The sequence below is a fragment of the Echeneis naucrates genome, chromosome 12 (assembly GCF_900963305.1).
Source record: "Echeneis naucrates chromosome 12, fEcheNa1.1, whole genome shotgun sequence".
NCBI classification, from domain to species: Eukaryota; Metazoa; Chordata; class Actinopteri; order Carangiformes; family Echeneidae; genus Echeneis; species Echeneis naucrates.
In genome coordinates, this window is record NC_042522.1 from 11,025,641 (window position 1) to 11,301,253 (window position 275,613).

At 39.6% G+C, this 275,613-nt stretch overlaps 21 protein-coding genes and 2 long non-coding RNA genes across 38 annotated transcripts; 11 read left to right on the forward strand and 12 right to left on the reverse strand.

Annotated features, from left to right (window-relative positions):
- Positions 1-937: 937 nt before the first annotated feature.
- On the reverse strand, positions 938-29,358 carry nnt (nicotinamide nucleotide transhydrogenase). 3 transcript variants are annotated; one of them, XM_029516315.1, is made up of 22 exons: positions 29,282-29,358; positions 27,685-27,898; positions 24,962-25,191; positions 24,222-24,439; positions 23,714-23,801; positions 23,507-23,595; positions 23,009-23,196; positions 22,379-22,512; positions 22,064-22,255; positions 20,420-20,573; positions 19,270-19,431; positions 16,012-16,122; positions 13,441-13,586; positions 12,990-13,185; positions 12,186-12,419; positions 11,526-11,686; positions 10,193-10,372; positions 9,697-9,856; positions 6,639-6,720; positions 5,334-5,452; positions 4,519-4,634; positions 3,352-3,501 (listed from the first exon to the last, which is right to left on the reverse strand). In XM_029516315.1, exons 2-22 carry the CDS (start codon positions 27,836-27,838, stop codon positions 3,352-3,354), a joined length of 3,264 nt encoding a protein of 1,087 aa, XP_029372175.1. In that variant the 5' UTR covers positions 27,839-27,898; positions 29,282-29,358. The 3 variants fall into 3 exon arrangements, with proteins under 3 accessions (XP_029372176.1, XP_029372175.1, XP_029372177.1); XM_029516317.1 differs by lacking the exon at positions 29,282-29,358 and adding an exon at positions 26,621-26,629 and having other exon boundaries at positions 27,685-27,838; XM_029516316.1 differs by lacking the exon at positions 29,282-29,358 and having other exon boundaries at positions 938-3,501; positions 27,685-27,838.
- Positions 29,359-32,367: 3,009 nt separating this feature from the next.
- ccdc80l2 (coiled-coil domain containing 80 like 2) lies at positions 32,368-38,100 on the forward strand. The gene is made up of 12 exons (XM_029516357.1): positions 32,368-32,933; positions 33,009-33,097; positions 33,193-33,366; positions 33,511-33,662; positions 33,945-34,226; positions 34,409-34,649; positions 34,801-34,954; positions 35,935-36,059; positions 36,317-36,465; positions 36,621-36,724; positions 36,944-37,024; positions 37,533-38,100. The coding sequence occupies exons 1-12, from the start codon at positions 32,639-32,641 to the stop codon at positions 37,847-37,849; spliced, it is 2,163 nt and encodes a 720-aa protein (XP_029372217.1). The 5' UTR covers positions 32,368-32,638; the 3' UTR covers positions 37,850-38,100.
- A 3,889-nt stretch (positions 38,101-41,989) lies between these two features.
- On the forward strand, positions 41,990-53,948 carry fyb1b (FYN binding protein 1 b). Of its 2 annotated transcripts, XM_029516354.1 has the most exons (19): positions 41,990-42,135; positions 44,814-45,798; positions 47,137-47,272; positions 47,462-47,535; positions 47,919-47,941; positions 48,763-48,821; positions 49,492-49,624; positions 50,165-50,324; positions 50,473-50,587; positions 50,763-50,782; positions 50,870-50,942; positions 51,102-51,188; positions 51,625-51,665; positions 52,003-52,084; positions 52,185-52,284; positions 52,468-52,630; positions 52,759-52,792; positions 52,893-52,924; positions 53,022-53,948. In XM_029516354.1, exons 1-19 carry the CDS (start codon positions 42,133-42,135, stop codon positions 53,042-53,044), a joined length of 2,343 nt encoding a protein of 780 aa, XP_029372214.1. In that variant the 5' UTR covers positions 41,990-42,132; the 3' UTR covers positions 53,045-53,948. The 2 variants fall into 2 exon arrangements, with proteins under 2 accessions (XP_029372214.1, XP_029372216.1); XM_029516356.1 differs by lacking the exon at positions 51,102-51,188.
- Positions 53,949-54,931: 983 nt separating this feature from the next.
- LOC115052320 (uncharacterized) lies at positions 54,932-56,620 on the forward strand. The gene is made up of 4 exons (XR_003841354.1): positions 54,932-55,023; positions 55,594-55,648; positions 56,300-56,398; positions 56,542-56,620. It is a non-coding gene; the product is annotated as an uncharacterized LOC115052320 (long non-coding RNA).
- Positions 56,621-58,710: 2,090 nt separating this feature from the next.
- Positions 58,711-66,232, reverse strand: LOC115052362 (rod cGMP-specific 3',5'-cyclic phosphodiesterase subunit beta-like). The gene is made up of 23 exons (XM_029516432.1): positions 66,128-66,232; positions 65,649-65,960; positions 64,323-64,475; positions 63,785-63,874; positions 63,453-63,593; positions 63,290-63,364; positions 63,119-63,183; positions 62,857-62,923; positions 62,709-62,756; positions 62,462-62,611; positions 62,176-62,319; positions 61,838-61,903; positions 61,544-61,693; positions 61,326-61,433; positions 61,084-61,193; positions 60,445-60,532; positions 60,254-60,354; positions 60,046-60,153; positions 59,882-59,945; positions 59,705-59,779; positions 59,372-59,455; positions 58,954-59,107; positions 58,711-58,769 (listed from the first exon to the last, which is right to left on the reverse strand). The coding sequence occupies exons 1-23, from the start codon at positions 66,230-66,232 to the stop codon at positions 58,711-58,713; spliced, it is 2,517 nt and encodes an 838-aa protein (XP_029372292.1).
- A 3,838-nt stretch (positions 66,233-70,070) lies between these two features.
- Positions 70,071-72,187, forward strand: rbp4l (retinol binding protein 4, like). The gene is made up of 5 exons (XM_029515846.1): positions 70,071-70,223; positions 70,684-70,801; positions 70,898-71,034; positions 71,412-71,524; positions 71,614-72,187. Exons 2-5 carry the CDS (start codon positions 70,685-70,687, stop codon positions 71,835-71,837), a joined length of 591 nt encoding a protein of 196 aa, XP_029371706.1. The 5' UTR covers positions 70,071-70,223; position 70,684; the 3' UTR covers positions 71,838-72,187.
- Positions 72,188-74,269: 2,082 nt separating this feature from the next.
- Positions 74,270-82,036, reverse strand: LOC115052214 (keratin, type I cytoskeletal 18). 3 transcript variants are annotated; one of them, XM_029516213.1, is made up of 10 exons: positions 81,886-82,036; positions 80,214-80,496; positions 79,936-80,061; positions 79,473-79,555; positions 78,946-79,102; positions 77,699-77,863; positions 77,428-77,553; positions 76,319-76,536; positions 75,796-75,824; positions 74,721-74,836 (listed from the first exon to the last, which is right to left on the reverse strand). In XM_029516213.1, exons 2-10 carry the CDS (start codon positions 80,475-80,477, stop codon positions 74,721-74,723), a joined length of 1,284 nt encoding a protein of 427 aa, XP_029372073.1. In that variant the 5' UTR covers positions 80,478-80,496; positions 81,886-82,036. The 3 variants fall into 3 exon arrangements, with proteins under 3 accessions (XP_029372072.1, XP_029372073.1, XP_029372074.1); XM_029516214.1 differs by having other exon boundaries at positions 80,214-80,487; positions 81,886-81,978; XM_029516212.1 differs by lacking the exon at positions 81,886-82,036 and having other exon boundaries at positions 74,270-74,836; positions 80,214-80,477.
- Positions 82,037-89,212: 7,176 nt separating this feature from the next.
- On the reverse strand, positions 89,213-100,024 carry LOC115052298 (uncharacterized). Its single transcript, XR_003841350.1, has 3 exons — positions 99,966-100,024; positions 98,733-98,889; positions 89,213-89,321 (listed from the first exon to the last, which is right to left on the reverse strand). It is a non-coding gene; the product is annotated as an uncharacterized LOC115052298 (long non-coding RNA).
- Positions 100,025-104,206: 4,182 nt separating this feature from the next.
- On the reverse strand, positions 104,207-109,504 carry ndufa8 (NADH:ubiquinone oxidoreductase subunit A8). The gene is made up of 4 exons (XM_029516200.1): positions 109,338-109,504; positions 107,380-107,543; positions 105,569-105,734; positions 104,207-104,723 (listed from the first exon to the last, which is right to left on the reverse strand). The coding sequence occupies exons 1-4, from the start codon at positions 109,386-109,388 to the stop codon at positions 104,586-104,588; spliced, it is 519 nt and encodes a 172-aa protein (XP_029372060.1). The 5' UTR covers positions 109,389-109,504; the 3' UTR covers positions 104,207-104,585.
- Positions 109,505-109,778: 274 nt separating this feature from the next.
- morn5 (MORN repeat containing 5) lies at positions 109,779-119,031 on the forward strand. The gene is made up of 5 exons (XM_029516387.1): positions 109,779-109,825; positions 109,973-110,120; positions 111,647-111,758; positions 111,928-112,059; positions 118,913-119,031. The coding sequence occupies exons 1-5, from the start codon at positions 109,779-109,781 to the stop codon at positions 119,029-119,031; spliced, it is 558 nt and encodes a 185-aa protein (XP_029372247.1).
- Positions 119,032-120,373: 1,342 nt separating this feature from the next.
- Positions 120,374-134,233, reverse strand: lhx6a (LIM homeobox 6a). 4 transcript variants are annotated; one of them, XR_003841342.1, is made up of 9 exons: positions 133,857-134,233; positions 132,905-132,976; positions 132,492-132,674; positions 130,490-130,611; positions 123,228-123,448; positions 122,763-122,863; positions 122,524-122,619; positions 122,107-122,261; positions 120,374-121,987 (listed from the first exon to the last, which is right to left on the reverse strand). XR_003841342.1 is itself a non-coding variant. In XM_029515994.1 (9 exons), the coding sequence occupies exons 1-9, from the start codon at positions 133,932-133,934 to the stop codon at positions 121,908-121,910; spliced, it is 1,125 nt and encodes a 374-aa protein (XP_029371854.1). In that variant the 5' UTR covers positions 133,935-134,233; the 3' UTR covers positions 120,374-121,907. The 4 variants fall into 4 exon arrangements, 3 of the variants coding, with proteins under 3 accessions (XP_029371854.1, XP_029371852.1, XP_029371855.1); XM_029515994.1 differs by having other exon boundaries at positions 122,107-122,281; positions 123,228-123,445; XM_029515992.1 differs by having other exon boundaries at positions 122,107-122,281.
- A 558-nt stretch (positions 134,234-134,791) lies between these two features.
- On the reverse strand, positions 134,792-148,070 carry rbm18 (RNA binding motif protein 18). Of its 3 annotated transcripts, none has more exons than XM_029515869.1 (6): positions 147,956-148,070; positions 146,779-146,892; positions 142,378-142,504; positions 141,509-141,589; positions 138,049-138,149; positions 134,792-136,923 (listed from the first exon to the last, which is right to left on the reverse strand). In XM_029515869.1, the coding sequence occupies exons 2-6, from the start codon at positions 146,883-146,885 to the stop codon at positions 136,740-136,742; spliced, it is 600 nt and encodes a 199-aa protein (XP_029371729.1). In that variant the 5' UTR covers positions 146,886-146,892; positions 147,956-148,070; the 3' UTR covers positions 134,792-136,739. The 3 variants fall into 3 exon arrangements, with proteins under 3 accessions (XP_029371729.1, XP_029371728.1, XP_029371730.1); XM_029515868.1 differs by lacking the exon at positions 147,956-148,070 and adding an exon at positions 147,689-147,878; XM_029515870.1 differs by lacking the exon at positions 147,956-148,070 and adding an exon at positions 147,689-147,878 and having other exon boundaries at positions 141,503-141,589.
- Positions 148,029-161,353, forward strand: mrrf (mitochondrial ribosome recycling factor). The gene is made up of 7 exons (XM_029515867.1): positions 148,029-148,175; positions 151,281-151,451; positions 151,647-151,799; positions 155,226-155,344; positions 158,556-158,647; positions 159,974-160,133; positions 160,582-161,353. Exons 2-7 carry the CDS (start codon positions 151,283-151,285, stop codon positions 160,657-160,659), a joined length of 771 nt encoding a protein of 256 aa, XP_029371727.1. The 5' UTR covers positions 148,029-148,175; positions 151,281-151,282; the 3' UTR covers positions 160,660-161,353.
- A 6,461-nt stretch (positions 161,354-167,814) lies between these two features.
- LOC115052469 (programmed cell death 1 ligand 1-like) lies at positions 167,815-176,806 on the reverse strand. The gene is made up of 11 exons (XM_029516592.1): positions 176,746-176,806; positions 176,422-176,564; positions 175,392-175,452; positions 174,911-175,167; positions 174,500-174,596; positions 173,946-174,212; positions 172,310-172,420; positions 170,945-171,013; positions 170,704-170,751; positions 170,428-170,551; positions 167,815-169,907 (listed from the first exon to the last, which is right to left on the reverse strand). The coding sequence occupies exons 3-11, from the start codon at positions 175,444-175,446 to the stop codon at positions 169,397-169,399; spliced, it is 1,539 nt and encodes a 512-aa protein (XP_029372452.1). The 5' UTR covers positions 175,447-175,452; positions 176,422-176,564; positions 176,746-176,806; the 3' UTR covers positions 167,815-169,396.
- Positions 176,807-179,723: 2,917 nt separating this feature from the next.
- On the forward strand, positions 179,724-187,770 carry plgrkt (plasminogen receptor, C-terminal lysine transmembrane protein). Of its 2 annotated transcripts, XM_029515151.1 has the most exons (6): positions 179,724-179,825; positions 180,239-180,332; positions 185,613-185,743; positions 186,320-186,429; positions 186,600-186,730; positions 187,503-187,770. In XM_029515151.1, the coding sequence occupies exons 2-5, from the start codon at positions 180,252-180,254 to the stop codon at positions 186,725-186,727; spliced, it is 450 nt and encodes a 149-aa protein (XP_029371011.1). In that variant the 5' UTR covers positions 179,724-179,825; positions 180,239-180,251; the 3' UTR covers positions 186,728-186,730; positions 187,503-187,770. The 2 variants fall into 2 exon arrangements, with proteins under 2 accessions (XP_029371011.1, XP_029371010.1); XM_029515150.1 differs by lacking the exon at positions 187,503-187,770 and having other exon boundaries at positions 186,600-187,489.
- Positions 187,771-187,792: 22 nt separating this feature from the next.
- On the forward strand, positions 187,793-189,521 carry rln1 (relaxin 1). Its single transcript, XM_029515149.1, has 2 exons — positions 187,793-188,302; positions 188,648-189,521. Exons 1-2 carry the CDS (start codon positions 188,107-188,109, stop codon positions 189,007-189,009), a joined length of 558 nt encoding a protein of 185 aa, XP_029371009.1. The 5' UTR covers positions 187,793-188,106; the 3' UTR covers positions 189,010-189,521.
- Positions 189,522-191,408: 1,887 nt separating this feature from the next.
- On the reverse strand, positions 191,409-211,815 carry jak2a (Janus kinase 2a). Of its 2 annotated transcripts, XM_029515146.1 has the most exons (24): positions 211,488-211,815; positions 204,400-204,691; positions 201,132-201,255; positions 200,893-201,013; positions 200,040-200,185; positions 199,153-199,447; positions 198,869-198,988; positions 198,481-198,638; positions 198,265-198,376; positions 197,584-197,770; positions 196,989-197,110; positions 196,164-196,298; positions 195,979-196,066; positions 195,155-195,282; positions 194,909-195,047; positions 194,477-194,628; positions 194,060-194,210; positions 193,803-193,936; positions 193,189-193,378; positions 192,821-192,945; positions 192,493-192,665; positions 192,130-192,247; positions 191,761-191,874; positions 191,409-191,546 (listed from the first exon to the last, which is right to left on the reverse strand). In XM_029515146.1, the coding sequence occupies exons 2-24, from the start codon at positions 204,665-204,667 to the stop codon at positions 191,439-191,441; spliced, it is 3,408 nt and encodes a 1,135-aa protein (XP_029371006.1). In that variant the 5' UTR covers positions 204,668-204,691; positions 211,488-211,815; the 3' UTR covers positions 191,409-191,438. The 2 variants fall into 2 exon arrangements, with proteins under 2 accessions (XP_029371006.1, XP_029371008.1); XM_029515148.1 differs by lacking the exons at positions 191,409-191,546; positions 191,761-191,874 and having other exon boundaries at positions 192,467-192,665.
- Positions 211,816-216,028: 4,213 nt separating this feature from the next.
- LOC115051942 (protein phosphatase PTC7 homolog) lies at positions 216,029-223,842 on the reverse strand. The gene is made up of 6 exons (XM_029515747.1): positions 223,321-223,842; positions 221,283-221,462; positions 219,876-220,074; positions 218,676-218,799; positions 218,424-218,553; positions 216,029-218,006 (listed from the first exon to the last, which is right to left on the reverse strand). The coding sequence occupies exons 1-6, from the start codon at positions 223,520-223,522 to the stop codon at positions 217,948-217,950; spliced, it is 894 nt and encodes a 297-aa protein (XP_029371607.1). The 5' UTR covers positions 223,523-223,842; the 3' UTR covers positions 216,029-217,947.
- A 587-nt stretch (positions 223,843-224,429) lies between these two features.
- On the forward strand, positions 224,430-226,603 carry prnpb (prion protein b). Its single transcript, XM_029515136.1, has 2 exons — positions 224,430-224,551; positions 224,952-226,603. Exon 2 carries the CDS (start codon positions 224,959-224,961, stop codon positions 226,468-226,470), a length of 1,512 nt encoding a protein of 503 aa, XP_029370996.1. The 5' UTR covers positions 224,430-224,551; positions 224,952-224,958; the 3' UTR covers positions 226,471-226,603.
- Positions 226,604-231,565: 4,962 nt separating this feature from the next.
- Positions 231,566-241,440, reverse strand: LOC115051633 (calsenilin-like). Of its 2 annotated transcripts, XM_029515138.1 has the most exons (10): positions 241,380-241,440; positions 238,994-239,168; positions 238,530-238,532; positions 234,668-234,792; positions 233,164-233,233; positions 232,921-232,991; positions 232,691-232,798; positions 232,468-232,572; positions 231,775-231,837; positions 231,566-231,654 (listed from the first exon to the last, which is right to left on the reverse strand). In XM_029515138.1, exons 1-10 carry the CDS (start codon positions 241,383-241,385, stop codon positions 231,607-231,609), a joined length of 774 nt encoding a protein of 257 aa, XP_029370998.1. In that variant the 5' UTR covers positions 241,386-241,440; the 3' UTR covers positions 231,566-231,606. The 2 variants fall into 2 exon arrangements, with proteins under 2 accessions (XP_029370998.1, XP_029370999.1); XM_029515139.1 differs by lacking the exons at positions 238,530-238,532; positions 238,994-239,168; positions 241,380-241,440 and adding an exon at positions 235,817-235,919.
- A 4,058-nt stretch (positions 241,441-245,498) lies between these two features.
- trim69 (tripartite motif containing 69) lies at positions 245,499-249,195 on the forward strand. Its single transcript, XM_029515135.1, has 6 exons — positions 245,499-246,237; positions 247,073-247,168; positions 247,364-247,597; positions 248,254-248,276; positions 248,366-248,481; positions 248,579-249,195. The coding sequence occupies exons 1-6, from the start codon at positions 245,602-245,604 to the stop codon at positions 249,121-249,123; spliced, it is 1,650 nt and encodes a 549-aa protein (XP_029370995.1). The 5' UTR covers positions 245,499-245,601; the 3' UTR covers positions 249,124-249,195.
- A 1,158-nt stretch (positions 249,196-250,353) lies between these two features.
- LOC115051627 (bone morphogenetic protein 1-like) lies at positions 250,354-261,530 on the reverse strand. Of its 3 annotated transcripts, none has more exons than XM_029515133.1 (20): positions 261,365-261,530; positions 259,101-259,211; positions 258,811-258,951; positions 258,551-258,668; positions 257,757-257,935; positions 257,537-257,642; positions 256,317-256,441; positions 255,980-256,095; positions 255,359-255,461; positions 255,108-255,224; positions 254,864-255,009; positions 254,578-254,773; positions 254,348-254,473; positions 253,446-253,606; positions 253,108-253,288; positions 252,305-252,430; positions 251,876-252,003; positions 251,577-251,790; positions 251,117-251,367; positions 250,354-251,028 (listed from the first exon to the last, which is right to left on the reverse strand). In XM_029515133.1, exons 1-20 carry the CDS (start codon positions 261,492-261,494, stop codon positions 250,894-250,896), a joined length of 2,910 nt encoding a protein of 969 aa, XP_029370993.1. In that variant the 5' UTR covers positions 261,495-261,530; the 3' UTR covers positions 250,354-250,893. The 3 variants fall into 3 exon arrangements, with proteins under 3 accessions (XP_029370993.1, XP_029370991.1, XP_029370992.1); XM_029515131.1 differs by having other exon boundaries at positions 258,811-258,960; XM_029515132.1 differs by having other exon boundaries at positions 259,083-259,211.
- Positions 261,531-262,915: 1,385 nt separating this feature from the next.
- Positions 262,916-274,816, forward strand: antxr1b (ANTXR cell adhesion molecule 1b). The gene is made up of 18 exons (XM_029515134.1): positions 262,916-263,260; positions 265,786-265,857; positions 265,946-266,017; positions 266,135-266,216; positions 266,339-266,372; positions 266,645-266,724; positions 267,240-267,308; positions 267,422-267,502; positions 267,623-267,683; positions 267,811-267,909; positions 268,977-269,046; positions 269,312-269,390; positions 269,530-269,625; positions 269,730-269,771; positions 270,118-270,210; positions 271,881-272,045; positions 272,805-272,885; positions 273,612-274,816. The coding sequence occupies exons 1-18, from the start codon at positions 263,082-263,084 to the stop codon at positions 273,987-273,989; spliced, it is 1,833 nt and encodes a 610-aa protein (XP_029370994.1). The 5' UTR covers positions 262,916-263,081; the 3' UTR covers positions 273,990-274,816.
- The last annotated feature ends 797 nt before the right edge of the window (positions 274,817-275,613 follow it).

Consider the following 275,613-nt stretch of genomic DNA (forward strand, 5'->3'; position numbering starts at 1 on the left):
CTACTTGTTACAGGATGAAGCCACCCTCATCACACACACATGCAATCCCCCTTTTCATAAACCTATCTATGGTCTAATCTACTCTATTTCTGGAGGCACCACTCCCCTCCTAAGTACCTCTAGTTCACTCTCTGCTGATGAATAGCAATCAAGTGCCGCTTGTAGGTGAAAATGTCACACAAACTTCTATTTACGTTTTGGTCATTATGCCAGCCCTCATGACAGACTCATGCGATCCTCCTCTGTTGCACAGGGGGGTTATAGAGGTGGCTGTCCAAACCAGAGTACGCCGCCATTCCACACTATCCCTCATCAAAGGGAACTATTGCATTAATTGAACATTTTTTTCAATGTAATGTTTTGCAGGATTGCATTCTCACGGATTTAATGCCTATATCATCGTCTAAGTAAAAGTTAATTATAGTGTTAGCAACATTCAACTGGTACAGGAAAATAATTCCAGATTTGTTTTTTCCCTTTAATGATCTTTTAAAGTAGTAAAGAGTTTTAAATTATTTTGCGCCTTTCCAACAGATGCACCTGCAGTTTTGGGCTCTTTGAGGCCCTGTCAGTTTCCTTATCTTGGTCCATTCATCTATCAACTTGAATTTTTTTTTTTTTTTTTTTTTTTTAAATGCTTAAATTCTTCTCCAATGTGTTCACGTTATTTGGTCTGCCCTCTTTAAAGCAGCACTGCCCAGGTGAAGCATGTGTGCCAGTGTGGATACAACTCCTTCCCCTCATGATCCTTCATCCAGGTAATTGCAGCAAATATTTGAGTTTTAAACCCCTGCTGTAGAAAACTGGGAAGGTAACATTACCTTCAAAGCAGAGGTAGACCTTTGGGAAAACCGTGTAGATCAACTTGTTTACCATTAGGGAATTCAGCTGCACCTTTACGAGTGTGTCAGGGAAGAAATTACACCTTCAGGCAACATCTAGTGTAAATACAGGTTTATTAGGGATGAAAATGTTCCATGATAAACAAAAAGGGGAAAAAACACATTCACAGTACATTTCATCATTTTATCTCAACATGGTGCATTGAAATGTTGTACAACTTAAACCTATTGTTGCTTTGCACAAATATGAAGCTTCTTTACAAAAATACTCTCCTTAGGAAGAAGAAATCAATGGTATATGGGGCATATTGGTAAATTCATGAACATTTTCCATCTCTTTTCATTTGATCAATATCTCGAAAGTGGCAACAGGCTACCTATACTAGTCCAACTTATTGTTCTAATAGTCCCTAAAGAATGCAGTTGCTCGTATTAGCTGACACGTAAAAACAATAACCCCTCCCACAAGCACTAATGACATCTGCACTAGCATACAGTAAATTCACCAGCAGCGAAGTGAGGTCTGATGGTTGAACAAATGTGATGTGAACACAAAACTGAAGGCAATTGGTCAGGTTCAGGATACGAGGCATTTGGATGGAAAATGACTGGTCCGTTAGACATCCTGTGGTAGATTCAGTAAAAGGTGATTGGTCTGAGTAAGGTCCTATGAAAAGCTATTGGTCATTTTATGGAGAGGTAGGATAGTTGTCATGGTCAACATATCAGGTCCCAGGATAACAAACTTCTTACAGTACTTGTACAAATGTTACAAGTGGCAAAGGCTGCTGACATGTCACCTCAGGGGCTTTTATTCATCAAACTATGTACCAATATAAATTCTGACGCATTTATGCACTGTCTCATGACCATATTCAAAGCAAGAGAAGATTTAAAAGAACAGCAGCTGTCCAACTCTAGCCAAAATTTGAACTAAATATACTATATTTGCAGTTTGTTTTTAGGTTGCTTGGCTCAGCTGGGAAAGTACAAGTGTAGAGTGTGAGTTAGTCAGTGTATTGGTGATCGTTCATGAATTGTTTAAGTGGTTATACAGCAGCCTTTTTAGAATTCTGATGTAGGATCTCTGCAGGTCAAGAGTTAAGGGGATGGTTTGGCACAAGTTTATGTTTTATGGCAAATGTAATGTTGGGTTTTACTAATAAAGGGTTAGGGTAGAAGAAAAAAAAAGACTTTCAATTTAGAAATGTTGGCATGTGACAATAAAATATTAAATAACTGCATTGTTTTAGACTCTGCACACAGCTGTCAGGTTAACATCTGGCCCTACTTTACAAACAATGATTCTTCATTTTCCCCAAGAACAATAATGACAACATACATACTGGAGTGGATGAGCCACATTACCTTATTTAAAAAAAAAAAAAAAAAAAAAAACCTTCTTTACCACAAAATGCCAATGGCTACCATCACATGTGCTATAATATCAGAACCACACAGGGTGATGGGACACACTTAGGTCAAGAACAGTATCAGCGTTTGATCAGCATTTACTATAATAACTGGGTAGCTGTAGTCAAAAATTTTAAGTTTATCGCATTAAATTCTTATCAGACAAAAACTGAATGGATATTTTTAAGTCTGTTTTCAACCAAGTGTGTCACTTCTCCATTAAAGGCACTCGTGGCGGTCACATAACACACAAGTGAAAAGAAAAAAAGCAAATACGATGACGAGGTGTGTGTGACTATGACTATGCCTCTATGCCTGTCAAAGACATTTTCTTCGTTAATGACAATTATTAGGCCAAATACAAAAGTTTTACAGTAGAAAACTTGGAAAAATGCTGCATTATTCTGCTTGTTTTCTTTAACTTGTACAAAACAAAGTATATAGAGGAGAACACACTGCGTCAGACATAAGCATTTCATCAAATAGATCTATATAAAAGGGGACATTAATTACTTTACAATAACAGAAACACTCTGGGAAAAGGATAGAGGACACTCAACATGGTGGATAATGTCAGTGGCTTTTTCGCCGATGGCTCACCTGTATGTTTGCTTTTGTTCCTTGTTCATTCCAATTCATCTAGACTTTTCCTAAAAATATCTAAAAACTATGAATATTTCTTAATGCATCTACATTTCTGATTGTTCCCTTACTTAATAAAGGTCTCTAATGATAGAATGACACAATCAGGTGTTCCAAAAGGAAATGTCTAGGGGGGAAAAAAAATCTGCAAGTATATTAACACACCGGTTGCACCATACAAATTACAGTATCTGCATTGTGTAACTCTTACTTTGCATCCTTGTTTGTTTATGTTTTTTCAACCAATTTTTTCTTGTATTTACAGATCATAGGAAGGGATTGCCAATATTTCTTTTACTTAATGATGATCTTTGCTCACTTGATTGAGTCACAATCAGACCAAACTTGTCTTAATGCTGAAAAACGTTTTGGAAAAACTTTGCCTAATTTTTTTTCTATCTTGCTCACTTTGAGTGTGCTCTCTCTGGGGATGTCTGTTTGGAGTAGAGCCACATTACTGGATCATGGACTCGCGGGCCTTGGCTTGCAGGGCATCACAAGTCTTCTTGGCGTCGCCAAGCAACATTGCAGTGTTGGGTTTGTAGAAGATGGGGTTGTCAACGGCTGCGTATCCCACACCCAGCGATCGTTTCATCACAATCACCTAGAAGAAAGCCCAGAGATACTCATTAGCTCCTAACTGGATGATTACAGATAACAGTAAAGGAAGCAGGACCTTTCAGAAAGAGTTTTTGTCAGATGCGAATTCCATCCAAACTGCCCAGTTTTTTTTAAAGTACAGCCATAATTTCCCCCTCATCGCTGCAATGTTCTCCCAGTCAACGGCCTCCATGTCTGTTGACCTTGGATGTAGAAATGAAGTGAATAGATTTTTTCCACCTTCAGCTCTGATGTAAAAAAAATAATAAATAAAAAATGAAGAAGAAAAAAGGAAGACACCTCGCCCCATAACTCATGCTTGGCTAATGCTGCATTAAGATGTTTAACAAACCTGTTTTAATTTAAACATCTGAGCATCAATCAGTTTAATATTTGATTTTATAAGATGCCTTTGTAGTTTGTTTTTGGCATTTAATATAGATGTCTGTTACTCCAGTTGATTTGAGTCTAAAGCTAAACAAGTAAATGTGGAATTTGCCTGTGTTCTTACCTGCATGTATCACTGTACGCTTATTAATGGCTTTAAAAGAATCTGTGTGATTTCTTGTAAATCCAAATTGAGCGTCTCATTGTGTTTCTACCTCTGCACCTGCTGTGTGTGTCTGTATGTGTCTGTACTCCTGTGTTGAGGTAGAATATCCTCTTTGATTTCCCCGGGGGAGAGCGTATGGAAACTAATGGGAGTGCTGTATAAATCCCAGATCTGGGATCAGTGCCAGTGTGATGCTCTGAATGTCGTCATTCCGCAGCGACACAGGCACCTCTAATGGGATCAGGATGGGACCGCACCTGGAACTGTAAGAATCTATGGCTGTGTGTGAATGTGAGCATGCATTTCTCTTTGTGTACGTCTTCAAAAGGAGGCCCCCTTTTTGAGGGTGGACTGCAACATTCACTTGTGGTGATAAAGCAGTCCAGTTGTGGTAAAATCTTCCAGCCCTCTTATTGTTTTGGCCCTGGGGGAAAACTCCAACACACATTTATTTTCTCAATGTCTCACCTGCTTAGACTTCCAGACCTCCAGCACAGGCATTCCAGCAATGATAGAGTTGGGGTCTTCCTGGGCAGCTGAGTTCACTGTGTCATTTGCTCCAATCACCAACACCAGGTCCGTTTCTGATCAAGAGAGACACGCACACAAAAGCCGTTCTTTCTGTCATTTCCCATTATGGTCATTGGAATTAATTAAATGTAATATCCTTTCTACAGCAATTTCAATTACTTTGCGGAATTCCAATGTTTGAGAGTCAAAAACACTTTTTTTCTTGTTTAGTTCATCTCCAAACCTAATTATGTCAAGGGTTTGTAAAAATGTCACAGCTCATTTCATCAAATATGTGCCGTGCCCTAAATTAACTGTTCCAACAATGATTTCAGTACTTCCAGTCATGGAGCAATGTATATCCTGTTTCTTCAAAATTGTGGATATGACTTGTGAGTTATGGTCCATTTAGTCAGAGATGGTGCATGATGGGATCCATATTGGTGAGGAAGTTTATTAAAATTGTTTTTTGCTTGGGGAAGAAAAAAGAATGAGGAAAATACAACATGATGGAAATTAACAACCATACACACCAGATTTGGCTTTGAAAATGAAATCTCTGGAAAAATGAATTACTATTTCTCCAACAAGTTGTTTGCACAATTCTTGCAAAAACAGTAAAGGGGTAATTCCTGAGATTGTTAACATAATGACTCAGAACAGGGGAAAACTTAAAAAATGCACTGTTTAAGCCCCCCCACCCAAAAAATGCCTATTGTGAAACAATAATTCTCAATAGAGTACATGGGCAGGTGAGTAGAGAATAATCTTACCTGGGAAGTCCTCATTAATCTCCTCCATTTCCAGAACAATGTCATATGGGACACCAGCCTCAGCCAACAGCACGTTGAGCTGGCCAGGCATACGGCCAGCCACCGGGTGAATACCAAACCTGAAGGACGAAAAGACTCATTTTAAATGAATGAAACCGTTGTTCTTCTATATGACCTGGATAAAATAAGAAATTTGAGCTGAAGACATAAAAAAAATCCATCCTTCTTAAAATAAATTGAGATGGATGTAGATGAGAACAGAGTGGAGATTTAACACAAGTGGTACTCAGAGAAGTTTGTGATTATAGTCTGCTTACATACAGAGGCTTCTTTCTGCACCATTCTACCTTGTATTCAACCAGTGGGCACACATAGCTCTCATACTCAATAAGCAATATCATGAAATTGGGGTTGAAAAGAAACACCAGCCTCTTTATCCTTCTAGCCACTTTGCCATATGACCAACCACTGTTTAGGGAAATGTTTTCTTTTTGTTTGGTCACTTCAGACGGACACAAAGCGATTGCCATGGCCTGTAAGTTCTGGGATCCATTAGCGACTATGGCTGCTGAATGAAAAAGACAGTTTCTGCACTTGCAAGCATATGAGGACAGCAGGAAGTTGCAGGAAGTGTGTTGTGTTGTGTGTCCAAACTTCATTCTGTTTGATATATAGCAGTGTCCCAAGAAGACGAATGACATGGCAACAAGCAAATGAAAACCAAGGAGAGGAGGTGTAGAGGGATCACACATGCAGGTATGAAGAGTTGGAAAACTCACGACAAACAGAGGAAATGCATTGAAATTAGAAAACAGAGCAGAGAAAGAGCACGAAATCAGGGTGAAGGAGGGTTTTTTTTTTTCCACTGACCACCCACTTTCCTCTAATCAAGTACAAATGCTCTAAGTAGCAGCAGCTGCAACAGCCGGGATCAAACGACTGAGGCAGGACAATTACACAAGCTTCCGCTGTACCTTTCCTCTCCTCTCTTTCACATTTCCTTTTTTCCCATGCTTTCTTTGCACACAGGTCTCTTCCTATCTGCCCTAAATCATCGTCGGGACATCCAGGTCAAATCTTCAACACTTCTTTTTTGACCTTCATGGTACAGTTCACATGTTCATTGGGTAAAATAGTTTTTACTTCTTCCCCTCTTTGAACAGCACGCTGATTAGAGATCGTGCTGATTACATGGATAACCCTAGTTACTTTAGTTTTGGGAAAAAAAGGGTTAGGGTTAGGGTTAAACCATTTAATTAATATACATCAAGTGAATGTAAACAAGTAGCTCTATCGTCCCGTTACCTGACTTTCTTGCCAGCATCTTTAAGCATCTTCACCAACTCAGCGATGGGGTACTGGGCCTTTGCAGCACAGAGTCCATAACCTTAGAAGAAGAAAAATAGAGTAGGAAAGGAGGGATTTTAAAAAGAACATGAGTAAGAATGAACTGCTATCGTGCAGATACCACAACATTTGCCATGATTCGTACCCCCTGTAACAGTACAGATGTTTCCACAGCTTGTGCAGTACAAAATACGTCCTGACCTGATCATGAACTGTCCAGGACGCTATGACAGTTTTCAAACATGTTTGATTTTACTGTATCCAAAAACAAGATGTGTTTGAAGTTGGACCACCACAGAGTTGAATCTAATGACCGGGATGATTATCCAATGAGTGTGACAGGAAGCCAGGGACAAGGAAGGCAATGGTCACATAGATTTCTCACACATTACAACCAAATATTGCTTTTTTCTTGTGGCAGATCCCCATCTCAAACAACTCCAGTAGTACATCTCGACAACATGACAACTGTCATCCAGTGTCATAACTTTAGGACCAACGATAGTTTGTTGTGACATTAAATTAACTTTTGTTAAAAAAAAAAAAAAAAAAAAAACAACTTTTTTTGTTGTTGTTGTTTGTTTACATCATTGTGTGATTATTCACTATGCAGTCATTCCAAAACCTGACAACATATCTGACTGCAACACTGATTGCTTTTGACACATGTATCTCGTACAATTAGGACAACGTTGTACATGTTTACATGTTCGTACACACATATTATTTATTCTTATTTGTAGACATGTTTATTTACTAAGCATCATGTAAAGAGGGGAAATTGTACCTCTGACTGGATATTAACATGCCAAAAAAGAACTGTTCCATCTATTGTAGACAGCGCTGTGACTGACAGGTGAATTGATGGTGTGGGTGGAAATCAACTTTCAACTGCATTTTCACAACAAAGTTTCAAGTGGTCGTGAGCAACTTTATTGTTTAATAAAAATGCTCTTAACATTTTCAGAGTGGAGTAGGATAATGTTAAACACATGACCCTGCTTTTAAAGAATTCTGTTAGATGAAAGAGAAAAAAACATCAATAAATGTCTGTTTCCTTGATGCTGGGCCTGTCCTGTTCTCTGAGTGTTCCTGTGGAGATTTGCTAATCGGGATTCAACACAACTGGAGTAAAAGGTCATATGCAAAGATGAGTAATCCTGGAGTGAGGCTGAAAACTGACTCTAAAGGCTTAGAAAAAGAAACGAATGATTGATTCAAACCTTTATCCTTCTCTGTCTCTTTATTTTGTGGCCTTTTACGGAGCTGCCTTTGTGTCCTATATAAACAAAGGTCACAGAATTCATTTTTAATTTTAACATTTACAATTCATGAAAAGAAGTTGCCTTAGCTGCCTTTTATTAGAGGTCCAGTGGCAATAAATTCTGTTTTATTTTGTCTTGTGTTGGATTTCTTTCGCCTTCAATAAAGCTGGTGTGTGGCACTTGATTTTTATCACATCATCATACACACAAACACACGTCAAATGGTCCAGTGGTGTTTACTAGCCTTGTCACAACAACCTGTCAGAAACTGTCTTGTTACAACACATTAAATCAAAGTGACAAGGTTTTAAACTCTATAGTGAAAAAAGGAAGAAAAAAAAAAGTCTACAAGAAACATGGTTTGACTGTCTGCAGAGCAGCTTGATGATTGAATGGTTTTCACTTTTTTTTCCTCCCCATCCCAATTCTTTCAATCACTATGCTTCCAGTATTCTCTCTAGAGTTTCTCCCATAAGAAAAACAAGTGCACCCAGACCATGGAGAGACGGGCGACACGAAGCCAGGAAAACACTTATGTTTATCAGGCAGAGCCTTAACCGTTTCCACAGATGCCAATCAGGCAAAGTGACTGTGACGGCTCCAATTAGGGTGAATGGTCAAAATGGAAACAAGGGAACTTACTGAGCGCCTGCGCTGTGTAACAATACCAGCCTGACTACTGATGACTACAGCCAAAAGAGGGATGAGGCATTTGGATGGTATGTGTAGTGAAACTGATGTCATTGGCAAAACGTTAGTTGCACGCATCGACTCGTGATGTATTAACTTAACAACCCTTTATTACTGTTCTCAGAAAAACAACTTTGCACTGAAATACCCTACTGGAATACCTGACTGATCAAACACTGACTGACAAGTCTTTCAAAAGAAAATTGCTCAATGAAAAATTATTTTAGCTGTCATCCATATTCCTCTTGGTCTAAAAAGAGTGAAAAACAAAAGATAGTTTCATCTACATCGAATGTTGTACCATGGATTACTCTGACTTCTTGTACTCATCTCAACCACGTGAGCACTTAAAATTTTGCAATTCTTGTAAATTGCAGTGTATACAGGCACTCAGCACTGTGAGTCAAATCACCAATTTGCAGGCTGGATGCCTTTTGTCTGTGTTTACATGTACCCACGCGAGTAAAGCAACACTTTGAAACCATGACTGGCTCACAACAGTCTAGTGAGACGACTAAACTGTCACTGGGCCACACAATGATGGTTTTAGAACAGCAGATCGTAAAAGTCCAGGTGGGAGGTTTAGACACGTATTTACAGTCAAATATTGAAAACATGTGAAAGGGAAAAAACCCATGTCGGTGGAGCTAAGGTCGGACCCCATGCTCTAACCCCAAAAAAGGAACTAGGAGCCAATTCTGAACGTAGCATTTGAATTGTCAACAAAGTCCCAACATACCCTCACATCCCATCGAATTTTCCCTTGACCTTGCATATATACACTGCACTGTAGAATGTCTATTTACCATGAACTGACGACCACACACAAACCTGTGTGCGTGTGTGTAGCCACTCTGCCATGACTTGTCAATTAGCCTAGCAAAATGATGATGTAACATAGGTCAAGAAAAGGTTAGATAAACAGAACACACATTTTGTAAATGCTGGAAAAAAAGTGGCTGGCAAAGTCAATGTACCATGTTTTTCCACTCACATACAAGACCTCTGAGGTGTGTGCAGGGACACGTGCGTGTTCTTGAATTTGTGTGTGTCTGTCGTACCTGGAGTGATGATTATGCTCTGGGCCTCTTTAATCATGTCGATGGTCTGATCCACATTAACCTCGGTGTGTGTGCCTGTGATCTCCATGGGCTTTCCTGTACCGGTGGAAGACGTGCCATAGCCTCCCAAGATGACATTAGCCAGTGAGCGATTCATAGCCTGAGAGGGAAGAAATTTTGTATTTCCTGTTTTACAACTACCTTGGCATTTATTTGATTGTTTACAGCAAATAGTGGCAAACTGAGGCAATCTGAAAATATCCCATTGAAAATAAATTTGACACCTGAGATTTTACTGACTGATTATTTGATATTCTATAATGCTAAACTTAGAGTCCCTCCTGGTGGAGAAGGGAGGAACAACGATATGAACCTGCGAATGCTCATGTACAGTGACTCATTAAATGCTGTATTTCACTTTACTTCAGAATTCAAAACTGTGAGTTTGCTATTTCAGTGGATTCTCTTCCTTAAACAGAGACTGAGATCTACTCACCACACACATAATATATGACAAAATGGCTCCAGATGACCCGATGAGAGCTCCAACGATGGTCAGTAGGTTGTTGTTCAGCAAAAAGCCCTCAGCACAGAGAGCCCAGCCCGAGTAACTGTTCAGCACGGTGATTACCACTGGCATGTCAGCACCTCCAATGGCTGCTGTAAGGGTTACACCCTAAGAGGGAGAAGAAAAAAAACAGTGAAGTTTAATCTGCTGCTATAACCAAATTAGCCTTTTAATGCAGTGATTACAGCAGAAAAAAAGAGTACTCCATTAAGGAGATGTAATGGAAAGCATTATGTATGATGTAATTCCCCCTTTATTAAGTCTGAATTAGTCAGCTCGGTGATGTACACATATCTTCCTAGGATGCCCAAACAACGAAAAAAAAAATATATATATCATTATTCTTTATTCCAGTTTAAAATATATTTTGCACAATCTAGTCCACAGCATTCTGGTTATTTTGATTCTCAGATGCACACCAGATTGTTTTGTTAATAGAGAGTGGATACATCTATGGAATCTATGGGATCAACAGATGATCCCATAGATTCCACTTTAAACTCCAACATGGGACCACACTGTGATTTTAAACTAATTTACTCTTTTATATAACTAACTGAAATGATATCCATCCGACCTCCAGAGAAGCACTGATCACTTTTATTCTGGGCCTGAGTCCAGCAACACATATGTAGAGCAACAGAAATGCTGAAACAGCAACACAGCATTGTGTGCAAATTTCTTTTCTTTTTATGGCTAATACAAGAATCTGTCCTCTCTACCTTTGGTGGAGACCATAATCTGTAAAATTTAAAACTAAACATTTGGACAAAAAACCTCTAAATCTATATGGTTCTATTGGCCACGGACATCTTTGTCAAAAGTTCAAAGTTCAGAATGATTTAATAAAGGCAGTGCCATATATAATGAATCAAGTACAAGAAAGAAAGTGGCAGATTTACAAAGTCAAGACTACTCTATTCTATGGTAGCCAGACTATTTCCAGCTCTCTGTTGGACTCAAAATAAATTTCTGGGCAGCTACTGTTTGTCTGGCCACAAGGAGCCTCTTTCTTGAAATTTTTTTCATTGAATTTGTTTTGTTGTCTCTTTTCTCACATATTACCTCCTAGTCTGTCTCCAGCATAATTTTTTTTATGTATGACTCTTATGTATTGTCCTCTTTGTGGTATTTATTAATGTCTTTATTCCTTTATTACTGCATCTACAATCGTTCTAATGAAATTCAATCTGATTTTCTTTTTTTTTTTTCTTTTCTTCAAATGAGTGCAAATACAGACCAATGAAAACACACAACATACCATGATGGCCGAGAGAGCAGAGACAGATCCTAGACAGGTCAGGCCTGTGGTGTAGCTGGGATCCAGCATGTAGGGAACAATCCCACCAACGCTAGCTGCCATAAGGCCGGCATTCAGTGCATGACGAGCAGGGAGCATTAAGGGAGCACTGTTCAGCACACCTGCATGGAGACATAGAGAATGACAATATAAATCCACAAAAAAACTAAATATAAAAAAAATTATTTATCATTTATCTGTGAGCCTTAAAAAAAAATAAAAAGGGGGAAAAATTATAGCGGTAGAATTCATGAAGCATTTATCATCAGAGCTCTTCTTCAGCAGGCACCACTTGAGACTTGTCAATGCTTGAGAGTCATGCTTGTGCATAATATGTCATTAGGAAATACTTGCAGCCACATGGAAATCATAGTTTGGGTCAAGGACTGGTGCCAACACATGAACTAGATGAATTACATTTCGTATAAATTTACAAAAGGTGACAATGGTTAAGAAGCATCAGCTCTTCACCTGTTGATAATTACAGTGTGACCAAGCTGATACACCATCAGTCTTAAGAATCCTTAAAAAAATGCTTACAACTATTTCTTTTTAGGGTTTTTGAAGTTCATTCAAATAATGTATAAAAGAGATTAAGCCATTTCACCCTATTGGCATTACCTTGCAGTTTGCCATATGCCACCAAAGAGCCACTGAAAGTGATTCCACCAATGTAGGTGCCAAGGTATGCAACTATCTTTGTGAGGTTGGCTGCAGGGTCTGTAGCAAAGTGCGGGTACTCAATCATGTATTCAGCCACACAGGTCAACACGGCCGCCAATCCCACCAAGCTATGAAAGGCTGCCACCAGCTGGGGCAGGTCGGTGATCTGGATCTTCTTAGCAATGGCCAGGCCTGGAGGGATAAAAAATAAATAAAGTTCAGTGGTCCTGACAGACTCACACACAAATAGCATGCAAACTGCAAGCACACATGCACACATGTGCACACACAAAGGGCTGATGGAAAGTAGGTCCATCTGAAGGACCAGGTGTTGCCGCTGAGGCCTGTTTGAGGAAATGCCAAGTTTGTGAGTGGGTCTACATCGTGGGTGTGTTTTGCACTTAAGATTTTGTAATGTTGCTGCATTTGGAAAGGGACATTGTTGTCTATGTAGTTTCAGCTTTTTCTAGAATTAGCATTTACATGATTAAGCTGTTGAGTGAGCAAAACAAAGTGAGTAATACCTGATGCTGAACATTTCAACAAACCTCTTGGGTCTGATGGGGAGTTACTCACACTGTGTTTGATGTAAACATCACACAGAGGCTCTGCACTCAGATCACCTGTTGCTTAATCTGGCAAAATTTGGATTATATGCACACAAACGCACAAAAGACATTCCGACTTATGTACTGCAAATCTTAAGAGTCTCCCTGCTAGCCTACCTTTTCTTTTATCTGACATATATACACACAAACTCACCAGCTGTGCCACCAACAGCCATGGCTGCACTCATCTGTGAGAGAAGCTCAGGATTTGGTTTCAGGGCACCCAGAGTGGCAGCAATTCCTCCAGCTACTCCCATCATACCTAAAGCGTTACCCAAACGGGCTGTGGTCTGGTTGGAAAGGCCAGCCAAGGCACCAACACAGCACAGACCTGAGCCCAAGTACATCATCTGGTGAGGGAGAAGGAGAGCGAGGGAATGGAAAAAGGGGGTTATAGACAAGGATTTAGGGACCACACGAAGAAAAAACACAAAATTAAATGATTTACTTGGAAGGTCCAGTACGACATCTGGGCAAACAAGCTTTTGCATGGTCATAGACTGTTTTGCACTAGTGCTCCGGGACTGAGAAACTGATTTCTGTAGGAGAACATGGACTCACGTTTGAGCTAAACATATGGAGATGGCATAAACATCCTCTCACACCTGTTCAATGTTGTAACCAGACTGCAGAGCAACAGCGTAGCCTCCAACGAAGACACCACCAGGAAGCAGAAAGAGGTAGTTATACTCTGGAGGATCTGTAGGACGCTTGAACATGTCCAACATCTTCTGTGTCACCAGGAAGCCACCTGTGCAAGAGAGGGGGTGTAAATACATTCTCTTTGAATGGCAGAAAACATGGTTGCAAAAGCTGCTTTACTGAAGAAAAGGAATAAAAACATATTTAGAGGGGGGGAAAAAAAAAAAAAAAAAAAAAATCAGCTGAGTAAGAGTAGGAGAAAAATGCAAAGCACTTTAGAAAATATAACTGAAATGCTGTTATATAATATGATGTAAAATGTATTTTGAGAAAACAGGTATTCACTAAAAATATTTCCCCAAGTGCAACAACCCATGTTAGGAATTTAATGATTCTACTTTGTCAGTGTAAATATTTCAAGCGGAAAATACCAAAAACTGGGAGCAGACAGTGTCTCACTGCTTTATAGGAGATCACTTTACCCTGTGCATGTCTCCCTTTTTCCCTCCTGGCACTGTTATAGCCGTGCGCACACACATGCACTCACACATACAAGGGTGAATCAGGGGCTAGCACCTGTTTCTTTCCAGTTCATGTAATTTTAGTCTTAAATTGTACCAGTTAAAACATTCAATAACAATCTGACCAGTATTATTGCAGCCCAATCTGTGTCAATATATTAATATGGAGGAATGTTCATGTATTTAAACAATGCAAAGCCAGTATCCACTCCTCAGAATGGGTCTGCTGGCTCTATATGTAGAAAGCTTGCAAAAATAAAAGCAAATCAGCAACACGTTCTTGAGGTCCAATAAAGTCCATCTGAAATCACAACTAGTAATTCATTTTTGCTGTCAAATATAACGTCAATATTATTTTTAAATGTATTAACATTTTATTTTTTACAAATTTAAAAAGAAAAAAAAGTGCCTTAAGGCTATGCTAGAAATTATTATTTTTCTGTCCATATGTCAAACCTGAAAACCTGTATCAGCCGCACATTTGGTGGATGTTTTTTTGGTTGGTAGTCTCACAGTTTGAGAAGAAATTATTAGATTTCGCCTAAAGCCAGAAAGTTCTCATTCTACTCAGACAGAGACCTAAATGACTTCCAGACAGGTTAATGCACAGACAGGGAGAGCAATCACGAAACCCAGAAAAACCACATATTCAATTTCTCTCTTCACTGTTATGATAGTTTTCCTCCAAGGAGAACACAGGACATGAGATTTTACAGACCACTTACATACTGTAGAGAATCTAATGAATTACACTGGTAAAGAAATACACGTGTTAGAGAAAGGTCACAATCTGGGTATCGTTTATTTTGTTACAGTTATTTTTGGGGTTTTTTTGCCTTTAGATAGCCATCGTGGGAGACAGACAGGAAAGATCGGGGGGGTGTCAAAGGGTCACAAGTCAAACTCAGACCTGGGGCATTGTGGTTAGGCCAAAGTCTTAATGGTACCTGATGCTACCAGGTAAGCCACCAGAGTTTTTTTATTTAATGTTCTTTGCAGGTTTATCAGTGAAAGGCATTTCTCTGAGGACACCTTTAGCCAGAATGACTCATGACTTATTTCAATAGCTGAAATGGGTGACCTGGTACAATAGAAGATGAAAAATTAAATCTCATGAGGTCTGAGCTTGTGATAATACTTAAGTGTCTTCAACAGATTTCCACAACTTACAAAAGGACAAAAGAAAAAAAAAAAAAAAAAGAAAGAAAGAAAGAAAAAAGAGAGTCATGGTCTGTTGTATTGGAGTTAAATTTCCCCATTGTGTTCCGTCACTTTCCATGGAATGTTTTTTTCTGTTCCCAGGGGTTTATGGGTAATGTGGCAAGCCACTTAGAAATGTCATCGTGGACCAGAACCCATGGAGAGTATCCAAAATGAAATCAGTGGGAAAGAAACTAGGTACTCCTATAAAAGTTGTGGCATTTCACTTTAGTTAAGGAACCTAAAACAATAAAACGTGGTGATGCCACAGAGCCTAAGGGGCTCGTGACTTCATAGCCTTTGCTTTGAACAAAAAATTTTGTGGTGTCCTGCATGTCTCACACACCAAACTCAATGTGTCGACACAGCCTTGAAAAACACGCAAAGACATGGGGCTGAACTGGTTTGCAAGTTAACTATTCATTTGCTTGCATCAAAGTCACCCTGGTGTGTAGCTGTGTGCTAATAGGAGAAATTAAAGCTAATTCATGGCTCAGCTCTGGAGGCACTCTTGGGTTCCCAGGACTATTAGAGAGTGATGAGTATTATAATGACTCCAGGAACACTTTGTCATTATAATGGGGATTATTAAAGGGAATAGCAGGAATGAATGTGTGTGGTCCAAGCCCAAACTACTGACTGGTATTGAGCAGGTGGGTAGAGAGGGCAGCTGCAAAGCTTGGTTGAAAAGGCATGTTATTGTATAATCAATATAAAACATTTCAATCTTCAGTCTAAGTTGATATTTTATTGGCTTTAGATTGCTGTAACTGGCAGGGATCACTGTGAGTTGTCTATGTGCAAGTGACTCACCAGCAATGTTGACAGAGGAGATGAAGGCAGCGAGCACAGCCAGTGTCTCAGCAGTAGTTGTTGGGGTGTAGCCTCCTCCCATCAGGGATAGACCACCCACAGCTGTCAGACCTGTGGAGCACAGATATTTTGGGATTCATAAACCTCAACTTTCATAATACATTATACAAGACATTGAAAGCTATCACTGAAAATGTTACAAAAACAGCCCAGAAATTCAACATTCATTCACAGTCATAGTAAATGTTTCTCTTAACACTGGTTACAATGATTACATTAGAGTAATCAGCACATTCATAGAGTAATTTTAAAGGTGTATTCTTAAGCTCAAAACACTCTGTATGCTTTCTGGATTGGAAAAAGAAGAAGGAAAAAGGGGCGTGTGTGTGTGTGTTAGTGTGTTTACCAAAAGAGGCTCAGGAAACCTTGATAACATCAGTCTTGTAATGACTTACAGGCAGAAAGATGCAATAGACAGCACCCCTGGAGCCAGCATTCACACAGACTTGTTTGTGTACAATTCAAGTTCAATAACAGGTGGAGTGCGTGAATGTCTGTGCAAGGGGGTCTGCGCTTTAAATCAACAGCGTTGGACTGGATTTTCAAATGATTAAAATGTGAAAGTTGAGCTCTTTCCTCTATGACTTTCATGTGTGGATATCTGCTCTGAGACGAGCAACTATCAAAAGCTGCCAAACATTATTTCACAACTTTTACAACAAAAATGTAAGATTATTTGAAAGTTTCCACAGAGGATGTGATGAGCAATGGAATTAAAACTAGACTAGAAACTTTTTGTAGTTTGGTTTCTGGCACAAAGATACCTCAAAGTGTGTAAGACTGCAAATCATTACCTTTTTCCATATGCTAAGGATTTGCATGTTTCTCTGCTGTGCCAGATGCAAACCAAAGTCAATTAAGTAAAACAGATATGTTAAAGGGTACTTTTATAGAGCTGATATCTGACCTGCGAACCTTTTCTACTCAAGTATATGTACATTTTCAATGTTCAGTGGCAGTATCCCGTTTTTCCCTTCTAGTTTTCACTTTACACTATTCTGTCATTGTTTCTGTTCTTCTGCTTCCTTAAGACTTTCAGAGTGAATTTAAAAGTCTGACTTGTTTACTTAATAATTCTTTAAGCCTCTCCTTGCAAAATAATGTGTGATTTTGAATTATGACCTCCGTTTAGATGTTCAAATCTGAACGGAAATTCAGATAAAAGAAACATACAATTATGCTACTGCAACAATTTGGATCATAGAAATTAGCCTGGTTAAGTCAGATATTGGCTGACAAATAAAGCTGAACAATTGTTGATAACATTGTCTTTGCAATCTAAGTAATACTGATTAATTATCTGATTCACTTTATTCCCATCTTTCACACTAGTGACTATGACAACTTATTGTTTCCAGTAAGCAGCTAAACCTAGATATTTATAATTGAGAAGGGAACATGGCAAAGCCAAGTTGATATCAAAGAGTTTTTTGTCTAAAGAAGGTACAATTACATGATTTAGTCTAAGACTGAAGACATTCCTGGCTACCAAAACCAACAGATTAGCCAGTAAGAAAGCCAATAGTCTTCAGTGCACAGACACACACACGCACTGGGTGGGCTGATGATCTGTGGTGTGCATCTGTCCCAAACATCAGGTACTACGTTACAGGCAGAATGTAGCTGTGAATCAGTGCTCTCAAGTAGATTAAAGCATTAATATCAGACATCACATATAAAGATGTTCTTCAATGAGCTACTGGATATGAATCCAGTGTCTAAAAATTTGAAGATGACCCACCAGGCAGAGTCACTACTGGCTGTAACACTAATCTCCCAATGAAGAAGGTAACTGTCACTCACACGAACTCTAAATTCCAATATGATTTCCTAATGTCTGAGTGATAGTGTGCGTGTGTGTGTGTGATTATTTCTTTGCGATGCCTGGCATAACAGAACTGCGTTGGTCTCAATATTTCCATAACTACAGTCAGTCAGTGACAGAAATAATAATAAAAAAAAAAAAAAAGAAATGGTAAAAAGGTCACAGCAAATATGAAAGAACAGGGAGAAAGACCTGAACCAGGAAAAAGGGAGAGAAAAAAAAAATGAGGACAGACCAAAGGCAAGAGAAAAGAGCTTTATACTAAGGTGAACTTATACTATACTTTGCTAACATGAACTTTATACTAATATATGTAATATTCAATAATGTTCATGTTGAGTTGTGCAGATATGAAGGTATGAAAGGATTTACAGATTGTGAATGACAAGGGAAATGCTGTGAATGTAAAAAATCAGGTCTAGGTGTCGCTCATATAGTTTTACAGAAATTGAAAACTGTCTCTTGGTTGTGAGACTGCTGTGACATTGATATTGAGTCCCAATGTCCCGCTGTGTGCATGAATAAACGAGCAAAAGAGTTCCCTGACCCTCAGAGTTCACTGATGGCGTGTTACTTCCTACCCTCAGTGTGAGTCTTCAAGGGATCAAAGCAACGAGAACACACACATGCACTTACCTCCCTAACTTCTCAACCCCTCTGTGTTAAGCAAGAGCTCACAATTCGGACACAATCTGTACATTTTTTTTTTATTTGGTCTCAATGGCAAAACCTCAGAAAGCAACAGTGCAGCTGCAGAGATACAAAATGTTTGAGTTATGGTCTAGGTTTATGCACTTACACAGACTTATTTCTCATGAGATCTTTGAAACAGAGTGTGTTTTGCTTGTGTTTGTTCTTTATGTCATATTGTTCTGCTTTTCTGTGCTGAAGAAAAGCTCCACTGTAACACAATGAGATTTTGTCCTTTTCAGCTAATTAAATTTCATATACAACTGTCAATGACAATAACTATGCTCTCTTCCTTTTGGTCTCTATATATTAGTTAGAATAAATAGTCAAATTGTTTATTTATTTTAACAATTCAAAAGCATTCCACTAGCTTCATTCTTAAATGTCATCACTTGGATTTCTGGTGTGTAACAGTGTTTTGTATTGCCAGCTTATCAATCACCTGCAAAGGATAAAGATGCTATACAAAAGCATTTGATTCAATGAACTGGGAGAGACTGCAACAGATTATTTCTAAAGTTATTTGATTGACTGTAGGCATTGCCATGTCTTGAAGGTGGTTCATTTAGGATCAAAACTTTACTGGAATGTGAATAAAAAGGTTATATTTAGCCAAACATTATTTCACAACTTTTATTTTTATTTTATCAATATCCAGCCTTCACGTTTGAAACAAAACTAACCTGAGATAGCGTTGGTGACAGACATGAGTGGAGAGTGCAGAGCAGGAGTGACCCCCCAGACTGTGTGATAGCCCACAATCCCAGCAAGGCCAAAGGTGGTGACCATCTGAGTGAAGGCAGCATTCGGAGCCGACAGACCCAGACCAAGCAGGGAAGCAAATCCTGGCACATACATAGAGAGAGAGAGGGAGAAAGACACAGTGACATACTTAAACAAAAAAAAAAACATAAAGTGATAAACTGATTTCTTTTTCTGCGTGTCTAGAGGTCTAAAGACATGAATTTGCCCATATTCATATAAAAGATTAAAAAAAAAAAAAAAGATTCAAGGAAGGTCACACAATGTCTTTCTCAATTTACTGTTCTCAAACCCTCTGGGTTAACGGTAGATATAGAGATTTCCTGAACTCTTAGCACATCTGGTAGACTGTGGGATATGGTAGCCATCTGACCACCCATGTTGACCTTATTTCCTGTTGGTTAAACTTGCATGTGTAATAATCAGTGCAAAAGAAACTTGTCTGGGTAAATTTGTGACACAGGCTTCTTACTTTACCAGATTAACTCTCAAGGAAGCATAAAGTGTCTGTGTCCATGGTAGACAATACAAAAATATCAAAATGACTATGTTAGATAAAAGACTAATAAGCATGTAGCCAGCACCGACTGGTTACATGCTTATTAATCAGAGTTCACACTCTTTAAAAGCAGAGCAGTTAACATCAGTAGCTGTGTGGTGGTGTTAAGTAGGAAACTACTCCAACACCTAAACAATGTGTGAACCACATTAACTGCATGTGGTGCACTTACACAGAAGGTTGTGTAGCACCATGGGAACCACTCACTACAGCACTACATCAAACAGACACTCAGTGTGACACTGTTTTTATAATGCACACTTCCTGACACTAACAGGGTGTCTCTGTGTGTGTGTGTTTGCTTATAATCCGCCGGTGACACTTCTCACCTCCTGTGCACATTCCAACTGTGACTTAAAAAGCAGATTATTAACCTGATTATCCTGCATCATATAGATAGACCTCAGCAGCCCTCAAGATCCAAGTTACTCAGATTTCATCATCCCGATTTCTTGACTTAACCAGAAAACTGAAATTTAATGGCACGATCATTTTCAATGGGAACAACTGACCTCCGGTGTAGACACTAGCGGTGGTGAGCTTCGCCCTAAAAGGGGAGATTTGCGCAGCCTTCTCTGCCTCTAGTTCCTGGAGAGACTTGGGCTTAGGGGGAGCTGCAGTGGGCACGTTGTTAGGTTGAGGAGCTGGGAACAAGTTCTTTCCATTCTAAGAGTGACAACAAATATAAGAATGGTACAATGTAAAAAGTAGATAGAGGCAACCTTTACATAACAGGGAAGAGAGGAATGGTCAGCAAGGGCAGCCATTATCTGATGATATCACCAATATCAAATGACATTTACTAAGAAGTGATTTGAAGTCTTCTTTTATTCCCTGATCTCGTTACCTGATTCTCAGCAATGGCCCCTGCTTCATTTGTAATTCTTTGAAATGTTAGACCACACTGTCAAGATCAAAGTAAGGAAACTAATGATCAGTAGGTACGGTAACTAAAACCTGTATTTCAGCATCATTTATAAAATGTGCGATTAGATATGGGTTAAATACTATCTGCAATCTGCACTTACATAAAAAATTGAACATAGCTTGACTGCAACTGATTAGGGAAAAATATTTATTTAAATAAATAAACTAGAATTAATGCCTTGCCATTTCTATTTCAAGCTCTTACTGCTACATCCTTGATCACTCTCTTTGTTCAGGGATTTACCATGTTAAACCTGACCAAGATAGGCAAGGAGAACTATTGAGTTATTAAATAATGTAGGGCAGTATAGGGCCACAAAGAAATGTACATTCAGGTGAAAATACTTGACATCAGTATTGATATCAGAAATACCACTTCAGTGTTGTAGCATCGACCAATAAAGCTAGTTTTAGGTTGAATCCAAATGTTATTTTTTTTACCTCATGCCATCAGAAAAACATGTTCAGAAGAATAGGGCAGACGCACAACCTAAACACATACTGCTTACGGCACTAGCCACTGCGAGAGGCATAAAAATAAACGTAATGAAACCTCTTTGCTCCAATACATTACGGAGAGCTGATTGACATGGATATAGCAGGAACAGAGTCAAATCAACAGGGGTACAACATATTTAAAGCTTAGAAGCTGTAACCAAACTTCAAAAAGACAGCATTTCCCAATTATATCAACAACACCCTGGATACTTTAAAAAAAGTAAAACTTCAGTCAAAATTAAACACTATAATTAATATAACAACTAATAAAACTTTAATAAAACAATTAATTTTGTGCAGTCCAAATCGAAAGACAATAATTCCACAGTTATATAACTTAAGTCCGAGATCAAACATAGAAACTAGAATGAATTTCTGAAGAGCTGACTTTGACAGATTTACATCCAGCCATGGGATCTATTATATAATTTTATTTGTAGCAACTAAAGAATTTTGCGTCTGAAACACATTAGGATTAACGACCAGGCATGTGAGGTTTACTGATGGAAAAAGTTTCACAGGCAACTGTGTACATGCTGCAGGATGACTATGATGTGTCTTTAGAGTGACATCTAGTGGCCATGACAGACACCCACAGGCTTTTTGAATGATTTTCTATTTGACTTCATGTATCCTCCGTCTCTGACTTTCACCAAATAAATCTTCATGAAATCTCTGTTGTGCCCAAACACGCCTGGTTGTTCGACCACTGGCCACATGAGGACTCATACCTGCATGACAACAGATCCCCGGACAACGTGGTCCATGGTTCCATAGTCAAACACATCCTTGACGTCCAAATAAAAGTTCTCCTTGTCAGGACTGACCGCCCGCAACAGCTTAGTGATGTTGTTGGAATAGAGTGTGCTGGACTGCGTTGGCAAACGGCTGGGCAGGTCTGTGTAGCCGATATGAGTCACTCCCTAAAACAGAAAGAGAAAAAAAGTCCAATGATAGATAATATTCTCAAAAGACAATTGACAAACAAAAACCACCTATTGAATGTGGTATGGACTGGAGCGCATGTTGACAGTACGTGCACAGACCTTGTGCACTGACAGCTCGCCAGGCACTGTGGTCTCAATGTTTCCTCCAGCCTCAGCAGCCAAGTCCACCACCACTGAACCATCTTTCATACTCTCAACCATTGGCTTGGTGATCAGGATGGGTGCCCGCTTACCTACAATGATTAAATCCACCCACAGACGATAAGAAATAATTTGTCACATTTGCGCTACATTGACGTTCAAATCCAAAGCCTTAAAATTTGAGTGTTGAGATGTGGTTAAAAATAAATAAATAAATAAATAAAAAATAAAAAACACAACAACCCAGACCAATAACTATACACAGAGCTCCAGGCCACATTATGACCTATAAAGACTGACAAAGTAACAGAAAAAATGTTGTAAAATATGTTCTGGTACTTTCCGGTAAAGTTATTTTTAATGGGCAATATTCCATTAGCTGTCCTTTTTTATTTCTAAACTCTCTGACTACTTGCCCAGAATACATGTCTCATTTTGTGTGATATTCCCGTTAATCCACAACCATGGGGGAGGGGATATTTTCGTGGCCTTGAGTTAGGGCTCAGTCTGTCATGGACATATCCCCTTCATTTTTAAAATTTGTAGTCACTGTTTATGTTGTGCCTGAGTTTGTCTTTTTGTGCATACCAGGGATTAGAGCTGTGCTGATGACAATGTCCACTTCCTGACACTGTTTGGCAAACAGCTTCATCTCTGCCTCGATGAACTCTTTAGACATTTCCTTGGCGTAGCCACCCTGGCCCTCTCCTGACTCCTTAAAATCCACCTCCAGCGGCTCTGCGCCCAGAGATTTAAACTGCTCCAAAGCTGCAGCTCTGAGAGAGATGGCAGATAATTTGTCAGAGGAGATATCTTGGTCATACAAAGGGAAAAAAATATCTAATAGAAGACAAGAGCACACACACACTTGCATATAAAAAAATTCCATTCTATAAATTGGAAAAAACATTCCAAGGTTTTTATAGTGTGTGAAGCAAAAGGAGGCCTAATGTATTTTCACTGACCAAACAGAGTAGAAATTACACCAATACTGTTATTAATCTTACAAATGCTGTCCATATTGACTGTTGAAGAAGAATCGTTTCATTAAATATGTAGACTATACACATCAAATCAGAAACAAACCTGGTATCAAATCCCCTGACAATGGCTCCCATTGCCCTGGCAGTGCCAGCTGCTGCCAATCCAGCAACACCACCTCCAATGATGAGCACCTATTCAAAACCAAAGACATTGAATGAGATACTGGCACATGACTTGTTCAAAGTCAAAAAGGTGTGGCATGGGCACGCTTTTTACATTTACAGAAACATACACACTCATACTATGCACCTTTGCAGGTGGCACTTTTCCAGCCGCTGTGATTTGCCCAGTGAAAAAGCGGCCAAAGCTGTTAGCTGCCAGCACAACTGCCTTGTACCTACAAGTGCAAGAGCACAAGAAATGATAATGAGCTTTTCTCTCATGTGCTTAAAGGTGTCAAGGTGTGCTTGAAACTTATATTTGCTATTGGTGTATAACATACACAGCTAAAAACAAGGCAATAATACACTTCCATAACATAAAGATGTTGCCACTGCTCATATTACTGCACTGCTGCCATCAGCAGACAGTAGCCAGCAAGTTAACCAGCTTGTTTTAAGATAGAAAACATCCCAACTAGGTCCACATCTGTTGCATAGGTGTAAAATAAGTAAAAGTTTGACTGCCCCAATTAAGTGAAAATATATACTGTGTATGCACGTTATAAATTGTCATACATCAAAAATCCAATTAATGACTTTCAGATTGAGCCCTGGCATTAGAACAGCATAAACCTGGGTAGGTAACATGCACACACCCTGCAATGTTTGCCATGGAGCTTAGTGCATCATAACCCTGAGCGATGGTAACTCGTGGAACCTGGTCCATAGCCAGGACAGTGGCTTTCTTCTGGGACAGCATTTCCATCAATTCAGGGTTCTGAGCCGGATAGATGAAGCTGACTAAATGGGCTGCTTCCTTCATCATCTCCACCTCATGGATACCCAAAGCTGGGTTGAAAGTGGGAGCACGGACCTAGAAGCAGAAAATAATAATAATAATAATAATAATAATATTTGAAAGAGGAAATGAGAAGAAAAGCTGAATATTTGTCCCCCAACTTCAGATTATAAGCACATAATGTCTCAATTAATACTTATGACACCTCAAAAGCTCTTTCAGTTGTAAAATCTACACATCTTCCATTCATTTAACATGAAATGTTTGATAAGGACAAAAAAACCCTAAGAGTATCAATCTTTTTCATTGCTCCTCTTCCCTCTCCATATTTCATCCTCAAGCAGCAGATCTACGTAGAAACATGCTTCACAGCGTCTTGTTGTTTTAGCCCGAGAACAGTTGTTCTCTCATGAGGCCTCTTCCTAATGTACCCAACATCAGAAAATGCACCGTAGGTACAAAAAGCTACTGCTATGTTCAGTACACTGACTGGCCCACCCTGTCCCTTCATTTACTCCTCATAACCTCTTCCTGTGCCTTCCTCCTCCTCTCTGGCCTTGACAAACTACTAAATAAACCCCCTACTTTAAATCCTACCTTAACCAACAAATCAGATGCCAAGACATCTTTAACATCTTTAATTGTTGCTCCAGCCTGGGTGTACTGTTCATCAGCGAACTTGGAAGGCTCTCCAGCTCCAGACTCCACCACAACATTGAAGCCCTGTTTGATGAGCGCCTGGACACCAGCAGGAGACAGAGCCACACGGCGCTCATTCTGGAAAATTTCTTTAGGTACACCAACCGTGAGTTGTTTGTATGAAATACCTGAGGGAGGCAAAGAGAAAAAATACAAGAGGATGTGAGGTAAGCGGCACAAACTAATTTATTGACTTTTCATTTGTTCATTCTAATACTCGTCATAACAAGTTTAAGTGTTATCACTGCTCTTGCTGAAACCTATTACGAGGAAATGTTTTTCTATAAGCAATTTCTCACAATATTTCTCAATTTGTCATACTTTCAGAAAAAAAACTAAAATATAAATATGTGGATGAGACAAATGTCTTACAAAAATGAACAACGCATAATAATACACTGTATCCAGACAACTTGCTTTCCAAGACCTTTGCAACTTAAAGTTGTTCCAACAAGTCGACAATCAGAAAGAGGCCTAAAACTAGGAAGAGAAAGGAAACTGCTCAGTATCCAGGCTGAGAATGAGGAAGACACAATCAGAATAAAGTGGCTAAAAGTAATTTATTCGTGGCTGGTTTGCAAATGACAGGGAGGTCACATGTGTTGGCTCAGATGGAAAATTCCACTGCAGCCTTCTCCTACTGTCTCCTCGTCTATATATAAACAGTAGAGCCTCTGACAAGCTGGCTTTCTTCTCACCCTGCAGTGGTGACCTGTCCTCGAGCAAGTTCTGTTTTACAAAGCGCTCTCCAACAGAAGAAAATCAACAAAACTGGTTGCCAGATGAAAATTTGATATATGAAGGTCAATAAACCAAAAGTTAGTATACGGTTGCTTCTGCCAACACAATCTTGAATAAAAGTAGGTGTAAAAATCCCCCCCAATCTGGTTTCAACCTAAAAAAAAGGTAAAAAAAAAGTAAGCAATGAAATGTGCAATGTGAAAAACTTTACTGGAGGCTCCTGCTAATGAACAATACCACAGCAGGCTACACTTCATACTGCATTTGTATATTATTTGCCTCCAGTATTAAAAAATGCTTTTTAGCCTGACAGATTGTGTTTATCTGTGTTACCTGCACCTGAAAAAACCAACCCTGTGGGCCTGTTTTCTGTTTGAATGCCTGCTAAGGGCATCAAGTCTCTCTCACAACGTTACATCTGCTAACCAAGATGCTGCTTTTCCTTTAACGATGTTAGCCCCACAAACAAGTGGATCAAAGTTGATAATACTATCAGGTTTGACAGCACCAAGAGCTTATTCAGAAAGTGCAGTGTCATTCAGTTCACAGTTGCACACTGCCTCAGTGTGTATATATATATATGCTGTACTTCTATAGGCTCCTCAGTGCTGCTCCTCTACTTCACTGTGAGATTGTAAACTGATACTTGTGTGTCCAGAATAGACCCTGCCAGCTATTACTGGAACTAACTGAAATGAAAAATGTTAACCCCTGTGAACCAGGTCACCAGCACCAGCAACACTGACTACACACAGTGAGAGAGGGACATCAGCACAATTGTGAACTCAGCACGCACTAACCTGGAGCACCCGCAACCAGGCTGCACTGGTTTCAGTGTGTACACACACATATACACACACACCCCTTCAGAGTGGCCTATGGGTATAGCGTGAGGTCATGGAAAATGGTGAATAATGCCTCGGGGCTGCGTTATCCGGGCTGTGACCTTGGGTCTCCAGAGAAAATGAAGGTAGCAACTGGACCTTTAGAATGGACTCTTAAGAGTTAAATGGGAAGAGCTTCTGTGTGGAGGATTCCCCTTGTTTGCTTTGATAAATCTTTGTTTTGCCAAAACACTAGCTTAACTACTTCATAGCATTACAATGCACAACACTTTATAAGGAAGTCTCTTATAAGACTAATAATACTCACTTAGAATTGAGCCCTCCTGCCAACTTGACATATAACAAGCCTATCCACACATTGGATAAGAATAATATGTATGAATATTTTCTGAATAGTCTGAATAGGTGATCTTTCTGTGGCTGCTGTGACATGTGCTTAAGAAAGGCTAAATGAAAGGAAAATGAGCAGTGAATGAGGTGATTGATTCATTGTCAAAGCTTTCATAAAATGTAAAAATCACTCAGTTGGAACGGAAGTATAAAACAACTGCTAATTAATGAAGAAGAACCATCTATCTCACCATTAGTAGCTCCTAACTCCTTAGTGGAACTGATCACTCATTTAGCAGTTCCAGCTGATGAATTGTTCCCTTATATACACAACACATGTACAATCTAACACCTGATATTAACCTCAAATCTCAGCTTGTCTAGATGTACAGGCATGATATCAATAATCATATGTCCAAAGCACTGACATGCAAAAAAAGTATCAATTTCAGGGAGAGCTGTAGAGGATTTAACTCTGTTTTTCTGTCACCATCACTACCACTATGTTTTCTATCCATGGTGTGCATATAAGACATGTTTTTGCGAAAGTCAGTGATGTCAAAGAGTGCCTCTTTTTCCCCCACTTCATTTCAACACTATTGACAGATTGGTTGTTAATGAAAGCGTTACAGATATTTAAGAATTTAATGATTTCTATATATTAATTTTTTTTACAAACTGTACTGTGTAGCAATAATATCTTACCTGGACTAGCACATCGTCCAAGAGCTTGATGTGTCCTAAAAAACCGAATGCATGATGATTTTAATGTATGGTTGCTCTGAAGCTTTATGCAGGAAACGCCAGTGAACACAGGAGCTGAGCAGCTGCTCGCCACTACACGTAGGAGGCTCGCCATGGTGCACACACACCTGACACTCACACCAGGAGGAGCTCAACAGGACAGGCAGCACCCCTCCTGGAGAAGAGACAAGAGAGATGAGAGATAAGGGCTCCAACAAATGGGGAGGGAGTAAGTTATAGGCAAAGAAGATTGCAAGTACAATAAAAGTATGACAGTGATATTAAGTTTCACAATTTTTTAAGTGCACATTTAAATTTTAAATGTTAGGAAAGAAGTTCCACAGAAATATTTACTACTTTGTTTGCTAGTTGAGCAAGTACATTTGTGTGACCTTGGATTAACCCTAACCCAGTCATATTCACAGAGAAACCATTTCTACCTAAATCCAACACACATCCTGGTTATGAAAATGTCACAAGTTTCTGTTGTCATGCAGTTGCACATATATTTTTTCCCAACCTTCTACAGGGTATATCTTTGTCCTCCATAGTAATTTCCACAAACCTCTGCCCACTGAAGGACCCACTGAGGCAGCAAAACAACATGCACGATTGCATGTTGACTTAAAAGGGAGATAATGGAACAGGGATAGACTGGGATAGCTTGACTGGCATAGCAGGGTTTAAACTAGAATTGACTGGCAATAAACGAAACCCTGTCACTGTGTCCTCACACTTGTGTTCAAGAGTCCAAACCAAATAAAAACAGTAAGCACCTTCACTGAAGTCATTCATACATTAAGTAATTGAGTACAATACTTGTCCTTTAATCGTACCACCTTCCTTGATATGAGGATTTGTTGCCTCTTACTTTTCATTTTGAATAATATTCTCAATATATAATAATATATTAGGGCCATGGATTTGTTGTTACAATGGCTTAATTATGTCGTTTTGACACAGAATGCATCCGTCTGCAGAGACTGCAGCACCGACAGGCACATTCAGGCTGTGTGATGCTAAATTTTAATCAATAATAAGGCCAGGCCTGCCATTGAAAGTACCACGTCACCACATTATGAATGAGTCGGACTGATTTAACGCTTGGCTAACATTAGCTGCTTCGTCCTTCAGTTTAAAGCGGGTCAGGACTGCAACGGAACGAAAACTCATTCATGAAAATCAGCACTTAAAACTGTAGCTTGTGCAGAGTGGCGGGATTATGATGGCCGTAAAAGATGGTGGATTTTAGTGTGCAGTTTCTGAAAGTCAGCGTTCAAAAGTGAGAACAACAGGCGAAAACCGCCGGTGTCTTTTTGAGTCCTCTCCCCGTCAGAGGCAGCAGGGCGCCGGGTGATGGAGGAGGGGGAGGGGGAGGGGGAGGGGGGCTACAATGAGCTAACTGGTGCTAGCTTAGCGGCTAACACGCATCGGTTTGGCGTCTGAAGGCGAAGCGTGACTCAAAAAGATGCCGACACACACAGACACACAAAGCGAAACAAATGCGTGATGAAAAGCGAGAGCAGGAAACGGTGAGAGGCGGAATAAGCGGACTGACCTTTGCAGACAGGTCCCGGCTCTGTGCGGCACCGGAGGACTTTGTGTCGACCCGGAAGATGTTAGCAGGAGCGGCGGCTGGATCGTGTGTCAGGAGACTTCTGCTGTGCTGACTGGCTGATGGCAAAAGCTGGAAAGTCACACAACACATAAATATAGACACACAAATCACCGAGTGAAAGTTACATATTCGTTCTTTCACTCTTTTTTTAATCTTTATTCTCCAATTTTACTTTTGATTTGTCGCTTCAGATTTAATGTTGTGATCATAAAATCAATTTAAAGCATCTGCAGGAGCAGGCATCTGGATAAACAATTGCTTACACACTCAGTCACACTGATGAACGTTTTAACATGTGAATAAAAGAGTGGAATAAAATATTGTTTTATAGCCACATTAAACACAGGAAATGACAAGAATGACAGAAATGGCGTCCAAAAAGAAAAACATGACCATATGGAGATGCAGGTTCACATACTTCCACTAAGGGGCGCATTTTCCTATTTTTTAGGCAGTGGCAAGAACTCTATCTATCTATCTATCTATCTGTCTATTTTTCTGCACCTGATGCTTTGAGGAGGGCTCATAGATTGCGAATTTATAGGTGAAGCCATCATTTTAAAATTCAAACCCTGAATAATTTTCAAGGTTTGATGAGTTCCATGAAGAACCTTAAATTTGAACTGATATTTGTTGTCATTGTCGAATCCCTCCAAATTATATTTTTGTTGAATATCAGCGGAGAGGTGACATCAACATTGGTGTGAAGGTAAAGAGCTTAAAACAGTTTGAAAAACTCCTCCCACACAGTGCTATGGCATGTAAATTGCAATTTTTGACCATATTTTGACCATGATTGGACAGTGACTGACCCCAGCAGCTATAGCTTGCAGCTCAGTCACTGACTAATTTAAGGCAAATTACAACTATGGTTTTTGACATTTGGCAGCCTGTCTCTGGAGTACAAGCGAAGTACGATACGTAACTGAAGAGAAGTCTGTTCCCCCATCTCCAGTCCAAAATTGTGCTCTGATAGCACATGTGTGTTTCTTCCTTCTTCCATTTGCAATAAAGTGCTTATGAGGGACTGCATGAATCTGCGTTACTGTGTTCACAAGGACACATGGAAAGTAAATGATTTCCTTCCAACTGTTAATGAAAACCGAAATTGGGACACATCCTGTTGACACTTGTACAAGGAAACAACAGCAAGAACTGCTTTGTCTCTTTGTTTATCTCATATTCAGCATATCTATTCACTCTCTACCAGCATGTGCTTTCACTTACGGTATTGTATATATATTGTACACGGTTGATAAACTCTCTCTCACACACACACACTGATCATCTGTTTCTTTTTATCAGGCTCAGAGAGTGGAATGCATTGTTTGCTACGCCTGGTTCTCATTGAGGGGTTTCATCCTAAAGATAGCTCTTGTAATTTCGTTAGCTTTTCCCAATCTGATATTGCCCTTCCCTTTATTTCTTTTGATTGCTGACTTTAAATCTATAAATTGTACCCATCACATGTCTAGTTTTGAGGTTCGGAAACAACTGGAGGAAAATTTCTGCCACTAAAAGTCATTCTATTCAGCTTAAAGTGAGTAACTACCAACTGTATCTTGCTGTGTGCAGTAGGTGCATGCTTACAATCTTGTCACTGGATGCAGATCCATCTTTTGTTGTAAAAAATGTCCTCTTCCTCCTTTAGGCCATGTGTTTTAGTTTTTTTTTTATGTTATATTTGGTAAATTAAGGACTTATATTGACAGCTATAGAACTATAATGTGGAAATTATCTTAACGTAGAACGTTTATAAACGTTCCTGTGGAACATGGATTGATAAACCTTCTGATATTATGCAGAAAAAAAACCTTTTCATATGGTCCATCGTCCATCCGTCAAACTATTTATGGCTGCCAAGCTGCAAAGATGTTGAGACACAAATGACCAGGGGTCACTTTAAATTAGGTGACAGCTCCTACATTTGGTTCAGTGGCTTTGTGGAGGATCCGGAATCCGTAACCAATCTTAGATTAATTTTAGAACAACTTAATTAGTTTTGGTTGTTGCTTTGTATTTCAGGATGCTTGTGTAATAAATTTAGTTATAAAATCTAGTCAATTCTCTGTTGAATTTAATTCATCTGAATTTAGAATTAAATCCAGTACATTATGTGTCTGTTTTTAGTTTGATTTGTTGACTGGTAGATGTAGGGGTAGCTACTTTTTCCTGGCAGACAGGGTTTCACTCACCAGAGGGAATGTTTGACTCACTTCTTTTGAACTGTCCATTAACCTGTCGAGTTTATTTATGGATGCTGCCAATACGGGTCATTTTCACATTTCAGTGTTACAAATGAACAAATGGCTTTAGGATGAACTACTGCTCTACCTTTAAAGTTGCACCTTCACTCCTTTATTTTCACAATTTATTAATTCATTCTATTTATTTATTTGGTTAGTTATCTTTATTTTTATACTTTATTTATTAACCTCTTAAAAACTTTTCCTTTCCAAGTTTGCAAGTTTTGCAAGTTTGTTTTGTAATTAATCTTCCTTGGGATGTTGTTAGCCTATAATGACAGATGAAAATGAATGAAAATCAAAATGATGAGTGAAATAATGCAAGTAATTATATACATGTTTAATCTTTGTGGAGATGCTGTGTCTTTACTCCCCTGACACTGAGGTTAAAGGTCTGGGTCAGCTTCACCCAAACCTCCTAATCTAAAACAGCAGGGCAGCTGCCCTGCCACACACTACCACTAATTTTGAATGTGTGTGAGGGTGGATAGGACACTGTATGGGATTATGTACAGTCGATGTGTGAGTGATTATTTTTCTGCTGATGCAGGAAAGCAAATTAGTCAGTGGTGGAACAAAAGAAGCATCACATACAGAGTATGTGTGGTGTGTGAGAGAGAGTGAGCGAGAGAGAGAGAAATTTTTGAGCAAGAAAGTGCTTTGAAGTCAGAGAAAATTCCTGAAGTTTCCTGTTAACAAGCCTGGGGCATAATGTGAACCAGGAGTGTGTGAGCAAAGTCTCCTCAGTCAGTCTCTCGCAGCTGGTGATAGGGGGAAACATCTCTGCTATATCGACTATTCTTTTACCTCTAAGATGCATTCCTGATTGAGTCCAACTCTTTTTAAAATGCCTCCAGTGGGGTTTTAAAACTGGATTCAAAGTATGGACATTTCTCAGCGTGGGGTTTTATGAGTTTCTGAACTCTTTACAGCAGCAGTTTGTGCAGCGCTGCCAACGACAAAGCACTATGCAATTATTTCTTTTCTTTCCAGGGGAGGATTTGTGAGATGCTAACCAGTTCCAGTTGATCTACATACGAGCCACTCAGCCATGTCAGTAAGGATGTGTAATTTCTATACTTCACACTCACATCTATTGGTGTTTGTTGCTTTGTGGAGCCTCAGCTACCTGAGTTTGCTTGCTGCCTGGTCAGGCCCCTGGCAAAGTAAGTCCAAAGATCAGTTGGACCCTAATGTCAGGGACTGGGGAGACTATTCAGACCTTCCTCCAGGAATTGCACCAGGACTGGGTCTGGATGGAGATGGGGAACATGGTAGAAGAAGAGGAGGTGATAGGTCATCCTCTAGTCTGGCTCCAGAACTGGATTTCCTGGCTGAATTTGCAGGTAAGAGAGAACCCATCAGCTGCTTAATATTTCAATCTGTCTGCTTACCTACAGTACCTGCACCCCTCCTTCTAGGCAAAAAGCGGCTGTGGGTGATAACTGCCCCATCACACAATGACCACTATCTGCGTATGATGGAGAAACAGCTGGAAGACATGGAGCAGGTACTTCAATAATTTTTTTTACCTCTCTTTAAATACAGACGTCAGATATTTCAAGGTGTGTTTTGAAATTCTGGAAAACAACGCATTTATCTCAGAAAGGGCTGCACTGCCAGCTGGCAGAAAGAGACACCTTCATCATCACCATCATCCAGAATGCCATGATGGAGGGTCGGATCCAGAAAACAACTGTCCAAGGAGACGCTACAGTGGAGAGTCTAGACCCAGACACAGTTACCAAACTGCTCTACTACCTGGATCTTACCAACCAGGTAAACATTGTGCCTCAAACTGTTCAGCTTCAAGGCAAAAAAAAAAAAAAAAAAAATCCACTGAAATAAATAAATGTCCGTGTAAATGTGTCTTCTCTTGTGGTTTACCTGCCCTTGACTTGTGCCTTTCATCGATCATTGTAGGAGCAAGGGTTCACCATGCTGGTAATGAAGAAAAATCTACTGGTCAGCGAGCGGTTCCCCTATCCGGTCCGTGTTGAGGCCATTTTTGAGCTCATAGATCAGTTTCCCATGAGGAAGCTGGAAAAGATGACCAGAAAAGGATCCAACTTGAGGTGCCATTATAGTTCTAATATGAACAGTTCTTTTATAATGTCATTTAAGGTCAGCCCACATTACATCTATGTACTATTTGAATGTAAGAATATGAAAAGTTCTGAACTCTTAATGCTTTGATGGATACATGGATATGTCTTCTTTGCATGTGTTAGTATGACTAATAATATTTAAAGAAAAAAAAATGTTTTCAGAAAAAAAGTGCTCTGTGCCATATTTGTGTTGTGTTGTTCAAATTACCTTGCACCATGGTGTGAATTTATGTTTTCTTTTTAATTTAGATGTAAAACCATTAAAAAGAAGGTTGTGGTGAAAAGGAAAAAGTCAATGGTGCTGAGTCCTCAGAGGCAGAGAAATGTGACCTCAGTTGTGCCGTTACAAAGAAAGCCTCCTCTGGACAAAAAAGCTGCCCTGAAGAGTAAGATTCAGGACATACTGAGTGGACGGTCAAGGTTCGTTATCCGCAAAGTGTCCACTGTGGGGTCTCCTAAGGGACAAGAAAAAGAGAAAGCACACGGCTCTTCATCTGTGTCAAAGAGCAATGAAGAAGTTAAGAAAATCAGGTGCTGCCATATTTCTTTGTTAATTTTTCACACATAAAGGGAGGTGTGTGAATGTTTTGATTGATTTCACAAAATGTGCCTCGATTTTATTCCCATCTGGTATGCCATGCCTCCTCAGGCCTTCAAAGTAAACATATGGCTATGGATGAACATCAAAGTGAACTTTTTGTTTTGCATCGCAGGCTTGACTCAGCTGTGGAAGAAGGAAAGAAACAACAGGGAGGGGGACAGAGTGAGGACACCAAAGAGAAGAATGTAAAGGATGAAGCACAGGAGAAACAGAGCTCAAAGAAAAAGGGCAAAGGGAAAAAGGGAAAGAAAGGAAAAGGGAGAGGGAAAAAGTCAAACAGAGAAGTCAGCGAAAAGGAAAAAACTGCCTTGAAGGAGTTTTTGGACAGTTTGAAGGGAACAAGGAGGTTGATGGTAAGAACTTTCTCTTTTTGCATCCCACCTCTTGATATACAGTTGCAAATAAATATAAAACCGTGAACTTTGGAAATGCAGTTGTACTTAAAAAGCACCTTCCCCAGCCTAGTTTGAGAAAGGTGCCTGTTTGTCATCCTGGTACTCCTAGCTGATCTCAACACCCAGCAGGGATGCATCACTTTACATCCAGCAGAAAGAGGAAAATGAGAAGAATCACTGTGACCTCGCGTTCAGAAAAATCACCGTGGTGACCATAGTGGAGGGCAGTGACGCCACCCTCACACTACAACACCACCAGCTCGGTAGGGAGGGTGTGTGTGAGTGTGCATGTAACGTGTTGTATTATTGAATATTTGCATCAGAAACATCTGTTTAGTTACACTAGGGGTGGTTCAAGTATTCATATCATCTCATACAGATAGTGCCAAAGGACCCAGTGTACTTTTTACTTAGGCAAACACGGCTTCTATGGTTCCATTGCATTACAGCCTGGACACTTTACATTTTTTGCACATGTAAACAGCAGTCAGGCTGATGTTGTTAACACTTCATCATCTTCACTTCCTGTTGCAGACTTCTCTGTGAATAGGTTGCTCACATTTTTGCTAGGCTGTGTTCATGTGGGTATTTCTGACTTCCAACACTTTGGGCTAAGGGTTCTGTGAGGTTGTAGCCCATTAAAATCATAAAAGTGAAAAAAAAAACCAAAAAGGAACACAAGCCTCAGCTGTGGCCCATGGGAATGTAATTTGCAAGAGGAATAGTCAGGGATGGCCAAAGTCTTCATCATTTTTTTCTTTTAATTTTGTTTGCATCGAAATGATGAGCCAAGTGTCAAGTGATGTGCTTTCTCCATGAAGCAACATGGAAGAAAGCCAACAAAACAAACTGTACTTGGAGATAATTATGGTATTTGTGAGAAAGTATATGAAATGTTGAAATAAAATGTGGACTATTGTACACATGCTACCACAGTAAAATAGTTTAACAGTGAGGGTGGAAGGCTAAATAAATCAAGGGGATGGAATAAATGACAGAGATACAACAAATATACAAGTGATGTACTATGATATGATAGTTTAGCTTTCACACAATGCACTCTGGAACGTCTGACTATGGTGATGCCATTCACACTACCAAAAGAACAGAAAGTTCAAACATCAAAAAAACATTCTAATATTTTGGAAAGGTGTGTTTAGGTTCTTGTGTGTGCTTCCTCCACTGAAGGTCAGTGTGTACACACGTTTATTTATATGTGAATATATGTGTGTGTGTGTTTCAGAATCAGAGGTTCCATCAGAACAACTCTTGGATTCGGGTCTGATCTCCCTGTTGAGAGCTGAGCTTGGCCTCTCCTCCCCTGACCTCTTTTCCATGACCGTCACAGACTACGACATCAAGCCCAATGTAAGAACCTCTTCTTTTTCACCTTTGTAAACTGATTTTATGTCCTTTGCCTTGAATAGAGCTCAGACTGATCCTTTAATGCACCATTTATACAGTTTCACACCTGGAAGAAGAATCCAACATCCCTCAATTGAAAAATGTGAATACTGTATTTCCTTTGGCCATGATATGAGTTCAGTGTGTCTTTTCTCTCTGTTATGGCCCTTATATTATTCTTTAAATGTCTTATTATCTTAGCTAACTGAATCTTCCCTCAGAGAGTCTTTGAAGCTCCACCATCGACCCCTGCTCTGTTTGAGTACATTGACAAGTTTCCCTCAAGGCACTCAGAGAAAGAAAAAGAGAGGAAGAGTCCTCCAAACTGCTCTAAAGACAAACAACCTGGACCTGAGAATTCCCTGCTCAGGTAACGAAATGTAATTCATTGCTTTATATGTTTATATGTTTAAGATATAATCAGAAAAAACATGTAAGACACAGTTAGCTTATGTGAGTATCTGAAGTTTGACTGACTGACATCAGAACATTCAAACATGGACGGCAATTTTTGTGGATGTTAAGGTTCATGTCTAAGAGGAGACTGCTGCTCATCTGGGCTCCTTCTGAGGACGACTACTCTTTCCAACAGCAGCTCTCTGCTCTCAATGGACAGGAGTGTCACCTGGGTCAGTAACACACCAAACAAATAACACTCTGCTTTGTAGGTTATGGAAAATTATGCAAAAGCTTTATCACTGTCAGTTTTTCTCTGACTTTCATGGCCAACGTTACATTACATGATGAATATCTAACTGTCATATGTGTGCTCCACCAATAAAGTTTTTGTTGATTTGAAGCATCAAACTGAATTATGTTAAAATGCGAATTCTTGGATCTCACCAAAGGTATTCGCCACTTTGCCATGTTGAAGCTCACTGGAACTGGAGATAAAGCGTCAGGAACTGTTGAGTTATTTCCAGTAAATGGTGAGTGACAGTGAGATAAACCAGTAACTTGGAATTTATGTTGATATGGTACATTCATGCAAAAACATTCAATCTGAGTAGTCTCAGGTTACAGCCCTGTACATCCATAACCATATAAATTACCAACCATACATGTGAAACTTCTCACAATTCAGTGTGTATTTGAGCTTTTACAGCTGAAAACATCTTTTGAATGATCATTGTAACCTTGTTCTTTGATAACCAAATCTAGTAATTTCATCATTTTCTGGAAACATATTTTCAGACACCATTGTGCAGACATTGTGCCATATTTCAGTACTGTGTTGTTTGGTTAGTGACCAACAGTGAGTGATTGCAGACACAGCCCATATTTTGTGAGGCAAACCTTAAACACCAATGTCCAATCAATTTGCTCTTGAGTTCAAATAAACAGTTACACTCCTAGCAGTGTGTTTAGTTTTACTAACTTTTGCTGTGGTCTGTGAAATGCACTGCTTGGTTTTTCAGCCTGTCGTCCTTCTTCCAGGTCGTAGCCAGAGTGAGGTTGAACCCTTATCCCGTGACATGGTCAACAATCTGAGAGAACAGCTGAAGATCAGTAAGGATTACTTCAGCATGCTGATTGTGGGGAAGGATGGCAATGTCAAGGCATGGTTCCCATCACCCATGTGGTCCTTGGATAACATCTACGACCTGGTGGACTCCATGGAGCTTCGCCTCCAGGAAGAGAAGCTGCAGAGGAGACTGGGGATCCACTGCCCTGAGGAGAGAGGAAGAGAAAGCAGTGAGGATGGGCACCACCATGGCTATGATCATGACAGGATGGAGGATACGTACATATAACACGGCTCAAAAGAACGATGGAGGACAAAAACGGAAGAGGAGACTAAGAAATTGGGGAGCGACAGGTCTGCTTACATTCTGGTGGCCAGATGGAAAATGCCAAAAATGCCCACATGTATTTTAACATGAACAAACTGATAAACAATGAGTACAAAAACTCATCTTGGAACTCACAGGACTCAGTAAATAAATTCAGAATAAACATCTGTTGGAAACCATTATATTAAATAAAATAATTTTTTAAAGATGGAGCAGAGAGTAGTTGAATGGTTTCATTCAAGAAAGTCCGAGTTAACGCATATGTGCTCTGTTCAAAGGTTTTTTAGAAGAGCTGGTCCTCTTGTACTATTTTACCTGATTGCAGCAACAGAGGAAGAATGTCTACACAAGACTGAGCAGATTGTGCTTTTTGGCAGCACATCTGTCCAATTTCAAGAATACAAATAAAAAGTGTCTGTGTTGAGACACTATGATGCTGAAATCAAAACTGTACTTAAATTAAACAAATGTCTGAGTACATCTGTTTTGAAAGAGCCACAGTGTGGTAACAGCTAAGGGTCAAAAATTACTTATAATGTAGAACTTAGTGAGCCCCAGGATGTTTCTTTGAACAGCAACATTTAACTTGTCTCCTTAGATTTGTTCCTTTTTTCAGTTACAGTTTTTAGAACGAAGACATAAAAAATAAATAAATAAAGTAAAACACAGATACAATCCTGTATGAGGAGATACTTCCATCCACCTTCCAACGCTTTTCTGTTTCCAGGTTACGGGGGAGCTGGAGTTAATCCCAACTCACACTGGGGAGAGTCACCCTGGACAGGGCCAACACACAGAGACAGACAGACACATACAACCACTCAGAATACAGTCACCAGTTAACCTAGACATTCATGTCTCTGGACGGTGGACAAAAAGGCCCCAGACTGGGAACTGAACCTGCAACCTTCTTATTGTGGGGCAACACTTATTTTATCTAAACCTAAATTGGTTAAAAGCACATCTAGAATCCACATCCACAAAATCTTACTGATATGGCAGCATGTCTTTTCCAAAGCAAAGTTTATTCAAATCAGCAAGATGAGAATGTACACCAAGTCAGTTCAAGTCAGAAATTTATCATTGTCAAAATGAACATCTGCACACATGCACTAATGTGCATGCAAAGTTGTGTAAGCATCAGCATCAGCTTACAATAAGGAAGAAGGAAGTAGACTTTTGGGAAGTTTGTAAAATGTTTAAGAATAAACTTTAAACATTATTTCCACATTTAATTTTCTAGTTTAATTATTTATTTGTGCAGACTTGAAAACACACAACAAATGAAATCTGAAATTAATTCTTGTGATTCATAAACTGTAGTTAAGAAGGTGAAGATCTGGGATTGTGATGGTAAGTCACTGAAAACACGAATAAAAGTAAATCTTTACAGCAGCAGGTGGAGGAACTGAGGAAGCAGACTAATAGGAATGTAAAGATGAAATATAGCAACATAAAAACTTTTATATTGCAAGAAAAAGAGAAAGAAAAAAGGTTAGAATTGTTGCATGAGTAGAGTTAAGGTTGGTGATCTCAATTTTCAAAAGTCTACACTGAACTAGTGACAAAGCTGAAGACTGATAAAAATAAATAAGAAGAAGTAGAGAATTGGAGTGAAACAGAACGTTGGCTGGGACTGTGCAGCTGCCTCTGTATGTAATTGGTCTGTTTGTGTAATATACCAGCAGTCTGTAGGCTCACACCTCCTTAGCCATATATTCAGACTCTGTCATATTATAGTTGATGGCTGAATCACAGAATATTGTGGGAGAGGATAAGAATGAATAACCCAAATTCACCTTGAGATACTTATCTGTCCTGAACACTGCTGGAGCTCCCAGCTTCAGCTTCTCCTGCACTCGCCCCTCTGCTCAGCCTTCAGTCCACTTCTGCCAGCCTTTTCCCTCCATTGCTCCTCCCACGCCCATGGACGCTGTTTGCCACACCTGTGTCTCATGGTCCCATTGACCTGTCTGCACTTAAGTCAGTCAGTTGCCTTGGTTGTTTGCCAGATTGTAACCTGGGCTTCTGCTCGTTGCTTTCCCGTTCTGACCTGTGCCTGTTGTATTTTTTTTGTCTTTGCCTGAGGTCTCTGTGCCGCAAACAAGTTGTTTTGAATTGTTTTTTGTTCCTGCCGGAAAAGCTCCAGTAAAGCTACTATTAGCATCATCCCTACCTCTGCCCTGTTATTCTGCATTTGAGTCATCTGGTCCATGACACGTATCAGTTGACATTTACTTTATCCCCTTTTCTCATTTACTTTCACCCTGACAAATTATGGCAGGGCTGGATATCTATGGCCATTGCCTTTTTGTTGGTTTCTGACAAATCAAAAAGCAAATGGTTATACAAGAATAATAATTGCAATCTACAGTAATGCTTTTAAAATGAGCAACAACACTGTTACAAGCTAACATTACAGTCAGACTGAGTGATGCCTTTAAAAAAAAAAAAAATCTGAGTTAGGATTTTACATAAAACTTTTCCTGTCTCTGCTGGCCCCGTATTGTACTGGCGACCTGTCCATGGGGACCCCGCCCTCACCCTCGCCCAATGTGAGCTGGGATTGGCTCCAGCACTCCCCGCAAACGGATAAGGGGTAGAACATCAATTAATGATTGAGTGTTCGACCTTTACAAAACCAAAGTCAGAAACTACAGGTTCTGAAAGCTGAAGTTAAAGTTAAAAAGGCAGGTACAGTCTACTGACCCTTGACAACTTTCCCTCTGGCTGTCTGATATTACTAGGACAGCTGTATGTGGTGGCTATTTACAAACAGTACATGGCCAAAAGCTGGTTCACTTGGTTCACACAGGGTCACAAAGGTGACTGTACAAATAAACAACCTCAGCTCACATGGAAGTCATTTGGTTGTGTTTGGCATAGTATAAAGAAATGGCTGTGTATTTGTGCATGGAGTGTGATCAACTAAATAATAATGAACAGATTGTAAACTCTTATCTCAATGCTACAGAAATGCAAACAGTTGTTCGGCCAGTGGAACGGGCTTCGTTGCGCTGAAATGTTCTCAGTGACATTCCCATTATCATTAGCTGTGGGCTAATTTGTGTATAAAATGAATTAGCAAGTGTTGCCCTGGTGATCAGGGTAGACAATGTCATCAGTTCTGGCAGTATGTTTAAATAAATCTTTACAGCAACAGGTGGAGGAACTGAGGAAGCAGACTAATAGGAATGTAAAGATGAAATATAGCAACATAAAAACTGTCATATTGCAAGAAAAAGGTTAGAATTGTTGCATGAGTAGCGTTAAGGTTAGTGATCTCAATTTTCAAAAGTCCACGCTGAACTAGTGACAAAGCTGAAGACTGATAAAAATAAATAAGAAGAAGCAGAGAATTGGAGTGAAACAGAACGTTGGCTGGGACTGTGCAGCTGCCTCTGTATTGGTCTGTTTGTGTAATATACCAGCAGTCTGTAGGCTCACACCTCCTTAGCCATATATTCAGACTCTGTCATATTAAGAAATAGCTGTGTACTTGTGCATGGAGTGTGATCAACTAAATAATAATGAACAGATCGTAAATTCTGTTCAGTTGTTCGGTCAGTGGAACGGGCTTCATTGCACTGAAATTTAAACAATATCATCAGTTCCGTCAGTATGTTTAACAGGTAGCAGCCTGTTGGCATACTAGTTTTAGTCTCCAATTCATCCCACCACTGTGCTGAAGTAGAGTGCCATAGAGCTGCTAGCATCACTGCTGAGTCATGCAATGCAGTACACAATGCCTCGTCCTTTAACGCAGCATTTACAATGGTTGCTGCAATTTATTGCTGCTGCTTTGGCACATCGAGCTCACTTAATATTTAAAGTGCTGTATACAGTTGCTAAGTTACAAATTTTCATCATGGTTTTCCCACTCACTTTCCACTGATTGGATGAGCATCAGGTGTTGGGCAGACAGGGAAACGGCAGGCAGTTTGTTAGGGGTAGGCAAATCTATTAGATTAAAGCACACAGATAACAGTGGCTGCCAGACCTGCACATACCACACACTACTAAGAGAGGAAGTAGTCAGTTGTAGAGAGATGCTTATATCACCAACAAAGCCAGAGTACACTACCCCCACCCTCCCCTCCACTTACCAATACACTCTGTCAGAGTCTCTTATTAGCTCACTCTCTTCCACACAACAGAAACTCACACAGAGAAACTAAACAAACAGGCTCTACTTTATCCACCAACTCTTTGGACGTAGCGCCGTCTCAGGATTTGTCCTAAATATGGTAAGTGCAACTTAATAATCAAAAAGCTCTTTGAAAATGTTTCTATCAACTTGACTCTGGGACACGCTGGTGGGACTCGGTGAAGGAAAGCAGGTAATGTAAATGTTTGTCAGATTTTTAAAGACATTTATCTTATATCTTTGTAAAAAAAAAAAAAAAAGCCTTTCAATCATAAGTATATATGATTCTGACATTGTCATGTTCAGAGAGAAAAAAAACACATTTTAGATAATTCAACTTTCATGAAAACAAAGTCTTTATTGACCTGCTGTTTCTTGCTTATCGTATCATATCATACCATAAAACTACTGTAGGTAATTTTGCATTTGATACGGAACACGACTTTTTACACATTTCTTCATGCATGTTGTGTAAAAACAGAAGAAGTTTCCAGTGTTAACGCTAACTCTAAACCTGCTAGATTGAGCAAGGCCAATTTAGCCTCCACTTTACACCATAATGGAATGAGAAATGAAAGTTCCTCTTTGCTTTGAGGGGAAGAGCTTGTTTTTGCTGCTCTGTGTCAGATGTTCACTGGACTTGAAATTTATATATCTTTAATAACTGCATATGTCAGCATTTTTACTTGTTTGCAAAAACAATAGACACAAGCTTCACACTTAGTCATTCAGCAGCTTGTGACCTTTGGCTGGTATACTGTAGCTGTGACTTGTTCCCATGAATTCCCACGTGTTAACTCTGTCCTCTAAAATAGTGTGTGGTATAAAAAGTAAAACATCTAAACCTTTACTTACCTTTATATAAGGAATAACCCAATACAGTATGATACTACATTCCTGCATTAAATCCTCATTCCAACCGTTGTAATGTTACACATTTGCTAAATAAGCTGTCAACCAAGTTTAAAGCTAATTTGGGCTGTTTAGTTACTTGTGCTGTTGACTTTCAACATATTTCCCCAAAAGGTGGTCAGGGGTTGACATAATTTGTTGGTTTTTACAGAGTTGCAACTGCATGAATGTTTAAAGAAGCAGTAATTGCAACTGCCTGGCAGAAAACACATTTGGTAATTTCTGTCTACTGCGGTTGAAAAAAACAGAAGCACGATGAGGGAACTTTCCTCTGTTTTTTACATCTCGTGACACTTCATCATTAAATGTTTTGAATTAAACTCGATATCTTCCTTCCAACCTAAGATGGTAGTTGTGGGTTGCTTGACTGCCAGCATATTTGTGAACATATGATTGTTACATAGGATTCAAATAGTTTTTATTTTAGTGTAGAGGATTGCAGCAGAATTAGCTGAAGAAGACGTTGACACAGGAGCAGCTAGCTATCTGACACAATAATTGTTCATACAAATGTAATGTATGTCCAAATACAACAACTTTTGACATGTACGACTTTCCTGGATTCAGAGTGATGGAAACAATCCACCTAATAATGGTAATATATACTTACAGTTTATATACAGAACATACTTTTCCCAATATTTTGCCAAAAGCACATTGATTTCCTGTGTGGACTATAATCCAGACAGCCATAACATCTCCACTAAACCTTGTAAGAGAAAAACAACCGAAAATCAGATAAGAAACTTTAGTTAAATATGTATATTTTGTAACCTTCCTCCTTGGATACTACTGAAGATGTCAGGCTACACAAATTAGTACGACTTGGGGCTATTCACAATAACACTTTACAATTAAGTGCAATATATATATTTCTAAATGGCCTGTTAAGGTGCATGTGATACAGTTCGGTTTTCCACTTGAGGACACAACATACACTTGATCTGATGTTCATTCTGGTTTAACTTCCTAATTATTTTCTCATTGTTGTACTTTCTGTTGTACAGCTTCCCCTTGCTTTACTGCCCTGCTGTAGGAATAGTAGTGACCGTGTGTCCTCATGCTCTTATCTCGACTTCCTTATGGTGCCTACGACTCCAGTCAAACCAGCCTCATTACAATAGGTGTGGCTGTAGGCACCCACATTGTAACATTTGGCTCTCAGGAATTTAGGATGCAAACTGGGACATGCAATGCAAGTAATGTCCCCCAACATTTGATCAATATGACGTTCAGATACCACATGAGCTTTTATATTATAATCAAAACAATACTACGGTCATTTTTCAAAAAAGCTCGAAGCTACAGGAATATTTTCCATTTATTATCTTCACTGGCTTCATTGACCTAAAATGTGTTGTGTTTCACTGAAGTTAATAATTTCTTTAAATGCTTAGGATTAAGGCTAATTTGGCATAGCACACACACACAGGTGCATGCACACACAAGCACACAAAGGCACTCACCCATGGCAGCTTTCAAAGGTGTTGGTCAATGTATTACAAGTGGTGTGTGTGGAGCAAAAGAGAAAAACAAATAAATCTGGTAAATAATTAACTAAAGCCAAAGCAAGAGTGAAAAAAGTTCAGAAAAAAGAGAAGGAAATGTCTTTACAAGAAATTAGGTAGTTTTAAAAATTTTGCAACCTTTTTCTCCTATGTTCAAATGATTATGGAGTGAAGATCTCCTTTTCTTTTATTCCTTTTTTTGTTAAGCAATTTCTATTTTAGCACGTGTTTGTTGAAGTCATTGGCAGTAACAGCACATCCTTATTTTATTTTTACCTTCTTCTCTGTTGTGTAACCCTGAATAAATTTTGATCGATTCCTGTTTGATCATCACATCTGATCTTCTATTCATTACTAGGAAAACAAGGCTGATGTGAAGACCATCATGGCTCGTTTCCAGTCAAGTGGGGCGAACACTGATGAGAGTTCCTCCTCACCGGCTGGATGGCCCAAACAAGGCCTGCAGCCCACCCTCTCTGGCCCAACAATACAGACAAAGAAACCTGTCTTGGAGAGCCTCTCAGGCGGTGCAATAAATGCTGCTCCTAAACTGGCTTTCCTGAAAAATGCAGCATTCACTAAAAGTGATACAGACGTACTTGAGCCAAACAAAACCAAAGCCACGGTTAACAGGTTTGGCAGCACACAAGATGGCGCCAACAGCAAACCCACAATTGGCAATAATCTGCAGAAACCACCTTTTTCTCAACCTCCTGAAAGTAAAGGGCCAGTGCAAAAGCCTCCTCTCAACAAACCGTCCCTCAGCTCTACCCTGTCTGACTCCAAACCATCTTTTCCTAAACCTACTCCAGGAGTCAGCTCCAAGCCCAGCTGGGTAAAAGAGGACAGTGGTGGGGGTGTTCCCTCTGCTTCCAGCTCGATACTCAAACCACCTCCTTTACAACAAAAACCGAGCAGCAATGTTCTAAAATTACGGCAGCAAACTGATGAACTGAAAGAAGCTAACGTGGACACTGCACACAAACCTTCACCTGTAACAAATTCCCCCTTTAAGTCCCCCTCCAATTTTAAGACTGCTCAGAATATGTTCAATAAGGATAAGGAAAAGACTGATCAGTCGGATGACAGAGCCAACAAGACAGCTCTTACTGAGAGTAACTCCATCTTTCTTCCCAAACCTCCAGACAGTAAAAAACCTAGTTTCAGGAAGCCCCCCATTCTCTCTCCTAAGCCCAGCACCAATACTCATGATGCCACCTCAGGTCCCAAGCAAAATGCCCTACCCAACACTTTAGCTTTGGGCCCTGCTCCTGCCAAACCTAACCGACCTCCCAGAGTCAACCTGGAGAAGTTTAAAAGAGGAGTTGATGCCTCTGAAAATGGTGAGTTTGACTTGGAGTTACAGATTACTAGTGACACATTATGAAACAGTAGCTGGTCAGTACGCTATAGTGACAGCACCAAAATACATCTTCACACATGCTGCAAAGATGTGTGATCAAACTTTGAGGGCTGAAGTTAAACTCAAGCAGGCATTCTTCTTTTAGTATGAGTACAAAGTTCCAGCTTCTGCTATGTCAAAGACTATACTGTATATTGCTTATTTTAAAATCTTCAAGCCGTCCTATGGGTGTTTGCAAGATTAGAACCATGTCATTAATATTGTTTCAGGGATTTTCAGGGGTTTATCCAAGTTATAGCATGGTTGTTTTTTGAATAATTTGGGTTGGTAAAGGGGTTACCTCAAAATTATATTCCTAGTTTACTATATCAGTGCAATAATCAAACTGAATTAATGTTAGTTTTTTTATTTGGCAAGGTATGTGTTTGCTTCCCTCTTTTCAGTAGGCAACAAATACACTGTATCAAACATCACCCTGTCAGTAAAGTTAGGACCTTGCTGTTCAGAGGAGCAAATGATACAGGGAAGTAAATAGCCTGTAGCTCTTGTGAAGAAAGAAAAGAAAAGGGGTTGCTATTCTTATAGGTACATTTCCTATTCCAAGTCTTGCAACTTTGTCAAAGCAGTTAAAAGTGTGAAGGAAGACTTGTTTCACACTTCAGCGTGGTTACATTGACACTCAGTATAAGTCATCTATAGTTTATCTTTGCAAAGAACAATGCATGCAGCCACTGTCTCATCTTGCATTATAGCATTGTAAATAAGGATTACTTCAATTTTCTATGTGGTTAAACTATCTTCTTTTTGTGAATTCTGTCCAAAAACTATGTTACACAGCACAAATGCTCAAGCCAGCATAAGGCAACAGATGAAAGTCACATGACCATTGTTAGTTAGTCTATTTCCTTATACCAAGTTCCCTTTCGCTTTTGTCCACTCCCCTCCCCCCTCGCTCTCTGCTCTGACAGCTGGATCTCACCACATGGGGAACTAAGTCACAGCAGAAAGGGATAGTTTTAAGTGACAGACCACATTTTTAGACGCACATCTGATCTGAATTGGAATGCAACTAATCTATTCAAGAACTACAATTGTACAGTTGCTTGTACATGAGTAGTTCCATTTCAGGGATGGTGGGATACATCCTGGACGATAAATTTATAGGATGAGCTTATAAATTGTGACATATTGTTATCAATATGAAATTGAGTGATGGCTTATTGTTATCATTTGAAAGTACACCGTACACCTGAATTCTGAGTTTGATTTTGAATTTAATACCTTCTCTCTATTTTAACAACATGTGTTTGTGCTACAGGTCCTGGCACCTTTAAGAAACCCATCACTCCAACTCCTCCGTCCTCTCACCCCAGTAGCCAGCACAACCATGTTACCTCTGTTCCACCTCATCACCCGCCAGTGCCCAGTCTACCCCCACGGCACCCTGCATCCATGTAAGTCACACATAGACATGCAGAAACTTCATACATTACAGGCCTAAAGTTTGGACACACCTGCTCATTCAAATGAATAGGAAAGTCTGTCCAAACTTTTGGCCTGTACTGTGTCATTTAAAGATTTTTTTTATTTGTAGACAAAATAATTCTCCCCAAAAAGGTGTAAATGCTGACTTTGCTTTTCAGGATCCAGCAAGAGGATTTCTATGATGATGTTGATCATCTGACCAGCTCTCCTCCACCTCTCCCACCAACTGCAGGTTCAGTAATGTTCACTACTGGATCCAATGTACTGTCTCATGATCACAGTGTTGCAAGACTATGATGTCATTTTTAGAACGACAGAAAATCCAGAGAAATTTGTGCCGTGTTGAACTTTGGATTTGGGACTTTTTCATTATAATCTCCTGGTCTGAAAATTTTCCTTTGGGTGACACTTCAACCACATTTAATATTACATTTAAAAGTGATTAACACTATAGTACCAGGCCATATTTACAGTGCAGGCCAAAAGTTTGGACACACTTTCATATTCCTTTGAATCAGAAGGTGTGTCCAAACTTTTGGCCTGTACTGTGTATGAATGTTATTTTACATAATGCAGTTTAAAAAAAAATCATAATTTGCTCTTTCTCCACTGCAGGTCACCCGAGTCTGAAAGGAAAGGTGAGACATGCTATTTTACTGTACAGTAAGATATTTGCATGCAGGTGCTGTGTGCAGATGCTTGTGCAAGACTGCATTAGACTGAGCTTCAGTTATATTAGTTACAACCACTGGTAGAGTGGTAGCGCACTGTCAGCTGTGAACATGCTATGCTAACTGCTTTGACTTGCCTACTAGTTGAGGACCGTGTTGAACATTTTGTAGTAAGATTTGTCATCTTACTGTTGGTCTTACTTAGGCTAGATGTCTGACGAAGTTACTTCCAAAATGTAACATATTACATAATACTAGTTATTTTGAAAGTAATATGTAAATTTAAAAATTCCTCATATTGAATTACAGTAGTACAATGAAATTAAATTAAACAACCAAAAACTTTATATGATAAGACACAAAATGAAAAATAAATGTTTTTGTAACACACTGTATTATTTCATTACTGCCAAGAAGTAATATATTACTGTAATGCGTTACTTTTGTAGCACACTACCCCAACTTCTTTAAATGTTAACCTAGTTGGCATGTATTGGTCTGAGAAACAGAGAGTCCGAGCTTGCATTTGCACAGGTATTAAAACTGACAATCAAATAAATTACTGTTCTGGTACATCTTTCATATAGAGGTTTAGAGACTCAAGCATGGAGCTGAGTCTTACAAGTGTATATTAGACTGACAAATGAGTGTGGGAATCTGAAGAAGTGTGAGGATTATAGATATTAGAAATTCAGCAAAAATAGAAAAATATCAACATGAGTCTGTACATTGTGTACATTTGTGTAGCACATTTGCAATTTGTAATTTCAGGTTTTTTTTTTTCCTAGGCGGAATTAAATGATGATGATGATGATGGAGAGATGTATGAGGATCTGGATGAACGATGGTGAGAAAATGTTCCACACAAAACAAATCATCACACTCATCACTGATTATACCATGTCTTCGAAGCCAATTTCCCATTTTAAAAAAATTTAAGTAATTAAAGTGATTTGTCTCTGCTCAGATTGAAAACTCTGGGATACTGACACTGACACTGAGAAACCCTGGCACATACTAAACTGTTCACTCGTTTTAATTTTGTTAACATACAAATACATCAGTTTCATTGCTAGTTCAGCTGTGTCTTATGAACACTGTTCTCTAGTGGGCATTTTTCACAACAGCACAAAGTCATTCTGTCTCGTTCTGATGTATTTTTTTGGTCTGTCCAGACAATCAAACCTGCCATAGGTGAGACCATCTTAAACTCAACATTTAATAGATGAGATCATATATGTATTCATGTTTTCTTAGGTCTATTGTATTAAATTCTTTTGGAAGATGCTAAAAATTTCTGTTTTCAATTAACTATTTAAGTTTTATATTTTTATAGAAGCCTGTGTGTGGACAGCTTTTGAAAATTAATTCATGATACAATGGTGCTTGTCATGAAATAAATAAACTGTATTCTATGCTTGCATTGCATATGCATTTATCGTTTGTAATTTTGAAAATCTATTAGGTGTCTTTTAATAAAACACCAATGTCCTTTCTGTCTCTTTTTCTGTCAAAAGGGAAGCGGCTGAACAAAAACAGGAAAAGAAAAAAGAGAAAGATGACAAAGAGGAGAAAAAACGACTAGAGGCTGAGAGGAAGGAGCAGAAGGAACGTGAGAAGAAGGAACAAGATGCCAGAAAGAAATTTAAGGTGAGTAAAAAAGGACTGGAACTATCAGCTAAACCTGCTGGGGTACAGTTAGTCTTTCAGGGCACACATCTGTATGTAAAATATGGAGCCAGGCCGACAGGACATTAGCAATGGAGCACGATTCTACATGTTGCAGCTTAGCATGAAGACTAGGATAGGTACAGATAGTAACTGACAACTCCTTTGTTTCCAAACAAGAAAAAGTAGTGCATAGTCTCTCAAAAAAAGACATGTATTGCACTGTTTCCTCCTGTTAATGGTTATCTGGTTTAGCTAAGCTAAGGTAAACTAAGCTAGATGTCCATCTGTTGACATCATCTTACAGTACAAACATGAGAATGGCACATATCTTCTGTTCTAAATCTAAAAAAAAAAAAAAAAAAAACCCCACAATGCCACATTGTGCTGCACTTTCCTATTCTTAATTATCACACAGAGCACATCTTGTCTGTTTTTAAAGCCCTTTCATAAATCAATGTCATGCTTTACGTTATAATAAATATGTTACCTACTTTTCATGTATGGTTCCGTGTGTGTTAGTTGGTGGGGCCCCTGGAGGTCCTCCAGCAGGGGAAGGCTCGCGTGGACTGCAAAGGCAGTAAAACTGACATTGGTCTGAAACATGGAGACTGTGTGGACATCATCCGTGTACAGGGCAACCCAGAGGGGAAATGGTTGGCACGAGCACATGATGGATCCAGTACGTCACACGTCTAGCCCTCATCTGTCTCATGATCTAAAACCTGCAATTCATCATATCAAAAGTCAAATGTAGTGGTAATAAGTATGAAATTAACTGAGGACAAGAAATGTATTCAGTATTACATTTTGCTTTTTATTTGCTACAGTTGGTTATGTAAAGATCACTTCAGTGGAAATTGACTTCAACTCTCTGAAGAGAGGCCAGCAGTCGTATGACCCTGAGGTTTATGATGATATTGACATCCTGCCTTCTGATAATAGGTATCAGCAATGTGAAAGATTCTTATTTGACATCTGTTTCTTGCACTTTTGTAAGAAAAGGGAAAAGTACAGTGGGAAACACACATTCATTTGCAATGTATGAATGATATTGAAGTTCATTACATAGTCTTGTCTTGTATTAATATTAATATTACCAATTCTTCTCTCTCTACAGTGGGATCACAGGACCAGCAGGTATGCTTATCATTATACAATAACATTGCTTGTTTACTATAATATTGTCAAAATATGTTAAAATATGTCTTTGTTTTCATCTTGCAGTTGTTCTACCCCCACTACCAGGAGAGGAAGGAGAAATATATGATGATGTTGTTGATCCAAACCTTGAAGTCAGGTGGGAATTGATCTATTGATTAATAATTTATCTGTAGAATCTGCTTTTACAGCCAACAAAACCTTGAATAATAATGCTAAATGGAAAGGAGTATAAAGGAGAGATACAACGTAACAAGAAGAGAAATGCATGATTTCTCATGCTTGGATGACTCTCTAGTCCCCTGGACAGCAGGTCTCCTCTTACGAAGCCTCTTAGCTTCCTGCGGATGTTTGACCGGAACAGACGTCCTACCAGCGCTAAAGTGTAAAATACATTCAGTTATAAGACTAATCACAGATCTACTACCCACTGTCGTTAATCCTAGCTCTTTCTCTCTCCTTTTAACAATTGTTCAGTCCCTTTTGGCTGGAGATGCCTTTGAATGTTGATTTTCTTCATAGATCGGGACCAGATCAACAACTTTGCCCGTGTCTGAATAACCCTAAAAGAGTTTCACTGACAACTTGACTATTGCATGGATATTTGATTACCTGTGATTGTACTAATCTTTTGTAGTTATCTGGATGTCTTTAACTGATCTATGTCTGCTGACATAATCAAGGCATTATCTGTTAACACTGCAAAAACATGTTTTAACAAATATACTTAATATTAATCATACTTACAACTTTAAAATTTGATATTTAATGATCCAAATGATGTAACAATTCAATAATTAATTCTCCCTTTGTTATGCTAGAGTGCCTCCGCCCAGCCAGTTTACTGCAGAGGGGAATTCAGGTATTGAAAATTACCATGTTTTGAATCAATATCTAATGAAATAGTTTCTCCCAATTTCCCTTTTTTTTGGCCTCTCACCTTATTAAACTGCTATTTGGAAGTTTGCTTTGGATTATTTTAGCTTGGCATAAACAGTTGTTAACAGTGGCCCATGCTGTATATATATTGCTTATATTGTAAAATTGGGTTTAGCATTCTGCAGAAATCATAGTCTCCATTTTGAGCTTCCTTAGGCTTCCCTAAGAGTGAGTTGTCCCAAACCTCCTTTTTATATGATAATATCAGGTGCATTTCGATATCATTTTTCCTCACTTATTTTTTCCACATTCTACCACAGATCAGCAAGGAGCAGCAATTGATGAAGAAATATATGATGATGTTGACTCTCAAAATGTGCTTCCAACACCGCCCATGAGCAGGTTAATATCAATCTGAAAATGTAATAATCTAACACCAGAGCCCCTCTAGAATCAACCATCAATATATATGGCTCTTTTGGGTTTGACTGTTTCCATCCAGCTTTCCAATCCTGAAAGGAAGAGGCAAGACTGAAGAGATGGACCCAAAGAGGCAGAAAAAGTTTGAGAAGGAGGAGAAGGAGTTCAGAAAAAAGTTTAAGGTATGTCTTTCTAATACCTTTTTAAACATATTTCATTCATCTTCAAACAAAATATTTAACTTAAATTAAAATTTTAACTAAATTAAAATTATGTTTATACTTGAGCTTACACACTACATAAGGGTGTAAAATAAAAATATATGCGCAGTTACAGTTGTAGATATCACATTCAATCTCTTTCAGTATGACGGTGAGATACAGGTGTTGTATCAGGTGAACATTGTACCCACACTTACTAATAAGAAGTGGATTGGAAAAGAGCTTCCTGTCAAAGCAGGGGAGAAACTTGATGTCATTGTTAAAGCTGTGGATAACAAATTGATCTGTCGGAACGAGGAGGGCAAGTGTGAGTATCTGTTTGATACATCCCAGATTATTAATCAGGATAGACAGCATTTCTACGCTGCTGCTTTTTCAGTCTTTGTTCCAAAAACCTAGATCATCATTAACTAAATTCTTGTTCTTCTATAACAGTTGGTTATGTCTCGACAAGCCACATTGCTATGGAGTAAGTACCACAACCATTCACACATTAAATTATACACAGCCAAAGAGAGAGCGATTTAACAGCATGCTGCCCATACTTATTATGCTGCTACTGTTTACAGTGATGGTGATATCTATGATGACGTTGGGGATGGTATGTTAAATTGTGCTTCATTACCTTATCAATAAATATGCACACAATAAAATATATTTTTGTTACTATCATTTAATATTATCACTTTTTTTTTCAGATTGCATCTATGACAATGACTGAAAAACATTCTACAATGGGTTTATTGTTTTACATGGATATTGCTCATGTTATTTATTATGTTTAATGATGATGTACACTGGGGGTTGCTTTAAATTAGCCTGGTTACCTGATTTGCCATTTCAGTCTCACTTCATTATTTATTAATTAGTACACGAGTTGCTGAAAACATATTAGACATGTTAGCAGCAATTTAGAGAGTTAGGGCCAGGTGGGCTTTAAAGTCATTTGAACAATACAATGCTTTTTTCAGACGCTATGTACTTATTTTATAAAACGTCTTTGCATTGTGGGAATTTTTATTGCATCAACAGTATTTGTTTGTTTCTGTGCTGCATTTTGTATTCCCCTGTGTCTTAGTCTGCACGAAGAACCTCTACATCTCTGACTTCACATATTTGCTTCTACTTAAGTTTACAATATATCATAGGAACAGTGACATATTTTAAATGGAAGTCACTGATTTCTGTCGATGACATCGATCATAACTCTGAATTCTTTGTCTCAGTTTTCAACACGTTTAACAACTGTTTCACTGCCAAAGTTTGAGTTTGATATACTGTAAATAAAACATGAAGTACTTTAAGTAAAGTATTTCAGTGGGTTTTTGCTTTCTGACATCTTTATCTGTCCTATCTGCTGTAAAGGAGAGCATTAGACAGTTCAGTTAGAAAAAAAAGTGATGTGGTTGCAGGTACATTATGCTGAATGAAGCATTTAAAATGGCTTTTCCAAGTCAGCTGATGTCCTGAAACCTGCCCTCTGCACTGTCTGCACAGTAACACTAGCTACAGGAAGCCTGTGAGGGCTGCTTTCACCAGGTCAGCGGTCACCAACCTTTTTTGCGCCACGGACCGGTTTAATGCCAGACAATATTTCCACGGACCGTCCTTTAAGGTATGGCGGATAAATGCAAGAAAATAAAATGATACGATCGGCATAAAAACTGTGCTGTTTTCACTTTCATAATAAACGTGAATCCACTGTGCATTCGTGTGGAACTTTATTAGCAGCGTCCTCCAAACATCGCGCCAACAACATGAGTAACATCCTCTCTGCCCTCTGCCCCCGAACATAAATGCAGCTTTCTCAGGCTCTTCTTCTCCTTCCTCACTGGGCCTTTTCCCCTTCACAAAAAAACTTTCCAAAGACTTTCCTTTTTTAATCATTTCGCTAGCTTGTGGGTTTAATTTTATCACGTGACCGAGACAAGCGTCTTGACATGCGTCAAGAGTGAGTTATAGACGGATGTAACGGAGAGAATCCGGTCATTTTTCAAAATAAAACATAGTTCACACTCAGATAATAAGTAAAACATAAATAATGTAGGTTATTTATTCTTTCTGTGCGGCCCGGTTCAAAAGACCCACTGAGGGGTTGGGGACCGCTGCACCAGGTGATCTAAAGTTAGTTGGCATTTTTACAGCAAAGGTTATTTTGAATCAGACACGACACGTACCTTTGAACAGCAGTCCTGTTAGGCGGCAGCTGCCGTTTAGAAACGGGCCACTTCTCAGCCTCACTTCAGCCATCTTTCTTCCTCTTCATCGCTGTTTATTTTCTCACTTCTGTTTGTGACCTTTCCCATCTATGTGTTGCCATAGCAGCCAACTGCATTTACGTCACATGACAGAGAGGCGATAGAATCGATTATTTTGCCTTCATATCCCGGATGTTGAATCGCCCTTTTTCCTGATCCAAATGATCTGAATTTGATTAGTTCAATCTGAACAAATTGAATATATATATCTATCTATTTGAGAATTTAAGAATTTGTGAACACTGAAAAAAAAATTCAAAGTAGGTTAGCTTTCTTCCTGCTTGTCTTGTACTGCACTCGCTGTACAACAAAAATAGAAAAAATGAATTTGACGCTCTTTAATGTTTGGAAAAATAATTTTGCATAAAGTTCCGGTCTATCCCGGAAGTTGCCTACTCGTGTCACAATGGCTCCTCCAGTCGCAGTGTCGCCGCTCATCAAGGTAAAAAAAAACTATTATTCCAGCCGAAGATTTCTTTAAATGTGTATTTGTAAGTTTAGATGCCCAGGGTAAGGGCTCGATGTAGGTTTGGTATACAGCTGTCGGCTAACTAGTGTTACGTCTTGTGTTAGCATGATTGCTAGTAGTGACATTGAGAAGCTCCCTAGGTGAATCGCACTGTTCAAAAACAGCTAGACAACCTGCATCTTCCCCATCTGTGTTATGCCAGGTTGTTGATCAATATTTGTAGTCGTTGTGCTCTTATCAGTCCATTGCAGCCTTTATGTCCTGATATAGTTACACAGCGCCAAATCACTTTAGCAGGAAAGGTCAGGGTGAAGCCGAACTTCGCCCCAGTCACAGTCCTCTGTCAGTGCAGATCGTGCTTAGTGTACAGCTACAGGTAGTTGTATGAACACAGTCAGTCAACATAAAGATGAGAAATGTTCCTATTAATGCTTCAAAGAGACTTCTTCAAACAGCTGAGTGTTGCAGTGAAAATCTCAAACAAGAAGCTCGTTAATCACGGTCACTGTTACTAGTTAAAGGTTGTGAATGATTTCATTTCAGACGGCCAGGTGGTCTGCTTTGCTGCTGGGCATCTTCTATGGCAAACAGAGGTTTGGTAAGTGTTTTTGTCCAAAATGTCCAGTTTTCAAGGACAGTTTAACAAAGGGACATAGGTCCCAGAAGAGGAATGTTTAACAAATATATGTGTCTGCAACCATCAAACCTGATGGTGACATTGTCTGATGTGAATTCAACACCTGCATCCCCAGAATCAAAATATTAAGGGATCTAAGACTACTGGGTGTTTATCTATGTTATGAACTTTATTTGTGTGTTTTTTAGTAGTTGATAATAGCATAGGTTATATTGTGCAAATACAATTTTTGTTTTCCAGGGTTCGGGTAGACATAAGGCATAAATTACAATTAATTAAACAACTGTTTATTAACAATATTAAAAAAAAGAATGATTTGGACTTTTATTTGTTATAATTTAAAACATTTTTTGACTTTTACTGTGTAAAACATATTCAATCAGGTCATGTTGATGCATAGCTTTCTGCATTCAGTTGCAAACATAGGCCTGCTCTGATTTATAAACTATATATTTATCTAAAGTATATTTTAAATCTACTTAACCTGCTATAGGCATAAGTAAGTAGATTGACTATACACCATACACGATAGTAGTAAAGGGAGCACATCAAGCTAAATTAAAATGTAAATAATTTTAAATAATGATTGACTGTTGTGTTATTCTTGTTTAGAGTACCTAAAGCCTATCGCTGAGGAGGAGAGGAGGATTGAAGAGGCAGAGAAGAAGGCTAGAGAGGAGCAGGAGCGCATCTACAAACAGCTGTCAGAAGGTATCACAGATACACACTCTCCTTCCTGTCTGTCATACAAAGGCAATCATTACAGCTTTGACAGTGAAATCACACATTTCAACACATATCCAGAAAATGCCTTATTTACATATTTCTAATCTTGCTCTCCCTTCTCTCTACAGCAAATTCTGACACCATCCTCAAATGAGCCTTCTCTGCACCTGTGTCATGTTTCCAAGTCAATAAAAAAAACAAAAACAATTGATGTTCTTGTGTTACTTGTTGGGATGGGATTACTATACACTCAACCAAAAAAAATAGCATCAACATAGCTACCAGTCTTTTTTCAAAAATATATTTTAAGTCATTATTCCAGTTTAATTTACGATACAAAGAGATGATGTACCAACACACACATTTTGTGACTTGAGTGTGTGTCTGTGCGCGCACCTGTCCTTCAATAGGAGATGAGCCCAGGGAAAGAGCATGGTTGTAATCCTGGCCTAGTTTAGCAGCAATCCCAGGATTGGGGTCAGGGACCAGTAGAAGAAAGTGCTGTGTGGACAGAAGTGTTCCCTCAATACTCTTTTGTGTTATGTAATATTGTAACCTTCATTATGAGCTCTGTATTGCATTATAGCATTATGTAGTACATGCTATTGCATTATGACTTGGGCCAAAGTGGTATGTCAGATTTCATGGTGCTATGTATGACTCAGAAAAACATTTTAACCTGGTAATTTGATTTATTAGAGACAAACAGTTGATTTACCAGATTAAAAGGTATCAAACTGTCATTTTAACTTCTAGATAAGTTTCAGTTTAATAATAAAATAATTCACTCAGATGCCTCATAAAAATACATTTGCTTTATTTGGGAGGTCATCTTTGTGCACATGGCTCACATGAAGAGGCAAGCTTTCATAAGGTACATAACATCTACTCAAAAGTGTTCTGGGTATCTGCAGCATATTTACGTACATGTATGGCAATGACTTATACACCTGGGCTTTCCTTCCATATGTGGAACTTGTATATCAGTAAAAAGAAGAAAGCACAATTAAACCATCATTTAAAAGATAAGTGGGAAAAACACAATTACTGTGTCTGTAAATAATACTAATGCTCTAATTAAAAAATAAGCTTCTATGTTTCAACTAGAAAAATGTGTTATATATTTACAGGGTTGGATGGAATATATATATGTACAGGTTTTTACAAGAAGATAAGTTGTGTTGTCTGAAACAGTGCTGTTCTCCTAGAACCTTTCTTTTCTATATGCAGAGATGGTTATGCGGCAGCATGATGGGATTATGGTTAGCACTCCGAAGACCTGAAACTGGGACTATTTATGTGACGTGTTGTTTTGTGTTTTCCAGTCACATAAAAATACATAATTATCGAGAGTTAGTTATCAGGTGGTGCACTATGACTATGACTTGGTGAATTCAGAAAATGTATTTCCCATTAGGTGCAACCTTGTAGCAGAAGGAGAATAGATAGTTTCCCCAGCCTTTAAGCTTTTTTTTTTTTTTTAATTCAATTTATCTTATATGGAAGCAACTTACTTCAGTAATTAAGTTTCACTGTTCTCTATTTTATTAAGACATTTGTAACTGTATATTCATAAAATACAATAGTCTACTCAGAATTTCGCACAGTAAGAAGGCATCATGACGTAAGCATCTACTATAGTTTGCATGCAGACACTAAAGTTAAATGTGAATGTCATTGCCTTGATATTCCTAAATCTTGGCCTGGAGCAGCCCTGAGCTTGTCATCTATCTTTGGCTCTCTGCAGTCGCAGTAAACAGACTCTCATTTGTAAATGTTGATTGACTGGAAGAGGTGAACATGGAACTATCATCTTAGAATAGTTATATGTACAGTAGTTCAGTCTACCCATTAGCTAACTTCACAATCATAGCCCTACAATCAATATTACATGAATGTACAATACGGTATACAGTAAAGCTTACGTCTGTTGAATGTTCACTCTTGGTAATACACGATCTGTTCTTAATCCTCAGTTAAAGAATTGCCAAAAAGTTTTTGAGACGAGGAAGTGTATATCAGATGTTCTCTTTCTGAAAAGTTTGGTCTCACCTGGTTAGTGTCCCTTCAAGATAAAACCCTGCTCTTGAAGAATTCTTAGATTCTTCCCTGTTGAAGTTTTTCTTTTCTGATATGAGCCAGTTTTTCTAAGGAAGCATGATGAGGATTATGCATATACTTATGCATCTGTCTTCACATTTAAAAAACGTTTTCCCTGGCAGTGAGACTGAGTGGATGTTCTGTCAGTCTGGATGAGCTGTTCAGGTGCACTTCCATCAGATGTACAGCTTTTTGACCTAGGACACTGAGCAGGTTTTGGAGCCAGAACCTCCAGCACCGGAGGTGTTTGGAGCAGCTAGTAGAAGAGAATTCAATGGACAAAAAAAGTCAAAATACATGTGAATGCGGAACATTTATTCATATAACCTAAAGATCAATGTCAACATTCAACACCTTGAAACACTCATTTTCATGGTTTGAACCAAAGATATTAACTGATGGTGAACAACTTCTCAGAAATTATGAAAGAATCTTTTCACCTTTACTGGCAGTAGCTGCCTCTTTAGCAGCCTTCTCTTCCTCTATGGTTTTGAGTTTAGCTTCATAATCTTCTTTTTTCGCATTCCATTCCTTCCTGTTGTTGAGGATGCCATCTAGCATGGGTGTGATTTGTGGGTGGAAGCGGGAGAACTCCTGAACAGGGACGTGTCAGAAAAAAATGATGTTAAAAAAAAAAAAAGCAATTCAAACTAAAAGTTAAATGCACCAGTTAAGGTAGGCAGGTTTGCTCACAAATACACGATCCAATAAACCTGCTCCCTGGGAGCAGCATAATTTATTGGCCCTTATCAGAACCACCTTCTACAACTTTGCACAATACATAAAATAATAATAAATAAAAACATAATTACAATCAGGTAAAGTGAAAAAAGTCCAGTACAGTAAATATGAAACTACCTTGTAGACAAACGTGCAGACAAAGTCAATGAAACCACACTGTAGCTTTGGAAGCTCAGCGGCCTTGGTCCTGTCCATCATGGGCTGGTAGGAGGAATGAAAACTGTTTGTAGCACTCGAGCAACTTATCAGGTCAGTTACTCGAAACCTAACGCCTCTAGCTCTGTACACCACATTTCTGCATTAGTGGGAGAAAGAAATTATGCTTGCACTTGAGTTCACCTGGCTTGAATGAATGTAAAAGCTTTATTTTCTATCTGTTTCCCTTTCTGCCGGTGTCCATAAGGCATTACACCACAGACACCCAATCTTCTGTGTTATTCTGAACCTCACAATAGGTTGCTGTTCCAGTACTGTCCTCTCCAGGTCACCCTGCTCCCAAAACTCTGCTGCTACCGACAAGGCCACCTGAAAGAAACACACACAGCCACCTTCAGAGAAACAGCACTCATTGAGTCGCATATTTAAAATTTTTTTTTTTATTATAATTATTTTTTTTTACTTTCTCACCTTGCTCTGCACCTCCCAAGGCTTGGTGATGGCAGACAAGTCACATGCAGTCATCATCATAGCCCTGAAATGCAAACGATTTAATGAATTATAAAAATGTCACAAAGAGGAACAAAGAACTTCAGCGTTTTTGTTGTACTTACATAACAATGTGTTGTACTTACATAACAATCTCCTTCCTGGTTGTTTCTAGAGACATGAAGTCAACCCACTTCTTTTCTTCCTCATATGTTTTTGAAAGGTCCACAATCTTCTGGAACATAGTTCTTTTCCTAGGAAGGTACATTGAGAGGAGCTATGTGACTCAGATGTTTGTACTGTACAGACATTATGAGATGCTGGTAAAGTGAGTAAACAAGAGACAGTACTGACTTGAAATAAAGAGCCAGGTCAGTGGCGATAATGGCGATGTCCATGAGATGAATGACATGGTCCACCTGTCGCCTATTGAGGTTCTGGTAGATATTCAGCGACTGCAGGTGAGATGAAAGCAGAGAGAGAGGCATCACTTAGGCTGTGAGGAGGAGAAGGATTCAGGGCTATACAGACTGACTTATTCTCACCTCATCAGCCAAAAGGAACTTTCCAAACTCTAGATGGTGTCTCTCCAGGATGGAGGAGCCGTGTAGCTTTGCCAGAGGGTTGCCAGATCTATTGGAGAGAATAAAGCAGAATTAAACATGAGATTAACAACAATCACCACCAGTTTCAAGTATAGATACTATTTACAGCACAGGCTTTTTAAAACCGCACTTACACACACACACACACACACACACACACACACACACACACACACACACACACACACACACACACACACACACACACACACACACACACACACACACACACACACACACACACACACACACACACACACACACACACACTCTTCTATTACATGTACCTCACACCTTTTATGGTTGACAAAGATCCTTCCTTTAAAAAGCTTTGAATACTTGGCTGAGTCACATTTATATCAGAAGCATATATTAATGATCTGCACACAGCACATGGACACACCATTAATGTGGATCATTTTTAAGCAATGGGTCCTTTAAAGCGAAACTATAATTGAAAGCTATTATTTAATGCTGTCTTGATGCTGAAGTGATTGTTGGGGACTGTTGTTTCCTGCACACAATGTCGTTGCTCTTTGTGCAGCATTTAGTGTTTCTAGATTTCACAGTAGCACTTACTTGACTTGGTACAAGTTGTTTGTTCCTCTGTGATCAATATCATGCAGGAAGCCTGCAGTTATCATTGCCATTACCTCCAAGTCAGTGTAATATCGCTTCAGCATTCCTGTCTGAGTGCAAACAAACACACAAAGTGGTCAAACATTTTTGGTTTTCATTCATATGGAGAATTTTAAATAGCATCAGTTTTAAATAAATAGAAGTAATAATAATTATGAATTCAAAATGAAAATGATTAATACCGTTAAAAGTGTAAACATGGTCTGTCCCACGTTGAAGCCATGGCGCCAGTTGTGGTAGGTGATTCGTCTGTAGCCTTTACTGAGTGAGTACATGAATCGAACAAGCACCTGACAGGGCAGGAGTAAATAATCACATGAAGGGCTGTCCTTAAGTCTGTGGGATCGATGTAAATTGATCTGTATCTGCATGTTTTGCGTCTTCATGCATGTGTATGTACCTCTTGAGGGACCTGGAACTTCTTGACCACCCCGACTTCATAGTACATCTGGATCCCACACTTCACCAGATCCATCTCTGTGCAGTTAAAATCTGAAAAGTGGAACTCGTAGATCTCAAACTTCTTAATCATTGGAGGTAGTTCTTTTTTCTGAGGAGGGTAGTGAACAGAAAGTGGGAGTGAGAGTGGTATAAGCCAGAGCACAGCTCATCCAATTCACATGAAATAACTAGTGAACTGCCACTTGAGTGTCACACTAAATGACATGAAACGACATTCAAGTCTTAGTATTACCAGAATAGTGAGCAGCTCGTCCTCTTCACACTCTCTGGGTTCACAGTTGTAGAGATCTCTGGTGTTCTTAAAGAGGAAAGAGAAAACCATAGAGGTACACTCCAAACGTTTTAGTAACGAAGCCTCCCACAAAGTGAAACTATCATTTTAAACCAAATTTGTAACGTAAAGCTTATATCAGTTCGGTGCTGGACCATTTCAGGTGTCTGTTTTTGGACTGAATAATTAAATTTGAAAGAAAGTATCTCAAATCAAATGCTGCCATTAGTGTTAGTGTATGCTACATGCACACTGGACATTTTTGATGAAGATACATTTTAAAGGTATGAAGCGCTCACCAGGATATTCTGAATCTCATCATCCCGACATTTGACATGATAGAGCACCATGTCCTGAGCGATATCTTTCCGATTCTCGAGCTTGTTCATTTTGTCATAGGTATCAGGGTTCAGAACTGACCAGCCTAGGAACTGGGTCAAAGCCTGAGAAACACGAAAAATCAACAGAAGAAAATTAGGAACTGCCCACTGTGGAGCTTACTGTACGTACTGAGACAAAAGAGACAGAGACAAAAAACACAGGTACATCTAATGTGGAACTACAAAGCCGAGAGATTGATCTTACCTCCATTAGCTGCTCATCCTGATCATCAAAAGGCTTTCCGTCTTTTCTATTGTAAAAAGTGGCCACTCCCACTATCTCTTCTTTTTTGTTTACAATTGGCAGCGACAGAACATTTTTAATTGTCCAGCCACTGCTGTCAAGTGGCTCAGTCTGTAACGTGGGAACAATGAAGGTGAAAACATCACACTTTTAGAAAGTCCCTAAGATTCATGGACTGTCCCATCAGTGGCCTTCTTAAGCCTCCTACCTGAAATGCGAACATCTCATCAGCAGCTGCATTCATAATGTTACAAATCTAAAACCAACAGAAGGAAAAAGGCGAGAAGGAGTGAAGGTGCAGACACTTTTGTGAGTTATTTACCAGATTTTTGTAATGTTTGGAGAAAATAACTTACAAAACCACTCTCAGCAACATAAGTTGGCAGTCCGCTGCTCAAGGCCCAGTGATCTGGAGTTGGATTGCTGTGGGATGGACACGAAAACAGACAAGAGCATTAATATTGATTCATTTAGTTTTCCTAAGTTTTTTAGTTTTCCTAAGTTTTTTAGTTTTCCTAATTAACTAACTCAATTAACTCAAACTGACCTACAGTTTGTGTTGTCATATAAATCCATATAATACTTGGAATAAATGATTTTACTGTGGCAATTACTTACGGTATGACTTTGATGTCCTCTTTTCCATGTAATATATAATCAATCACTTTGTAGAAAATTACCTCCTGGTGATAAAATGAAAGACAGGGGATTAGAGTAAGGAAAGGACAGTGGTCTCTGTCAAGTATTCAGACATCTTCCACCAGCAGAGCCAGAATAAATTAACTGTACCCTGCCATCGGGAGTTACAGGACCAGAGTAAGGTGGCTGCTCCCCCATCAGCACCGGCCAGATGTCAAAGAATTCCTAGGAGATAAACAAAAGAAATTGTGGTAATAAATGCACACAGCCAAATGTAGTACATTAGAGATGTAGCCACACAAATACAAAGTACCTTTTCTTTTGTCATGTCAAGTAAGCCCACAGAGTAGCGGTCGCAGTTGAGGTAGGCTCGGACTGTGTACAAGGCTTTGTGAAACTGACGCTCGATGTCTGTCAGCTCCTCAAATACCTTGTTGGCAGACCACAGCAAGAGCTAAGACACATAACACACATACACAATGTTAGTTACGTGCAGCATTTAGTTAATGCAGACTCTATTTTATTTGTTGGACCCCAAAAATCACAAGTCACAAAGTACATACAGCTTGCAGAAATGCTTCTGTATTTGTAAATGAGTAGACTCTGTGACTTCTATCAAATCATGCACATGTTGATGTCCTTCACCTGTCCTTTACGCGTCTCACAACTGTGGAGGTAACTAAGCTGGTAGATCTTCAAGTTCAACGTGGCAATTTTCAGATACTTTAAAAAAAGCTAAAATTGAAGAAGGAGAGAGAAAAAAAGCAATATAAATACATCATGTCGCCAAAAAAAAAAAAATCTTAATAATAACATGGTACTTTATAACATAATGATCTGTAGCTATATCAAATGCAGTTTAATATGATACGCTGTGACAATATTCCATTACTGACCCGTCTTCGTCTAAGTTTACTCCTACTTGGGATGCATCACCATACACGATGGATTAATTGCCTGACATCCACCACGTGCTGCACCTCATGACCACTTTGATAATCTACCAGTCTACTCCGAGGGAATTCCCTCCCAGCTGCAGTGGCACCCTTCAGGTACCTCAGCTGTTCTTTCATCGTCATCATCTGCCCTTTTCTTGTGTGTGTGATCGCTATGTGTGAGTTTATATGTGCTCTGACTGACTGTGTGTGCCGTGTGCTTGGGCTGCTACGTGCTTTGGACTCACATCTTCATCCTCAGCAGTGAAATGTGGTCCAGTGGTCTTGTTCAATGCCATGATCACTGCCACCAAGTCTTTACCATTGAGGATTGGTGTAGCCAGAATGCTTTTGGTCTCGTAGTCTGTGAGTTCATCAACAAATGAGCTGAAGTACTGATTCTAAAGGAGAAAAGAAATGTTAAATATGTAGTCCATGTAGAACAACATTTATAAACCTCCAGAATGTATTTAAAATGATATTAGAGCTTCACGTTTGAGGTCCTCTGTGCCATTAAAATCCTGATCTTGGGGCACTTTGTGGCGGGGCTGGGCAAAGTGAACTAGTTTTGATCTGTTTTAGATTCCTGCTGACTGCTGACTAAATGTCAGATGCATCTAATCCACTGCTAGAGCAGAGGCTGATGGGATCTGGAAATAAATGGATTATGTCTGACAAGGAGATTTGCACTCTCACTTGGTCAAGTATAGATGGATATTATTAATGCGTCTTTTGCTTGTTTACAATCATCCAGCACTGGTCGTAACATTTAAGCACGCTAATTCATGAATATATACAGATTTATTCAGAGCGCTCTATTGACTATGGGAAAAACTACATAGCGCTTGAGTTTTATATAATATATGCATTTTTTACTGCATTCACAGATGAGCATACTAAAGCTCAAGAAAGTAACTCAAGAAAGCTGTTGTGTCAGCATCACAGACAATCTCTTTGCAGACAGTACAGTGCTGATACATCCACACAGTGCCGAAAACGACCCCACAAATGAAATCTGCATGATATCACGGGACACTGGATCACCAACAACCAACAACTAAATAGATTGTTATCCATTTAGTTAAAAATAAGAAATATTCACTGACTGTGAAATATAATTTGGCGGTTGCTCTGTCTGTCTTTTGCAGCTGCCGTTATGACTTTCTCCAAACGTGAACCACACTCCTCTCAGTACTGTTGTGCTATTTTTAACCATCACCTACATCATCTATTCAGTTACTTCTCTGTGAGAAGACCGTCAGCCAGGATATTCCTTAAAAAACACACACTAGTGATCAGAGTTTTGATCCTCATTTCATCATCAACAAGTTGGTATAAAAATGAATGGGAAAGGCTTAGCAGTTTATTTTCCATAAGTAAATTCAGGGTGTGAAATTACTCTTAAAGTTTACAATGATAAACTTTGTAGGAAGTAAAGATGGAAGATCTGGTGGTAGTATCATCCATTACACTTTTGATATTGATGAACATAACGTGTACTGATGCCGGACAAAGTTTCTTTACTCCAAGCCGGGGCTTAGTTATCACTGTTGCATTTCCGCTCACTCTCTTACCTCTTTGACATCTTTTACATTAACAGTCTTCTTGGTTAGGGCCACATGGCCAACTATCCCCATGTCCAGAGGATAGACAATCTCAGAGTCCGGTGGCACCACACAGTCGTCCAGCTCTGCCTCTGTGCTGACATTGAAGAGCCGTGTGGCCAGCTCGCCGATGCCATTCCTCTGCCTGTACATGAACAAGCTGCAGCGGTCAGCGTGAATCAGGGTGGTGATTCTCTTCAGGATCTTGAAGACCACCTTTTCCACATTGATGTTCTCCTGCATGTCTTTGATTAGGTCATACATAATTTGGCTTTCCTCAACCTTGATAGAGATAAAAAAAAAAAAATAATAAAAAATTACATGAGTATGTAAATTTGCCAGATATTATATATAGATATTAATATGTTTATGTGGAGTAAATTAGGCCACTTTTTCCCTGGAATAAAAAAAAAAAAAAAAAAAACAAGTGGAGAAATCATTTTATTTACCTGACTGGTCTCCAGGAACTGGCTGGTCTTCTTGGAAAAGTACTGAGCAGCAAACGTAGGATTCCCTTTGAGGAAATTCTCTACATCTTCCTTTTGCGCAGCCATGGTTCCTTCGTCCTCCTCTTCTCCAAAGCGTTCCTGTCTTCTCCCTTTTCAGCTCAGGGACAGAGCTCCCACTTGATACAGCCTTGCTCTAAAAGAGCTCCCTCCGACTTTCTCCAAGTAAGAAAAATATAAAAGACTAAATAAGCAAAACAATGCACACAGCTACTGCTTCATCATAAAGAAAGAATGAAAAAGCTTACCCACGTATTACACAGAAAAGGGAGAGCTAGAAACATTCAAATGCAGGTTAAAAAAATTTAATTAAATAAATGAAAGCCCCTAAAAGTTAGTAGGATGAGCACACTGAGTGAGGGAGAGCCCTGAGGAGAAGGCAGAGAGGTGAATCCAAGCTATTCTTGTGTCATCAGCAGATAGTGCTGAAGGTTAGCAGGGATCTACCTCTGCTAAACTTGTCAGCTGATCATCCAGTAATGGATATGGGGCCAAATGATCCAGCTCCCTGTGGGAGTCAGTACTGATAGGGCACCACCAAAGGGACCGTGGCTGAAGTTGGACGGACATATTATGAAAGCACAACATGTTACACAAAAGGTGTATGAGTTGATATGATTCACTGTGGTTACACACCCTTTCCTTTAAGCTACAAATCAAGATTTAACCTCATTTATTCACATCAGTTGTATATTCTAGGTTGATTCTAACGTTTATACTGAATGTGCAGAATGAACATCTTGAATATATCATCTAAAATATATTGTCTCACTTACACATGTTGACCTACCTGTGCAAGCTCTTTAAGTCTGTATTAAACAAGGCCTCCTCTGACATAAGCCCTATTTAGTTAGAGCACTAGCTGATTATCTCAGCACCCCAACTTTCCGTCTTTCTCCACATTCAATCTTTAATGCATTCCCTCTGCACTGCCTTCCTGACTCAAGTCTCCACAGCTGTAAATGGTATCAGTAATTTAGGACACAAGGTGTTGATGAACAGTGACGTTCTGACGATGAGTGAAGCCAACTAACAACTAGGTGCTAATCTTACAATGATGACAAAGTACTGTCAGAAAAGAGTGCAATAAGAAAAAACATAGGAGGTATGTTGTGTGCCTCTGTGCAAAAAGGAATCATTTCATTCAGTGAGGGGAAGGCCTGTCTATAATAAGGTTCAATAAACATCTTAAACAAAAGGTCAAATAGATAATCTGCTTCCACTATAATAGATTACGTCAGGTCCAGAGAGAGAGGAAGACGGCGCGAGGGCCCAGTGATTTCATTTGGGTTCATAACAGTGTGTATTTGATTTTCAGCACTGGTGTCCGCTGTAAATCTTTTCACAGCATCATTTGAACAGGAATCAGGCTGGGGCACTTATGTGGCCTCCTTGGGATTAAACTCTGCACTGCATTTGTTGGTTAGATTTCTATTTGGTGAACTAAAGTTTTTTTTTTTTTTTTTCACTTGCAACAATTAATGCCATCCTCTTGGTGGCACTAGAAGATATTGAGATATCTAAATTCATCCAGCTTAATGAGTGAATCATGTGTTGGATAGACCAAGTGGCCAACACTGTTCTTCCTGTTGGCTAAAATCTGCATTTAATGTCGAAACAGGAGCCAGAATGTGAAAAATTACCTCATTCACTATTATGACTTTATTATTTTTATATTTAACTACAGTGGTCAAAGCTCATAATCACAATGGAACACATCTCCTGTTTCTGATACTGTATGTTTATACCAAAATTAAGAACATGTGTGAGTTTAGATCTTTGCTGTTGACAAGAGGAACAATTGAATTAGATATTTCATTGTAAACATGGACATGAGGATGAACCATTGATTTAAAAATCTGGACGTGATGGACCAGATCAGTATGAGACCTGTGGGCCAGCATGGATTTATTGATTACAGATGGTATTAAGGTAAACAGGACAGTATACTACCTCTGTACTCAATAGGCCACTTTTCAGTTGCAATGCAGATATGACCCACAGGATGGCAGCAGGTCTGCACCCCAGAACCTGTACCTGGGAAAATCATAGCAAAACCCCCGATTTATGTTTTGTTCGTCGGTTTGTTACCCTAAAATGTCCCTTGCTGTATGAGTAGTGTGGATGAAAAGCTTAAGGTTTTATGCAGCCAAAGTTAACCTGGTCCCTGAACATGACAGTACTTAAACAGATATCAACAGAGAGTGTAATTATCCTCTTAGCCTCACATTGGGCCTATCCTGGTTATCAGCCAGTCAAAATCAGCCGATGGTCACCCAAGGCTCTGCTGATGAAGCCATGTTTGGGCTCACAGGTATCATCAGAGCTGAGGGGAATGCATACAAATGGTCTTTTGGAAGCATCGGCCATCAATCAATCATTTCCTTACACGACACATGAACAGATACAGAGTCACATCAAATCCTCATGTAATTGTATTATTTAAGAATAACACAATTTTTGTGGACGATTTTGTAACCTCAGCACAAATAAATACTGGTTTTATCTTATTCAAGTTGCATTTCCATATGCTTCTATATTAACTTCAAAATATTGAGTAAAATGATTTATTACATGTAGGACTGTAAAATCTAATTATACGAAGGTGCCTCGTCTATTTCAGCCAGTGATCTATTTCAGGCCACACAAGTAGGATTATAGCAGTCAGAGGAAAAAATAAACTGTCTGTGGTCATTGGCTTGTCTGCGTGTATCCTCAGTGAGGACACTGCTCATCTCATTATTCTGTTATTTGTGTTTAAAAGCTAAACCTCAAAGGGTTTTAATCAAAAAAAAAAAAAATGTGTGATAGTAGTACAAAACTACACTTTTGGAAGTATAGATGTTATTACGTGATGTGTTATGACAGCAGTAATCTCATGTGACCAGGGATAATCCAGGAAACGAGAGTTCAATAGTTCACTGCTGAGAATGTGTGTGTCTCTGTGTAGGTGCACAACAACACAGTTATTCTCACTTCTTTTTTTTATTCCAACACAGTGAAGTGTACACAGACCCTTATCAGAGTGATGTGACTGTCCCGTCATCTGGGTAGCGCACACATTCTCAATGACTAACAAATTGATTTATCAACCAAAAGAAGAGGAAATAACACAGTAGTTCAGTTCTATTTAAATAAATATCAGGTATATGAGATAATGTACTTGACTCCCTAAAGTACTACACAACCCAGTGCATGTAGTGAAACCTAAACTCCAAAATGCAAAATTATTTGTTTTCCGCATACACTGTCACATAAACATAATGTAAATATCTTAACGGAATACAACATGATCTATCATGTGCATTATTTATATCTCCCTGTAATTCAGCCTGACATGAAATTGTTCAGGTTACGTTCTTAGAGTTTAAATGGTGTTGGTCTCAGCTCCAGTGCTGGTCTCTGTGAAAATGCCTTTGCTGCCTGAATAGCTGTGTGCCCAGAAAGGCCATATGAGGGTGATGAATATGAAAATAAGAAGTTGAATTTTGCAGTATTTAAGCCTCTTTTCTGTTGATCCCTCGTGGGCTTGGAGGTTTTTCAAGTCCAGTATCACAGATGGCTTAGTACTATTCATACCATTGTCAAAAGGATCTCCTGCCAGCCATGACTTGGACTCTGTTTAGTAATGAATTAGTCCAAAGCCAACACTTGTGGGAAATTCAAACAAAACATAAATGATTAAATGATAGATTTGAACCTTCTAGTAAAATTAGCCTCTTGTGTTTTGTACATATTTAGATACAGGACCTTGTGTCCTTGTTTTATTTGCTTCCAGTCAGTTACATAAAGGCTAAATTGTTTTCACAGTCTTGGGCAGGTTTGAACGGAGAAGCCAGATTCCAGAAAGGCTTTCATCCCAACAGGATTACCCGTAGATTTAAGCACCTTATTTAGTTCCGAGCAATGAAAATCAGCTATAATCTTGTCTGTGAGGTGTGTATATAAAGGCAGTGTCAAACACCAGACTCAATCCGCTCGATAACCACATACAACACCTGAACTTTAATCACTCCTTCTGCTTTGACAAAAAACACAGGTAAGAAACTGAAATTTTAAGATTCTAAGACAATTCACTCTGCAGGTTTTGGAATTCTCTCAGTAGACATTATCTCAAGATTTGAAATTTAGCACTATATGCTCTGTCAGATAACCATGATGCGTGTAATTAGCATGCAGAAGTGTTGTCTTCAGATGATATATTTTTAATGTTACGTTGTTTAACACAGAATTCATTTTTGGACTGTTTGATATTTTCCAGCATAACTGTGACATACTGTAATTCTACTGTGTGTCTCACTCTTGAACACATGCTGTAGACTGCAATATGTCAATCGTGCATTTATAGTGTTGGTAAAATGAGACGTTGGTGGACTGCAGCATAAAATGTCTGATTTTAAACAAGGGAATTTCATTTTTCACTCAACAGCCTCAGAGAAATAATCACACTGTTCCCTTGGTCCAAATTCTTGTTCATGACTCTATTATGCTGATTATAGGATGGGATCCTCCAAGCTGGCCCTGCTCCTGGTCCTGGTGTCCTGCGTAGAACGCTGTTTTTCTGCCTCCTGTGTGGTTGACAGCTTCTCGGTTAAAGAGGATTTTGACCCCAGTAGGGTGAGTTTATTTAAAACACATACACAAACAGCCTGTGTGAGAAGAGAAAGATTAAAACAATGTCTGATTTTCTTCCTCCTTTCCTTCATTTTGCAGTATTCAGGCAAGTGGTATGCACTGCAAAAGAAAGATCCAGAGGGCCTGTTCCTGCAGGACAACATCTCGGCTGAGTACACCATCGATGATGACGGCTCCATGACCGCCTCCTCCAAAGGACGGGTCACTCTGTTTGGGTAAGTGCCCGGTGTGACCTCCTTGTCCTGTTTTACATCAGTTAAAAACCATGCAGCTCAGTCCACCTTACCTTCAGGTGAAACACAAAAACAGTTTCCAGGGTCAGAGGTTAAGATAGTTGTTCTCAATCTCCAACTTTAGATTTAAGATAGAAGCAGGTATAATTTTCCAGAAGCACATTCTGAACAGCATTACCTTCAAGAAGGGCTTTCCCTGGATTATGAAGGATTAGAAAGAAATGCAGTTTGAGAGGTGAGATTTCTAACAGGAATATGGGCATGAATCCACTTATACAAACAGAAAACACAAGAACCCTAACCCTAACCCTAAGTGCCTGGGACATGGAGTCAAATGTTTGTGTTTCATCATGTTGCAGCTTCTGGGTTGTGTGTGCTGACATGGCTGCCCAGTACTCTGTCCCTGACCCCACCACCCCCGGAAAGATGTTCATGAACTACCAAGGACTGGCCAGCTACCTGTCCAGTGGAGGTCTGTCATGCACACGTGTTCCCCGACAGTCCTTCTTACACCCTGCCCCATTCCCTTTCACTCTAACTTCTCCCTCTCTGTCAAACCAGGTGACAACTACTGGGTAATCGACACAGACTACGACAACTACGCCATCACCTATGCCTGCCGCACCCTGAAAGATGACGGCAGCTGTGAGGATGGCTATGCTCTTGTGTTCTCCAGGAACCCTCGCGGCCTGCCCCCAGCCATTCAGCGCATCGTGCGTCAGAAGCAGGAGGAGATCTGCATGGCTGGACAGTTTCAGCCTGTCCTGCAGTCTGGAGCCTGCTAAAGAGGAGGCAAAGCGAGGAGAGCAGGAGAGTGTGCCAGCTAGCTGCGCTCTAGCTGGCTGGATAGTGAGAACCGGGAGAATGAGAGCATACATGTCAGAGATGTGTTGTGCATGTGAGCGTGATAATATGGACAGAATGCCTGAGAGGAGGAAAAAATATATACATTGAAGCGAAAACAGTGAAAAAACTGTCCATGTCCAAGTACAACGTCAAAATTTCAATGAATTGTTTCTGTTTTTTATCTGCTTTCTCCTCCCTCTCTTATGTTGTCATTGTTCGGCCAAGGAAAATGTCACTGGTGTTTTGAGTGAATGTGACGATTAAAATAAAAAATATTTTTCTAAAAAAATGTTCATTTAGATTTTGTCTTTTCTTCTGCTGTTTTGTTTGCAACTTCACTGTGTGAACCTGCATTTGCAAAAGTAAGCAGAAAAGGAATGCATGAAGCAGCGGTTTGTTGTATAAACAAACTTGAGTGCATTAGTCAGCTGTTCAGACTTGAAAACATGTTGCAGTGTGGCCCTGTAAGTGGCTGCGATCCCTCCTGAGCCCCAGGAAAATGAAGCCAAGCCCAACACAATGCACACTGAGCAGTAATGGGCTTACTGGTGGTCTGATGTTTCAAGACTTTAGTCTCATTATCCTAACTCAGCTGTTATGCCACTTAGCGGGCTCCACAGGTCAAGGGTCATGTCAGGGAACGTCTGAAGCCAAGTCTCATTAATACACACAGTTAACTCTGCAAACAAAAAGCAACATTTTGTCTCTCAAAAGTTCCAGCGGTATCAAATTAAATGGCTCAAAAGTGACAAGATATAAAAGAAACCATGCAAGAGACAGAAAGACAAACTGATAAGCAATGGGCCAAATCCAAGAATGGTCAAGCTTTACTGATGTCTTGGTATTACATGAAACACAATCATTTACCTGTTTTACTTCATGGAGCACACACATCAGAAAAAAAAACAACATTTAGTCTGCTTGGACATAAAACTCAAAATCCAAATATGACACTTTATGTGATTTAACTGATACTTGCCAGTGTGAAATCTTCCTGTTTGTGAGTCCCGGTGCCATGTGTGCCAGTTAGTTGCTTATTCCCCGAGGAGGCCAAATGAAGCTTAGCTCTGACGGCATCAGTTCTTTGGCCTGACTGGAAACGAGCTAAATGTGAACACATGTTTTATACTTCTGTCACGTTACTAAAACGCTACACAAACGCTACTTGGTAAGAGAAAAAAACTTTGAATCTGTGATTAAGTCTCCACTTGACCACATTATACTCTTTTTCCGTAAATTCAACCTGCTGTGTAGAACCAGCAGCTTTCTTCTCATTCTGCCGTATTTTGGACATTTGGGCATTTTTTCTGTGCAGGCTAACCTGCTCTGTAGAATGCAGTGTGTTATTCTTGAAACTCTACTTCATATACCTGTACAAGAACCGATTGAAAAAATTACTTGTTAATTGCTGTTTTAGGATATGCCCACTAGAGTGCAGTCAAACTATGTCAAATATCAAAAACTAAGCTTGAAGACAATTTGGATAGAGAAATGACAAAAACAACGCCCCTCAGCCGTAAACACAACACCACCTTTGATTGAGTCTGCAGTGAATTGACTGAACAGCTCTTCCTTCAGTTAAGCTTGAGAAATATCCTTTTACTATCAGTTTCTGTTCATTGTCTCCTGGTGTTTAAATCTTTTACCAGGATCCTCAGTAGTCAGTAATCCCAGTCAAACAAAGGTCATGGCCTTAAATTAAACAGGTGACAGAGGTCACCGTGAGGCTCATATGTCATTTTGGTCATTTGTGCTCAGGTGGTAGTTGGTTATTAAGGGCTTATCAGAGCAGGAAAAAAAAATCCAATTAGCTTTATCTGTCTGGAGCTTTTTTTTTTTTTTTTTAGCTCTTTTAACCAACTCCCAGGTAAACCAGTGTCACCCAGTCCAGATCATTTGTCCTTCAATTTCAGCTGACACACAAATCTCAGTTGGATCGCCCCACACCATCTTATTTAACCGTAATGTATCCCAATTTACCTCATTAGCCTTTGTTTCAGAAGTGATTGACCTGCAAGAAGTTCTCTGACTGTAGGAGATATTACACACACCCAAGTTTTGCCATCTTACCACCCGCTCTAATCAAAATGTTGGTAAAATATGAGCAAAAATTAACTTGATCTGTGCTTTTTCTAAAGAAATTAACAGCATCGCAAAATTTTAAATGTATGCATATGATACAGTCGAGGCTGCATATCAGACGGCTCTGAACAGTGTGTCAGAGTTCTGCTCTCTCTCTCCACAGCAAATCGGAGTCCACTGAGTCGTTGTGTGAGGCCACACCCCTAACCCTAACCCTAACCCTAACCCAAAAATTATGAATTATTAATGAATCAGTTATGGAAGAACAGACAAGTAAACAAACAGTGGATCTATGAAAGTTTTTATTCAGAATACAATCACAAAAACAGCAAAGATGATTAATGAACAAAGGCATGTTTTTCATTTCCTGCAGCAAACTTCACCACACCAAGAAATAAATATTTTGGTTAAGTAAATTGCTATATTGGTTAATATGATGAGGCTATAGGATTGGTTAGTCACTACCTCTCTCACACACACACCTCTATTTAAAATGGATATAAGCATGCATCGCTACAGCAGTTAAAAAAAAAAACAAAAAACAAAAAAAAAAATAAACCTTGTATTGTTTTGCTTGATAAGATAAAAACATTCATATTTGAAACATGCATCCCCAAAATGCCCTTTTTTCAAAACAATGTTTTTTCTGAAGAGTGAAACTGATGCTTCGTCTCCAAAGCACTTGTGTAAAACTCGATCGTTTTTAATTTTCTTCCGTTTCGATTTTTCATTGTCATCCACTATTTCTTGCTCTCCTCAAACTGCTCCACCTCACTGGACTCGTCCACCACTTTGCCGTTGACCATCGTCTGAGTCACCACCTTCACAATCTTCCTGGTGCGGACATCAGGCTCTTCTGCACAGAGAAAAGAGATTAGATGAAATAAGAAAACAACAGCAAACCCTCCGTATGATTTAAGTTGAAAAAAACCTGATAATTATTTATTATGCATTCATATGAGATTGGAGGTGACCGGTTTATGTGAAATTTATCCAGATGAAAGTACAACTGAGGTACAGAAAGAAGAGAGGCTACAATAAGTGATAACTTGAGATGAAAAAAGAGAACAAGGGACAAAGGAAAAACAGTTTGGAACGAGAAGATGAGACAAAACAGAAAGATATGATTAGAAACACGAGCTCTGATGAGATGGGTGGGGATGAGAAGAGAAGACACGTTTGTAGGGATGATATCATTTGAGTCATTCTCATTTATAATCAGTTTTAACTATTCAACTGTTGTGTCTCACGGGGACATTAATGTTTTTGATTCTCTGTTGTCTTTAGTTACTATTGTGCAACAGCGACAAACATTTTCAGAGCAACCTCCCCTTTGTTAATCCGGCAGCATGTGGCGGTCAGATTGAGAAACAGATACAACATCAGATTGTTGTTATAGGACCTGAGCCATAGTTGTCAGAGGTGCCAGCATTGTTTGGAAGTGAGTGAAACTAACATTAGTCCTGGGCCTCTCAGGTCCGTGTGAAAGAACACATGTCTGTCTGTCTCATTCTGATGCTGTCTCACATTCACATCTGAATCTGTATGAGGTTTGAATAAACATTTGTTTAGACTTTGCACTTCTTTAGCTCTCCATCGTACAATCCCTGCTTTAGTTGCTCTAACGTGCCTCCCTGACGTTTCCACCAGGCTGTGATAGAAAATGCATTTAAAATGAATAATTGACCCCACCAGTGACATCTGCTGTTGTTCTGTTATACTATCCTGTGATTTGGTGCCTTTCTGTTGACACTGACACACAAACACAGACTTTCCCTTCTTCTAGCCGAAAAAAATCAAAAGCCAGAGACTCACTCTTCGGTGGAGGAGGAACTTCTTTGACTCTGAGGGGGAAATAAAGAAAATATGTGAAACTTAACAGCAACCTGTACACAAGAGAGGGTTAGAGGGTTACACATTTAAAGGAATATTGCAACATTTTTGGAAAATAGGCTTCATTATATTGAGAAGATCAAGACTATTCATGTAGTAAAACATGAGGCTGGAACAAGGAGACACTGGCTGAGTTCTGATCTACCTCTGAAGATCACAAATATTCAACCTGCAGTAAAATAAGGAGTATTATTACCCTGTTTCCAGTCTTAACGCTAATGACATGATAAAGGTCTGCAGCCTGTTCTTTGGTATTTGCTATTCATTTTGTATCTAATTCTCAATTAACGATCTTTGAGGCAGATGATGAGAGGACAGAATGATTTTTCTTTTCTCTTCTCTTCGGTGATACCACTACATTAACAAATTTCTTATTACACCTAAAGGCCAAGATGTCAGGTTTGTTCATCCACCCCATTTCGTCACGAGTCTGACAAAAACTCACGTTTCCTCTCCCTCCAGCAGGCGCCTGTAGGTGGCGATCTCCATCTCCAGGTTCTGCTTGATGCGAAGGAGCTGCTCATAGTCGGTCTTGGTGCGTTGCATGTCGAGCCTGAGCTGGGAGAGGTCATCCTCCAGCTGGCTGAGTGTGGTCTGCAGCTGCTCCATCTCACCAGAGTATTTCTGACCCGTCTCACCGAGGTTCCCCTCCAGCGCCGCTATCTGAGCAGAGAAAGGGAAAGTAATGAGATAGTTGGCCTGGAACACCTGTGTACCTGCGTCTAAGATTACCATTGTCTGATTTTTATGTTGCTCAGTGTAGTGGTTGCCCATTTAAAAAAATGTGCCAATGGTGGGTAAAGAAAAAAAAAAAAAGACTTTGCTTTTCACCCTCCTCGCGTTTCCACAAGTATTTGGGCCAGTTGAAAGCAAACCTCGAGACTATCTGCCTGATTCTGAAATTTCTTCCTGAACCATTATCAACAAATACCCGTGAACTGACAAGGCCTTGGCCTCCAAAACAAACAGTGGCTGCTCAGACATGATTACCCATCTGACCACCAAAACTTACCCCTATGCAATTTCGCAACCGAATCCACTAAGTTTTTTCATGACTGGGTAACCAGGAAGAATGTGTTGTGTGTCAACACAAGATTACAAAAGACAAAAACAAAACGATTTTCCCAGATCCTCATGTGATATGGTAGCATGGAGTCCAAACTAAGGAACAGAGCCAGAGACTGAGAGATGAGTATATGAAAGGATTTTTTTGTGTTGTTGTTTGACAAATCCTCTGTAAACCTGCCATTGTTTAACACAACTCATCAGGACTTTGTGGAAAGGTAAAACTCGTAACCATGTTTTTCTAATCACGCACATGGAATTCACACATCTTGATGTCGATGAGATTTTGTTTTCACAGCTTTTAAATGTAGACATATCCGTGGCGAATTTATTTGTACAGTAGTTAAGTAAGTCTCTGCTGGAACCACATGTATATCCTTCAGGTTCCAAGTCTCTCAGTGTTCAGTTATCACATGTTTTTTGATGTAACTTCTGTTCTCATGAGGTGTTTCGCTCCATTTGTCCGCTCAGTGAGGCGTGGCAGCTCACCTGCTTGTGCAGACTCTCCAGCTCCACCTCCAGAGTCTGCAGGAAGCGCTGCCTCTCGATCAGCTCACCCTGGGCTCCTCTCAGAGCTTCATTACTCTCCTTCACCTCATTCTGCATCGTCTCCAGCTGGTGAAGACACACACAAACACAAACACAGACAAAACATCCAATTTGGTTTACTTCCTTTTGCCCATTCACCATAAACTGAAGCATACTGTAACTGATGCAGATTGCAGGATGTAATGCAGATTGAATTACTTGAACTTCGCACCTTCTTTCGGTACCACTGTTCCGCCTGCTCCTTGTTCTTCCTGACAATCCCCTCATACTGAGTTCGCAGGTCAGACAGGATAGTGCCAAGTTCTGGACCTCTGGCCGAGTCCACCTCCACATTCACCTCATCTCTGGCAATACGGGACTTCATCTGCTCAAGTTCCTTCAGGTGGAAAAGTGGTTAACGTAATATGTGTTGCTTTGTGTGACAATTTTGAATGCCTTGTGTCATCTTTGAATCAACGTCCAAGAGTGTGTCTACGCTGAAACAGGCAACATATGGAACCAAAGACAGCTGTGTGAATCCTACACCACAGGGAAGCAGAGAGGATGTGAGAGCATCTTCATTATTTAGATGTTCTCCATCAATAGTTGATGGGGCAGATATCACCTTACCCCCAAACTTGCAATTCATACATACACCCCTGCTCAGGATAGATCTCATTCACTCTCTCTTCTTTATGTAATTGTGTTTTGTCAAGAGCAGTTTATTTTAATGTGGTATAGTCTGCTTTTGAGCATTTTTTATCCAGCCTGTTCACTCTTTTTTGCAAAATTTGTATTTAATGATAGTAGCTTTGCTTACAGTGCAATCTAGTTTCTCTGTTAATCTCCAAAGATGGCGCTTCATGTTGTGGTTGTAAAGCTGACATGGCTTTAATTGGAAAAGACATCCAACAGTCCAGAGTGAGTCAGGTTAAGAGACTGAACCACCATCTCAACACTTACATGCAATGTGCATGATTAATGTGCAGCGGATGAAAAAGTGTCCTTTATTTAAATAAATATCTCCTATATAATTGATTCTTTGAGTGAAAAACTGAAAGCTGAAACTATCCCACACATAGTCTCCAATATCATGAATGAATTGCATCTGTTTAGTCTTGCTTCAGTGATAGGGAGGTCAATCCTTCCTGTGGTGAGAGAAGGTAAGTTTATCTTAATGTGTCTTCCCCCCAGAGGACAGAAGTCCAGGCGCCCAGAATCAGCTGAGTGGACAGAAAGAACAGGTCTGGGAAACCCGATCTACGTGGTCCTTTTGTGTGTAGTAACCAGAGGACCGCCCCCTCCCTCCCTCCCTCCTTAAGTCCTCTTCTGTCCTCATTGAAAAGACCTGAGATGGAGGAACTTGTTGGTGAGGACAGGGTGGAGAATACGAGAGTGTGGGCCAAAAGTAAAATAAGACAAAATGTTGAATATCAGGGTGAATATCAGGTGAAATAACTATGGGTGAGACAGTCTTACCTCCTCGTGGTTTTTCTTGAGGAAGTACAGTTCTTCCTTCAGGCTGTCCAGATCTCCTCTCAGAGAAGCAATGATCTGCTCATGATCCGTCTTGGCCTTTTTTAGGGCCACACAGTCTCGCTCCACTGACTGACACATCACCAGCTCAGTCTCCCACCTTGGCAAGGAAGAATATCAGAGAAAAGCATATAATGTCTGACAGAATGCTGAGTGTCTGTTTATTTTTCTCTCTTACGACAATAGAAATCACCGCATGACATTCCACAGGCAGATGTTTTTGCAAATGGAAAGTAAACACACATATGATTGTGTATGTATAGTTATGTCGTAAATGTTATCAAAAATTAGAACTGTTAGAATATGTCTAATATTACACTAGATGCTGGATATAGTAAATATTAGCTTCTTATTATAAACGTGTGAGTGTTCTACAGAAGTAAATTTGGACTCAGTTTGCGAGGTCTCGATAAGTCTTATCTTAGCAGTTTAAGTTTATTATCAGCCAAATGTACTCATCAAACACTCACTTGATTCTGAAGTCATCAGCAGCCAGTTTAGCATTATCGATCTCTAGCATGAGACGAGCATTCTCCAAAGTCTTCTTCCTCACCTGACAGATATTAACACAAAACAGGCTCATAATACACATCAGTCTTTCCTCGCACTTAATTTGTTTCCATGAATACGTTCCTCTACAGCTGAAGTATCATCTGTCAGAAATAAATCTATATTTCTACATGCATCAAGCCTGCAACCATTTCCCTTTAGTTAAAAAAGGGAAAACAATTATTAACTTTACCTTGACCCTGTTCGGTTCAGAATTAACTCAAAGAATGCAGGCCAGTTTTCTGAGGAATGAGGCTGTGGTGCATTTGCATTAACGCTTTGTCTATGTAAAATATAACCTTGTGCTTTGTTGATGGACATTTACAAGTCTCGCAACTTGCAATCTAAAAGTAGCCTTGTTTGTTTTTTGTGGCAGCATGTCACCTCTTGCTCAACAGCATGTGCCTGGGCCATCATGGAGTCAAGGTCATGACCTTTGGGAATGCGGTCCAGCATCAGCTGCTTGATCTTCATCTCCAGGTCTGCATTGGAGCGCTCAAGTGACCGCACCTGCAGAAAGACCAGAGTGTTTTATGATCAAAGTGTTTCATTCTGATGTGAACGGTATCATTTCCTTGTCTGCATGCTGGCAAACAGAGATACACCCATCAAATATTTGGGTGCTGGCCAGCGACGTAACACTGCAGGATTGTGTATCCAACCTTGTCCAGGTAGTTGGCCAGACGGTTGTTGAGACTCTGCATAGCTTCCTTCTCATTGGTGCTGTTGCCGTGCAGACCGTTAAGCTGGAGGCTGATTGGCCCGTTCAGGTCCTGGCTGATAGAAGCTGAACGGGTCAGCGGGCTGCCTGCTGCAAAAGAGACTGAGGCACGTGAGCGAGCACGGCCCGTGTCCATCAGAGACCGACTGGAAAAGGACGGCTGACGGCTGATGGACAAACTCCTTACTGACATGCTGGAGGTCATGATGGATAACCTGTGAAAGCTGGAGAGTGTCAATGCACATAAACTGGGAATTAGACAACATTGGAAGACTTGTAAAGAAAAGATGGAAGTAAGATGAGAAGTGAGACAGAGAACAAGATGAATCTATTACAGTTCTTCTGAGTCCATTTCTCTGAGGACAGAGTGAATGGCTGTTTAAATTACAGATGTCACCAGAAAAATACACAATTCAAAAAGCCAGACTGTCATTTCGAGCCAGCGTTACTTGAGATCTGGCTGCAATAAAAGCTCTTTGAGCCTCTCAAGCAAATGTGTTTTATTCTAGTATTTGGTCAGAACTTAATGGAAATACAAGAAGGCCTAATATTCACAGCTCACAGCTGAACGCCCATTGGAAATGATGAAATGGCTCCAGCCACTGGCTATAATTCAACCTAACCATCTGCATGGAAAACATGACTGACTTTATGGTCAGGGTCACTTCAATCTGTCAGTCTCAGCTTCAAATGCAGCTCCAACATGAGCTGCTATAAAATCAAAATGTAAATGAAGCTATCCCAACCCTGGCTTGAAGAAGAGCCTCTCACCAGGAATGAGGACGTTCTCATAAAGTCTATTACTATGATAATCAGATGCATTTAATATTTAAGAAGAGACTAATGGAGAAGTGATCAAAAAGACAAAAAAACAGACAAGATGGAACACGGCTGTGTAGCCATTTCAAACGCTAAGATCGTTGAATATTTCTGGCTCAATGTTATTAGAAATCCTCTGCAATCAAAATTTGGAATTTAATAAATGTTTCTTTTTACAGCCCAAGGAAAACTTTACATAAATGAGTTTAATTATGATACCATTACTTTTCAAGCCTCAAGGAAGACTTAGTTGGTGTTTGGATGTAAACGATTTTACAAGACAGAGTAGCTTTGTGTGTGTTTGTACAGTATGTGTGCGTGTGTGAAGTTTCACGCATGCTTGCTATTGTGTGTTTCTCAGCAGGGCTTCAGTGGCAGATTAGTGGTCAAGGGAACCTTTCTGTCTCCCTGAAACTTGATCTTTGCAACATCATTCCCACAACGCTACAAAGGGCCCAGCTGGAGACAGACGCTCCTTGTTCAGATGGAGGACACAACTTGGGAAAATTATTCAGAAAAATTTCAAAGTGATATTCCAACTTCACAAGGTTCACAATATTGTCATTTCTTTTTTTTCCCCTCTGAAATAATTTCAGCAATAGATGGAAAGTAGTTGTGCTGACAATTCTGAATGAAAGTGAACAAGATAAAGCTCATTTGTGAGAGGACAGTGACAGCAACAACAACAACTGCTTGTTATCACCTCAATTTAATCAAATTTATTAAAATGAAAAAATAAAATGATTGGAAATTGTAATATATATAATTTTTTAAATGATTAAAAAAATGCTTACCAGGATTTCTTTCAGATTAAGTCAGGTGCAGAGGAAAGCAGGAGGCGTTGAACTGCTGCTGCTGCTACAGGTGAGTTTATATGCAGGTATGCAAGAAGAGGGAGGAGCTTTAGTGAGGCATTGACTTCACTCCACCTGAAGGTCCTGCACATGAGAGTAAATGAAAAAGGCCCATTAAGTCTCAAAATGTAGCATGCGCTTTGTTGAAACTTGACCTATCCAACTGAATGAATTTGCACTGATTTTTTACTTCAAATTTTGAATCAGACAAAAAAAACCCTCAAAAAGCTCTTCTAAAAACTTAACGCTCAGTGTGTGTCCTGATTTTAAGGTTTGCGCATCACTCTGTTAAGTTCCATCTAAAGCCACAAATTAACCGCTCGCCCTTCAGCAGGCAAATTTAAAAACAGCAGTAAGCTCTTTATAGTTACATTCAGAGTCCGGGGCCACTTTTCTTATCTTTGAATCCTTGTCTTTACTATACATAACAGTGAACATTGACTAGATGGTTGAAAACTGAAGCCAATGCAGAAATGCCATAGACCTTCATTAAAAAAAAAAAAAAAAAAAAAGATCAAAAACAGATTGCATTCCTTATAACTCGCTCTTCACTGTTACTCTGTGAGTGACCTGAACATTTATTATGTCGTGTTCAGTGTCTGTAAGTAGTGCAGAGCCTTTTAACATCCCCATCCCTTTACTGCTGGATGGGCGGAGCTCCACCTGCAGCTCTCTGTGGCCCTCTGTCAGTTACCTTGCTGTAACCTGACCCTCCCCCTACCTGCTGGAGATAAAAGATTCAGCAGGTCACTCTGACAGAAAGACTGCTGGCCAAGGCACTTTGAAACAAATGATGGGTGCTCTATAAGCTGAATTCATACATGTGGGAGTGGATGTCAGTGTTGTTGTGTACGAGACCACTGTGGTTATCATACAGTCAAATGTTTGCTGTTGATTATTTACTCTACATGCAGCTGAAAATGTTTGTGTGTCTCTGTGTTTGTGTAAAACGTTACTGTGGTCAATATCTGCCTCCTTTTATTGTACCCAGCCACACAGTATCGTCCTGTGAGTCATGTTCCTACAGATGTCAGAGGAACAGATAAGGGTGATGACGTAGTTCCTCTCATTTGCACTCCCAATATGCCATTATACTTCCTGGCATCTTTGTCCATGCAAAGTCCTATAGAAACATAGAGGTGTGTGTTATATTAAAAATGTGTTGGTCAGGCATCTGTCACCAATCTATTAGAATATTCAAATTTAAGTAAAATGAAATTATATGATATATATATATAATATATATTATATATATTATATGCAATGCTGAGAGTCTTCTGTCTCTCAGCATTGCAAATGTTACTATTTGCATTATACTCAAACATTCTCTGGTTTGGCCTTTTGAGTTTCATTTGAGAAGGGTACATTTCATTATGCAAATGTATGGCCTTAGTTTGTTTTTTTTTTCCTCCAGGGTCTTATAAGTTGATCATTGCTGTTCTTTTCCGTGTTTTTATGTCTGGGGTGGGTGTCATTACTGGATAATCACAGCATCAAATAAAAAGCTGCTTTCAGAGATATCAGAAGACCGACATCACTTTTGGGGTGCTCTGATGAAAGCCTGTTTGCTTCAACACCTCAGGCTAAAGAGTAAAAAACTAAGGCCATATCATTTAGAAATATTTTAAATAAAAAAAAAAAAGTTACAACATTCTTCACACAAACAGTAATAACAGTAAACCGCAAAAAGATGATCCACAAGGCAGACGCATGTAAAAATTAGTTTTAAGAGGATTCAAAAATGCAAACAACTCATAATACTTAAAAGAAAAAAAAGACCTTGTTGTTTGCTTACATTAAAAGAATTCCACGTGTAAAATGTTGCTATTGTTGGCGTGTGCGCTAATAAGAAAGCATCCTTCACTAGTCAGAGTTAAAATCTGTCTCCACTCTGTGGTGAAGATGGGTAAACACAAGCTCAGCCTGCACAGAAGCAGCCGCAGTACTTTCCAAAAGAGGGCAGCAACAAGCTAAGCTACTGTGAACCCTGCTTTCCACTTTCCTGGCTATTCGTCCTGAACGTCCAAATTAACTTTTTCTCATGGTATCATTTGACATCTGTAAGCCTTCTTCATAAATCATGTTTTACACTGAGGGAAATTCTCATATCCTTGTTCTTCTTTTTCTTTTCTTTTTTTTTTTTATTCATGCTCCGTTACATCAGATGTAAATGTTCTGTTTTGTTGATATTTCAGTATGAAGAGTTTGTATATCACTGAACAGCGAAGAAGGCCTGCTGCATCCTGCTAAATGTCGAATACATGTCCCGACAGGAGTCCAATCCCACTTGCACTGAACGTAATCAACCTTTCCTCTTACTTTCACTTTCTTGCTTTGTATTTCTCCTCGCTCTCTGTCCTGTGGTCAAAGTGGATCAGAGTTTGGTTGTTAAATAAATAAACAGGTGATTAGACTGGCCGGATATCAGGATACTACTCATGACCCCACTTGGCCCCAAATGACCCCTGTCACAAGTGATCATGTGACCACAACAGCAGAAAGCGCACGCCGACACAGAGGAGAACTAGGTTGGCCTTTCACAGCCTGGAAAGATACGAAACCACGCAGGCAGAAAGCTCTGGTGTGTTGTCGGGTGATGAAAAATGAGTGCGGACGTGATATTCCCTCTAAAATCAACTCAACCGCTCAGTTAACACATAACTTTTTGATCAGTTTGCAGGGATACGCTGTTTTGGATGTTTTGTAAGATGATGACACATCATGATGCAGAGACAAGCAGCATCAAAGTCATAACAAAGAACAAATACATCATTTTGACAGCCATAGCTAATGCTAAGTTGCTTTATCAGTGCTATCAGCTAAAAGGGAGACAACATCAACTTGACGGCCCTAAATAGTCAAATTGCTTCTGAAGTGATTGTTTCCTGTTAAAATTCTCACTCACCAGTGTTCACTTTGGCCGGCAGACAGACAGATCGGCCGATCAATGGAGAGACAGACAGACAGATTTTTCGTGATGCAGCAGCTTCACTGCCCCAATATGGAACGTTTTTGGCTTCAGGAGAGGTTTGACGTTCTAGTTTTTGTTTTTAAATGTATCAGTAAAGGGTTGTGTTTCCTGATGTGCATCTCGTGACCAAAGAAAAGGAGGCCTGTGTTCAGATTATCAGGCCCTGTTTGAAATGTTTTGTTTAATTTTCTAAAAGTAAGAATTTAAATAACAATCACTTATCTTTTTAATAAGAAATGCGATCACATCTAATTTCACGAGTTTAATGTATATTATTGAACGAAGTCTCTTCTTCTGCTTTTTGTGTTTTTTAACTCAATATTTCTAAAATGCGATCATGCCTTCTCTCTGTTTCTCACAGTTCCCCATCAAAAGTTTAAATCTAAGGTAATGAAGGGAAGTAGATTCGTTATTCCACCAATTTAAGTAACTCAAACTGCCGCTCCACTCCAGACCCTGATTGATGTAATTTGGGCCCCAAGTCAGTGTTTGATGGGTGGACTTCAGTCCACTATTCATTCTCTGATAAGAAGATAAGAATCTGCAGCAGAGAAATTACACAGATAACAACATATGTGAGCAACTCTGGAGGTCAGCACCTGCATGTGCTCTTTCTTTTCTCTTGCTTTAAATATCAGTTTCTTTTTTTTCTCCTCCCTCTCATCTCTCCCCAGCTGAGTGCAGGTTGCTTTTGTGTGACAGAAACCCGTCAGACCACTCAGGTTGTGTGTGTGTGTGTGTGTGGAGATTACTATCAGAAGGCTTGGCAATATTTAAGATATGGATCTATATGCATAGCTGGTGAGTGTATGAAAACTTGAAAGGGTTGTGTGTGTGTGTGTGTGTATGTTTGTGAATGTGGGTGTGTTAAGAGGGGAAACTTGGCTATGAACACACTCTTATCCTGTTCACAGCCTGGGGAAGTAGTAGCAGAAGGGGGGGGGGCGTGTTGACCATTGGGAGCTGCTTAGTGGTACAACTGCTGTTCTGTTGACAGCTGAGCCACTGTAACACTTGTGTGAATTTAGCACCTTTCTCAGTGGTATGTCAGTACTGATTTAAATTGAAGTCCCTGTATGAGGGCTCAAACAGCTGAGGATCCAGTTTTTTTTTATTATTATTATTTTTGGGTCTTTTAATGCCTTTAATTTTAATAAGTAAATGGCAGACAGACTGAGATGGGAGCGACCTGTCTCATAGGTCCCAGGCTGGAATCAAACTCGGGACGCTGTGATAACATGGCATGAGCACTTACCACTCAGCTTTGTCCTGCATGAACATAAAACTTTCTGCCAAAGCTGGAATTGTTCTGTTTCACATCTTATGGTTCTCAGGTTTTCTCACTGGGAAGACAAAAGGGCAAGAAGCATGACATTTTCATGTGGCAAAAAAAATGGTGTGTTTAGTTGTTAGTCTTAAATAATATTCATATTTTTTGCTTTTATTTTAGCATTAGGGTCATTTTCAAACTGTTGCTGATCTTATAACAAAACTGCTACATGCGGTCCACTCTGTTTATGGGTACTTGACTGACTACATACATATGTTGATGCATCTCTGTAAGTTCTTCAAGTTTTGCAGGCATAATGGGAATTATGATCACCCCAGACAATCAAGTAACGACAAAAAGGGGATAGGAGGTTTTTGTCATTTCATTTTATTTTTTTTTAAAGTGAAAATGACTGAGGTGGAGGCTCTGAACCAAACAAGACACCCAAGACGATATTGATGCAGCTCTGTGATCCATCACTAATGTGATCATTGGATGTTTGTTTTGAGGAAGAGAGCTCAAAATCTGATGTTGCTCAGCTTTCCATCATTTGGTCCCATTAACTGCTGGCAGCACTCTTGTTTTTCCGTTGTTGAAAGAAACCCTTTCATATTCATATTCCATGATCTGAAGTCTGCACTCTTGCTCTCTCTATATGTGTGTGTGTGTGTGTGTGTGTGTGTGCACGTGTCTTTGGGAAATACCCCATGAAAACTATGTTTTCCAAAATTTATGTACACAAGATACAAACTAAAACAACTAAACCTCAGCTGTCAGGTTTAATGTGAAGGGTTAACACATGAGAGTGCCGTTTGTTATTTTACCACTGACACTAATGAACTGCTCTTATCATAATCAAATCAATTTGATTTTCAAAAACTAATAATGCATCTTCAAACAAAATAAAGCTGAATGAATCTTTAAAAAGTAAAAAGTGTGAAATAAATTTGAAAAAATTGCATTATATTTAACAATATTCTGTATTTTGTCCAATGTAATTCAGTTTATATGTAAAATTAACTTAATTGTAAAAGCAAAGTTTGAACCTGTCATTGTTGGGGGGCGGTGAACTTAAAGTGCAGTTAATTTGGTAAAATACAAGCAGAAATTAATATCTGAATTCAGACAATTTTCTAATGAAGAAGAGGGAGGGAGAAAAACATGTTTTGTCACTTTTTGAATATGACTTATTAACCAGTGGCCCATACCTGAGTCTGATTACAATGAATACACCTTACAGAGTTAAAGTGTCTGTCTTACTAGATATTACATTGTCAATTTTGACAACAGGAAAAGACATTTTTTATTTATTTTATTTATTTATTTAGCGCTGACTGAGCGACATCATACGTTTTACTGCTTCTTGCTTGAAGTAAGTTGTTGATCAATATGCCCAGCGGGTGAGATGAATATGCACAAGGCGTCCGCCATGGCGGCACGGTAATTGCCGGTCGTCAGGGGTGGCAGGCACAGTAATTTGCATCTTGGGGATCCTGCAATCAGTGTTCTATTCATTAACGTGCCAGCCGCTTCATCTGCTGGCCACTCAGAGCTGCCAATCTCCCCTCAGCAGCCAAAGCATTTGAAAGGAAAAAAAAAAACAAAACAGAATGGAAAAGTTTCAATTACAAGCAGTGGCTATGGGTAGTAGTGTAACAAATCTTAAACCCTATGTTTAGCCTGTTTCACGCAGCTGATTGATTGCTGCTGCTTCGTGAAAGAGAATTGGAGGAAAAGCTCAATGAAACAACCTTAATCTCATGTGTTTTATATCTGCTTTATGTCAGGGTGATTGTCTGTATTTGTGGGGGGGGGGGGATGGTGGCTGCAGTATCTTTGTTCATCTGAAGTGGGCCTTCAGTGCTTCCATTGAAATGGGGTGGGGGTGGGGGGATTACATGAAAGAATGATTATTATACCTCTATGAGAGATCACTGGTATTCATAGCCATTGTCTCATGAAGATTACACACAGTAGGCAGGCTACAGGCTAACAACACACACTGGAAGTGTATCAGTTACTCTGCAACAATGATGCAGTGATTCCCAAAATGGCTGCGTATATGACGATACTTACCAAAGCAGTGATCAGATATACGAGGGCAGCATACACCTGACACATTCCGCTTTGTCTCTTCTCCCAGCCTTTATCTCTTCAATTTGACAGCTCATACGTGGACACACGAGACTTCTCACTTTAATTTCCCGTATTTTCACTTTGTCATTTCCTTTGTGGTTTATTTATTGCTCATTTTTTTACCCTAACTTTTGAAAAGCGGATGCACAAATGTTGGAGCTTTATCCTGATGACTGTTGACCCAAGGGGGTGTGTCAATCGATGTGTGTGTGTGTGTGTGTGTGTGTGTGTGCCTGCCAGCATTGCAGCAAGAAGGGAGTTCCTCATGGACAACGCGGAGGTCTCAGGAAAAGTGAGTGCCAGAAGAGTGGTTGTGTGTGTGTGTATGTGTGTTTGCATTCATGCTGTGAATCTTTTATTGTTTTGCAGTGAAATAGTCACTGTTTCCCACCTAAAAATCTGCATGTTCAAATTCAAAAATACTGAATTAATACATACAGCTTAGTATACATATGTACACACACAGACACACACACACTCCTTTGCCCTGCTATTGTCTTACAGAGGAAGCCTGCAAGTGGAGGAGGAGGTCGGCGCTTGTCCTCAGTTGGAGGAGAATGCGGGGTAGTGGGGGCTGAATGAGAGAAAACACCAGGATGGAAAGATGAGGAGGTGAGAAAGGAAGAGGAAAAGAGGAGAAGGCAAGATGTTGTTGCCATAAATTCAGATGATTCCCGACACAGGAAGGGTTCCCCAAATGTGTCTGGTTAAATCAGAAACAGAAATGAAATAACATAAAGTTATGGGGCTAACCTACATGGATGTGGTACACTGTATTACATACAAAATGTTAAATCCTTGGATGTCAGTCTATAATTATACAGGGCTCAGTAATCTCACACACACAGCAAATACGACTCTGATGGCTTTATAATGACATTTACTTACTAAATGCTGTCCACTGGTGAGGAGCTGTTGACCTGATTAAAACCACCACATCAATCTACAGTATGTGTGATTGATGCATACAGTTATAAAAAGCTGATTGACACGCGGAGCCTGAAATAAAGCAGACAGAATAAAAGAATGTCGTTTTAGTCAGTGTTTTAACAGGAAAAAAACAGGGTATGCAATAACAAAGTGGATCATCGGGTCAGCTTTTTATTTTGTGATATTAGCACTATATATCAGAGCAGAAGCAGTTCAGGTGAAGGATGAAGAAACAACCATTTGAGTTTAGTCTCTGTCCGCCTCATGACCTCATTTCAAATCTGCTGATACGATGGTGTTTTATAAAATGGACATGTTTCCACTTGTTTTACTTGTTAGTGACACTGACAGCTTGGCTCTTGGGATAAAGGTCTGCTGGTCAGTCAGATGTTTTCTTGCAGACTGAAATATTCCCTCTTCCCTACATTCCCAAGACTTTTCTTCTTGTACCACTTTGAGGTTGATGATTATTAGACGGGATTGAAGTAATTGACTTTTCCTTCCTTCCTGTCTTGGTCATACATCATACTCCAGTTTCTTCCAGTCTACTTAAACTCTTACAATTAATGCTACAAAATAAATATTAATAAATATTATGCATGCTCTCTTTTAAAATACTCTAATTCACTAGAATTTTTTTTTTTTTTTACTTCTTCAGGACGGGCACAGTTTCCAAGATGATACACAAGCACACACACACACACATATATATATATATATATATATATATACAGATAATTCTTTCGTCCTTTGTTATCTTTGCACCTCACCCATATACTGTATCAATGTAACTCCAAACTAAAAGCAATTTATTTCTGTAATGACTGAAACAACACCATAGATCTGACTTGTTGCTGTCAAATTACAGCACCTCTGCCAGTTCTGCATATCTTCACCGTATTGAAACTAGTGACACACACACACACACACACACACACACACAGAAACCAATGACAGGAATAACACTATTACACTTGCCATCATAACGTCAAGACCCTATTCAGTGTCACTCCATCTCCGGCATGGATGACCAGACCTACAGCTGTCAACCCCCCCCACCAAAAAAAAAAAAAAAAAGAAAGATAATAATAATAAAGTTGTCCGTGAAAAGACAGAGGAAGGGCAGGGGAACAGTTGAAAAGGAAGGTGAATTCCAGGGAAGGAAAATGCTGGGAATTTATGACGCTCCCTGTCCGGTTAGAACAACAAACCCTTTTTTTTTCTCTGGCTGAGAGGTACGCCAGCACCGTCGCGCCTTCCTGGACATGAAAAGAGCAAAAGTCTGGGGAGCCCTCTGAAACCACAGCAGCCTCATGGCCATGCCCACAGACACACCTTGATCCACACCTGTCAGAAACATCAATCCAATTTGTATGCACGTGCACAAGTGAGAGAGAGAGACAGATTGAAGGAGGGGGAGACAGACAAGGAGTAAGAAGAGTGTGCAACACAACTCTGTGGGTGGCAAAGGAGAGGGATCACTGGATCTGACAGGAGCTATTTGACTAATCCAAAACAACAGCTGTAAGGTAGGGATGAGGAGGGGATGAAGGGGAGGCGGCGGGGAGGTAAAGGAGAGGAAGGAGGTGGGGGGGTTAGAAAGAGGGCTGTCAGTTAAAGAAGATTTTTGGAGAAAGGGAGTATGAAAATTAATTCCTCCTGTAAGGCCTGCGGGAGAGCACAACCTAAAACACCACAAATAGAAAAAGAAAATTTTGGACAGCGCAAAAGGAAAGCGGAGAGTGAGCTGATGTAAGATCTGCAGAAATTTGAAAGTGAGGGAGAGAGACAGAGAGAGGCAGAGGAAATGCCCGGGTCAGACCGATCATTGCTGCATCTCGTCCATTTGCCTCTACACAGGAGGCTGCATTAGCATCTATTGTAACACAGGTGAGAATGATTATCAACACACTTGCACATGCACACTCACCACCCTCATGCATTCATTGGCCTTCATTACACATCTGTTTGAGTTCTGTCGAGGGAAGCTGCGATGGGGTGGTCCAGGTTCCTCTAACATGTCTGTCCTGTTAACACAGACGGCCACAGTGTGTCCGTCACCCATCTTAAAATCCAACATCTCCTCTCTGTGCAGCAGCAGCCACAGCTTCTCCAGCCTCTGTAAAGAGGTTCCTTATTGTACAGGAAGTGAGATAAAAAGATGAAGACACAGGTAAAAAGTACTTTAACATCCTTAGCCCACACTATAATTACATTTCTAGATGATAAATAAAGTATTTCCACTGTTTTGTATTTGAATTATCAAGTAAAATCAGTCAGTTGCATTATGTACATTTTAATAAATGCTTCCCTTCATAGCATGAATCGGAAAAACAAACATGAGCTTTAAACTGGAATCCAGACCCCCTCTGCATACCAAGAGCGAGATCTGTGATCTGAAGATCTGGGTTCTGTTTAACCTGCTGAGGTTACATCAGTTCTGCTCGGGGATTTGGCTGTGAAGCCCAGTTCCTGCGGCTTCAGACCATACCAAACCAGAAACCCCCTTCCTTTACAGACTTCATCTGAATTCTCTCATTTCACTGCCGAGTGTCCTCGATCCCTTTCCAGAAAACACTGGAGCTTCTTCGTCTCTGTTCCCATTGCTGTGGTATCATTCAAGGTATCTGAGGCTTTCGCTGAGCCATTCTGAACCATCACTTTCATGGGATCAGGCCATGTTTGGTCATGAATGTGGTTTTGGGCGAAGAGACGTGAATGAAAGGGAATGAAAACTGACAGAGTTAAATAGTTGAGGGTGAAGGGCTGATGCACTGGACGGCTTTGGCCAGACTACTGCTGCCAACATAAGTATCAAGGTGTACTGTTTGGTTTGGCCTGAGCTCTGAGAAACCTGCAACCATCTGCATGTCAGCAATTTGATACATAAAGAAGAAACACGCATCCTATACATACTTGCGTGCAATGAAGAGGATAAGATGAAGTCATACAACTTTTGTTTGAGTGAGGTCATTTAATAGGTAAACCTCTTTTTGGACATTTTTGTTGCATTAGTGTCTTACATAAAACAGAGCCATTATTTTCATTGGTGTAATGCTAAAACGATTTCATAACTCTAATTTAAACCCCTTAAAATAATGACTCATTTCCTTCAAATACACCTTCTTAACCTACCCATTAAATCTGAGGGTCTAGACCTGGACTCCCCTTTTAAGTCACTTTAAGTAACTTTAAACACGCCTTCATGTCTGATTGGTTGTCAGTTTTTCAGTAATTTGTACAAAACTGCTCCTGCACCATGCATGTGCATGTGTTTGTGCGCTCACAAGCATGTGTGCTTGTGTGTGCGTGTTTATGCATCTGAGTGATCATGACTGCATCATGGACCTAAGTAGCAACAGATGCTGTGCTGACCTCAGAAGCTTCCTGGAAAGGCAAATTTGTCAAAATGAAGCAGGAAAAAGAGAGAGCCGCAGTTTAGGTAAATGTAACTTATAGGGGACATGGACACACACACACACTTCCATGATGACATACACACTCATACATATGCCCTGTCGCGTTTGGACAAACACACACCAAACACAGGGTAGTATTACATGAGCTGGACAGAGTGAATAATCACAAATTCACACACAACATCAAACAGAAAATGATTACACCACCAGAGCCTTCTGAGCGTGGATGCAGCTGATGCAGGTCTCCGTTCACTAACAGCTTTTCCCCACACAAAACAATATGTAAAGATATAAATCACTTCCTCTACACTGTTTTCAGCCTTATTCAAATCTTGTTCAATGAACTTTGAAGTTTCTATTGAAATTCTGTGCAAAAAAAACATTTGAACATCTAGCATCAATGGTGAACTGCAGAGAAAAAGAAAAGAAAACTGGATGGAGGGGGTCCCTGCCGCTGAAATATAATCTCATGGAGATATGTTTTGGAGGTAAAACGTGCTCTGCTTCGTTTAGTTTTTGATAAAGGACTAGTTCCTGCCAGTGTAATGACAGAGTATTTGAAAGCCAGCTTGGAAACTTTGAGGCAGTTTTGTGTTTTTCTTTACGCTTGCTGGCCTTTACACGATAACGGCAAAATGATCCGATATGTGATTTAATGCCACAGTGCCTCGCAAAGAACCACACTGCCCTCCCATCCATCCCTCTTTTTTTCCCTCTCGTTTATTTCTGCAGCACCGGAAGCAATCACGCTATCTCAGTGACGAACATACTATTATTACTGATACAACAGTATATACAGCTGTTCCTGGTCTCTTGCCCCCATTTCTCTCCGCTCAACCCAACTGGCGTAGGCAGATGGCCACCCACCCCGAGCCCGGTTCTGTTTCTTCCTGTCAAGAGGGTTTTCCTCTCCACTGTCGCCAAGTGCTCTTCATGCTGCAACTGTCTGGTTTCTGTCTAAGATATTTTGAAATCTTGACCATATTTTATAAAGTCCCAGAAGATAGTCTATGTTATGATTTGATGCTATATAAATGAAATGGAAGTGAACTAAACAGGCGGCCTCACCACATGATATCACCTCTTTAGGAAAACAAGAGGAAACGCGTGCCAGTTGCTCTCACATGTGATCAATTATTTTACGGTGAAGTCAGTCTGGGGGGAAATTTTCAGCCATTAGCCCTTTAGAGCAGGGATCATACTGAGGGTAATAGTGACTAAACACTGAATAAACACATTTGGCTAATAGGTCATTCGAACCTGAAATGGGGGTAGGTGGACTGGTTGATTTGTCAGAAGGTTGTTATGGCAATATGTTGCTAGACCCTCACTCAGAAATGGACAAACGCATCCATGATATTGGACAAAACAACAGCAACATATTACAACACAAATGCTTGTGTTTTGCCTTTTTTTTCACTGTCACATGCAATTATATCAACTACTGTAAAACACAATTTAAAGGGGAACAAGCTGCACAAATCATTTCAGCAGAACTGCAATTAGTAGTGTGTGTGTTTGTGTGTCAATTTTAATAGAGCTTTCAAGGCAACACAAGGCCATTTTAAGACAGCCATCATTTCTGGTTTACTTAAATTATTAATAAGATGACAAACGAATTTGTTAAGAGTGTCTCGGTTCATTAATATGTCAGTGAACTTTATTGCCAAAATTGCAATCATCAAAATTATACATGTAAATAAAGGACAGTAACTTTGGACCTGTATCTAACAACTCCCATAATATAACGTTTTAATGTGTAATTAAAAACACTGCAGAAAGTTATGAACGACTCCTGTTGTTGTTTATTTTATGTGTTACCTTGGCAATCCTTTAATGAAATAATAGTACATGCACACACACACAGTGCAATACAATCCTGCACCAGAGTCACCAAAGATCCACATATCACATATCAAGTTTAAACATGTGAATGTTAGAGACATTCATTCAAAGACAGAAAGACACTTATTCATCACCGAGTCGGATCAACACCTCTCGAGCGTCAACATTACGAGGTGAAACTGCAGGGCTGTTGACATTATTATTAAATCTTTCAATTATTATTTTTGTCCAGTCCCTGAATGTAAACACACACCTTTGCGCACACACACACACACACCCCCCCTCACTGCTCCAGGCGCTCCATGGTCAGGGTGAAACTTAACTACTCACCTAATTAACACAGGCTGAAGGTTTCCACTCTAAACCCACCACCTTTAACCTCAACACAAGAGATCTGGCTACTCACCTTAAACCATTCGAACCCGACCCGCACTACACCAAATACATTACGATCTTTCTCTACCAGTCAAATATACATATGTACATTTCTATTTATAGGAAATCTATTGACACACATGAGGAAATCATTTGGTGAAATTCAACCCTGATTCATGGTATGTTTACGCTGAATTCATCCTCAGAATGAAGACACTTTGAGGAGCGCCTGCAGCAGCGATGTGATTACACTTTCTTTTTTTCACGTATTTGCTTTTACTGTAAGAATTTGTCAACACCTCCTCTGTCCGCTCTTTCTATCTCTCCCACTCTCTCTTCCCATCAACCTCTCCGTCTCTCCCGCCTCTCTCTTCCTCCTCCCTCTGTTTATTCTTCTGGCTGTGCAGCAGGCCCCTGAGCCCAGAGGCAAGTCATGTTCTCAGGGAAACAGCAACTCTCCACAGAGCTGATATCAAAATAGTTTAAAATGTGAATTGTCTGATAGTTCCCAGTGAGTGCAGAGCTGAGCCAAACACTTCCAGATACCCCTGCCAGCAAAATGTAAACAGAGCCTGGGCTGGGAGAGCAAGTGAACCTGTTGTGTTCCTGTCACACAACAGAGCTCGGACCAGTCTGGTTGGATTAGTTGGCCAGGACCAAGGTTTCCTAGACTTTTTTTTTTTTTTTTTGCCAAGTTTAGAATAGTATGTTGTTTTTGTTTAAAAAAAAAAAAGTCAAGGGTTTACAGGTGAAGACTCTTGATGAGGAAATATTTTGTCAAAGCCAGAATACTGAGATGAACCAGACTCCAGTGAAGTTATTTCTTCATGTCTAAAATTAACAACAGTGAGAATAAAATGCATTTTCCTTTTAAAGACATAATTATGTTTAGATTTGCTTAGGTTGGGGTGTTTGGTAGCCTCTGAGTACTCAACAACAAAGTGTTCCAAGACCAAGACTCTCTACCTGTCAGACTGCTACCAATGTAGTAAAGGAAAAACAATACATTTATGTCTTTAAAAAATGTTTAAATCAAATTAAATCTTTTGATAAAAAAGGTGCCAATGATCACTAGACTTTACTTTAACACACACAGCAGCAAATGTGATTTGTGTGTGATGCTTCTAGGATGATGTATATACATTTAATAAGATCTTAATCTTTGATTGTAATCACAGAGGAATTGCTCTATATTAGCATTTATTAGCTCTTTCCTGTGCAACATTATACAAATGGTTCATGACGCACACAGTAATGGTGCTCTACACAACTATAAGGCCATTCAAGTGCTTCATTTATGCGCAGTATTTCATATTTCACAATATGAAAATTGGTCTGGTCAGTATTGTTATACATCTATCTGCCCCCACCCTTCGTGCCCACATCAGGGGTAATAGCAACTGCATTATAGATGTAAACCATTTACTAAATGTTTAAATGCTGCTTTTGGATGGTAGGAACTAATATTTGCAGATTAACCTGAAACTATAACAAAACTTTACCAGTTAATATGAAATTTACTGTGATTATAAAGACAATGGTGTGGCTCTGCATGTATTTGTAACTGAAGAGTTTGGCACATTAAACACATAAAGTTGTCTTTGTAACTTGTTAAAGGGATAAACGTGACCTGCTCCGATAATCAATCTCTCAAAAAAAGCTGTTAAGCAGCTTTCCAACAATATCGAGCGTTTAATTTTCCCTTATTTTCTGTTTGAACATGATTTCTTCTAAAATCCAGACATCCCAATGCCCTTAAATGGTGCACTCAACAAATTACATAACAGCTTTATGGACGTGTTGACCGTGGAAACACTGTGGTTGGATGAAACAGAGAAACCATTATGGAAATGCATGTGACATTTTATAAGATATGAAAAATATGTGTTTGGAATTAAGTTGAAATTTACAAATGAGTTTGACGACAGTCATGCACAAGAGGAACTGTTTTGACCTCAAGATTTTAAAATCTAACTGAAAGTTTCACCCCCCCAGAATATGGAAAATGTGGTTATGTTCACTAGAAAGCCCCAAAACATAACATTTTTTATTGCATGTGTGTGTGCACTGTTTCTATCTAGTGCATCTATGATTCCTAGATTTAATATTTGTGTCTATTTGTAGGAGCACTGCTGCGCGCTGAAAGAGAAACAAATCTTGTGTGATGCTTGATTTGTGCCTGTCTGTTTGTTTGTACTGGCATGTAGTTACACCATGCATTATATGAAATAAATTCCATTATCATCATCATTATGTCCTTGACAACGTTTTGCATTTGTCTGTGTGTCACGTAAGATGAAGATTTACTCAACCGAGATGCTTTGACTTGCTTTTTTTGGTCATAGTGTTGTTGTTTTTTTTAATCTATTCATTTATTCATTGAATGTACTTCAGAAGCGCAGATTTGTTTTATTCTAATAACTAAACATCCTTGTTATCTTTGACATTATATGTCACTCGGTAGACTGAATTAAATTGCTAAAGAGCAAAAAAATGCCCTTTTTGCATAGATGCAACACCAGAGATGGTGGATTCTCAAGATGACTGAATGAAGATTATATTGAAAAAGATAAAAGCGCAAATTCAGAGAAAAATGTTCATCAGCATGTCTACTTGTTGGGGGGTTTTGTGGGCTTTGCCTGAATAAGCATTGGAACTTTCCAGCATTTCTTATCCTTCTTATTTATTTTTTGTCTGTGTTGTTTTCTCAGTATTGCAATGCATCACTTGACATTACCCAAGCAAGTTTGAGCTGCAGCGCATCAGCTGAAAGCAATTTGGTCCCGAGCGCAGCTGCCAGGCGGATAAGACTTTCCTTCTTTCGTTTACTTTGAAATGTTCCTTTTTTTTTCAACATCCAAAATACACAAGGCAGCCAAATTGCTGACATATGTGAGAGGGGCAGCAAGACTCCTGCATTCTTTCATGCCCCACTATGCAAAACTCCACATTGTTTATTTAAAGAACACTGAACACTTTAGCACTATTAAGAAACATGTCATATAGTAAACTAAAGGTTTCCTCTCAGGAAAAATCCCTGTCAGTTTATTTTTCTTTTGCAAAAAGTTATTTTAGTTTTGACTCACAAACTGTCTGCATTCACAATTAAGCAACAGTGTTGTAGCTCAGTTTGTGTAATGCAGGATGCTAACGGGCAAGGTAAACCTGGAAGTGGTCTGATTATTTATGTGTTGAGGCGTGGACGAGTGAGGTGAAAGGACTGGACTGTCTCTTTCTTGCTACCTCTCTGATACACTGCAATGAGGATGGAAGGAACTTTCCTTTATTTCAGCTGCATTTCTCCCTCTAACTTGACTTCTCTGATAAAAAAAAGAAGCTCAGAATACATTGGGATTAATTGTTTCTCATACCATATGGATGGGCTGCGACCTCGATGAGCATGATGTTCCCAGGAAAAAACAAACCATGACTCAATTGCCTCAACACCTACAGGAATGAAATCCAGCTTTCCCCATGGCTCATCGTGAATTGCAGACAATAGCAATTTACTTTAATGCAGAATAGCTTGAGAGAAAAATTAACAATGACAAGTGAGAAACATACTCTGACACATCAACATCACAACAACAGCATCAGTGGAAAATGCAGAGCAAGACAGGGATGTTAGGTCTGAAAGACACAGAAAAAAAGGGCAAAGGCTGACAAGTAAACCATGGTCGACAGCCAGAAGACAGACTGTACGTCAGTGCAGGCGTAGTGTGTGGGAGGAGGGCATGGAGGGAGGGAAGGAGCCTTCCAGAGAAAGAGACGGGAGGGCCCGCTGTGACTGATAGCCCACCAGGGCCTCAGAGCGGCCCAACACTGGGAATAGCTAACCTACCTTGACATGCGTAGGAAACCCAAAACTCTCTGAGCCCTCTGTCAGATAGGAGCCACCCAGAGGAGCCCCGCCACAACTGTGTAGCCCGAGCCGCTGTGCGTCCTTTCTAACTAGAACTGTTTAGATGAGCGCACAGTTGAGGAATGCTTCACTATACCTAGAGGAAACCACAAGCACAACAGCATTAAGGCGACATCAGTTTCTCAGTGCATGGGAATAGGTCAACTCTGGCTACTAGCAGGATTTCAACTGCTGGCCAGAGTTCACACAAACGTATCTGTGTGTGTGTGTGTGTGTGTGAATGTTTGTGAAGCATATCAGCCGGTTCCTGTTCTGTTGTATGGAAATATGCATGGAAATACAGTACAGGTCAAAAGTTTGGACACACTTTCCTGTTAATTTCAATTGGTGGTACTGGTACCGGTACTCTATATCCCAAGTAAACCTGCCTTCGATGCAGTAATACAATCAGAAAGATAAGAGCTGATGGTTTTGACTCATGGTAGATTTGAGTGCAGTAGCAGGGTTAGGGTTAGGGCCTAACCCTGGCATGACATTAAAAGAAGGTGCTGAAATTTGGTGAGTTTGCGCCATTTGTCATCCCCATTGCCAGTGTGTCTGTAGGTCACTGTGGGGCTCCTAACTGCTGAGCACAGTCATAGATCTGAGGTCACACTCACACTTACCTTGAAACTTGACTCATTTGAAACATGGCTGTGTGAAAGTTATAATCTTGTAAGTAAGAGAAGTCAGATAACATATTGGGCCAAAGAACTGAAACACTATAAACACACTAAAGCAATACTATAATACAGTAATTTTATAGTAATGGAAATAGTTTATGCTATAGTTATATAGTAGGACACAGGTGGAAAAGCGTGGGTGGAAACTCCATTTAATGACAGCTGGTATCATGCATGCTGGCTGCTGCAGAGCCACAGCACCGAACATCTAGTAAAAATGTCTGCTAGGAAAATTTTAATTGGCCCTTTGGTTGAATGGAAGTGAACACAGTGCGACTAATTTAAAAACATAATTATCCAACTATGAAAGCTGTGTCATAGCACAAAAAAATAACATTATCTTAATAAAAATATTAGTCTCACTGGTAAGAAGAAAAAGAAGAAAAGAATAAGAAGAAAAAGAAAAAGGAGTAAAATGCGGAAAGGAATTTTGAATAAGAGTTTGTAATATATCTAATATAAAAGGAATAAAAGAAAATGGGATACCTACGAGAGGAGACGAGAGCAGAGGAAGAAAAAGGATTGGATGGTGGCACGCAGGGAAAGGCAGTCTGCGGTAGACTTGTAAATAGCCGGAGGGACAGAGGGATGGAGGAATGGAGCTATCAGCAGAGAAGTGATGAAGGTCTGGGATCAGGCCAAAATAAACATAGGCCAGCCCAGAAGGAGCTGCTGCAGCACCACACACACACACACACTACTCATGCACAGATGCATACACACATGTGAACTTTACTCACATATGTATGTACAAATGCACCAACAATACACACTTAAGACTGTGGCCACTCTCACAAATATATGCCATTCTTTATGGCTCCCATACTACAATTTGAGTGTTAAGGCATGTAACAGGCTGAGCTGTCATTTCAACTTCTTATTTCATCACATACTTCACCTTAGTGTATTTGTTCAAGTTGCAAAGAATAAACACGCAGTGAAAAGAAGTGACTGGAGTTTTATATTTAAACATGTGGAATAAACAAACTTAAGAGTTCACTGAGCCTTCAGAAAATACCCCGTAATATCCCGACTCATTTATGATGAAATACCACTCCATATTTCTGATGAAAAAACAGTCATAAAACTTCTGCTTTATAATTCTTAATTCTCAAAAACAAAAATGCTATGTCTGGGAAATTTAATAATAGGTGGTGCATGCTGGGAAGATATGTCAAGAGTTTTTTTTGTTCGTTACATGTGTCAGTGTATTTCACTGTTTGTCCGTGACTGTGTGACTGAGATTCATTAACGTGCTTTGGAGCTCTCCTGCTCTGTCTTGTCTTTGACCAACAAACACCGAGTGAAACTTTCAAAAGTTTGCCAATGTTATTTTAAGCTCGCCATTCAGAGGCGTTTGGCAAAGCTGCAGCATGAAAGAACGGCTGTGAAGCATGTCTGACTGGAATGCAGAACACAAGTAATGGTCATCACTCTGTCACCATTCAGATTTAGACTGTGAGACCTGCAGCCTGTCTGTGTTTGAGATCTTCAAGTGATTTATGTTGAATTCCCCTTAATCCCAGCTGTTATGTGACTGTATTCTTACTATAAAGAAAAGTTAAGGTAAATTAATTCTCACCACCTCAATCCAACCCTAAAAGAAAAGTAAAGCGGTAATTCAAAGTGGACAGAAATTATCTATTTTTTTAACAAGCCATTCATAATTTGAAAAGAGTCCCTTCTAGTCAGCCACATGAGTTTCCCTCACTTATGGTAGAGACTAAGTTACGGACTAGCTGGTGAACATTTATCAGCTACAGAATGAAATATTTGCTGAAAAGATGTCATATCACTTAGATCTTTTGTGTGGCTGGAAACACAACAAATGTCTCCAGATGTGCTGGATGAGTAAAATGGCAACTGTTTGCCATATTGAATTGAAGAGCAATGTCAAAGTTGTGCACTAAATTTTCATTCAGATTTTTCAGAAATTTTACAGCACTGTATGTTGATAAGTTAGTTCACAGTCTTGCCCCTCTGCCATTAAGTCTGTTTTTCATTATCATTATTAAAGATTGTTAAAAAAAAAAAAAAAAAACACTAGAAATGCATTTAACAGTTTTGTATACAGAAAATTGGCTCTTTAGAAGTTTCATTTACTTTCTATATCCAGAAAATTTGACTTTAGCAAAGAGGGACATCCCTAGTGTCCATGTACACCAGTAAGTACAACTGCAAGATTCATTTTCTCATCCTCACAAACTACAAAGTACCAAAGTAGACTTTGACAGACAGACTTTGACAGATCAGACAGCTGATCACAAACCGTGCTTTATGTCTTCATATTGTTTTATAAAATTGCACAGACCAGCATCAGTATCTAGTCACCCACAATGAAGAGCAGTCAATTAAAATGATTTTTTTTTTTTTGGTCACAGCTGTGACTGTTATAAATGTGACCAGGATGTGGAAGACTTAAGCTTGTATCAATTAACTCCTGCTGAGCTGTATTAACACCTGTATGATTCTCCTGAGTAAACATGGATTAAAAGCAACAATACAAGGGAACACATGCTTTTTGCTCAAGAATTCACCTTTTCAAGTTTTCAGTGGTCATGAATGCAGCACCCGTGTGTATTTTTTCACTTACAGCAACCTGCATGGCAGTTCAAAGCCACCATGTGCAGTCTGAGGGGATGAGAGGAGACATGAAAGCAGCACTCAACAACGTGGTCAGTCTAAAAGATCACAGAGGGAAAATGTCTTGTAAGGCACACCAACATAAACAAATCAAACACACCTACATTTTTAGTGCACCCACATGTCTTAGCAACATGGCATACATCTCATGAGCAAGAAGTGCAGTAAAGTAACGCAATTATATTTTAATCCATAAAATTTAAATTTAATGTTGATTTTCTGTCAAAAGTTTTGACAGGTCTTGATTATTTATTCATCTGTCTTTTATAGCAGATTGAATAACTTCCGATTTGCTGGGGAACATGAATAGCAGTGTGCTGGCTGCTGATAACTAGAATTTTGTTTTCTTTCCCCATGAACTTAATTTTCAGTTTCAAAGACTTGTGGCCTGTTAAGGAAAAAACTCCATATTCCAGCTTTGACTTTTAGCGACCATGGCTTTAAACATTCATTTTATTGTGTCAAACGTGACACTGAACAATGGGAATATTGACAGTCATGTGTTATGAACAAGCCCAGTTGTTTGAGTATTTTAGCGCGTCAGGCTCCCAGGCGGGCTGTAGCCTTGTGAAAGCCCTGTATTGTATTTCTTTCCTGTGCCAGAGCCCGTTTCCTGTGGCGGTGCCGTGTCAAACAACGATGACCCTCCGCTTCCTGCAAGTCGCATGGAGACAGGCTTGCCACGAGCCCTGAGGTCTCACCGCCAGCCACTGAACAAGCCCCAAGCCCTCACTTCATCTGTCTGCTTTCAAGTCATTCCCCATCTTGCTGTCTGGATGTCACTTCTCCATGTCTCATCTCGTTTCCCTGAATTCCTTACCTCCCCTTGCCTGTCCTTCCCTTTTCGAAACTCTCTTACTTTTTTACTTGTTTTCTTATTTGCCAACTCCTTTCTGTTCCCCTCTGTCCACACCTCCTTCTCTCCTCTCTTTGTCCTACTGTCCAGGTCAGGAGGTCTGTCAGCCATTTCCTGTGCAAGCTACAGGTTCAGACCACACCTTGTGAAGGGGATTTCTGCAACTGCTGTCACTGACGCTCTATAGAAACTTCAGAGACACACACAATCCCGTCTGCATCTAAACATGGTGCTACTATACACAAAGAAAACACATGATTGTTTTTGGCAATAAGCTGTTTGCTCTGTTGAACTTGCTGTCAGATAAAACGCAACTTGTGGGAAAAAATTTGAGAACATGTAGTATGAAAAACAGTCAAATATCAGCAAGCCATCTAAAATAAGCAAAAACAAAAATAGCTCAAGGTGTGTTTTTACATATTTTGATTAAATTGCTGCAACTCAGAGCTGCTGACCTCCCTTATAAGTCACGTCCTTGTGTTTTTGTGCTCTTAAACAAGACTCTTACATCATATCCAAACAGCCTAGGGTCACATCTCTGCTTCTGATTATGAGAAAGCTGTCAAATCTTGCATTACTTTCGGTCCCCATAGAAATCAACCACATGGCAGGGGTTAAAGACTCAGACTGCCTGATGATTGTGGTAGAGCATATCAAATCACCATGACTACTGGTACAGATTTCAAACAACTGATATGCAGACTTAAAATCTGACCTTTGGTGTTATTTTGTATACAACAGAATCTCCCTGACCAAATTATGGTTTAGATGTGATTTTGGATACTGAGCCACTGGTCATTGGTGGAGCCTTCTGTGTTCCACAGGACGGTGTGCTTTTGAATTGGCCTTTCATCTATTCAGGGGTGTGAGGATGCGCGTGTACGCACACGTGTCGGCAGCAATAACATACTATGCATCTCTGAAATGACTCCTTCATCCTTCTTCCACTCCAGGTCAGAGACAGGAAGTGAGCTGGGAGAAAAGGAGGAAGCAGAAGCAGCTCTCTCTAGGTGCAGGTAGTGACCCTGAGCCTTGACCTCCAACCTCACCCACCATCACCCTGACAATACACACTCAGACAAAACACAGATGTGCAAAACTGGTGGCATTAACTACAATTTGCCAGTATCAAAGAAAGAATGTATGGCACTGGAGAACTTCAAAATAGTTCATCTTTCGTATGTTAGGATATATCTTATGTCAAACAGGTTATAAAAATGAGGCATCAAAACTTATAATTTATCTCTTTATTATTTGACAACAATAACAGCATGTTGCATTTGTTCACTCATTACATTTACAGAAGTGGTCAGGAAAGCTGTATGGATTCATGGATTTAATCCAACCTTTGCTTCCTTTATCAAACTGTTTGACGATGTTGGAGGTATAGCACAGATGCTGGAGAGACTGCTGGGACATGAGCCCTGTCCAAAATCAACTCTCAGACCACACATACATAACTGCACTAAAACTAGCATCCTTAATGCTTAAACCTGCACCCAAGAGATTTAAAACCTTTGAAGTGTCACAGATGCATCACTGCTCACGTGTGGAGGCTGTTTTTGGACAGAGACCAGGGCTTGGGAAGGTCACTGGCTTTCTGGAGGTGTCTCACCAGCTCCAGAAGAATAACCTGCTGCCATACTTGGAAGGCTCCAGTTTTCCCTCGATAGCTGGGTTAGGCTCAGGACGTGGTCTAGAATGGTAGGGGTTGTCTGGGAGGGCCCGCGAGGTTGACACTTTTGTCACCTGTGAAAAGACAAGGAATAAATGTTCTTCAATGACAGTTACTTTGGATATTTGGAAATAGTATTATTTGTATATAATACCAATCTAAGTGCAGCAAATATCTATTGCCTCAAGTCTGTGTTTTTTCTTGAATAAATCCCTGCACAAATCATGCACCATAAAAAGAGGACGAGGTCCTGCAGAAACCTCTGCAACTCCTCCCTAATGTCAGGATTTAAATCTGCTTAGCTTCTCCCACCACATCCCTCATCCTTGCTCCAGCTCCTTCACACTGTGTGCAAAACATGGAGATCAGTGTCTCCCACCCGCTCCTTCTCCTTTACTCTTTCCCTCTGTTGTCCCCTTGTCTTTTCTTCCTGACACTTAATATACTACTATCTACGAAATATCCGAAAAAACTGAGAAACTAAGCTGTATATTTTTCACAGTAAGCCAGATTTTCTAGTTTGTTCCCCTGCTATTGTGGTTGATTCCATGAACAATAGCTCTGCCCAACAAGTGCAAAATGGCCAGAAAGTTGATTACAGCCATTCATGGTGTTGCGTTCTGGCCTGTTTTTGTTCTTGTTTTGATTGAAGAGCTCTAATTAATGCTTGCAAATCAATTGTGCAAACCCCTTAAATATGGTAATTTAACCCCCCCCCGCTAAAAAAAAAAAACAAAAACAAAACAACTAACGACAAACCTACAAAAAATACATTATTTTACAGCTCAAGACAGAATCTGAATGAAACTAACACAGATGCAATCAGAGGCTCTTGCATAGCCCATAATTGGCAAGAATAGAGCCCATCAAGCCAGCTGTTCGCATTGTGATTGTGCAGACAATCCCTCACAAGTCTCACCTTAGACAGGTCTCCCAGCTCAGGTCTCTCCCACCCCAGCTTATCAAGGACGCAGCTGTCGAAGGTTTGCTGCTGTTTGCGGCAATGACGCAGTTCTGCCAAGTTTGAGTAATCCAGACAGGTCCAGTACTCCGTGAAGGACTCAGCACAGTTACCCTTGATTTGCCTAAAATGACCAGTGCAATCAATGATTCAAAATAGAATCAAAGAGACAAAAGCAGGAATGAAACACTCTTAAACTTAAAATAAATATGCAGGAATTCCTTCACATAAAATACCAAAGAGATGAGAGACTAAACCATAAAATTCAGTGGACTAATTAATGAAAAGTAAACAAAAATTACCAAAAAAAAAAAAACCTGCTCAAATTCAGGATTTGAAACCAGACAAAGTAAAGAACTTTAACTAAGCTGTTCTTGACAATTTGTCAGTTTAGACGAAAAATCATGATTGCTATGAAGTTTCAAAAAGGTCACTTGCCAGAAGCACCCAAGAATCAAACCAGGTCCAAAGTGCAATTACAGCTTTTCTCAAATCTCTCCTCATTATAATAATTACATGTGCCTCTCTTACACAATAACTCTCAGTTTAACTTCGCGGTTAGACTGTCACTCTTTCATTTCTGGAGGTCATGTGTTTTATTTTGTATTTAGAGAGCCAAACACGAAACTCGCTTGAGACACACAAACACTCAAAAGCACCTAAGTAATTTCATGGGAATCAGGCTATAACCAAAGTTCTGTGTAAAACTTTCAGTAAACACAGACATAGTAGTTAGAACTGAAAAAACCCAGACCACTTCCTCAAATAGCCCCCAGTGGAAGTTTGTTAGATGCAATATGCTCTAGTCATTCATGTTATAAAATTAACATTTGGTTTTTGCTGGTCAATATATATATATAAAAAAAAAAAAGTACTGAAAATTGCATACAGAAGCCATTTTTGAGGTGTTGCTGCAAAGGCTAACTCCTTCAACAGTGACTAAAAAGGTAAAACAAATAAATAAAATTTTAATTAATAATGAAATATCTTCGCAGGATTAACCATTTGTTGAAATAATGTTTTTTTTATGTGAGATCAGTACTATGACAACGTTCACTTATATAATGGAAAAAAAATTTCAACAAGGTATACCCTAACTAACTAACCCTAAAATTTCCTAAATATTGAAAATAGACATCATATGCAAAGTAGACTTCTTTCTTATCCAGCAACAAACTGTAACTGCTCGTTGAAAAAAAGCATTTAACACATGCAAATGAAACTAACAGAACAGGAAACCAGATATCCCAATACTGAAATCCTCTATGTAAATAACTGCAACAACTGTCCAACAGCAGTGTTGGCAACCTCAGAGCACATATTCTACCCACATATCTATCACTGAGGAAAAGTGCAAATACTTTCGACCTAAAACCTCTTGACCACAGTTTATATGGACGGTCACACAGACCACTCTCCGGGAAACTCTGGAGTTCAGCCACATCTTAAATAACACCCTGACCACAAGCATACTGTTCAGTTTAACTGAGGATAGCAGTGTGGCGGCATTCATCTCCAAAAAAATATTCTGTCAAATCTCCACTGAAACAGAGAAATACAGCGTACTAGCCTCTTTGTAGTTGCTCACATATTTGACAAGTTATTTCTTCTTTTTTAAATCTACAAAAAAGGTTAAACAATGCCAACTCTCACACATATATTTGGCTGACACTACAATGTCAACGTGACATATAGCTAAGAGACTTCAGTGAACTATGGTTTTATTTAAATTGTCTCAGAAATTGTGTCTGTGTATGGTGGTCTGTTACCTGAAGAAGTTAAGTGCACACTCATTGACTTTCCTCCCTTCTTCTAGACACTTCCTGGGGTCCTTCTCCTCCCAGCGACAGAGCATGAACTCCTTGTTGGGTTTGTCACACTGGGAGCCATAATGATGGGCAGCAGCCTTCAGCACTGCAGATGACACATTGATCTGACAGACACAACAATGAGGGTAAAGTGATTAGATATCATAAATAAGCTAGAATCTATTATTGTGCTGATGCGTTTAAGTTCCTCTGGCAGAATAATGCTTTTATGAAAATATGACTGAACAACTACCCAGTCTGCTTATAAAATGCCAAATTGCACCTACACAAACCTCAAAATGAAATGAGCTAATATGGAGTGATGAGACCAAAATGTAACTATGGTTACAACCACAAATGCCATGTTTATGGAGGTTGATAACAAATTTTTGGTAGTGTTAACTACAGAAGACAAAGAATCAATATAGAATTGACAGCAAGATGATGGCAGCATGGTAGACAACAAAGTTCATTTAACGATGTGGGCATTGGACACACTTGACACCGATTAAAAAAAAAAAGAAAAAAAAGCCCAATCCTACCCCCGGTGGCCATTATGGAAAAAGTGGAGGCTCTGGAGTGTAACAGCCTCCTAACCTTAAAACCACCGAGCCACTTTAGAGAGATGTTAAGTGTAGAATTCATGATGCTTTTACTGACAAGAATTCCTGAGAAAATAAAGGGCCTTATCCAAAATCAGAGAGTTTGCAAGCCATCACTGATTCTAAAGGGGCCAATACACAGTATTAATAGCAAAGGGTATGCAACGTTTGGAACAGGGGCCATATCATCATTGTCTTTATTGTTATGTTTTGTTTAATAGTTATACTAGTATGTAACTTCTAAACTACCAAGGAGATAATTTGTTGGGAGTTTAAACTAAACGCATCAAAAATAATTGATTATTTCTTTAAAGTTATGGCATTATTACCATATGTTGCTTAACTGGCTCCTAAAGTAGAAAGTACACCAAACAATTCCAAGCCTATTAAGTTTGGAAGTTTTTATCTTGTTTAAAAAAAAAGTTTATTCAAATAGCAAGAACACACACAATTAGAATAGAGATATTTAGGAGGTGTGAGCTCCTTCTTAGAGAATGACATTCGTCAGCTACCAGGTGGGTGAATTTTATGGACTATATCTCTGCTGACCTCCTTTCAGGCCTTTCAAATATAACATGATGTTCTACAGCAAGAAAATTTACTCAAACTAATTCAAATTGAGAATGTATGAACATATAAAACATTTCAGTCTATCTAATAAAGAAAAACTGTTTCCGGGTTAGACGTAGACAATATAACAATTCAATCCTATGAGGTTAGTGGTGACTAGTTTAATAATAATTATTCAAACATCTGAATGTAGACAACCTTACAAAGTAACTGTCACATGCATACATATAGTCCATTGGATAGCTGGCTTCTGCCGGCTACTCTCTGACATCCAAGGACGAGTGCAATGTACCAAATAACACAACAAAAGCTTGTTTGGGGTCAGCTACTGTTAAGTTCCTCTGGCCACAGCCGTAACATGAAAACGAAATGCTGATGAACAACAGAAGCAAAGTAAAGACAAAGTCATTGATGGGTGACGGCCTGTAGTCTCTGCATCGATCGAGAAGAGATGTGTTTTGATTCTGCGAGGCTATTTCACTTATCGATTGTGGCTATCACAGAGATTTAAGCATAGTGACCATCTCAGGTTATAATCAGAAATATTCCCAAGCGGTTCCGTAACAATAAGTTAATATTGTGTAAAACAAACTTTGGTCATTGTGAAGGCTAGTAAAGTCAGCGGCGAAAGTTATAAGAAAGTGAGAAAACCCTGAAGTGTGTGGTAGCTAGCGTTAGCAGCTAGTTAGCTAGCATGTTCTGTCTTACTAGAACTTCCAATGAAGCCAAACTATATCCGCTGCTCACCTCGTCCACACTCAGCTCCTGCAGTGTGGGGATTTCCTGGGTTGTGGGCATGGCAGTGTAATAAATCTAAATCGTATACGATCAAATACCGGTGGTGAAAAACATTCAAGGTCCTCGTCAGCCTCCAGGACGAGCGACGAGGCCGAGGAGAAGGTCAGTCTGGTTTACTGCGGTGCGCGAGCTAGGAGGCGCGCTCTGATGACGTTGCAGAGAGCGCGACAAAGGACGCCCGCATGCGTACTGAAAAAAATGCTCTGAATGTTATTTAATGAATTAGCTGGGACTTTTTTAAAAATTAAAAAAGTAATTTTGAAAAGACATTGGCAGTGGTCTTATTCTGTGTAAACTTATTCTCAGAGTACTCTACACTGTACTGCCGTCTGTTGTAGTGTTACTATGGTTACAGCGCACCTTATTTCCGCGCTTATTTCCAGTACATTCATGGAGTTCACTGGGAGCAGTTACAAGGGGGTCATGAAAAATGGCAGGTAATTTACTGAAATATAACCCTTATATAACCCTTTAAAATAACACCGTTTACGCAGTACAATTTGTTACACAATTTAACACTAAACAAATTGTTTCGTGTTAAAAGTCGCCTGTTTACACTGTCAACAACCTCCATTCTCCCTCAGGATTCAGGGAAAGGGAGAATTTACCTTTCCCACCGGGACCAAGTATGAGGGAGAGATGAAAGACGGGATGTTCCACGGCAAAGGAGTGCTAACCTTTCCAAATGGGAGTAAATATAAGGCCACATGGGAAAATGGCATCGCAAAACAGGTGAGGAGAGTCTGTACATCTGTGTGTGTATCTCTGTATGTATGTGAGCATACATGCATCCACTTGCAAGATTGTGTGTTTAGCATTGGTTATAGTTGATATCACATCTGGTCCCTTTTAGCAATCACTCACCATTACTGTCATAGTTATTAGGTTTCTCTCTCCTTTTCCTGTTTGAAGCTGTAGCGTCTCCTGCTCTGATAAAATCTTCCATGGGCTTTTACCACAACAGCGATCACTCCAATTATTATCATCAATGCAGTTGCGGTTCATGTGAAATGATAGCAGCTCTGAACCGTGACTAACCTTGGCCTACACTACCCTGCACCTGCAGCTATGCCAGTCCAAGAAAACCTTCCATTCAAAACAGGCCTAAACCAGCCAATAGACCTTTTCCTTCAAACAAACCTTCCCAGGCTGGGGTGGCATATTATATAAGAGATTAGATCAGAGATTTAAGATACTATTTTAGTGATATATATTTTATAAGAACTGCAGGTTCACTGACATGGCCTCAGTGGACCTGTGCCATCATTATTGTCATTAGTTACACCTGTACTTTTGCCATGACAGAGTTGAATAGCCACACAGGAAAAGGTCAGCAGGTCACACTAGGCTAAATCTGTTACCCCAGCTGTAACAGATTATTACAATTATAAATCCACATCTTTGATACGCCCCTTCTCTTCTCTTTGTATTTGATCTCTCAAAAAATACATACCTTAAAAATCCATGTCATAAAATCTAAATTTGTGCTATTTTTGGTGACTGCAAAGTATTGTTGACAATGAATAAAAATTTTACTGTTACTCGCTGGTTGTTATTTATTTAAATAGCTTTCAATATTCAATAATTTCATCCTTTATTTGAAATCCATGACACACCCACACTCACACACTAACATAGCGCATCAGTTAACACAATATACCAAAAAGACATATATTTACACTTTCCCTTATTGGTACATACATACATACATCTGCTGATGTTTTGAGATTCATCTCTATGATTTCTGCCTAAACTAGAAGACAATGGAGGAAATTTTAAGGTCTCTTTTGGTGTTTGAGCACTGAAAAGTGACATTAGAAAACCTCATCAGCAACCTATATATACAGAAACAATGTCTTGGGTACACAGGGTAACCTCCAGACCTCAATTTTGGCAGTTTTCTCTGGAAATACTTTCTTCCTGCAAAGAAACAGTCCCAAAAAACAGTGAGGTCTGTGGATTATCTTCAGCAACTAGGACACTGTTTCTGCTGTTGAGGTTGAGATGTAATTTTTTCATTGCTTCAAGGAGCACAAATGGAATTTTATTTGCTTCTATTGTACTGGGGTGGTTTCAAGATGTGGATCTTTCAAACATTTGGCACATAACACTGAAACTATTCATTGCCAGACACCATTAAATGCAAGTAGGAAATAACTTTTTTTAAATTCAGGAGCATTACATTTTAATTAAATTTTTAATAGAAATACAGAATGAAGATAATGTATTGTATTATTTTCACTGTGCTTGCTCACCAGGGGTCTTACACCTTTGCTGATGGTCTGCAGTACCAGGAGAAGGACTGGGACTACTGCAATGGTTATGACAGACGCTTTTACAGCGAGAGGTGCAATGGACTACGACCAGCAGGTTGGAATTCATTTATTTGGACACATTTTCTCTCATTCAGTGAAATGACTTTGATCTGTTCCATTCCAGAAGCATTTCCATCATCAATCACTGAGACAGTTGTCAGCTGACATTAATAAACCGGCATAAGAAAATAATTCAACGCAAAACATCTGTTCTGTCCATTCAGGAGAATCTCACCAAACCGATGTTCATCCCGCACACATTATTCCTGACTGGTGCTACGATTGTGGAGATGGTTTCTATAACCCCACAACAAGAGTTGTCACATCATATTCAGGAAGATTCCTCAGGAATGCAGGTGAGACAGAAAAGTGGTGTTATCACTCAATCAATATAGTGCACATCAAATCCCTTACTTTGAATTATGGTAATAAATCTTCACGAGTAAATAATAGGTACCTACAAGTACGCATTACCTGACAATTTTCACATTTCCATCATAATTGAAATCCTACATCCCTCTCTGAATGCTTACATTTGTTCACGCTGTGCACATTTTTTCCACAAACTCAATGCCGAATTGTCTGTATCTGTGTGCTGAGTAATATCCAGACACCATTGCCTATAGTGCCAACATCAATAAGAAAGATTAAAGAAAAGAGCAAAGACAAAATTACTTTTCAAATTAAGCACAAAATGTTTTATAGCCAATGAAACAGATTACAGTATTATATTGAAACCTAACAAAGCAACATGATTTGTATCTACAAGTGATCATAATTTGGAAAAACATTAATTCCAATAATCATGTTGCTGTTGATTTAAGCTACATTTCCAATTTTCAATCTGCAGCGTACACATGTCTTAGGGTGTTCAAAAAGAAAATGAAATTGCATCTACATGGTCAAACTAATTTCTGTTGAATTGCTCTGCTATAGACATTCTCTCAGTTCCTTCATGTAGAGTCCACATGTTTCATATTTCAACTGTTCTAATTGGTCTATAATTTTATGTTATTCAAGGAAGGAAACTAAGTTAAATTTTATACAATCCGCTAAATCAGGTCTGAGGAAGTCTTTACTGCATCCCTGTGTAAAATTACCAACTTTTCAGCAGCAACATCTTAACATTCCTGAGAAAATGCAACTTAGAAAACACTTTTTGGGGGCTACTTTCAAACATAGCGAAGCTCTTGAATCGAATTTGTCTCAGGCAAAATCCTTCGTCCTTTCTCATGTTTTAATAACTGCAAGTCTGAAAGGATATAGTGAGGCCATGTGGGAAGGATTTGATAACAGTGAACCTATGGAGTGATGCTAAATGGATTATCCTTGGATATTCTGATGGAAGATTACTGCTACAAGACATCTGATAAGCATGCTTCTAAAGGCTTGTTCAAGTTTTTAGTTTTTTGTTGAAAGTAGAAAATTCGAGACACATTTTTCCACTGAATGCGTGCACAGTTTTGGAAATCTGGATTTGAAGTGAATGTGGTTTGTCAGGTGTCCATAGAAATCTCAATTTTTTATCTTCTGCTGGTTATCTCTCTCTGCCATGCGTTTGCATAATGTTGTGAATATTTTTTTTTTTACCTGAAAGGAGGATAATGCTGATCTACAGATAGCAGCCTTTGAACTAAGCCGTTTTTAAATGTTTTTTGCCTGTCCAGTTCTATTGCTGTACATAAAATGTGTTTGACGCCACCATTTTCGGCAATTCCAGCAGCATGGCTCAAAGCATGACAGTATCAGGGTGTTGGTCAGTCGTTCACTTTTCTCTAGACTGAAAAACCCCAACAGCTAATGAATGCACAGTTGTGGAAGTTTGTACAGGCATTTTGTGGTACCCAGAAAATGAACTCTACTTTATACTTAGAGACCTAAGCATGGGTGTAAATTGTATTCTTGTTGTTAGGCATGTGCCTAACCCTATCTCAACAAACTGCAGGGAGACTGAGTAAAATCATACAGGACTCTTGCTTTTAGTTGTAGAATGCAGGGAGCATTTCCAGTGTTCCTCAGTCATTTAAGAAATAAGACAAATTTCAGCTTCAATGTCCGTATTTTTACCTGATCATTTCTGTTTTATTTTGTATATGAATGAATTTGATTGTTTCTTACCTTACAAATGTAGATGTGCGTCAAAAAAGAGACTTGATAGAGGTAGAGGTGGTATGACTAACACACTCTGTAAGGCTTATGTGTAATTTTGGGCATAATATTTGTATTCAAAGGAGCTACTTGCAATATTATACATATTAATTCCACCAACACACAGATCTCATTTACATATGTGCATATGAGGCATATGAGACGGAAGGAAACAGACGAGAGAGAACCACATCCTCACCAGATGTCATCAGCATGTGAAAGAAAGCAAAAATTCCTTGATGCGGGTTGTTCATCATCATTATAGTTCTGGTATTGATCAGTGGAATGATGGAGAGAGAGGGAGTGATAGGGAGGAAGAGAACAAAAGAGGAGGATGACAGGAAATAATTTTTTGGAAGTTAAGATGCCAAAGAAGTGGAACTGAGCACTTTCCAACAATGTTCTGTCCATGTTTTGATTTAGATAAATATGTAGTAAGACAGGAACTATTTTGTTGATTTGTGCCTTGTTTCTAGTGTTTAAGTGCATTTTTGTGTAGAGATGTGTGTGTATATGTAGTTTCTATAGATCACATACACTTTGTGTGCTCCTCTTCTCATCTTGGTATACAATTCTTGAGAAGAATACCCCTGTATCCTGAACGGATTTATTTTTCAACCCTTGGAGGTGAAGGCACATTTGTCAGAGTGGGTGTGAAGACAGAATTTATTGCCTCATGGCTTCCGCCCAGGATGAGGGCTGTGAGGATGATGGGACACAGGGAAGACCCACCCTCCCAGTGGGGACCTTTTCTGCCAGAAGGAAAGAGGAAGAGATGTATTGTATGTAATAGTTACAAGTGGTAGATTTAAAACAAGGGAGCAGTAAGCCAGTAAAGATGGTGAAGACGAAGCCTTATATCTAGAAAGTTGCAAAAATGGCGCATATGGAACTGTTTTAAAAACAGATGATTCAAGTTTCACCCCCTGGAACTAGATATTGTTGCTTGGAAATAACAGGCTAAACTTTACTCACTGGCCAAAGCTGACCTATTGCAAAGTCCTGCCCTCCTTAGTTACCGTTACTAACTTGGACAAACAGCCATTCTTGGCAAAGTGCCAGTCACAAAAACAATAGGATCTGTGGCTAATATTCCCCAAGAGGTAGAGAGTATTTTTGGAATTGAACAGATTTTTTGTCATCAAGGGGCTGCTGATGGGCCTGCATAGAAGAAGGGATTCATAAGGAGTCCCAGCACACTGTGTGGAAAATAAGAGCACAGAGGATGGAGAGATGGAGAAAGGTGGCAGCGTCGTGTAGAATTATTAAGTGGGAACCTCCAGTGCCGCAAGTAAGCTGTGACATTGCTAACTCTCAACAGTAAACTATAGTCTTCAAAACTTCAGGATAATAATAATATATCATTTAACTACAGGCTGCTGTGGCTCAGGTGGTACAGCAGGTCGGCCATGAATAAGCTTAGAGGTTTCTTACACCTGTCAGTGTATCTTTGAGCAAAATTTTAAACCCCAAACTACTTAAGGGTAATAGTTGGGAAGCATTTACTTAGTCATCTGTTAGGGGGCATAGACTAAATTGACTGCAATTAAAGGGAACGGTCTGTATAACCAGTGGATGATGGCAACTGCCTTCCTTGCATTTGCATTTACTCATTTGGCAAACACTTTTATCTGAAGAAACTTACAATAAGGGGCATCAGTAGAACTTAACTGATGCATACACCACTGGGTTGACATTGGTCATTGTTTCCTGTCCTCTTGCTTAAAAGAAAATTGACTTGAAAGGCACTTTTCTGCCAAATTGGTTTTCTGATTAAACTTGAGAAAAAAAGAATTCCATTCATGTAGAGGCAGAAGCTACAATGCCAATGGATTTTACAACCCTCGAGAGGCTGGGTCACATCATCATTATTTACTAAAGCTTCAGTGACTGGGTTAGATAATGGACTGAGCCAGCAGTTGGAGATCTGTTGGAAGTTTTTTTTGTTTTGGAGACACTAAGACAGGACAAATTATTATATTACAGATGAGCTGACAGAAGAGTTCTTCTCAGCTGATGTTTTTGTCACTAAATATGTTTGCACTGTGTAATCAGGTGTTCAATAGTAAAAACAAATATATATTTGGCTTCATTCATTACATTTTTGGGAGTGTGGGGGGGGGATGAGAAAATGGGATGGCTTCCATGTCAACTGTATGATAAAATTGTTTTGCCAATAGAGTAATAGGGGTAGGGCTTCTTAGAACAATTAAAATCATAGGGATCATATCTGATCTTAACCCTGGTAATTAACACTCCATCTGGCTTTCAAACACTGCTTACAGTTAAAGGAATTAAAGGTGTTTACTGATTGAGATCTCATTTATGGTTTGATTTAGTTTTTCATATTTACATTTTATTGCAATATGAAAACATGACAGTAAAGATGTTCCTTGACTGACACCTCATTCTGTCATAACTCTGTTTGAAAAAGCCAACATGCTACAACACAAGGAAATGATTACTGTTACATCTGAAACACAAATCACATAATCAAACAACTAAATATTTGAAATAGAACACACTTAAAAGGGCTTTAACCCAAACTGCCTGAGACACTTATTTTTTCTTTAATTCATCATTGTTGGGTAAGATTATTGCTTAAGTTTTTAGATACAATGTAAAACATTTGCATTAAAAACTATAATAAAGAAGAACAATGAAGGGAAAAGATACATAAGCCACATCTACACAATCAAATCTCCCCGGCTCACTGATTGTGCACGTTCTGTTATTACAAACAAACACACACTCACAGCTAGTCATGTATATTCTCTTTTGGCACCAGGCAGCGGCACTCAGCAGTGGTGCAGGAGACAGCAGCAGTTCCAGCAGGGGCCATGTGTTACCATATTGTTTGTAGCACTTTCCTGTTTCTGAAATAACGGCTTCCCTTTGAAACTCTGCGTAGAAAGAGTTCCACACTGAACACATTCCACTGCCAAGGAAAACACCTCTGGTGACCAAACCACGGCCCCTCCCTTAGTCCCTGTCCAGCCGAGGTGTTTCACAGACAGATAAAATCAGCCAGAGCCCTGGGGAGTGGAACAAATCCTCACGCTGGTTTTCCTAAAACTCTTCTTTTTCATACCTATTAAGAATGAAAATTCACCATAAAATAGGATTCCCAAGTTAATCCTGTGAGTGTGACAGATGGATTGATAATTTTAAAGATCGGTATCTTCCCTTCAAAGTTAGACAACCCCGTTGTTTTCAGTGATGTGATCAAGACACAAAACCAGGCTGTGTTTGCAGTGAATTGGAGACAGATGACTTATACATGTACGACTGAATGTTTGTTTGACTTTCACATTTAGGTAAGTTTGATTCACTGCACTGCCTCCAGTTGGAAACCACAAAATGTTTTTATATTAGCATATAATGACCATGTTTATTGCTGCTAGAGTAAGTCCTTTAAGTTGAGCTCCTCGTCCCTCTCTGGTCCAGTTTGTCGCTTGATGAGATCACAGCCGTACCGGTACTGTTTACATGGATACTTGGATAGTTTTTTTTTTTTTTTTTAATTTCACCATCAAATTTCTTCATGCAAATCACTAAGATGTGATTTTGCTCTTGCTAATTAAACCATGTGTGCCTGTATTTGCATTTGTGTGTGTGTGTGGGTGTGTCTGTCTGTTAATTCACCACCATTAGGCTGGAAGGAAACACTTTTCCTTCAGAGTGTATTTTAAGGATTAAGATAAAGACACTTTAACAAGGTGCTATTATCCCCACACTCTATCCTGTTTACATTTAACAGTCCGTGCAGGTTGTTGCAGTTGAGATGGATATCAACCAGAAAACTGCTTAATAAACTGGTTAATAAGTGACGGCTTGTTCTGCCCTTATCTGAAATTTCACGTTAAGACACAAGCAAAATGTTTTTCATAAAATATATACCTGAGAGGAGCACCACATGGGCTGTGACTTAATTTATTTACATGTGTATTTATGTCGTAAATTCACTGACTCACAAAAACGGGTACATCCGGATCACAACAATGTCCTGCCATCATCAGTTTGCAGGAAATGACCAAAGTGTCACACACAGCCACCTGTGCCCTCAAATAACTCTAACTGCCAATTACACGTGACTTAAATCCTCAGATAAACGCCGCTATACAATCTGAAGAGGGCAGAATTACAGCAAATATGAAAATGCCCCCATCTAAGCATCATGAGGCGGCTGAGTGAGGTCAGTCTTATGGCGACACGTAGGCTCCAATAATGACCTCTCACCGGCGCGCGTGGCACAAAGACAGACGAAGTGTTGTTGCGGCAGCTGCCCGCGTGTCCGATCTGTTCAATTGACCTCCGGATCAGAGCAGGTAGAGAGGAAGAAAATCAGACAGCCGGAGAAAGAGAGGAGGGCCGCTTCGGGGCTGAAGTGGCTGTTAGTGTCGACGCCCATTGCTGGCAATTACACACAATCAGCCGGAGAGCTGCAGACCTGCTCCTCTGTACAATGGAGCCCCGCGCGCCGTGGAACCTGGGGGTGAAGCCCGCGAGCCGCTCAAGTGCGTGCAGCTGCACGCGCTCCAGAGAAAGCTCACTTCCCCCGCAATTAGCTACTCATTTCAGTTTTAACAATGAAAAAGTGCTGTATTATCAGCTCCTCTGGCAGTCGTTTCGGTATGAAAAAAAAAACAAAACAAAACAACAAAAACCGGCGTCCATTTTTGGGGTTATTATTTATTGGTGTCTGAAGTGGCTCTGAGAAGTTATTTTCTCCTAATTGTCAGGGTTATCTCGATTTGACAAATTTATTCCGATTCTGAATGGCACTTCACTTTTGCAGCCTGACACCCAAAATGGCCCGCAGTTTAATTGTTTCAGCCACTGGTTATTATGGATTTGATTGTAACGCTTTAAGTGAGTTCAGCAGTGAATACATCCCTTGCTGTGAAGCCCGGACGCTTCAGCCGCTGCTGTTTTACTTCTCCTCCTTTCAACATTGGTCCAACGTTGAGAAAAACACAGTTAGCTTTCATCCAAACTTGTTTGTTTTTATTCACCTCTGAGCTGACTTCTCAGTCCTTTTATATGACATCTTTTCAATAGATGACTCGGAGCACGAGTGGATTGTGCGCACTTGTCGGAAAAGTTGGGATGAAGTTGTTGGCATCGATCCAGGAAAATCTGCTACAACAATACCCGAAAAGACCAGCAATATTAAATGATACCTTTCTGTGTTGCTTATATATTTACTCTATTTTCTTTTTTCTTTTTTTTAACCACTCAACATTTATTGATATTGATATCAAACCTATATGAAATTGTCTTGGCATTGTCTTTGATTTTGTATAATGAGTTAAGCAAACGAATGGTTTCATGGTTTGTTTATCACAATTTTTCTTTTATAACCCTGCAGTATTTGCAACCACTGCCTGTCAGTGCAGCCATCTTCATTTTCATAACACTGTCTGTGTATGTGTGTGTTTGTGAGCTAGAGAGGCAGAAAAGGGGAATAGGGGGAAGTCTGAGAATTTGAGGGCAAAACAGTTGGCCCATCTTTCATCCACTATGTTTAGTTGTTCATTGTGCAAATATGCTACCAATGAACCAATGCGTGTTGTATTGTGTACGCAATTATTTCCTGTTGTTAACCAAATCTAATTTGGTTGTTAACCAAATCTCAGTGTGAAGGTGTAATAGAATTGTTTTTTTGTTTTTTTCATGAAAAAAAGATCTTTCAAGTTGATCACAAATTAAATTTCTTAGCTTAAATTGATGTAATTGCAACAAAATAATCAATTGTAATACTTGGCTAAACATTAATTCACTGTTCTTTTTATATTTGTTGTCAATTGCATGCATTGTGAAATCCAAAAAATTTTACAAGTTAGTAAAATTTGATAAATTTGCATAGAAGAAACAAAATGTTCCAAATTTCTATTGCTAATTGTCAAGCTACGATGAAAGCGCACAAATCTGTAGAGTGAAGACCAAGCAATCAAACTACTCTTCCTCACTGTAAACAAGGTGACCTAATCTGTTGTTTTACCAGTCTCATCCTAAACAACTTCTCCTACGTGTAAAAACTGAAAAGAACACTAAATTAATTAAATAGAAAAATAAAAAACAACAGATGGCACATCAAGTCTTTCTAAACGCAGCAGGCCTTTGCATTAAGCAAATCTTTATGTACCCTTCCTGATTCGACAAACTACACACACACATGCGCACTATAGGATTCACATACTATCCACAAAATGAAGCGCACCCACAACTAAAGAACTAAACATGTACAACACAACAATCATAATCCCCATAAAACATAATAAGTAATTAAAAACAAAACACAACAATGAAACAATTATATGCATTGGTTTTATTTGTATTTTTGTTATTTAAATCATTTTAATCATTGTACCCAGTTTTCTTTGCTTAGTGCCATATGTTGTATGGGAAAATAACTGAAATGTTGTTTTCTAAATTCATCCAGAAAAGATCCAAAACCACAAAAATATCACATTCTATTTTATTGCGATTTAGTACACAAAACATTTATGATGCACAGTCTATCAAATAAAATTTTTTGTTTCATTTCATGTTTTTTTTTTTTTTTTAACAAAACAAAACATTTTCAGAGGGGGAAAAGTGCTTTACAGGGATTTACCATCTCAATAAATACAAGGACATTGAGGTCTTGTTGGATCCTGTTCTTCACACATTGGTCATGGCATTAAAATACAGATGCACACTCTCTACCCCTTGCCAATCCCCATACCCACACACACACACACACACGCACTCACACATACAAACACGCACGGACACACACACACACACACACACACACACCTTACTATGTACAACCCAGTCTGTTTTATATTGTCAGTTTTGTACCAGTGCTCCATTTCCCTCCTTGTAGGAAAGACATGCACACAAAGGCTGAACAAACACCTTGAACATCATAAATTAGTGACAACAAGCCTGTTTGGAAATATGAAACTTAAGATGCCAGATTTTGTAGAAATGTGTCATTTGACTAGTATGCTCATCTCAGTCTTGGTTCTGTATCAGTTTGAAAAAGATTTAACAGGATTATGATGTTTTCAAGTCTGTTAGCTGCTGCTTCTAACATTACAGACACAATTTTGCAATACTAAGGCCCAGACATTGTGCTTTGTGGTTTTCCTTCATGATAAGCAGTCATCATGCAACAAAACATTTCTCTACCAATTAAAGATTCTTATGGAAATACTTATAATTTCTTGTACGTAAAATCCAAGAATCTGAATCTTTGTGAAGTGATGACTTAGAGACTAGTAACTAATTTAATTGCTGTAAACAACAGTGTTCCTTTAATAATGAAAAAGATAAGGCACACAATATTTTCATTCTTTCATTTTCATCTGATTCTACATCTTATCTTGGTGTAAAATTTACCAAAACTGTTACTGGGAAGTTTCTGTTTTTTAAAATGTAATAAAGTAATTCCTAAAGGAAATATTTCAACATGGTTTTGTTTACATTTAGCTTTCCTTCATGGTTGATTAGAGAGAAAAGAGAGTCTTACCTCTAATGTGCTCTACTGTGTGTCCCTGGCCCATGGGCCACAATGACAGATCCCCCTCAAAAAATTTCCCCTCTTTGTTCATCTTCAGTATTCTGACAGCACTCAAGAGGCTTCTGCTTCCCTGATCAGTCTTATCCCTTCAAAACTCCCTCCACCTTCAAGTCAGAGGGGGGATGAGAAGAGTGGAAGATGCTGTACACTTGAAGCAAAATGGGTCCTTTTGGTGGTATAAAATATAGTCTGTGAATTCCTGCTAATGATAAATGCTTCATGGTAATTTTGTTAGACTGGATGCAAGTGGGATATACGTGTCCTCAGAGAGAAGAAAAAACCCCCCCAGAATGATTTGAATGAGTCTTTCGCATTTTCTCCCATTTCGTTTTCTGTTTCAGAGTGGGCAGGGCTCCCGTAACATTTGTCTTTTCTTGATGCTTACTCCTGCTTGACCTCTAGGGCAGGTCAGTAGACGTCACCGATGGGAGATCAAGGGGTGAGGGTCCGGAAGTTGGGGGTTATGAGGGTCTCTGTGGAGTGCTAGCGGCTGAGGGGGAGCTGGGGCAGAGACATTGCCTGGTGAGGGAGACCCTGAGAGGTCAGTACAGAGAAGGGATGACCTGGAGAACACAGAAACAACACATATGAAGATTTGAAATAAAAAAGTAGCTGTCAGTGATGAAACAAAATGCTGAAATCTTTATGCATGTATTTTGACACAATAGAAATTACAACTTACTGTCAATGTACCCATGAAGGGCCACCATGCGCGCCCGCTCTGGACTGCCAAAAGGGGAGTAATGCAGTTCATCGGGCAGGGACGAGGGTATCCTGGACTGGGGGTGACCTTGTGGAGCCCCACTGTGCTGGGGCGTGTGCTTTTTGTGTCTTGCTCTGCAGTTTTGAAACCACACCTATGAAGACGCAATGTAACCAGACATCATGTAGCTATATTCTTTAAAAAATAATTTGAAGGTATGCTTTTAAAATTATAAATGACAAGAAAATCTGTTGATATATTGACCATTAATGTGATCTGATGTTTTCTCATTTTTACTATACTATTTTATCCATATCCTGATTCAATACATTCAGCTGCAACCAAACATATGTGCATTCATTATTATAAAAGGAGTGTGGATGTCTGTGTATTGACCTGTATAACTCTCCTGCTGAGACCTGTCATATCGGCTAGTTTCTGTAGTGTCTGGGCATCTGGGTTGTTGTCCTGGGCAAACTGAGCTTGCATGATCTGCACATTGAGACAAAATGTCATTGGCAAAGTGTCAACGGAATCAGATCAGCTGCTAAAATCCATGTGAAAGGAGCTACCGTATTTAGAGCAAATGTAATATTAATGCAATACAACAAAACAAGCTAGAGATTGTATCTGACCTGTAGCTGTTCTGCAGTGAAGGATGTCCGTGCCCTTTTGGCAGGTTTGGGCTGACTGTCTTGTTCTGTTGGCACCGCTCCTTCTAATGTGATACCATTGCCTGAAACGAACAACAGGAGACAGGTGAGATGCAAGTTAGACAAATCATATTTATTATTCAAAGCAGCCACAGACACCCTAGGAAACACAGTTAAAACACAGGACCCAAATTCCGTTTCATAAAGGCCTGCCGATCCTGTGGCCATCTCTCAGAATCACTGAGAAATCGGGATTAAACACAAGAGCTATAAACGTTATCAATCACCTAAATATCAATATTAGTTAATACAAGAAATAACTGAATTATTTCATGGCTTTTCCGATTAAAATACTATTGGATATCTTAAAATGCATACATTTGGCTCAATCCTGTTTTAAGAAGAGGCATTTGAATAAACATCTGGAGAACCAAAGCCAGTGCTCACCACTCTCAGCTGCTCGTTTGAGGTTCTCCACCATGGTGTCGTAGTGAATCCTACACAGGACCTTCTCCTCCACCAAGCCAAACTCCTCTCCTGTGGACAGCTGCCTCTTGCACGAGTAGCAGGCAAAACATGCCAAGTGGTATGCGTTTCCCCTTGCCCGTCGCACCCAGTCGCTTGCGTATATCTGCCGCCCACAACGGGCACACTTAGTACCAAACCTACTGTGAGGTAGAGAAACAGAGAGGCAAGACAGGCAGCAGAGAGAAACAGGATGAGGAATTAGCGATTTACAGTTTGGGTAAAAGTCACATTTTGGGAGAGAAAATTGCAGAAGTTCATGATCTTTTAAATCTTATCTCAGCCATTTCTAGATTAGTCGCACATAGAATTAAGCATGTGCAGTCGTCCAGTTCTTTGACAAGCAAGCTGATGTGCAAAATCTGTGGTTTTAAACTTGGCGTTTTGGCAGAAGGCAAAGGGTTTGAGGGGGAAACCTTGGAGGAGGATGTGGCCTTCCGAAAAGTCTTCTGACTGCGGCTGCAAGTTGAGCCTTGAATGCAAACAAACCAACACCTGCAATTTCCTGGCTGATACGTGAAGACCCTGACATGTACACATGCTCACATACAAATACAGACACACACATAAGGGAATAAACCCATACACACAAGCCAGGGTGGGTTTAAAGCCCAGTGGAAGATGGAGAGAGACTCTGATGACATCACTCTTGATCGCCCCTCTGTAACTGATAGCAACAGTGAGATCAGGCAAAATATAAACTGGAACCACCTGACCTACTGTTCTGGGTGGGTTTGGGGGGGTTAGGGGCACAGAGAGGGAGAAGATAGAGATTAATGAACAGAGGGTAACTTAAAGCAAGAGGATGTAGGCAGGGACTGAGTAGGATATCAACTTGCTGGGTCAGCTGGAAACAAGATATTAATGCCTGAAATAAACATGTTCGTTCGACTTGATGTATTTGAATAACTGTATATGTGACTGAGGACAGAATGAGACAAATATAAGAGTGAAGGGGCATAAGGACAAAGTTGAACTGAAGTGCTGCCATAGATTTTAACTGCACTAACATTTTCTGTAATTTTTCTTAATGTCACCGATTCCATGGCAAGAATAAACCCAACGACCCCCCACCCCCCCACCCTCATCTGTGGCATTCAGCCAAAATCTTTGGTGGATTTGACACATTTAGTGTGCTTGCAAGTATTTACATTAGTGAGACTCCAAATAAACTGTAGTTTCCCTCTACACTGCAATGACAAGAAATACTACGATAATGTCTTTTTTAAAGGTTTTGGCAACAATAGAGCTCCACAGCATAGAGGACTAAACAACGTCAGGCTTTGGCTTCACAGACAATAGTTTGTTTGATTTAGGCTGTTTATAAAGGTTGTTGCAAATAAGAAACATGTACAATATTCCCAAATCTATGAGTTTATTAAAATGGAGTTCCCTAAGCAGCTGCTGGCACTGTGATTTTTCTTTATATATATATATATATAAAAAAACAAAACACAACAACCCCCAAACCCTAATTCAACTGAAACATTATACTTATTCCCTGTTTTATACAAAAATCAGAAGTGATCAGACTTCTCTTTTAAAGGGCACATTATGGATTTAATGAGTGAAAAACATTTTCAGTTTGACGTGGATATGGTTAGGCTAAGAGCCATTGTTGGGATCTGCAGCTGCCAATTTTAATGAAAGTGGCAGGATTCGTAAGCAGTCTTAGAAAGTGCTGCCTAAGGGGTAAAATGGAGGACAAGAGCCATAAACACATTGGCACTTTATGGTGAAACACACACACACACACATATATATATATATCTGTCCCATGCTTCCATGTATGGCTGAATCATTGTTTCTGTGCCTGAATAGTTTTTCCTGAAATGTGAAGAAATATCTTCTTCATGCAGAAGAGAAAGCAGAGATGAGAAAATACAAAAGCACGGTATCACAAACATGAGCCAAACTCAGATGAGCATCCAGTAGTTGAAAAGTAAAGAGGAGGCAAGACTGGTGAGGGCATGGATCAGGAGGAGGAGAGAGGAGGTGAGTGGCTGAGGCAGAAAGTTGTAGTGCTGAGCGACATAGCGAAGTAAAATGCGTCGATAGCAGGGAAAGAGCAGGATGACGGGGGTGCAGGAGAGCACAAGGTTTGCCAAGTGAGTGGGTTTGGCGGCGCATCAGTGCACTCAAATCCACTCTATCTGGAATGAAAGCACACTATAGCCCTGACATCTCACAAGCTCATAGCCCTCCTTATGTTTGTGAGTGTGCTGGCCAGAAATTTCATTTGTTTGTAGCTTGGGAGAGAGAATATGTGTAGGCCATTATTAAATACCTGCTGATTGATGATCTGCCTATTTTACTTTCTCTGTCCATTAGTATTAAATAAATGATCCTGAATCAGCAAAAAATTTCAATAAACAGATCCTCAAATTCAATTCAACAAAAAAGCAGAGAAACAAAAAGTCTTTGTGGTCACCTTCAAATGAAATCTGCACATGGCACTTACAGGGGACTTAAGTTGTCGCAGATATCTGCAACCTAACCAAAAACGCTCCTATAACCCAGAGGCTAACCCTAACTCTAGCTCCATGGCTTCCTGTACAGTATATATGTATCATTTCAGATTGTTTCAGCCTGTCTCTACAGTAAAGAGGAAAATATTGTGGCACACTGCAGGTAATCTAGCATGACAGCTTGTCAGTTTCATGCTCCAAGACAGAATCCAGAAGAGCTGCAAATCATCCCTTGTTTTATCCCCCTCTACTTCCTCTCAAGCCCCTCCCAAGGCCTACTATGTCTTTTTTTTTTTTATCTCATTTTGTCTTTGTACCAAAAACCTGGTGTTTATTTTGCAGCAATGTCAATCCTTACGACCCCCATATCACTCACAAGAGGGAAAATTCTACACCGCAAAACTCCCTTTTCCCCCAGACCTCTCCTATTTGCTCCCAATCTTTTGTCTAATCTTTATTCTTTTTTGGAAAGTAATTCACCTGCTGCTGAAAGAGGGGCTTGAGGAGGTACACATTTTTTGGATTATTCCTGATGTGATGTGAGAATACACTAATCTGTATTAGATTTGTCCTGAGAGAGTCCCTGCTTGACTGTGTGGTTTTAAGGCACAAGGTTCAAGTTAGGCCTATGTGCGGAAATCTAAGATGGGGAAAGTGATTTAAGTACTTTACAAGCAACTTCTTTTAACTGATTTGACATATTATTGGACTTCAAAATATTAACCCCGACTACAGGAATCCTTTGCATTGGTATTCTTTCTTCTTTGAACTGGTAAAAATAGTAACTGTGAATACAGGCAAGTTTTTCTCTGATATCTTTTTTTTTTCAAGTAATTTGAATGCACTGATTCAAAAGGCTTAATTTAAATATGTGGTATTGCTTGACAAATGTGTAACTATGATTGTAACAGATTTAGCTCTTCATAAAACTTGCCTCTCTGTGTGCTACTAACTCATCTCTGTTGCTATGGAGACCTAATCAGCTAACCATAAAATAATTATCATCACAATGTAGACACACACAGGCATACACATCCAGCCATGTACACATTTATCCACAGAACTCCCTACATACATGGACTCTGGTTAGAGTTTCAGTATCCCCAGTATCCTGTGGCGCCTCTGATTAGTGCAGCAATGCAACTTCCCGTGCGGCCTGCAGCTCACGGCCAAGGATAAGTTTGTCTGCTCAGCGAGCGTAGGGAGGGGAGCAGGGAGGTGAAGGGGGTCAGAGGAGGAGGCTGATAAAGACATGGTTTGCATGTGTGTGTATGAAAGCAAGACCCTGAGGCCTAAAATGGGTTTGAGAGGCACAGCACAGGCTCTGTCCTGCACCCCATATCCTGAAATACCCCCACCCAGTCCAACACACACATACAAGGAGGGAAACCCACTCTGATTTCCTGCTATTACGCCCCATTAAAGCAGCTGTCAGTCCAAAGCCAGATGATAGGCTGACACAGATGAGGGAATATCTCCAGAGGTTTGAAACCAGCCCAGAGGATCTGGACTTGCGCTGGGGTTTAACTTAGTTTTGAAACTGGCCTAAACCCAGATTACAGTTTGTATTTACAGAAGTAACCATTGTAGAAGCCCCAGCCCTGCAGCAAAGCTTCACTGTTCCTGCAAGACTTTTTTAATCTTTTTTTTTTTTCCAGACTGACTTCCAAGGAAGTTTAATCTAAACGTACAAATATTATTAGGCAAATGAGGAATGTTGACTACAGATTGTAACCATTCTGAGGAGGACACAGCCCTTGAAACGCAGACCATCTAATTATTTGAGCTCCAAACTGTCAAATTGAATTTATCACTTAGTTTGTCATACTGATCTTTAGAGTGACTTTATACTGCAGATAGTGTCTGGTTATTCCACTGAGAGGTTGATGAAAACTTTGATGTGTGAAACTGCATAGTTCATAGCATTGATCAAAAAATGTAAAAAAAAAAAAAAAATAAATAAAAATGCTTAACAGTAGTAAGTAAGTAAGTAAGTATAAGGCAAAGAGCAGATCTATAAAACCAATCAAGTCAGGGGGACTGTCAAGCTGTGAAAAATACACTAGTTGCAAAACTTTAGTTTACATTGGCAATGTCTACAAAAAAATGTCTTCATAGCTTTCTATCCATCAGTATAAATTGTTTACTCTCTGGATTTAAATACGAAATTCAAAATAGTAAATGATGAGGATGCCACATTTATCTCGTGTTACTTTTTTTTCTCTATTGTCAAATAAAAAATGTTGCACATTTTAGGTTAACTCTAAGAGAAACCTGCAAGGGTGGCTGGTGGGTCATGCTGGGGACAGCAACTGCTTTGTATTGTCATCAAAAATTTGCTTGGCCTGTGCCTTGATAATTTTACAGTTTTATTAAAGAATCTTTATTTTTTTGCTTTATAATCAAAAAGGACATTTAAGTCTCACATTATACAATATTGGACTTTTAACTAGTTTACAAAGTTGCTGGAGCATCAAAATAAATAAATATGAGTTTGTGCAATCTGTAATATGTCTTTAATACACTGAAATCACTGAGAAATGTAAAAAAAGAATAAATACATTGAGAAATAATCAAACTTTAAATCCTTATACTGAGGAGCCAATGTAAGGGGCAATCCACTCAACACTTCCATATTCAGAGCGGCTTTTTGATTACAGCTACCGTATTTCATATAATTGCAGTGTCTATTTCCCTGATGAGAATATAATATGTGACCTAGTGACAGCTACATCTTAACCGCTCATTACCTTTTTTTGAGAGCTAATACTCTGGCATACTTAACATCCACAGAGTAGTTTGCAATTGCAAGGAAATATAAACAGAGACAGGTCAGTTAAAATATTGTTATGATACAAAAATAGCAATTTTGGGGAACATGATTGACAGCTGCTATACAAGCATAAATAATCAGAGATCTGGGTTTCTGTTTGTGTGCTTGTGGCTGCGTGTGTGCAATCTTTGAAAAGCTGCGAAAGGAAGCTATGCATAGCCTGCAGTATATTTTAGCTAATATGTACGTTTCCTATATTGGTATTTTCAAATTTAGGTGTGTATTAACAATGTTTAAGTGTGCACGTATACAACGTGTGTGTGTGTGTTTTACTTTGGATAGCAGTCACATTCAGATCAGAAACATGCTGACCAGGCACTCAGGGTGATCTAATTGCTGGTCTGGAGGCCTGAGAGTCTGGGGCGGAGGACGACTAATTGCTGGTGATTATAAACCTCAGAGCGGCAGCTTGGTGTCATGTTTCCATCAGTGAAACACCAAAGCTCACTCACACTTTGAAGCATATACATGCAGGCACACACACCACACGCACACAGTGATAAGCACAAATGGGCATGTGTGTCTACGCAATATATACACAGCAACTCCAGGCTACTGAACAAATTATTTAAATGTTCTTGCTGGTGTGTGAACCCTATTTCACCTCACACACAGTCACACTGAAACTATGCATATACAAATATATAATATAGCACCTATGCATAAATACTCACACATATATATACGCCCAGCTTCATTCCTGTTCTGCTGTATAGGCTACAAAAGCACAACTACAGCATTTATATATTATAAATGACAGTAAATTCATCCTTAAGATACTCTGGTTCAAAATTGCCTCTTTGTGGCTCACTTTAACAGCAGTTATAACTGTAACACACAACTGATGAAAAACGTACAGAATGCTCATTTGTGTGTGTCTGCGCATCTTTGTCTATCTGTAGTTTGCATGAAACCAAATGCATACGAGAAAACACAATAGATACAGTTATGCATGTAGAGTAAGTCTCATGGGCTTTTTCCAGGGGCCTGGGTCAGATGTTACAGCCTACTGTAACTGTATTGTAAATATTAGAAATAATTTGATTACTCCAAGGCAAGGAGGTACGATTAATTATTCTTGTTATTTATTTTTTATTCTCAGAGGGATTTGATGTAATATTATTTTATTATAGCATATTATATAATATAATTTTGAGGGAAAATAACTGTCTCGCTCTCTGCACTTTACGGTTTGTCTAAATGAACAAACCCAAAATTGAGACACACACACACACATACGCTGACTCAAACTGGCATTTCCGGTGATTGCCATTATGTTTCACGCGCCCCTCAGGAGGCGATCACACAGCTCCCGCACGCTCCATGGCACGTGTGCGTGAAGAGCACGTGAGCCATCGTCTTTTTGACGCAATGAATGTAGCAACTTATTGTAAGTGCGAATACTAGAACCCTGTCTGCTCTGCAATAAAGGCCGCTGAAAGCTGGTTAAAACCTGGTGGAAATTATGAACAGAAAAGAGCAGAAGCTCCCAAAGATTATAATAGAAAAGCGCCGTTTCACCTTTTTGAATTTTTTGGAAGTAGACTAGGCATCAAGGGGCAAACATTTCCAAGCCTGGGTACTCACAGTGTGTGTGTGTGTGTGTGTGTGTGTGTGTTTTGGCTATAGCCATAATAACACCGGGGATCTTTCGGCTACTCGCTGTAGGTAAAAGATTTTATTTTGTTACAGACTTTCAATTTTTGAAAAGGCCTTTCAAGAACACATGAGGCAGCCCGCATCCATGTCAAAGGACACTATGTGTGTGTGTGTTTGTGTGTGTGTGTGTGAGAGAGAGAGAGACAAAGAGGAGGACAGGGGGTCCTGTGCAGGCAGAGTGGTGGACGTGGTATTTGGAAAACACGGTCATAAACTTACCCTACCTGAAATAATCCATTTTACAGAAGATCTCCTTGTTCTTGATGTAGCAGCTACTGTGCTGACGTAGTGACGTCCTGCACACCGAGCACTCCAGACAGCGCACGTGCCAGATCAGGTTGTTCACCTGTAAAGCCAAAACACCGTGAGAAACGCTGAGTCACTGCACTTAGGAGCTGCTGAGTCATGGGTTTGGTGATGTGCTCTTTAAGCCCATAGAAAGCGTCTCTCCCTCTGCCGTCTAATGACGAGCTCATCTTAGATTATAACCTTAATAAACATATTATTTAGTCACATAATCACATTTAGTCTAAATAAAAAAAAATGTATGAACAAAATATTTTGCGACGCACATGATGATAGAAATTGGTTTGCGGTTATTGGGATACTTTAATTTATTATAATATTTATATTCGGATGTCGTTGTCTGGCTTTTGTAATTTCTATACACAATATTTCAATTGGAATATGTGAGTTTGCATTTACATTATTATTTATTATTAATATCAAAATCGCCGTAGTTAATTTTCCGTAATGACGTATGTTGGTGTTGAAACACATCTTTTGCTTATCCACTATATTATTGTCATGTTGACAAATTTCAATCCCGAACAAAGCATTTTACATACAGTTCTAAATTAATTGCTTTCTGGCACTGAATGATTTATTTTCATTTAATAGAACTCGTTGAAGCAAAATGAAAACATAATAATAGGAAATAAAAATCGTCAGTTGAGATGGAAAGCAATCCAATGTGCAAAAAAAAGTGACAAATTATTGAATTATTGAAATTAGTAATAGCAAAACCAGGTCGATGTCAATTTTTTAAACCTCCATCAAAATTTAAACAATTCTAATATTTGAAGGTGTCCAGTCAAACCTGGTTATAGAAAGTGCAGACAGAGTGCTCTTTTCATATTAGAATTTGACTTTTGTTTTTATTTTTAATTATTTTTAGCTTTATTCTGCTCAGTTACCTGCCTACGAATGGATTTAACATTGATTTTACTAATTATAGCAATAATTTCATCTGGCCGAATGTAATTTATTTTTATTAAAAAAAAAATTCTGATTTGTAAAAATGTATTTTCTTTCACACGAATCCACAACAGCTACCAGTGTGAAATATCCAGGCAGAAAAAAGAGCATCGAGGAAGACAAAAGTTAGTGAATACTATTATGTAAGACGAAAGTTTTAGCACTTCATTTATTTATCTCAAAATTTGAAAATACAAAACATATTTTAACAGAGAATATAGAAAACTTAAAAAATGACTGAGTGCGACTTATTTGTTTTTTGTTTTTGTTTTTTTTACAACAACGACAACAAAAAAACTATTATTCATTGACTTACAATTATTATGACTTGATTTATATTGGAATCACAATAAAATTGTCGGTGTGGACAACACTACCCTGATGTTATGTGACTGTCAGACTGAGGATGAGATAATGGACAAATGATGGTCACACTTCCTGACAAACACACTTATCTGCGCATGAGTAAAGGGAGATAAGCACGCGAGCGCACGCGACAAGACGGGGCAGAATCGGTAAAAACCCAAAACATCCCTGTTGTGTCTGCGCTTTCAAAAAACTTCCTTTTCTAAGCCTTCACACCGGCGATCACATCAGTTCAGTTTCCAGGCAGGTCCTCCCAGAATTTCATTTCGTTTTTGTTTGCGAGTTCTCTCTAAAATAATTATGACTGATCTTTAACATGTGTATATACATGCTGGTTTCACTTGCACTACATTTGGTAAAGTCAATGATTACTTATATTTTGAGAGTTATTTTTGCTTTTGGGCTCTAGTTTTATTTGTTTTAGTTATTCTGGTCCAAGAAATGAAGTTGCAGCAGGCCTGTCAGAACCAAAGCAGGACCGGGGTCAACTCGGATCTTTTCTATCTATTCATATTGATGCAAACGTAAAAAAGGCTGAACCAGTACACAACACGGTAGTTGAAGAATATTGCCTAATGCTTGCCTGATCAGACGGCCTCTCACCTTCAGCAAGTATCGGTCCAGGATCTCCAGACCGCAGCTGGCGCACACGTTCTTCCCGGTGGACGGCACAGAGCTGGCGGTGGAGGTCGGCGAGCACACGGAGGGGGTGGACGGCGTGCTCGGGGACGAGCGGGTGTCCTCCCGCTCCATGTTGGACCGCTGGGACTCTCCGTCCGAGTGAGACTGCAAGAGGGCATCAGCACAGCTCAGTACCACACAGACCCGATCCTCATCCCCACGGTGTGCAGATGTCGCCATTTCTTTATGGGCAACGGCCGTGCGCGCACAATCCATACATTCAAAATTTGCATTTGCATGAATCTTGACTATGCGTCTGCACGCCGTGGATGCGCAACAGGCGAGCAGAGAGAGCCGCAACATCTGACAGCACAAACAGACAACAAAGCTCTCACCATCGGCGTGTGCTTCAAGTCCACACTGCAGCGGGAAGCTCCCGGTGTGCTCTGATGCTCCGTACAGATCACCTACAAGACAACGTTCAGTAAACGGCAAGTCTTCATCACTTTTCCCGCCTCATCTTCATCCGACAAATCCACGGGAGACATTTGCAGACAGCTCTCCGAGGCTACTCCTATATAAAGTAGTCCTGATAATAAACCCCCGGCTAAAACAGTTAAAAGGGCCCCCGCAACAAAAGGAACATTTTGATGAAGCTATTTCAATTTGGATTGATTTTTCCCTGCCCTTAACCCAGGCCTCTCAGAATAATAGTATTTTCCTCGCAATCCAGGACACGAGAGTGGAGGGGGGAGAAAAAAAACTACCTGTAATTACAAATAGCATGAAACGCAGCGGACAAGAGGGACTGGGAGCGTCAATTTCAACTGTCAATCAGAAAAAGGCAACGGGTCACCTAAAGAATTGCAAATTTGATTTTTAATGGCTGTAATTAAAATCTAATTCTTCTCAGACGAATTGGCAGCGCTCGAGAGGCTCGCGGACCGCAAATCACGCTATTCATAACAGAGAGGCGCGCGTGCCTCTTTACAGCGGCTGGCGCGTGCAGCTGATCTCAGTACACAAGCAGCGATTCTTGTGACATCACAGGGAGACAAAAACAAAACCCCGCTCATGATACTGCGGGAACAGAAAATAACGCGCAGATATGGGGGCCAACAGAGTCAAAGTGATTTCACACTTATTGCACCATTACGCTTACAAAGCACTACCACGATTCCCACATGAAAAATAAAAATAAAAAAACAAAAATAAAAACAACCAGAAGCCAATTCAGTCATTTAACAGCAAAGGCCCAGGCAGTGCAGAAATACTTTACGTCTCCAAATGGAAGCTTTTACGCCCAAAATGTGCAGTTTAAGGCGGATGTCTGCAAAGTGTTACTACCTGCTTCGTGGGAATTCCGTCGGACAGAATCTTATTTCCCTCTGAGAGAGGGGACAAAACTTCATTTTTCCAGTACATGAACCCCTGCAGTCTCACAGCGTACAGTGTCTCCGGACCCGGTGCGCGGAATCAGGGGCTTCCAATCAGGGCGTCAGACCTCCAGTACCATCCGTACCAAACATGGACTCTGGTGCAGCCCGTACTGACTCACAGGTCGGTTTGTTAGTTTGTTATTTTGTATAGTTCTGTCTGTTTGGAACACACTGCTGTGCGCGATGCTCTGACAGCCACACTCACACACAACACCGAGCAAAGTTTTTGGGAGCTGTGCAGAAACGTGGAGTCGCTCGCTGCTCCTCGGAGCCTTGTTCAGAACAGATAGATCTCTTCCTTTCCCCGTCCGTCCCTCCCTCCCTTCCTCCCTCCCTCCCTCTCTTTCTCTCTCTCCACTTTTGGGAAGGAGTGTGAGTACAGGAAGTGAATCAAACCGAGGGGCAGGCAGCTTTTACACCGAGGCTTCATGGGCGCAGCAGAAAGAGAGGCTGCAAAGCTGCGGCCAGAGTTTGCACGGCTCCCTGTCCGGCTCTCTCCTTAAAAAAAAAAGGGGGGGGGGGGCAGAGCTTCATCTCAGTGAGCAGGGTGGACACAGTGTGGACAGAAACTTACTCTAACGCGGGTAATGTGTGTTGCATATCTTAGGCATGCTATAGTGGCTGCCAGAGGAAAAGAATCCCTAATAGTATTTATATTTATTTCACTGCGAAAGGCTACTTATGTCATATTCAAGCCCAGCAAGGGATTATTATAGTAAAAAAAAAGAAGTTATAAAATATAAAAGTTAATTTATTCCAATCTCACGGTGAAAGACAGAATTTAATACATTTCCACGGTGTGATCATTTACAGCACTAATTATACTACCACTAGCTTCGCGATTTTAGTTTCTGTCAACAGTAAATCAAGGAGATACCTTCTTTTTTATATTCCACAAACACGCTGGATGTGTTCAGCAGCATACTTAGGATTTGAGAAAGAAGCACGAATGAGCCTATATGGTTTGATTTGATACATAATAAACACTCATATGGATCGTTTTATTTTGACATAGCTGTCAAAGGCAAAACAATTATGAAAAGGGGCCTTTAAAATGAATGCAAACGGTAGGCCCCGGGGGGGCTGATCCAGATGAAACAGAAAGTCTCGGGGTCATTTGACGAAAGGGAAGCTGGGTAATTACAGGATGCGTTTGAGCCCACACAGTGGTCTGGATCGATGTGTCAATCATTAGGATTTTCCACAAGGAGCCCACAATCACCTGTAAATGCGGAGCCCCGAAAATATCCTATCAAAATAAACTAGATCGAAAAATAATAAACCGCGTCATTATTCTGGAGGAAAAATGGATGTAAAAATATTTTAACGAATAGGTTTTTTTTATTGAAAACAGTTAAGTACACAAATGGATCGTAGATTGGATGTGCTGGGCATCAGAAATATTCTCTAATCGGGTGAGCGGTTTTACAGCAAAAGAGAAGAAAAAAGAAAAGAAGAAACCGACTGGGTAATGTCAAGAGGTAGGATTTGATTTCTTCAATGCCAACGAAATTTGGCCAGATCAGTCCCTGCTACACTGCCCACACTAATATGGGAGTTAAATGTCCCCAGTTGCTCTGCAGACATTTAGTTTGCCCACAAATTCACACTATATCTCCGCCAGTCTGCTGTTATTTTATGCCTTGTATGATCTTTTCACACGAAAAACACCATCAACATATAGAAACCAATAATTAAATTTTAAAATGGAGTGTTTCCAAATCCATGTGCAAAAAGGCTATAAAGCATAAAATAAAATCATCTACATCTTGTAGGAACTGAGCAAAAAATAAGGAAATATTTGAAAACTGGGCCGCAAAACGCGTGATGAGGTTTCTTTTTTTAAAACACCGGTGGATCTGCTTTCATTAGTACCCCACAGAATTATCTGTCATTCATAACAAGCTGCTTTTTACCGCTTATGAACCACTACTATAATATTAGCAATCTTTGAAGTAAATTTTAAAAAGTATCATAAATCGTTGCAGATGGGAGATGTGATTACCTTTAATTGGAAAGTGAAAATAAATAAAGTGTAGCAATATGAATACTACACTTGACAAGCCACACAAAAGTCAATAAAAAAAAATTGACAGCAGTCTATAAAAATTGAACCCAACAAAAAAAAAAAATAAATAAAAAAAAAGAGAAAAAAGGGCATAAAAAATGAGAAGGAACTTAAAAAAAAAAAAAAAAAAAAATACCGAATCAACAATCAGTCTCACTGAGTGGTTTGTGGCTTATTATTTGGATTGCATTAATACAAACCTGTTATAAATATTTAACTTTCTTCCTCTTTATTGATGTCTTCAATAAAGACAAACATTGAAAAGAAAGGCCGATAATTATTTCCTCTCATTTGAAAATAAGGATCTGAAAGTAAAAACACATCAATAGCTGCAAGAGAGTCAGCATTTAGACTTCTTGAGACCAACTATTAAAGCAATGGTGCATAACATGACTCACTGCTGTGCTTTACCTGCAGTAAGACTCTGCAGAAGTGAGAAAGCAGACCGAGTGATCCAACTTGCACAGCAGTCATATGTGGGCCATGTAAGATCAAACAATAAATGATACCGTCATCCAAAATAACTAAAACACTGGGTCCGTAATTGCTGTGATTAATCCGAAGAGAGTCTGGAAGTATTCTGAACAACTTCAAAAATCTTTTACTCTCAAATAAATTGTGTCAAGTCTGTATAGAATGTAATGTATAGTCTGTTCATGTGTCGGTGGGATAAATGGTGGGTGGGGGCTGGGGTGAATCTCCAGAATGAGCAGGAGGATAGGGTCATCTTCTAAATCTGCGGAAGGGCCTGCTCTGGTTATTGTGGTGTGATTTAGAGTAGGGCTCCCAGCGTTTCCTCTCTGGTGGTTTGTTGTAAACGTAGGCTGATGGGCCAGAGTAGTCATCATCTGGATTCTCCTCCATCATCTGGAGCTTGGCCTCGATTGCCCGGATTTTAGCACTCGTACTAGAAGAGGAAAATAAAAAGAGAGAGGAGATTGGAGCGGGAAATACGAGCTGAAGGCAAAAGATGAACCAGATCTCAGCTCTGGCTGATGGGGGAAAGAAGAGGAGTTACTAGTGCACTTATTATTAGGAGAGATAAATGATGAAAAAAAAGGAATGCCTGCAAGAGATTCCCATTGAGCTGCATGAAAATCTGAGAAAAATCTGTGTACAAATAACAGAAGAGACTTTGGGGAGCAAGTGAGAAGAGGTTGAGAAAAATGATGGTGCAGCTGAGGGGAAAAGTGAATGAGGGAAGGAGTGAGTGTGTGAGTGAGAGACAAAGAACGTCTAGAGGGGGCATCAGGGGAAGAAAGAGGAGGAAGAGTGTTTATATTTCCACTCTTGTAGAGCTGTGTAGAGCGAGTGATTTTTGAAGTTTACACCACATTCGAAATGTCTAGCTTTTTCTGAGAAGACTCTGTTAGCCCGTAGTTTGCGCCGCACTCTGGGTTGTTTCGACAAGGATTGTCAGTGAGTGAGAGAGGCCCTCTGCCAACTGAGCAGGGCTTTATTTAACTGGCGTACCTACAGTGTGTGTCCATATGTGAATGTTAGGTTGCAAGTGTAGCCACAATAATGGAACTTGTTATAATTTACTTTGACAGAACTTCAACACTTCCACCCAGAAGTTTCTGGAACCAAAGTGTTGGTCCAGATGAACTCAGCTTGAACTGAGGTTTGCGGTGAAAGCAACAAAGCCACAAGCTCTCCTGCAATAACTTCAGGACCCAGCCTGAGCAGAGTGGAGAATGGGTGACAGGGGCTCGCCTGTACAGCGTGCCACCCAGTGTTCATCGCTGGTCCGAAGGAATGATTATTGTTCTCATGGGGATAATGCTGAACATGTTTGGACAGTGTTTTCATAAAAGGAATTTGTGAGGAATGCAAAGTTTAGAGTTCTAAACTTCGTGGGCAAATAACAGCATAAGATACATGTGAAAGTGATGCTGTCATCTTCAGCCATAATTCTAACGTCATGAAGGTGAATTGGGAAGTATCAGATGTTCAACTATTCAACACACACATGTTGGTTGAAGTACACGGTCAACTTAACAACTTCAGTCTGTGTGTGTTCTGTACCAACCTGAGGTGATTGGTTGTAACAGGTCCTTCCTCTGCTCCACCACTGCACGACGGTTCCAGGCTTGGAGGCATTGTCTTGTCGTTACGGAAACCTTCAAACCTCTGAAGATGACACGTATGTCCGAGGAAATTTTAAGTAATGGCCCACACAAACAGTGATGGACAGACAAATGGAAAGAGACACGTAAAAGGGGTAAAATAACAGGTAGGATGGGGACACGGGCAGAAACAGAAAGCACAAGGTAAGCAGAAGCAGACAGCTACTTGTAGAGAGTAAAGTTTGACCTCTGTGCTGTTCAGACCTTGTAAAGCAGTCATGACAGAATTTATATCTGAGTGGTCTCTTCAACAGGGCTCGTGTCACTCATAACTACGCTGTCGAGAGCATTTTGAGCTCAAGGACACCTATGTTAGGAGGTCCCAAAAACATGATTTTGTGTCAAATTTGAAAAGGACCAACAGGAGTAAAGAGGGAGAAAGAGTGAAGAAGACACAAAATAAGAAGTCATGTCAGACAGACATGGAGAGAACATCAGACGACCTAATGAGAACTGACAGCAGCTCCCCAGAGAGCCAGCTCCAGCTTCTTCCCACAAACATGAAGGTTATTAAACTGTAGCATTGATTTTGTTTGTGTCTGCTCAAACAGACAAAATCCAAAAGGACTGTGCGTCCAGCTCACGTTTGTGCCCTAAGGTATGAGGGAGGACAAAAGTGGGAGCAGCTGAAGAGCAACAACCAACGTCTGCACTCAATCCTTTCGTAACCACCTTCCAAACATCTCCACCAGCCAACACAGAATTCTTGAAACCTATGGAGAAAAAAAAAGAAGACAAAAGCAAAACACCGGTCACATGATGAGTACGGAGGACCTCAGCACTCGGTGCAGCAGCAGCCAGTGGCAGGAATACGGTGCTGAGAAATCATCTCACAGTGCTGCAGCTGGTGGACATGGTACCGGATAAAGTAAGTTACATTTAGTTACATACATGCACAAAAGCCCACAAATCATCATGCATTGTGTCACCAAGAAATAAATAACACATATAGCTGAGAATAGGTCTGAAACAATGACCATTCTACCAGCCAGGACCCTTCCCTTCCACCTATTTCTCAGGCATGTAGCTGGAATGCATAAAAAATGTCAGTTGTACCTTTTAAATAGCAAACACTATAGAAGCTATAGATGTTTTATGTTGCAGCTCAACAAGGGCTTCAATATAAAACTAGTCAGAACCATTAAGCAGGAGGGTTAGTCATGAAGAGATGACTGTTTGACATACAAATAATCTAATTTTAGCACAAACTATTCTGCTGATTATTTTCTCAATTACAGATCAATCTTTTGTTCTATGAAGTGCTAATATAAATAGTGGAGTGAAAAATGCCTCACACAACTTTGTGAAGCCTATTTGACATCCTCAAACTGCTTATTTTATTTAATCAACAGTACAAAAGCCAAAAAGCCATCTACTTTTCTAAAGAATAGAGGAAAATAGTTAGGCTCTTATTCAAGATGTTTGGCCTTTTAGCAGAAAAAAGGAATCAAACTATTGATTATCAGAATAACAAATATTCTGTTTACTCACTCATCAATCAGTCAACTAAAAATGTAATCTTTAAATGTGATATACTTGACCCAAACTGGTTTAACTGTAAAATGACAGAATACAGTAATGCATTATGACTCAGCTGTTAAGTGTTGAAATTATAGATTTGGAAATCTATGAATGTTTGTAAAGTGTTGGACCAAACACTTCAATATTTAAACGATCGTCAGTGTGATTTCCCTCTTTTCAAAGCAATATAATAAAGTCAAGATGTAAGCCTGGAAATCTGACAACCATCTCAGCGCCAACTGTCTCTGACTCACTTCTCACCACATGTCACTTCTGGGGTTAGACTCAGTGAAGACAGACTTGCTTAAAATTAAAATGCCACATTCAGCTGAACATAACCTGGCTCCTTGGGTGGAAAATTGCTCGCATCTCACTGGTTTCATTGAGATTACAGTGGCAGTTTCACAGACAGATCAGGCAATATTATATCCAGCATCAGGAATATCAGGACAGCAGAGCTTCAACATAAGCCTTCAACCCTTCTGCAGCACTGTCCTTGACCAGAAAATCCTGGATCAAATTCAGAATAGGAATTTCAGTGGGCTGGTGGATGTTTTGTAAACGAGGAGAATTATAGCTTCTGAAATTCACCAGCCATCAAGCGGTTCTGCCAACTGCACACACAAAGCCTGTGTTGGAAGCTGCTTTGATAGTGTGACAAATCTTAGTAAAGTGGAGCCATCTTTTGGAACATAAGACAACATTGTTTGACAATGTGAGAAAAAATTTGATTGAATTGTTCATCTCCTCTGATTGTGCTATTGTTTCTAGTATTTGTCAGCTGGGTAAGAAATGTGTTTTTATACTGCAGGCTGCGTAGATCCTGCTGATGAAGGGGAATACCTGGCTGATGTGGTTCAACATCACATTAACCACATCCTCCATCTGTCCAGGATCCCAGTGTGCACCAGCAGACAGCAGCTGAGACAGTCTGGTATGTAACACTTTCAAAATATCTGACCTTTTAAAAATTAAGAAGTGCTGAACCCCAAACTTTAACAGTTGCTTTCATTCCTGCCCACCAACTCATTGCAAAACTGAAAATACACCCCAAAAAGACAAATGCAGTTTGAGAGAACATAAGATCATGCAGCAATCCAATTTTGCTTACATCTTTGCAGACACAAAAAGGCAGTAACTAAATGAGGTGCTGACACTGAATTCTTTGCCTTTGAATCACAGAGTGGCAAAGACTGGTGTTGATGGAACGTTTGGAATATAAACAGTGAATATATGAGATTTACAACAGTCAATATGAAGAGCTCCAATTTTTGGTTGGACTGGAGGAATGAGCACAGCCACAATGAATCTGTGAGCAAATTTATCCTACAACATGTTCCCTCAGAGGCAACAGCGCTGACCTTGACCTCACTCTACTATGTGCTTGTGTGTACATGTGTGTGTGTGTGTAGGGCGTGATTCGTCTCTATACAGGATATCCTTTCACCCATTGCCAGTAGCTGTCTATTGTTAAGAGACAGGCAAAAGCTGTGCTGAGATCCCACCGCTCCTCATGCACTGACTACTGCTGCAATAATGTGAAAATTCAGAATTAACAGATGCTTTAAATAGCATCTAGTGGTAAAAGTGAGGGCACAGTAAAAAATCTTTTTCATTTTGAGAATATCAGCAATTTATCAATCATATTCAGCCTTGTTTCAATCAACTCTTCCTTCACCAGTCATAGTCAACAATAATATAATAATATTTTCTGTGCATCGCCCCAATCACAGTGCCATGAACACATTTCTATGTGTCTTAGTCCACTGAGTCATCAGGAAGTATAGTATAATTCTTTCTTTTTTTTCTGTTATGGAGCAGGAGTTTGACACTCACCCTCACCTGTGCGTGCGCCCAACGCACGACCAGCTTCTTGGACAAAGCTAACTTCCCATTTAAACACTGGATCGCCCTCTCTGCCTCCTGCAAACATTGACAAAAAAAAAAAAGACAGATTTTTTGCAATTGTGATTGCAAATCAGCCTTGATGACACTCATATCATTAAATCATTTGCCTTCACAACAGTGAGGTGGCAAAAACAATAATAGATGATGTGCCACTCTGCAGCTAGACCACAACTGATATGTGTGTGTGTGTGTGTGTGTGTGTTGTTTTGTCAACTCAAGTAAGTGGCTTTGATGCTAAATTACATTAATGAAGTACTTCTATCTGTGTGTGAGTGTGTAAGGTAAACACACACTTCCTTTGTATAATCCTTCTGGGAGGGTTTCATATCCCACTGATAGACACTAGCTGTGAAACTAGATTTTAATCATGGTCTCCAGGCTCACTCCAAAACAAATACTGTCCGCTGAACGGATTCCTTTTGAGTCTTTTTTTTTTTTTTTTTAAAGAAATAAGGCCCACTTGAGTAATCCAAACACTCTAGTCTTGACTGTTTAAAGGGAACTCACTTTAGTATAGGAAGCATTATTACTTTCAATAAACAGACTTGATATAATGAACAATATGATATGAGTTTCTGTGACACATAAATTCAGATCGAGCAATATAATAACTCTTGAAAATAATTTCAATATCTGTTTTAAGATAATATTAACTACAACAACCAATGATTGTCAGGTTGTGGAATTAAAGTTTTGTGATTTTTTTGTGACTATTTCATTCATTGAAAATAACATAAACACATACTATGGCAAAACAGTAGAATGTGAATTTAAAATTAAATATTCACTTCATCTTCATGTACCTCTCTGGTGTTGAAGTTGACAAAGCAGTAGCCTCGTGGCTGCCCCTCTAAAGGCCCGGACTTATGGAACAGGAAGTCAAACTGTTTCACTTTGCCAAACTTCTCCAACAACTTCACCAGGTGGTACCTGCCGAAAGAGTGATCATGTGACAAACTACACCAGACAGTCAAGTAACAGAAGTTGCAGCTTTAGATTTTTGTATTAATTATTAATGTTACAGAAAATACAAAACTCTATATTTGGGGGTATTTCTTTTGAAAAATGTCCCATCTCAGACCATGTTTATCCTGCATCTGCATTATGATCAAAAACATGCACTGTGTACTGTATGATGAGCCTACCCAGTGAAGGACCACATAGACTTGTTCCACATTGCGTTTGCCACCCTGAAAAGTGTGAATGTGTCAAATGGAGCTAATGAGAATGACAGCGTTCTCGCCCTGACACCTTTTTAGCAGCAGACCAGCTGGTGAGGCGGGTCAGTGACAGTAAATCTCTTATTGAGACAATGCTGAGGATACAGTAGCAGGACAATGAGGGAATAAAACAGAGGAAGCCTCAAATCCCCCCCTGTGCACTCTGCTCTGCACAAACAACCTCCACTGCTGTGCAGACCAGCCTGGGACTACAAAATGTAGATATGTGGTGTGTGTGAGACTGTACGTATAACCAACCACTAGCTGCCATGGGAAAGAAAATTTCTTGTGACGGTGTGAACAGCGCAATGAGTTCATGTGCAGACTGTATTTTCCATATTACTATACCGTATTTCTTACTGTATGACCCTGATGGTATTTTTCCAACATATTCAGAGCAGCAGGTGCTTTATTATCAGTTATTTTGCATGCAGAACATAAGATTATCTGAGGCCTGTTCCTCCATCTGATAGGAGATACAACCCAGGGCTACAACTATGAACTGTTCATTATTAATTAATCTTCTGATAATTCAATTTATCTGATTAATTCTTTGATCAATTACTTTTTAAAGTTTTTAAAAATGCAAACAAATCAAGCTAACATTATTGAATAGCTTGTTTTGCCTGGCATTCAAACATTTTGATTTTTTATTTATTGCAATGGAGTACAAAGAAACCTAGAAAATGTTTAGATTTGAAAGGCCGGAACCAGTAAGTGTTTTGTAGTGCCCCTCAAAAATCAGCGACAAAAACAGGACTGAGATTATTAAAAAAAAAAAAAAAAAAAATCAATCAAAATTGATGCTAGATTTCCTTTTTTCTGCAGTAAATTCTAATCAAGCGTCCCTGTAAACATTCCCAATGGGACCTACTCATTACGAGGACACTGAAACCACAGTGGCGAAATGAAATTCAACCATCAGTCATTTTATTATTTACACCACAGTTACACATTAAATATAAAAACATCTTTTGTGAAAAGGGCTATTAAACCCAAAGGTGAAATAAATCAGTAGTCTTCCTCTGTTGCTGTTTCAGTGTGTTTACCTCATGTGACTGTCCAAGCCCCAGAATGACGCCAGGTGTTTTGTATAACTGTACAAGTGGAATTATAATTGGCCTTTTATTGTTCAGTCGATTGTTGTTTAGAATCCTGTGTATGCACGCGCACATGCGTGTGAGATCACAAAGACCAGTGCATGACGTTAACGTGCAATCCTGCATTAATATGTGCGCTAGGCCTTGTGTGCTATAGTGACGGTAGATATTGGGTTTAAGCCTCATTTTGTCCTAATGTCTTCCACTCTGTTATGACTCCCTGGAGGGTTTTAGGCTGAAGAGAACTTCTGCTTTTCCCAGACAACACCCAGTAAATCCCCTATGTGAAGGTGGCTCTTCCTGCACTGAGCTCATTTGAAACAGGAAAGCCTGAAGTACTGAAATACACTTTACCATATTACTTATAGCAATTCTCTGCATGTTGCACTCAAATAGTCTGACTTTGCACCTGAACCTCTGCAACATCTCTGATCAGAAAATGAGAAAGGCAGGAAAAAAAAAAAATCAAACTTAGCTAATCTGCTGTAAAGCATAATGTGCTATTTTAATGCAGTTATATATTCAAATAAACACACAAAGCTTGTGCAAATGTGGAAATGTGAGAAAAATTCAATGCCAAACACTCTAAGAACATTTTTGGACGCTGGTGGATTTAACCACAATGGGCCGCTCCTCCTGGGGGCTGTAAAAACCACCGGAGGAAGAAGAGGAAAGGGGATGCAAGGAAAGGGAGGGAAAGGTTGGGGAGTGGGAGAGTATAGTTCAGAGAGGGGATGTTGATGGCAAGGTGAAAGGTGAAGGAAGAGGGGGAGAAGCCAAAAGAAGAGAGGAGGTGAGAAGCCAGGTAGAAGAGATACACAAGGCAGGACACACAGAGGAGGAAGGAAGGAAAAGGGAGAAGGGCCAAATTTGGTCAAGAGAAGTGCAGGTCAGAGGGGAAAAAAAATTAGAGAGGAGAGAGAAGGAGGGGGGATAACTTTCTGATGAGGCAACTAACAAATCCTACATATTTTATTAAAATACAAGTTGCACTCAGGGTAAGACAAAGGTTACATGTGTTTCGATGCGTTCCAGATACAACATCCCAAGCTAAAATGTAGTGAGAGGGCCAGAGAGAGAACAAAGAGAAAGGAGGTGATGGATTACCACTAAAGAGAAATTTGCTCTATGAGCGGCCAAAACTACAAGAACATGAACATGTGGTGAAAACTGTGCTTGCACCTGCTTTGCTTCTACTTTGTGAGGAGGCGAATGTCTAACTTGACCATTAAACTTGGAGATTTTACAACAACGAAGACTTAAAACAAAAAACAAAACAAACAAAAAAAAAAAAAAACGTGGGTCATCTCTAGTCTCTACCATTTACATCAATAGTCTGTGCTGAGTATTTGCTGTAAAACAGCAATAGCACGAGGATTACTGTTTTTTGTTGTGGCAGTTGCACAGAGAGAGGAGAACGGGCAGGGAACAAACCCATTTTTCAAAATCACATAAAGAACAAAATTATTTTATTTCTCCTGTAATAATCACATCATCGTAAGATATGAGTCTGACAGGAAAGTTCCATCCCTCTTCCAGGGAGGAACTTCCCTATTCCCTTGATACCAAACGGTATTAAGGGAATAGGGAAGTTCAAAAGATGGCTAGATATTTGATACTAAGGAGTACATGAGTAGATCTCATTTGCATCTGTGAACCAATAAGAGTACATCAAGCTAAGATGTAATATTTTTGGTGATTGGCTGTTTATTTAAGAAACCTTAAATAAAACAAAAAATTACTGATGATATGTAAAATAATTAATCAGTAAAATTCATCCACGCAACACTTAAATGTTTTTTGTTATTGTTTTTTTTTTTTTTTTTTTATTATTAAACCTGCAACAATAATCACTATCTACGTCATATACTGAAAGCAATGTGTGTTGTTTACTATATTGGATTCATGTATTTATAATCATCTTTCATCTCAGGTCTACATTCCTCCTCTGCACAAAGTTTTAGTTTAATGTACAGGGACAAACAGGGAGTGCTGCATATGCTGTCCAGGAGCTAATTAATCTTCCCAATCAGCATCTGGGGCCACAGGCATTTCTCTTGTTTTCCATCCATACAGAGAAGCACTGGCCTATTTAAGGAGAAGTAGAGCAGAGCAGGGAAAGGGAAAGGAAACGCCTGTCTAGACTCCCACCTTAGCTCTAGTCCATACATTCTCCAGCAGCCCCCACAGGCGCACAAACACACCCTTCACCCCAAAACCTACCTCCTCTACATCACATTGTCTGCAAGGGAACCCTCCACTCATTTGCCGTTTTACACACAAACACAACAACTAATGGGTGTTTGTCACTGTATGTGATGCCGTGTAAAGTGAGACACTAATGATCAACACAGACAACTCAGAGTGTTGAAGCCTGCACCTCTACCAGCTGCCACCCAAACATCAACAGTGTACTTCAACATGCTTACACATGCTTGCTTACACACACACGCGCACACAATCAACTCCAGACTGACACAGAGAGAGTAAACAGGGCAGGTGGGTGAAGAATGATGGCTGCTCCTGAGCACAGCAGGTCTCCACGCCTCGCTGCCTCTCTTTCACACACCCAGCCGTGTCTGCTCAGTCTCAGGCTGCAACACACACACTACGCACAAAGTTAATCAATCATATATGCACATACAATGTGTAGCCCTTCTATAAAGGAAGGAGCTGGGCAAGTTAAAAATTGCTGCTTCAGGTTCATAACATGGACACTGTTTTAACCTCTTCAGATTGTACACTTGTTGCTGCCCGATACATATTTATTTTGTTTCAGGGTTCAGGTTAGTTAGTCTCAGATCTTATTTAATGAAAACCATATATGCATCAAAATGCTGCAAACTGACCAAAAAGATTACAAAATAACAGCAGATTTACTCACTCTGTGATTTTGGGGTCGATGTTACCTATCCACAAGCGGTTTCCATCATGGGCCATACTCTCTGAAATAATGGAGGCATTTTCCACCGTTTCTGCTGTAGACGACATGTGTACTCTGTCGGAAACAGAGAAATCAGGTGAACAAAGGGAAGGCAGAACATTACTTAACATTACTGTCGCTTGTTTAAACCACGATTGCAGTAACCTTATGATCACAGTAACCATACTTAAAAATCATTGAGAAATGGCAGATTTCTAGTAGGTCAGAATTCATTGAGCTAAGATGTTGCTGCTGTAGGTCAGTGAGCCAAATCAGCATCAGGTATAAAAGAAATATATACAAACTGACTGTACAACGAAAGAGGTTATTTATAATCTGATGTTGGTCGTCTATTAATGTGTATAAATAAATATAAACATTCAGTTCACGTCGACAGGATGGATTCTTTTCTGAGTATTAAAAGTTGATAAGAGTTTCACCAAATTGTTCTATGAACAAGTCTGACAAATGTCAAACATTCAACAGTCAATCACACGTTTCAAGTTTCAACATTCCAAGTTCAAAAGTTAAATCAGTGAAGAGGTGATCCAGAGCGAATTACAGTTTTCACAGTTTGTTCTGGAGAATACATAAATAAATAAAAATGAAATTTTGCCTTTGACATACCATCAGCTAACATTAGCTTAGCTAAGAGGAAACTGATGGGCCGACCAGTATCCGATAGTTGTTGCTATTGTCTGATTAAAAAAGACTCAGACGTGTAGTGACAGCGATTTCAATTAGACAGGAGAGGGATGTAATCAGGCATAAATTACGATTTTCTAAATCTATCCTCTGAACAGTTACCTGTCCGTTTGTGACGAGCAGCGGGCTGCTAACAGCTAGCTAGCTTTGGACGCTACCATCTTACCTGCTATTTGTTGTCAAACTTCTTATTTAATGACTCCTTCGACTTAAAACGCTTCTGATCCCACTTTCGGGATGATCCTGCGATGTCAACACGTAACTCTACTCATTTTGAGCGTTTCCTCTTTTTGGTTTTCCTATTTTAAACCCGGACAGGTTAGCTAGCTGGACGGATGAACAGTCGCCGTCTGACAACAAAGGCGCAGGCTGATGTCGTAGTTTGTTTCGCTGCATGCGAAAAGAAAAGGAAGCGCTCGGTTAATGTGTTTACCATTTCCCGGTTATCGCCACGTCTCTGCGGGGGGGGGGGGCTTCCGTGTCCTTACAGAAACTCCGCTCATCCGGCGAAACCTGTGTTTAGTTTCAAACATTTACCCGGAAGTTAGACGAACAGCGGCCAGTGTTGATGACATCAGGGATATCAAATGTGGCTCTCCCCTGATGTTTCTGTCTGCAGCTAATCAGCTCCCGCAGAGACGTTAAACCTGAAGGTGAGTGCAATTTTGTCTTTACATGAAGCTGAAGGACAGACACTGACGGAAGGTCTGTATCCGGCAGCATCATGTTTCCGTTTGAAGTCGGTTTTTGCCTGTGACATGTGGAGGACTGTCTGCACACCGCACCGCGCCGACCTTCACCCATTCACTCACATTACGTCTCAGGACCAGCTCGTCTATCCATATGTGTGACCTTGTGTCTTTAGATATTATCTACAATAACTGACGCCTTTTTACATCACTATTGCACGTGTTGCTTCAAAAATAATGCTCCGGATCAGCCTGATGCCACCTACAGGACAAGATAACATAAAAGTAATGTTCAATAATGTTATGCCAAACACTTTCCTTTGTCAGAATATATGCATAGATCTGTATCACATGAAATATTCCTCTTAGTCAATTGTATGATGATGTAAAACTCAAAATTGGGTTTCAATTTCCTTCTTTAATTAATCAGACACATCATAGACTCCATCAATTACTCTATCCAGATGACCACATAAATAGTTTCGTGTTGAATAGTGTGTTTATAGTGTGACCTAGTGGAAAAGATGAGTCAATGTAGTAACTGCCACCAATAATCACCAAGAATATCTGTAAAAAATATCAAAATGGAAAACACGTTGGTTCGACCTTGGAAAATGGAAAAGCTATTTGCTTTATTTTTGTTGTTTCATTTTATTATAGATATTTTTAGGCTACATTTTCAATCAGCATAGAGTCCTAAAAACTTGAACACCTTGTGATCTAAAAAGTAGTGATACATCTTTTTCAGCATTTTCTGACATTTCTGACCAAAGAAGTAATCCATTAAACAAACAGAGAGAGTGAGATGGATTGAGTGAAATTGAAAATAATCACAGCCAATACTCCAGTGTGAACATTTTTTTTGTTGACATGGAGATACGCCGCACCATTATAAAATATACAGAGAAGAAACGATGCGGGCTCGCCAGCTGGCTTCTGCCCCTGGAAGGAACAGTGGTGTGTTTGCAGCTGCTGCTTTGTATTCAATCTACAGGATATAAGGCTACAGTATCCTACCGAACACCTGCACTTCACTTTTTCTGCTTGGCTTCCCCTCTAAGGAGATCTGTCACTGTCCTACATCTCGGCCTATCTGCCCTGCCATAGTGAACCATATCTCCTCAGTGTGACAGGAAACCTGCCAGCCATGGATGCCTGTCGTGGGTTTTCGTTGTAGGTGGTGGTCGGCAGTCTCACCTACGTATTGTTATTTGAATATATTTGGACATCATCAATTTCCTTGGACTAACAACAGGTTGTGACATGTTTGCAGTTACGGTTTGAGGATACTACCTCAATCAGTACTGTATAAAAGCCACAGGTTATTAATTTAAGGGTAATTTAAAATAGTTTTTTTTTTTTTTATACAAAACATATTCTATTTTGGTATTTCAGTAAAATGAAAGAATTTTTCACTTTTTAAAAAAATTATTTTGTGACAAATGTCATTTTTCTCTGACATTTATCAGAAAGGTAAATTTCACTTGGAGACTTTGTTGACACCAGTCTTTACTTGTGTTTTTAAGTTCAAATTCTATTAATGTCTATTAAAAAATAGGTGTTCAATATAATTCAAGCCTTTTGGATCGGTACAGGAACGTTTTCAGCATTTTATTTTCTTCTATCAAGTTTTACTCATTAATTGGCTCTCAAGTTGAAAACATATCAATACTTCCCAGAAAAAAGGGTCTCAAATATGATGCATTCTGGGAAATTACCTCTCGTGTGTAACCTAATAGTTTTTACTGCAACAGTGTGGTTTGTCTAAAGTTTACAGTTAAAAATACACACCACACTCAGTCGAGCTGCAGTACACCCCAAGCTGTTCACAGCCAGTGACTGTGAAAGACGGGCGTCAATGTGTGTTTGTGTCTATGGGCTTCAAAATCTCAGAGTTTGTCAGTGCTTGTGTGTGTCGCTCAGGTTCAGTGACACAGTTCACACTCGAGAACCATTTAGCGAGGTGGGAGGCGGTTCATCCATTGAATAGATGCGGCTGGTGTCATCATGTTGCGTGCCTTTTGAATAGATGGTTCTCCTGCAGGAATGCCCAAACAACTGTGTGGGTTGAGCGGGGACTTACTCATTATCCCATAGACTTGTCTGTGTCTAAGAGGAAGAGAAAGAGCTCAGCGACTTAGTGCAAGAGCTCAGTCTAGGATGTTGAGTCTAGAATGATGTCTAGGACAACAGCTTTGACATATGTGATTGAATTTACAGGAGCATCTTTTCCTAATCTATGTTTTGTGTTGTCAAATTCTACCTTGAAACTCATCTTATCAATAGACAGAGTAACAGAAAATTAATAAATGAATCAAATAAATATTTTAAATTTAGAAATGTGTACTCCTGTCATTTCATTGTGTAATAATGTCAATAAATCCCAATTTTCTGTTGCTGTTTTTGTTTGTCTTAAATCACACAAAACTGAAAATTTTCAAATTTCAGATATTTCATTGACTGAATGATTAATTGATTACGCATAAAATGACAGGTCTTTTTCATGGCAGATATTTGGCTCATTGCAGCTGGATATTTACTGCACTGTGCATAGAGGTATTCTGATATAAATGAATTTTACTATGGGAAAATGGATAAACTGCATAAATAGCTCTGATCAATACTGTCCACTTCTATGTTAAATATTTCCTTATCGGATTGTTAGCCTCAAAACAGGTTGATAATTTGGCAATGATTAGACCACAAAGAAATATGAATTTCATTTAAATTGATCTCTGGAGTTACAGTATATATTTATATACTGTAACATATCAAACATATATGTACTTCACATAAAAATAGCTTTCTTTTCATTACTAAATGCTCATTATCATCAGATAGTGACAGTGAGAGGAAAAGGAAGTTATACAACTAATATGATGCAAGCTGTAGGCCTACCTCCTCCTGGCTAATGTGAGTTATTACTTCATTTTGATTTATATTACAGCTGATATCAAGTGTTCTCCGAATAAACTGTGATTCTTTTACATGTATAGGTAAATTTTGTTATTCCAGATACAGTCAGACAATTTCCCACCTCACAACATTTGTACTGTGTTTGTTATTTAGTTATGGCGTTGAATCACTTGAAAATGCTGCGACCTTTGCTGTGTCAATCCCTGCAACAACTCAAGACTCCCACTGTAGCCACCTCCAGGATCAGTGCATCGCTACTACAGCCCAGCAACACCTGCTATCCTGCTGCATGCACCAGGCTTTATGCCACCAAGAAGACAAAAGGTTAGGGTGGAGATTCAGAATCAGAATGCCTTTATTATCATTGTAAAATGTACAACGAAATTTGTTGTTCCAAGATTCCAAACACTGGTGCTCATGTTTGCTCTTAATCGGAACGTGTGTAACTTGATTACATTTAATTTGTCTTTTATGAGTCTCAGTTCCTGAGTCCTTCTATCCTTCTCTTCATCTTCAAAGCTAAGGCAAAAGGCCAATCAGCTAAGGTGAATATTAATTCAGCTTTGGTGGAGGACATCATCAGTCTGGATGAAGTGAAAGAGGACATGAAGGCCATTCTCGCTGCACTCAAGGATGACTTCACACGCAACCTCAGCATCCGAACCTCGCCAGGTATTCAGTTATCTGTCTTTCTTTCCAGGGCTGCTTGTCACATACATTAATTTTGTTTGTCAGTGAATCATTTACTACTATAATCAATAGACTATAATTGATAGAAAAACACACCAAAACAGAACAAATGTTGGAAACTGCGGCTACGTCGACGTGTGATTTCATTTTAAAAAATCGTTTTAGGAAGCGGATAGTCTACAAATGTTTATCTTTATAAAACACTACAAATGAAGAACAGCAATCACAGTTGTACCATTAATATGCAGATTTTAACTGCACAACAGCTGCTGGCAAAGACAACAAGGTTAGCAAGGATCAAATTCATTATCCATGTTGACTACACCACTGTCTGACAGTCAGGAAGCAAAGTAAGTGCCTTATTTCATCGTGCCCAAAAGTCTCTGCTTGTGCCCTCCAGACTAAAGCACAAGCCCAAAGTTTTCAAACTAAAACGGGTTGGAATGGTCTCCACAAGTCCATGTTTTAGGCATTCACGCTCAAGGATGGACTGGTGTTGAATTCACAAAAGTAATGCGAGTAAGACGAGTGTGTATTAGTGTGGACAAAGCTTCAATATCATGACTCACTCAGGTGGCCATTGTCTGTGTGACAGCTGGGTTTATTCTGCAGCCAATCAAATCTTGGTAATCTGTTTAATTCCTAGTAGTAATCCCTATCTTGACATCAGCCCTCATCTTCTCCATTAATATGTTTTCAAGATTGTGCATTCGGGCTCCTCCACAGAAAGTGGCCTCGAGCTCCACTTTGAATTTTGAAAAAAAAAAAAAAAAGCCAAACGTCACAGATATAAGTCAGTACTTGATGCTTGGTCATAAGCATCATGCACTGTGCACTCTTTTTTTAACACCCACCACATGTTTAAAGACGCAGCTCAGTGAGCTTTTCCACTTTGCATAAACTTACAAATCGCCAAAATGCCTGAGAGTGAGGAGAGCCTTGTGTGACCTCACCTTGACCCCAGTTTGACCTGTGTTTTCCAAACTACATCCAGGTTACGACCCTTTTCCTCTGGGTTCTAACAAATGGCGGGGTGTGTAATGGAGACTCCCGTGGGAGAAAGCAGCCCCTGGAATCAGACTTCAAACCTGAAAACGTCTTGAGTTTCTCAAGCTTTTCCTCCACAGCTTTAATGTCCCTCCCCCTGATGTTTGATCAACGTACTTATTTTATTTTACACAACATGCAGACACACAGAAGCGCAAACACAACCTAGATTTTTTTTTTTTGTTTGTTTGTTTAAACCCTCAACATCGTCAGTTAGATTCTTCATCCAACTGCTTCACTATATTTGTTCATCCAGTTTTCATATCAAGCTCAACCTTTTTTTCCGTCTGCCATTCATCATTCAACGGTTTTTTACTGTGAGTCATTTTCTATCTTCAGCCCCTCCCATTATCCTTCTCTCACATTCTCCCTCTTGTTTTTCCAATAATCCCCATCTTGATATTTTGGCTTCTGCGCATGACATTTTGAAACTCTGTCTCATAGCTCTTAATTTAAGTTTCTTATTGATTCATAAGGAAACTTTTGCCCTTTATCTCTATCTCCTCTATTCTTCCTCTGTGTCTTGACATTCTTGTCTTCATCCCTCCATCTTGTCATCCTCCCTGTCTTCTCTCTCCATCTGTGTATCCCTCACTGCTCTCTACTTCACTCCATCCTTCTCTCTTCTGTCCAGCTGCACAGTAATCCAGGGAGGCAGCAGGACTTAGAGTTGACAGGAGAGATGAGATGGTGGAATGAAATGACGTCAGTTGTCTAAATGTGTGTGTGTGTATTTGTTTCATGAACCTCTCATCTGGCTCTCATTAAGTTTGTGTGCATGTGTGTGTGTGCATGTGTGTGTGCATGCATATGACTGGATGTAGCGCACTATCTGCATGCATGTGGCATAAAAGTTATGACCACTGTATTGTGGTTAATCACATTTTGACATTTGGCCTGAAAAGCACAAAAAATAAAGTTAGAGGAAGAATAATTTGGAATATATGTCAAAACACCTTGCTGCACCCAGAGGCCATCTCAATCAAAGATAAGAGCTGCATTATGCAATTCATACATCGGTTTATCTTTGGTTATCTAAAGTAATTTGACAATAGCAACAAGGCCACCTTCCTGTGGGTTAGATGATGACTTTTAAGTATAAATCCCAACCTCACCCAACAGTATCCCAACATACTCACAGTTACTGTTGTTTAGCAGCTCTAGCAAAAATTAGTCTGCTGGGCCCAAGTAAAGAGCTGCTGGGACAACTGTCCCCTTGCTGTCTTCATACAGCATCCTGACTAAATGTGTCATCAGACCTAATGCCTTGACTGCAGAACACTGAGGTTGTGTTCAGTAGGACTTGGCACAGTTTAAACGGTAACTGACATGCCTGCTCATTCACGTTACCTAACTTGGGCAGGTGCTAAGCACTGTGTGCAGCTGTTTGGTCTGTATCTGACCTCAAAAGAGATTAGACACAAACTATATGTAGCGTAGAGTGCCCTCCCCCGCAACATCCATCTTTGTAGTCACATGCAAGAGTGTCTGTCTGTCTATCCTCTTAAAGTACTGACAGATTTGTAGATGCTTTCGTCAAGACAAGGGTAACAAAGATAGACAGGCAGAAGGTCACAGACATGGACATGAATGAGCTGTATATACACAGAGACACACTGACAGATGGACAAAGGGACAGGCAGGTTTGGACCTGCACGCAAAGAGGGAGACAGAATAATTGACAGGTAGACTGTATGTCAGCTTGTGGGCGGTATTTATTTCATCACATCATTGCAACATTTTAGCTTTATTTTCTCTGTGTTTTTTGTCCTTGGAATCAACGATTAAGTGATCATTTACAAAAAATTAAGCTGTAGGCTCTCAACCCCCACCAGCAGCAGCAGCAGCAGCAGCAGCACAGGCCCCACTAGGTAAGCAAGGAGCGAGTGATGTAAGGCAGAGTTGATGAAGAAGGAAACAACTGCATCTGAGGTTAGCCAGATGGAGGAGGGGGAAGAGGGGCAGATGTGTGGAGAGAGGGAGGAAGAGGAGAGATATTCTTTTCAAAAGACTTTATAACGATAATACAGTATATCTGACGGAAGATATAAAGCAATAAACTTTATTATCAATAATGACAGTGACCGTGAATCTGTCATTATAAGGCCATGGTGAATTTTAAGTCCTAGGTTTATGTGAATTGTATTTCAATTGAAATCAGAGGAAAAAAGTCAAAGTGGTATCAAATCCAGCCTGTAAAACTTTTATTACAAATGCTCAAATTTTTTGAAATCGTAAGATAAAACTGACCTGTAAACATCTAGATGCACAGTCAGGGTTGATTCCCCAATTTCTGTACATTTAATTGTCAATGTGGGTCTACGAGCAAAGTAAATAAACGCTTTATCCGTATTTGTTTAGGAGCTCTGGATCACATTGTGGTGACGACAGAGGACGGAAAGTTCCCTCTCAACCAGCTGGGTCAGATCTCCATGAAATCACCTCAGCTCATTATGGTCAACATGAGCAGTTTCCCTGAGGTAAGACAATCTCACACATACACACACACACACTCTTTCATGCACATATAGATTCTCCCTACTGGTATTTGTTTGTTTCTTACGGACAACAACATAGGAACTAAAAGCTTTAGAAAACAATCCAAAGCACAGAGAGATAGACGTCCTCATTGAAGGAAAAGTGAGCCAGACCAGAATCCCACATCAGACTGTGTAATGAAACCTGACCTGCCTCTCTCCCTCCCACTTTGTCTCAGATGCTAATTGATTGATGACTCTGAGAACTCTTTGTTCTGGGGTGAAAGATACCAACACGAACCTAAGCTCTGTGTTTGCCTACACTGAGATGTGGTTTTGTCTGCGTGTGAGTTGTCACAGAATAGGAAATGACCTAATTTTACCCCCAGGTTAGGAAGGAATAGATTATTTTTCTTTTTTGACTTCTTTTTTTCTTTGTCTTTTGCTTTGTAGATGATAAAATGCTGCAGTGATCAGAGGGAAAATTTTGCACATGGTTGCCCCATGTGCAAAATTATTAGTTTTAATGGATAAACTTTCTAGTGGTCTGAAAAGTCATATATTGGCAGGCATTCAGAACTGATTAATTAGTTGTCTTTGAGTCCAGACATTTGCATTTTACAATATGCATCATCCAATTTTTCAACACTTCTGGTTGTTATTGATATATTTCTAAGGCTAAGTAAAAACTAGAATGTGGTGCTGTAAGAAAATTCAGAGGATTCCTAAAGTCAGTAGACCTAATCCTCTCGTGATCATGAAGTTGTGCATGCCATCAATGCCGTCCATCCAGCAGTTAAAGAGAACAGTTGAAAAGCTGGACCAGTGTGTCAGCCAACTGGCTGCAAAGAAGCACCTGTCTGTTACCAATTTTTTTTTTTTTTTTTTTTTTTTTTTTGCAAATGTCTTCCACCACCTCCAGTCACTGCTAGTCACTGTTGACACTGAGGACTCTGGTTTCACCTCTTTATTCTTCTTTGTATGAATATCACAAAACAGCCTGCACATCCAAGTGTTTTTCAGGTTCTCAAAGCTGGGAATCAGTTCCTCATACTGAACAGGTCTGAATGATGATCCACCCGTGAGTCTGTTTCCTCCCTGAAGTCCGACCACAGACCACACACATGCCACAAGTTGCATATCTAAGTATTTATCAGTTTCTCAAATCTAAGAATCAGGTCCTTAGCCTGAACAGGTCTGAATGGTCCACCGGTGAGTCTGTTTTCTTCCCTGAACTCCGACCACAGACCACACACATGCCAACAGACACAGTCATGCAAATACACTCTACCCTATCATGCCCTACATTACCCATGTCCCAGGCAGGGGTGAGCCTGGAGCTCCAAGACCTAATAGGCTTATAATGATGCCTATCCATTACCAGGCACTCCAGAGGCCCATCCATTGTTTTCTGTTCATTCATTAGGAGCGACTTGGGAAGACACAGTGCTACTTAGAACAGCTAAGAGGCAGCACTTTGGTGTATCTACATGTGTTTTTGTGCGTGTTTAAGCACCCCATCGCTTTGTTCTTAAAGTAAAACTGTTTTCTTCTGGACTCCACACACACATTCACAGCCTCTCACACACATTCCCCTACACTCGCCTCTTTGCTTTGAACCGGGCCATCAGCGTTTGATGTGATACTTCAGCATAATTTCTCTTCCTCTCCAACATATTAACCAGAACCTGCTCAGCCTTTCCAGAGAAAATTCCGTACAGTTTTCCATAACCACCGGAGAGAACGCTGGAGAGGGGAAACAGTGATGAATTTGATGCTGAGAACAATCAAACATAGGTATAGGCTAAATCTATCACCCCACATTCAAAGAGAGCAACCAGAGGCCTTTGCTCCGGATGATTTTAACATAGGAAAAGAAACTTCATGAATTACTTTAATGCATACAAATAAATTCCTTTAATCTCGCTGCCATTTCTTTCCCCAAAGCGGAAGAGGCCAGAGGCAGCTGTCGAGTGAACAGCATAGAGAGGGATTAAAAAAAAAAAAACAGAAGAGGAAATGATACACTCTTATTCCTTGCATTGCTCATTTGCACACTTTGTAAAGCTCAGCTCAGGGAATTGTCATCTGGTTGTTGAATTGGTTTGAGGAGTGTGACTTTATTTTCTCTGATTTTAAAGGATAGCCCCCCTCTTTATGTGTATCTCCATTAACTGCAGCTCTCTGGTTCTGATGTAGTGTTGGCCCGACCAAGATATTGTGATGTATAAGATGGATACCGTTTTGATGTTTTGCATATGTGAATGCTGCTTTAATATTTACTGCAGAGTTTCATACAAGCTTCTTTTTCTGTGTGCCTACCTACTCTGTTCCTTAAAAAAGTGAATAAACTTCAAATTAAAAAGAGTTCCAAATTTGCTAATAGGGTTAGGGTTAGTATTATTGACTGTAAAGCACTTTACAGCGTCTTTGTCTGAAGTAATGCTGAAATGTCATGTAGCATTTACAGCACAGCGGCCTCTTGTTCCTCCACAATAACGCCCTACTCATTTCTCTTATCTACATCATTTATAAAGATGGCAGTGATTTGGGAACATGTGAACCAAGATGATTGCTGATCACAGTTATTTAAAAATACATATACAAAAAATATGAGATCCATATTAAGACTGTTGAATGTGAATATCATGTGCAGATGTTGAAAAATTTGTTCCAATTTGCTGTAACAAGTATTAGCCTTAAAATCTTATCTTTCTAATTTATGCAGATATATATATATATATATATTTTCTCCTTATGTGGTCTAACCAATCAGTAAGTTACACACAAAGATTTTTAGGCTTTGTAGTATTAGCTCAGCCTGTGTCAACACCAAATTCCGCATACACATGTCAAAGCACATGTGTATATGTTTGTGTGTGCATATATGAGTATCCATGTATCATACACATGCACAAGCAGACTTTTCTATGAGGTCACCAGGGGTCAGCACCCTACCCTGCAACCCCTCAGTCCTGTCCCACAGGGCTGAGCTCTGACAGTGGCCTGAGGCACTTCCATACTGCATGGCCTTCCCCAGGCACACACACTCACATCACACGCCTCCCAAACACACACTAAATACACAATATATGCACTTTAATGATTGCCAGCTGGTGCTTGGCCACTACCTGCAGTTGTAGCATTTTCTTTTCAGTTCACACCAGTGCTCATAGCAGAGTACACATTCATATACCTGTGTGTGTATCCTTAGGCTGTACCGGCTGCAACCCGTGCCCTGAGAGAGAGTAGCATGAACCTAAACCCAGAGGTGGACGGGGCAATCATCAAGGTGCCCGTTCCCAAGTGAGTCTCACACACATACACATACGAAAAAGCAAATGCTGATACTTTAACTTGGTATCCTTAAAGATTTTGGTGATCAGATTAATTATTAACTGGTTTGGCAAAATGCTGTTTGGTATTAGTATTTATATCATATGTTGTGTCTGTTTTGTTTTATCAATAAATGTGATATTTCACTCTTGCATATATTTCAGATATTTCTATTATAGAGATATTATAGATATATTATAGAGACCAAATGATTTATACACTAATCCAAAGTGTTGAAAATGTCACAGCTAAACCTTGTATTAAGCCTCATGGTTTTGTATTTCACCGTTATTAATAAACCTCTTAGTCTCCATATGCTGAACTATAGCTGACAGATTTATTGACTTTTGCTTGTAGAGGTAAAGAGACCCCCAGTGTGTTGATGTGATGGTCGGGTCACACACTCTCTCTCACACTCTCTCTCTTTCTGTCTGCCAAGTCAAACAACTTCACACAAAACTATCTGTCAGTCACTCACTAAACCACTCTGTGTGTATATACAGTATGTTTTTTACATACACTCACATGCACACATACGTCTGCATGTATGAATGTCTGTCGATGTTTATGCGCATGTATGTGCTTGTGTGTGTGTGAGTGTGAGTGTGTGAGAAAGAGAGAGCAGCAGGTGTTAGTCTGGCAGAGGAGGGACACAAGAGTCAGACTGCTTTCCCCCTGCAATCAGTCTCGGCACGCTCCGTGCCTCCATTTGCATTTCCAAAGAGAAGGCGCTTCTTGATTGGCTCTGGAATCAGTAATTAGGCTGTATTGTTTGTGGTAAATAGACGCTGCACTTGGATTGTTTGCAAATAGTGCCCAAGGCAAAAACAATGGAAAAAGAAAGGCAATTAAGGACAAAGTGGGAGAATGAAATAGGAAGTATGATTTTTCTTTCTTTTGTTTTGTTTTGCGTGATTAACAAATGCAAAGTTGTTGGGATGACAAATGTTTCAGCTCTTGTCTAAAACCTCAGGAAGTGATTGTTGTGATAAGGTTGCTGGGAGTTAGAACTAAAATGATTAGACTTCATGCCCACAAGCACTTAGCACCCCCTTTTTGTATAAGTGAGAGCATTCTTTCCTCATAACTTTCTCTGTGCATATTTGCGTGTTTCTGTGTTTGGTATTTTCTATACCTAGCCGCACACAGGGACAGTGTGTGTATCTTTGTTTGATGTAATCTGTTTAATTGTGTCAGGGCGATACAGTCTTTGAATTCTATTTTTTTGCAGCATCCTCTGTCTTGGTATTTGGTCCTCAGTCTGTTCTCTGACTTTACCTCCTGTCTACCTTACAGAATAACACGGGAGCACAGAGAGAACCTCGCCAAGGTGGCCAAGCAGTTCAGCAACAAGGCCAAAGACTCACTGAGGAGATCACGATCTAATGCTATTGCACAGGTCAAAAAGACGAAGGAGGGGCACTCAGAAGACACCATACGGCTCATTGAAAAACAGGTGGGAGGTGCAGAGAAGGAAAAAAAAAGACAAAGGTTCTGTAACACATGAAAAGCTTCATAAAACTGCTTCACTGATTATTCAAGCTGACAGAGAAATAATGGTAGGAAGGTTTAGATGAGTGGCCAAATGTGTGAATTGAGTCACTAAACTGACTAGACTTCAGGAGGTGAATGATAATTAAAGGTAAAGCCATACCAAGACTAAGGCCTAAAACTACAGAAGACACAGACCAAATCACCTGAAGGTGCAGCCAGTGCCAAATAATTAATAATAATACATATATTACGATATAATAATGGTGGTCTTTTATTATATTTGATAGTATTAAAAGAAGGCTAAAGAGAAATTCATCATCAGTACAGCTACACTGCAGTAAATCATTTACTTAAGGGATGTGAAAAGAGTTAAGGGAAAAAAGTTAATGTTTTCCATTATGCCTTCTCAGATTCAACAAATGGCGGACAACATTGCTATGGACATTGACAAACAACTTGCAGCTAAGACTAAGGAGCTGTTAGGATGACGCTGATGGGGATGATGAGGTGTTATTTTTGATCTTGTATCATTCGTTCCTAGCTAAACTGACAGATGGACACGAACGACAGCAGCAACATGTCAGTATCACAATTCTAATAATGAACAGAGGCTGGATCATGTTTAGGAGGTAGTTTTTGAAACCCACAACCAAGCCTCGGGTGCTGTGATACATGTTTAGGTTCTCCTGGCAAACACTGGACTTTGGTTTCTGCCCACATCACTGGCAAAGATCTCCTTTTTGCTGCTGGGTGATATCTTTGTTTAAACCGTCAGCGCATAAACAGAAATTGGCATGGAAACAACAAGAGCGACAGACAGCCTGTCACCTCCCTCCTCCCTTGTTACTCTTCCTGTCTTCAAACAAACTCAGGCCGAGGGACGAATGGACTTTTAATGGGATTTGTGGGCCTCCTCCTAATCAAACCCTTTGCCACAAGGACTGTCTGTTTATATAAAACAAGCGCACCCGTCTGAATGTAAACTGACTGCGGGTTTTTCTTGGTGGCAAAGAGCGATAGAGAAGGGGAGAGGGTTTATTCCAGAGACGCAGGAGCCAACTGAACAGATATCATTAGCGTGTTGCCAAACATTTGTTTCACATTGATTCAAAATCTGTTAAAAATGCACTTAAGGAAAAAAAAAAAAAAAGCTCTTTAATTACTGCCCTTGTCTAGGATTGATAATATGGCCAGTCACTTTTAAACACAATAAAGTTGGGAAAGTAACATTATTGATGGACTCCATTAAAGAAACACTGCTTTGTACCATGTGCGTCATCTTTCTCTCCCTTGTTTTCTTTTCTTTCCCCCCCCCACTTTTGGTTTGAAGTAGCTCCCTCCTCCATTAGTTAGAGTGATAATGGAGTTTTCCTGTGTACAGACCTTGAGGCCATGGAGCTGGCACCACAATTGTCCATTAGGAAAATAGGCTTTTAAAGTTCTGCTCTTGGCCTTTGTCTTTAAATAGCTGAATTTTTCAAGCCAAAGTCAGGAATTGTGGTGTGTAGTTGTTCTAACCAGATCAATCGCAAGAAATTTTGGTATGAGAGACCTACCAGAGACACACACAGAGCTCTGTTTTAGTGTATGCCTTGTTTACACCAGCTACAGGCTTTCCATACCATCATGTGGTCGATGTCATTATCTTTATCGTGATTTGTTTTGCTTCTTTTGCTACTGGTCACAGACAGCTCAAACACTTGATCTTATTGCTGCACCGTGATTTAATGATCGCTGCACTGAGACATTGCAAGCTTCTTTGCAAATTATATCTTTATCAGAAAATCCCTCAGAATTTTTAAACATAGTATGAGCTGAAGAAAAGCAACAATGCAGATTTCGTGGTGCTTTTTATCATCTTCAGGACTACATGGTAGCGGTGCTGAATTGCACACTACAGATTGTGGCTTTATTACATTTGCCTTGGCGCTCTCGCTCCCTGAATGGCTTCGCTTTAATGGCCTAAACAGGCCAGAGTCATTGGATAAACAAGAGTTTAGCAGAAGAGAGGCTGGGTCGGGACAGGAGAGAGGCGGGGTGGAAATGGCAGGTTTTTGCGGTGATTCTAGGTCCATATGTCAGCAATTTGAGGGCATTGTGTACCTTGGCCCAAAACAGAGGCTTCATGATCGATGGCGGGGTGAAAATCTCCCAAGTCCCTGGCGCAGAGCACAGACAAGCACAGGGAAATTGCTTTCAGCTGATAGCTTCATTTTGGTTGACATTTATCAAGTGAATTACCCCTGTTCCTTTCAAATGTTTACTACTACTAGCACTGCCTTTTGACGTACATTTGTGCGCATGCATGCATGCATGTGTGTGTGAGAGGCTGCACTTGTGTGCAAGTGAGACAGCAATAAGGGTTTGTCTATGGAAGTTCTGCTGTGTCCTTTGGTGATTCCCCACAAAAATATACAAGTGTAAATTAGTTCAGTAAACGTTTGATTTGATAGTGCAGCCTTTCATCCATTGCTGCTGCACTTAAGGAAAGATTTACAGAGGTGCACACTTTGTACTTAAAACTGTAACTCACAGCTTTTCCAAAAATGGATATGCAAATGTTGAAAACACAATAGTTCACCTTTTTCAAATTAACTGCATACATAGAGTTTTGAAATAATGAGACGTAAGTTTATCGGTGAAGTGACTCGGGCCCAGGAGAGACAGTTAGTTATATTAGTATCTAGCTACGCTTTTCTGCACATTAACTAATACACACATAGGTCATAACAGACCAGATGAAGAAATGAAGCAAGATTCTGTATTAAATTGAGCAATTTCATTTGTTTAGTTCAAATGGATTGAGGTTTTCATTTGCAAAAAGTAGAATTTATCTGTTCTTTCAAAAGTTGCATCACTGAAATGGGAGTTTTTAGAAGTGGGCTTTGTTGCAGTGTGCTTATGGAATCCAATTTTGTCACTTTACTGTCATCAGAAAGCTCAAATATCTGAGTACAACTTACCTGCAGAGTGTTCTCCATCTCAGTTTCTCCATCCTTGCCCCATGTTTCGGCTGTTCATGTTGATTTCTGTATTGCATTATTCATGTCTTTTGAGAGAAGCTTGTGACAATGGTCTAATACTAGTTTAGTGAAAAAAAAAAATAAATAAAACCTACGCTATTTTGTATGGCCACTGTGTATGAAAGAAAAGATAGAATTTATAAATGATGCACCTCTGCTCACTCTCCTCCCTTTGTGCTGCCTGTGATTACACCCCTGAGCATCAAGCTGTGCTGCTGGGGCCTGTGTGCCGGGTAGCAACCGAGCAGGCCACTTCAGGGCAGAAAGATCTGGTTTGTTAGCGCGCACACACACACACACACACACACACACACACACACACACATACACACACACACATTCCCTCCTCTCTCTCCTCATCACCTCTGGAGTATAAAGAGCATCAGAGTGCGAGAAGCCACCGTGAAGATCTCATCAAGGATCCAATCAGCGCATGAATATGAAATGTACTCTCTTCTTTCGATGTGATGATGGGGGAAAGACACTGAGAGAGCCTGTCTGAAGCGACAAATCTCTGCATATGCAAAGTGAACTTAAATTTTAAATGGATTTGATGTTCACTAGAGTATCTCTGACCCCTTCAGGGATGCATTAACAGGCTTGGAAGAAAAGAATACGTGCAGATTAGCCTATTAATATTTATAGATGTAATTGTCGGAGCTGTGTGGCATGATGCTTTGTTGTTCCTGGTGTAATGCAGACCACGTTTGGGCCTAATCCAGGTGGGCGCTCTTACTGGCTCTAACAGGGAAATGGCTGGCCATTTAAGGAGGAAGCTGGATATCCTAATAATCAGGTAAACTAATACTGGGCGGTGAGAGTGTTTCCTTCCGGAGCTCTTGGCACGTCAGTCATTCACAGAATTACTCCTGTCTGGTCTGTGGGCCTTTTTAACTCAATGGAACGTGTGCTCCCTCCCCCCACACGTGCGTTTAAGGAGGACCACACGGGCCCCCGTGGATATCCACAAGTAGGCTCCCCAACCGTCATAGGGTCCAACCAGACGGTCCACCAGTCTCTCTCTCTCAAACACATACACACACACACCTACCTCGTGTTTCCTAAATCCGAACAAAGCGTTCCTCAGTCTAAAGTGGTTAAACTGTCATTTCAAATCGTCTGGACATCATGATTACTGGCATGGGAGGAATTATATATTTAGCTTTATGTCCGTCGCTATTTCCTCCCCCCGCCCTGATCTGAAGTGACTAGTCAGTAGTGCCCTCGACATTACTATCTCTGAGGAGTTTAAACCTTCCCCCAGGAGACAAGTGTAATCAAGGGCTGCCAGCAGGAGAGAGAGAGAAGGAGGGAGGGAGGAAGGGAGGAGGATGAGAGGTGTTGGAGACCTGCAGTGATGGGATAGTGAAAGGCAAGACAATGGACCCAATTTACACATTTATCTGTGTCTCAGTCTTAAAAAAGAACTTCAACATAGAGGCAAGGATGCCAAACACAAAAAGAAGTTCTGTTTCTTCTTTCTAGGATTCTTAGTGTAATGTTTTTAGAAAATAATGTCCCCTTCTGTTGTTTTAACAGACCTTTGCCTTTGACTAAACACTAGTGGGAAAAGTAAACCTATTTTTTCTCCACGAGAGGTTTAAAATTTAATCAGATACAAGAAGGCAAATGCTTTTAAGACTTTTTTTTTCGGGCCATAAGACACTTTGTTTTTACAGTAAACCCATTAAAAAAAAAAAATGTGCCTTTTGTGAAGGATTCGTCAATTTGAGTCCTACAAGATCCAAATTAGATTATCGCAAAACAACAGATTATCAGGATGATAATGACATTTTATTTATACATCAAATAATTTTTTACTAGATTATCTTCCACACTAGAATGAATATATATATATATATATATATATATATATATTTATTTATTTATTTATTTTTTTTTTTGTGTAAGATTTTCAAAGAAAAAAGTTTAACAGTTACAAGAAAATGTAGTTCCTGCCTGCTCCGTTTGTTGATTAGAAAGAAAACTTGCATTTAGACAAACAGACATTTTGGGCATGGCGTTGTTAAGAATAATGTAACATCCCCCCTCATGCTACCACTGCCAACCCCCTGAAACTGCTGCCTGCAGCGTCTCATCCATCCTGAAGAGAGTCATTCATCCTCCATAACGTCACTTCTCGCTCATAAATAAAAGTGACCGTTAGGAAAGCAGATGAACGCAGCCAACGGATTGGACAGGAAGCCTGTTAATCTGCAATCCAATCCAGTCCTAGTCTAGTGAAACCTGGCTCAGCCTGGCTGACCCAGGCCTGGGAGGAAGGAAGTGAAGGACTCAGGAAACAGTGTTCAGAGCTTTCACCAGTCATATCCATCACAGTGCACAGTGATGGAAGCGTGTGTGTGTGTGTGTGTGTGTGTGTGTGTGTCCGTTTCACCAGTCATATCCATCACAGGGCTCTGCCTCTACGTCTGGGCAAAAGAAGTGGAGAGTCATTAGAGGGGCTGGGCTGCAGGCTGCAGTGCTGCACTTTAACTAAACATCTTTTCCATAAAATAAATGCTTCCAGGTTACTGTGAGTCTCAGAGAACCCAGGTCGCCGAGCTCTTGCTGCCACTCATCTGATCTCAATTACCAAACAGACTTGGTCAGAGCCAGCAGAGAGTATGAATACAAACTAGAGTTGTGTGTGAAAACACCAGTAAGGACCAGAATGTGCATCATTTTGGGTTAAATTAAGACTCCCCATTCCTTCCCATCCCATCCACATTGTCTGCATCTAACAAAAAATGTCATCACACACAGTAATCAGTTTGTTGTTTTTTGCCCCCCCCCCCTTTTTTTCGGTTTGTTTGTTTTTGGCTTTAACTAAACTCTTATGTTTTATTATGAGCGAGTAGACACAGTTTGTCTGACCTGAGAATTTTCAATTGGAGCATTAAGCTGAACAGATCGAACCAGAAAGCCTCTTTGCTCTTATCTAGCTTTAAAGTTGGATGATTAACTAATGGCCCTCCAGCTCTGTAGGTCTGGTCAACCCAGTTTCATCAATTTTTCTGCACGGGCACATACATATTACGCTCAGTATTTATGTGTCTCAGCTTTGTGACTGCACACGCACAGTCTAGTTAATGGAAGTTCACTTTTGTGACTTCTTTCAACAAAAAAAGCAAGTCCCAGTATTGTAAGTGTAAATGACTTTATTTTTATACGTGTCACTATCTGGCATATTCATTGCTGCTCATTAAACTCTAGAGGGCTCCCAGAAGCTGTGCAACCTCACAGCATAGTTTGTATGGTGTGATACGGTAGGGTGCCTTTTTTTTCATAGGCCATTCTGTCATTTTAAATCATTTTCAGCACTAATGTTTCTTTTTTATGTCCCAAAAAGTCCTTCCATCCTGCTGTACCACATCACTGTGTATGATGTCATATGTCATACAGTTCCAATCGTCAACATTTTGTCATTAATATTTATTTATTTAATATATGACCATATCATATCAATTCCTTTTTATGTTTTTAAGGGAATCATATCATCTCAGTTTTAATAGCTAGCTATCTTAATTCAGTTATATTTATAAATATATCAACATACAAAAATATATATGTGCGTGTGTGTGCGCGCACACCTATGTCCATCCATTATTGAATAATTGTTTCCTGATGCTTTCCTGGAATATTAATTACCCTGCGATGAATCTGCCTCTGGTCAGGGAGGTTGCCGCTGAGGCAGCGCATGCAGGAGATTGTGGGGTTAACTAGCATTTTGGGTGTGTGTATCAGCTCTGTTGGAGAGTTGAGTTTCAGGTTGGATCATTTTTACTCTTGGATTGAACTAAATTAATGAGAATGTTTGAGACAGCTGGACGAAGCAGTTGTTAATCAGCAGAAAAACGTATTAATAGGTTTGTGTCAGTTACAAAGAAAATGTTGAAAGAATAGAAACACTAAGCTTGCATTAAGTGTTCCTCTTTGGAATTTACTGGTGATGAACAGCAATAAAATGGATGGTACAAAGTCTCTTAGATTACTATGATGAGATTGCATAGCATGGACAGTGGGAGAGTCAGTTTCAATATACAAAGTTTACTTATTGGCAAATAGAAACTGACGGAAAAAATCCCTTTTTGCATGCCTGGCGTCTGAGTAATTTTTATTTTTCATTTCTAAACATTATTTCATGTATTCATTTTCAACCAAAATCAGAAATCTTTGCATGGCTCACACAATGAGCTAGTATGAAAAGGAGGATGGCACCATCTAGTGAAACTGTATTGTAATCAGGGAGCAGAGCCACAGCATTTTCTTTGTGATCTAAGAAATTAATAATAATTCAATTAAAAAAAAAAAAAAGAAAGAAACAATAAGCGCTTTTTAAATTCAGATAGTGCAGATTTTATGCCTGCTTTAGGTACTTATCCAACTGCCCTTGCACAATAACCCACTTCTTGTTTTTCTGTTAGTGCATGCCTGAAATTCCAAAATATTGAAATATATTTTGTATTTCCATTATTTTATATTGCTTACTGTCATCTCGAAGACTATGGTATGTGCAGTAACAGCTATGGCCACTGTATTTGCCTTGAATAAACTGGCATTTGTGTTAATGTTGAAGTTGCTCTGATTGCGTTGCATTACACTATGTCAATCAATCAATCAATCAATCAGTCACACTTTATTTATAAAGCACTTTTCATACAGATGTAAACATATTATATATGCCACATTAAAGCAGGAGTAAAAAGTCTACCAGAGCATTTCCAACTTGCATGCAAAAATATGGCTAAGCGATCAGTCATGAGCCAGTCAGACATTTTCTTGGTGCACTTTGCTCACTGATAAGTCATCCTACAGTAGAGGCAAATAGACCTCCCATAACCAAAGTGAAAGAAAACAGGTCTTCACCACAGCTGAGACTGCAGAGGAAAACATGAATTCTTCAAGTTGCTGAGCAAAGCACAAAATCTGAACAAAACGAAACAGATTTAGGTGCAAGTTATTCAATCAGTATTTCCAACGAACAGCAGAAAATTGAAAAGAAAGCTCACTTCGTGAATATATGTACAATCATTGCAACAAGCTTGTCTAAATGAACAGCTGTGTGTTTATTTCATGATACGATTGATGTATGAGTTGGTATCAGTAATTATGATCAAGTTAGAAACAACCAGATGGCCAGAGAGCTTCATACACAAAGTCTAAGCCAGATACCCTGTTCATGACCGCGCCCATGCCACCTGCAATCTGAAGGCCCTTGAGAAGATCTGGGAAGAACAATTTGATACATTGCTAAAGTCCTGGTTTGCAAAGCTCCCAATAGGCTTCTAAATTAGGCCCCAAATACCTTTTTTAAAAATTTAAGTTAAAAGTTTTAAATTTTAATCTAAATGTAATAAACTTTTTGCACGTCTCAACATTGTCATTACAGGTTGTTGAGTGCCAACTGATATCCATATACCCATTTATAACTGGCTCTGCAACACAGCTGAGTATGCAAAAAGTGGAATGAATACTTTCTGAAACCAAGTGGCATTTTCTCCTTGTTAAAGTCTTCAACCTCTTGATTCAAACTGCTGCATTTGAGCCAACACTGGGTCAATAGCTGCAGTGCAAAAACACACACTCAGACCTACAACATTTCCCCTGTGGCCCCTCTGACGGTGCAGTTAATGAAGTACAGGTATAAGAGAGGAAAATATGCAGCACACAACATGATGGGATGCTGAGTGAAAATCTGAATCACCATTAAAACTTTGTTGGATAACTACATTAGGCAACATAACAGGAACACCTTTAAACTAAAGTTAGTTAATAGTACTGGAATTGACTTGAGCACTTACCAGGAATTTTGACAGATTCACTTCCCCTTTCTCTGATAAAGCTTAAAAACTGTTGCTGCTTTGCAAATAATGTGACAGTAACTCCAATAATCAGCATTCTCTTTTTCTGGTATTGCACAGAAAAGAAACAGAAAGAAGTGCAGTGAAAATGCAAACTCACTTAATGGATTACTGATTTTACCATGCAACATCTTAATTAATTAGTTAATTAATACGGGATAGAGAAAGTAAGTGAAATGAAATACATTCCATTTATTGGAAAGGTCCAACAGAACATTACTTATATACAACAATGAATGCACTATATTACATTCAAAATATTTTGCAGCATTTTGGGGGTTAATGAAAAAATGACCAGTGCATCAAAAACAGAAAAAATATGTCAATGTAACAAGCACTCAATATGTTTCTTGGTGACAAACAGTTGTGTCTTCAGTACTTTGGAGCGTCAATACTTTTCTGATTCCGACTGTGTCTTTGAGCACGGGGCAGTGTCCAGGGCAGGCTGTGACCAGTACCCTGCATCCCCTTCTTTCACTCAGGAACTTCCTTAGGGAGTCATCAAACAGTTGGTTCCCTTCTCTGTACCCATCTAACAACAGCAGGACCTCGCTGGACCTGTTCAGCATAGTCCGCAGCTGATGCTGGGTTGATGTCTTTTCTGGGAGAGAGAGCTGTATCCCTATTTCTTGTAAAAGGTCACCCTTCACATTACTGCAGTTGACATATAAAAGGAGTTGAAGGATGCTCAGATCGAGGGGGTTCGTGAGAGCCTGTGTGGGTCCTTCGGTCCATGAAGAGACCAGGATGAGGGCTACAGCTGTCTTCCCACTTTCTGGTGGTCCCTCAAGAAAAAGTGTCTCTCCAGCTTCTGGAAGTAAAGCTTGAAGTTTTAAAGTTTGGCCCTCACTGAAAACGAAAGAGTTGAGATTGTAATCAGGTCAACATTCAAAAACAATCTACAGTCATCTAATAAGAATGTTTATTTTATGTTTATGTTTTTTATGTTTTTGTGACAGCAAGTTTTTATAGACATAATTGAGCAGTCTTACATGCTGCCATTGTGTTTTTCATAAATGGAATAAAGCTGAAAATAAATGATGATCCTTTTCACATTAAAACCCAAAGAACTCCCACAAGAAATCACAAGAACACAATTTTTAAAAGAAGTTTTCTTCCCCTCATAATAATAACAATAATAATTCATAATTGAATAAAACAATGAACAACCCTAAGAATAGTACAGTAATCACAAAATAAAGCTACACAATCAAGAGTAAGCTGACAATGTAGCAATTAATGTCCCATACTTTTCTGCAAAGGAATCAATGTGAATAAAGGACGAGTACTAATGTTCTCAAAAGCATGTGCATGCTGTAGCTGGAAATTATAATGTTCATCAGTATTTTTGAGCTGTTTTGTGACTCACTTGTTTTGGAGCCTGTGAGACAACTCTGCACTGAAAGGGCCCCTGTGGTGTCTCACCTCTCTGCTGAAAGAGATGTCATAATAACGGGTTTTCAGAAACACCCCCAGGTTTTCCTCCTCCAGATCTACAGACAAGAACACAATGAAAGAACACAAACTCATGAGTGAATGTAGGACAAGAATTCCATCTGCCTACACAATCACAGATTTCTAATGGAAATTGTCTGTTCTGAGAAACCCTAACCCGAAAACCTTTAAACGGTGCCCAGTCACTTACCTTCATTAACATGTATTATTGTGGCCTCATTTTCATTCATTTGTTGGCCTGATGGAAAAAAAAAAATGTTAGGAAATTCAACTCAAAACATTTTTATATGCACTGATCAGCCATCATTACCACTGTCAGTGGTACAGAGAAGCTAAGCCAGTTCTCTAAATTGCACAATAACTGGCTTTTGCTGTGGCTGTGACTGAACGGGGAAAATCTTTATAATGCTCAAACACTTCTTTTGACTCACAGTTAGCAGCAGTAAAAGGCTTTCCTTGCCTGTCCACCTGAAGATTCCTGGTGTTTTGAGCGATGAATCCTGTCACAAAAACAACACTGCTATTACTCTTCTGGGAGATGATGATAGTCCTGCTTAATGTTACAACATATTGTACTCCCAATTTCTATTATGTACTTCATAAACTGTTATATATATTTGAATAGATTTAATTTCTCCTTTTGAAGTGTGCAACATATAGAAAGATTGCTATTATCATTGATCTTCTTGCCAGAATAGCACGATTCACTCTTTCTTGGTTCAAGTTTAAAAGAAAGTCACCCACATGGTTGCCAATCTGCAACTGCCGTAAAACTTTTTATAATGTTATATAAAAATGTGTGCTAACCCTTCTATTGAAATGATGGTGGTGTCTAGGGGATTATACATGTGATATACTGAAAAAAATCACCCATGCATTTAAAAATACCTTCAAATTCCCCTCCTACGCAAATCAAGATCAAGTGGGTGTTTCCAAACTTTATAGTTGTGATAAATTTGTTCCTATAAAACTAAGTCATGCTCTTGTGAAAACAAGCAAACTCATATGCTGATAAAATTCCCTCCGAAGCCAAGTGACCTGGTACCAAATTCGATGTATGTGTACCAAACATAAATCTATTCACGACATGTACTTCCTCTTTTTTGTGACGAAATGGTGTGAATCGACGTTAATCACTATCTCTATGTGCACTCGTGCTCACTCACAATTTACAGCTGAAATGACAGTGCAAAAAATTTTCTCTCGTGTGCTAGTGCTATTGGTTGTGATGGCTTTGAAGGCTACAGGATCATAACAGATCAACGTATTGAACACAGCTCTACGCTGTTTGGAAGTGAAACGAAAGGTGAATTTTCCAGACTGGCTGGATATTAAATGTATTTTATTTGTAGGTGGTTGGAGACATTTGAAATATAACCAGTGAATACTTGCAAATTTATGCATAAATCCAAACAACTGGATTGCTCATATTTCCTGTAAATATTCTCTCAGTGTGCGCCTTCATGGAAAGTCCAGCTCTGTAGGACAACCAAAACTATCCCCACAGTCCACTTTCAGATCCTATGAGATTCTTGCTGAATAGATTGTAGAAAAGCCATGTCACAGGTACCTGTTGCTGTGACTCACTGTCTAATCACGTTATCATATAAACGTAGATAAACAAATAGATTTGTTACCTATATTGTTGCCATTTGTCACTGTGCCACTTTAATATTTTAATGTAGCTGTATGTGGGATACGTGTTATACCTGGTTGTCAAGTTATGTAGATATAAATGGATTGAAATCTTCTACAGATGCACGCTGTTAAATCCCCTTTTTGGAAATGGTACATACCTTTCCTTCGTCGGTACATGACCACTGCAATGATCATGACAACCATGACCAATCCTATGCACAATGCAATGAGGAACGTGTCGTTCTGTGCTTGTGGATCAAGTATATCATCTGCAAAAAGAGTGAATCAGGATTCGTGTTAAATGTGGAGTTAAAATGTACAGCGTCACATTCAAACGGTGATTCTTCTGTGTTGAACACCTATTTTTTTCTGGCCTGGCCTCTACTGAAACAACCAGTGCAAGAAGTATCCAGATCCTCTACTAAAGTAAAAGTACCACTGTAGATATAGAAATATTTCATTACAAACAAAAGTCTTGCATGAGAACTTGTAAGGGTGCAAAATATTGGTTGCATATTATAGTTAAATGCTTGTTGTATTATTCATCTTCATTTTAAACATAGTTGGCAACTAAAACATTTAAATTAATGAAATGCAAAAGAACATATTTCCCTCTGATAGGTTGCTTGTGGGTAGAAGTACAAAGCAATGTAACATGGAAGTAAAATGCATTTAAGCAATGTATTTTAGTGATTGCACTTGGAAAGAACCAAACATACCAAAGAGAAACAACTACAGACTTCCTCTTATTGGTTAAGAGCACAAAAAAACAAAACAAAACAAAAAAAACAACTATTGAAGTGACTTCTTCTTGTGTAATATTTTTAATGAGCTCTGTACGCAGCCTTGTCTTCCTTTACTTTTGTTCTTTTTTTGTTGTTATTGTAGTTATCAATTCATTTAGCATCAAACTAATAATAAAAACTGCTTCATTGATTTTCTTGTCCAATTATTCCTTTCACTTAGCAATGATTTTAAAACTAACACTCCCACACAGCTGAAAATAAATGATGATCCTTTTCACATTAAAACCCAAAGAACTCCCACAAGAACTTATCACAAGAACACCACTTTTAAAAGAAGTTTTCTTCCCCTCATAATAATAACAATAATAATTCATAATTGAATAAAACAATGAACAACCCTAAGAATAGTACAGTAATCACAAAATAAAGCTACACAATCAAGAGTAAGCTGACAATGTAGCAATTAATGTCCCATACTTTTCTGCAAAGGAATCAATGTGAATAAAGGATGAGTACTAATGTTCTCAAAAGCATGTGCATGCTGTAGCTGGAAATTATAATGTTCATCAGTATTTGTGAGCTGTTTTGTGACTCACTTGTTTTGGAGCCTGTGAGACAACTCTGCACTGAAAGGGACTGAATGGAAAATGCAAAATGTCAATCTAACTAGGCTTTCCGCTTTAGATTTCTCTATCAAAAGGAATGAACAATGATAATAGGAAGCAGTGGTATGAAGTGATAAATGCAAAAACATGTTTCCTTTGTCAAAACAAGACCCAACTTTTTACTGACTGTTGCTTTATGATTCACAGTCTACAGAGTCAGGAGTACTCTGCTTCAGCTTTTTAGCTTTCACTTTAGTGTATTCATAATAAAAACTTGTAGGTTATATGGGTGAGCTGCAGGAAACTGCTAAATCAGCATAGCTACAAAAATGCAGTGGGACGTAATAAACCTTCAGAGAGTAAAGAAAAGGACTGCTGATGACATGAAAATCGCCCATGTCAGATTCGACCAAGGAGATGTTGTAGTTACATGGAATATGTACCTGGAATATGAAATGCTGCAGTGCGGCCGTTGCTTGTGAAGTTGCATGTGTAGTTGTTCTTGTCTGATGAGTTCACACGTATCCAACTGGTCACTCGGACCAGTTGGTCTTGGGTTGTTTCAGCAGTGGTGTTGGGTTTGACTCTCTGCAGGTGTCCATCCTGCCACACTACAGGCGACTCTGGATATCCTTCAGATTGGCAGGTGAGCAGCAATTCATCCCCCCCTGCAGCCTTCTTGATGCATGTAGTCACTGCTTTATAAGGTGCTATAGGGGATCAGATCGGAGAAATAAACACATTGACATACTTAGAATTGCTATTATATGATGTTTTTTATTCTGAGAAAGATGTGTTGCATAGTGTTGATAAGAGGAGGATGTTGACTAAATGTGATACTAATGGTTGGTTGCTTTCTCTTTCAGAATGTGTATCACCCTCAACTGCCTGGATATGACCATGTTTCAGAGCCATTGTGCAACTATTTTTAAAAAAGACAGACAGCACAGAAGTTTGGGACTAAAAACTGTTAAACCATCATAGGCTTTGTGCTCACCTATTACAGACAACGTTATTTTTTTATAATCAGCTCCTTCTGCAGTCTGCACCAAACACTGATAGGTGCCGGAGTCATTGATCCTGAGCCTGGAGACCTGTAAAGTGACAGAAGAACAACATACCCTCAGTGCCATGACGTTTTAAATGTGCCTAAGCTGGTAAAATGGTCTAAATGAACCTGGATTCTGTTGCACTATCCCTCGTTTTATCTGCTCTTATTCTGTATCTAGGGTTAGGGCGGGGAATAAATGAGCAAGGACTACAGGATCAGTGGACTATTTGATACTGACATGAGTAACCTCTAACAGAAATGAATGAAAAGGAAATGGTAAGAATAAACAGATGTACCACATCACTTTGAGGATAAACACACAACCTGCCCAACAAACACATCATTGCCAGTAATGACCTGCAGCTTAGCCCAGCCGTCTTTCAGCTCCTCAGTTAGAAGCTTAACTCGTCCTTGATACTCCTGAGATGCAGAGTGCTCCACCCCGTTAATCATTTTGTACACTTCCCAAGCAGCGGAGGAGGTTTTCCATTGCCACGTCACCTTCAGGTCAGCTGTCAGGTTTGTCGGTTTAGGATGAAACTTGCAGCCCATCACGACATTTTCCCCGAACTCCGAAGTGTACACACTTTGCTCGGACTCAACAGTGAAAAAGACTGCAGGGAAGTAATGCAAATGTCAAATTTAATCTAAATGTGTTTCAAAGACATTAAATGTTTTCTAAAGAAGCAACACAGAGGATCCAATAGGGTTTGTTAAAAATTATGTTGCAGAGCAGCTCTGAACTGGCTTGTGTCAAATCTAAACAGAAAGGTTTTAATAAATATGATTGTCCCATTGGTGCTCATTTACTCATAAACATCCAAGTTGTTTTACATACCTGCTATAGATGGCTGAAATATGACTTGCAAAATTACAAAAACCTGCCAGTCCATTGAGACCTAAGGAGGAAGGAAGAGGGAGTTTTATAGATGTTAACCTTCATTACATGTTTGACTTCATGTTCCTGGCAACATGAGTCATTTTACTGCAGTAGCCCGAATATGATCTCCACTTCCAGGACAGCTTTCATATAGTTGTGAACCTCAGCCAAAAAAAACAAACCAAACATAAATAAATAAATAAGTAAAAAAAAAAAACAAAAAAACCCCCAAAACATGTGATTGTGAACTCTGCATTACTAAGCATGAGTAATGAAAATTACTTCCTATTCTTCTAAGGAAACAAAGAAATCACAAGGTTTGTCTGACTTGGGAACTGTGCAAATAAACACACACACACACACAGACACAGACAAAGCTGAGTAAATTTTGAATGACTTGAATGACTTCTATCTGCTGGCTTTCTCATTTAATGACACACTCCGAGGTAACTCAAACAAAATGAGGGCACTTGTATGAACAGATTGCACATCTCAGCTCTGTTAGGACCGAGCTTCTGTCCGGTGAAGCTTTGATTCCACAGCCCCTCATCATACAGTTTATGAACAGTATTCAGCTCTTCTCCATTCATGCCTTTGAATGGGCTGTGCTGTAACTGAACATAGTTGTATTCACACATAGTGAATACAAAATACAAAAAGTCTGTTGTTTGCAATACTAACTAAAAGTGTAATGTATTCAGGACTCTGAGCTCCATTCAAATACCCCCCCCCCCTCAAAAAATGTAAAATAAAAATAAAAAAATAAATTGCCAATCTGATATGTAAAAATAAAAACAGTGAATGATACTAATATTACTTGATAATAATAATAATAATAATAATAATAATAATAATAATAATAATAATAATAATAATAATAATCATTCATCATCAAGGATGATGAGAATAATTTTTTAATCATCAATATATAATCTAAGAATAACATTTGCTCTGAATCGGTTATATATCGGTAGTGATGTGTTCTTACCTGCTGGTTACAGAACAGTTGTTTGTGTTTTCATGAAATATTTCCTTGTTCCTCTCACTGTGAACAGTCTGCATGGGCTGCAGACGCTTAAATAAGGGCTGGAGTTTCCTCTGTCGCCCCCGGCACGCCTCCGGTCTGTCGGTCTGTCAGTGACGGACAAGGAGGGATGTTGAGAGAATGAAAATGTTGAGAGCAGAACACGAGCCAGTTAATGTTTTAACAGACTCGATCTCATTATTGACGGGAAAGCAGTCAAAAGGAAATGCGATAAACGCTTTGACCGAATAAACAATCGCGTCACTAAAAAACTGCATACTTGTTTACCTCTGAAATGTAAAAGCGTGTCACGTGGGCTCTTCAGGAACTCACATCAGACAGTCTCCGAAACTGTTACCGTTTTTTTTCCCTTCTGCCACTGTTTGGTCTCAGCTATGACATCAGGTGGACAGTACAGATCATGAGTCATCGAAAATACTGTATAGGTAAGAACTGGGTGGAATTTATCCGCATTGGTGTGAGCAATGGGTGGTGTTATTGCCCTTGAAGTGGCAATCATAAAGATAAATAATGATGATATGAGGAAGTATACAGATGTCTAAGTAAACAATGTATCCACACAATAACATCAAATTTCTCTGACACAGATAAAATGTTTTTACCAAAAATATTATGAAAGGAAAGCGATAAGCGCATTGTCAGCAGAATTAATTAAAAGTGAAAGTATCCAAAATGGCTCAAGTGTGCAAGCATTTTGTGCTTGGCAGTTTGGCAAAGTAGCAGAACGGAGAGTACAATTACCACAATATTCAACATAAAACCTTGGCAAATATAAGGTATATTCCACCCCCTGGTCAGTCTGCATTTGTAAGAATACATTTCAATGCACTCATATCTTCTCAGCAGAAGATTTTACAGAGAGTTGCTCATTCATGTGCAGAAAAGCTGGATGGACCTTGAGTAGAGTCACAGTCAAAAATAAACATGTATGCCCTACAACAACAGCAACTAGATTCTCAGAGATAGTTATAGGAAAGAAAGGAAACTCAAAATAAAAAAAATGAATGAAGTAGTTTTACATTATTCTTTTTAAATATAAAGATAAAACTAGTACAAACAAAACTGACTTGTGCTGTCATGACTCTCAGACCTCCTTTGTCACTCTAATGCAGTGTGCCAAGGTGCTTTAAACTTGAATTTTCAGTCAGTACTGTTGCACAGCACACAAAAGCATGGATACATCTGTTCATACAAGCCATCGTCCAGTTGTAAGGAACTGAACAAATTCACACAACATATCAGTTTTTCACAAAGAATAATTATCATAAAGTTACCAGCCAGGTAGACTCCCCATATTTAATGGGCTGATATATATCCAGTAATTCCACAAGAAATATCTGGCAGACATTGGACTGTCCCATCTACAGTATGACTGTACGAAACCTTTGTGGGTTTTCCATATGCTTACTTTTGTTCGTGTTCAGACATGAGTTTATTTTTGTAGTACGGGAAACAGCTGAATTATCAGACTTTTCCTTGTTGTTGTTGAATGTATTCTGGAAACTTTCCCCTTGGAAAATCTCCAGCTAATGTTGGCTTTACGATCATTATCATTCACTGGTGAAGAAGATGAACTACCTGAATAAAGTGTGTGACAAGGAACGCATGTCATGCGGTTACCATGACTGGAAACAGCAACACTGGTTAATGAGGCTTTGACAGCTGTCACCTAGATGAGAAACTACTGCGGAAGAATCTCTGGTATATTTGAGACACTGGACATATTTGACCATGAGGTCACAGTTATTTATACTCTATATTGTGATGTAGTAGCGTCTATATATATATATATATACTATATATTGCAGGTGTTTTGCTCCATGACTTATTTATGTTGAGGATAATAGTGAACCTAAGCAGTTAAGGAGGGTGACAGTGGGCCAGGCATAGTGTTGTTATGCACTGATGAAAAAGGATAGCTTGGCTACAATGTAAAGATATCACTGAGGTGCATTTCATTTTCTCTTTCAGTGAGCAAGCCACAACATGATAAATGGGTTCTGACTCTTCCATGAAATTAGTGCAGTAAGTCTTTCCATCTAACATCTACAGTAATGCACTCATCTACTCCACTGACTATTTTTCTTTTCTGTTGCATATTAAATAAACACTATACAGTAACTAAGTTACACCTCTTGATATTTAAAAAATTTACAACAAAAGTAGTATATATTGTATTATATTGATAGAAGTAATTAAAGTAACTATATTCAAGGTTTTACTTGAAAGAATATGGCCTGTACTATTGAAAGTTAATGCTGAGAAAACCAAATACTAATACTGCACTATTCCACCTATTTTCAGGTTATTATCATTCCTTAAACTCTCCCGTGCTCTTCTCATTTTATCCATACATACTTTGGCTTTGATGTTGTGATTGGTAAGCCCAGTATAAAAACATTCTTTATAACTTACCTGTTGAGTATAGACTTAAAACAAACAAACAAACTGTTTCATTTATTTTTTTACACTTTAAAGTAAGAGTTCAGATCATAGGACATTGTGGTTAGTGCTGTAGCCACACAACAAGAAAGTTGTGGGTTAGATTCCCGGGCGTGGGGCCTTTCTGTGCAGAGTTTACATGTTATCCCTGTGCCTGCTTGGGTTACCTTCGGGTACTCCAGTTTCCTCCCACCAACCTAAGACATCAGGTTTGGGTTATTCTGTGACTCTAAACTGTCCGTAGGTCTGAGTGTGAGTGTGAGTGTCAGTGTAAGTGGTTGTTGGTTGTCGATGGACTGGTGACCTGTACAGGATGACCCCTCCTCACCCGGTGTGAGCTGGGATTGGCTCTAAGTGGTAAACGTTGAATGAATGAATGAATGAATTCAGATCATGGCAGGCAGTAGCAGTGTTGACTTGGACCTCTGAGGTTCCCACAGTGTCCAGCAGAGGAAGCTATTTTCAACTAATCCAGCCAGCGACCACGGCACATGTCAGCACGGTGACACATGACACGTTTTTAAACTTTTTCTCACACTTTTTTGCACAAAGCAGCAGCCTGTTGATAAATTACAAACCTCCTCAACGTGACACACTCCTGGCGAGAAATCCTCCTCTGTGTTACAGTAATTTTGAATGACTCATTTCGCCCTGTTATACCGGTTTTAGCGTACAAACGATCCTCGTTGTTGACTAATGCAGTGCATTTAGCGTTTTATTTTGAAACTTTCACCGGACGTACAGCGTTCGTTATTTCCTGCTTGTGTCACGTGACCGTTGACGGCGCGTATAAGGAAGTGAGCCGCTGTCACTCCGTACTGTAGTTACTGCAGACATGCCCTTCACTCCATAAGTCCTGTTCTTGTGAATGTATCGCCACAATATTTAGCTCAAAGGGTCATTAGGTATGTATGCTTTTCATGTCCAGTCAGCTGAACTCACAGTTAACGTTTAAACTCAACTTATTGCCAAATTTAACACGAGACGAACTATTGTATTTGGGAATATTAGCACATTTTGTCAGCTAAATGACAATATGTCATTTAGCTAAAAATGTCAGTCAGCTAAAAACTGCCCCTCAGGTAGTTCGTCCCACATCTTGCTGGGACAGTGTTTGCATGCAGCTGCCAGACAGAAACATGAAAATGAAGCATAAACTTTAACTGTTCAGAGTGCCTAGACTTCCTGAACCAAGTGAAATGCCAAAGCACACGCAGCAATAAACATGATGTGTTTTTAGCATGGACCTGTTAGCTTGGTATTTTGGCCCATGCTGTGTGTGCAGCAGGATTCTGACTACTGTGCTTTTTGTCTCCAGAAACAACAACAGCATGGGGTTTCTACTGTCTAAATCCATGGATGCAAACTTCAAAAAGCAGCAGGAGTTCATGCTCCACAATGCTCGGCTTCAGGTGAGTAATGGGAATGTTGCCCTTTTTCATTGGCCCCATGTCCTTCATGCACCTGTGGCCTTGTGGTACCTGTGTCAGGTGGATTGCTGAACCGGACTTTGATGCACTCATACTCTATTCTCCTCCATAACCAAAATGAAATTAGGTCAAAAGTATATGGCTTGACTGCCAGTGGATATATATATATATATGTGTGTGTGTGTGTAAATCCAAAATCAAGCAGCAGAATTTTAATTGCTCTTTATCTCCATGTTGTAATTGATATAACCATATAGTCCTGCTCATTTCCAGTTCATTTTGTCTGCATTCATTGTGTGCATCTTGCCACCACTGAAAATGAGGACTCTGCTTCATTGTCTTTAGCTTTATAATATCTGTTTAGTTAAATTACCCCTAATCAAACTAAAGTATAAGAAATATGTGCAAATGTGGCCATAACCATAGATGTAAGGTTTGAGTTTGAATCTCAGCATTTACATTTAGACACAACAGTATTTATTGCCGCTGTAATTTCATGCTTTTTTTTTTTTTTTTTTTTTTGAATAATGGATTGTGTTTTTCTTCTCCTTTTTGGGGCCAATTTGTTGGGATTTATTTGTGCCTGGAAGCTGTTGAGCAGCAGGTGGGATGTGTGACCGTCATTACACCAATGACATTATCTGACTCAGACCCAGGAGGTTTCTTGTGTTTTCTTCCCCTTCATTTTCTGATGCTTTTGTAGCTGTAAATAAGGTGGATCAGGACTAATATTACTCAGTGATGGCAAATGTTTGAAAATTGAGTTTCAGAGCGCCCTCATTTGGATCGTGACAATGACTCACAGGTGAATATTATGTACCTGTGTAAGCATTGCCCTAGTGGGACCAGATTGTTTCACTGATTTATTACAGATACATAGATAATTTACATAAAAAAAATCTTCAATGCAGTTAAATGACTAATGATGCCTTTTAACAGACGATAATTCTTCTGGGTTTTTTTTTCACACTCAACAGTCAAATTATATTTCAACATTACAAAATCTGATGAGGAAGGTTGGCCTCAGAAATTTCCAAATATCCATAAAACATCACTACTGCCACCCACTGCATTAAGAATTCAAAGAAGATTGCTTGCCAGTGGTTTCAAAGCACGTCATTCATAGATAATTGATCCTTGCCATGCTTTTGCCTTGTGGGGCTTTAAGTAAAAGTCACTGGGTATTGTGTTTGAACAAGTCAGTCTTCAACATAACTCGAAAATTTGCTAGAAATGGGTTTTCTTATATGACTCATATCTTGACGGTAAATGGCCCCTCTGAAATTTTTGTACAGTTTATATTTAAACATGGGTCTTGATTGATAATAATGGGGTTCTGCTTTTTATTCAGGCACTTAACTCAAGTGCGTTTGAGTGTAAATCAGGTGATCAAAGACCTGCTGAAAAGGTTTTGATTAGAATTCATTGTTTTTTGTTTTTTTTTCACCACTCTGATTAATTCATCACTTTTTAAAAGAAATGCCAACCTCCAATGACAAAATAGATAAAACCTTAGTGATAAAACTGGTTAAACTGTGAATTTGTGCACAATTTATGTTGTACACAATCAGATATTCATATTCTTATATTAGCATATATTTCTTGCAGGTAGTTTTCGGGGGGGCAGATTTTTTTAACACTGCAATATGACAGTAAGTCAGCATTAGGATTTCTGCCACATAATATTTTGAACATTATGAACATTTCCAAAACTGTACTTTTCCCCTCCTTTCAGGATGCAGACTGTGATGACTTGTGTTTATCAGTTTTCCAATTATTGTCATGTTCTTTAGAAAAGAACAATGAATAACAATGAATTTCCCATTTAGATTTTTCTCGTTTACTTTGTCAATTTTGTAGAGTCCTTTATACTTCTCTTTGCTGTTTTTTCCAGTCACTGTCATCAAGAGACACCAAGAGACATGAAGCTTTTGAAATATTCTTGAAAGACACATAGCTGATAGTTACACAGTTTTGCTGTGTCATCTTTATATAGTTTAACCTTATAGTTATTGAACAGAGTCAGACCATGAAAACATGAATATAAAAGTAATGGTCAGATAATGGTCAGTGTCAGAAACTAAAGCTTATCTTATATCTAATCATGTTGACAGAAAGCACGACTTGTCTGGCACAGCAGGGTTATTTTTTTGTTTATTTGTTTTTTGTTCTGATCCTGATCACTGTGATTTTGACCAGGTAGGCATTTTGGATGTTAATTTTATATGTTTGTGTTCATATTTGTGAGGTTGGAAGTGGATTCAGCTTATGGTTGGCATTAACGAGTGTGGTGAAAGAGCAGGACCGGCATGTTGATGCTTTGATACAAGACATGCAGTTTCTGGATAGCTGAAAGCTTTAGCTGGAAGAGTTAATATTTGACAGTATTGACAGGAATTATTGAATAAAATATTTCAAAGTGGGGAAATCTTCATTTCAGTTTATCATTCAAGTAAATTTTCAGCTGGTGAGCTGATAAGCTTGATAGTATAGGGATGCTTGAAATAAAAACAGAGACAGGAATCAGGTAGTTTCCAGATCATTCATCATTCATTATGTTGAAGCATCCAGTATCTGTGGCCTCCTTCCTGTTTTCTGGCCAGGGTAAGAAAAGGGATAACGTCAGAAAAGGTGATATCTCTCTAACTGTCAGCAGAAACCCAGTATCAGACATTTTTCACTTCCAACGGTCATAGTGGTGCTGGGAATGAATCGGTAATTTCCCTTTGCAGTCCTTGGAAATGTTACTCTTTGAAACATAATTAAGTGTTTGACTCGCCTGCTTATAGTTTCTGTTTCAACATGGTGTAATTTTAACAAGGCATCCTCAAATTCTCTACTTTGGCCATAGTTGGGGAACAAACATTGTTCCTGTCAGTTGCAGTTCTACAAAAACTTTACTCCACTCAGAGTTTGTATCTACTGAATATGAAACACTTACCTCTTAAAACTTTGTAAGTTCCTCCCTCCTGGAGATGATAGTAATTGTAGTAATGGTGGTTATATCAGTGATTTCCAAATGAGCAATTTTCACAATGATACTAAAACTCTGTGTGTGTAGAAACTGGGAAATTCATTCCAGAGGGGATGATAATTGTCTCTTCTTTGATGTTTTCATCCTGAATGTGTTTGAATTCTTCGTAATTGTGAGTCAACCACTGAAAGGATGTCGGTAAAAATTGTTTGTTTGTTGATAAGCTTAGTAAGAAAGATGTGTTCAGTCCTGCTTAATAACCAGTTTCAATTTGGAGCAATACAGTTTATGTACAGTACAGCAACAGTTCTGATTGATCGCTCCCTAATCAGGCTAACAGGATACTTTAAGAAACAGTTAAAAGCTTGATTGTTCATAATCATGATAAGTGCCTTTTACTGGACCTTTACCTGCCTGTGACGTCCAGGCCTCGCTGACAATTAACACTCCAGAACAGTTTCCCTGATAAGCCATTCCTTTCCCCTGTGATTGAAATTTATTAGCAGCTAAGCCAGTCAGTAAATCAAACAACTTGAATTCTTCACATGGACACATGTGGAGGACAAACCAAAACCAAAGGTGTTTGATTAGCCAGTTGGTAACTTTACTAGCGTTGGCAGTAAAGTATGTGAAACTTGTACAAACACTAATGAAATATATCCAGTATTAGATTTAATTTTTCTCCTGGGGAAGCAGGACTCAGCATTTGTCTCTGTTGGGAAAATAGGTTTCCTGCAGTATGCATTTGTGCATTCATGTATAAAATAGGAAAATAAAAAAAAAATAAAAAGAGAGGGGGGGGGGGGGTTTGTTTGTTTTTTTTGTTTTTTTTTTGGCCCTTGACTATTAAGATTCAATTAAGTGAAATAGTACCTGCAACTCAAAAGATAGTGGCCATGGTGAAAACACAATGAAAGCTTAGTCAGGACTTGGTGTTGGCTGTTTGGGGCTGTGAAAAAAACTGTGGACATGTCTGAAATGTCACAATCCAAACAGAACTTCAAACATGTTTCAGGGTTGATTATAAAGAACCAATTATTTTGTTTTCTACGTAGCATATGTTACACCATTTCTGATATTTTTTTTTTTGTTTTTTTTTTGGGAGAACTGATTTGTCATATCCTTGCTAAAAGCGGATGAGTTGTCACCATGGAGACAATTTCTCACTCTGAAGGTCTGAGGGAGGTTTGACCGTTCCTCCTGCCTGACAAGTTAAAGACATTTGGTGCAGAGAGTTGGTCCATATGAAGTCAACTCCCTGCAACATAAAACACTGTATTCTCTTCATCTACAGCTAAACCCCAATTCCTCTTCAGCATGTCGTACATTTAGCTCAGTTGAGCAGCTTGAGCGTGAAAGCCAAGCCTGAACATTTAAAATCAGACTTTGTACAGTCAGTATAGTGATATAGGACTGTAAAGCCTTTACTCTGGGGAAAAATGTATGAAGTGCTTGTTGGATGTGTAATGGCCTTAAAATTATTTCTAGCCTTCTTTTGTGGCATCGTTGTGTTTTGGAAAGGGTTCTTTTGACTTATTCATTTGCTCGACTTCTTCATCTTTACATGCAGAACTCAAAAATAGACTTTTGAAGAGGCCTGTCACCATTTGTCTAACAGGCTCCACTCATTCCAATACATTCACTTAAGCTTAAGTGCTGCATAATGATCTGCCATTAACACAGATCCTCAGAGAGAAATGTTTAAAAATCACAAATTAAAATGCCGCTTCTCCAACATGTGGTAATTTACATCATTAACTTATGTCATTGATTTATTGGAATGGGGGGGGGGGGCTTTTTTTAGCCTTGGCATCATCAGTGAGGTAGGGTCAGTTTCTCATTAAGTGGGAACAAAGACTCCTCTTTGACATATTCACTTTTGGAGAAAAAAGGCTTTTTCAATGAGAATGTCAGTCAGCTCAATAGCAGCTGTTTTGTAGGAAGCTCAGATTCATGTGCATGGCTGATCTGGTAGATACAGTGTCAGTGTCCCTGTAATTGTCTCTGTCAATTTCAAGTTCACAATGATTCTCTTGCTGAGTAATAATAATAATTATTAAAGAAATTCGACCAGTATGTTTAGAGACACATATGCAATAGTACATTTTTTAAAAATACGCTTGTCAGGACCAGATGCTGCTTCTAAATTTTCTTAAACATTTTGGTATTTCATTTCTGGTATCAATAACAATTATTTCCATAAATAGCTGATTAGCTGATCCGGTTCTAAAGTTGTACATTGAAACATTACATCTTCTTTGTTCGTTTGTTTGTGTGTGTGTGTGTAGATGGAGCGTCAAATCCAGATGCAGAACCAGATGAGGGAGCGACAGATGGCGATGCAGATTGCCTGGTCCAGAGAATTTCTCAAATACTTTGGTACATTCTTTGCAGTGACCACGCTGGGACTGACAGCAGGGTGAGTTGTGTTACTGCCCACCTGTAACAGAAACTTCTGAGGTATTATGATAACATAATACTGAGGTATTATGTTAGAAAATAAGATTTACTCAGTGGGGCCTTTTTCCAGTTTTTGGTAACAGTAGAGTGAGAAAACAACCTGCCCTGTGCATAGCAGCTATCAAGTGTAAGCCTCACCAAACTGAGTTTTCGCAGTCTTAAAGCAATCACGCTTTGTAGTGCACTGGCCTTTACTGCTCAGTGTGCGATGTTTGGTTTGTTAGACACAGTAGTCACATCCAATTTAATCAAAGTTATCTGAACTTTAGTTTATAGTAAAATGCTAAAAGCCACAACCTATAGGTGGCACTATGCCTACATGACACATTGAAGTGGCTTAAGCTGCAGCAAGTGAATCTGACCTACTCTCAGGATTTCTCTGTTTCTCTGTGAAAATTAAAATTAAAAAAGGAAAACAATCTCAAAATGTCTGGTTAAATTTTATGTTTTTAAAATCTGACTGTGTAGCCTAAATGAAGGTATACACTGAGTGTAGTTATTTATCTTTAAAATGTTACTCTTTTTGCCTCTTCAGTGCCATTAAAAGAAAAAATCCAGCCCTGTTGGCTCCCATCGTTCCTCTCGGCTTCATATTTTCCTACCAAATGGACAGCGCCTACGGGACACTTGTTCATCGTATGAGAGGTAAACTACACAACATCAACATCCCTACACTCACTGTTGACCTCCATAGACAAAGCTCTAATGTCAGTCAGAAGAAAATTGCTAAAATTGGCTTTAGTCAGGCCGTACCTACATGTGGAAAGAGATCTACATCACAACACAATGTATTTGTTCTTTTATTAAACCTTTAGGGGAGGCTGAGTGTATCATGGCGTCTGAACATGACCGTCTGGACTTGCCTCTTGGGACTCCAACATTTGATAGCATAGAAAAGGCCCGTCGTGCTAAAAGCAGCCTTGCCTCCTTCTTAGAGAAGTGACAGGTTGGTTATTTGGGAAGAAGTTTGAATCCTCCAGTCGGCGCTTTCTACAGTCCTGCTTTCAAAAAACATTCAAATACCATCTGCCTTTTAAAGTTACAGAGTCTGTGGTTTGCACTATTTTTCTACCATGGACCTCAATGCAAGCAAGTATGAACATAATGACTGTGCTGTTTTTGTTGTTATAGTTGTTAAAGGTGCATCAGCAGCCAAACACTAAATAAGAATATGAATAATACTTAATGAAGCAGATCAGCTGATGCTTAACACCAGTTCAAATGTTTAGTAAATAATGTCTCATCTACAGCATGTAAAATGCTGTTCAGTCTTCTAAAGCTGCATCAAGTCGTTTCTGAAACAGTTTGATCAAAATCAAAAATCTAACTTATTGAAGCTTCAGTACTCAACAAAGCAGTTACTTGCCCGACAGCTGGACATTCTTTTTCCTTCTATATAACTACAAACAATGAAACTCTCTCATAGCAATCAAAGTGCTATTTAACTTGCTGAGGTAGAATCGTAGTGCCACGGGGGTTTATACCAAAGCAAGATTCAGCATTGCTATTACCATCATGGTATGACATAGAAGAAAAATATGTATTGTGTGTTTATAATAATTTGAAATCATGTTCTACATGATTGAAACTATATTTGTAAATGCAATAAAATCCTTGGACAGAAAATTGTTGGTCCTTTGGTCCAAGGTGTTACAAAAATACAGAAGCAAATTTTTTTAAATAAACACCAAACAACTTTTTTTTTTTTCTTTACGCAGATGGACACAGTGACACAGAAGCCTAAACCACTTATCGGCTTAATTTCCTCACATAATTTCTTAAGCTTTCCAGTAAAATGTTCAAGACACACATGCCATTGATTTATTTGTCTCAGAATCAGAACTTGTTTTCTGAGCTGAGAGCGTGTGACTAACCTGAAGTAAAGCTATTCCCTAATATTATTTATGCAAAGAAATAATGCCAAGTACGTCACTGACATCAATCTCAGTGACGTTTTTGTGTTTGCGTGTGCGAGGGAGACGCAGACGGAGGGGGAGGGGGGGAAAGAGGCAGGGTTGGGGTTGAAAGTATAGGTTGATGAGTGACTAGTGACTATAAAAGCCCTGTCCACTGACCAAGCGGGAGTAAGAAGAAAAGTGTTCAGCAAAGCGAGAGAGACACATTGTGAGCAGCTGCTACAACTTGAGGAGGCTCCACAGGCTGCTCGAGAACTCACTAAACAGAAAGAACTCTTCAGCACGACCGTCAAATAAACCAGCAGGATTGGAAAACAACAGATTAGACCTGCGGTGGAGCGCAGCTGACCCAGCGGTGCAGTGCAGACACAGCCGGCTCGTTCTGCTACTTTCAGGACAAGTGAAGATGCTCTGGAGACTGACTCTTGCCATCGCCGTTGTGTGTGTCGGTCGCATGTGCAACTGTGTGGATGCCGATGTGATGAGTAAACTGATCGTACAGAGGGACTACGGGGTGAAACTGTGCGGGAGAGAGTTTATCAGAGCAGTCATTTTTACTTGTGGAGGCTCCCGGTGGAAACGATCCACAGAGGGAGACTTAGGTGAGTTGACACCACTACACATCCAATAACTGATTAAGATGCGCACATTAACTGCTTAATAGCAGAAATTGGCATTAAACTATTTCATACAGTTAAAGCCCATCTTGAAATAGTTTCTGATGTAGCCTAGCAATAGGAAGAGAAATCTAAGACAGAAGATTGAAGAGAAGTAGTGGTTCCACTTAACTGTTTTTACAGAAGACTGTAGATATTTCAGCACCATGGTCAGCTCAGATTGATTGCTCAAAAGACTAAAAACGTGATTATCGACATTCCTCTGTGCGTTTAATATCCAAGTTCTGCCTGTCTTGATGTACTTATTGGTCAATTTCCTTTGTTCTCCAGACCATTTCCAGTGGAGTCCTCACAGTGGCGATACAGTGGAGGACAGCCAGCGTACCTTGCAGAGCCGGACAGAGTTCACAGATAATATCTCTCCTCTTCACATTCCCCCCTCTTCCTCCCTGGCAGACCTCTTGGCTCTTTACAGCACTGCAGGAGATAAATGGCAACGGCATCAGTCACAGAGAGAGCTGCCCCCTCTGGATACGTCTCAGCCATCCATAGTTTTAGGCATTCAGGATGGCAGTCCGGCAGCAGCGGACCGGCCCACATCTAACAAGAAGAAGAGAAACTTTTCTCTGGGTGTGGCAGGGATGTGCTGTAGCCAGGGCTGCACCAAGAATGATATTGGACGCTTGTGCTGAGCTGGGAAAGGGGTCATGACATGAAGGTGTTGTGATGGACAGTAATAGACAGTTGCAGTAAGATGTTGGAGGGGAAAACAAAAACGGTGGAGAGCGAGTTCATATCTGCTGTTTAATAGGCTGCTGTCAGCCATTTCCAACTGTGGTGTAATCCTGCAATTAGACCGATCTGTACACATCACACCAACTTCATGTCTTTGATGTTATTTTTTTGTCTAACTTTATATTTCATTTTTTTTAAAAGCCGTGTATACTTTGTCACCCTTCAGCAGCTTTAACAATAAATTTTAAGTCCTGTGTTAAAATGAAATTTTGAGTGAATTGTTCACTGTGCATGAGTAGAGATGATGTGGACAGCTTCCAGACTACCTGACTAAACTGAACTCATACTAACACAAGCCAATATTGCACATTAATGTCATTTAGGCTGCAGTGAAAATATTGCTGCTCCCTGTTCACAATATTACACTTGCCCTGGGGACATTACTTTCATTTCTTTCACCCTTTTCTGATACATCCCATTAAAGAAGACAAAATACCATTTTATTCATGTGTACTTGAAAACCATTCATGTACATAAATGCACATGCATGGTATTGCATTATTTAAAAAAAAAAAAAAAAAAGAAAGTAGCATAGCTAGAATTCACACCCGATTTATGTATCTGCATCCTAATAATGGCACAAAACTGTTTCATTCTCCCCATTATGGACTAAATATGAGAAACAGAAAATGTGACGTATTCCACAGTCATACTTCTTGTACTTCACACATACCACATTAAATGACAAGTAAAAGTTATTCCAAAATGAATGAATGAAAAACATTTTAAATGAAAAATAGATGATAATTTACAAATTTTCGAAAGGTTTCCTAAAAACAGACTTGACATCAGAGAAGAGCCAGGTCAGTATCCTTATCCCTGCGTGTGTGGGTGGGGGCTTAAAAATTAAAAACAAAGATGACGTTCCACAAAAGATTTTCCTCAACAATCATTCTCAGCACAAATCTTGTAGAACTGTTGGCTTGTAACATCGTAAACGAAGCAAAAATAAAGCAACCAAAGAGAAAAACATGACCTGCAGCCACTCATATATTTGCTGTTCGACAGTGCAAAGCTCCTACAGAACTCTTCCAATACTGCCTATACCACTTAAATGGATGAGCAAATAATAATTAAAAAAAATTAAATAAAACATGATTTGCATAACAAACCTTCCATCATTACTTTCATCATGCAAATTTTTACATTTGGTATCTACAGGCAGATAATACTGTCTTTTTAAAAAATTAAAATGTCTAACTGCTCTAATATATATTTCCTTTTTATTTATTTTTCTCTTTCCCTTGTCTAAGATTGAGACACTGCAGTCAAATTCCCAGTACGTTTACATATACCTGGTAATAAAACTATGATTTCCGATCTCAATGTTTACCCGTTTTCAATGAATTACAAAGGCAATCGTCATTTCCTGAGCTGGCATCCAAAAGCAGGAAGGATGAGTCTGACATGGCTGAGCCGTTCTGTCTGCTCACATCTCAACGAGCTTCGTGAGCAGTTATTGCTGTTTCTGATATATTTCACTGGTCCATCAGATAATGTAAACGAAACACACAGTTTGTGTTCAGTCTGACCTCTGTGGACACAGTGTATTGGTTTTAAACCACCAACAGGCAGTCGCTTCATCCACTCAGGAAACACACAAACATCTGCAATGTGCAATGAATGAAAATGTTCGCTGTTACGGCACCATGCTGATTCCAAAACCAGCTGTTGAGCTCACTTGTGAAGTTCAGCTGTTCTTTCAACAGTCTTTAAAAGTTTCAAGACTTAGTAGAAGGAAAAGTGTGAGCAGGAGGAAACTGGTGCTGTTCCCAAACAGCCACGTGGGGCTCAGTGATGAGGAATGGCTCTTGATTTCAGGTACATTCTTAACAATCCCGCGGTCTCTTTGGTTTATTAAAGCCACTCACACCTGCCTGGTATTTTATAGAAAAAAATTGTAAAAATTGAGCTTGTTGGCTCTTTTTACATGTTTGCTCTTGATTTGAACATTTGACACGCTGTTGTAGAAAATCTTTGGTTCATGTAAAATGAAAGGTTTTTGAAGGCATCAGAAATGATCTTTGGTTTGGTTTGTGAGTCAGATGTAGTGTAGTCATCAGTCCGATCATCTGTTTAGTCCATGTGGCCAGAGAAAGATGGCAATGGATTGCTAATAAAGTAGATATTGCCATCTCTCCAATACTTCCTCAAGGTAATCGTTAATTAGGCTGACAGGCAGGCCGAGCACATAAAGGGAACAAAAACAGACAGTGCATGGCTGCTGTAAACCCAAAAATCAGAGACATCCATTGTCCTGTTCAGATCCGTAAGGCTGATTCCCCGAAGTCAACACGTACAGTTCAAAGGGTGAGGGAACAATACCTCATCCGTCCATTCTGTCTCGTACAGTCTCCACGCTGTGGATTAACGTGCTGAATGTAGGCCGCAGTTTCAGGTCACTGCTCCAGCACTCTGTCATAATCTGACGAATCTGAGGGAAACGTCAGGAGAACATTAACAAAGAAAGAGAAAAGAATGGGGAATTTCATCCAAAATCCAGTTATGAAAGAAGTTATTGTTTAGTACATACTATTTCACCAAATGTTCAAGCAGTGTAATTCACTGTAATGCCCTCTGATCACAAAGCTTTTCTATCTAAATGTTAACTGCAAAAAACAAAATGATAAACTTGTTTTGTTACTGACCTCCTTTGGACAGTTATCAGGAGCAGGCAGCCTGTATCCTTGTTTCAACAGGTCTATCAGATGGTAGACAATCATCTGACCCTGCTTTTCATTTCCCATCTTGTCCATAAACACCTGTAACAATAGTTAAAGCCAGGTCACCTTGTTGAAAGTTAAAAACTGCATTTTCCTACTTTTATTGATCTGAAACTGAGCAGAGTGCTCCCTCAAGTAATGTCTCCAAAACTGCAGCACAAGCTAGTTACACGACAAGTGTTTCATATCTTAACTAGTCACACAGGTGACAAAGCTTTTCACCTTCAAAGAGGGAAATGGTAATAACGGGACAGAAGAGTATAAATGTAAAATCCAAATAAAGAAGTGTTGTACCGCTGGTGGGCTGCAGTTCTTGTCACTGTAAGTGAAGAGCTCATAGAGGACAACACCAAAACTCCAAACATCTGACGCTACAGAGAACTTGCTCTCTGTCAGTGATTCTGGAGCATACCTGGAAAACACAATGCATAGTATATAGAAAGATGGTGTACACAGTGACGCTGCAGGATTGAATATTACAGCCAACACTAACCCCACATTGCAAAAGTAGTGATATATGGTTTGGATAAAATTGAATTAACATATAAAAACATTGTTTTGCTTTGTGCTTGATAAATTGCTGATAAATTTAAAACAGCTAAAATTTGGAAACACTTTGGGAAGTGCTTACAGACAGGAGCAGTGTGTTGTCCTCACCAAAAGATGGGACTTTCCCCTGGCTCTCTGACAGTGTAGTACTCCTTGTCCTGTGGTAGCACCTTGGTCAGGCCAAAATCACCAATCTTCACCCTCATCTCACTCTCCACCAGAATGTTTCTAGTGGCCAGATCTCTGTGGATGTAACGCTTTGTGCCAAGATAGTGCATACCCTGGAAGAACGTAGTTCATTTGTATGTCATTATTGAGGGAAAATAAATATTTTATGTTAAAGAGAACAGGTTTAACTGTGATTTTATTGTGTTTGTATGGCTGACAGGATGGACTGAAGATTTGAAAGTGTATACAACATATTGCATTACATCACCTTACAAATCTGTGTTGCATAGTGCAGCAGTTTCTTAGAATCAAAGTGGTCCTTATGTTTGATTAGGTAATCTCTCAGACTGCCAAATGGAAGATACTCCATGATCAGCCGAAGGTTCCTTCGTCCTGCAGAAACAAAGAATCTGGATTTATTGCTTTCATGAACAGCGTCACTGCCTGCTGTAGTGCACGTGGAGGTGTTATGTATAACAAAATATGCAGTGATGGTAAAAAGAATTCAAGAACAAGCTGGTCGGGAAAGCCAGCTCTTTTACTTGAGGGACAGATAGACACTTACTATGCTATTTACAGGATTCTTTTTAGTACAGTTTTGTTATATTATGTTATGTGTCAAGTATTGAATCATACCTGCGCTGTAGCAGACGCCTCTATATTTGACAATGTTTTCGTGGTGCAGGGATTTCAGGATCTCAATTTCCCGCTCAAAGTCCCTGAGGTGCTCGGCTGTGCTGTGCTGCAGTTTCTTCACGGCCACCACCTCCCCTGTGCTGTCCTGCAGGGGGTCATACCTGCACATCTCCACACTACCAAAGTTTCCCTGCAGCGGGGGGGCAGATGGAGAACACACTTTCACATACAGATAGAGGTGCTGTGATTTCAGTGAGTGACTCAATTACAAGTCGTAGAATAAGATGTAGAAGAGGAATACTGCACATGACGTATTGAGGGAAATGTTAGACAAAATCTACTGAGCAATTTGCACTAAATGACAGAGAGCGATGGGGCCTGGGTCAGAGAACAGCCAGTTCTTTTTGATTAACTGTGATTTCGATTTTATCTCCTGTAGTCCTGCTGTATGTTTTAAACTCCATTCCCTGAGTGCCCTTCTGGTCTTTCATATCACATTGTGTTTGCCTGACACTCGATGATAAAACATGAAGCCTGAATACTTGCTACTGTAAATCACAATTTATCTGAAAGATGAATTTGCCCCATTCATATATTTGGTGTGCAGATCTCACTTTGCCCAGCTGCTTGAGAAAGATGAGGTGCCTCTCCTCAAACTGAGCAGGCTCCTGGTTCTCAGAGGCCCATGGGAAACCAAAGCCTCTTGTCCTGCTGGGCACCATGTCACTCTCCACCAGCAGCTCATAGTCTGAAACACAATTAAACACAAGTATTTTAGACCAGCTGATAAAGTGTGAAGAGGAAGTTTTGGCTTTTAAAATGTGACTGAAAATGGGTCACCAATGGTTATTTTTTTCATTTGTCTTTTTACCTGGTGTGAAGAGGCTGTTGAGATCTCTGATAATGGCTTTGAAGGACGGTCTGTATGAAGGCTCGTAGTCCATACAGCTGTTAATCAGATTAGCCAGCTCTGTCCATTTGGGAGCTGGCAGCTGGTGTCGGTCTTCATAAAACAAGTTCTTCTGTAGAAGACAACACAAGTGAAGATTTGCATGATTTAAAGCTGGATTGCAAAATAGTAAAAATGCTCAAGACTCAAGCATTTGCAGAGTTAAACATTTTGAAAATGTGATGATTTGGTGAGATGAGATGCTGTCTTGCTAGTACTTATATGAGAAAATATTTGTTTATTTAGACTGGTATGTCTCAAATGTTGGTCTATTCCAAATCTATCCCGATCAATCAGTGCTCTCAATGTATCCTTTGTTTTTGTTTTGTTTTTTTTTACCTTGGAGGAATCCAGAGTGCTGAGTGGTTTGTCTCCTCCACTGCAGATCTCCCAAAGAGTAGTTCCAAAGCCCCACTTGTCTGTGGCTAAACTCAGGTTTTGAGGATTTTCAATACACTCAGGAGGCACCCACGGGATACGCTCCACCAGGACTGATGAAAGGAGATGCAAAATGAGAGTGACACACAAATTAATAAATCATCCCTCTTAGGTTCAACCCAAGTTGTTTTCCCCCAGGGTGTCTTAGAAGTCTTAATCATCCGACACCAAAACAACCAAAATGAGCAACTGTTCTTACTACCACACCATCACTCGACATTTCAAACATTTTTAATCTCATTTTTACATTGTTATTATTGTCCAATGTGCTGCTAATATTGTCTATGATCTGTTCCTGTGTACCAGGAGAGAACGTGGAACCACGTAGCCCACCTTCTCTGGGCAGAACAGTGATGCTGATGCCAGGGTCGCTGAGCTTGATGAAGGGCAGGCTGCCTGTCTTTCGATCCTCCTCTCTGATCAGAAGTACATTCTTGGCACAGACATTTCCATGAATGAGGTTTTTATCCTCCTGTGTGCACACATACGAAAAGAACAAAATACAATGGTTCAGCATGAGAGTATTTCTGATTGCAGTTTCATTTCATTGACACAAAGCTCTGTGTCACGGTGTCTTACCAGATAGTGCATAGCCCAGGCCAGCTGCTTGGCCACTTCTAGCTTCCATGTAATGTTCACACAGCTCTTATTTTTTTTCAGGTAGGTGTCCAGAGAACCAAATTTGCCATACTCCTGCACCATCATGTCTGTTAGTTAGATGAAGGGGAGGAGATTTTATTATTCAAACTGCTCTCAGTTTTTAAGGTGACAGTATACTTTTACATCCAACATCTAAACCTAACCGTAACACATCATCGGACTTTTTCATCTTGAACCAATGTACCAGTCTTTTTTTCCAATCAATTCTCAATTGGGTTTTACACCTTCAGGCATGTCTGTGTTTCCAACCAAAGCAGCACTGCCTGGTGAACTACTACTTCATTTTTTTTTTTTAAACACACTAGACAGAGTTAAGTGCATTGCTGCCTCTCACTGGTTTACAGAGCTCATTGCTGTTTTAGATCCATAAATGCTCCACTGCTCAGCTGCTTTCTAGTCTTTATACCATTTGTAACTAACTGTAATGACTAAGAATGGTGAAAAAAATTTTTAATTTCCTTTCTGCTCTTTTAACATTCAGAAATCTTCATAGTAAATGTTTCAGACAACTCTCTGATTTACGTGGGTAGTTAAAGGTAGAGAAGATCAAGACTGCACACACCCATTAGTGACTGAGGGCACAGCCCAATTCAAGTGAAAGGTCGTGGCTGAGCAGAAATCAGCAGGTCCTCATTTCCTCTCTGTTGTCCAGATTGACTCTTTATGGGTGTTTGACTGACTACACATTTGGTTTTGTTTTGAGGATTATTTAAATAATTCCATCCTTTGTGTTATAAACTTACTCTCATCGCTACAAACACACACGCCATAGCTGAGCAGTAAATGCTTGTAGGAGAGCTGGCTCATCATGCTGGCTGCTTCAAAGAATGACTGGGATGGAGAAAATAAGAGAAACAAGAAAATAATTAGTTTTAAAATCTTCATTTCATCAGATCCACTCACTCATTCACCCACCCAACAAAACTACCTCTGAATAAATGCGGTGAGCCTTGTCCAGTATCTTGATAATGACCTCTATCTGGTGCATTTCGCCGTAGTCCCCCAGCTCTTTCCTCACACCACAGAAGATCTTGGTGAAAGTTCCTTGGCCCAGACTTTCATTCTAAAAACAAAAGTTCATTATGTTACAATCCTGCTTTGGCAAATGTATTGCATTTTTTAAATCTTTTAATTATTATAATATTTTTAATTTTTATTTCCTAACCACAGTGCTCTCTACTCCAGAATTAGACTGCATACACTGATAGATTACAAAGAAACAATGACAGCTGCAGAATGAAAGTGAGATTTTTATGACTGCACAAATTAAAGAGTAGATTATAAAGAAAAATTTAGGTACAAAACTTAATGTGCTCAAACAACACTAACTGAGATGAAATTGTGGTTGACACACTCACATCCACACTCAAACAACACACAGTGCCCTCCACAGGAACAGCTACCGATGATGTTGAGCTACAGGAAGTCGATCGACTGAGGAAGTCTTTTTTTTAACAACATCAACCTCCCTGACCATGAAGGAGTCAGGCTGTCACTTGTCACTTTGTTTTCAAAAAGCATACTATGTAAAGTGTGCTTCACATTTAATGTCTCTTCACATATCACTTATTAAGAGGGTCTTTTTGACAGATATATGTACTAATAAACAATATGGTTAATCTTGTCATATGATCTAATCTAATAAAATAGAAGCGCTCGCCTGATTATGTCTATAAGCTTCTATCTGTAAATATTTATCTGCAGAGACAAAAGCATGAACTAAAGCAAGATGTCAAAAAGTGGGTTATCTTACAATGATGAGGTCCTCTTTTCGGATTTTGTGGAAAACCATCTGGCTGATGTGTTTGTGGAGGTAGGGGGACAGAGGAACTTCAGCCCCTTGATTATTTCTACACACCAGCAGGTTAGATTTATCTGCATAAAGGGTAAAAGTGGACACGGATACTTATATTTTGACTCCACATCTGAAAGGAGATTAAGATTCTGTTGCAGTGACCCATGCAGCACAGCTTTCTACTTATGCATTTCTAATAGTAATAAAAACATTTCTCCAAAGCTCTGAAACTCTGAAACTTCCAGATTATAACTACAGAATTGTGCAGTCAGAAACTGCATCATAATATAATTAAATGCAGTTTATCTATAAATATGCTGCAGCAGCTGGCCTGGTGTGGATCCAGTGGAAATTAAAGCTATGCTTTCAGATTATATTGTTCTTAATATTTCATTTTTAGACTTTGGTCTATGGCAAAAGTATTCATTTTATGTGCTCATATTAGTAAAAGACCATTAAATAACAGGAATGCATATTGTACATTTGCATGGTAAGATCCATACACATGACATAAAGGTTTACCTTGTACCTTGTATGTTTGTATGTAACTAACCTTTAGGGCTGGGAGGGCAACATTTGGTCAACTGAAATGTGTATCCATCTGTGCGCAACGCCTCCTTTTTATAGCAGTGCAGAAGTTCCCTTAGTGAGCCGAAACTCCGTTTCGCTCCACTCAGTATGTACTCTCCTGACTCCGTCTTCATAATCTGGCAGTGCTTGTAGTCCACCATAGTTTGATACTGATTAAAATCAAAAGAAAAAGTATAAAGCAAACAGAAATTATGTCATCTGAGAAGTTCTTAATTGCACAATTACGGAATTTCAACATACGTTTTCTTTTTGTCATTATCAGCCTAAAAAAAATGTATTTTGGTGTTATTCCCACCTTTTCTCAGTCCCATCAATTTTGCAATATTGCCACCATTAAAACAGGTTAATGCCAAAGTTAGCATGATTAGCGTTTTAGCAAACATGATGCTAAATGGCCTTCTTATATAAACAGTCACTTATTTTACGTTTCTCTCCTTCTCCTCCTCTTCTGCAGTTGTCCCCCATATTATTATTATTATTATTTATTTTTTTTTAGTTTTCACCCATTTTGTTTGCATCACAGTTTATACGTATTGTGATGTTTGCAGTGCAGTGAGCTTTCTTGGCCACCGCATGACACTATGTACACTCACATGAAAAATACTGCACTTCATGCTATTAGTACCCAACATTAACTGCTTACCCCCACTACAAAAGACATGAAGTATTTGTCGTAGTCCCTTGGGCTGCAGCGAAGAATATACAGGCCTTGGTGGTTACCACAGCGACGCAACTTGCCAATTGTGAACTCCATCCTATGATCAAAGACACAGAAAGTCTGTTTGTGTGCGTGTGAACAGTTCTGTGGCTGTGGGTGCACTAGCACATGTATATTGTTCTGCAGCTGTGTGACACTCACGACACAGGGCCGTGGTAGTAGCTCTGAATGCACTCCAGAAGTCTTGGGGGAGCCACCTCTTTGCACAAGTAATGATGGGCATCAGCAACCAGTCTGTAATATCCATCCACTAGTGATACGAATGACAGAGCCTCTGAGACAGAATAAAACTCCAGTTCCTTTGTGGTCAGACAGAGACAACGAGATATTACCTGCTCTGAACTTTAAATGAATGTAAACAACACCAATTCAATAAATATATTTATGGATTTACACATCCATATATTAAACAACTTTACATAGTTTGCTTTGTAACAGGTATGCTGTTATAAGGAAACATGCTCCTGATATAACAAAGCTATCACTAATTTTCAAGTGATAGCAGAGCATGAAGCAGAGTGTATTATACCAGGATCTGGCTGTCCTGTCTGGTCAGGGTAACAATGCGGCTTTCTGCTGAGCCTTCCTTATTGGCCTGCTTGATGCTGATGTCAATCAGCTCTGGAAAGTCACAGTATGTCTGTAGTTCCTGGAGAGACAATCGCATTTGTATTAAATGAAGAGGCATGCAAGCACACAAACACACACACTGGCACTTTAAGCACCTCTGTGGGCTGCATCTACTGGCTGTGGCTGACTGAAAATGTGTTAATGCATTACCATGGCAACATAAACACATGAACTGTGCCTCACCTCCTCTGCTCCTTCTTCCACTTTCCCTCTTGACCACTGGATGCCCTTGTTTCCCATGACAACAATGGTAACTTTGTGTGCTGAGAGGTCAGTGACTTGGAAGCGCTCAGAGTAGAGCGAGGGCAGCAGCATCTCCAAGTTCATTATGTATTTGAGCTTGAGGTTACACACTGAGGCCTTGCATTCACCGAACTGCACGATGAACTTCCTGAAGCGATAACGAATCCTCTTCCGAGTCAAGATGTTATATTTCTGGATGCGTCTTTGCATGCATGTTGGCAGAAAGGATTTGTAGCTAAGGTAGAAGATAAAATGTAAATGTATATGAGCAAACACTGTATGCTTTGTGTTGGTGTACCTCTGAAGAATCAGTCAATATTAATCACATGAAATGGCATAAATGTCAAGCTATGAAACATTACACACACATTTTTAGTACGGACATGTTGCACAAGCATAGTAAACATCAAATAGTCTAGACATTTGAAATTGAATAAACATTTCTCATCACTAATTCAACAGCATGCACTCACATAATGAAACCATCTTGATGCTCACTCTCTCCTGAGGAGCCTGACATATTGCTTCGAAATTGTTTTCATAAACTGCATCCCACGCACAAGCAGAACAGCTACGATTTCACATTATTTAGGTGACAAGAGTGTGCATCCAGGAGAAGACTGGAATTTTGGTTTAGACAGTAACATGTCTAAGTATGATGTTTTATTTCCATGGTTGCATTTAAAGTCTGCATTACATTTCTGAACTTATCTGACTGTTGAGATTAGCTCATGTAATATGCCACTAGTCTGCATAAAATATTGTCTAATACAAAAGTCACCTAAAAAATTGTCAGATTGTTGTAGTGTCTCCAGAGAACATCCTACCTCTTGTCACTGTAGATGTCCAAAGGAGACTGGCCATTCTCCTTAGCAACCCTCATCATGTCAAGCACCGCCATGCCCAGACACTCCTCCTGTGACTCATGGCTCACTGCGATTTCTACCCAACCATTGAGAAAGTCACTACGCCACTGAGGAAGGAATAAAAAAAATAACATTAATAATAATAATAATGATACAGAAAAAATGTATGAACAAATAAACAATATCACATCTATGAAAAAGAGAAGTAGAAAACTACAGTGAGACTACTGATCAGGTTGGGGAGGAGGGAAGGATAAACAGCACCTTTGTATTTTCCTTCTGTTTGTCAGTGCCAATGCAGATCAGAACAAAGTAGAAAAGAATTGCCAAGTTTAAATGAAAACAAAATAAAGAAAAAAGGCACCCGGCGATACTCTGGTTCCCCAGAACTTTCTAAACACTCTTACACACCCATTTCCTGTTCTCTAAACTTATGCAAAAGAACTCATTGACATGGCAGACAGATCAACTGGCAGTCAGTCAGTTTTGTTTTTTTTTTTTTTTGTTTGTTTTTTTTATCTCACACTTCCAATATTTCTTTTCATTGCATAAAAAAGCAGGGTAAAAAGAAATAGATGTGATGGAAGTTAAAAGGAAAGCAGGGAAATAAAAAGAATGTGTTGGAAGCCTTGAAAATGCTATCCTTCTCGCCACCCCCACAAAAATAAATAAATAAATAAATAAATAAAAATCAGAAATCATCCAAACTAAAAATGTAACATACAAAGCTTCAATACTAAGACATCAAAGAAATGTAAACTCCAACACACAGAGTAACATTTGCAGAAGAAAATAACAAATCATGAAAACTAACCTGAAAAAACAGGTATGCCATTACACAATCATCCATCACAGGACTTTCTGTATCCTTAGACACACCGTAGCGATGGGCACTGAATGAACTGCTGTTGTTATACCAGCCAGGAAAATAGTACCTGTACACGAGCAGAGGTAATGGCAGCAAAAAGGCTATATAAATGTATTTTATTTATTTCTTATACACACACACACACACACACACACACACACACACACACAAATATCACTCTCTACCTAATTCTGAAGAGCAGATTCTCGCTGCCTGACTGGTGGATTTTAAAGATGTGATTGGGAGGGAACCAGATCTGGTCACTATTCCTCATCAGGCCAAACAAGTTGCAGTACACTGGAGCGATTCCTGGAAAGAAATAAATCTTTTTTTAATCAAGCAGGAAGAGAAAAACAATTCAAATGTTTATAAAGCACAGACAGTTTCATTCTGGCCAAAGTCACTAAAACTCACTGTACTTTACACAAGACTGAATTTGGTCTTCCAGTACCTGCTGCCGATATCACTGAGCAACTGATTTTCATTTGAAGTGTGTCCCTGGCTCTAATTCAAACTTGTTGACAGCTGAAAAAAAACAACACTATCTTTTGGCAACATTAATTCCAGATATGACTGACCATTTCTAAAAATGAGCCTGGCTCCACAACAGAATGACAAGGTCAACATATAGACAGACCCATAGTCAATGATATACGATATCTATACACTACGGATCAACTGATTATCGGCGCCGATATTCTGCATTTAGACGCATATCGGCATTGATCAATTTAAAACTGGATTATTTTGGCTCTGATGCAGCCGCGCCTCTCTGTCTGCTGTCACTACTCTGTCTACAGCATTGTCCCATGCACAGCACCATCTGATTGGTTTCACACAGAGCCAGGGCAGTGAAAGCTGTTGCTCACACACATGGCAGAGAGGACAAAAAGTTTTACTGAATGGAGAAGGTCCGGTGAGCTGATATATGTTTTGAACAAGGATACATATGGAGAAGTGGATGCAGCATTGGAGGCGGGGCCCGTTCATTCCTATGGATGTTGCTCAGTGGTACGTGATGCCAAAAAAGTTTGTTTTCCAGGTGTCATTATTTACATTATCGGTTAACTTTATAAGAGATAATGCTGGCCCTGGGAACACCCTGCACTTTTTGTTTTTGTTTGAACTTAAAACAAAGATAAGTGAAAGATTAAGATTTCAGTTATATTGAAATTTTGGAAAACTTTATTTATTGTAGAAAACTTTAGGGAGCTATTTAGTTGCTTATGTTTTCATTTAACTTTATAAGACATGCTGCTGAGCCTGGGAGCTCCCTGCACTTTTTGATAGAATTTTAAAACAAAGATGCCTGTTGTGGGGAGAAAAAAAAAACAAAAACTTTAATATGTTTCAAATCTGATAAGCTGTTTAAAATCATATGCTTAAAGGCATTTAAACAAAGTTAAGTGTTAGAGTTTGTATTAATCAAAATTTTGATGCCAATATATTCCCTTTAACTACAAAGGAATATCGACCTCCTTGACAACTAATAATCTTTATCGGCTCTGAAAAATCCATCAGTCTATCACTACTATACACACAAACACAAATGCTGCTGCTGTCAAAGCTGATGATGGAATATACTACTTAGAACAAATTTGAAACCATCATGTCATTAATTTGCTCCCTCTAATCTCTGGAAGCTTTGTCAAAAAATGTTTTTGGACAAAAAAATTTACTAGATTAAGTCTGAATATACCAACTTTGTGACTCCACTGTAAAAACCAGTTGATGACAGGCAGAAAATGTCTGCATGAAATTATTTTGACATTTCAACAGCCGATGGGGGAAAAAAAAAACATCTGTTCTCAACCCTTTTTCACAACCACTCATAGAAAGGTTTTTGTTTTGTTTTGTTTTTTTTTTTAAATCAGCTGAGCCAAGGGATTCACTGACAGAAAAAGGCATGCAGGAGGGAACATCACAAGGACGCAGCAATTGAATTAGGATGGGAGTGTGCGTAAGAGGAAGTATGCTTAAGCACAACAGCGGAAGTCATGTAGAGATAGTAAAAAGGCTTATTATGTACAACTCCTACCCTGTATTAATAACTATACAGGTAAAAATGTGCTAGAGAATAAATGACGGAATGACTTCTACATATTAGCTGAGATTTATGACATTCTTGTGATACAGTTTATCTGTATTCTTCAGGCTACTATTAATTCAAAGTTTAGATTGGATTGCATTTTTACAAATGATTTACTGTGTGGAGCCAAAAATCTTCTAATCAAAACTATTCATATTTGTGTTGACTTTTGAAGTGATTATATTCAACTTCATTTTGGTGGTGATTCAACATCTCACCTGTCCGCTTGCTTTATCAAATTTTACCTTGATGCTGTTGTTTTTCTTTGTTTGTCTGTCAACTGAGCTGCTAATATGAAATCAGTGTCAAGAATAACCAGACAGAGAAAGCATGCAACACACTAAAAGGAAAATGGTAGTCATTCAGGTGGAGGGTTAGTAAAAATTGACAGGCAGAAAATAGGAAATGACAACATAAAAAAAAATAAAAACAAATGTAAAGGTATTCAGAAAAAGTTTAAAAGAGAAAAGAGAGAAAGAAGGGCTTGTTTTTTTATCATCTCAAGAGAAAATGGTGTAAGAGTGCATGGGAGAAATAGATAGAGCTAAGACAGAGAGGAAAACGGACACAACAGTTAACAACTTCCTGATCTGGGTTTGCTAGAAACAGTAGACTTAAGAGTCAGGCTGAGGGTGTAACTTTGGCTCTGGTAGCTCAGTTCCCTTCCTGAAAGGTTGCTTTAAAGAAAAGAAAAGAAAAATTCTCAAAACAAGAAAAGACCTGCATGACAAGCTATAGGATGTTTGAAAGTTAGAGGATAATTTATATTCCAGACATGTTTCATGTTTTCAAATTTTCACAGGGCACCAGGAGAAACCAGGATAATGGAATGTCAGACAATTCGTATCAATGATCAAAAAACAAAGACAGTACACCAAATAGCAACACGACACATTTTATAATCACTGCCTTGTTAAAAAACTTTGTAGATAGGATTCAGTTTAATACCTTATGATGGTGTCATGACCTTTTAAGTCCAGCAGAAATGTCATCCATTTTCAATTTCTGTGTATCAGCACTCGATTGTAAACGTCCAATATTTTTCAATAAAACTTTTCAATAAAACAATCACACATTTACAGCCCTCACATTGATGTCAAACAACAAACCAAAAAAAAAAAAAGAAAAAAAAAAAAGGCATACATTACATAAAGACTTTGGTCTAGACCTGCTCTGTGTGTAAAGTGCCTTGATGCAACTTTGGTAAATAAATATGATTTCATTTGATTTACATTCTATTGGAATAAGTTTTGTTCTTTTTCATTTCCATTTCGACACATTTGATGCATAGTACATTGTTCAACAATAATAACAGAGTATTGTGTGTGTGCAGGCATGAGAACTGAAAACTTTTTGTGACTCACCACAAGCTTTCGCTGCAGTGATGCATAGCTCCTCTGCTACGTATTCCCCCGCTGGAAAATTCAGCACGTTTTCTGAACCTTTTGCCCCACCCTCTCCTCCATCCTTCCACAGATAATAAAGGTGAATAGTGAGGCAGGTAGCATCAATGCCTTCTTTGGTGTTGCATCCTGTGCCTGTGCCTGTGTCGAGGTCAGGGCAGAGGCCATTGTGATCTGCTGTGGGACCAGTAGTGGGAGGGTCCATGTCTGTCAGCAGAATACAGGCCATGTGCTGATTGAAACAAACGTTCACCTGTTAGGGAAAGAATAACAGAGACAGGTAAAAATTTGTGTGAGCAGAGGATGTTTTTTTTTTAATGGCTGAATCTAGCACTTTTTTGCAGTTCAACCTTCAATTACCTCTTCATAAAGCGCAAAGTCTAGTTAGAAGATAACTACATTTTGGGGATTTTAATGTGTTTACATATTAATGTGGTCACAAAAACGTTTGGGCAGTGAGGGGAGAAAAAAAAAAAACATGTCAAGTGGGCGGTAAAGGTTGAAATGCATAAAGACTCAAGAGTAAACTTTCAAGACATAACAATACTTGCACTCATACTAGTAATTATGCCTGGTCTGTCCAAATTTAAACCTGTTCTTAAAATAGTTTTAGCACTGCATTTATCAGCACACCGAACACTGCAGTTATAAGACCCTGGTTCATCTATGGAGACCACAGTCTTTTCAAATGATGGCTGATTTAGATGCCTGTGATTGAATTGTATGTCACACATACAACCATAAAACTAGCAGTTATAGCTTTAAAACGTTAAACGAGTAGTACAGGGACAATGAGTGGCTCTGTCCAAAAGCCTGATGCTGCCACCAATGGCTGAGCTTTGGATAGTGTGTTTCTGCTGACGTGTCAGGTTACCAAACCTTCTACTTTGTCTTTGTTTTTTACATTATATCATGTCTGTGGCTCATGGTAGCCTTACCAAGAATGACCCTGTAATGAGGGGTTTATTCATACTATGTCATAAGCTTCTAATATAAGTATTTTCTACATTGTCATGAACTTGATAGATTTAATGTACTTTGTCTACTCAACAGTCCAAAAGTTCAGTTTACTGAAAAGCAAATGTTGACATCTAAGAAAGTAGTCTTTTTGGATCTGGCAGACTGAGTATATTGTTCTGATTTCAGTACCCTCTCTCAACATGTTGTCAATGCTTATCATGCCTTGTGATAAGATTTGGACTATACCGACGTCAGTACTAACTGTGTATTTAGTTTGTCACGTGGTGTTTTAGTTTCACCTTTTTGTGCGTTCAAAGGACATCTTGATTCACTGATCTACTTCCTTCTGATGTTATAGCGCAACAGAGCACAATTCTGTTGAGTCATTTCTATAGATTTCAGAGGAACTGAATAAATTTGACACCTTCTAGTAAGTTCCATTGTTTATTATTATTTTGTGTTTAGACTAAGGCTCTTGGGCAGCTGAATCATAATGTTCATTGCGTTTCTTATGCACAACTACAACATCATCGCAAGGGATAAATGCAGCTGTGATTCAGGGACTCTTTTTGCTTTTTTGGCCTTAAATCTGTCTAACTATGGTATGACAGCAGGTTTCCCTGTCAGTGTGATGGGACAGGAAAATTGCAGATCACAGGAACCACCCCAAGACCAACAAAATAAAACAGACTCATAGCAAACAACCTATATTCCTTAATTAAAAGGCCACAGATCCTTGAAAAGACTTAGACATATGAAAAACACATGCGAAATTTCCTAAAAATCAAATAACCTCTCCTTAGAACCTCTCACTGACTGTAATGGGCTTTTTGTAATTTTTCCATGCAAGTGAACAGTGTTTCCCGTTAGGATTGGGTGGAGAGGATTGGCAACAACTCCAGCCATTGTTGTCGTCGTACTGGAAAAGGTATTATTACATCTTTTGGATAGATTGTGAGTTCCAGTGTGTTGTTGTGGGAAAGAAACGAGACAGACTTGCACTGCTAGCACTGTCTGGGGTGAGAGTTAAGAGTTGTGTTGCTGGGAAAAAGAAAAAGGGACTTGTGAATATTATGATCGGTTAATGTCCAATGATGTACATATTTAAAAAAGAACAACCAACTAAATACAAAGTTAGCATTGTTCTACAGTAATTTGATTCCAGATTTGTATTGTATAATGAACATTATCACCATTAAAACTGAAAAATCAGTGAAATCAGCTGCATGGTATAACAATGTATAAAAATGCTGCTCTCTCTCCAGTTTCTGAGTGTGTGTTTACACACCCAAAACGTTTATCATGAAGCAGGCAGGCAGAAAGTTAGACCAGTTCCATTCCAGGCCTTATCAGGTCCTTGATGCTAGAAGAAGTCAGAGCTATCAGCCCAGCCACATTTTGCCTTCTATGGCTACTCCGCCTCACTTATCTACCAACTGCTGAGCTTCCTGGTTTGGATCAAGTTTCATATTGGGAAACTAAAATAATAATTATCAACTTAACTTAAATATATATATTTTTTTATGAATACTGCAGAATTTCATGACGTAAAAGTCTCTCTCACAAGCATAGACCAACACTGTCACAAATATAAATTTACTGTGAAAAAGGACTGTCCCCAAAATCTATTTGCACAGACCAATGTAATAATTGTACTGATCTAAAATATATTAAAATATTGTGTTTTTTTGTTTTCTCCACTGGGGTAATAAGTCAAGTTGAGAAAGCTGACATCAGGTTGTGGAGCACTACCAAACAACAAAATATTACAGATGAGTAGCACTTGAAATCATCAAAGTAATTTCACATGCTGCACTACAAGGAAATTCCTTCATACCACAATCAGCTCAATTTAAGATGGAGGAAAAAGTCCACACGCTATCAGTTCATTGTCCCTGAGTCACAACTGTAACATGTACAATGAACTAAAAAATGCCAAACATAACAATTTAGTGATTGAAATCTCTGAGAACTTTACTACTTTACTACTAACCCTACTCAGACCTCAAAATCTTATAAAGACGGTCTTTTAAAAAAAATAGGTCAGGTTGAAAATCTACTGATGTACACTGTATAATAAGTTGATGGGTCAAATAATGGTGTTCTTAGGAATCACCTCCCAGATCTGGATCAGACATCAGTGAGCTGCTGGTCTGTCTTTGATTCTACATTGGAGGCATCAGTACATACCCATAGGTCCAATAGGTGCTTGGATTTAGGTCAGGGGAACATGAAAGCCAGTCAATGACATCAATTTCTCAATTAAACAGGAGCAGCATACACACCCTGCCCACATGGCACATGGCATTGTTCAGCACCAGTGGCAACCCAGGGCCCAGTGCGCTGACAATTTCATCCCATAACAGCAGTCACATTACATAACATAACACAGTCAGTGTACTATTGGCTATGACATGGAGGTATGCGCAAACCCCCAAAAATATTACTCCCAAGACCATCACTGAGACGCTGCCAAAAAGAAATTGAATAATCTTTTAATAAAACTGGTTCACTTTTTTTATTAGTTTCCACAAAGATGTTTCACTCATTGTGAGCAATAAGAGTAGTGCAGTGTGAGCAATGGAAAACTTACAATTGAAAGTCGTTTTACATAAGATATGGCCACCTTCATGAAAGGCAATGGCTGCGGGACATTTTTGATTTTCTAACAACCAGGGGAAGGAGCTCGATCAGATCCATGTTAAATGCACGTTTTACGTATATTTCTATGTGATTGAAGATTTCAAAGCAACACACAGGGTAAAAGAGAGGACAGAGTAGAAACACAATCTTATAATGACAGCACAACAGAGTGGACTGTGCTGAAATTAAATAAGCCCCCATAGTTAAGGTAAATATTAAATTTAGAATGAATCTTTTGTGTCTTTATCACTTTATCCCCTTTAATTGACTTGGAGGAATAAATGTACTTCATGTGAAATGGAAAACACTAAAAAGCCAGTGCCCATCAGCATATTATTGTTTGTCTAATGTGGCTTTTCGCACTGGCTTTCAAATTTACAACTCCAACAAACCATAAGCTTCCAAAAAGCAGGGCAAAAATCCCCTTAAAAACACAAATAGGGGAAAGCAAGAGAGGACAACCTCTGTAGGTACTTTTTATAGTTTAAGCTGCCAGAGATGATCTATTGTTCTGCTCCATGGCATCATCCACCTCTTACCGTTAAACAGCATTCTGGCATTTAACAGGTTAAACTGCCTCCCTATCACTACACCATAACACAAGATGCAAACTCAGGTAAAAGTTGATAAAAACCCTGATAATGTTGAATAGCCTCACTGTCAATTCTGATGTAATTTGTGGCACTTATTTGCACCTATTCCACGTTATCAACAAGACCAAGGTCTTTTCCAGGCTTTCTAAATAATTTAAATGCTTGAACTATCAAATACTACTGAAGTTAACTATCTAGCCTTAAAACTTGAGACTTGAAACTCATGTTTCAGCTCAAAAGTCATTTTTTGTCTGCGTCATATCTAGTCCCGTTTTGAAAAGCAACCACATCCTCATCTACTGAAATTAGCTTTACCATCTGTGACAAAACCCCCGTTTCTCATAGACTACAGAGGACATCAATGAAAAGAGGACAGCAGCAGCCTGGAAAAGATCATCGAAAGCCTTGTTGTAGGATGAAATCTTCACTAACCCAACTGTGTGTTAGTGCACACCTTTTACTTACCTTATACTGATGCAAGTTGTGGTTGCTTCTCCATAAGTGTCTACAAAGCATAGCTGGCCAATGCACTACATTTGTATGGTGCTAATTTAATGTCACCACAATATCCTTCTAAATAACACTTTGTTTTAGTGTGACCTCTAGATGAAATGGCGATTTACTGCGCACTTTGATTATTGTATTTTGTCTCTGTTCAAAGCCCATTAGGCATCAATTCATCTTTTTTTTTTTTCATGAAACTACCTGTTGTGGGGGAGGGGGGCACATTCTAAATACCATTTTCCCACAAGAGAGAAAGACGAGTGAGTAAATGCCATAACAGACAGCTTTGGCAGAGACAGTACCTAGAAAGGAACCTGCAGTTGAAGTAGTTGAGTAATTCATAGTTTGAACTGACAGCCCACCTCAACCAAGTAGTTAAGAACATGTTATGTCTCAGTATCAGTGTATAATCCTTGACAATCCACTTTACAAAATAATAGTAAGCATTGCAAGCCTCTATCATGGCCTTCTGTCACATGAGTGTGGATGTATTTTCACTGACAGAGGCACTTGGCAAACTATTTTGTAAAAGAGATTCCCTGATAACATGCTTCCTTGTAACTCAAAAACCATGAATGATGGGTTTACCAATTGAAGAATATATGCTTGCAGAAGACTGCAAACACTGTCACATGTCAGCAAGGATTGCAAGTCCCATGTCAAAGTCAGTGAACTCACTGTCAACCAGCAGGCTTTAAAAGATAAACTGAGGCTACAAGAAACAAAGAGTTTGTTCACATTTTGTCTTACACTAAAATATGTCACCCCTTGGTGTGGGATGTTTTCATTCTCTTATTTTCAGATTTAGTTGCAGGTTTCTCAGTCAATACAGCACTCCTTAGACTATACCCCATCACAACTGCCAGTGCTGCATTTGTCTGTTACCTGAATAAAATTTACAGAATGTTACACATGCCCCTGATGCAAGAGTACAAGTGTACTTTCCCCATAACCGTCTATGATTCTGTCACTCATGTTCTTCCTGTAAAAAAAAGTGTGCATTAAGATATACCATCCAGCACGCCCACACACATTTAAAAAATAATGCTTTAAACAACAGTTGTCATGTGTACTTAATGCTCATACACAACAGGACTCTATTTACAGTGTGTCGAACACAAAAACAGACCTTCACTTAACTATAGTCTTGTTGACAAATGCAGACTATTTCCTCCACCAACACCACAGCATACTGTCAATTAAAGAAACCATATTGCAAACAACACTGCTTCCCTTAACCAAATTAGAAAACGCAGCTGACTGGAAAACAAAGTCATTGCTCTGAAGAGAATATAAAATCTTGCTTGTTACACATATAAGTCATATCGCAGTGTGTGTCAACAAACTACATAAACACACAGTTGCCAGTATCAGATAGATCAGGTATCCACACCTAATTTAACAGCTTAGCATTAAAACAATCTACACAGACGTAACGATGTCCAGATTTTGTTTTAAAGAGGTGTTGATTCAAGGATAAAACAACCACATCCTTTACACCACATCAACAAGCTCTAAATTTAACCATGTCCCAAGATCTCTTTACTTGATGTTAAGTCTCATTTATATTAGTGAGGGAGAATCACACCTCTTATTGTAATACAATAGCCAGTAACAGCAACAAAACAGTGGTAAAGTGACAGTGACCAGAGCAAGAAAGGACCAAATATATTTATCATTATTATTTCATTATAGCAATATCTGTCTTCACATATTTTTAACAAAAAATACAAAAAATTGCAGCAAGCAAGTTTCAGTAGATATGTTTGAAGTTGTAGTGTCTATATAATTGTTTTCCGACCAGATATGACTAAATTTAACCTTCCTGAAAGAATATATTGGTATCAAAACCTCTTCAACAAGACTGCACATCACACTGATCATTTAGCCAAGAACTCTTGTATTGAAGTTACAATATTTTCATTAAGGTGTACATTAGGGAATGCGACTAACATCTTATACATGATTTATCAAAGAAATGTAATTAAGTTACTTTTTTTTCCAACCCAAGATAATTGATCTATTCAACTTAATTGACTCACCCAGTAATATCTAACAATCACATAATATCCTGACATGGAAAGAGGCGATTAGTCAATAATCAAAAGGAGTCCTGATAGATTTTCCACCATTAGACAGGTCAGAGCATGTTTCCATCTCTTATGAAGAAGTAACAATAAGGTCATCGCAGTGTTGTCTGTAGGACAGGCTGCATTTGGTCGAATACTTTCTGCTTTCTGTTGTTTTCTGACATCCACAGTAACTGCTATGCTAACTCAAACTGGTGTCAGCCGGTCTGCATGAGCTGGAGACTTCACACACAGTAACACACTATAACACAACACTCACCCCGGCTGCCTTACTCCACCTCGGTCGGTGTGTTAGCTAGCTGGAGGCTCACGTTAGCTGTCTTCAACCGACTTAGCTGCTGCCGGAGCTCGTCATGTCGGATGTCTTCACATTTTCCCACCAACCACTTTCACTTTTAACCACCCAACTTCAGTCCAGCTCGTGGTTGTTGTTGTTGTTGTTTAGTTTAGTTTAGTTTAGTTGTGTTGTTTGTCCCTCTTTCGCCTCCTCCGAGCCGCTGACAGCCAGAGTCTGCGGTGATGAGGAGGATGATGATGATGATGATGATGATGATGGTGATGAGGGCGGAGCAGCATGCCTCCAAACTCTTTCACCTTCTCGGTCCTCGGCTGCTTTAGTTTGCTCCTTCCGCGTTTGTGACGCGGAAGTCCGACGTCGAGTCGCTCAGCGGAGGAGGAAGCCCTCCAGTTCAACCCACAGCTCCTGCACCAAACTTTGTCCTTCTGCTGCAGTGGGGCACTTTTTCCACAGTGTCTCAAACACCATCAACACCACCAGGCATTAAAACTTTTAGCCAGTTCATTAATGAAAAGGCTAAAACAGCTGTTTTTAACAACAATATCTATGTTAAGGTTCATGAACTGAAATAAAATAATTTTTTACACTTTGGGTAATAGGAAACACATTACTGGAGCGAAGGATTAAAAGTTGATATTCTTAACAAGTTGCGTCTCACAATTTCCTCTTAAATTTGGATTTTAGTTCAATTAAATAACTCTATTTCCTTCCAACCACTATCATCACTCCTAATTCATTATAATCAGCCTCATTGTGCACAACTAAAAACCATGCATTAACTTGATAGATTACATTTAGATGAAACAAAATATTAATGAGTATTTTGCATGATATGTTTCTGTAGCTGACCAACTTTCCCAACACAAGTTTACTACGCAACTATAAAGTTACACTTCTGCAAAAAATATTCACGCATGGTGTTTATGACAGTTCAACTTGTATCCTTTAATTTCACTATGATGTTTTTATTTCCTCACGAGAATAAACTGTTCCTTTAATATAAAATCTTAGAATAATAGAAATAAAATGTATTATCTCTTGAAGCCATTGCTACTATTTTATTCTTTAAATTAAGTGACATGTTTCAATCAAGACGGTTTCTAATAATAGAGAATTTATTTTGTGTTGGTGTTCTGCTACTTTAACTTCAGTGAACTTCAGTGAATCTGAGTGCCTTCAGCCAGCTTACAGAGGTTGTTCCAATTGTTTTATTAACAATCACATTTTGTTTTGGACAGTGTGTTCACATTTGTTTCACAGTGCTGGATTCATTGTGTAGACACATGATCCAATATTTGCCTAAAAAAAAAAAAAAAAAAAGATCAGCTTCAAAATACACATATTTCCTTGTCGTATTTCACTTTTTGACCTGATTTGTAAAATGGGAATAAACATTAAAAGAGCTTTGGTGTGTAAAAGCCTGAAGCAACAAGTGCAATGATCATGTGCTTATCATGAAAGATGATTACTTTTTTTAAATACACTCCTTAAATGTATATTTTTGTGGGCTTTTTTCAAAAATAGAACGATTATTTTCATTTCCCTCTGTGTCTAACACATGCTGTGACAATGACAATAAAGCTTCCTTGAATCCTTGAAATCCCATATTCCCTAAACTAATACCAAAAATCACACATCAAGGTGGCTTTATGCGAAATTTTCATTCATTTTTCTGGCTCATCCACCCACTGGCAAAAAAAAAAAAAACAGGGTTGTGTTTGTGTAAGAGGTGGTGGGATTTGGAGTTCTGCCTCTTCCTTGTCAAACAGAAATTCTTATTGACCATGTCACCTTCCCCATTTTCCCCTCTCAACCTGTCCACCGCAGAATTTATTGTTCTTCCTAAGTGAGGAAGTGAAGAAGCTACATTTCACAATAAGCCACAATTTCCAAAACACAAAGTTGATTCAAGTACTTCGTTAGAAATACAGTAGAATCGCTGCATCCAAAAAGACCCAGAATTAATGTGCATCTAAAATTATTCTTAATATTTTTATTCAAATCAAATCAAATCAGATTTATTTGTATAGCGCCAAATCATAACAAAGTTACATCAAGGCACTTTACATATATAGCAGGTCTAGACCAAACTCTTTATAAATTTATTTAAAGAGACCCAACAGATCCCCTGATGAGCAAGCACTTGGCAACAGTGGCAAGGAAAAACTTCCTTTAAGAGGCAGAAACCTCGAGCAGAACCAGGCTCAGGGGGGGCGGCCATCTGCCTCGACCGGTTGGGTTGAGAGTGGGAGAGAGAGAGAGAGAGAGAGAGAGAGAAAGGCATTGGCGGGGGGGGTGTAGGCAGGAATATGTTGTTGCATGAAGTTCATGGAGTTGAGCTGTAATACAGAATTCATGCTATATGGGACCAGCAGGTGTTGCAGGAACATGGGATGGAGATGAGTCACCACCTGCAGGATGAGGACAGGGAGAGAGAGGAGAGGAGCTGGGAGAGACAGAGACTTTGGCAGAACATGGTTAGTAAATGCAGTATAAATGGTTCGAACTGGGTGAAACTGTTGGGTTTTTTTTTAAGAAGGATGGTTTTTATCAGCGCATGCAAGGAGGGAGTTAGAGAGAAAGAGGAAGAGAGGGAGAGAGGGTGACAGGGAGAGACAGAGAGAGAGAGAGAGAGAGAGAGAGAGAGAAGCTCAGTCCTTCCCCCAGCAGCCTAGGCCTATAGCAGCATACCTAAAGAGTAGAGGACTTTTTAACTGTACGCTCTGTCATACAGGAAATAATTTATTAAGACATGATTGTTGGGGTATGGGCGGTAGAAAAGCGGCTCTTTGAGTACTCCAGGGGCTGTAGACTTTGTGAGCATTGTCCCCCCCTCGCGGTGGTTTTGTTGGATGTTTGCTCCGGGTGAAGCAGAGCTGCCTCTCATCCACCTGTGTGCTGTGCAGCCTTCATCCCTCCTGCTCTCCGGAGGTTCGCTGTGTTTCTGGGCTAAGAGAAGCAGCTTTCCTCGCTGTCTGGATGCAGCAACGACGGGACGAGCCTGCTGAGAGAGGAGAGACTGAATGATCGTCCCCATGCGGGCTCTGCCTTTCTCATCCACTCTGCTGCTTTATGGACTGACCGACTGAGGTTAGTTTTAAGTTTACGTGCGACTCCGAGCCAGCCACTCAACATTTCAGGTGCACCCGTATTACGATAAACACACGGAGACAGAAGACAGCTTCCTGTTTTCAAAATACAAAAGTTAAAGGCAATAAAAACACACGTGTCCATATGTTCCAACAGGGGTGTGCGTCATTATATCACGTGACCGCTAAAACGCTAATATGTCCATTAAAAACTATGAATGGTTTGGAAACGTGGGGGAAACAAAAGGTGTATCTCATGCACCCTCCGTAGTAACACGGTCCCTCCCTGATTTTCAATCAAATATCCAACAGTAGTAAGGCTACAATTGTTTCATAGAGAAAATATATTTCACAAAAATATAAAATATAACATTCATTCGGGCCCAAGCACCAAATAAACTATTATAACATCGATTTCAGTCGAGCTAACGTGTACATGTGCTCTAAAAGTCTGGGACTAACGTTTTAGTCGGACTAACGCAATAATTCGGGTTAGGGTTTGGGTATTTTTTGGAGGTGTCATTTAGCACTGTTGCCCCCCGTCAGGAACTACTAAGTTACAGTATCCAAGTTACCCTCAATGAAAAATAAACTCATCTGTTAGGGTCAATGCTCTAGGCCATGGAGGAATGAATGATTCTGTTGTGATGTTTTTCTCTTTGAAATCTTTCAAAGAGACATAATCAGGAAAGCACCCAACACAGATTTAGTATAAATACTAGATTCTTTATTTAAATATTGTACATATCTTAAAACATATTTACATAAATTAGACCTGCATTGTTACACTCTATATACACTGACATAGGCGTGTCTTCCATATGCACACATGTCTCTTACTGAAAAGAGGACAATCATACCATCAAGACTGCAGGAGCACCTTTGAGAACTGCTTTACAAGAAAGAATGGGGCAGACTTCATTTACATCAAACACTGGACAATGTGACTGAGATGAGACAAGCTTGCAATGACAGGAAAGGCCTCTTGATTATAGGAATAGCTATTTGTTAAGGCTGAAACTGTGCTCACCCTCAAATGCACAGCACCATTACCCATCCAACCACCCCTCCCCCTGCATATGGGTCACATTTCTGTCAAATATCGGGCTATTCTATTGGAAATTAAAGGTCAGAATCTTTACATATACTGGTGGAAATGGCACCAATAGCTTAAATGGAAACCACAATGCTAACAGATAGTATTAATTCATTGCCAATATGCTAATAAGGAAGAATAGTCAATTGAATTGAATGTGGTCATTTGTCCTGATTGAGATAGAGATATATATATATATATATATATATATATATATATATATATATATATATATATATATATATATATATATATATATATATATATATATATATATATATATATATATATATATATATATATATATATATATATCTCCTGCATTCTAATGCAAAACATATGCATGACCAGTGGATTCAACAGCATACATTGAGGACTTTCTACAATGACATTAAACAGGAATTGGTGACAGTATTGGTCTCCACAAACAATGTTAACTTAACAACAGGGCTTACAGAGCAGTGCCCTAATGATGTACTATGGCTTTCCTTATTTGGTTTAGAAACCTGTCTAATACTTGAAATCAGTCACAAACTTGATACTTGTGTTAATGATTCCGTTCTCAAACAACTTTAAGCATATAGCAGACATTTAAATGTTCCTTTGAACATTTCCACCTACACCTCTGAACATCACACAAGACTCAGAGCACAAAGAGTTTACAGTATTGCTGTGTGATGTTTATGAAAAGTAAAATTAATGACATACACAAAGAAAATGTGTCTTTGGTGCACCTGCTTTTCAACTGTAAAGACAATGTACAAACTACTTGGGTGAGCTGTTTGACAAAGGGACAGTCTATGATGCCTTTGATTAACCAAATTGGATTGAATCCTGGATATTTTATTTCTCACACAAACGCAGTCAAAAACTAAAATTATGATGACCATGTTGAAATAAATCCTGTTAAGTCATTTACAGATGTCAGAATTGCAAAAGAAGCAGCAAAAGAATTTGGAGGGAAATGAGAAATCCTACAGACACTCTCACACGCAAACACACTCACATGTAAAATTCTTTTTAGAATAGCTGGATCTTTTTGTCCACCACGCATTATGTCAGCAAAAACTTCAAACGCATATGTTTAAAACTAAATAACATTTAAAAAAATACATCTTTTCATTTAAATTTATGCCTGACCTATCATTGCAATTGTAAGCATTCCCAGATGCTAGCTTTAGCTTTGTGAGATAACAAACATTAACATTGAAAAGACCACACATTCCAAAAACAACCTCTAACATTTGTACCACACACGCACACACACACACTTTTTAAACATCCTCCCTGATGTACAACTGTACCAATCCATCAATCTCAGCAAATATCTTGTTCATTTCAGCAAGTGGAAGTGTGGGATTGATAAAGCTCACTTCAAGATTAACATCTATACAAGAAAAATATATTTATGAATGCATGTATACATCTTCCACAACAATTACTGAATAGCTCTCTGCTTTACCAAACAAAGCAAAGACGTCAGAAAGGCTTGAAAAGTAGCCCTGAAAGAAATATTTACATCTTATCTGGATGTGCGCACAGATTCCTCAGCCAAGTGACAAAACCCAATTTACCTTCACACAGGTGAGTTCTGACGAGTGTTAGGGTTGACATTCCTAAATTCCAGCTCCTATTTTTCTCTATCCAATAACACCCACCCATTACCAGTGTCAGCTTACTCAGTCCATCTCTATGCTTTGTTCAAACACGTTTACAACATGGTACAGGTTAACAAGTGGGACAACAGATATTGATTATTCAACTATCACTATTTCAACAATCCCAAACCATGGCTTAATCCTCTTATAATATCGCTTTTTATACACAGGCGCTACCAAATTAAAACCCCTAATAAATTTAATTAACTGTTGTGGACTGTCTTTGTCACATTACCTCAACTTTGATGCCACACAATGAGAAACAGGAGACTGAAAGACAACTCTCAGCCCATTGTACTCAGCTCCTCCTGACTCATGATCAACATGAAGATGCCTGAGCAGCCCGCTTCCTCTCAACCGTTCAAGTACCAAAATAAAACAGAGGAAGAAAACAAAATGTGACACAGATGGATGCCAGCCTTGCAGAAAGGGAGTGTACGTCGTTTTCGTGGGCCTCTCCAATCAGACCACAGGGTGCAGTGCATTTTGAGAGGGCTGCAGGCGGAAGACTCAGGCAGATGGGAAGGAAGGATCTGTCCCAGAGAAACACATACACTCACTCATACATGCACACACACTCAGTCTGTATATTCAGCCACAATAGACAGCAGCACTGTGATATCATCTGGCTTCCCTCCTGGAGAACAAGACAAAAGAGTGTGAGGAAATGTGCCAAACCTGTAGCTATGCAAAGTAGAGCTTGCGGTTTTTATCTGGACTGCATATTGGAACACATGACTACCATGAGCTGAGAGCATAATATTTATCTATTGTATTTCTAATTCGCTTCACTTTGGACAGAAGTAGACAAACTAAAATCTGTGTTTCTCAATGCCAAATATCATGAATGGTGAATCCACTATTATGATTTTTACATTGCTAATAAGAAAGTCTTGAAGACATCAGAAATCATGACAATATACAACTTATTTGTGTAATTTAAAATCAGATACCTCAATTACTTTATGATGAATCTAACAATAATGTGCACTTCAAAATGTAAGCAGAAACAAAGCGAACACCAGAAACATCAGTTAAACTGGCCAGCACTTACCTCTAACATTCAGCCCATTGTCACAAGCAAACTGTGCAAAAGGAGACATATAGTTCGGATCATAGGCAAGGTCATGAGCTTGCTTTGCAATGCTCTGTGCTGTCTGCAGGATGCTGTCATAGTTGGTTGTCTAAACCAAGAAAATATAAAAAGTATTAAATGTCAAATGAAATTAATTTTTCTGAACACAAATATAATGTACAGCTAAGTATATAATAGTGTTACTGTGCATTTATTCAGTAGTAGAAGGACCTTGAGTTTTTTGAGCTCCTGTAGGATCATATAGTCTGGCATGTTGTCAAAGAGGCCATCGGTTGCTGTTAGGATGATGTCACCAAGCTGCACATCAAAGGAGGAGCTGTCAGCTGCTTCGGGACTGGAAGAAACATGGGGCACAGGAAGATCAGCCACAAGTGGCACCTGAGCTGTCAACAGTTTACAGTGTGGAATTAAGCAGGTCACTCTGCCAAATCAATGCGGAACATGGCGTGGGCATTTAATCTGACATCTGACTAGAAAGCAGTCTGCCTTGTGTGTCCTTGCTAGACACAGTCAACTCCTCCGGCTTGTGCTGGTGCCTAATTCAAGACCAAAATTGTATTTCCTGAAAGCTTCTTACAGTATGTTCCTGCTCAGTCTGGAGTTTTTTTGTTTTTTTTTTATGACCTCATACCACATAGTCACAAAGAAGGAAATGTGTTTGCTGATTGCTAAATCTAAAACTTTAACTCGTGCCAGACAAACCAGATTAATCCAGTGGGGGAAAAGGCTTCAAAAATAAGACCTTGAAAAAGCTCCAAATGGATTACAAAAGGTTTATCCCCTGTTAATCAGGCTGTCATTATCAGAATCAAATTGTGACACCTATCTCCACTGCCTTTCTATGCAACTTACTCTGTAAAACAGTTCAGGACAATGCATTGAACAATTGCATATTAAATTGAGGCATTTCTTTGTAGGCACTAGATAACATATGTAACCAAAAAAGTATATAAAGAATCTATGTTGTGCTATTTGTATCCCATTTTCATTATTACTGTATTTTGTGAGGTTGGGATCACAAACACAAATCATTGATATCTTAAAAAAATTAAGTGGAACTGGGCATGACTGAGGAATTTTCCATGGTTAAAAAAAAACAAAAAAAAAACTGCCTTATTTGGACAGAAAGCTGTGTACAGACACAGTGAACATCTCATGGCTGATAATCTCTATAAATGTTGGAGTGTTGTTTTCGCTGTCATGTAGGAACATAGACAAGCACCTCCTTTGCAAAACAGCATGTCCAGTCAAAGCTGAACAAGATAACTTCATTTTCACGTCCTCAATCCACTTGCTTTAAAGATGACTTGTGTAGCGTGTTGTAAAGTTACTCTTATAAGCACTTTCCAGTGTCTCTTTAATTTACTATTGTTTTTCTTGTACTGATGTAACCAACACCTAAGTGCTCACCTGTCACTAAGCACCACCCCTTCTGCTCCCGGAGGAGCGATGGACAGCTGGAAGGGTGTGTTAAAATAGTGCTGTTGTTCGTCCGAGCGGTGGACCACCTCTCCTCCCCTAACCACCAGGAAACCAGAGTCACCAAGGTTACATGTGTGTAACCTATGACTCCTCCGATCTAGAACAACAATACAGGCAGTGCTGCTTCCTACAAACAGAACAAAACAACAATAAGGAAGGTGAAAAAAATAAAATAAAATCATGTCACTTTGAGTATACAGTAAAAAAAAAATAAATAAATAAATAAATAAATAATAATAATAATAATAATAATAATAATAATAATAATAATAATAATAATAAGAAGAAGAAGAAGAAGAAGAAGAAGAAGAAGAAGAAGAAGTAGGCTGGATGCATGTGTCACATAACATTCAAGTGGGTAGGAATGCTGCCTTTACAACACTTCCTTCATGTGTACCTTCCTTGTGTATCTAAGGTTTCCATAGTGTTTGTGTTAAATTATTAGAACGTATAACATACAAGTGTTCTTACATCAGACAGACAGATATTTTTTTTTTTTTATTAAATACACAAATCAAATTCTTTGCTTGTGCCAAATCAACAGTGACTGCAGTTTACAAGCTAGTGGTCCCAGTGACCTTGATCGGGAAGGTCATACCTCGTCGTCACTGCTTAAAATAAAAGCAAACATTTGACAAACATAGTAAGGAGGGGCGGAGGTTAACATTTAGTGTCTGCACTGGCTATGGGTCAGGGAAACCGAGTCTCAGAAGAAATGTGACCATGGTCACATGTTTGACATGGCCATGCTTTTAAAATCAGTTCAGTCCTCCAGCAGTGTCAGTTACAGCGCCAACCCAAACCTTTAAGAGGCCTTGGGCATGAGACACAATGTTCACCTTGCATGAAAGGAAAATTGCTGCGTCTCACAAGGTTACTGCGTCAAAAAATGTGATCTTGGCAAAACATAATCAGTTCAGTTGTTATTTCATGGGTAATATATCACTTAATCAAATTTAGTTCTAAGCCTCAAAATCAATCAATCAACAAGGAAAATGCTTTTCTTAGCAAAGCTATAATTCTGTTCCAAAATTTCAAAAATACCTTCCTCATCATTAATACTATGATTAGCTATTTTCCTTGCATGCCTCTCAATCTATGGTGAAATGTTCTGCCAAGATAGTGAAAGAAAATGTGGCATCCGATTTAAAAGGGAATGAGTTCTGTCTCAACTTAGAGTAACATGTTATGCAACTCTCTAAGCAAGGGAACTACATGCAAACTGACTCATCCTGCAGCTATGTTATTTATTTCTCAGTGTACGCCTGTTCACATGGTGTGCATGACTCACCTCACCACTGTATGCACTGTAATGAAATGTAAGGATATAATCACCTAGCAGGGGGACTTTGTTCTGTAGAAGCTCGTAGTAACCAGACGTCAGGATTCCCACTGGATAACTGGGAGTGAAGCGTCCTTCCCTAACCAGTCGCTCACAGGTTCTCATTAAGGTGGCAGAGAACTGAGACGGGTCAACACCATAATCGCGCCAACCACCTACACCATCTGCCACACCTGAAGGACAAAATAAGAATACAACCGTCAATTTTGTCATTATTTTAGTTTTCACGCAGCCATAAAATTAATGCCAGCATTTTTCTTGATGGCATGTATTGGGCTGCTGTAGGGAATTAAGTAGTTAGTAGAGAGAGAAAAAAAAAAATGTAAAACATAAATGCCAAATACCTGCTACACATGTTGCTCTTTAAATCTTGCAACTTAATTGATCTCAGCAAGTGGAAACTTAATTCTTTTTCTTTCAGCTTCATTGCCAGGTGATTCCATTGACACTTGTAATTGGCAGCATGCAAGTCTGTGATGGTGGCTAAAATTACTAAAATCTATGGCATTTACACTTCATACACAAATTAAAGTAAGTACACTTTGTGGTGCCCTTTAATTGTACGGGCATAATATACAAATTGAAAATCCTATTAAAAACATGGTTGAATAATTCATTTTCTCTGGTGGAATCTCTTGAAACATTTTCTCTGTAAAATTGTGCTCTAGTATGTTTGAGTTATACACTGATAATAAGACACCACATCTGCTGGTCTCCCAACAAACCACAGCTGTCACCTTTTTTGCATTCTTAAAACTATGTGAAATGGAACTGTCACAAAACAAATGTCACAAATGATGATATAAACAGCTACTAACAGACTGGAATGTAACAGTTTGTACTGGGTGACTGCACTATATCTATTAAGTCCATTATATTACACTCAAGCTTGATAGAGAAGAACACAAAAAGGTGAAACAAAGCAAGCTTTTGTTGATCCCTTTTGAATGGGGAAGTGAGAAACCTTTGAGGTGGAACAAACAGAACATGCTGCAACATTTCTGTCATGTCATTTCATACAGAATGCTAAATATTTCAACACACCAGTATTATTATTAGGCTGCCCTATGACGAACATACAAATTGCCGACTAGCTTTAGTGCCAGTTTCTTTCCTACCAAAGGAGAACTGAGAATCAGAAAGTGAAAGAACATGACGAATCCTGGGAACTTCCAGAGATCTCCCTCTGTGCTTCAGGACAAATGGTCCCATGCAGGCAAAGAGCAGGTGGCTTTTTATTAGCTGTCCTGATAGTTTAATGCTGACTTCATAGGCATTTCTGCTCATGGTGAGCAAACACGTGAACCATTGAAGGGAGGGGGGTTGTTCCTCAGGATTGGTCTTGTTTTTATTTCATATCACTAGCCCAAACATGTGGCACTGTACACTGCTTTAAAAAGGACATAAAACCTGTACTATTATTATTATTATTATTATTATCTGTGAACGAGTCACGTGGACGGCCAAGCATTTCGCAGTTTACCTTCATGTCAACTGAGCAGTGAGGACAAAGCAGTTTCCCTCAGCTAAGCTAGGAAGCTAGGCATTAGCAACATGGCTGCCTCCATGCTCAACCATTCTGACCTCTGTAAGACATTGTACTGTTTAGTGTGAACTGTTGAAAAGGGTCCTTTTCAGCCCCGTCCACCTGACACAGCGGATATCTCCCTCTCTTAATTTCATACGTTTAGTATCTTGCGCTGCCGCCGTGTATTCTGTAGTTCGGGCTTATCTAGGTGAAAGGTCATGGGGTGTATTCCTTAAAATTACCACAAAAATCAATGTTAGTGCATGAGAAGACGAATAGAGAAGTAAACTGCAGCTGAATCTACTGTACTAATTTTGTCCTGATTCGGATTGATCCCACATATCTTCTGCTAAAGGGGTGGAAAAAGTTGCAGCTGATGTTACCAGGGGTGGGGGCTGTTGTGTTTTCATCCCGGTGGTCGGTGCACGTGCTGGGCGAACTGACTGAAGGTCACCGGGAGCACAGTGTGTGTCTCCGGCCGTACCTGTGTGATTTGTGCTTACCCAACACATCTGCGGTCCTGTGCCGCGCGATGAAGCAGGCATCGTCCCCGTAGCACATCCCTTTCTTCAGGATCCCTTTACGAAAGTCCTTCCCGAAGCCATAGCTGGCGGTGATCAGGCTGTAGTCCCGACCATCCGTCTGAGAGAGTCCGCCCAGGACGGCCCTGGCTACCAGTCTGCCATAAGACAGTACGGATAACATCCCCCGGCTAGGAGCGGCCCCGTCCTGATTTCAGTCCACACACGGTGTCTCTTCTGTCTCCCTCCCCGGCCCGACCGCCTGTCCTCTAGGCTACGTCTTCTTCACAAGCCCCGGCGGTTCGTCTCTATCCGCCCATTCGACACCGACCGGCCCGCGTCTGTCAAATAGTCCCGTAGCCGCAGGAAGCTTCTTTATCCTGGGATATAAACACCGCTGTCCGTCCTGCACTGCTTTAGGTCTCGGGTGTGCCTGTCAGAAAGCCAGCTCCTCCGCTCAGCTCTGCGCTGGCCGACATTTTCCACCGTGTCCCGCACCAAGACCCGCAAGTACACATACGGGTACTTCAGCCTGTACTAGCCTGACGTCACGACCAGGCTCCGCCCCCCCACCCGACGCTCCATCACAGACCTGCTGAGTCCGGATCCGCTGAAGCTCGATCCGACTGCAAGATCAAGACCATCCAGCCCAAACATAATCTTTTATGGGAATGTGAATGCATAAAGAAAGAATAAATACATCAGAATCGCATCATAACGTCAAGAGTTATTATAGAAAGATGCTGTTCTATGCAACTACAATGTGTTATCACGTAACATTAAATAGACAGAAATACCAAATATTGATTCTGTTGAAAGGAGAAACATTTTAGTAATTACAACAAAATAGTTATATTCAATTTTGTTAGACCTAGAAATATTTCAGGTTACGGTTTCGTGTGTATGGAATTTCAATGGATGTCATTAGAAATAAACTTCTTAATACGTGAGGGAGAAAATTGTGAAACGAAATATTTTCGTACAAAGCGTTTTACTTATATTGTTCAAACAATGCTCCTCAAAATCAAAGGAAAACTGAAACAATGATGATCAAAACAAGGGGTTTGCCAACCTCCGCTTCCAGCGGATGACTTCCGGTGTGTGAAGACGAACGCTCCAGTCTAGCCCACAGAGGACTGGAAGGAGGGCCAGAGCACAACGACGCAGTCTAACCGAGTTAGCGTCTGCAGATACGGACAGCCATCCCTCTACGGTAAGACATGAACACTGCTACGGTGTGTCCTGATATTTATCCAACGAGGTGAAGATGCGATGATTGTCAGTGGCTGGCGTGAAGATGAATTATATCGTCGTGCAGCCGGAGCGGCGGTGTGGTTGGCATGTTGATTTCGTTAATTTATTATTATAAATTATAAAAGCCTCTCTATATAGGTATTAAGTGTGAAGTATTATGTTTGAACAGTTCGATGCTAGCGGACATCAGGAGCTGGTATATAATAACCCTGTGTATAATGATCTATTGGTTCTCATATAGACTGGTTTTTAATTAAAAGGCTAGGATCATTTGTGTACTATAGGAAAAACAAAATGTGAAGCAAATTTTTCACTGCGTTTTTAGATCGTTGTATTGTGTCTCTGGTCGTTATCTGTAGGGCCAAGATGGGGAGGTTGGGTGAAGTGGCTGTTGTGTGCCTTTTTATAATCTGTCTCCTGAGCACTGATTCAACATGGGCCAAACGAGGAAGTGGCAGCAGCAGCAGCAGCAGCGGCAAGAAAACCTCGTCTACCAGCAGCAGGGGTGGGACGCAGTCAAAACCATCTCATTCTCAGCCAGGAAACTATCCCCGACAGCCACAGAGTCCCAATCGCAACAACAATCCATACCCTTCAGGTGGAAGTTATCCTTATCCTGGAACAGGCAACACTAATTCAGGAGGTTACCCAAGACAAAACCCTGCAAGTTACCCAGGAGCTGGTAGTAACCCCAACCAGTATCCCGGCAGAGCCAATCCAGGAGGTTATCCCAACCAGAACCCTGCAGGTGGCTATCCTGCTGCCGGAGGGTATCCTAACCAGTATCAACCTGGTGGGGGCTACCCAGCAGCAGGTGGTTATCCCAACCAATACCCAGGCAGAGCTGGAACTAACCAGGGAGGATATCCTAACCAATACCCAGCTGCAGGAGGCTATCCAGCTGCAGGAGGCTATCCAGCTGCAGGAGGCTACCCAGCTGCAGGAGGCTATCCAGCTGCTGGTGGTTACCCTAATCAGAGAAATTACCCAAATCAGTATCCAGCTGCCGGGGGTTACCCAGCAGGTGGCTATCCTAACCAAAACCCAGGAAGGGCAGGTATCAATCCAGGCGGGTACCCATACCAGTATCCAGGAGGAGGTGGTTACCCAGTCAGAGGAGGAAACACGGGACAGGGTTGGGGTCAGCCAGGTGGATATCCAGGTGGCTACCCTGGTGGAGCAGTTGGTGGATACCCCAACTGGAACCCAAATAATAAGATTCTCAGCCCCCGCTTTGGTGGAACAAGCTACGGATATGGTGGCTATGGGATGGGAGGCTCTCCTTTTTCTCAGTCTGTGCAGAGTATGGGATATAAACCAAAGTCAACAAGCTTTGCTAAAAAAGCCATGGTAGCTGCAGGTGTTGGTGCTGTGGCTGGCATGGCTGTTGGATATGGACTAGGTCGCTTCCCTCGACCACATTTCAATTTCCGCAATCAAGAAGAGGAATATTATTACAACAATTACATGTATCGTCAATACGGAGTCCGCTCCACAGATAAAAACGACTATGGCCGTGATTATGTCTACAAGCTTCCACCGCGGGCAGAGACCTTCGACAGCTTCATGAATCGCTGTATGAATGGCACGGACACTCTGAAAGATCAGAACAGCAGTGTTTCCACTCCGAAGACTGGGGTTCAAAAAGAGGATGATGACACCGTCAGCATTGAGGAGATTGGTTACCCAGCACTAATTGAGCAGGTGAAGTCACGGCGCTGTGTTGAGAAGTACATGGTTTATTCCAAGAGCTTTCTTCAGGAACGAAAACATGAGCAACAATATCAGCCCAATCGCAGCAGCCCACTGAGCCATGGGGTGATTCAGCTTTTTGCCTCCCTCTTCATGCTCCTTTCCAGCGTGTTCCTGCTTCAGTAAAGAATGGTCATCCTGTAATCATACCCCAGATGGGTTTCTACTTCATCCATTATATTCCTGCATGTTCACGTCTACTAATGGATATTATCTCTACATCTCAAACCATAGCTGTATAATATACAAACTCTTGAGTTATATTTAATCAACCATTAACTGTTGCTTCAGGACAGCAAATAGTAACAAATCTCATGTATATAAGCAAGAAGTACACTTTATGAGGCTGCAGTCAGGTTGACAACACAAATATTGAGCAACAATTTTGTAATGTACAAGCTGAACTTCTTTTTCTGGCACTTTAGATGTTTGTTCACTGAAAGCATAGAAAATAGATTCATGGAATTTTTTTTAGTTTTATGGATAATTAGTTATTACAATGTATCTGCTGTTTAAAATAGGAATGTGTCGTGATAAGATTTATACACAGTCTACAGATCAATTCATGCTCTCATCTGTACTGGGCAATTAAAGGACTGACTTTTCAAGTGGTGAAATATACTTAGTCAAAAGGAAATTGTCATTAGATTTAAAGACAACTGTAATAATTTGGCAGTGGGAACAAAAAATGTAAAACCTTGTGAACCTTGTCAACACAAATCCAATTTACTTTTGTTGGCTATTCTTCGTAGAACTGATAGTTTTCCAATGGAGAGATGTTTTTCTAATGTCACATTATATGTTAAGTTTATGCTGTTGCTGCATACGTCATGTTAGCAGCAATCACAGTGAATAAAACGTCATGTATCCAATATTCCTATTCACCAAGAGTAGTGGAAAGCCACTTTTAATTAATCTTTGGTGTCCATTTCTATCACTACTTTTTTTTTTTTTTAACTTAATACCAATAATGCATCCTATCTTGTAATATTTTGTGGTTAGGGTTAGTCACTGGAGTGCTACTTCTGTTCTCAACCTTTGCCAACTTGGCAAAGGTTTACTGCTCCTGGCAAGAAACTGCATTTAATGGCGATGAAAACTTACATATCATACATGAAACATTTGTGTTATAGAAGTCAAAATAAGAGTGAAAACATCTTCATATTAGGAATAGTCCTGCTCTCTCTCAGGTACATGGCACTCACATTTTGTGTTTGTTGTTCAGCCGACCATAAAATCCTAGACTGCATCTAATAGTTCTTGACAGAAGGGAAGCATCAGTCCTTGCCATTTGATGTGCAGCATGCTGTTATTAGCGGTACTGCTACTTTGCCAGATGTTGTGAACAGGCTATTCATCTGTTGATGCTATTGTCTGGCGCTTTTACTCTCTGCCATTTTGTGTCAATTACTGCTCACTGCTGTATGTCCTTGTGCTTGTGGTTAATTTATTATTCCAGATTAGTTAAATTTTTTTCATTCCTTCATTGTCTTTAGATTTGGTAGACTTAGTGGATGTAAAAAACAAAACAAAAAAACAACGATACACTATGTGAAGTTTGCAGGTCAGTATTTACTAATGTTTGGTCATTTCTAAATAATAATTTTCCTGCAAATATTCAGTTTAAAGAAAAAATGTTTTCATTCATGTCAGTCTGCTGTTTAGGCAGTGCATTCAGTTAAGTCTGAATTTTATGTATTTCTTGCTATTCAAACACAATATTTAATGTATGTCAAGTTTCATGTAAAACCAAGATGAAGATTCAAGTCGTCCTAGTTTTTTACTCGTCATTTTTGTTAATTCTGGCAAAAAGAGAACATTTGGCATTTTCATACTTTTTGGCTGTTGAATATCTGTAAAGTGCACTTATTTCCATTTAGGATTGGATATTCTGTAACTGCTAACCCTGTATAGACACCTCTGTGAGCTTTTTGGTTCGACAGTAACACTTTTACACATCAAAATCAAATAACAAAACTAACATGATTTCATATACTTACTGGATGTTTATGTGTTAAATAAAACAGGTAACAAAATAATGGCTTCTCTAATTATGCTTTTCCTAAAGGAAAATGCTTTTATTTATTTTCATAGCAAACAGTTCCAGTTTTTTTATGGTAAAGTTTGCTGCTTTTGTGTGACCTACATTAAGAACTCAGTTATGGGTTTTGGGGTTTGGACCATCAACTGAACATTTGAAGAAACATTTAATGACATCAGGAAACACTTTTACAAATTGCAAATTCGTGTGTGTGGGTGTGTGCTGAAATTCTCCAAGTCATAGGAAATATACTAAACATGATGTCAGTGTCCTGTACCTGAATGCTCTGCAATCACACTGAGTTAATATTACTTTTCTATAGTGAAAGCGAAACAGACATTATCATCCCATGTTAGACAACAAAGGAGTGGAAGGATATTTTTTTGCAAACAAGCTTTTATTCATTTGAATCATGGTTCATTCCAGTCATCAATGGTTAAATTAAATGTCTCTTATCAAGGCTACTATGAGGAAAGACAGCACATGTCCAAGCGTGAGAAGGATGTTAGTTGCTGGAACAGGGGTGGCTGTGCTAACAAGGGCTCTCCACAGAGATTGGTTGTGATGTCCTTGGCGTTCACTGAAGTAAAGCCGTTGATCTTGTTCAGAGTAAGTCATGTGACCATAATGATTCCCAGAACCGTGCTTCGGCCTGCCAAAGAGGCCCAGCCCATACCCAGTGCCAGTTCCTCCCAGCACACCAGCTGCTGCTCCTGCCCACCTCAGGCCCTGCTTGGACAGGCCTCCACTCTGGGAGGATGACGATTTGCTACCGTCACCTTTTCCTCGACCCTTGAATCCACCTCCGCGCTTACTGTACACATACTGTGCACCCGGGAACAGCGCTGCCATGAGCAACAGCCACACCCACAGGGAGAGAAGCTTCTGCTGGGCAGCCATCAGTGGAGCTGTGCATAAAAAAAGTGACATTCATAAAACATATTTTCATACTAAAACTGAAATGGAAAAAAAAAAAAAAATTATAGCCTTGTCTGAATTTTTCAAACAGCATATTCATTTGAGAGGCAAAGAGAGAGAGGAGTGAGGAAAATCTCTAGACTGTCATTGAAATTGGAATCAAAGCTTTTGATTTAGTTCAGTGCACATCCAAAGTCAAAGTCACATGCTCACCAGCACTAAACACAACAGACGTCCAGAACAATCCACATGCTCTGTCAACACCAGGATTAGCCAGGCATTATGTGTGTGATGCATATTCCTACCTTTCATGATGCATTTGTATTTCCTGGCTCTAAATAATGCTATACAATCGCTATAGATTATTATTAAACATATCAATAATGCAGTATCAAAGTGCATAGAGATGGAATCATAACTTCTGCATTTCATGTAATTTGATTGAACAGACTTTAATAAAATTTAAGTAAAAAACCTTCAACTTAAACTAAAACAGACTGAAATATCTGACCAAACTGGTAACCCTGCAGTTACTGGAAAAGAAATAGTTGTGTTTTTATTTACCTTTCTTGACTGGTCAAACAGGCAGATTGTGGTATGGGAGTGGCAGTCCTGTTTTACACCAAAACACCTGCAGCACAGCAGAGCGGCTTGGTGGTTTTTAGTGTAATTTCCATATCAACAGCGGTGGCTCTGCTCCTCCCCTAAACAAACCCAGCTGTGCTATTGGTTCATGATCAATAATACAGCACAGGTTCAATGATTTTTGATGATGTTGGCATTTCAAATACAGTTTCTGTCATTCAGCAAATGCACAGGCTACTGCAAAACAACATGACTTATTTATCTGTCACAGGTCTATAGCTACCATGTATAGGTTTGTAGATTTTATTCATTAAAAGTTTGTGCATGCATTATTGCTTTTATTTTGTAGTTTTTAAACGTGTATTTTAACTACAACTCAAAAGTGTGATTTGTTACCACTGCACTCGTACCAACATCATTACAGTCAGTTTCTCGACATCTCTAACCATTGACATTCTTGAAGGCATAATGGCATCATCTTTAGAAGACAAAGTGCAATTTTGAATCCTCATAAAAAGTGACAGTGATTTACTATTACTATACTGCCATCAAAGTACGTGAAATGCAGAACCATAAATTATTAAATTATTATTAAATTATTATTAAAGAACGCTTTTTACTTTTAAATTCACTGCTGATATACTATCTATAAGACAATATGAGTGAGGGTATGTTCACACCAGAAAAAGTTCTTGTGAATAAATGGAAGAAAAATGTGTTCACGCTGAATGGAAAAGAGAGCAGGGAACTGAACACAGAACAAAACGAACACCACCGCTACCCAAAAGACCAAAAGACAAAAAGGCCTTTTAGAAGTTGGACTTTTTTCTGTAACATATCATGACTGCAATACCATGAAGTATGACACCAAAGGAAAAAGAGACAGGATTGACAATTGTTAAGAAATACAAGACTGGACAATTTGATAAAAAAAAAAAAAAAAACGTTCAAAAGGCTATTAAATACAATTACAGTAGTCTGAGTATGATGAATTGTGCCTTGTATCATGGGTTTAGAGGAGCCTCTTCAGGGCAGATTGGACAATTGTGCTTTTGTTCAGCTTCAGTCATGCAGTGGTTTGAATACAGTAAAAGATTTATGATACTGAAGCCAAAATAGGACTTTGCTCTGACATTTTGTGCAATTGGCCAGCTCCGCATGTTGAAATACACAACATTTTATTCAACTCAGAATTACTTTTACATTTCATCAGTAGTTTATTTTGAAAGCGAAGACATTCAAGCTGCCAAGTCAGACTTACTTTTGAGTTCTGTGAAGACCTTGAGATAAAAAAAAAAAAAAAAGCAATAGCATTAACAATTGGTGAAGTTAGACATTTATTTCAGCAGGTTTTTGGTCAACCTTTCAATGATGGGGTACCATGTTCACACAAAAAAGACAAAGAATTTAACTGAAATTATTTTCTTTACAGTATAATACAATAACAAAGTACCATCATCCCACTCATGCTTAAGTTTCAGAGTGGTCAACATTGAAATCCCCTCTTTGTGTTCATTGTGGTTTGCGTCACATGCTTTGATTTTTTTTTTTTTTGGGTCAAACTCGTGCTTATGTGGCAATGAAGATTTTTCTTTTTTTGGGGATTTCATACAATAGTTTGATTACAAGAATGACAGTGTGTTCATTTTTACAATGGATGAAGTTGTTTTAGTTTGGTGCACCACGTAGCATTACTGGTCCACATCTGTTTCCAGAAATTAGATGACGTTTTCAAATAGTTGCATGGAAGCCATTATACTTTCATCCTGTTAAGAAATAAAAGATGTCAGAGATGCATGCAGTGTTGAGCACTCACCATGGTTTCAAAACTGCTGTTTGATTGCATCAGTCACTTTTTTTTTTTTTTTTTTTTAAAACTGGTTTACCTTCTGGCAGGTCTCTATGAACTCGTCTATAGTCACAACTCCATCTCTGTTACGATCCATTTTCTGAAAAATGTACATGTACAGGAGAAAAGTGTCATGCTTAGTCAAGAAGGAAAGAGGATCAAAATGATACTTCATAAACTTTAACCTTGAGGGATGTTAATCAAATTAATATTCTTTGAGCATTTGTTATTTATATGGTGCCAAACAGAGTTACATCAAGACACTTTGCATATAGAGAAGACTCCACAAATTCAGAGATTGTGCCTGCAGAAAGGCCAAAGTTTCCAAAAGTAAATTTCAGAGGTTTGTGAAATGGTGACAAACTATAAATCTAAACAGTGAAGGTATTTAATGGTATTTAATGAAGGAATGTGTGAACATAAGGTTGACCACTTTAGAGATTATTAACCTTTGTCCACTGCCTGTGACACATTATACTAAAATCTAACTTTCATTATGTCACAAGATGTCATGCCATTTTCTGGTACACATTTCTATGGAGCTTGACATTGATTCTCTTGAATAAATACTCCAGTTTTTCAAGGTCAAAATAAGTTTTGTTCTTGGATTAATATCCAAGATCCAATATTTATCCAATAATAAAAATATTACCATATATGTAACGTGTTTAGAATTAATTGCCAGAATTGCCAAGCTTTAGTCTGTGTGGTTGAATGGTTTAAGACATACCTGGAAGAATTTCTCTACGTGCTCAAAGGGGGAATCGTCTCGTACACTGGGTAAAGTACACCTGCCCATCATGTCATAAATGGACGTCATTATAGCCAACATTTCCTACAGAAGAATAAAAAAAATAAAATAAAAATAATAATAAAAAAAAGGGACATGCAACTTTTGTAATCATGAAACTGCAACATATTTTTATACATTGTCACGAGAATTTTGATGGCACCTCTTTAGTAATATAGCCGTCCTTGTTGATATCGTATAGATTAAACGCCCATCGTAGTTTCTCTGTGACAGATCCTCTAAGCAACACAGACAGTCCTAACACAAAGTCCTGTAGAGCAAATGTTTCACTTCAATCAGCTAACTTCAAAAGAAAATCAAACTGAGGTCACATTTGCTCACCAACTGCAAGAAATTGAATATCAACAGAAATGGAGGCATTGGTGATCTTACCTCAAAGCGGATGGAGCCATTTCTGTCCATATCAAATGCGTTGAACAGGAAATGTGCATATGTGGTTGCATCTGATAAGAAATACAAAGTAAAAAATAAAGTTTCTTGTTCAGGACCTTGAATTTGATGAGTGAAACAGATTTGTACTGTTTCTAAAAGGACCTCAAGGTTGCAAATAAAAGTGGCAGAATTTTATTTTTAGGTTTTCTATGTGTTTAGGAGTTTACAAGTTAAAGCTGGTACCTCCTTGAGGGAAGAACTGCGAGTAAATTGTCTTGAATGTTTCTTCATCCACAAGGCCACTGGGACATTCCTGAAAGGTAAATAATTAAAAAAAAAGAAAAAAAAAAAGGTATCTTCTACTTACTAATACTACAGGAAGAACAGGAACAGCAGCCTCCAAGATTATACTGAATCTACATTAGAGAGGTTTGATTTTTCTGATGATGGGCAACAGAGCAGCTTTCTGTAGGTTGAAGCGTATTTTAAAATGGGGTCTCTGTCCAGATATAATCTGACTGCAGTACAAGAGGATGGTCACTAGAGGGAGAGTAGAGCAGGATCACCACTAGCCAAAGTGAGTTGAGAAATGTTTGACCTGAGACCTTTTTGAGCTCTTCATCAGTGATTAAAACCCAAATATTTAATGCATTTCATTTTATATGCTAATGTCTTGTTTCATGTTTCGGTTAAGACATACCATAAAACATGAGGAAAAAAACTGAGCTAGAGAAACTGTTTCGAAAACACCATATTTTTGGTATACATGCAAATACAAGCCAGGAGTTCATTATATAAAAAAAACTAAAGCATCTTATTTTACTTTTCACTGAAATTAACTGCTAAATTAATCTTTTTAAATCAGAGACAACGTAGGAAAGGCTCTGTTTAGCTGAGGTGTCCCAGATGATTATGACTTATTCACACGTGGGCTTTACGAACTGCAAAAGATGATTTCTCATGAAAATGTGGATATTTAATTTGGAACAACACATTTTTGACTGCAACATGTTTGTCACGTGAACATCAAACATGAACATGCAATGGATTTTTAATGTTGCAGTTTTGTTTACATCAGCTTGTGGTCTTCCTTCTCTTCTCTTTAAAGGCTCTTTGCTTCATTTGAAGCCACATCAGAGCCAGTAACTGTCAATCTATATTACTTGCATCAGCACTCAGCATAAGCAGGGATCACGTCACCCACAAACAAAACCAAAAAAAAAAAAAAGAAAGAAAAAAAACTCAATCATGGCTCAGTGGTTTCAGAACATAAACAAAAAAGGAGCAAGGAGGTAAAATGGGCAAATAGGTTTCAGGGAAAAAACAGCATGAATGAGGCAACAATCTGTCAAGGGGCAGTAGGAGGTGGGTAGGCTAGTAGGGAGGTAACGAGGGAGTAAGGAACAGAAGAAAAGGGAGTAGGATATAGTGGGAAAAAGTTAAAAAAAAAAAAAAAGGAGACGATATTAGCACTGAGTCTCGATGTTCACCAGATCCAAGGCTAGAATTGATCCCCCAACATCGGCACCTCAACCTCACTATTCCACTTGTGGTTGAATGCAGGAAAATTTCTCAACTGCATCTCAAAGTACATTTAGTTTGCATAATATTTAGGTGTCCCCATATTATGTTTGAAGCACCAGCAATGCACAATTATCTAAGTCCATGATTTGAAGGATTTTAAAAGCGGGCCTCGAAATCTATTTATTTCCTTTAAACTGAATAGTCCCGCTGACTGTTTTCATACATTTTTGAAGCCTCTATAAAGTGACTGCAGCTCCTTCCTGGTGAACTGGGTTTGGGCTTGGAGCTGTTCGAGGCCTTCAGGTTGGTGCCGCACCATGGAGAGTTCAAGGTCACTGTCACTGCTGTCTGTCAGAGAAACAGAGAAGTAAAAGGGGAGAGATACAGAAGGGTGGGACAAAAAGAGGAAGGAAGGTAAGACCAAAAAAAAAAAAAAAAAAGAAATTAAAAAAGAAAAGGAGGAGCATCCCCCCCCCCCAAAAAAAAAAAAAAAAAAAGATGGCAAGCCAAAAAAAAAAAAAAAATTACTGCAACTCAAAATGCTTACCATCTTCACATGAACAAAATACAAAGTGGAGAGGTTTAAGAAGGAAAAGTGAGAGAAGGAAATAGAGCAGATAAAAGATGGTAAGAAGAAAGTCCTGTATTGTATTAAAAAAAAATATATATATCAGATGAGAGAGGAGAATTGGGAAACTAATGCAGAAGAAGAACTTGAATAAATGTTGCAAAGGAAATAGGATGGAAATAAGCAGATATACATAGTAATTCTTTCTTTTCGGCAATTGTAGATATTTCTGGAGGTCACTAATGTAAAGCAAAGCATAAATTTCACAAAAATGCTTTTGAAACTTTCATAAAATGGCTTAACATAATTACAGGGATCAAACAGGGATTACAGGCACAACAGCCAACTTGTCGTGAAAACGTGTCACTAACTCCAAAGAAGCCAGTACAGAAAGAGCTGCATTAAAATAAAACCACTGCTGCAGGTTTACTCACCATCTTTACAAGAGCAACATGCAGAGAAAGTTGAAAAGGACAAGGGACGGTTTGAGGGGCGGTGATGAAAAATTAGAGGGAAGAAGAAAGTTGCAGCTCTGTTAAAATGTTTGGTTTGATATAGTCAAATTAAATTTGTACCTGCTAAAAGACTGATTTGCTTTAAATCCGGTGTTTCTTAAAGTAACATGCCATTATGAACAGCACAAAAATATTTCATCAAAATTGAGATCCTCTTATTGGATGACAACTCAATAACTTCAGCTTTACATACAGGAAAACCATACGATAATGTTTTAACAATATTCCTGTTCCAATGCTACACAAAGATTCCATTTTATTGACCCCAGACTTGCTCTTTATAGCTTACCTTCCAATGACAAGGGCTCCCAAATCCCAAACTGTTTGAGCACAACAACAAAAAGTCCAATAACAACAGCAATGGCAATTATTTCCATGCCCTCCAGTCCCATCGTTGCTATGCATTAGAGATCGCCTGTGCAAAAAACTTTTTTTTAAATTTTTTTTTTTTAAACTTAAACATTAAATAATTTTTTTCTGTTGTGTTCCTCAGCAGATAGTTTGATCCACAAACATCACCTGCCACTAAACATGTATTCCGTCGAGCTGCCTCCTCTTTCTGGAGCTTTATGCGTTTTATAGAGGCATCAGCATTTACAGTCACTAACCCTAACCCCTGACCGGTCAGGGGAGAATGCTTTCAGAGGACCATCCTCCTCTGGGTAAACAAGTCCATCGTGCGCTCTTGCAAAGATATATCAAGTTCACGTCTTCTAAACCCCCCAAAGACATCCGAAGCTACCTCCACACGCAAGCGATTCAACTCTGTTAATACTTGGCAGGGTTTAACCTCCAGTCCAGTTCATTTTAGGATTTATCCCACAACTCCATCAACTCAGGGGCTCCACCCCCCTTCTCTCCATCTCCTCTCACTCTGTTTCAAAGCTGTGCATTTCTGTGTGCGCGCGTGTATGTGAGTGTGTGTTGGAGGTTAGTGATGTTACTGAAGGAATTTCATTACTAATAGTCCATGATTGACAGTCTAAGCTGTCTTTATTTGCTAAGTCATTTCAAGGATGCAAAGCTGTAAAACCAAGCATTGATCCACATCCGCTGATGGCTGGTATATGAACAGCACTTAGAGAGAAGGAGTCTGCCCTGCCCTTTGTGGCGCTACTCGTGTCTGCTGGGTCATTCAGCAGTATAAAAGCTCAGTTAGTTGGACGGATTAACTCAGATGGAAAACAAGGTGACTGTTCTGTCTAAAATAAAGCTTTGTTTATGTCATCGTAGTTAGGAATAGCAGAGTAGATAGAGTTGACGGGAACTATGTCTGTGCTGCACCTCGGTGAAATACTCAACAAGAAACACGAGAATTGTCTAAAAATACTTCTGTTAGAGCTGAGTGAAATATTGTACAGTAACCCTGGAGGACAACAAAGGCAAAGAATAATACGAGTATCATTTACCACTGATGACTCTGCACAACATAGACTTAGTCCTGAGACTAAGTAGGAGAAGAAGATGGGGGGCAAATCAAAGAAAAGCAGGCCAGACATGCATTTCAATGGCTTTATGCAAGTTAGAGACTCCAACTGGACTGGTCTTTAATGTCTAAGTCAAACAACTGTTGAAATAATAAGTTTGGATGATGCTACTCCAAAAATAAATAAACTAAAACAAGCCTGCATAATACATCGTACTATGATTATAAAACATGAGACAAGCAGTGTCACCAAATTTAGAATATTTTCAGAAAAATGTTGTGGTTAGAGAGCAGTTCATCTTTTTGATGAGCTTTGATGACAACATATTTGCAAAAAATAAAATCATGAGAGTTTGGGGATACTGTGCCGCTAAGTTGTTGCACATTTATTTCCCCAGTTCAAAGACTTTTCTTCTTGCAAAAATAACAGCCTCAACTTTTGGGGAGAGGGAGAGTGTCAGAAATTAGAGGTTTCATGAAATACAACAATGGGCTTCTACACAAGGCCATTCCTCGAACATGAAAGATGTATGAGTTCAGGCAACCTGCCTGCTTTAAACCATTATAACAAAATTATGCTGTTTAATGTACTCTAAGTGCTGATCTGTTCACGTTGCCCTATTAAATACAGACAAGAGAGAGGTGCCTTAAGTGTACAGAGAAACAGACAGGGCAGCCATCATCTCAACATTAGGCTCTAATGACTGTGGTGGGGGCAACAATATAGCTCAGAGCCGGAGGGGCATCAGTCAAAATATGCCCCAGATTGTCATCACTCGTTTAAACATCATGTACTCTGTTTTCTTTGCCAATTTTCATGTTCCAGGCTTTTGTTGCTTGCACATATTTCAAGTCTTTTAAGAAGAGAGCCTTCTGGAGAAAAAACTAAGATCTGGTATAGACTTCAGACTTCATTCAGTTTTTAAAATCAAGGAGTGTTTCAACTTGGATTTACATTGTCAAACAGAAATCCTTCTGCAAAGGGGAAAAAAAAGTCTAATTTGATGGTCTCTCACCAAAAAGTCAGAAACACCCATGTGAGAGTAAGAGCAGACAGAAGCAACAGGAGTCGTTCAGGTGTTTTAATGTCTATAGACCAGCAGGTGGCAATAGTAGCCAGGAATTAAAGAAATTATTACATTTAACCTGAACAAATATTTCTATTCCAGTAGATTAAGTCAGATGAATTAAATTTAAAAAAGAAAAAAAAAAGATGATAAATTACCTGACTTTAAAATACTAAAATATGATACTTTCATTTTAACTGTTTACTTTGAAATGATGGTTTTAGTAATTACAGCATCACTGTCCTGTCCGAGGCACTCGGCCATCTCTGTTGTTATACAGAGAAAAGTCAGTTGTAGATGAATATGAAAAACAGCAGCAGACCTTCACTGGAAATTTATTGATTTTGTCTGCTGCATTTTTTTCCCCTGAGACTTATCAAACCACAAAACAGACAAACATTGTAATGAATTGTATTAAGAGTTTACACATGGAGTCAGGATAAAACAGGACAGATTGTGAATCTTCTATTATGCCTGTCCAGTGCATGTGCTCAGCAGACTGTTTGCACCGTCTGCCCATACAGGAAGGCCATGTCAATAATTCAGACAGAAAACTGGGGCATGTAGGGGCAGTCAGGGGAGGACAGTGCTCTTCATCTTTATTTAAAAAAAATAAAAAAAATAAAAACACGTCACTTTGACACTTTGAGTTCTGTGTGTATTTGATGGGAAACTATGGAGCAAATCAAAATGTATTCAGTGAGGCAGAATCAGAGATTCACTGACTGATGAGCTGTTGGTAAGCAGACAGCCATGTGCTGTAAGCACAGAATGGAGGGGAAGAATAAAAAGCGGTTTAAAAGTAGATATACACTGTCGGTGGTGCAGAGGTTTTAAAATTCATGAATTCTGCAGTGTGGGAGATTGAAGACCTGCCTCCCTGCTGAATCGCCCACTATCCCTGCTGTCACAATCACGCCTACACTTAATGCATTGTGCTGCTGCTTTGGTGGGACTCTCTATGGGCCTTTACCTGGTCCCTGCTGTGTGGTGCTAGCGATGATCCATTTGACGAGACAGCACTTCATGAGAGATTTACGGGAGAGCCGTGGTTTCTGCCACTTGGAGCCCTCAGTCTGTCCAATCGGGTTTGGATCTTTTCCATTGGCATCGGGCAGCAGACCACCATCCACAGCTTTCTCATCCGCCTGAGGAAGGGCAAAAAAAAAAAATAATAAAATAAAAGAGAGCGACCTCTGACAGAGAAAAGAAAAGCTGTTAAACTCTTACAACACTCCCCGCAAGAAGGATTACCCCAGAAGGAGAGCCACTTCCAGGCTATAGAGTGTCTCTTTTCTTCTGACACCTAGTTTTGTATTGTATGTGTCTTACAGGCCAAATTCACCAATTATTTTGGTCATTTAAGACATTTTCCAGCATCTCGTGGCTCGTTTCTGTTTTACAACCACTCACTAAAACAGGTCTACATACTCACTGCACACACAAACAATAGACATACACAGCCTAGAATGAGCTGGAGAACATCAAAAAATCTAATAAAAAATATTACTGATATTCCAGTTAGAAACACTGTATATTCTCAAACAACCAATCTGCTGTAAAAGTATCCAGTTACACCTGCAACCTCACTTTTTGAGCTGAGAACAGTGAAGTTTGTGATCATTTTTCATATCTGGCACCATCTCTTTGTGAGCACTTTTTTGATCAGTGGTACTGTAGGATGGAAAAAAGGTACCGTTTGTTGATTGATAGTGTTATTGGACTACTCGATCAGGCACATGTTCATGTTCATTTTACTTTGTCCCTTCTTCATGCTCTTGTTTCTTCACAAATTTTTTTTCCTACTTGCTTGTAATAAAGGACTCTCATGAATAAAATAATAATGAGGATGCTGAGAATGTAATTTATAGAGTGTAAACGGAAAATAAACAGGACCCCTCTCACCCTTGGGCTTCTGTTTGAATATGAAAGGATGCCAAAGCATATATTGAGGATGTTCCTCAATAATTCAAATCCCTTAAAACTGCATCAATAAAAGATCAGAGTTGGCCGCCATAGTGAGGTGAGGGATGGCAATCTGTAAAACAGAGTGACACTTGATACAGCATCTAAAAACCACTTTCTCACTCACACACACTCACACACGCATAAATATACAATATATTCATGGCACACAACCAGATAAATAAATTAGATTGCATAGAACAGTCTGATCCATGTGTCCCTTTGGAGTTTCTGAAGAGTTACTTCAGACTTCACTGATGCCGAGTTGCCATGAGAATTTAAATATCTATCTAAAGCATTCATAATAAAATGTGCTTTTATAGCAAGTAAATTAAAATGAAATCCATTCTAATAAACCGTCTGTGATCCTGTAGAAGTGCTGTGACCCTAAAAATAAGGAATCTAAAGAAAGGGCGATTTGGGGTTTTGAGGTCTCAAGGCCCAAAGCACTGCATTATTAAAAGGGAATAAAGCATGTGTGCCGAGTAGTGAGAGGCTTCCTGTGATGAAGTCATCATCAACACCGTGGGCGACCATCCTCCACTGATCACCACATATGCTGCTAAACACACACACCCACGCACTCAGAGCTATTTTAATGAAATGACAAAATCAGTTGTTCTCCTGCCTGAATCTAATCAAGTCAGCATTCTGCAGGACGCTTCACCGCCTGTGCCTCTTTTATTCCTGTGTGGATTATTCATGTGCCATGTGGTTTAGATGTCATTTTGACTTATGGCTCAAACAGACACCTTTGGTCAGTCTACACGAATCCCTATCATCATTTCTGACTTCACTATCAAGTGTAAAATCACAAGTGTGGTGGAAAATATATTTGCATGTAGGCTACTGTACTAGTGTGCAATGCCATGCAGATTTTACATGACTAAAATATTCATGTTTACATTTACATTTTAATAAAATATTGCACCGAGAGCCGTATTAGTTTTTACATTGAAAACATACAAAAAATGAAATGCAATGCCTTTTGACACAACAGGGCATAAAGTGGTTAGAGCCACATCAAACAGCTACCACATAGATCCTACTTATATTATAAAATGCCAAATCTCAACATTTGATATGAATTCACAATTTATGTTCATTTAAAATTATTTATGAAATGTATTTCTAAAAATCTTTCTGATCATTTTTCGTAACTTCTGATTGCATATGCTGATGCATGCTTTGAAAATATGAAGAGGTGCCTAGTTTTCTAATGTGCATCTGAGTTTATGGACTGCTGGTGAAAAAGTACTTAAAAAGTACTTCAAGCAATGTAAAGTACAAATAGCACACACAGCAACATTACAATGTTATTTCTGCACATTAGTTAAATCTATTCAATCAATATGTGAATTAAAGCATTAAGTAGTAAAAGATGTTTACTGTACCTGCATTGCGTCTGTGTATGTGTTGATGTTATGGAAAAGAGAAGATCGCTGCAGCTGTCCGGAGCTCGGGTTCCTCAAACGACCCTGAGTGAGCTGCAGCTGCACGGAGACTGAGAGGGAGAGAGACACAGACAGAAACAGGCAGAGGGGGGGAGAGAGAGGGAGAGAGAGAACTGAGCCCAGATCGTCACATCAACGTGTTGCAGATCAGCAGAAGTTCACACCTGGAGAGGTTGAGACCTGCAGCACGATCACCAGGAGAGATGTTTGTCTCTCATGATAACATTTGTCACGATGCAGACAAAGTATGTGTGGGTTCAAACTCAGACACTGACTCTCTGAGGAAATTAAACTGGATTATTGGCTTACACACTGCTCAGATATAATACTACCACAAATAATAATAATCATCATCATCATCATCATGATACTAACAGGCCTACTATTACTACTAATTACAATAGTGTTTTGTTTTTCTCCACTCACTATTTGTAGGAGCTCTTCTTTAACAGATTATTTAGAGCCTATTGCATTCAAGATGCCAGGATATCAGTTTAATAGTTTTTGACCAAAAAAAGGAAAAGCTTGATATTTGTACAGACTCCATGGTGTCTCAGTGGTAATAATGCTGGAAAGCTTCTTTGACTTTCAGCTTTGAAATTAAACCCCAGTAAGGACACAGCTTGTCCTGTCCACCTGTCTTTATCAGCGCTCACATTAACTTGAAGGGTAAATGAATATGATTACAGGAAGCGGCCCAAAATATTATTGGACAATGCCTCTGCAAATATTGAAGTGCCTCTTCTCAAATTCTTTGAAGGTCCTGAGGCTTCATGAGGATGCATTTGCTGCATCAAAAGGCAGAATATCACCACAAAGTTTTTGTGTTTCCTCTGGGGACCATGAATATTCCTACAAGATTTCATGGCAATCTATTCAACAGGTCTCGAAGCATTTCACGCCGAGCCTTTAAAAAAAAAAAAAGTATCATCTGGTTGATTGCACATCAGCTAATGAGCTAATGAACACACTGAAAATGTTTGTATATCCTTTTCATTGTTCCAGGAGTAAACCTGGAGAAATGTGTTATTTCTGTTCTCACGCCACCGTCTCATCTCCCTACAGGTCTGCCTCTCTTCTGCAGACATCAATGTTATTTTTAGTCTCACTCATTTCATAGAGCCTCTACTTTCTCTGGTGCCCTACACGTCTGCTCTGGGTTTAATTGAGGGTGCGTGCTTGTGTGTGTGTGTAAGATGGTTTCTCTTATTTTCGCTCCTCCCTGGAAGTTGCATTTTTTGGACACTTTGTCCCAAACAGTCACATGCATGGGTGCACACATTCACACTGTGTCTCCAGCAGCTCAACAAACATCCACTGCTACTCATCCGTCTGTATGAGAGACACGAGGTAACCTGGAAATGCAATATTAAAACATGAAACAAGTTGACTTAGTTATGATTTACATAAATTCTGTATGCTATCGGAGAGCAGCTGGAGTTTCACAGCCACACAGCAAAGAGGGCATAGAGGGTTTGTTTTCATAACTCTTTCCCCAAAAGGTCCACACACAAAGCAAAAATACACACCCGATGAAATTAAAATCTCCACAGCTATCCCAAGAAACAAAACAATTCAATGAAATATTGAGGTGGGTCTGCTAAAATCTGATGGTGCTTTTCACTGCAGTAAATTAAAAACACAACTAAAGGAACTTGTGGAAGAATGATATCCAGGAGGATGTCCATTGTCTGGCACAAGATCTTGCCCACACTAATTTTTATGCAGGAGAAATATTCTGGGAATAAGCGACTCGTTCGTCCTCTGTCCTATCAGTTTCCCCTCCCCTCTATTTCTCCTTCCATTCCCTTTTTGCTCACTGCACTGTTGCTGTCAATTCGCCTCCATCACTTTAACTGCTATTGTGTTTTTGAAATACTGCCTGATATGAATGATAATCAACTCAGCAGCTACAGTATGTTCTTGACTTATTCTGTTCACAGTATCCAGGCAGCTTCCAGTTAAAAACGTTTGAACTTTCTTTTGCAAATTGGATGTTTCTGAAGCTGTGCATTAAAGTCATTCACCCTCTGCTGCACCTCGTTCCTTTTTTCCCCAGCCCATGAGGCTTAGAGGAATCGAAATGCCAGAGCATTTCAACGTTTTAATTAACTGAAGAACGCTAATCTTCCCCCGGTGTTAATTATGTACGTTCAGCTCTGAGAATGCTGTCATGGTCATCTTTATCAAGGACCATGTGAAGGTTGGAGGTTAATTACACTGTTGCTGGTTTTCCAGAGGAACCTCAGTGGAGGAGAAATGCTGCAGATAAAAGCTTCATTTCAAACTACCTCTCTCCCTGCTCATATTTTCCACGCATTGCACATCATAACTAATGCAACGCCTACACCATAAAAAGGTACATGTGACCTGATTTATTGCTCAATTTCTCAGCATTAAAAAAAAAAAAATATATATATATTTAAGCTTTTGATAAAGACTCCAATGAAGATTTTCTGCTTTGCTTGCTGTGTCGGTAAAATCTTTTGTCTCTTAATTTTATTTAGAAATCATGATTACTGTTTCACCTTCAGTCCTCCCAGCCTGTTAAAGTATTTTTTTTGCTTGTTGACCTCTGGGAAATAAAATGTCATTTGATTCTTACAAATGTTTTGTGATGTTGTAGTGGCCTTAACCTTTGGACTCCAGATTTTGTTTAGTTTGACCTTCTGTCTAAGTGTCGTTATGTCGTTAAATCAACATAATTTAATTATTCAGTTTCTGTGAATGTTTGTGCTAAATTTGAGAAGGTTTTCTCAAGACGTTACTGAGATACAGTATTGCATCGGACTGGGATGGATGGTGGATGACGTGAAAACATAAAACCTCCAGCTCTGACTGACTCTGGTGCAGAAGACTTAAAGTGGACAACGTTAATTTCTGAAAACATCCATCTGTAAAATGTGCTGTGGAAACTCACTCAGTTTTTCTGAAGTTGCTCTCCAGGTCTGTTTGAAAATGTGTGGCAGCACAGAAAAGCTCCTGCAACTGCTGCCTTTTAGTGCGAGTCTGGGTGAAATAAACAAATGTGTGCTCCCCCCCCCCATTGCCAGGAGCAGCTGAAATCTTAAAATAACATTTCATATTTTCATTTTAGAGCTGAGACGTCCACACACATCTATCAAACGCAGCCCCTCTCAGCAGTTTAGCTTTGCTGCACAGCATTTGAAGTACAAACTTTGGACACCAGATGTCACCCTAGTCTGCAGTATAAACAGAAGAGTCTCAGCCTCAGTAGGTCAAATGATCTGAAGTGTCGATCAGGACAATCTCGGTTCATCTCTCCCTCTATTTTTAAGTGTATGTAATTTTCCTCACCAGACCTGTGATTAAGTTCAAGTGGGGATTCACAGGGTGTGTTTGTGTGTCTGTGATGAGACTAGGTAGATTAGTTTGACACAAAGTCGCATTCAAATTGTTCACATGCAGCCATGTTTCTGGACAATTTTTCTTTGTCACAAAAACCTAAATAAAATAAAAATAAAAATAAAAGCAGCTTGCTTGTTAAGAAAAGTTCCAATTTTATGAACAGATAAGATGGAAATAATGTTTCTAATCTGTAGATGCCTGCAGTATTTCTCCTTTCTGGCAGACTTTCCTTTGGGAAAAAATAAATAAATAAATCTCTTAATGTTCTTGTTTACTCTCCAATGGCAATGATGACTTCATGGGCAGAGTTCATTGTCATAAAAAGAAGCAGGAAATCCTTCACTGCCCACGTATGGGCTATGGTCTTATATACATACACACCCTAACACATACACAAATACCCCCACACAAATGCACTCAAAGTCATAAAATGGATTTACATTTTTCTATAGTTGCTCTACAGCAGATTAAGAGTTTAGCAAAGCAGGACTTTCTGGCTTTAAGGCCCAGACTCTAGACAAAGGCGCCAAAGATAGAATATCCATGGTCCGCCTCAGTTTCCTGACTAAGACATGATGTCACTGCGGAGGGAAAAGGGGGGCCCTTTGAGATCCCCTCACTATCTACAAAAGGGATGTGAGAGACTGAGGCTGCTTATGCACCACCCCCTCCATTTCCCCACAGTCAACAGGAAGACTGCAGCCCAAAGAGAGCAGCCACACTCTGCAGGAGAGGAAGGACGAAGAGGTCCAGCTGTACAGTCAGAACAAGGGAAAACAATCAAGGCAAAGGAATGAGCAAGAATCAGAAAGAGGTGAAGAAAATCCAGTCAGTTTATCTGCAGAACTTGGAAAAACTAAACCAGGGGATAAAGCCGGACAAGAAGAGTTGGAAACCAAAGGAAGGAGACTTTGCTGTGCAAACAGCCATGGAAAAGCTGCGACAGCCTCCCATAGCAGGGCAAGTCACCAAGAGCTCAGCTCACAGAATCAGCAGAGACCTGACCTGCTCCATCTGCTTAGATCTTTTCAAGCAGCCAGTGTCTCTGCCCTGTGATCATACCTTCTGCCAGGCGTGCATTGAGGGCTACTGGACTGGTCCCCGTGGGCCCGGACAGGGGGGCACAGGCTCCTGTCCCCAGTGCAGGAAGGTGTACCCTGGGCAGAGCTACAGGCCCAACCGCATTGTCGCCAACATAGTGGAGAGCTACTGCCAGGGCCTGGAAGAGAGCGGGACTGGAGCTCGTCTGGCAGATGTTGGGGTGGCAGAGAGGGCTCCAGCTCCGGTGCCCCGCTGCAGCAGACACAGAGAGGAGCTGAAGCTGTACTGTGAGGAGGACCAGGAGCTGGTGTGCCTGGTGTGTGGCGTCTCCCAGGAGCACAGAAATCACACCATGGTGTGTGTGCAAGAGGCTGAGAAGAAGTACAGAGTGAGTCAACTTTATATGGAAAAGGTTAAGCAAAGAGATTTTAATTGAATGCATCAATATCAGAAATACGCAGTAACGATAGTGTTAATGAATTCCTTACGCTCTCATACATTGGCTTCTCTCCACTGGAAGTCTTTCCAATATATGCAACAAGGCCACCTTTCTCTTGGTAGGAACAAAACAAAACAAAAACAAACAAACAAACAAAAAGACTTTACACTTCCTGCTTTGGAGGCATTAAGTATTTGTGGCACTGCAAATGTGTCACTGCTTTATCTCTGTTTTTAATATTTAGATAGTTGAAATTAAACACCAGTTTTAATTAGACTCTTTCAAGTTCTTTTTCTTCATATGCTTAAAATAATTGTTCCAGAAAACAACTGATCAGTGTAAATATTACAACGAATGTGAGAACTACCAGCCAAACTGGATAGACTCGTGAAGCAGAACTCACTGTGGATAAAAGTTTAGGCTGCTTATTTCAAAAGCAGGTCCAGTACACAGGCAGGAGTGTCCAAAACAATCACAGGTCAAACTACACGAGGGACTGGAAACACAAGGAAAAGGCTGGACAGCCAACAGGAAGCAAGACAATCTGTGAGGAAGGAAAGGGAAAGACAATTGATGTATATGCAGAGTGACAGGTAGCCAACAGAGCACAGGTGAAGCACATTTAAGTTGATTCTGGTGGGAAATTGACCTGGAAAGACATGAGGAGAAAAGAGACCTTTCAAAATAAAACAGGAAACAAAACACACACATTAAACCCTGAAAAAAAAAAAAAAAGAATATATATATCTCAGCGTGCAGAGATGTTGTGTCTCTTTCCTGTCAGATGTCTCTGCACAACTCCATGGATTCCCTCAAGGCTGAACTCAATACAGCGCTCCAGTGTGACAGAGAGGCTGAGGACGAGGTTAAAAAGCTCAAGGTAAGGTCACTATGCAACGTCTGCACCAATAGAATAAATTCTATTTTGCCTCACTTCCAATGCACTTTGAAGTGCAGGCTAAAGCTACTGAATCTGGTTTTTTCAAATTATTTTCTATGAGATTTCTGGCTTGAAAATAAAATGACTTCTGTCACTGTCCCACTGACTGTGTCCATCATCTTGTCGCCCACTCAGGAACACACCGCTGACCTCAAGCAGCGTATTGAGGCCCAGTTTAGTGACCTACACCAGTTCCTGTACCAGGAAGAGAAGCTGCTGCAGGTGAAGCTGAAGACAGAGGAGCGCAGAGAGCTGATCCGCCTGGATGAGCACAAGGCCCTGCTCTGTGTGGAGATCTCCCGCCTGCAGAGGGCCGTCCACGAGATAGAGGAGAAGCTGAGGGAGCAGGACCCCTTCACTCTGCTGCGAGTGAGTTCAGCTGATATGAACTTTATACACATTAAATAGAGTCCAAATGGAATTTATGAAGAGCCTGATGAGTCAGCTTTGGGGGTGGTTGAGAGCAGAAATGCTGAGCTCTTGATTTCAAGCTGTTGCAAAAACCTTATGTCGTACTTGAGCCAAAAGGAATAAATTAGTATCTCATGTGTTTAGTTAGTGTCATATCTTATTCAAATATGTTTTACATTGTCTGTGCCACAATGTTTATTAGGTTCCAATGTAAACATTCACAAGTTAAGTGATCAGGGTGTGACTGCTCTGGCTTTCCTGTTTCAGGTTGTGCACTATTCTTAAGGCTATAAACATGTATTCCAAGAGCAATGTTTAAAGTATTATAGTGTACTACTTTTCTAATAACAAAAGACTTGCTCCCAGTGCGTGCAGACAGGATGCAGGCCAGTGATCTCACTCCTTGATCTGCAGGATAAGGAGCCCAGTTTAGGAATCTAGGGCTGTATTCTGGCCACAGCAGTGGGACTTTCCACAGCCACAGGGAGATCCCACAGGGTGGGATAGCGTGAGCTCAGACATTGATGTAATGTGGAAAGAGCTTTCTCTTACCCCAGATACAACACGACAAATCATCAGACTTTTTCTCCTTGTTTATTCCTGTTTCTTTTCAGAGCATCAAGGTCCTACTCCAGAGGTGAGTGTGGATACAATTTATCTGTCTTAGCTTAAATAATATTGTTTCTTTGTCTGTATTGATTGTTTTGGTTATGCTGTTGTTGGAAGGCCATCGCTGAAGTTTGAAAAACCTGCATTTACCCCACCCAGTCTGTGTGAGGGCCGGTTTGCAGGGCCCCTGCAATACAGAGTGTGGAAATCCATGAAAGGAAGCATTTATCCAGGTACTTATTGGGGCCCTGGCTGCCTCTGTAAATCTAGACCAACCATTTTACCAAAGAATCTTTCAAACTATATTAATTTTAACCACCCTGTGTTCAGTTCCAGCAGCCATCACGTTTAACTCCAGCACAGCCAACCCTTGGCTAAGCCTGACCTCCTCCCTCACCTGTGTTCGCTACCAGACCTTTAACCACACCGTACAGGACAATCCATACAGGTTCAATGCGGCCCTGTCCCTACTTGGAAGCCAAGGCTTCACCCATGGGCGCCACTATTGGGAGATTGAAGTCTATAGCAGCACAGTCTGGACTGTCGGTGTGGCTCGAGAGTCTGTACCCCGAAAAGGAGTTATCAAAGCCCTCCCTGCAAACGGCTTTTGGACTCTCTCCCTCTCTTATGGGATACAGTACATGGCAGGAACCTCCCCACCGACTGTCCTGTCCCTGGAGGAGCCTCTGGCCAGGATCGGAGTGTACCTGGACTACAAGAGGGGCCTGGTGTCCTTTTATAATGCAGAGAGCATGACACATCTCTACACCTTCAGGGAGATCTTCAGCGAGACGCTGTTCCCCTACTTCAACCTGGGCTTCCTGGATAAAGTGCATGAAAATGAGCCTCTTAAAGTTTTCTTACCAAAGATATGAAAACGGTTAAAAAAAAAAAAAAATTGGGTAAAAAGTTACAAAAAGTTACCAAACGTGCATGAAGTCAAACTGCATATGAGGAAAGAGAAACATAGTAATGTTGCATTGTATTTGTATTTGTGCAGTAAACAGTTGATATTTGCACAGACACACACGTATCTTACATGTAAGACGTTGCAGAGTATGTAGACTAGATGAACTGCCACACATCTCATTTCAGAGAAGCTGGGCTTCAGTGAAGAATGTGAAAGTGTCTGGTTACCTGACTGTTCTCTATTATTGTTACTTTTATAATGTTTTTATGCATGATACATCAATTCATTCATGTAAATGTCATCAATTTAATACTGTGATTTGTTTTATATATATATATTTTTGAAAAAAAATTAATATCATGTTTTTGTTCCTGAAAGTGTCTTATTATGCTAACTAATGCATTTGGTGCATTCATCAGCGAGAATTTTTAATACAAGACGGTTGAGACAAGTTTTACATAAAAGCAACTTGATGTTAAAACTCTTTTTTAATTTAAGAAAATGTTTACACTTTTGAATATTTACTTTGGACTTGACCCCCTCGCGCCCCCGGAAGTGGAAAAGCAGAAGAAGATGGATGGATGGACTTGCTATGTTTGATGGACTTCCAGGATGAAAAAAAACAAAAAACAAGTGTCTTTTTATTACGTACTACATCTTGATTAAAAATACCCAGTGAGGTTGAAAAACTCTAAGCAACATTTGTATGAGTCATTTCCTGCTTTCTTTGTATCATGCTCACTGCTAACATCCACACACATAGAAAAGGCAGCGAAGAAGAGCCTCTGATCTAGTAAACATGGATGTAAACAATGCCTCATTTTGAATGTTTACAATTGTTTTTAAAGAGTGGTATGCTGCATGGCTTCGTCAGTCTAAGATGAGATAGATTGTTGAGTGAAAGCTGAATGTAAACAAAACTTTGTTTGGTTGCAAGGAAGAGCCACAGCCACAGCTTAAATAGGCGGATGAAAAGCAGACTTTTAAAGTTGTTCCCTTGATCACCCACCACCAGTCCGTGAGATTGTGAGAGCTATGTCATTGCACACTGACTGACCGTGGAGTTTCTACATCACAGCAGCAACATAAGACGTTCTGAGTTAATGTGCTTCAAACATGCAGCAGGAAAAGATTTTGAATGTATTGTGTGATAATTTCTCTCTTCATTGTGATTTCCTGCTGTGTGTAACATCAGTGAGGGGAAAAAGCAGCAATGCAACTTAAAACGGGTGTGAGGGAAAGTTAATGAACTGCAAAGAACTTAAAACAAATGAACAAACAAACAAACAAAACCACACGAACTTGAGCCTTCATGTTAAAAATGTCTTCCATAATTATTATTACATGCATTTGTGATATAATACAACAAAGTGCATTAAATTCATATAAAGTGATGGTTCAACCTCAGACAGTAAAAAAGTGATAAAAAAAAAAAAACACAGCAAATTATATCACATTATATACATTTCATATCTTAGCACAGTGTTATGAGGTAATCAACTAATTACAAGTGGTGTGACTGAATTTACTCAAAAGAATCACTTCAAACTAGTCTTCACTTTTCAGCCTATGCAACTACATAATGAGGAAGAGTAGAGATGTCATGGCTCTACTCTGTCTAGCAGAAGTGAATGTAAAGCATGTGTGTTGCTGTTTTTGCTCCTCACGCTCCGAATGCGTACAGCCAGATGTTAGGGGCAAAGTTTTTTTTCGGCTTGGAGTCGGATTAAAAGAGTCACTTGCTTGCGTGTAACGTGTCCTGGAACTTTGTGCTTGTGTAGTGGACATGAAAGCCTTTTTTATTGATGCTGTCATCCGAGTGAAACCTTAAAACGATGGCGTCTCCGGCCGAGTAGACCTCCTCCGGAGCCTGAGGAAAAGGTGCAGAGACATATTTTGGTGCAAAGGTTTGTTTCAGCTTCATTTTAGCACACAGGGCTGAAGTTTTTTAGCCTCACCCCTGATCCACAGTATCGTCCCAGCCTCGGAGACTTGATGTCAGCACCATCGTACAGCTCCACATAATCATACCCACAGTCGGCCTCCTCCTCAATCTCAAACACTTGGAAGATGATCTCCACTCCGTAACCCTTTTCAGCAGTGACCACCCACTGACAGTCAGAGCCACCAGGGTAGTTGTTATCTCCAAACTGTGCATGAGAATACAGATCTTTTGTCTTGACCTCGGCCTTAAGGCTCCCTCCACATTCTGGGAATTCACAACCACAAATTAGAGGGGTCAAAAAGAGGAACTCATAAAAGTGAGGAAAGAATGCTGCTCTTTCTAAACAAAATGGAAAGCAAACCCATAGTTAAAATGTCACATGTACTATTGTATTTCTTCTCCAAAGAACCATTTTAATACGCTGCCACACTTTTTCTGAACAGTAACAGTAACCTCACAGCTGCTTTGCCCACCTGATCTGTATGAAACCTCAAATCCTCTTTTCTGCACGGAGTTGTCTGAGAAAAATCGTAGGAACATTTTATTGCCACTAGAAGTGACTGCAGAAGGCTTTTTGGTGCCACAGAAGCGTCCCAGGCTCTGTGCACGGACGTCACGGCCGTCGTAAATCTCCAGATGGTCGTAAGCACACTCCAGATGAGCCTCCATGTCGATCTCATTGATCACCTGAAAGTCGTTTTTAGAAGCTATGAGTGATGATCCTAAGTTTCTCATTGGTTTTAAATAAACTACGCAATATTTCATTGTGTACCAGTTTGATTCGATGGCCTGCGGTTGTGGACAGAGACCAGGTGCAGGCCTTTTTGCTGGGATACCTGTCAGGCCAGTTGGGGCTGCTAATGATGCCTGACACACTGTGTACAACATAATCACAGCCAGCTGGAGAGAAACACAACATATCAGAACAAAACAATGAGTGCTTATATCACTTCCTCTGGGATATTCCTGGAAAGAAGCATAAAAACCATGAACTGTAACATTTATCGCAAAGTTTTCCAAACTCCAAAACTTTGATGTAGGTTCCTGTGACAGTCTTCTGCAGTGAGGTCTGTGGTCTATGGCCTCAGACCGAGCCCCAGCTGATCCAGCTTTTATGAGGTGACTCCCACAGGACTGGACGAAAAGCTGGATGAGCTGACTTAACTAAGGTGACGAGAGACAGCGGAGACACACACTGTACCTTCTTTGCAGTCGTGCTTATTGTCATGCAGCGTGAAGCCGCTGCGACACTGACAGCTGTAGCTTCCAAAGGTGTTCACACACTCGTGCTGGCATCCTCCGTTGTCTTTGGAGCACTCATCTATATCTGTTGGCATGTAAGTTGTTTTGTGTTAGAGCTCAACAGGCTGCAGAGAACTTGCAGAACATATTGAGCTCAGATTTTAGGTTAAGGTTAAGGCTGTGTTTGGTAACTGAACGCTCTGTATCACATAATATCAGCAAAGCATGTTTAGGGAATTCCCCAGGTCAGCATTTCCTGTTCCCACAACAAAAAAAAGTTAGATTCAACTTTGAAGCAGCTAATGTTTACTTACCAGTCTAGACAAAACTGATTTCAGCACCATCCTTCTGGCTACCTCCTCTTTCAGCTTCTATATCTGTCACCTGTTTTCTTCTACTGGAGTTAGCGTAACAACTGACTAGCCTGGTTGGTCCATCTCGTCGCTGCAGTGTCAAGTCTGCCCTCAAGTTCAATCACATCATCTACATCTACATCATCATCATTATTGACATTAACCTTATGGTAAAGCAAATGTTTTCCACAAAGTTGGCAGAGTGAAATACAGTGTAGATTTTGGATTTTGTAGATAATGGACTGTTTCCAAGCTTTTAAAATTTGCAGATTTCAGTCTAAGCTTCATAACTCTTTCCCTCCTTGTGGCAGAAAGTGAAAGCAGGGAAAGCTGCCTGCATTGTTTTTGTCCTTCTTACTACTCTGTTACATAACCCTCCCTCAACCCTTCTTACAGATTTAACTCTTACCTGAGAAGAAGTGGGCCTTGAAGCCCCTTTTGGACACGGTATTGTCTGACTTGAACTCAATCCTCATGTTGTTGCGTTGGGAAGTGATGACCTCGGGCTTCTCCGCACCACAAAACTTCCCATGAAGCTTTGAGTCTGAGCTCAACCCACTGCGCACCTCCACATAATCATATTTACACACCTTGTGGTAAACAATAGAAGGTTTTACTTACTACCAGGGACAAAAGAAGAACTGGATTGTCAAATTGTCATTGTTTTATCAAATTTTCAAATAACACCTCTCTAGAAAGACGATGACATGTTACCTGCAAACAACAGAAAAAGCAGGTCGCACTTACATCATTCCCTTCGGTCTCAAACACGTCGAACACCAGTGTGATGCGATATTGAACGGGTGCCACCAGCTGCCACACGCAGTTCTTGTTGGGTGGGTATTCTTTGGGCCAGCCGGGTGTGGTGAACGAGCCATTCAGCTTGGTGATGAGCCCACCACAGGCAGCTGCTGGTGGGAGGAAGCACAGATTTTAGTGTTAGATGTGTGAAAGAAAAACACTTGCGAAACAAAAATCCCACGGCCCATGTAGGTGAATGTGTGAGCTCTTCAATGCTTTACTTGCAGAAAAGCATGACGTTTTAAATGATAAGCTGTTAACAAAGGAGTGATAAGCTGAAAGAGACGCTGCCGTGAGGGAACAGTGTCCTCGTGTGGTAAAAAAGGAAATAGAGAATTAAGCTTCAAAAGTGTGAAAGAGACAACACAACTCTGTGATCATTACACTTGTTCCAGCAGCACATAAAAAAAAATGGCACAAACAAAATATTTCTTTTACTTTATTGTAATGATACCTCGCAGACAGAGAGATTTATTTTCACTTTAGAAAAAACACCTCAGGTGAATTATTAGGTGCATGTAAAAAACTTACAGTCCTGCTATTTTGCATAAATGCATTCAAGCTAATCACTCCCCTCAGCAGAGCACACCGTAGGGAACAAGAAGCAATAATAATGACTGATCTTTTGGTCAACAGACAAAGTGGAGCTCTCAAAACAGCATTGGCAACAAGTGGACATAATGAAAAATGTGTGTTGTAGTGAGGGGTACTTGCCAGGAGGAGGCAGCAGCAGACTTGGACTGATTTTGAGACAAGCTTTTGGGCTTCCCTTCAGACTTTGAAGCATTAGAAAGCTGATTGTGGGTGCAGGTATTGTGTTAGTGCGTGGGGTCTTGCTCTACACTCACTCTCGCAGCTGCGTCTGTCAGCTGCCAGCTCATATCCAGGGTTACAGGCACATCTGTAGCTGCCCAGCGTGTTCAGACAGCGCTGCTCGCAGTGGCCTTTGTCAGGTTTGGAGCACTCGTCCATCTCTGGTGAACAAAAAATATGAATCTGAATAGGCCTTCTGCGCAAAAACAAAGGCATAATCTACCATTTGTTCACATCACAGACCACAAAAACAACCTTTGTCTACCTTTAAAAAAGTTGGCTGCAAACCCTGCTTTGTTGACTGAGCCATCAGATACAAACTTCAGGAAGAGCTGGTTGGAGCTGGTCTTGATGTCGTCTGGCTTGTCGTAGCCACAGAAATGGCCGAGCAGCGGGCTGCTCTCTGAGCCGCCATCTCTCACCTCCACATAGTCATAGGCACAGCTGTCGTGTCTCTCAATCTGCCGCCAAATCGAGGACAGCAAAGTGAACAAAAGACATTGGCAAGAGCCTCAATCTTGTTTGACCAGAGACAATAAAGGCAATGTAACCTCAAATGACTGGAACGTGAGGCCAACCGTGAAGCCCTCTGCTACTGTGATCTTCCACACACACTCTTTATCAGAGTGGTAGTCGTCCGGGTAGTTGGGAGACTGGATCTGGGCACTGTCCCGCTTCAGTTCTCCTCCACAGATGGCTGCACGATAGGTGATAATTCAGATCAGTGGCACTTTGTTTCGACTGGAGGAAAACCAACAGCAAATAGCTGCTGATTCACATGAAGTGAGGACGTACCTTCATAAACAGCTGAAAAGCCTTTGCCCACCCAGCTGCTGCTGCTTCTGAATTCAATCCACAGTTGACTACCAGTTGAGATGATCGGCTCTGGAAGTGAGTCACCACAAAAACGGCCTGCCGGTGGACAGCAGGGAGTAATGACATCATCTGTCAGGGAGTACTGGACAGCACTGAAGACGGTGAATTTTCAGGTTTCTGCTTGACACGCAGAGCAAAAAGTGGGTCGATTGTTAATCAAGAATTTGAACCTTTCAGTGGAGATTTTCTCCAGAACCCATCCCGGACCTCCACATGGTCATACCAACACAGGTGACTCCTGAAGAGGTCCATGAAGGTAAAATTCAGCACAATCTGTGAGAGACAAAGCGGGCAGAGGTTTTGTCGACAAGTAAACAACTACGGCATAAAGAAATGTTCTTTACAAGCAACACTGAATGAGCCTCAAATCTTTTTCTGCTTCAAAAAGCAGTTTTTACTTTATTTATATTTACCAGTGTTATATGTCTGCAGTGTGCACCGTTATACATCTAAAAAAGGTTTAAGAAAGGAAACAATCTGTAAAATTATATGTTTACTATGCGCCCGGAGGATATGGATATGATTAAAATCAGTCTTCCATTGTTACAATAAATTTCAAATTAACTTTACTCACAGTGAATGTAGTGCACTGTGTGATCGGTGGGTTATATTTCCTTCCTCATGGTGCTTCTCCTTTGGACTTTTATGCTAATGGCCTAGTTCGATCAGTTATCGTAGGTTAACTATATGATTCAGACAATATGAAGGAATTTAGTTATTCTTACAGCACTTTTGGTCAGTCTGTATTTTTACTGAAGTAACGCTTTGACTTCATCAGAGCCATCATTCACCTTCTCTCCTGGAGTGACGGAAATCCTCCACACACAGTGAGCGTATGCTGAGTAGCCGTTTGGGAAACCAGGAGAAGAGAAGTTTCCAGTGCTGTCCTGTAGGTTGTCCCCACACTCTGTCACAACAACACAACCAGCAGGGAGATAACATGAGAAATGTCAGGCTGAAAAACAGAGTTTGTTTATGTATGTTATACATAAAGAAGATTTAGGTCGCAAATATTCAGTTGTAAATCAAATTGATTTTGATCACTACTAAAGCGTAAAAGTCAAAGTATGATTTAATTTTAATCTATGAAATGCTACATGATGTTTCTATACATCCAACGCATCTTACTTGCACATTTGTAGAGCTTGCGAGCTTGTGCAATGTCCCCTTTGCTTAGCCTGGTCCTCTGTCCAATAGGCGGCCTGGCTCCATTGACATCATATCGGGGTAAGATTGTGTCCAAGAAGATTCCTCTGATTCAGACAAATCATTAAAGTTGAGCATTTTGTTTTTCGGACAAGATGAAAGGATCTCAGCACAGAAACGCCTGCTAAGTAACAACACCTTCTAACTACACTGTTGCAGAGGAGAATGGGGATTTCACCGTCAACAGTACAGTTTATTTTCCAGATCCAACTCCTGTTCTGCACCTTGATACTTTATTGATTCTGATAATCGCTCATTGGGTTTGGAGCTCGCTCTTGCTCAGTTCCCATAGCGATGCACTCATGAATGACAGGCATGTGCAAACAGAGTGCTACGAATGAGGTCTTTTGCCGGTGCCAGCCGGCTCAGTGGAGCCCACTCCTGAATGCCAGAGAAAAAGGCCACTCCAGCCCAAATTGTTCAACAAAGCCTGAACTGCCAGGCCTTTATTTAGCTTGGCTTGCCTCCATGACCTGGACTAGCAGAGCAGTGATGGAGGTAAAAACACCAAAGCCCAGAGAAAAGCAACAGGGCAACAACATGCACGAGGCAGAAATGAAAAGAAGACTAGTGTGAAACCATTTCTGTGACAATAAAACACAAATCCCCGAGGTCCTATGGAGCCTGTTTAGCAGAGCCGAATAAAGAGACGAACAGGGGGTCAGTGTCATCGTCCCAGTGATAATGCAGCATGATATTAGTAACGGAGATTTTCACACATTCTGGTTCATTCATGTTGGCTTCTCCAAATGACTGAGCACTGCATTAAAAACCAAACAAGTCCCAACGTTTATCATTTCAAATAGAAATTTTTAAATCTCAGATTAAAGATGTCAGAAGTAGTGGGAGTGGCCAAAACAGACACGTTAGAGACACAGGCAGCTGTACTGTGTGCTCTAACACACAGGAGGGGTGGACAAAGTGAAACAGCAGTGCTTAGTAATGAGGCTCTTGAGCAAGGCATTTTTCCAGTAATTGCCCCGGAAAGCTATTTAATGGCCTCTTAATGTGAGCGTGGAGCTAAAAATAAAGCACTCATTCTCAGGAATGCATGGAAATGAAAAATGGCGAAATCTTGCAGTCTCATTTACACAAAGCCAAACTTTGGAATAGCGAAAGGTAACAAAGCATCTCATACCAACCTGGAAAAAGTATTCCTTGCATAATGCATGATGCTGCCAAAGTCGTACACTTCCCCAAGAGAGTCAACCTCGCCTGGCTCCATCTTCAAGAAGTTATACTCCTGTCCTATTCACATACAGACAGTCACTGGACCATATGCAAGGAAAAACGTCTGGAGGGTCAGTGAGCAGACACATCCAGTCACACTTATTCTTCTTAGCACACATGCAGTAACAGTACCTGGCTGAATGTTGTCTCTGATGATGCTTACATGCTCATCACGGTCCGGGCGCGTGTGTTCATGCCAGAAGCCAATCACATGGCCGAGTTCATGGACCACGATGCCGAACTTGTCACAGTTCTTCCCAATGGAGATGGCCTGAGGGCCGCCACCCCTCCTCCCCACATAGGAGCAACACCTGCAGGGGGCAAAAGTGTTCAGCTGCACGTCCTGCTGCAGCTTCAGAACAAGCCCTGACTCTGCTGCTTAGTTTAAAGTCCCTCACTAAAAATCAGTTCTGATTGCAGGTTATTAGAGTTCAAGTTTCAGAGTCTTGGAGGTAATTTTCCTACAGTTCTGTCTTGACAGTTGTGGGGCTGCAACATTAGCAGAACAAACTGCAAGACCATTCAAACATCTTCGAGCACAGACAAAACATTATTGTTCATTTAAAGCTGATTTTCTTTCCACCCAGTGGATCTTTTAACTTTTACATTTATGTTTTTTTCTAACCAACACATTGGCTTTTTATATCTTGCTTGCTATACTGTGCCAAGGAGCAGGATTATTAGATTTTTTTTAATAGCTCCAAAAAACTACCAGCTGCAAATGCCGCCAATGAGAGTGAGTCAACAGTAACAAGCTGAAAAAACAAAACCATGGATGATCTGCATTTTGTAACTGGCACCTTTTTCATACACAAAGATATCTTATCCATTAACCCTAACCCTGTATAATGTGTGTGTGCATATGCACATCTTTATTTAGTCTTCCATTTGTCTTTTTAATTATTGTTAACAGGTTCCAAACTCACCCACATGACCGGTAAGTGAAAATAATGTAGCTTTCTTCAGTCGTCCTCTCTGTGAATGTGACACAAGTGTGTTTCTCCCAGTGTCGCATCGCCTGACGGAAAATAGCTCGTTGACTGCCTGAAAGGAAACTCTGACTTTGGAGTGTGACAGGTTCATGATGTGAAAAGCACACATAGCAACAAGCATTCGGTGGCTGCAAAGTGCAGCTGAAAACCTGCTGACAACAAGAACTGTTGAAGGATTTATTGTTTTCACTCACCACTAAAATTGCCACTGATCACATAAGGTATGATGCCATCCGGCCACACTCGCTCAGGTCTGGAGGTGGCTGCTCTCCTCAGACGATGGAGACTCTGTTTGTCCACAGTCCTTCCACTCCTTGCACTCTCATTGGCAGCAGCTCTGTTAACTGCAACAAGTCAAAGGGAAATCTGTATTGACGATCATCCCTTCATTTAGCTTCATGACAAAGAGGAGTTTATTGTATTTAAAAGAGAAACAGCCAGTCAGAATATTCACATATTAACTGACTCATTCTTGCTTTGAAACCTGAGTCTGTTTGGTTGGTCTGGACGGCGTGCTTGTGGTCATCAGCGCTTTGGGCCTCTTCAAACATGCGGAGGTCATCTTCATCCAGAGCAATGTCTCCCATAAAAGCAGCTGGGGCAGACAAATGAACACACAGAGGAACGGTATAAGTATGAAGCTGAAATTTGTGTTAAAATAAAGCAATAAGCTGCCCTATACTGTAAATCTGCAACAACACATAAGACCAACACATCTCACTATACTGCATAAATGACATTTTCTCCTCTCTAATCAGAAAATACTTGTGAAGTACACAGATCTGGATGTTTCACAGGACTGTGTCATACTGGGCTGCTTAACAGCTACACACAACGTAGCAACATACAAAGCAGCATTACTGTCACTGGAGCTACAGATGATGTCTGCGAACCAAGTATAGTGTATTTATCGACCTCGGCAGCAGAATCAGGAGAAAAAGACGGTAAGATATCAGCAGTAAATAAGAAGATTGCAAAGAAATGTGTAACTGTAAAAATACAGACTTGAATATACACAGCATTCCACAGGCAGGGATGACTGAACATGACAGAAAACTGGACCAGAGTCGTTGCTTCTTCCTGACTGAAATAAAATCAATGCATCTTTTATGAGACATGAGAATCTCAATAGCTCATTTGATCTCTTTTAATGTGTATTTTTAAGTGTGTCTTGTTCCAAAACATCCTCTCCTCCTCCCAATGAGGTGGACATTTTTTTTCCATCATTCAAAACACGCATCTGGGCACAAATCAAAACCTTGTATAGGACCAGTTAAGCTGAACAGCTCACTGGAGTCTTACCCATTAAATACCTAATTTAGCTGTGCCATGTAACAGCCTTTGAAAGTCCAAATGAAAAGACATAGCGGGCCCTGTGTCGGCCTTTGAAGTGAATTCACTCATGCAAAGGGTGACTGTAAATGACTGTCACCCCTGCAGTGTGCACCCCATGCCCTGAAGCAAGAGCTCAGGGATTTCACTGGCGTCCGGCCACAGACGGCGCTGGCATGGCCTCAATGACCTCTAGTTTCCAGGCAACTGCCTCAGAGAAGAAGAACGGTGTGTTTTGCAAGTTTCAGAAGTCAGAAGTGAAAAAGGAACTCCAACCAGCTGGGGGCCCCTAATAACCAAATTAACTGTTTACTATGTTAGATGATGGAAGAAAAGTTTTCACATGAGAAAGCTGTTAGGAAGTGAGACATCAGAGGCACTGTCAGATTCCTGCCAGGTATTTTACAGTCGGCTTTCTAAAAGCAGGATTTCTTTGTTAGAACCTGAATATTAGGATGGTGTTTTTACTGAATGTTTTCTTTAGATCATTAATATTTGAAAGCAATTATACACATATACTGTACATATATTTAATTTACTTCAAACTACCAGTACAAACTCAACTATGACACAAACTGAAGTAATTTTCTTGAGTATAATAGACTCACAAATGGCTACTTTTATTTTAAGTGGCTTTACAGTTATAAACTGCATTTCAGAGATAAATATTCCACTTTCTACTCCTCTGCATTTATTTGAAAGTTGATGTTAGAAGCTACTTTGAGAAAAACAATTTAGATACAATCAGTGCATAAAATGTGATTCAATATTTTAACTACATTTCACTGCTCAAGAATGAGTCAGGCCAATGTGCTTTATTTTATTGTGTGAGTTACTTATTTCACTACTGCTTACAACTTAAAAATGAATAATCAAAGAATTTAATGAGGGTGATCTGTCCAAGCCAAGGCAACAATACACATTTTGCTTATTAAACAGAGTCACATGTAAAGACATTAGGAGCTGCGAAATGGTGATTTTGCAGAAAAACATTGCGCAGTAGTTCAGTAGCTGCAGTGCATCGTGTCAGTTTGTTAAAACTCTGCTTCTGTCTGATCTGCCGTCATCTGAAACTGAATCATCAGGTCTCTGCCCCACAGAGTGAAATCATCAATTTACACTGCTTGTTGTCAGACTCATTATTGCCTGCTCACACTTTAAATTCACTTATGGCAACTTCATTTTGTTAATTTTGCTGCTAAAAATGTTTGAATCAAATGAAAGTTAAAAGAATAAAACACAGGCCTGTTAAAGATGATGGGTGGATTTTCATTGTGCAGTAAAGCTGCTTTATGTCAATACAGCTATTGAATAAAAATCAAGCCTTATATTTTGAATGTAAACAATCTCCACATCAGCATCATCAACTACATTCAAAGATTAATGAATTATCAGAAGAGGTCAAATGTACTTTACCAGCTTTACAAGGATCCTTGTAGTCGATTACATCAACGAGGTGACTTAAATTAGAGTCCACAAACTCCCAGTCAGCCGCCAGAGAGACGCACAGACCGCTGAGCAGCAGCAAAACGCCAAGAGTCGCCATCACTTCTGCTCAGATGTGTGGATGGTTGAACTGGTGATGGAAGGAGGACAACGGGACGCAGGAAAGCTCCTGAACTCATAAACTGTGCGCTGTTTTCTCACGTCTCCATGCTGCTGCTGTTGATTCACACACACAGGAAAGAGCAGAGCTGCCGCACTTCACAACAAAGCACAGAGGTCCTCCACCTGGAGCCAGACCCCCCCCCCCCCCACACACACACACACAAGCTACAAGTTTTCATCTTTTCATTTCAACTGTTTGCTTTAACTTTTGCTGGACTAATGAGGATCGTGAACTAAACCGCCAGAAGATATTACGGCGAGAAAAGCCGCTCATACAGCTACAACTGACTGGAGCGTCCGTGTTTACGTTACAACAACCCACTGAAACGATGAGAGATAATCTAAATAGGGCAGCTCTTACTCCTTTACTTACTGCAGCTTGTTCCCAGCCCTTCTCTGCAGGTGTTGAATCTTGACACCACCTGCTGGCTGTTGGGTTTGCCCCCCACGCAGACACACACCTCACAGTTCAGCCTTCAGGTGGTGCTGGTCCAGTTTCACACAACTGTTTTACAGAAAAAAGGATGAATTTTGTGGATGTGAGGAGTCAAATTCTTGGTCCCATCAGATTTTTTTGGGGTGAGATGACAAAGTAGTCAGTTCATTTCAGTTTGCTTGGTTTCTCACAGTGACAGCCACGCTTGCTTTGGGATTAACCCAATTTACTTCCCGTCTCCAAAAGTCTGATGAAGCCTTTACATCTCTAAATACTGTCCAGCATCTTATATCTGTCACTGAAATATGAAACTACCAACATGCAGCTAGTTCAGCAACAAGACTGTAAACAGAGGGACGAGATGTAAAACAAACATTAGCACCTCTGAAATGAGGCAAGGCCCAGCTAACTAAGCACCTATACCTTGGCAGTGCAGCACTGTGAGGTATTTGGGGTGTGGGGGGGGGGTATGTATTAGGGCCCTACTTCTGATCGACCATAAACTTCAAGGTATAGGTCAAGGTCAAGCTATACCTCGCCTTCAAGGTCCTCTCATTTGAAGTTAAATTAAGAGTGATATCATTCCTCCATTTCATACCAGTACGGCAAAGTAAAATGATGATTTAAACGAAGATCAACTGGATACCAATTGCATGTTGGAGTGTAATGAATTGCATTATACATGTGTTTACCACTAAGTGGCACTCATGGGCTTGGTCTAGAGTTTAGCAAACCTGCCAAAAAAGTGAATGAAAAAAAAAAAAACAAAACCCTAAAAACTATCCAAAGTACTGTGTGGTCATTCATAGAAGAAAAAGTAAATCACATACTAAAGCGAGTTCTGTTTCACTCTGTGAAGTCACGGCGCGGTGTGCTAAAATGATTAAGTTTTAGAAAGCTGAGGACTCCATCCTGGCCAGCAGCTTCACTCCTCCTCTGCCAGAACACATCTGCTGCTGAGGAGATGGGACACTGATCCAGAGAGGAGCACTTCATGCCTCGGAGACCAGCATGGCTCGCTGCGGCATAGTGCTGTGAGGGAGAACTCCAGCAGGAGAGTATTTATGTTGACCTTCTGTGGTTCAGTGGATGCTTTCTCTCAACTTTGGGGTGATGTCCCAGTGCTGGTGCAGGCGGGCCCTGCTCGGTCTGGAGCTGGGCATGCTGGTGGTGGTCCTGGTGGCCGGCAGCGCAGGACAGGTCCATGGCAAGAGGGAGGCAGGGTCGTCCTGCTATGGAGGATTTGACCTTTATTTTGTTTTGGACAAGTGAGTGCTACTCCTGTGCAGAGGAGAGTTTAACATGTTTGGTGCATGAGTCATTTGAGAGGCTGAGATCCTTTTTGAAACTAATCTGCAGGTGCAAACATCATTCATGTTCTCGAGGGTCACTGGTGAGCTACTACATGCTTGAATTTGCTACTGCCTAATGACTCACAATATTTATTGGCAATTGATGATAAGCGTTCAGTGTTAGCCTTGAGCTAAACTTTCTGGGCTCTGTGGGACAAAGAGATTCCTCAGTGAGTGTCTCAGAGTAAGTGAGTGTCTACTCAAGTCGACCCAGTTAGAAAAATATTTCTTATGAAGCATTTGCTGTCAAGCTCTCCCTGTTTCGAATAACATGGTGAAGTAGCTTGTGAGTTTGCAGCACTTATATCTGATTCTATCAATGCCGTTCATATCTACCTCAACATTTTAAATGTAGATTATTACCCAATTCCTGAAACAGATGAGTAATACTTTTTGCAACAGAGTATGACTACATTTAATGATTATTTTCATGATTGATTAAACGCCTGATTGTTTTTAGTAGAATAATTGATTTGTGATTTGGCTTTAATCATCAGAAAATAGCAAAAAAAGGCCATACTAGAGTCTAAGGTGGCATTGACATAGGTGTTGTCTGGTCTCATCAACAGTTTGAAACCCAGAGATATTAAAAAACTGATCATTTCTTGAATAAGATGGAAATATAATGAAAAAAACTGACTCAAGGCTCAATTCATTTTCAAAAGTGTTACCAATTAAATCTCTGTTTCTGGCACTGTTTGATTTGATTGAACACACACAGAAGCAAATTTCAAGTGACTCGAGGGTTCTCTGAGGGCTGACATCAGAGCTGATTTTCACTGACCATTATGCTGTCATCAAGCTGTTCTGAAACCCTGAACGTCATATCAAGTAATGCGTCAATGCGGTGTAGTTTTGTTTTCTTTGCCAGGTCATATAGTCATCCTGCAGTTTTGTAAACTGACTTTCAACAGAGCCACTCGCGTGTTTGAGAAAATAAACCCCACTCCAGTTGCTCTTTGCATTCAACTTAGTCATTGTTTTAGTGACGTAAAGTTGTGAGATTTGAGAAAGTGTTTACATGACCACATATTCATTTGCAGTGTGTTTATGCATGTGCATTAATTTTGATGACAAAGTGCACTGCAGGGATTGCTGTTGTCAGACTGTGGCCACACTTCACAGACACACGCAGCCCACATAGAGTCCCAGCATCAGCTCGCTCTGCAGAACCCTTTCTCCATTAGAGCCAGATGTTCCAAAGAAGTTTTTTGGCTGTCTCTGCACTGGGAGTCACATCACAGGATAAATGAAAACATAAGCAAGGCAGAGGAAAAGAGGCAGTGCAGCACGACAAGAGACTGTTGTGTTTGTGCATATTTGCCACGTATCCCCCTGTAATTTCTGCCTTCCCTTTCAAACGCTGCATTCTTCTGTTGATTGTTTTGTTTTATCTCCACCTGCTGCAAGACGAGTACCTGATATCATGCTAAACCCTGCTGAGAGACTGACGTGGCACTTCACTCACTGTTTGGCAATAAAAATGGGCTAGGAAGTCACATGACAACGAGTGGAAATATTAAGCATCAGCATTCACAGAGAAACACAAAGGCAAAACCACACTGGTCTTCTATGCTGATTTTCAGTATGATGGCTATGTAGAGGAGCTGCTGTATTATATGAACAGTATTATTAACAATACCAGTATGGAGAACAACTGTGGAACTTCAAAACTGAGAATGAATGCATATTTGACCGCAGATGGTAGTTCTTTTGCTTTTCAGTCTATCTGGTTACCTTTTTTACAACCCATAAAGTGTAATTGTTCTCATTGAGCACTTTTGTACAATTATGGTTACAGACTCCCTCACTGCATTTGTATTTGAGCCTAATTCGCTGGCCAAAAATAGCTAAAACGCACAATAAATAAAGTTAAAGACAAACTTCCCTTGTGACTTAAAAAATTTAAATCTACCATTGATCAGACTCAGATATTTTTGTGTTTTATTTTGTTAGAGGTAAGAATAAATTGATTACTTTCAATAATGTAAATTAATCTAAAAAAAATGTACAACTTCAGGCAAAAATACAAAAGAAATGATCAGGTCCTAGTTAGATTAAGATTAGGTTAAGATTTCCTTTCTTCGCTTCGTTTTTCAGCTGACGTAACTGCCATGTGTCCTACTGTGTTGGATAATTTTGGTTATATGTAGCTATAATTTGTTTCTTGAATCTGTTTCTTGCAATCTTCGGTTTATGGGATAGAAAGAAATTGTCAGGAGTAAGTTTTTAAGTGATTTTACAGCATAAACTACATGTGAAATTCAAATTCAACGCTTGTATATGTGTTCATTGTATCTTGTAGGAGTCGATGAAAGTCGAAAAAAGGGAGCTGAAAGAGGATTTAAACTGGAGCTTGTGGAGGATCGCAACGGTGTGATGGTGTGAATATTTTAGAAAAACAAAATAAGTAATTGTTATCCCTTGGCACTTCCTCTCAGGTCTGGCAGCGTACAACATTACTGGAATGAGATATATTACTTTGTTGACCATCTGGCACACAAGTTTATCAGGTTGGTCTTCACAGAAACAGTCATGCTTAAAGAGAGAGAGAAAATAACACAAAGGTAAAATATGACAGTCATCTCTTCTGTTTTCCAGCCCTCAGCTGCGGATGTCTTTTATTGTGTTTTCAACAGAAGGAAGGACTCTAATGGCACTAACAGAAGACAGGTGGCACGCACACAGCCTCACTCAAATGTCCACCAGTTACTGCAGTTTGGGTCTAATCTATGTTCTATATCATTACATTTCAATGAAAATCCTTATTCTGTGGAATTGGTTGATCAGAGAGTTGATTCGAGCCGGACTGGAGCAGCTACGCATGGTGCAGCCAGGCGGAGACACCTACATGCACAGAGGTTTTCAAAGAGTAAGTCAGCCGTGGAGCTGATGGGAAACTGATCCTATTTGTTCAGCTCTATGGCACTGAAATATTTTAAATGAGGCTCATTTAAATTTATAGCCACTGACGCCTGAAATCCTTTCTTTCAGGCCAGTGAGCAAATATACTATGGGACAGGAGATGGTGAGTGGACCATTTTCCTTTTTAGCAGTTAATCATGGTGAAATCTTGTCATCAAAAGCTTATTTGAGCATATGGTGCAGTCATCAAATAAAGAGAGAAACAACAACAAAAATACAGCTGCTCCTTCCATCACATGGCAATTATGTTGAAAATATTTTGTGCAGTTGGTTCACTTTGATTCTGACTTTTAAAATACAATTTAAAAAATGATCTCATTGTTCGTTTTTTATTTTTATTTTTTATTTTTAATCTGCTCTGGCTCTGGCTTTCAGGTTACCGGACAGCCAGTGTCATCATCGCCCTGACAGATGGAGAACTGAGAGAAAATCAATTTGACTTGGCACAAAGAGAGGTGAGAGAGGCGACGGTAAAACTCAGTGGGTCTTGTAGAAAAATGAAAGTACTTTGGCAGCACAATTAAGGAGTCAGTTTCAATATATTTGAATGTGTTTATGAAATTCTAATAAAAATGAAGACCGTCTCAGGTTTCTCTCTGGAGTTTGAGCCGCAACAGGTCTGTGAGGAAATCAGAGAGGCTCTGCATTTTTTCTGATTAACTGATTGTTTTCTCAGGGATTGAGTAAAAATATTAGCAATTTCAGATACACACCCCCAATCTTTAACCAGACCGTGTGGGTGTTTAGGCTGACAGTGGTGATTGTTTTGTTGTGGAATCTCAAATGTACAGTTCATTTAACTAATGGGCTAACAGCTTTGATACCATCTCAGTATTAACCAACGTGAGGCCTTTCAGGTCACTTCAGTTTCAGTCCAAAGAGCAGCGCAGCAAGACTTTCCTGTCTCTAATGATAGAAATGAGAATGAACTGCAGCTCAGTTGTTGGTTTGATGTCTTGCTTTGATCCAGGCCAGCAGGGCACGCCAACTGGGTGCTACTGTTTACTGTGTGGGAGTAAAAGACTTCAATGAAACCCAGGTAAACCAATCAGTTCATCATTAGGCCTGTAAAGCACTGAAGAAATGGATTAATCAATCAATGAAACAAACCACTGGACACATAATTGATCACTGAGTCGCTTTTCTTCACAGCTTTCAACAATAGCTGACAGTCAGGACCATGTTTTCCCTGTGAATGATGGATTTGAGGCACTTCAGGGGGTCATTGACTCGGTACAAAACACACAATAATGACTCTCAAATGTCGCAGAAAGATTCACATTCTTCACTAAGTAAACACAAATTTGAATGACCTTTTATTTCAGATCTTATAATTACTATTTTGCCTTTCAGATCCTGAAACGATCATGCATCGAGATCCTGGCTGTCGAGCCGTCCAGCATCTGTGAAGGAGGTACAATTCAAAGCTTCTCAGACACGTATTACATTTGACCGGAAGAAGTCTGGGGAAGGTCATATTATCACAAAAGCTCCTACCAGGAAAAAAACTAAACTGAATGGTTATTTCAATCCGACTCCAGAATCCTTCCAGGTTGTGGTCAGAGGAAATGGTTTCCTTCACGCTCGAGATGTACAGAAAGTTCTCTGCAGCTTCCGCATCAACGACACGGTTACTCTGAGTAAGTACTTACTGAAAGGTTTTCATTAACATTTTCATACATTAGAAACAAATTGGCAACTGATAGAATCATTGACGGAGGATTTTAACACGTTTGAGGTCACTGTTTAGGTTTTACTGTTGTCTGTGTTTCTGGGGAAGAGAGACACAGTTCATGACATTCAATGGAACATTTCACAGATAAAGAATCAGATATTTCCCTCAGAAGTAGTAGCAGAATATTGGACTTTCACTCATCACATGACTTTGGATTGCTGATAATGTTTCTATAATTGGTAAATACATTATTTGCTGCTTAGAGTTATATGAGAGGAGCCACTTAGCACAAAGAGAACATCTAGCCTGGCGAAGTCCAAAGTAATGCTGGGATTATTTAAATTATTAGAGTCAAAGGCACCAGGAGAACGGGAGGAAGACCCTCGGGACTAACCATTTATCACCCGCCCCCGTCCTGCACAGTACCTCACTGTGTAGGTGTGTAAATCCAAAAATAGCTGCAGGACCACGTTGCATTTACATCATTATACTAAATTTATTTTGGCCATACATGCTGGACATGGGTGAAAAGGCAGCTTTTCCTGGATCCTGGATTAAATCCCTCTCCTCAAAAAAATCATCATCAACATCTGCATCTGAATTGAATCAGCTGGTACAACACTCAAAGCTTCTCAGATGTCTGTAGGGGAATGTGGATCTCATCAGGGACGAGCAGTGTCTTTGCGCACACTAGACACTCACTCAGCCAGGGCAAATAAACCACAACCTTCCCTGATTTGCTTCATTTTCCATAAGGAAAGGAAGTGTGGGAATTTATATATATATATATATATATATATATATATATATATATATATATATATATATATATATATATATGTGTGTGTGTGTGTGTGTGTGTGTATTTTGAGGATTCTTGAGGATTCTTTTTTTTTTTTTAGTTTCAAGAAGTAGCAACTTAACTACATAAATGTTTCCTTTACATCACTGTACTTTGTCTTTCACCACTGATAGTGGCTTATCTTGTAATTTACATCCTATTTATTGTGCCAAATTCATATTTTTCCACAGTGAAAAGGCCTTTGGTGGTGAGAGATACCTACCTTCTGTGCCCAGCTCCTGTTCTGGAGAAAGAGGGAACGTAAGGGATTATCATGACTGCTCACTGACAGGGTTGTCTGGGTCATATTTAATGACCGCAAAGAGATTGAATCAAAAACCATCTACTAAAATAGTAACTTCAATTAGGTATCTTTTTCTTTTTTGTGCAGGCTTTTCATGTTGAGTGGAAACTATTTCTAATGAGAATCTAAGTCTGAGTTAGAGGCACGCTGAAGCTGGCAGTCAACCTGCTCGGCATCAGAAAGACATCAGTGCTCGTATTTACTCTCTTATTCTTTCATCAGGTCGGCAACTCTCCATGTCAGCATGAACAACGGCCTGAGCTTCATCTCTAGCTCTGTCACAATAACTGCAGTCGTTTGTGTACGTACAAAATAATACAAGGAAGGGATTAAAACTGAAATGACACTTGATTTAGAGCAAGCAAAGGCAATATTAAAGTTACCTGATGGACAGCTGAATGATTTCCACTCACGGTGGCCATGTCTCTTTTCCCCTCCAGTCTGATGGGACCTTTGTGGCCATCGCCCTGCTCATCCTGCTGCTCCTGCTCACCATTCTTCTTCTGTGGTGGTTTTGGCCTCTGTGCTGCACTGTGGTATGTCAACCATTTTTACAGTGGAGAACAGTCAAGGGCAAATGTTTGTAATGGCACACTGTCCTTTGAGATGTGCAGATAATCTTTCTTTTTCTTGTTTAAAGGTAGTTCATGAGCCATCTCCTCCAGTGATAGACGACATCTCTGTAAGTGGCTTTATTTTTTCTTCGCCTTGGAATGACAAAATTGAAAAAAGTTGAATTCTTGTGTTATATATAATCCTTATTAATTCCTCAGAATGATGACTGCCTGTTTATCATCATATAAACATGCACCAAAGAAAAAATAAACAATAATTTTGTCCTTTTGTGCTCAGGAAATAACTTTCCGACTTTCTGGATGAATGTGAATATGAATGACACAGATATTAGATTAGTCAGAAATTCTATGAGTAAATTTCCTGTTTTGGTTTCTAATCAAACACCGCAACTCAGCTTTTAACTAAGCTCAACTATCTATTTACTCTTTCAAAATGAATACCTTCTTCTTTAGGATGATGAGGATGGTTTTCCCAAAAAGAAGTGGCCCACTGTGGACGCATCGTACTACGGAGGCCGTGGAGTCGGAGGCATCAAGAGAATGGAGGTAACGCTAATAAAAGTGTTTATATAATATATAGCATTATTACCCAGCACTGCTGATTGTGTGTAGAAATTTAAGTGTCAATAAACACATGCTATTGTTTTTGTTTACCAGGCTGGTGTTTCATTAGATTAGATCAACACTGATCCATGAACTCAGACCGCTCCAATACTGCAACAAAATTACCTTTGTAAATATTAAGGTGATTAAATTGACAGCTGACACACATAACACACGTGGCAAACTTGAATGTGCGACGCAGCATGTTTTGTTATGAGAGAGATCAATCACAACGGTAGAATACAAAGGGCAGCAGGAAGCGACTCATTCCCTAAAACAGATGAGTATGCAGGTCCACACTGGAAACAGCAGAGTCACTCTGTTGTTGTGCCTTGTTCCATGCCGGACAGAGTTAAGATGAAGCCATATGGCCAGTAAACTGTAAAGTTTGAAGGCCCAGAGGCCAACATGAGCATTTTGTTAGTAGCCAAATCATGTGAATGAATGATTCACTGGTGGTGGTGGTTACACAACAGGCAAATATGTTTGGTTGTCTGCAGTCAGGCAGGATTCAGGCAAAATGAAAGTGCCATTCCCAAAAGATTTGGATTTAGCTGCTGTGCATGGGAAAAGCAAAGTATGATCAGAGGGAAGAGGAAACAACAGTGCAGTTGTAATTCAAGATTTCTTTTTAGAGTGACGCAGTTCAGACTGACAACTGGGTCCCCTGCGACATGATACCTGAGAGAAATGAACAACAGAAAGGACACTGACGTGTCTTCAGCTCAACATTGACCAGATGTGTATGTCGTCTAAGCAAATGAAGGTCAAGGAGACAGAAGTGGCCCTCTCAGTGTGAAGTCTTTCACAGACTTCTAGAGTAAATCTGCAGAGACCAGCAGTGACTTTGTCTTCAAGTTGCACCCCTTCCAAAGAGAGCTGTGGAAAATATGCAAAGCTTAATTTAAGTGCTCTCTCTGCCAAGTTAAAATCCTCATGGCTTGTCTGCGGCAGCTGCGGGAGTATGCGTTTGAATAATGATCTTCCAAGGTTGCTTTGACACCGCTGGTTTCACTCCCAATGCGCCAATTGTTCTTGACATTTGGCTGTTTAGTAGCTCTCTATACCTTGATGTAATTTTTGGGGTACAAAAACAAAACCAAAAAAAGAAAATGGAAAACTACTTACAGTGATTTTTAGCCATTCTTTGCAATTGATCGCCTGCGACAGTGAGTCTCTTGTTGAGGTTGTAAAACTGTGAGGTATGTAAATGTATACGCTCTCAGAGGTTTAGCTCACTTCCAAAAGAGGAGCCAAATTCTTTTTTATTCTTGGCTCTCAACTTGGTTTAATTGAATTCAATTGAATTCGATATAAACATCATGGTTATAGCTTAACCAGATGTCATGTTTTACATACCAAGTAGATGTCTTGCGTTGCTAACAGTGAGTAGTCCTAGTAGTTAAATAAATAATGGCAAGGCTAACATGCACATAGACCATGTTCACCATCATGTTCAGGATACCTGCGTGCTAACTTTTACCAATGTGATAAATGCAAAGTACATCTGAGAGGTTTGTCTTGAATGCTAATCAGGAAGTATCAATTCATCAGCCATGATTTAACCTATTTTTACTTTTTTTTCTTTTTTTTTAACCTTTGTCTTTGTTCAGGTCCGTTGGGGAGATAAAGGCTCGACTGAAGAAGGCGCTAAACTGGAAAAAGCTAAAAATGCTCGAGTTGTGATGCCTGCGCAGGAGTTTGATTATCCTCCACCGAGGCCTTATTACAACATGCACAAATCTCTCCGCCCCCAGAAGTGGTACTCGCCGATCAAGGTGCTCAAAGCTATCCCTCTGTTTTGTTTTGCTTTTTTTTTTTTTTTTTAAATTTAAAGAAATTTTATGTACTTGATTCTTTGACTTTATTTTACTTCTTAGTTTGTGACCAGATCTCTGCTGATATTTTGCTTATTTAAAAGATTCTTCTCATGTGGCTCTCAAATTCCTATCCACTGTCTTTTGACACCTAAATCTTTTCAAAGTCCTCAGAGTCCTCAAAGTCCTGTGATTGAATACAGATCACATATTGTGAACATACTGTTCGCAATATACACTTTGATTCCAGATGTTTAAAAACTACTTCTGACATAATGACCTCTTTCTTACAATGGCTCTATCTGCCATAACCTAAATTTATACTTTGTATGTGTTGCTGGGAATGATTTGTTACCAGGAAATAGTTAATAAAATGTGTCTTCTTGTATATTAGTAGACTGAATGGATAGTAATGAGAACCAGACATGAACTCATCTAACCTCTGAATATGGAATCTATTGAGCGAGTGTTATTTCTCACAAAATACATTCTTTATTTATCAGTCTCTCTTCCATATAAAGCTGCCTATGCAAGAATCAAAGAGACACATCTGGAGCAGCAAATAGAGCAGATATAATCAAACAGAGCCAAAAATAAACAGACTTCATGTAGCTTTCTCTTTTTTTTTTAAATGACTGTTGGCTCGTACACACAAATGATATCGATCTTGGTGGTTGTTATCAGAGATCACTGATATAACAACTATGGATCTTTCAACAGGGCAAGCTGGATGCTCTGTGTGTATTCCTGAGGAAAGGTTATGACAGAGTGTCCGTGATGAGGCCTCATCCTGGAGACAAGGTGAGACAATCCTCCGATCAAGGCTGATTTCCATTAAATCAACATTAGCTTTTCACAGTTTTCAGATAAGTGCGCAAGCATTCCAAGCAAAGATATTAAAAGAATGCGGACATACTATGTCAACTTTTGGCAGGCAGATATTTAAGAATTCACCAAAGTTTAAGTTCAAATTACAGATAAGAGAAGCTTGGACCAAAGGCCTCCGGCCCAGTATCAACTAAACAAGTAATCTTATCTGCATAATATTAGTTGCAGCTAGTCCTTGGAATAAACACTTCAAAAATAAGTCTGCCTGAAATCTCTCACATAGTGACTTCAAAGGGAACCCTTAAGTGGCAAAGTGAGTCGGCGAAGGCACAAAACAACTGCAGCATTGTCTGGAGGAGCAGTCTTGTCTGGATTTGTCATTAAGCATAGATGCTGCCTGTCTCCTCCAGCTCCCAGCGTCAGTGCGGCTGGGCTGGTAGGAATGCTGTTTTCTTCCAAGATACTCACTAACAGAGGAATTTCCGCTTTCTGTCTGTTGAAAGCTTTACCCCTTGGAATCTGCCAAATGCTGCATCAGCAGAAGTAGATTTAGGAAATCATCACTGAATACAGTGCAGTTTCTTCTCTTCTTAGGGACCGACTTTAAGATTTGCATTGTACAGTCCATAAAGGGAAAAGCCTCCACAATCACCAGTGATTCTTCTTTTTACTGAACCAATCTGTTTTTCTTCACAACAGGGCAGGTGCATAAACTTCACCCGAAGCAAATCCTACCCCTCTCCTCGCTACCCCATCTACAACCACCCATCCACACCCATCTACACTTTGCCCCACACTTACCAGCGTCGTCCATCAGAGGGTAGCAACCAGTTGAATTTACCCCCCTCGCCAACTTCTACGCTTCCACCTCTGCCGTCCACGCCTCCGCCATCCTCCTCATCCCCTCACATGTATACGCCACCTCCAAACAGAGCCCTGCCACCAGCCAGCATGACCCCTGTCTCTGCGCCCCCGTCTCCAACTGGTTCTCTTCCGCCTCCACCTCAGGGGCCACCTCCTTTTAGAGCGCCTCCGCCGTCGCGTCCTCCTCCACGTCCCAATCACGAGAACCACTGATGATGATGATGAAGAAGAAGCTGAGGAACAGGATCCTAGCTCGGGATTGGAAACTGAAAAAGACATTTACACAACAGAGACAGAGAAAGAGTTACCTTCCAATGTAACTCTTGACTCAGCACCTCAACACAAAGCTCACGCAATAAGTGCCATGAACTTTGACTTGGTTTCAAGTCTACAAAGTGAATATTTAGCGTAACACGCTCAGCTTTGGCTATTAAATGCTATTGTAGCTAAGCAGTTTAGTCAGTCACTTCTTCCTAAAGCCAAACCAGACTAAGTGGTCAAGAATAACTGCTAATCAGTTGTATAAACCTGAGTTTTAGCCTTGGCCCTCAATGAATTGGACTTATTGATGTAAACTAATATTTCACTGCTTTGCACAGTGACAAACAGCCATCACAAGTTTAAACCGCAGACAATCCAGAGACTCAGCATCTGTGTCATGTGTTTTATACATGAAAGTGTGTTTGGCAAGTGCTGCCTTTAAAAATGTATATATTGTGAAGTAATATTAATTAAATCACAAATTATATGTATAGAATATGAATATATTTGAAGCCTGCTTCTCACGAATGCGGCAAGTGTTTATATAGCTTTTTTTTTCTTTTTCTTTTTTTTTTTTTTTTACAAAAAATGTAATAGGTACATTTCTTATGCTAGCCTAACTAACGAAGCTAGCTTCACATTTATAATGCACAAATGACAGTGGGAATGATTTTATCTAACTTTTGAAAGCAAGTCAATAAACAAATTTACAAAAATGTCAAATTTCCGTTCCAATCAGAGCTATACTTGACCAGTTGTCAAATGCAGTAAATTTTTTTCTAAGAGTAAAATAAAATTTTAACATTTCTATGAGCTTGAACATATTGTCGAAAAATGATTAACAAGAGCATTTTGCATTGAAAACTAGCTATTCCTGGCCCAGCCTGACTGCTCTGACTTTCAGATATAGAGAATCGGCAGCATCCCAGGTACTCTGAAGATGTTTATCTAGCCTCTGGTAACGAAAAGGAACCGCTGGCTGACGTTTTAAGTAAATAATAATAAGTACATAATGTAACGGCCAAACTGGCCAATAAAGCATTAACTTTATGTGTAACATGGACTGCTGGCAGAGGCCATGCGAGGCATCACTGATTAAAACGATGGAAATCAGCCTGACATGGATTTAGAAGCCATAGTGCTAGACTGCACTTTATGAGTTGTGTAATTAAATTACCAATTCGCTGTGCATTAGTTCACAAAAGGGTTGTTTCTTTCTTTGCTCCAGTCAGGATTCATCCTTTTCAGAAGTGTGACAGATGTTTCTATAATACTGGTGGTCAAATCTCAAAAGTTAGCACAGTGAATAGACACTTCCCTGATTTCCTGCATCGGAACTTCTAATGTATTGTAATATTGTGCATAAATGTTGTACCCCATATAGTAAATAGGAAGGGGCTGTTATTTTATGAGGGGGTTTATTGCTTTATAAAATTTGGAGACATTATGTAATCGCCAGCAGATCTCCACCTGTCTCCAACCTAAAGGTCATTACACTGCAGAAGGATGTAGGAATTCACTTTTAGTGTTTGGTTTTGCAGTTTCTTCTTTTTCGTGGAACATTGAAACTTCTTGT

Coding starts and splice junctions, on each gene's coding strand:
- LOC115051633 (XM_029515138.1), bottom strand. Junction 232,573..232,690: donor ACGGCTATATTACTAAAGAG/GTGCCATCAAAA, acceptor ATTCTTCTGTAG/GAAATGTTGGCTATAATGAC. Junction 231,838..232,467: donor ACGTAGAGAAATTCTTCCAG/GTATGTCTTAAA, acceptor TACATTTTTCAG/AAAATGGATCGTAACAGAGA.
- LOC115052469 (XM_029516592.1), bottom strand. CDS start 175,446: ATGGACTGGCAGGTTTTTGTAATTTTGCAAGTCATATTTCAGCCATCT. Junction 172,421..173,945: donor TGCAGCATTTCATATTCCAG/GTACATATTCCA, acceptor CTCTTTTTGCAG/ATGATATACTTGATCCACAA. Junction 171,014..172,309: donor CATGTACCGACGAAGGAAAG/GTATGTACCATT, acceptor TTTTTGTGACAG/GATTCATCGCTCAAAACACC.
- LOC115051942 (XM_029515747.1), bottom strand. CDS start 223,522: ATGTTATCCGTACTGTCTTATGGCAGACTGGTAGCCAGGGCCGTCCTG. Junction 221,463..223,320: donor CAGGACCGCAGATGTGTTGG/GTAAGCACAAAT, acceptor TTTGTCCTTCAG/GTGTGGCAGATGGTGTAGGT. Junction 218,554..218,675: donor AGGAGCTCAAAAAACTCAAG/GTCCTTCTACTA, acceptor TTCTTGGTTTAG/ACAACCAACTATGACAGCAT.
- trim69 (XM_029515135.1), top strand. CDS start 245,602: ATGAGCAAGAATCAGAAAGAGGTGAAGAAAATCCAGTCAGTTTATCTG. Junction 246,238..247,072: donor AGGCTGAGAAGAAGTACAGA/GTGAGTCAACTT, acceptor CTTTCCTGTCAG/ATGTCTCTGCACAACTCCAT. Junction 247,169..247,363: donor ACGAGGTTAAAAAGCTCAAG/GTAAGGTCACTA, acceptor TCGCCCACTCAG/GAACACACCGCTGACCTCAA.
- ndufa8 (XM_029516200.1), bottom strand. CDS start 109,388: ATGCCCACAACCCAGGAAATCCCCACACTGCAGGAGCTGAGTGTGGAC. Junction 105,735..107,379: donor TGTGCACTTAACTTCTTCAG/GTAACAGACCAC, acceptor TGGTCATTTTAG/GCAAATCAAGGGTAACTGTG. Junction 104,724..105,568: donor AGCTGGGAGACCTGTCTAAG/GTGAGACTTGTG, acceptor GTCTTTTCACAG/GTGACAAAAGTGTCAACCTC.
- LOC115052362 (XM_029516432.1), bottom strand. CDS start 66,232: ATGGCTGCGCAAAAGGAAGATGTAGAGAATTTCCTCAAAGGGAATCCT. Junction 61,694..61,837: donor ACGAGCTGCTCACTATTCTG/GTAATACTAAGA, acceptor TACCCTCCTCAG/AAAAAAGAACTACCTCCAAT. Junction 59,780..59,881: donor CTTGGGAGGTGCAGAGCAAG/GTGAGAAAGTAA, acceptor TGTTTCTTTCAG/GTGGCCTTGTCGGTAGCAGC.
- morn5 (XM_029516387.1), top strand. CDS start 109,779: ATGGAGTTCACTGGGAGCAGTTACAAGGGGGTCATGAAAAATGGCAG. Junction 109,826..109,972: donor GGGGTCATGAAAAATGGCAG/GTAATTTACTGA, acceptor ATTCTCCCTCAG/GATTCAGGGAAAGGGAGAAT. Junction 112,060..118,912: donor AAGATTCCTCAGGAATGCAG/GTGAGACAGAAA, acceptor TCTTTTCAATAG/ATGACTCGGAGCACGAGTGG.
- rln1 (XM_029515149.1), top strand. CDS start 188,107: ATGCTCTGGAGACTGACTCTTGCCATCGCCGTTGTGTGTGTCGGTCGC. Junction 188,303..188,647: donor ATCCACAGAGGGAGACTTAG/GTGAGTTGACAC, acceptor TTTGTTCTCCAG/ACCATTTCCAGTGGAGTCCT.
- fyb1b (XM_029516354.1), top strand. Junction 50,783..50,869: donor TGGGATCACAGGACCAGCAG/GTATGCTTATCA, acceptor TTCATCTTGCAG/TTGTTCTACCCCCACTACCA. Junction 52,925..53,021: donor CTATGATGACGTTGGGGATG/GTATGTTAAATT, acceptor TTTTTTTTTCAG/ATTGCATCTATGACAATGAC.
- mrrf (XM_029515867.1), top strand. CDS start 151,283: ATGGCGTTGAATCACTTGAAAATGCTGCGACCTTTGCTGTGTCAATCC. Junction 151,452..151,646: donor TGCCACCAAGAAGACAAAAG/GTTAGGGTGGAG, acceptor TCATCTTCAAAG/CTAAGGCAAAAGGCCAATCA. Junction 155,345..158,555: donor ACATGAGCAGTTTCCCTGAG/GTAAGACAATCT, acceptor GTGTATCCTTAG/GCTGTACCGGCTGCAACCCG.
- jak2a (XM_029515146.1), bottom strand. CDS start 204,667: ATGGCCTGTATTCTGCTGACAGACATGGACCCTCCCACTACTGGTCCC. Junction 195,048..195,154: donor CCTGGGCTATGCACTATCTG/GTAAGACACCGT, acceptor GTGTGCACACAG/GAGGATAAAAACCTCATTCA. Junction 192,946..193,188: donor AGGCGTCTGCTACAGCGCAG/GTATGATTCAAT, acceptor TTGTTTCTGCAG/GACGAAGGAACCTTCGGCTG.
- prnpb (XM_029515136.1), top strand. CDS start 224,959: ATGGGGAGGTTGGGTGAAGTGGCTGTTGTGTGCCTTTTTATAATCTGT.
- ccdc80l2 (XM_029516357.1), top strand. CDS start 32,639: ATGTCAGTAAGGATGTGTAATTTCTATACTTCACACTCACATCTATTG. Junction 33,098..33,192: donor AGCTGGAAGACATGGAGCAG/GTACTTCAATAA, acceptor CATTTATCTCAG/AAAGGGCTGCACTGCCAGCT. Junction 34,227..34,408: donor GAAGAAGTTAAGAAAATCAG/GTGCTGCCATAT, acceptor TTTGCATCGCAG/GCTTGACTCAGCTGTGGAAG.
- nnt (XM_029516317.1), bottom strand. CDS start 27,838: ATGGCGAGCCTCCTACGTGTAGTGGCGAGCAGCTGCTCAGCTCCTGTG. Junction 13,186..13,440: donor CTGGTTACAACATTGAACAG/GTGTGAGAGGAT, acceptor CTCCCTCACCAG/ATGATGTACTTGGGCTCAGG. Junction 11,687..12,185: donor GGCATATGGCAAACTGCAAG/GTAATGCCAATA, acceptor GTCTCCATGCAG/GTGTGCTGAACAGTGCTCCC.
- LOC115051627 (XM_029515132.1), bottom strand. CDS start 261,494: ATGGCGACTCTTGGCGTTTTGCTGCTGCTCAGCGGTCTGTGCGTCTCT. Junction 253,607..254,347: donor TGACAGACGCAGCTGCGAGA/GTGAGTGTAGAG, acceptor TCCCACCAGCAG/CTGCCTGTGGTGGGCTCATC. Junction 252,004..252,304: donor TAAGCACGACTGCAAAGAAG/GTACAGTGTGTG, acceptor GTTTCTCTCCAG/CTGGCTGTGATTATGTTGTA.
- rbm18 (XM_029515870.1), bottom strand. CDS start 146,885: ATGTCGTCTACAGCAGAAACGGTGGAAAATGCCTCCATTATTTCAGAG. Junction 141,590..142,377: donor TCAACTTCAACACCAGAGAG/GTACATGAAGAT, acceptor CAATGTTTGCAG/GAGGCAGAGAGGGCGATCCA. Junction 136,924..138,048: donor GTTACAACCAATCACCTCAG/GTTGGTACAGAA, acceptor TTCCTCTTCTAG/TACGAGTGCTAAAATCCGGG.
- antxr1b (XM_029515134.1), top strand. CDS start 263,082: ATGCTTTCTCTCAACTTTGGGGTGATGTCCCAGTGCTGGTGCAGGCGG. Junction 269,047..269,311: donor GTTCTGGAGAAAGAGGGAAC/GTAAGGGATTAT, acceptor TTCTTTCATCAG/GTCGGCAACTCTCCATGTCA. Junction 269,772..270,117: donor CAGTGATAGACGACATCTCT/GTAAGTGGCTTT, acceptor CTTCTTCTTTAG/GATGATGAGGATGGTTTTCC.
- plgrkt (XM_029515151.1), top strand. CDS start 180,252: ATGGGGTTTCTACTGTCTAAATCCATGGATGCAAACTTCAAAAAGCAG. Junction 185,744..186,319: donor ACGCTGGGACTGACAGCAGG/GTGAGTTGTGTT, acceptor TTGCCTCTTCAG/TGCCATTAAAAGAAAAAATC. Junction 186,430..186,599: donor ACTTGTTCATCGTATGAGAG/GTAAACTACACA, acceptor TTAAACCTTTAG/GGGAGGCTGAGTGTATCATG.
- lhx6a (XM_029515992.1), bottom strand. CDS start 133,934: ATGTACTGGAAAAATGAAGTTTTGTCCCCTCTCTCAGAGGGAAATAAG. Junction 130,612..132,491: donor TGGACCGATACTTGCTGAAG/GTGAGAGGCCGT, acceptor TTGGCTTTACAG/GTGAACAACCTGATCTGGCA. Junction 123,449..130,489: donor TGTAAAATGGATTATTTCAG/GTAGGGTAAGTT, acceptor TCTACCTCACAG/TAGGTTTGGTACTAAGTGTG.
- LOC115052214 (XM_029516212.1), bottom strand. CDS start 80,477: ATGACCTCCAGCATGTCAGTAAGGAGTTTGTCCATCAGCCGTCAGCCG. Junction 79,103..79,472: donor GCTGATGACTTCAGAATCAA/GTGAGTGTTTGA, acceptor TTCCTTGCCAAG/GTGGGAGACTGAGCTGGTGA. Junction 77,554..77,698: donor AACAGTGGTACCGAAAGAAG/GTGCGAAGTTCA, acceptor TGTCTTCACCAG/CTGGAGACGATGCAGAATGA.
- rbp4l (XM_029515846.1), top strand. CDS start 70,685: ATGGGATCCTCCAAGCTGGCCCTGCTCCTGGTCCTGGTGTCCTGCGTA. Junction 70,802..70,897: donor AGGATTTTGACCCCAGTAGG/GTGAGTTTATTT, acceptor TTCATTTTGCAG/TATTCAGGCAAGTGGTATGC. Junction 71,525..71,613: donor CAGCTACCTGTCCAGTGGAG/GTCTGTCATGCA, acceptor CTGTCAAACCAG/GTGACAACTACTGGGTAATC.